This window comes from Chelonia mydas, chromosome 5 (assembly GCF_015237465.2).
Source record: "Chelonia mydas isolate rCheMyd1 chromosome 5, rCheMyd1.pri.v2, whole genome shotgun sequence".
Classification (NCBI taxonomy): Eukaryota; Metazoa; Chordata; order Testudines; family Cheloniidae; genus Chelonia; species Chelonia mydas.
The window spans coordinates 7,369,803-7,658,160 of NC_051245.2; positions in this window are offsets into that span (position 1 = coordinate 7,369,803).

A 288,358-nucleotide genomic window follows, 5' to 3' on the forward strand; every position below is an offset into this window, starting at 1 on the left:
GGAATGACTTGCCCTTGGTGAATCCATGCTGACTGTTCCTGATCACTTTCCTCTCCTCTAAGTGCTTCAGAATCGATTCCTTGAGGACCTGCTCCATGATTTTTCCAGGGACTGAGGTGAGGCTGACTGGCCTGTAGTTCCCAGGATACTCCTTCTTCCCTTTTTTAAAGATGGGCACTACATGAGGCTTTTTCCAGTCGTCCGGGACTTCCACCGATCACCATGAGTTTTCAAAGATAATGGCCAATGGCTCTGCAATCACATCCACCAACTCCTTTAGCACTCTCAGATGCAGTGTATCCGGCCCCATGGACTTGTGCTCGTCCAGCTTTTCTAAATATTCGTGAACCACTTCTTTCTCCACAGAGGGCTGGTCACCTCCTCCCCATCCTTCACACCCAGGGAAGTTTGCTAACCCCTATAAGACCAGTCTGTCTCTTTCTGGCCCAGTTGCAGAACTACTAAATGTGCTATGAAACCTATCACTTAAATCAGCCTCTGTACTAGATGACTGGAGTATAACTAAGGTGACACCAATTTTTAAAAAAGGGCTCCACAGGCGATCCTGGCAATTAGAGGCCAGTAAGCCTAACTTCAGTACCAGGTAAATTGGCTGAAACTATAGCAAAGAATGGAATTATCAGACACATAGATTAACTTAATTTATTGGGAAAGAGTCAACATGGCTTTTGTAATGGGAAACCATGCCTTAGAATTCTTTGAGAGGGCATGTGGACAAGGGTGATTCAGTGTGTATAGTGTACTTGGACTTAAAAAAAGTGTTTGACAAGTTACCTCACCTAAGGCTCTTGAGCAAAATAAGCAGTCATGGGATAAGAGGGAAGGTTCTCTCATGGATCAGTAACTCTTAAAAATTAGAAAACAAAGGGCAGGAATAAATGGTCAGTTTTTAGAATATAGAGAGGTAAATAGTGGTGTCCCCCAGGGGTCTGTCCTGGACCAGTGTTATTCAACATATTCATAAATAACCTGGAAAAAGGTGGCAAAAATTGCAGATGATACAAAATTGCTCAGGATAGTTAAGACCAAAGCAGACTATGAAGAGTTACAAGGGGACCTCACAATGAGTGGTTCAAGGTCACCCAATCAGTCAGAAGTAGAGCTGGAATTAAAGCTCAGCAGTTCCATAATTGCTGCCCTTTGATCATTGCCCCGAGACCAGTGTTTTTCAAATCTTGGTCCTTGGAGCACTCAAAGGTGTTCCTCAGAGCTGCTCAAAAAGTGGCATCTGCTGTTGGTCACATCCCAGCCTTACATTTTCTGGAGCCTTTAGTTTCTGCGTCTTTGTTAATGGGTTTGTTCTTTGACCATTATTTCATTTGCAAAAGATACCTCAACTGGAGGGAGTAGCAACCACACATACAGAAGGACAGAACCCTGGGAAGATCAGAGCAGTGAGAAGTTAAAGGAACAATGAAATGTTGAGTATTGCTACCAGGGGTCTCACAATCACTCACACCCCTGTAGTTACTGTCCTTTGTTCCAGTTTCTTTCAGGTATCTTTTGGGGGTAGAGGGGCTAGCTGAAGACAAAATTGAGCCAGCTGAAGATAAAATGGAGGTGTTTCCCAGGACTTTATATAGCTTCTCTCTTGTGGGTGGAAACCCCTCCCCTCCTCTAGTGTAGAATCCCAGCTACAAGATGGAGTCTTGGAGTCACATGGGCAAGTCACATGTCCATGTATGACTTAGTTCTCTATAGGAACATTCCCAGGAAAGCTCAGATGTGGATTGGCATCTATCAAAGTCTATTGTCAGATTAAGTGTTTCTTGATTGGGCACTTACTGAGAACAGTCTTTTCTCAAGAAGCTGATCAAATGATTCACTGAGGCTACTTAAATCAAACAAGTACACAGCCAATATTCATAACTTTGAATACAAAAATGATACATGAATACAAATAGGATGAATATATTCAGTAGATCATAACCTTTGCAGAGATCTGTAGCATAAACATATTCCAGTTATGTCATATTTACATTCGTAAGCATATTTCTATAAAGCATTATGGGGTGCAACATCACACCCACCAGCTTGGGCTCCCTCTCACACTATGTCGCTGTGACAAGTTGCTATGCTCTCCAAACTTGCTCTCTAAAGCGCATACACATAGGTAGAGCTATACCCAGCTGCAGCACTGCACACACAGGTTCTTTAACTAGCCCCTGCATGGGAAGGCACAGCTAAGGCACCTCCCAGTTCCTAAGGCATGCACCCCCCTTTGAAGGGTAAACCTAGAATTATACCATCTTGCGCTGCACAGGGAACTGTACAGCATAAACTCATAAAATTCACCCCCTCCCTCAATGTGGAGAGAAATATGCAACAGCTTTCTGCCCCAAGTTATAATTCCCACATACTGGTTTTAGACAAAACAAAAACAAGTTTATTAACTACAAAAGATAGATTTTAAGTGATTATAAGTGACAGGAAACAGATCAAAGCAGATTAATTTAGTAAATAAACAAAATCGCAAACTGAGTTTAAAATACTAGATAGGTAGGATATAAATTAGCAAATTCTCACCAGGCTAGCAATCCCTTAGTCTGGGACCATCACTTCCCCCCTGTTCAGTCTTTATTCCTCATGTATTTCCACATGTGTCGTTGTCAGGAGAGTGAGGTACCATCGTGATGTCATTGCCACCCTTTTATATCTTCTTCCCACTTGCTGGAAAGCTCTTTTGTTGTGACCTGGGTCCAACAGTTCCCATTGTGTAGTGCTATCTCCGAGAAGTTTCTATTGTACACAGTTCCTGGGGTAATCCGTGGGCTTGTGTGCATTTCCTCAATAAGCCCTTAACATTGTTTGGCCTTTTTACTGTTGTACCTGGAAGGCTGCTTGTGGGTGTTTTCAACCTCATAACATATTTCAGAAACACATACCTAGCCAAACTTCACAACTCCACATATGATGATAGCACATGCAATCCAATGAGATATTACTGTCTAGCAGATCAAGACTTTTGGAATGATACCTCACAAGGCATACCTTGTACAAAACACATCCTAATTAACAGACAGTGGTGAATATTGGGGTGCCAGGGTGTCACAGATGTATTTGTATTTCAACATCTTAATGTTACTTCCTCCATGTAACCAAGTATTCTAATGGCTGCAGGGAAGATGTGAAAACAAGACTTAGAGGGGAGCTGGTTCATCCTAAATTCAGCATCTTGAGAAGTAAAGTGGTTTGACCACTCCTCTCCTACACCATAATTCCCATCCTAGCCAGTTGGAGCTTTTACATGGGTTGGTGGGATGAATCTTGATGACATCTTCCTAAAGAGATTCTGGACATTCCTGGTCCAGTGTATCAAGCCCTGTTTTAGGAGCCAGGAGTCCTGAGTTATGCTACTAGCTTTGCTATTGATCTGTAGCAAGTCTCTTTCCTCTCCCACACTGTGTCTGGTCTATTAGACTGTGAACTCTTCGTGGCTGGGCCTGCGTCTTACTGTGCACAGTGCATGGCATGATGATACCTGGGACATGGTGGTGACCTCTTGGTGTTGCTGTAATACAAAGACTAGATAATAAGCCAAGTAAGGAGATGTGAGATTCTTAATTATGAGTCAGACCAGGTGACATCTCTCAGCTATGAAATATGACTGATTTAATTTTTTTCCTGGCATGGCTTGTGTCATGTGTTTACTGCTGCTATCCATGCATTGTAAATATTTATTAGTGTATTTATATTTTATGATTTTACAGGGCAGTAAGAGCAAATAACAAACTTATAGGCAGTTACTTTGGTATATAATGGAAATAATAATCTGAAAGTGTCTTCTTGCTTTGTGGGAGCATTGAATCAGAGTGCCACCTCAACACAAGTTAAAGCACTGGAAGCTGGTCAATTATTGAGCTCTTGTTCTGGGTGGTAGGAGCCGAGCATTTAATACCTTCTTAATTTTGCTTCTTTGCAACATAATGGAGGCAGCAAAATCTCTTGTCAGGGGCTCAAGTTCTCAGTCTGTCTCCCCATCAGTGAGCTGAATCTTTCATTGCTACAGTGAACAGAATTAAGATCAGTTAGCCATTGTGATCTAACATCGGACGATGCTGTTAACTCATTTCCTCTCAACCCGGTAAACATGTTCTATGAAAAAAAAAATAATCCCCACCTTTTTCATTTGCCAATTGTTTTGCAGAAAAACCAACCAACCAAACAAAAACATTGGTTGGTTTTATTTGTTTTTGCTAAAAAAAAGCAAAAAACTAGCACCAGTTTTGTTTTAATCTTCTTTCTCCTTTTTCAAGTGACACAATGGAAAAAAGGGGGAAAGGAGGAAAAAAGGGGGAGAAAGGAAGAAAAAATCCTAAAAACTGAAACATTTTTATTTGTTCTGGTTTCTCTTCTTTTTAATTGAAAATCAGAATTTCTGAGACCATAAAAACTCTGCAGATTTCCTTTTTTCAAAAAATAAATGTTGAACTTTGAATGGAAATTTTGGTCAGTTCTTTCAGTGAACTAGGGCCCCTGATTAGGCCATGTCAGCTTCTCTGTGCCATTGCAGTACTATAAACAGGCCTTCAGCTGGTGACTCAAGCAATGGAGGAACTCCTTAATGTAGGGGGATTGCCTTGGTGGCCTACAGCTGAAGTTACCACTCCATATAATATAAGGGACACAGCCAGGGAAAAGGGGCATGGACAGAGAATCTCTGCGCTCTGGTTATTCTCAACTGCCAAGACAACACTATGAAGCCATAGGACTAACTTACACGCAGGCGGCACGAAGATGGTGAAAAGCCAAATTTCAGCATCTTCTCCTCCCCATTTGATAAGGAAAATCTCCGTAGCTCATCCAAAGGGCTTTCCTGTCCTCCCTGGAGTAAATAATTTTAACATCTCTTCATCAGCACAGCATGATTGTTTAAATGGTATTTTAGCTGCATGTTAAAGTTACATCATTACATGGATATTTTTGAAGTGCTAAATAGGTGTGTGGGTGGGTGGGGAATAGTCCACTTTTTGCTTTTAGAAGTCTGAAAATCAGCTTTCATTTTGCTGGCTGCTTAACAGGATTTGATTTTTTTTTAAAGTAAACTAATTACAATGGAAATGCAGCTCTGCAAAACTTACAAAAAAAACCACATTATTTTGTTTTTGGGTTCAGTTAATGTGCATTCATTTATCATCTTTATAAGATATGTAGAGAGCACTGATGAATAATCCCTAGCTTCCAATCAGGAAATGTAAATGATCCTTTCTTTAAAAAAAAAATGAGTAATGAATACTAGTAAATTTGAAGCTAAAATAAAGTGCCAGAAATCTGGCAGGTTGCAGTGGGATGTGAGGAATGTAATATGGTGTGGATTCAAGAATATAAAAGGAGAACTAAACCCACTGGACTGCTTCAATCACATTCCCTTATTAGCTTATATCCAGTGGAAGTTCAGCATCTTGCAATGTGAAACTGAATGGGAGATTCTGCTAACTGGTAGATACAGTAAATTGAGCCCAAGTTCCAATTTATTTGGACACTGAGAGCGTACTACTTCTAACTAGGGTAAGCCAAGGGGTAAGCCAGCAAAGCCACTCCAACGTGAAAATACTGTTAGAGGTGAATCAGGCATGATGGGAACTGTATTACATCCCCAACTATTGCAGGCACACACAGGGAATTTCATGGGCAAAACCCTGGGGGTGGGGGAGAATCCCTCTTGGGCAGGAAAACAAGTTTCAATTACGTGGAGACTCATTTGCGCTTTGTAGCCCATATTATCTGTAAAACACTACACTTTGTGGGGTTTGTAAAGTCTCAAACTGTAGACACATCACCCATCCCTGCTCTAGATTATACAATTACAGAACTGGATTCTGATCTCACTTGCATGGGTCTAAATGAAGAGTTATGACACTGGAATTAGATCATAAGCTCTTTGGGGCAGAGAGTGTGTCTTATGTGTTTATAGAGTCCCTTTGACAATCAGCTGGAACCCTGTGATGTGTCTCTACTCCACATAGGTGAACAAAAGGTTATCAGGAGTCTGAAAGCTAAACTAGCTCAATTTGCTCTACCTGAAGGATGTCAGACTGGATTTGTTATTAGACCTAGGTCCAGGAGAGAGACCTAGGTCCAGGAGAGAGACCCAGGACCGAGCCTTTGAGGAGAGAAGAGGTAGGGAGCACCCGCTCTCTCTGGGAAGGCTGACTGAATCATAGAATCATAGAATCATAGAATATCAGGGTTGGAAGGGACCCCAGAAGGTCATCTAGTCCAACCCCCTGCTCGAAGCAGGACCAAGTCCCAGTTAGATCATCCCAGCCAGGGCTTTGTCAAGCCTGACCTTAAAAACCTCTAAGGAAGGAGATTCTACCACCTCCCTAGGTAACGCATTCCAGTGTTTCACCACCCTCTTAGTGAAAAAGTTTTTCCTAATATCCAATCTAAACCTCCCCCATTGCAACTTGAGACCATTACTCCTCGTTCTGTCATCTGCTACCATTGAGAACAGTCTAGAGCCATCCTCTTTGGAACCCCCTTTCAGGTAGTTGAAAGCAGCTATCAAATCCCCCCTCATTCTTCTCTTCTGCAGACTAAACAATCCCAGCTCCCTCAGCCTCTCCTCATAAGTCATGTGCTCTAGACCCCTAATCATTTTTGTTGCCCTTCGCTGGACTCTCTCCAATTTATCCACATCCTTCTTGTAGTGTGGGGCCCAAAACTGGACACAGTACTCCAGATGAGGCCTCACCAGTGTCGAATAGAGGGGAACGATCACGTCCCTCGATCTGCTCGCTATGCCCCTACTTATACATCCCAAAATGCCATTGGCCTTCTTGGCAACAAGGGCACACTGCTGACTCATATCCAGCTTCTCGTCCACTGTCACCCCTAGGTCCTTTTCCGCAGAACTGCTGCCTAGCCATTCGGTCCCTAGTCTGTAGCGGTGCATTGGATTCTTCCATCCTAAGTGCAGGACCCTGCACTTATCCTTATTGAACCTCATCAGATTTCTTTTGGCCCAAACCTCCAATTTGTCTAGGTCCTTCTGTATCCTATCCCTCCCCTCCAGCGTATCTACCACTCCTCCCAGTTTAGTATCATCCGCAAATTTGCTGAGAGTGCAATCCACACCATCCTCCAGATCATTTATGAAGATATTGAACAAAACCGGCCCCAGGACCGACCCCTGGGGCACTCCACTTGACACCGGCTGCCAACTAGACATGGAGCCATTGATCACTACCCGTTGAGCCCGACAATCTAGCCAGCTTTCTACCCACCTTATAGTGCATTCATCCAGCCCATACTTCCTTAACTTGCTGACAAGAATACTGTGGGAGACCGTGTCAAAAGCTTTGCTAAAGTCAAGAAACAATACATCCACTGCTTTCCCTTCATCCACAGAACCAGTAATCTCATCATAAAAGGCGATTAGATTAGTCAGGCATGACCTTCCCTTGGTGAAACCATGCTGACTGTTCCTGATCACTTTCCTCTCATGTAAGTGCTTCAGGATTGATTCTTTGAGGACCTGCTCCATGATTTTTCCAGGGACTGAGGTGAGGCTGACTGGCCTGTAGTTCCCAGGATCCTCCTTCTTCCCTTTTTTAAAGATTGGCACTACATTAGCCTTTTTCCAGTCATCCGGGAAGGTCCCAGGAATGGAATTGATCTGGAAAGGGGGCAAGGCACAGAGAGGAAGATGATACATCTGAGGGAAGGGAACAGAAGGAGACTCTGCCGACTGGAAGGCATGAAATGCACTGTCCTAGAGTTATGGGTTCCACGACCACCGCTCCCAAGAGAAGGAGGCGGGTGGTGGTGGTCGGGGACTCTCTCCTCAGGGGGACTGAGTCATCTATCTGCCGCCCTGACCGGGAAAACCGAGAAGTCTGCTGCTTGCCAGGAGCTAGGATTCACGATGTGATGCAGAGACTGCTGAGACTCATCAAGCCCTCGGATCACTACCCCTTCCTGCTTCTCCATGTGGGCACCAACGATACTGGCAAGAATGACCTTGAGCGGATCACTGCAGACTACGTGGCTTTGGGAAGAAGGAAAAAGGAGTTTGAGGCGCAAGTGGTCTTCTCGTCCATCCTCCTCATGGAAGGAAAAGGCCTAGGTAGAGACCATGGAATCATGGAAGTCAACAAATGGCTACGCAGGTGGTGTCGGAGAGAAGGCTTTGGATTCTTTGACCATGGGATGGTGTTCCAAGAAGGAGGATTGCTAGCCAGAGACGGGCTCCAGCTAACAAAGAGAGGGAAGAACATCTTCGCAAGCAGGCTGGCTAACCCAGTGAGGAGGGCTTTAAACTAGGTTCACCGGGGGAAGGAGACCAAAGCCCTGAGGTAAGTGGGGAAGTGGGATACCGGGAGGAAGCATGAGCAGGAGTGCACGAGAGGGCAGGGCTCCTGCCTCATACTGAGAAAGAGGGATGATCAGCAAGTTATCTGAAGTGCCTATACACAAATGCAAGAAGCCTGGGAAACAAGCAGGGAGAACTAGAAGTCCTGGCATAGTCAAGGAATTATGATGTGATTGGAATAACAGAGACTTGGTGGGTTAACTCACATGACTGGAGTACTGTCATGGATGGATATAAACTGTTCAGAAGGACAGGCAGGGCAGAAAAGGTGGGGGAGTATTGTATGTAAGGGAGCAGTATGAGTGCTCAGAGCTCAAGTATGAAACTGCAAAAAAACCTGAGAGTCTCTGGATTAAGTTTAGAAGTGTGAGCAACAAGGATGATGTCATGGTGGGAGTCTGCTATAGACCACCGGACCAGGGAGATGAGGTGGATGAGGCTTTCTTCCGGCAACTCACAGAAGTTACTAGATCGCAGCCCTGGTTCTCATGGGAGACTTCAATCACCCTGATATCTCCTGGGAGAGCAATACAGCGGTGCACAGACAATCCAGGAAGTTTATGGAAAGCGTAGGGGACAATTTCCTGGTGCAAGTGTTGGAGGAACTAACTAGGGGCAGAGCTCTTCTTGACCTGCTGCTCACAAACTGGGAAGAATTAGTAGGGGAAGCCAAGTGGATGGGAACCTGGGAGGCAGTAACCATGAGATGGTCGAGTTCAGGATGCTGACACAAGGAAGAAAGGAGAGCAGCAGAATACGGACCCTGAACTTCAGAAAAGCAGACTTTGACTCCCTCAGGGAACTGATGGGCAGGATCCCCTGGGAGAATAACATGAGGGGGAAAGGAGTCCAGGAGAGCTGGCTGTATTTTAAAGAATCCTTATGGAGGTTACAGGGAGAAACCATCCCGATTGTAGAAAGAATAGTAAATATGGCAGGCGACCAGCTTGGCTTAACAGTGAAATCCTTGCTGATCTTAAACACAAAAAAGAAGCTTACAAGAAGTGGAAGATTGGACAAATGACCAGGGAAGAGTATAAAGATATTGCTCGGGCATGCAGGAGTGAAATCAGGAAGGCCAAATCACACCTGGAGTTGCAGTCAGCAAGAGATGTTAAGAGTAACAAGAAGGGTTTCTTCAGATATGTTAGCAACAAGAAGGAAGTCAAATAAAGTGTGGGCCCCTTACTGAATGAGGGAGGCAACCTAGTGACAGAGGATGTGGAAAAACCTAATGTACCCAATGCTTTTTTTGCCTCTGTCTTCACGAAAAAGGTCAGCTCCCAGACTACTGCACTGGGCAGCACAGCATGGGGAGGAGGTGACCAGCCCGCTGTGGAGAAAGAAGTGATTCGGGACTATTTAGAAAAACTGGACGAGCACAAGTCCATGGGGCCAGATGCACTGCATCCGAGAGTGCTAAAGGAGTTGGCGGATGTGATTGCAGAGCCATTGGCCATTATCTTTGAAAACTCATGGCGATCGGTGGAAGTCCCGGACGACTGGAAAAAGGCTCACGTAGTGCCCATCTTTAAAAAAGGGAAGAAGGAGGATCCTGGGAACTACAGGCCAGTCAGCCTCACCTCAGTCCCTGGAAAAATCATGGAGCAGGTCCTCAAGGAATCAATTCTGAAGCACTTAGAGGAGAGGAAAGTGACCAGGAACAGTCAGCATGGATTCACCAAGGGCAAGTCATTCCTGATTAATCTAATTACCTTCTATGATGAGATAACTGGCTCTGTGGATGAGGGGAAAGTGGTGGACGTGTTGTTCCTTGACTTTAGCAAAGCTTTTGACACGGCCTCCCACAGTATTCTTGCCAGCAAGTTAAAGAAGTATGGGCTGGATGAATGGACTATAAGGTGGATAGAAGTTGGCAAGATTGTCGGGCTCAATGGGTAGTGATCAATGGCTCCATGTCTAGTTGGCAGCCTGTATCCAGTGGAGTGCCCCAAGGCTCGGTCCTGGGGCCGGTTTTGTTCAATATCTTCATAAATGATTTGGAGGATGGTGCGGATTGCACCCTCAGCAAGTTTGCAGATGACACTAAACTGGGAGGAGAGGAAGATACGCTGGATGGTAGGGACAGGATACAGAGGGACCTAGACAAATTAGAGGATTGGGCCAAAAGAAATCTGGTGAGAGTCAACAAGGACAAGTGCAGACTAGGGACCGATTGGCTCGGCAGCAGTTCTGCAGAAAAGGACCTAGGGGTTACAGTGGACGAGAAGTTGGATATGAGTCAACAGTGTGCCCTTCTTGCCAAGAAGGCCAATGGCATTTTGGGATGTATATGTAGGGGCATTGCCAGCAGATCGAGGGACGTGATTGTTTCCCTCTATTCGACATTGGTGAGGCCTCATCTGGAGTACTGTGTCCAGTTTTGGGCCCCATACTACAAGAAGGATGTGGAAAAATTGGAAAGAGTCCAGCGGAGGGCAACAAAAACGATTAGGGGCCTGGAACACATGAGTTATGAGGAGAGGCTGAGGGAACTGGGATTGTTTAGTCTGTGGAAGAGAAGAATGAGGGCGGATTTGATAGCTGCTTTCAACTTCCTGAAAGCTGGTTCCAAAAAGGATGGACCTAGACTGTTCTCAATGGTAGCTGATGACAGAACAAGGAGTAATGGTGTCAAGTTGCAGTCGGGGAGGTTTAGGTTGGATATTAGAAAAAACTTTTTCACTAGGAGGGTGGTGAAACACTGGAATGCGTTACCTAGGGAGGTGGTGGAATCTCCTTCCTTAGATATTTTTAAGGTCAGGCTTGACAAAGCCCTGGCTGGGATGATTTAGTTGGGGATTGGTCCTGCTTTGAGCAGGGGGTTGGACTAGATGATGTCCTGAGGTCCCTTCCAACCCTGATATTCTATGATTCTATGAAGTCCAGCAGAGAAAGGAGCTGGGCAGACCTAGGGATAAGCCAGAGCCCCAGGTACCAGAAGAGAGGTGGTGCTGTGCACAGGCTGAAGAGAAGCAGCCCAAGAGGAGTGGCAGCAGGAAACAGCCCATGGAAACAGCAGCACATCTGAAGTTGAAGGCCAGCTGCTTCATACAGGATCCCTGTGCTGGAACCCAGAGCAGAGGATGGGCCTGGATTCCCTCAACAGCCCTGAAGAAAAGGCGTACAAGGATGGACCCAGGGTGGAGCTGAAGACGGACCTCAAGGGGAGGCTGAGGAGTAGCCCACGAGGGGACAGGGGGACCATTCTTTATCATATCTTTGGACATTTACTTGTACCTTTGTCATCCTGTAAGGAGAGAGACCTGACGGGAGGGATCATAGAATATCAATGAGTGAAGATTCATAGAATCATAGAATATCAGGGTTGGAAGGGACCTCAGGAGGTCATCAAGTCCAACCCCCTGCTCAAAGCAGGACCAATCCCCAATTTGTGCCCCAGATCCCTAAATGGCCCTCTCAAGGATTGAACTCGCAATCCTGGGTTTAGCAGGCCAATGCTCAAACCACTGAGATATCCCGCCCCCCTACGAGTCACGGGAAGAGGCAGACCACCATGGGCACTAGATGAGGAAAGAGCTGCTATGCCATGCTCAGCCACAAAGGTAGTGAGCCCACTCTACACAGGCCTCTGGATATCACACTAATACTATGAATACCAAAGTAAGTGAGAGGGGAGCTAGGCTCATCTTGCACGGTGGCTGTTAATCAGCTGATTTACTGTCGAAGCTGCAATTTCATTTTCCTGCAGAGTGAATGGCATGAGACATTTCACAGGCTCTTGGAAAATCAACATCGAATCTTATCCAAGGGGCTGAAAAATCAGGCCTAGAAAACTCACCTGTTCAGCCCTTTCACTTCAGTGAAGGCAGAAAATTGACTTGTATCTGTATGACTTGGCTTCTGGGCACTGTACCTTTAAATGAACAAATGTCCCCAATACTTTCCTGTGCTCAGGCAGCTGCCATTTTGTTTTCAGTTGCACTCTCCTGCAGAGAAGTCTTGCACAAACTCACTTGTGCTCCCCCTCATAGAGACCTTGCTGTTGCTGTTATTTCTTTAGGGGAAGAGTGTAGCTCTCTTAATATATAGGTATTAAGGCCTGAAGGGATCATTATGACCATCTAGTCTCACCTCCCTCATAACACAAACTAAAGAATCTCTTCCAGTAATTCCTTCATTAAGACTGATGAGCAGTGTAGCCAACTATTGCAATTTTTTAAAGCCAATCTCATGACATATTTGAGGCCTCCACTCATGGTTTTTAACGCTAGGGGCTGGCAGTACTGAACCAATGGCTGAGCTACAATTGAATGACCTCTGTAAGAGTTCATTCTATCTTAGCTTTGTGTGTGAGTTAATACATAACTTGCAATAAGAACCGCCTTTCTTGTTGTCCCTTGGAATCATAGATGCAGTATTGGCAACCCCAAATGTTCAAAAATCAAGAGAGTCGGAGCCTAAAAATCAGGAGACTGGTTTAAGAACAATACCAGTGAGCTTCTTTTTGTTTTCATTCTGGATTTTGTAGACTTTTACTTTATACTTGGCTCATATTTTCAAGCTTTTCTCCAGAATCAGGACATCATAACTCTAAAGTTACATAATTGTAGGAGATAGGGCTTAAAGTAAATCACCAAATTATCAAAGAGGTTATTGAAAGGTTCCTTTATAGAAAACCCATTTCTCAGTATATGACATTTTTGATAACCGTTTTGAGAATGGATTTGATTAAAAATGTGAAAAACAAGAGAGAAAAAAGGTTTTTAATTGGAGGGAGAAGTGTTTTCGTTTACCAAAAAAAAACCTTTTCAGATGAAAAATGTTGACCAGCTTTGCTATTGTCCTGGACGACCTATATGCTCTTGAGAGTCAGTCATTTAGAGGGGTATTCATGATGAGGAAGAAGAAGATGATGATCCATAAAAATAAACTCAGGCAGTAGCAACAGCAACAGAGTTAGACAGATCGCAAATAATCCCAGTTTGAATTTCAAACTATCCTGCAAAAACCTGCCACAATTTTTTATGGGCCTAGAGAGTACAAACAGTTTTATGTTTGTGGATTAAGAGAACTATGGAGGCATTTTATTGTATTTATATATCTAGGGTCAGATTTGAAGAAGCTAGGTGCTCAAATCCCATTGGAATTCAATATGTTTAGGAAACCTAACTCCCTTAGGTTCCATTAAAAAACTAAACCCTAACTACCAAATGGTGCTCATAAATCAGATAGTTAGACAAGCAAGTAGTTTTTATAGATTCCAAGGCCAGAAGGAACCATTGTGGTCATCTAGTCTGACCTCCTGTATAATGCAGGCCATAGAACTTCCCCAAAATAATTCCTAGATCAGATCTTTTAGAAAAAAAACAAAACACAAACAAAAAAAAAACAACATCCATACTTGATTTAAAAATTGTCAGTGATGGAGAAACCCCCACAGACCTTGGTATATTGTTCTAACGGTTAATTACTCTCACCATGAAAAATATGCACCTTATTTCCAGTCTGAATTTGGACATCTTAAAATTCCAGCCATTAATCATGTTATACTTTTCCCTGTTCATCTGAAGAGCGCATTATTAAATATTTGTTTCCCACGTAGGTAAGTATAGTCTGTAATCAAGTCACCCCTTAGCCTTCTCTTTGTTAAGATAAATAGACTCAAAGAGCTCAATCACTATAAGGAATGTTTTCTAATCCTTTAATCATTCTTGTGGCTCTTCTCTGGAATTTATCAGCATCTTTCTTGAATTGTGGGCACCAGAACTGGATACAGCATTCCATTAGTGGTCACACCAGTGCTAAATACAGAGGTAAAATAACCTCTCTACCGCTACTCGAGATTCCTTGGTTTATGCAGCAGAGGATTACATTAACTCTTTTGGCCATACCATCACACTGGGAGCCTCATGTTCAACTGAATATCCACTCTGACTCCCCAAATCTTTTTCAGAATCACTGCTTCCAGGAAGGGGCCTCCCCCGGCCCCCTACCCATCCTGTAAGTATGGCCTACATTCTTTGTTCCTAGATCTGTCCATTTACATTTAGCCGTATTAAAACACATATTGTTGGCTTGCACCCAGTTGATCAAGCAATCCAGATTGCTCTGAATCAGTGACTTGTGCTCTTCATTATTTACCACTTCCCCAATTTAGCGCCACCTGCTATTTTTGTCCACAGTGTTTTTTGGTTTGTTAGTTTTCTTCCATGTCATTGATAAATAGCGTAGGACCAAGAATCAATCCTGCAGAGCCCCACTGGAAACATACAGTCGATGACGATTCCCCATGTACAGTTACAGTTTGAGACCTGTCAGTTAGCTGGTTTTTAATGCATTTATTATGTACCATGTTAATTTTATATCATGTTGTAAAATAGCATCTTAAAAATCTGTTGGGCCTGCAAAAAGGTGATTCTAACAGCTTAGTGCATGCAGTCAGGGCTTCCCCCAGGGCTGATCCTAGTGGCTATACTTTCTTACTCCTGACATCTTCTTTGGCTCCTTTGGTGGATGAATGTGTTTTGGGTGTTGAAGGGCTTAGGTTCAATCCTAGCTGATGACCATGGCCCAGAGCCTCAAAGGTATTTAAGTGCCTAATTCCCATTGAAATCAATGAAATTGTGTCTGGACAATCAAATATACTTTAATGCCTAAGACAAAGATTTTGGAGAAAAGCTAGTCTTTATTTTTTTAAAGCTATGGTATGTCATATTTGACTGTGTCTCAATAAAACACTCCTGTCCCTGCCTCTGCCTCTGTCTGTCCATCTAGACGGCTAATAGAAATCAATGGAAGTTAGGGGCCTAAATACCTTTGAGGATGGGTGAGTATTCACCCACACTTTGTTACACAGCTGCAAATTCAGAGGCTGAGTTGAGTTCCCTCAGAAACGTTGGTCCAAAGACCACTAGTATGGACCATCAGCGATGTTAATTATATATTTCATGCACTGTTAACTTGGAAGCTTAGCTTTCTTCTTTCTCTTAGAAACTGGATCAAAATTATGATGAATCTCATACTGGTCATTTACACATTCTGTTTTGCTACTGCTACCACTTTATTTCTCCTCACTTTCCTTGGTGGAAGTCACCCGCATGCACCATCACCAAGAGACTACGGTGCCTAGATGAACAGATCTCTCGAAGGACAGAGGCAGGGATGTGAGTGTTTTATTGGGACACAGAAAACTATGATGTGGTATAGCTTTAAAAAATAAAGACCGGGGGTTTTGTGGGTTTGTTTTTTTTTTTTTTTGGTCATTGTTTAAGAAACCAAAGCCTATTTTCTTGTCCAGACAGAATTTAATTTTCATTGCCCAGCGCACAGCTCATTGGTTAGCAGATGCTGGGCAGAGAATCTAGCTGGTCAGCTAATAGCCTCCCTACTGCTTAAATTAACTAATAGTCCAAGTAATAACCAAGGGTCACGATAGCCCCTTTTAATAGTCATTAGCAACTCAGCTGATCATTCTCCTTCCTCTGTTTTGTGGGAAATGCTTCCTCACCTCCCTCTGTGATTTAAAATGAGAATAAGAACAGCAAACTCTGACTCTGGGCCAGAGAGCTGGTTGTCACAGCAGGTTCCCAGGCGTGCACTTCCTGTCCTAAACTCTTATGCAGTGCTGCTGCTGTTTGACCTAACAATGAAGATGATGACCCTGTTGGCAATGTTAATTAAAATGGTAGCTGAGGTGCTTACGGCCCAAAGGTGAAGGTAGAGATTTCTAGTCTGTAAAGTGATTTGAGAGCCTACAAGATGAAAGGTGCCAGGTAAGCACTGAAGCTGACTGTACGCCACTCTATTTTTTAATTGTTTAATTAGAGTAACATCCACAGACCACGATTGAGTTTGGGGCCCTGTTGTGCCAGATTCTGCAAAAAACGCACTGTAAAAGCGCTTACAAGCTAAGTATGCAACACAGACAAAGGGCAGTAGGAAATAAGCATGAGTAGCCCTATTTTAGGGGTGGGGACTAAGGAAAAGAGGTGATCATCCAACATCACCAAGAGAAATCTATGGAAGAACTAGGAATTGCATCCGTATCTCCTCAGTCTCAGCCCAGTGCCTTAACTGAAAGACCATCCTTCATCTCAGTAGTATTGTCCAAATCATTCCTTTGGACTATAAGTTTTCAGGACATAGAGAGATCTTTTGGCACAGGTCACCTGAGGTGAAATTCACCTCTGTGCAGAGGGCCAGAACTAGGACTGTGCACTACTTTAGCCTGGCTTGGTATGTTAGCCTTCCTGTAGCTGTCTGCAGAGGGGTGAACTTCACCCCAATTACACAGCTCCATGTACACTGACAGTGCTATAAATTAAACAACACATATGGACTTGGATAGCTGTGTTTAGATTTTGGTAAAATATCAGTTACAGTGATTTGATTTTGCAAGAACAAAAGGAAACCCTTCCCCATCCTATAGGAATATGGGCTGTTTTGCACTCTGTAAATTTCCTCAGCTGCCTTGTGAGAGATTCAAGCTAAAATAATCATCTGCTTTCCTCCGCGCCCCTTTAATTCATGCCCGGATTCAAGGATTGTGAGGTGAATAAAATAAAGGAGATGCAAAACCCAGGCTCAACATTACAAATACACATAAGAGAAAAGCAGACATTAAGCCAGCATCACCAACGTTCATAGATGAGAGCATGTGTAATGCTAACAGACCCCGGTTGTCAGCAGGTAGGATCAAACCGGGCACCTCTGGAGCTTAGTGCATGAGCCTCTACCATATGAGCTAAAAGCCAACTGCCTGTTAGCTAAGGCTGTAGAGCAAACTCATTAATCTCTCTCTCTAAGTGGTCTTGGTGCCACTAGATGGGACAGAACACCACACCCGGGAGGTGTGTGGGTTAAACATGAGTAAACAAATCCCAACCATTGCCCGTATTCATCCAGAAAAGGGCATAGTGAACCCAGCATGCTCAGAATGTGTGTCTGAGCATGCAATAAACAAAATTGAGTGGAGATCCCAGGACTGCAATCAGATACTGCTATAGGGAGGGACTGTGGTATAGTAGCAGAGCTGTGTAGAAGCTCAAACTTTGGCAATAGCAAAGAAAGGGGGATGTAGGTCAGTACAGAGTGACTTGAATAGACCTAGTCATGCCTCACTAATCTAATTGCCTTCTATGACGAGATAACTGGCTCTGTGGATGAGGGAAAAGCAGTGGACGTGTTGTTCCTTGACTTTAGCAAAGCTTTTGACACGGCCTCCCACAGTATTCTTCCCAGCAAGTTAAAGAAGTATGGGCTGGATGAATGGACTATAAGGTGGATAGAAAGCTGGCTAGATTGTCGGGCTCAACGGGTAGCGATCAATGGCTCCATGTCTAGTTGGCAGCCGGTATCAAGTGGAGTGCCCCAAGGGTCAGTCCTGGGGCCAGTTTTGTTCAATATCTTCATAAATGATCTGGAGGATGGTGTGGATTGCACCCTCAGCAAGTTTGCAGATGACGCTAAACTGGGAGGAGAGGTAGATATGCTGGAGAGTAGGGATAGGATACAGAGGGACCTAGACAAATTGGAGGATTGGGCCAAAAGAAATCTGATGAGGTTCAACAAGGACAAGTGCAGAGTCCTGCACTTAGGACGGAAGAATCCAATGCACCGCTACAGACTAGGGACCGAATGGCTCGGCAGCAGTTCTGCAGAAAAGGACCTAGGGGTTAAAGTGGATGAGAAGTTGGATATGAGTCAACAGTGTGCCCTTCTTGCCAAGAAGGCCAAAGGCATTTTGGGATGTATAAGTAGGGGCATTGCCAGCATATCGAGGAACGTGATCATTCCCCTCTATTCGACATCGGTGAGGCCTCATCTGGAGTACTGTGTCCATTTTTGGGCCCCACACTACAAGAAGGATGTGGAAAAATTGGAAAACATCCAGCGGAGGGCAACAAAAATGATTAGGGGACTGGAACACATGAGTTATGAGGAGAGGCTGAGGGAACTGGAGATGTTTAGTCTGCGAAAGAGAAGACTAAGGGGGGATTTGATAGCTGCTTTCAACTACCTGAAAGGGGGTTCCAAAGAGGATGGCTCTAGACTGTTCTCAGTGGTAGCAGATGACAGAACAAGGAGTAATGGTCTCAAGTTGCAGTGGGGGAGGTTTAGGTTGGATATTAGGAAAAACTTTTTCACTAGGAGAGTGGTGAAACACTGGAATGCGTTACCTAGGGAGGTGGTGGAATCTCCTTCCTTAGATATTTTTAAGGTCAGGCTTGACAAAGCCCTGGCTGGGATGATTTAGTTGGGGATCGGTCCTTCTTTGAGCAGGGGGTTGGACTAGATGACCTCCTGAGGTCCCTTCCAACCCTGATATTCTATGATTCTATGATTCTATTTATATTGGGGCCCACTACTGGACCAGCAGGGAGTGTTGCACCATACGTTCCAAGCTGTGTAGGTCTTGTCAGTGATTTCACCCCCTCACATTCATCACAGTGAAATTCACACTGTGCATATTTTAAACAAGGAACAGTTTTGTGTGAATAAAGGACGGAAAAATCAGACCAGAGTGTGCATGGATGGGCATGTGCACACGTGAGTGAGAAAGCCCTTTCGCTGATGAAACAAAATTTGGAAGGCGAGATTTGTATTCCTACTTAGTAGTAGTACCGAATTGTTTTATTGTGTACAGTGGGCATGCTCACAAAGTAAGAAACTATTTAGCATGAGCAGAGGCCTGGGTAGGATTGGATTCTAGCCCACAGAGAAGGATGTGTTTGAGAGGGGCAGTTGTATGCTGCAGTGGTTCAAGTGCTGGCTGGAGACTTGGCACACCCCGGTTCGATTGTCTGATCTTTCACAGACTCCCTGGGAGACTTTGGGCAAGTCACATAGATCCTTTTGAAAATTTCATCCTAAGTCTCATTTTCAAAAAGGGAGCCTAGGCCGGATTTTCAAAGCATTGATAGTTAGGCATTGCCCTGCTCACATACCAAAGCCTAAGTCTGATATGCCAAACTAACTTAAGCATTTAGACCCAGATCCGGTGCTTAATTTGTAATGGAAAAGGGGCTGGGGTTCAAGCATATTTTTTACATTCAGACCAGATGCAGCAAGCCAAGATGTGCCGGGGCTGTGAACTTACCAGCCTAGAAGTGCCAGGCTAAGCCCTGGTACAAATAAAACCCTGCCCAGATCCTCAAAGGCATTTAGGCATCTAACTCCCATTGGTTTCAAAGGCCTCTAAAAATCTTTGAGGATCTGGGATTTAGGGTCTGAAGTAGCAATCGCTTGTTCAAAATGGGACTTAGGCTCCTAAGTTGTGTAGGTGCTTATGAAAATTGTACCTTTCAGCTTTTCGTGCCCCACTTCCCCCATCTGCAATATGGGGAGAATAGCTCTGCTCTGACTCTCAGGAGTGTTGTGAGGCTACATACATTAAAGATTGTGAGGTACTTAGATACTACACTGATGGGGGGCATATATGTGTCTTCAACAGAGAGCCACCTTTTATTTAAAGACACTCTCCAAACGTCCTGCTTCAGAGAGTCCAGTCCCCACTTTGGAGAAGGACATTATGCTAACGTTCCTTTCCAAATGTTTCTCTTCCTAGGCAGCTGCTTTTCCCTTTTCAGTCTTGCTCTTTTTTTACCTCCCTTCTCTTGGCCAATCACATTAATGTGCGTTTGTCAATACTGAATTTCATTTGCTGTGTAGCAGCTCAGAAACCCAACAAATCTTGTTGAATTTTCCTTGCCTCTTAAGTCTGAGTTCTCACTTCTCCTCAGTTTCGTGTTGTCAGCAAAACTTAACGCATTTACAATCGGTCTCTTGATCTAGGGCAATTACAGAAAGAAGCAATAGCAGGTTCAGGAGGCTTAACAAGAGAAGGATGTTGTACTATCATTGTGGTCTCCAATCCAGTGTTTGTATCAGGGTTGTCAAATTGATTCAAATTGAATTGACATGATGATAAAGTAGGCATCACAAAGTTATTATAAATCTCTGAGCCTTTCCTGGCTTCAACGCCTTGGAAGGAGGTAGAAGAGGGTAGTGTGCATGCGGGAAGCCAGCAAAAGAAGCAGAGAGAGTGGGAAGAAAGAAAAAAAAAGCCATTTAAAACCACGAGGTTACATCAGGATACTGACACAATAATTGATGGGGACATGTACAACTTAAAACACAGAAAATGTCAACATCATTATTTATACGCTTATGCAGTAGCTTTCACAAAGGACCAAAGTGTCCAGCAACAAGAAGGTAAGCAGCAAAGGGAACAACGCTGTACCTGCCATACAACTATGCACAAGCCAGCTATTCTCATACTGCAGCTCAGTTTAAAGGACACGCTGTACCAGTGGTTTCAGCATGAGGCACCCAAGAAGAAGAATGATCCAGGGGATAGGCCACTAGTCCAGGGCTTTGAAGACTGGAGTTCAGGTCTCCACTGTGCTGTGGACTTCCTGTGTGATCTTGACCAAGTCACTTGGAGTGGGATTGTTCAAAAGCAACAGGGTGCCTGACTCCCAGAGTTAATTGGCACCACAACTAGGCTCTCCGTGCCTCTGTTCCGTATCTGTAAAATGGGGATAACAGCACTTCCCTGCCTCACAGGGGTACTGTGAGGGTAAATGCATTAAGGGTTGTGAGATGCTCCAATACTACAGTGGTGGGAGTCAGATAAGTACCTCGAATAGATAGATTTGGCCTACATTGGCATTATGATGGTGTGACAGGAGAAAGCCAGTGCTATGGGCCTGATGCATTCCTACAGGGGACAGTAGGGCATTTCTTCTCCTGAAGGTACCCAGGGGTTGATTAACAGCGTTTCCTCTCCCTTCCGTTGTTCCCATCAGCTTTAATTGTTGTTCCCTTCTCCAGGGATGTGTGGAAGCAGTGCTTTCCCCTCAATGCCTTGCCCAGAGCCCATGCTTTCCACAGTTGTTGCAATATTGGCTATTCTCAGGCCCTGGCAGAGGAGCAGGGTTTGTGAGTGTCATTTGCCAGTGCAAATGCCACTTGAAAGGACTTTCATCGCCCTTAGGTTATCTGAGGAGAAGATGGAATATCCCAGGGTTGAACTGGAGGTAAGGTAGCTGAATTGAGTCCCATGTGAAATTCTGTGTGAGAGAGAGAGAGAGCGAGAATCTGGAATATGGGCGTGTGTTAAGGATTCACTGTTCAACTGCTGGGAACATATTTTTCTTTTCAGTCACACATTGCGATCAGACCAAAATTAAAACAACAAACAAAAACATCTCTCTACATAGGGCCTTATTCTCCTCTGCTTTATCCTAGGCTTAGATTGGTGTTAGGTCTATTAGCAAAAAATCAGTTAGACGTAGCTCAGGGTCAAGTATGCCATCTGGCTTTTGGGGATGCGATGAGGCTGGCCCATGCCCTTGATTTCTGAGCTCTGGCATCATCATAAATCCGGGAAGAAATGATACAGCCATGAACAAATGCTTCATCTGGATAAAGCAAGATTTGTCTTAAGTTAAAAATAAAGTTGTGGCCTCTTGGCCCATATTCACTTCTGGTGACTCTACTAAATGGGTCCCACCATTTACAATGTGTTGTTGTATGAGTTGTCCCTTGACTTGATTTGGTAAAAAGATGATATTTGATGAAGGAGCTGAAGGAGAAATGGATTGTGTGTCATGTAGGTTGAGGAAGGATATTAGAGATCCAGGGGGTTTATGAGAGCTAACGATGGGCTTCTTATCCATCTCTGTCTCTCCCCTTTTGAAACAAAATGAATGGTCTGTCTCCAAAGTAACATTTTGATATAGTTATTACAGTAGATTAAGATTCCAAGCATTCAACATGCATTTTTTGAGATGTCTAGTCAGGTCATTGAATTCAATTCCCCATGTGCACCACAGCAAATTAGTTATTTTAATACCCATCTCTAACATGTGTTTTCCTCCAATATTGACCCCTCCATCCTGTTGATCCTACATTGTGGTTACTGCTCTGTCACTCAAGAAAGACTACCCCTTAATTGGCTACAGAAATAGACATACACTCTGAACTTATCACCTCTGCAACATTCCTAACCTTGGCTAGCCCAGAAAGTAAAGACTATGACTTGAAACCAGATCTCAACACTGTTCTTTCGCCAGCCCTGCCTGTGGACTGTGGGACAGAGAACTGATACTCCATCTGTATGCAGCTCTTGTGAGAATTCATGTCTAATTAGAGTTGTTACAAAATAGTCACAATAAAACCCCAATCTGAGCAGAATTCATCTTGCTTCCTGCTTTGTTACAAACTGGAAACCCAGCATGAATTCATGAAAAGATTCAGCAAAGTTCCCAAAGTTTCTGAATAGAGGAGATTATATCCAAAATCCGTGCAACTCATAGGTTCACTTGGATTCACTATGTGGCTTTGAATGAGTTTTGCTTTCCCTTTTGGGGTCCATATGAACAATAAACTCAACAAATATTTGGGATTGCAACTCCACACAATCCAAAACCACAGGAAACATTTGCACAACCTCCCTACCCCCACTTCATTTCTCAACACTTAAGCAGCTTGAAGATTTTGACCAAATAGAGAGAGTTCAGCAAAGAGAAACCAGAAAGATTAAGGGGGGCTAGCGGGACTGACTCAGAAGAAAAGATTCAAAGAGTTAATAATTGTAACTAGGCCAAGCAATAACTAAAGGAGGAACATATTGTACAAATATCCAAATGTTGTGATTGATCTTCCCAGGGCAGTGGAAAGTAAAAGCACCATTTCTTAGACATTTAAAATGGACTAGGTAAAGCAGTGGGAAATCTACTGTAGGAACAATCCTGCCTATCAGATATGATGGAGGAGATGACCTAATGGGCCTTTTAAATTTCTGAGTTCTATGATCCTAAACTATCCCAGGATTCTGTGTAGCTTGGCAGTATATCTTTAAGAAGGTCCAATAAAGGTGGAGGAGCATGAGGAGTGCATATTTTTTTCAACTCTTTTAGCAACGGGCTCTCCTGGTCATTTAATTGGAACTATTAGAGAAATAAAAGGATGGATTTGGTTGCTGGCTTATTGGCACATACAGAGTCTCTCCATTGTCCATTACTGTCTGAACCCCACATTCTCTGCAAATTAAATCCACCACAAAATTTATCCAAAATGCTATGGAGTAACTTTTTCTTTCTTGCCTCCTCCCCCACCATGTTTCTTTACCTCTATCTGCCCTCATGAGATGCCTTTTCCTTTTTAGTCCTCCATTTCCGCCTGAATGCTTCTATCAGACATTACAGTTTCTTTCTTGGACCAGCTTCTGCTAGTGAGAGAGACAAGCTTTTGAGATTACACAGAGCTTTTCTTCAGATCTCTGTGTAGATCAAAAGCTTGTCCCTCACCAGCAAAAGTTGGTCCAATAAAAGACATTACCTCACCACCCTTGTCTCTCTGATATCCTGGGACCAACATGGCTGCAACTACCCTGCATACTATAGCTTCTGTCATCTGAGATATTAACGTACCCCAGGAACTATAAAGGGGAAGTAAAATACCAGAGCATTGAAGCAAAAATGATTCCTCCAAGCCAGAGTGATATGGAAGTGTATATGTGTGTGGTACTGTGTGGTGTGGGATCAGTGGGTGGAGGAGGGTGAAGACTGAAGAGAAGAAGTGAGACCGCATTGGTAATTTTAAATTACAACCCCACAAATGTAAACCAGGAAGGGAACAGAATTTTAAATAGGCTGGTAGATAACATCAGCTCATTAGCAGTTCCATTACAGCTTACACTGATTTGCTTTCTCTCTTAGCACAAAAAAAAGAAAAAAAAAAAAAAAAAAAACGTGGTGTGAGTGTGTGTGGGTACAGAAGAAAATAAATTAGACAAACAGAACCCAAGTTGTTTTAGGACAGTCTGAAAATTTGCAGTGCAACCTTAAACATAGTGAGTGAAGTTCTTTTAAACTTGATCATCCTAAATGTTGAGTTTAACCCTACCTTTTACACTTCCTGGGTGAAATCCTGGTCCCATTAAAGGCAATAGCAAAACTCCCATCGATTTCAAGAGGGTCAGGATTTTACTCCATGTTCCAAAAACATTGGTCAATATCAAGAACAATTCCAGAGATCTGAAGCCTCCTGCTTTACTTCTAAGGCTGATCCAAAGCCACTGAAGTCAACAGAAAGTCTTTTGTGGGCTTTGGATCAGGCCCTTAGCTGATGGTAGCTAAGGCAGGGAAAGAGAATCTAGGATCCTGTGCATTTCTTTTTAAAATTTGTAAGAATCCTTGATGCTCTTGTAAAAAGCTCTGTGATGAAACAGCAGAAAAACCTAGGGTGAGAGAGATTAGAGGTGTTATATTAGTAGAGTAGAAATCTCTTCCTCCTTCAGACCTTGAAATATCCATGCCTGCTAACAGATGCTACAGTCGAAGGCTTGATAACTCTGTTTCCATTAGGAAACTACTAAGGCCTTTTTGCCTTTGTCTCCTTGATAAAGGGTCAATATATATGAGCTTAATAAAATGAAGGCGGAATGACAGCTGCATGCAATATTAAAGCAAGATCATCCAGAGAGAAGGAAAGTATCGTGGACAGCACAAATGTGAATATCAACATGACTGGATTTGATAGGACACTCAAAAGAAGAAGCGATGAGGTTTCAAAGATAATATCAAATCCAAATCATAATAATAAAAAAAAAATACATAAAAGGACATAAAACTGGTATATTGCATTCTCAGGCACTTTATGGAGATGTTTATTTACTTGAGCCTTTAAACACATCATTTTTAGGGACTTCTTTAAACTTTATATTTCACAAAACTGGCCAGCTGTGCACAGTCTGATTAGGCTGCCAGAGCCTGCACTAAACAGTAACAAATGTGACATGGCATGGAGATTACCAGAGCTTGCCTTTTGTTTATCAAGTCAAGCTATATGTTGGGTTATGTGTATAGTGTGTCTAAAGGCTTAACACTGTTACTGAAGGTTGTACTTACTCACCTGCATAAAGGGTTTTCAGACCTACTAAGCATCAGTATTATCATAAGCGTGACTGGGCCGATTCTCTCCTGCAGCTGAGCTCTGCGGGGCGGAAGAGGGGCTGGGAGATGGTGTCAGGAAGATAGCTAGGTTCCTTGATCTTGAGCTTTGGGCTGAGGTCATTGTTAGACCAGTGGAGGGGCATCTGTAATATACACCAGTGACATAGGGCCTACAGTGAACCAAGACAGTGGAGGAGAGAGGTATTGGAACTCAGCTACACCACATCCCCTCAGTTCCCACCAGTGTAAATGTGGAGTAGCTGCACCAGATACTGTCCCCTGGGTATTTCAGGAGGAAGAACATAAATACATGCTTTGAGATTTGGCCAGGCCACCAGAGTTTTATACCTCACCCAAAAACCAGTATTATAGGGGAGTTTGCTGATTGTAGCAGATTCTTCCCCCATGCATGCTGCCCGAATGCAGGCTGGCATGGAGCAAAGACATAAAAGAGCCTGAGTAAATAACAAACAATCTTTAAATGTATGAACAGGGTGAAAACGTCTTTATCCCATCTTAGCCGAGGCACTCAGGAGACCACAAGAGTTTGTATTTACTGCACACCTACTTGACGAAAGCTAATCCATATGCCATGCAGTCACAGGCTGATCCATACCAAAATGAACTTGCCTGAAAGAGAGGAGATGGTGTAGGAAAAACTACCTTTGAATTTTTGAAGAAGAGGCTCCTCCCCAGGGCACTCAGTGGAGTAGTATTCAGTAATTGGGCATGATATACATTAAAATTCAGCCATAGGAGTTCTAGTTCTAATGTGCTATTTTAACTTCTATTACTTGTGCAGCATTATGAGGGAAAATCTTCTGTAAGAGTTACTTTAGTTTATGATTTGCTTTACAAATGTAGTCGCATTGCATTTAATTGTCCTACATTATTACATCCCATATTCCTTGCTTCCGTACGAGACCTTGAACAACACTCTGTCATAATTCCCCTCAATAAACATGTCACGTGATCCTTTCCCTCTCAAGCTGCTTTAAAATCAAATTCCTGGTTGTCCCATGCTCCGCACTCCCTCGTACAAGAGCCAGATCCTTACCTGGTATAAACTCGAGAAGTATAACTGAGCTCAATGGAGTTTCACCAATGTACACCAGTACAGGACCTGACCCCATCAGTCTTGAGAGCATCAGAGAGGATAACTGCACTTACATGGTGTATTAGTTTACCCTCACAGGGTGATATTAGATATTCAGTGGTGAATCTCCACTGGCAATATGCCTCACCAGTCTATTAGAATTATTTTGGGGTGTCAACAGGCATGTGAACAGGGGTGATCTGGTGGATATAGTGTACTTGGACTTCCAGAAAGTCTTTGAAAAGTCCTCACCAAGGCTTTTAAGCAAAGAAAGCAGTCATGGGATAAGAGGGAAGGGCCTCTCAAGAGGGTTAAAAGGCAGGAACCAAAGGGTAGGAATAAATTATCAGTTTTCCCAGTGGAGAGAGGTAAATGGTGGGGTTCCTCACGATCTGTACTTGAACTAGTGCTATTCAACAGGTTCATAAATGATTGGGAAAAGTGGTAAACAGAGAGGTGGCAACATTTGCAGACAATACAAAATTACTCAAACTAGTTAAATCCAAAGCTGACTGCAAAGAGTTACAAAGGAATCTCACAAAACTGGGTGAGTGAGCAACAAAATGGTACAAGAAATTACCAGGTTAATGATGGAGCTGCACTGGTGGTGACTCTAGGGCCTGAAACTTAATGCAGCTACCTCTGCAATAATGGATCAGATTCTCAGCTGGTGTAAATTGGTGTAGCTCCATTAAAATCAGTGCTTGACTTGAATGGAGCTATGTTGATTTACCCCAGTGGCTGTCTTTACTTCTTTGGCCTGCTTCTTCGCTCACTTATGTTGGTGTAAATCAAGCGTGACTCAGCTCAAGTCGGAGAAGTTATGCTAGTGTAAACCAGGGTAAGTGAGAGGAGAATCAGGCCCAAAGCACTTGACCAAGGACAGCAACTGTCACTGTCCCTATGTTACGGATGAGAAACTGAGGCACAGCAAAGTTAAGTAACTTGCCTAAAGTCATATGTCAATCCAGTGACACAGCCAGGAACACAGCCACCACATCAGATGCCTTGTCCACTGGACAATGCTGCCCCGCATATAGAGCCCTGCACGGATACAAATGTATACCCACGGATGCAGACGTCCTCGGATATAAATTGGTATCTGCAGAACGATAGGGCTCTCCCAGGAACCGCGGCGGTGAAAGGTGCAGAACATGGAGCTCCTCCTCGCAGGAGCCAGCACCCCGCACCCGCAGCTCCTCTGGCACAGCTGTGCTGCCCCCGGCCCTGCCCTCATCCCTTCCACACAACTGTAAGAGTCTCCTGTCTAGGGGTGTGCGCGCTGCTTGAACACAAGAGCGTGAACAGGGACAGCTGCCGGTGAGCCTGGCGCCGCTGGGGGCAATACAGCCACGCTGGAGCAGCTGCCGGTGCCGGGCGCTGGCTCCTGGGAGCAGCGGCCCCATGTTCTGCTCCTTTCACCACGGCGGTTCCCGGGAGAACCCTGCGGTTTCACCGATACCGATTTATATCTACGGATATCCACATTTGCGGATATAAATTTGTATCTGCACCAGGATCTACCCACATGTCCTAGAGCATTCATGGGGACAAGGGGGCTTTGGAAGTAGCCTGCCACACCTCCTGGTTTCTTTTGATTTATTCTTTCTTTCAGGAATGGCATTATATGTTGCTCTTTCCATTGGCTTTGGGAAACGCGCATCCGTTTTAATAGTGCTTGACATGTTTAACAGCCAATGTAAACTATGCCTTCACATTGATTATATGCACTTTGGACAATTTTCTTTCAGTAAGGCTTTTATGGCGGGAATAACATGCATCTAATTTTTCTCACTGCAATGTAGTTACATCCTGTAGGGCTTTGTGGTACATGTGCACATCACAACACATTTGGCTTCCTTGACGATAATATATTTCGGGTTGGAAGAAAAATGAACCATTGCATGACTCACTTTAATTTTGTACACTGGGCTTATTTCACCCTTTGTAAACTTTATATAGCCAAGCCCAGAATTACATGTAAAATGCCAACTTGATATATTTTTTTTTCCTACCATTTAAAGTAATTTGAGTTCTGAGTGCATCCAGAATTTATTGGCTGGAGGCAACTAGTCTGTTGTCAAGGATAATGGGTCCCTGATCCTAGAATTTATTTGGGAATTTTCCTTTTCAGAATGAGAGAGATCAGGATCTCTGCTTTTTTATTTGGCTTGATTGCAAGTCTTAATCCTGTTTCTGTTGGACAGGTGTATGTGTCGGAAATCCAATCATCAGCGTGGCAATCAAAAGAGAGATTCAAGGACTAAATATGCATGCATAGCAAACTACCTTCTCATTCTCTAGAACTGGGGGGCAGATTTCCAGCTGATGTACATTAGCATAGCTCCATGGACCTCAATCCAGGATCTCACCTTTGTTTTCTACTTTTGAGACTGAGGTTGTTTGGTTGGACAGTGTAGAAGGAAGCTTCTGCTCTCCCTGGACTAGACTCAAAGGCTATGAATCCCACACCTTACAGAAGGATGAAACCCATTTGAATAAACAAAGTTTATCAGTATAGTGGTACTAAGAGGAAGCCTTCTCAATGCTGTGATGAAATATTGAAGCTATTCATGATGCTCTACTGGGCCAAGTAGCCTGGGTGAATAAAGAATCAAAGAATATGATGATAGACTCAAGTTATAACCAACACAAGAAATTTGACTCTATCCCTCACAATCTAGCTGGGACTGGGCCCACTGGATAGTGAAGGAAGAATTAAATGAAAAGTCACCGAAGGAAAAAACAGTGTCTTATGGGCAAGGAATTATAGAATACTCTGGTACCTGGACTATGGCTGATTCTAATCTGTATAAAGCAGGGGTGGAGGTGGGAAGACACCACCAATCAACAGTTCAGTAATTTGCCTGATAATAGAAAATTAAAAAAGTGGAGAGACAAGTAACAGCCTGAAAAATTCATACAGATTTGGGTCTGATGTATAATTAGCCACAATAATTAAGCAAAACAAAACCAAACAAAAAAAAAAAGAAAAGGTCCAAAATTAATGGCATCAATTTAGAGAACAAAATCATGGAAATACACTGCAAAAAGGCTTTATAAAAAGACTTAGATAATGGGGGAAAGTCATTTAAAAAACCAGCAAAGAACTCATAATCCGAACAGTAAAAAAGTTTTGATATGATTAGACAAGCATCTGTGACTTTGCTGTCAGTGCAGGTTGTAATGTGATAATGAAATGAAATTGATGTGCAATATGCTTGCACAGTACAAAAAAACACCACACAAATATATACAGGAAGGATGGGCCTGAACCACATTCAAGAGGTAAATGTCAGGGAAATCCTTATCTGCATTCCAACTTTGTGTCTTGGGTCCATCGCTTGTCTTCATGGGACGTTCCTGTGTAGAAAGTCAGAGTGTGAATCTACCATGCACCAGCTTGCTCCATAGTAATGTCTCATATGGTCATTATTCCAGCATATTGATTCTCTGGAGTGCACTTTGGCTATGGTAGGAAGCCAAAGCATGCTCTGGGACTCTTACTGCATTCTAGAGTCACAACCTGGCTTGCTGCATGGCAACATTTCATGTAGACAAGCCCTAATATGCAAAGTACTTTGCACATACAGTGCCGGAATTTCAGAGATATTGCACGCCAGAAGCTCAGATGGTCGTCAATGGGAGTTGTGGGTGCTCAACACCTCTGAAAATCGGGCCAGGGTAACGCAGAACCATTGCGCCTGTAACACATGATACACATTCAGCCTCGCTGTTTTCTTGTGAGAGAGCCAGTCAGAGAAAAGTAAGTGACTTTCCCAAAGCCACACGGGGAATCTGTGGCTGACCCAGGGAAGGAAACATCATTTCTGACCTGCCAGTCCTCTGAGTTAATGGCTGCAGAACATGCCTGCTCTAGTCTGTGCGGTTTTATGTTTTTCTTTCTTGTTTAGGGCTAGACTGTACTCTTGTCTGACCTGGCCACAGAGGAGTAAGAGCCAGTGAGGCACAGATCCTCAAAAGTATGTATGTGCCTAACTCCCATTGAAATCAATGTGCGCTAAGTGCCTCAATACTTTTGAGGATCAGGGCCTAAGCATGCTCCATCCATTCTCTGCTCAGCTGAGTAAAACCTACCCAGAGCTTGGGTACAGGCCTGGGGCAGAGCACAGTTCCTGATCTCCAGGTGCTTCCCTCAGTGAACAGGGGTGACAGCACAGAGGGCTGAGGAATGGGTGGATCCTTCACTTTGCTCCCACCACTGTGAAGCCCAGCCAGGAAAAGGTGGGGGGAAATAATCAGCACTCTGCAGTAATTTCTGTCATTTCAGTAATTTAGTTCCCCAAGGAGCAAGGGAGAACCAGAGAAGAAACTGTGCCCTCCTGGCTGTATGCTGCCCCTTACTGAGAAAATGATCCTGTTCTTCTGTGGCACAGAATCATTTAGTCTCCTGAGGACTGTAATCCTTACATTTAATTCTGGCTGTTGGGCTTGCTGTGTGGTTGGCTAGGTTGTGTGGCCTGTGAGATACAGGAGGTCAGACTAGATGATCTGGTAGTCCCTTCTGGTGTTAAACTCTATGTATAAATTGCACCAACCTAGGAATATATCCAGGGGGCACCGTGGCTCAGAGACATCCCTTTAAGCAATATTCTGCCGCAATATTCCCTCTCTTTCTCAGGTTCTGAGCAGGGGCTAGGCTTCTGTTCTTCTTCAAGGACCTTTTCTATTCCTTCCCACTGAGATCCAACAGGCCACCTTTTACCAGCCCTAAAATACCTGGTTGGGGAAAAATAATGAGGGGGGGGGGGGATTAAAACTACTTTAAAATAATTCTCTGTCTACAGTATCTATCTATCCATCTATCTACAGTATGTAACCATCTATCTATATATCTATCATTGAGGAATAAATGAGAAGATATGAAAGAACATAGCCCATCAACACTGAAAGTGCTGTCAGTAATGATTGATCAAAACTAGATTTCCTACTTACACTATTAGGTAGTTGACTTGAGTGAGAGCTATTTTCCTTCCAAAAACATCAACAAAAGAATCCAGATGCTGTCAGAGTTATGAAGCCAGCCCTTAGCCTTGAGAGATGCATTTCCCTACCTTTACTCAGAGAGCACTTATTTCTCATTGAGGATGATATTTAAATTGGAAAAGGATGAAGATTTTCTGTTGTTGCAGTCCAACTCTTTCTTAAACTGACCATTTTGCTCTGGACGGCTAATCTTTGGAGGTGATATCCACTGCAGTTGGGTGAATAGCAGATGTTTTGGTTCAGTTGGGATTTCAAAAAGGTGGAAAAAAATATTTCATGTCTGACAGAAAATGAAAATGTTTGCAATGTTCGGAAAACCTAAATGTTGAAAACAATGTTTGAGGTCAAATTAGATTATTTGCTTTGATTTCAACCATTTAAAATGATTGAAGTTTTAAACTATTGATTTTTTTAAAAATAAAATTAAAGAAAATTTGGGAACAAAAGTTATATCTGACCAAAAAGCCAAACTGTTTCTTTCTGAAAATATCAACAGAAAACATTTTGACATTCTCAGAATTTTTTGTGTTTTTGTTTTATTCTAAACAAACAATTTGGTGAAACTGACAAGCACTAAGTGTCATCAAATCTGCAATTCACTCCCCCTGCCCCCGAAAAAAACTTAGGCTGAAAAATTTCACCCAGATCCAGTATTTATCATCTCTCACATGATATTCATGCTGAAGTTGTATAATTGCTATTTGTAAGCACTTTAAGGAAGGCATCTATATCATGAGATCTTTTGCTGGTGATAATCAGCATATGTCCATCTATTTCAATTGAACTGTGCTCACTGTCACCAGAGAAGGGCCTGGGATCATATCTTTTATCTGTCTGCAAAGTAGAAAATTATGGCATGATATAGTGAATAGAAATAAGCATTCAAATTCCTTTCTTTATTATCAGAAAAAACTCTTCCAATATATTTCCCTAATGTGATGGGGGTGTATATGCCACACAGGACCTGAATGGGATCCTGTGGACCTGAGATGCCAACTATCTGACCATGAAGCCCAGCTGGGCAGAAGTAGGCTGATTATTATAAAGAGAGGAAGTTTGTGGCAGATGGGGATGCAGGGAGGGAGTCTGCAGTTACTCTCTCTGAGAACAGCGGGGGAGGTGATCTGGAAATCAAAGGGGGGAGGGGAAATAAGCCCCGAAAGAAGGGTTAACCCAGAGAAGTTGTGGAGAAGAAAGCCTGAGCAGGAAGGAGTCTAGGGAAACAGCCGCAAGGGGTGGGACTGTGCAGGCGTTTGCTTCCTGTTATAGGTTCCCTGGGCTGGAACCCAATGTAGAGGGAGGGCCTGGGTTCCCCTCCCAGCCACTGGCAAAGTGGCATGAGCCCAGAGTCAGGGGATTGAGACCTGAAGCAAGGTCTTGGAATTATTGGTTGGGCTTTTGTTTGTTGAATGTTGTTACCCTGAAGGGAGCGGATGTTAATACTGGTTTCAGAGAAACAGCCGTGTTAGTCTGTATTCGCAAAAAGAAAAGGAGGACTTGTGGCACCTTAGAGACTAACCAATTTATTTGAGCATAAGCTTTCGTGAGCTACAGCTCACTTCATCGGATGCATACTGTGGAAACTGCAGAAGACATTATATACGCAGAGACCATGAAACAATACCTCCTCCCACCACACTCTCCTGCTGGTAATAGCTTATCTAAAGTGTTCACTCTCCTTACAATGTGTATGATAATCAAGGTGGGCCATTTCCAGCATAAATCCAAGTTTAACCAGAACATCTGAGGCCTGGTTAATACTGTGGCCTGGCCGGAGGACTGAGATACAAAAGAGAGACTACCACAGCAAAGAAGCAACTGTTAGGAGGGGGCACCAGACGAAAGAAAGTTGCTGTGCCATACCTGGACACAAGTAGGCGCTGCTGCCCTGGGTGAACCCCTTTACACTTAATAATGGTTTTTATCTTAGTAGGGTTTATTTTCTATTCAAAATATCATTTAATTCTTTAGTAAATGTGATCACTGATCAAAGGTCTCATACTGGTTGCCCTGTGGCCTGAAGTCCTTTCATTAATCAACACATCCAGGTGTAGCCCAGCATCTCACCATGGATTCCTTCCTGGCGATGAACCTCAGCCCTTCCTCAGGGATATGAGGGTAGGTCGTTCTCCATGTCCATTCAAAGTGTGGCCTCTCTGCTGGTAATGATGCAAAAGGACACTCAGTGTGGTGGCGGTTTTCATGAGGAGGATGTTAGAACGGGACTCCAACCTGCCCATAGGGAGGGAGCTGTTGTGGAAAAGGCACTGAAAGAGGACTCCAGGGATGGGGCCTCACTACCATGCTCTGCCACATACTCCTCATGTGACGTTGTGTAAAACACTTTACCTCTCTGTGGTTTGCTTGTTCCACAATGGGATTGTGAGGCTTACTTCATCAGCGTTTGGGAGGGGTCTGTATACACTGACAATGAGTGGCTTAGCATCGCCTGTAAATACACTCAGTCCACATGGGCTGCTAACAGCTCTCAGAAAATGACAACTTTCGGTCAAATAGGGCCTGATCCAACCCTCTCCCCTCCAAGGCAATGGAAAGACTCCCATTGTCATGCTTTGGAGCAGATCTCAATTACTGACCTGAACTATATTCAGACCGGCAGGCTGGAGGTGAAATGGTCCATGTGCTCTATTCTCTCACATATCTTCCCTTATTAGAGGGTCAAATTGACCAGTTATGCAATAATGATGACTATGCAAACCCCTATTTTGTGGAAGGGGTCTGGGACATATTGTCCCACCTGCCCCTCACTCCCGCTCTCTTTCGTTTTCATTGTACCCTGCAGTTTCAGAGCAGGCAGAGCAAAAATCCAGAGGGCATACTGAAGGATTTTTGCAGGAGGCTTAACGCCAGGCTCATTTTGCTAATTTGCAGAAGCATTTTTTGATTTAAAACAGAAGGATGGCATAGCCCTGGGAGAAAACTCTCATCCACTAATGTTCCTCCAGGAGTGAGTTATGAGACGACGCCTCAGGTGGATTAGAGACGAAGGTTAAATCCTAAAGCGCTAATTTGTTGAAAAGGTGAAGGTAGCTAAAGAGCGAAAGTCAAAAAAGTCAGCAAGCTGGGTCCACGGTGTCTTCTCACCTCGCCGTGCGCGAGTGGGTCATTCAGAGATCTCCAAAAAAAGAAGAAGAAATGTCTTGGATGAAATAAAGTGGGGCCATTTCTTTTGGAGACATTGATAGAGGGCATACCAGGAGCTGCTGTGATGAGAAGCTCGGAAAAAGGCAAATTCCCATCTCTGCAAGCTGTTAAGAGCTTTCCTGGTGAAATAGCCGTTTTAATTCGAATACTTGAGAGAAGAATACTAAAATAGATAGGTAGAGTGACTTTTAATCTTGAAAAATAAGGGGACTTCTTTGGGCTAGTTTTGCGTCCATCACTAGTCAGAGGCTTAGTGGCCCAGATCCCCAGTTGCTGTAAATTGGCAGAGTGCCAATGATGTTAATGGGGCTACACAGATTTACACCAGCTGAGGATCTACTCTGGTGTTTGGTTCATGTGTGGGACTCAGGCTTAGAGGACAGGCAGCAGTAAGATCATCTGGCAACATTCTGAGAGCGGCCATGAGTGGTGGAAAGGAAGCTAATGCACCTCAGCTCTGAGGTGAGGGGAAGGAGAGCAAGCCCCCCATCCCCTAAGCACTAAAGGGACCGCTCTGTAACAAATCATTGGCCACTCAGGACTTTGTGGATGTCATTGTTCTGTGCTCCATGCCCATTTGGAATTTCACAGTGGCAGCAAGGGATAAATTATATCTTAAATTTGTTGAAAAGCATAGGACCCTGCCACTTGCGCTAAAGGAGAATCTCCATACACGGTTAGCGTCAGAGCATCTCTGACACACCATTAAATAGTTCTGATCCCAGTACAGCTGCCCTCTCTTCTTGTTTCCTGAATATCCTCCTCCCACTCTCATCTTTGCACCATCTTCCATGAGTCCCTTTATGCTTGGAACTCATTGTGCACTACCCAATCATTCCAGTCCCTTACTGCAGAGCCTTCCACTTGGACTCTAGAGCCAATGATCCACCACCATGGGACTGCCCTTGGGCTTTGGGTATGGGTAAACCATGCTGTGTGCCTGACTTAGACTGCATGGCGTTTGAGGGTAGGGATTGTGTCTTCATCTCGACTTGTGCAATGCCAGTGCTCAGTAAATACGGCTACAATAAGAAATACACCTTCACACAGCATAGGGAGCCTGATCCAATGCCCGCTGAAGTGAAGAGGAGTCAGATAAGTCCCAAAGATATTCTGTGGAATTCACTTTGGGATCCTTTGAAGTCAATGGGAGCGTCACCATTGATGTCAAAGAGAGCATGACTGACCTGCAGGAATCCATGCACTCGGATGCTGAGGTTGGATTTAAAATAAGACAGGAATTCCTTTTGGCCATCAGTAGCTGTTTGCAGTTATGCATGCTAAGAAAAAACAAAAACAAAAACAAATCTCATTCTTCAGGGCATTAAATGTTCCTGCAAAGGTCAATAAAGGTTCCCTCTGTGCTCTTCCCATCAACTACTGCATTGCTCAATTGGCTAGATAGATTATGGGGATTTTTCATTTTCCTCTGATCGATCAAGTATTGACCACTGCATGGTACCCCACACGATGGACTGATGTATTTGTATAGTGACCTAGGCACATGTGAGATGTTAAAAATATAATTGTAACCCACGTTTGGAGTTTGCCAGCTCCTGGAACTCTGGGATGAGCCTCTAGAGGTCCTACCTTATGCTCTACAATAATAATGGCTACCAGAGCCCTCTGACGTCATTTCCCAGCAAGCTTGTGTAATGCTGACATGCCCCAGTCACCGGCAGTTGGGATCAAACCTGGGAACTATGGAGTTTAATACATGAGAGTCTACTGCGTGAGCTAAAAGACACCTCTCTCTTAGCCCAGGTTGTAGCAGGTTCATCAATCTCTACGTGGTCTAGATGCCACTGCAGGGGACAGAGTGCTACACCAAGCAGACATGGGTTACATACTCCCCCGGGCTGGAGAAGCAGATCCCAAGCTTCAGAGATTTCCCATTTGAAATCCCAAACAAGCCCCCACTTGTGACATCGACAGATCCCGGTCATCAGCAGCTAGGATAAAATCTGGGATCTCTGGAGCATAACTCACTCCCTAGAGTCTCTACAGCCTGATCTAAAACATACATTTCTCTTAGCCAAGACAGTAGCAGGCTCATCAATCTCTAGCTGGTCTGACTGGCACTAGAGGGTGACAGAGTGATACCTGAAGCAGACATGGGTTACACCTGGAGTCAGGGGGTCAGGACAGATTGAGGAGAAACTCCTGCAGAGGCCAATAGGGAGGCTACTGCATGGAGTGCTCTGGACAAGCAGTTTGCTGGGCCAATGGTGAGCCAGGGCTGCCCAGCGCCTGCAATTGGAGGGGACAGTCTGACTCAGAGACAAAGAGGCTTTGTTTCAGTTTTAACTTTAGAGAGATTTCTGAATTTCTTGGTAGCTGGGAGAAAAGCAGGAGAGCTCAGGGAGTCTCTGGTTAACAATCCTTCCCCACAAAGGGGGTCTTCTCACTGCTGTGAGATCTAGTGTATGAGGCAGGCAGTTCCAGCCCTGCATAGACCAGCATCAACAATGGCAGAGACCTGACCAGGGGCTGGTAACCAAGCAGCAATCGAGACCTCCCCAGGACTGCAGGCCCAGGAGCCAAGAGAGGACCCTGCCCCACCCAGGGGCAAAGTCATTGACAGAGGACTCCTTTTGTTGTTGTTATTTAAGATGGCCAACTTTAAAAGTGATGCAGCACTCATCTCTGGACTCATGGCGAGTGTACCATCTCCCCTGAAAGTGCCAGAAAGGGAGCTGGGGGTGGGAAGAGTCCTGAGTGATGGGAAGTGGGAATCTGTTGAGCTGTTCAGATGTTTAGGACGTACTAGTTCACTCCTTCCCCAGATTCTATTTTCCTGCTCCCAGTCAAGTCCCTTTGTTGCTGTGGGGTATGTCATTTCTTTGGTGGCAGTTGTGTGGATGTACTTTATTGTTTCTTCTGTACAGGGTTTTCTACTCCTTGCCAGGAGTGATAGCATTATTCACTTGCCCCTTTTGACCTAGCCACAGTGAGGAGTCACCTTGGGTGGAGGTAGCAGGGGTGACAAAAGAAGAAGAGAATGAAGAAGGAAGGACGAAGGACGGAAGAAGCCATTGCAAGTAGCAAACACCAGGGGGTGAGACTTCAGCCACACTTCAGGGGAGGGGCTACATAAGAAAGTCCCTTCCCCAAAGGTCTTGCAATCTCATGTGTACATATAACAAAAGAGGAAAAGCAAATCCCATGTTCCTCTGGTCCAGACATTCTATTTCCTATTAAGGGAATCATCATTTCTTCATTAGCTTCTTCTGGTTTGTTTTGTCCCTAAGGCTTGGTCTATACTAGAAAGCCAAACCAGCTGAAGTGCTGGCAGTTCTGTGTGTCCACATGCTGATTTGTTTTATGAACCAGGGCAGATCTACCCCAGGTTCAACCAATGGTTATGCATTCTGGGTATTAGTCCACAATTCCTGGCAAAGCAGTGGATTATAACCTCTGTGGGATGATATTAGGAGGAGCATTTGAGCTATTTTGGCTCATCCACATCCATACTGGATGAACTCACTACAGTCTGAAATGGCCTAGAGTGCAATGGTTCTTAAACCTCCTCAAAACCAAGACCCTAGATAACTTTTTAGAAGCACCTGAGTGATTTAGGATCCCAAATCCTATTTTCAGAAGGGAGTTGGGCACTTAAGAACCTAAATACCATTGAGTTTAAGTGAGACTTAGACTCCTAAGTGCCAAAACCACTTCTGAAAATGCCTCTTAGGCTCCTAAACCACGTAGGTACTTTGGGAAATGGTTCCCCTCTCCTATGACTGGAATTAGTCCCAGTTCAACCACCAGTGGCCAATAACCAATAGAACTGTAGCAGCACAAACTCCAACTGTAGAGAGGAAAACTCCTATTTGCTCACTGGCTGAGCTTAACCAGGTTTCAAACATGGGTAAAACGGCAGGGTGCAGCTATACCAGTTGCTGGCCAGAAGTGGCTGAATCCTAAGAATGCACAGGAACCTAGAAAAAAGAACAGGATTACTTGTGGCATCGATATAGAATCCAATAAAGTGGGCTATAGCCCATGAAAGCTTATGCTCTAATACATTTGTTAGTCTCTAAGGTGCCACAAGTACTCCTGTTCTTTTTGTAGATGCAGACTAACACAGCTGCTACTCTGAAACCAGGAACCTAGACTATCCCAGTCTGTTCTTAGAATGCCTGTAACTGTTTGAAGCACTTCGAAAACATGCACACAGAAGCATTTTAGGGGGTTAGACTGTCTCAGAACAGTAAATTTCTTGAACATAGGCAAGACTTCTATGTTAGCGAAAATAGATCTGTGCATCAAAGACACACTGGACAGCTTAATATTGCAACAGTTATGGAGAAAGATAAGTTAAACTTTGCTTCTGTTGGGAGTGATGTTAGAAATCTAAGGGGGGGAACAGAAATGCTACCAGTGAAATGTTTTGCAAAGTGGGGAAAAAAGTGATGTAACCAGTTTTGTGAAACTACAGTTAAACACACTGTACAAGTGGGTAAATTAGCTGTTTGATATTCCACTTGGGTGAAATCTTGATTTCAGATTACTTAGACAAGTTAGAGGTCTTCAAGTCAACAGGGCCTGATGAAATACATCTTAGAAAACTCAAGGAGCGGACTGAGGAGATATCTGAGCCATTACTGATTATCTTCGAAAAGTCATGGAAGACGGGAGAGATTCTGGAGGACTGGAAAAGGGCAAATATAGTGCCAATCTATAAAAAGAGAAATAAGAACAAGCCGGGGAATTGCAAACCAATCAGCTTAACTTCAGTATCTGGAGAGATAATGGAGCAAATAATTAAGCAATCAATTTGCAAACCCTAGAAGGTAATAAGGTGATAATTAACAGTCAGCATAGATTTATCAAGAACAAATCATATCAAACTAACTTAAAAGCTTTCTTTGACAGGGTAATGAGCCCTCTGGATAGGGGGGAAGCAGTAGATATGGTATATCTTGACTTTAGTAAGGCTTTTGATGCTGTGTCACATGAGCTACTCATAAACAAACTAGGCAAATACAACCTAGATGGAGCTATTATAAGGTGGGTGCATAACTGATTGGAAAACTATTCCCAGAAAGTAGTTATCAGTGGTTCACAGTCAATCTGGAAAGGCAAATGGAATGGAGTTCAGCAGGGATCATTCCTAACTCTGGTTCTGTTCAATATCTTCATCAATGATTTAGATAATAGCATAGAGGGTACACTTATAAAGTTTATTGATGATACCAAGTTGGGAGGGGCTGCAAATGCTCTGGAGGATAGGATTAAAATTCAAAATGATCTGGACAAACTGGAGAAATGGCCTGAAGTAAATAGGATGATGTTCAATAAGGACAAATGCAAAGTACTCCACTTAGGAAATAACAATCAGTTGCACAAACACAAATGGGAAATGACTGCCTAGGAAGGTGCACTGCCTCAAGGGATATGGGGGTCACAGTGGAGCACAAGCTAAATAGGAGTCAACAGTGTAACACTGTTGCAAAAAACAAACAAACATCATTCTTGGATGTATTAGCAGGAGTATTGTAAGCAAGACCGAGAAGTAATTCTTCTGCTCTACGCCACACTGATTAGGCCTCAACTGGAGTATTGTGTCCAATTCTGGGCACCACATTTCAGCAAAGATGTAAATAAACTGGAGAAAGTCCAGAGAAGAACAACAAAAATGAGTAAAGGTCTAGAAAATGTGACCTATTAGAGAAGATTGAAACAATTGGGGTTATTTAGTGTGGAGAAGAGAAGACTGAGAGGGGACACGATAACTATTTTCAAGTACATAAAAGGCTGTTACAAGGAGGAGCGAGAAAAATTGTTCTCCTTACCTTCTGAGGATCGGACAAGAAGCAATAAACTTAAATTGCAGCAAGGGCGGTTGAGGTTGGACATTAGGAAAATCTTCCTGCTTCTCAGGATGGCTAAGCACTGGAATAAATTGCCTAGGGAGGTTGTGGAATCTCCATCATTGGAGATTTTTAAGAGCAGGCTAGACAAACACCTGTCAGGGATGGGCTAGATAATCATAGGATTGGAAGGGACCTCAAGAGGTCATCTAGTCCAGTCCCCTGCACTCAAGGCAGGACTAAGTATTATCTAGACCAACCCTGACAAGAGTTTGTCTAACCTAATACTCCTGCCATAAGAGAGACACCTTACGGTCTCTTCCAGCCCTACAATGCTATGATTCTATAATCAATTATGATAAGACACAAAGTTTCCAGTAAACAGAAGGCTCAGATTCTACTATGTACTTAAGTTTATTAATTAAGCTGCCTTAAAAATGATAAAAACACAAGCAAATGCCTGTTCCAAATATGAATCATCACTTGTCTTTGTCAGTCTGGTACTTCATTCTTTCACAGAATTCGCAAGTCATAACATGTAAGGGATGAACCAATGGCTTTTGCATTTCCTGGTTGACTTTGGACATGTAACCTGGTCTCTCTCTATGCCTCGGTTCTAGAGCTGAGCAGGAAATGGTCTCCTATCCCATGAACATTTTTAAGATTTTGATTTTTTTTCCATCCGCCAAAGAATTTGAAATCTCAAATTTTCATGAATCAAAAAAAAAAAAAAAAAAAAAGAAAAGAAAAGAAAAGAAGAATCATGGATTAATTGAAGTGTTTCATTTTTTGATCATCTTTGAGACTTTTTATTATAATTAGTTTAAATTTCAAAACAAAAAGCCATTTGAAACTGGAAAACATTTTTATTTCTTTTTCACAATGTTGAAACAAAATGTTTCAACAATGAAAACTTTTTTTTTTAAATGAGTCATACATTTAATCAAAACTGACCCTTTCCAATGTAAATCTGCAATTTAGAGGAATCAGCATTTTCCAACAAAAATATTTTATAGAAAAATTTGCAACCAGTTTGACTCACTTCCTTTGTTTAGAGTGGAAAACATTGCATTGTAGCTATCCTCAAAACATGTATTATAAACCCAAGAAATTCAGATTTAAGGCTAACCTGAGAAGGAATCCAAACGTGAAGGTATGAAAATACATCCAAACAACCTTAACTCTGCCCTACAATGACACCACACAACTTTGTGCTACTTCCTTTGTAAGTCTTGTTTGCTTAGGTACTGATCCTACAAAGACTTAGGACCATTCTAAACATTATGCTCCCCTGTTTACTGTAAGGTGTAAATTGTCATAGCTCTGACTTTAACGGAGCTATGGCAATATATACCAGCTGAGGATCTGTCCCTGTGAGTAGTCCTAATGAATTCAGCTGAACTACTCATAATATTTGTATTTACATATATGCCAATACTGGGGCGTTCAGTTGTAGGGTCTTCAGGGCAGGGGCAATTTCTAGCTATGTGTCTATACAGTGTCTAGCACAATGAGGCCTTGATCCCAGCTTGTGGCCCTTAGGGCATGTCTACCCTGCATCTGGGAATGAACCTCCCAGCCCAGAGTCCGCAGACTTGTGTTCGAGGGTCTCGTAGTAGCACTCAGAAAATAGCCGTGTAGACATTGTGGCTTCGGCTGCAGCTCAGGCTATGAAGCCTGGAGAGGGGAGCTTGAAAGCCAGAGCACCAGCCCATGTCACAACTTTCTACACAGCTATTTTATAGAGCTAGTGTGATCCTCACTGGTACAAATCTGTTGTCCTGGACCGGGAGGCTTGCTCATAAATGTAGCATAGACATGTTCTTAGACCCCATAGGCAAATGATTATAGTTTACTTATTGCTGAGTGAACAAGACCACTTGCATAGTTCTTCTTGCATGACTTATGAAGAGCGAGGCGTTAGAATACCTTAGCACAGTAATTTTCAACCTTTTTTTGCTTTTTTTTTTTCATTTGCGGACCTCTCAAAAATTTCGAATGCAGGTGCAGACCCCTTTGGAAATCTTAGACATAGTCTGTGGACCCCTAGGGGTCTACAGACCACAAGTTGAAAACTGCAGTATGGTAAGTGGCATTTGCTACTTGTGTTTATTATTATTGGTATCATTATTTATTTATTGTTATCTTCTAAAACAGCTTAATCAATGAACTCAAGCAAGGAGTCGAAATTGAGACTTCTGTTTATAGGGAAACTTTTTAGATTTATTTTGGCCATCAGTAAGTAGTGCTGGTGTCTGCGCTCTGGAAGAGAAAGAAATGGAAAATGGCTTGATCGGCTTTTGTTAGCCATTTGATGTGTCTATTTATTTTATTTTATTTACAGTGAGCGTTGGAAACAAGAGGGTTGGCAGGTTTCCCTTGTCTGATGTCTTTTGTGCATCTGCGTAAAAATAAATAGATTATGCTGTATGAATTCAAACTCAAATATATGGCCAAAGTAAATTTTACTTATGGATATTGATTGTATTGATCGAAACCTCCTTACAAATTCCTAGTAAGTATAACAGAAGTGTTATCACTTGGCTAGGGAAAAGAGAAAAAAAAAACCAAAACATAGAATGAATTCCAGCACCGCCTGTTTTACTTAATGGAGAACTGAAAAGCTTTTATTCTGCTGAGAACAGTTGTGGATTCCTTGTGTATTTGTGTGTGTGCACAAGGCTTTTTTTTTTCCCCCCTGCAGTAGTTAGCACAATCCTGGCTTGACGTTTGAAGATTATCTGTACAGTTCTGCCTACACTTCTGCACCCAAAATGAATTGCAGTTGTCAAAATTAACAGCATAGTTAGGAGCCTGATCCTGTACCACAGATGTCAGTCGGAACTTTGCCATTGACTTCAATGAAAGCAGAGTTAGACAAGCATGAAAATCCCACCCTAGACATCTATTGTTAGCACTCCCTATCCATTTTGGACGTAAAGATGCAAATGTGATTGTTTGGAGGTACAAAACTGTACAGCAAAAATGATGGACAGCTGAAGAACAGGCTGAAAATCAAGCTTTATACTTAGACTGGGTCAGATCCTCAGCTGGCAGAAATCACAGCTACACCAATTTACAACTGCTGAGGGACTGCCCTATTCTTTATTTAGAACTGACAATAGGCCCCGCAGAGCATAAAACACAGAAATAGAGACAGCCCCTCCCCAAAGAGTATACAGTGTGAAAAAGACACAGATCAGACAGGTTTCAGAGTAACAGCCGTGTTAGTCTGTATTCGCAAAAAGAAAAGGAGTACTTGTGGCACCTTAGAGACTAACCAATTTATTTGAGCATGAGCTTTCGTGAGCTACAGCTCACTTCATCGGATGCATACTGTGGAAACTGCAGAAGACATTATATACACAGAGACCGATCAGACAGGAAGCACTGAGAAAATCATAACAGGGCATATACATGGTAGGAGGTGGATCCTCAGTGATGTAAATTGTCAATGGGGCTATGACTGTTTATACCAGCTGAGGGTCTGTGCCTAGAAACTCAGTTCTTGGAAGATGTTAGATTTTAGGTGGGATTTGAAAGGGCTTTGAAACTGCATTTTCAAGACACATACAAAAACAGGTTTTTCAAAACAGTTTAAACTAATATGGGACCACACACACTGATATGCATTAATTGTAGTTGTGTGGTGTCATTGTAGGGCAGAGTTAAGGGTGTTTGCATGCCTTGACTCTGCATTTTCATACCTTCACATGTTTGGATTCCATCTTAGGTTAGCCTTAAATCTGAATTTCTTGGGTTTGCAATGCATGTTTTGAGGATAATTACAATGCAGTGTTTTCCATCCTAAATTAGTGATATGTACTTTCAGTCAACTTCATTTTAACATATTTTTTGTCTGGGAATTACTGTATTACAGTAGCACCCAGAAGCCAGAACTCCATTCTAGGTGCTGTACAGATACATAATACAAGACCCTCTCTGATTCAAAGAGGTTTGCAAATCCAAACAGACAATGGGCAGGAGAAGACAAGTATTGCTATCCTCATTTTGTAGGTGGGGAACTGAGGCACAGAGAATTTAAGAGAATTGCCCAAGATCAGTCTGTGAGAGGGTGAGAACTAACCCCAGAATGCCCAAGTCCAGTGCCTAAGCCACAAGACTACCCTTCCTCTGCACAATATGCTTATGGAAAAAGAATTTGAGAGACAAGATATTTATAAGGCGCAGTCTAAATGATTCTCCTGTCCGTGTAACTCTGAACACGTATTTAGTCATTCTGTGCCTTAGTTTACCCATCTGCAAAATGGGAGCAGACCAAAGCTTGTAGGCCCAGATCCTCAAAGATATTTAGGTGCCTATTTCCTGTTGATTTCACCAGTTAGGAGCCTAGATTCCTTTGTGGATCTGGGCATAGTTTTTTAACAGACAAACTGACATTGGAGTCAGTGGGTGTTTTGCCTATGTGAAGACTGCGTAAAGCCTCTATTACAACTCAGCGATTTGGAGGGCAAATGTTCTACATGTGCTGTTTGACCTCTACAGTTGAGGATTTAAAACTTTAATTATAGGAACTACAAGATGAGAACAGATTTTGAGTTAGCGACTTTTTCTGAATAGATATGCAGACTCCAGGGGGAATAGCGATTTGCAGGCTCACTGAGGGAGAAAAAGGATGTCCTTTCTTTCTGTCCTAGGTGTGCGGCAAAGGGGGCCGGATGCCGTTCCACAAGAATAAATCACTTCTTAGTCCAGGCAAGAATTTGCATCAGAATATTTGAGAACTGAAAATTTACCAACAGGAAAAAAGCAGAGGGGGCATTTGACTCCTTGAGGCCATATCCTGAAAAAACTTCATTGCAAGGAGCTCTCCCTGGATTCTTTCGCAGCTGACTATGCAGAACACTAGTAGGATAAGGCCATTAGGTTGTATTCTCCATGACAGCAGGGACTATTACTCCTCTGTGTCCTGGACAGAGCTGACACTGGATAAATTACATTAGTATGACTACTCATGTCTTATCTCCGGTGTGATCTGGCTCCCATTGAAACCCATGGCCAAATTCCTGCTGACCTCAGTGACTGCAAGATAGGGAAGTTAGGCTTAATTAGTTATGTTCCGAAAGTGCTCAGATGTAACATGCTACATAAAAGTATAATATTACTATCCTTAATGGAATCTAATAAGGTACACCACAATTAATGCATCGAAAAGAGCCAGTCACCCACCCAAGATGATGATGGTTGCAATTTAGCTAGTTTGCATTGTTCTTTCCATAAGCTTTTCTGGATTATTGGCCACTGATCACCCACTCCGCCCCAATCGAGTATGAGAACTTAGATCTAAGCATACACAGAAAGCTAAGGGTCCTGCTGGAATAATTATTAGCAATAACACTTTGCCCTTCTATGCTGTCGTCCATGTGTAGATCTCAGCAGGTCTTGTAAGTAGTCCTTAGGCTTACAACACCCTGGCAGAGTAGTTCAATATTACCAGCCCCATTTTATAGATGGAGGAATCTGTGGCAGAGGGATATTAAGTGAGTTGCCCAAAGTTACACAAGGTCTAGAGCAGAGCCAGGAATTCAACAAAAGCCCCCAACCTGTACATTATCTAGAGCATTTGATTCACCCCATCTCGTGCGTTCATGTGTACTTTGCACATTTTCATTTTTAGGCGAGGGCAGGTGGCATTTGCAAGGCATGAGCCACATATTGTCATAGCCTGAACATTCCCACAAACAGAACTTCTCCAAAGAAACATCCATGGTATACACCTAAAAAAGGGTCAAAGCAAAATTCTGGTTAGATGTCACCATAATGTTAGAATTGAAGTTTTTCCTCACTATTTGCCAAGCTCTGATTGTGTGAATCCTCTAAATCAGCAGCAAGCTCCTCCTATCAACAGCCCTGGTCTCAGACTACTTGACTTAAGTTGCCTTCTAGTTGGGGTGACAGATGGCCTTTTAACTCCTTTTCCATCCTCAGGAGACAGCTAGCTTTTGGGAGTGGGGGGATATGGGTTGGCTCTCTGTTGATAGATCTGATCATTTACATAGTCCTAAACAGGGCAAACTGGTTTGGCCGGTAAAATAAGAAATACCTACCACCATCATCACCATCACTAGAGCTCAGTAGTATTCAAATCAGGGCTTGATTTTATATGGACACATCTACAATTACATGAGAGAGGACAGGGGTTTAAGATTAACCTCCTAGTAAAGGTTAGTTGAAAATTTCTCTTAAGAGCAGGTTATTCCACAATTGCCCAGTTCCTGTGAAGCATCAGGTAGCAGCCATTGTGAAGGACAGGATATTGTACTAGGTGGACCATGGGTCTGATCTGGTGTGACACTTTGTCTGTCTTGGTGGGATTTCCGACAAAATGGTTCAAACTCAGCAGCTTTGGGTATGGATAAGAACCCAGACTTTTGGATGCTTATCTGAAATGAAATGTCAGACTTATTGGGATTCCTCCATCGTTACAGATTAAAAAACTCCTGTGTAGTATTTGGATTTGTCCACTGTAAGACTGAAACATACTTAGCTTTTGCAGTTTTAAAACATCACCTCCAGTAAATGGGACTGATTCTTCTCTCCCACCAGCTTAATACTGGTGTAAGTTGACTGACTTCACTGGATTTGCACCACCATGGCTGAGAAGATTTCCTGCCACTGCAGTCAGAGAGTTTTCCAGATGATATTTTCTGTAATATTTTTAGTTCCTAGAGGAGTAAGCCAGTTCTACCTTTTTCCTTATAATGGGCTCACTCCCGCAAACCCTTACTGAGAAGGTGCAAGATTATGTCTGGGTCTAATGTGGCCACCCAGGGGCTAAGGCCTTTTCACTCCTGTATGTGGCTGCTTTGCATCTGCCTGGATCACAGCTCCTGAACAGGGGGTAGGCCGGCGTGTCTGATTTGCTCTCCATGGTCAAGTAGGGGGAGGAGTCGGTGGGGAAAAAACTCAATAGCTCCAGCCCCACTGCATGCCTTGTAAGGCACCGTAGCATATCAGTATTGCCAACTCTTGCAAGCGTATCTCTACTCTAGCAATTTTGGGGGTTGACTTATTACCTGTCTCATGAATACACGATGAAAGGTGCCAGCTCACGAATTTCCCTTTATTCAGAATGCCCCCCTGTCTCCTATTGTCCTACTGTCAATAAGGTTGAAGAGACCAGGATGGCCGCCTTTTCCCTACAGTCTATCTGCATGTGGAAGTGAGGTTGTCCTTAATAAAGTCATGTCCACAGGCAAAAATGAGTTCCATGTTATGGATCAGGGGGCTGGGGACTGGGAGGAGCAGCAAAGACACTGTGAAAGGCAGACGCAGGGGGAGCAGGAGGAAGATTTAGGGGCTGCAAGGGAATGGGGTGCAGGGACTGCGGGCATGTATGGCCTTAGGGCAGAGAAAGGGTCCTGGGGCAGCAGGAGCCAGGGGAGTGGAGAGGTGAGGAAGTGGTGCTGCTGGAACCTAGGCAGAGGAGAAGGACTGGAGCAGCAGGCTGGGGAAGTGGTGTTGCTGGGCCCCAGGAAGAGAAGTCCAGGGATAGTGGTAGGCAGAAAATGTCCTTGCTGGGTAAAGATGACAGTCCCCCTATATCAGGGGTTGGGGAAGGGTAAGTGAAGTTTCCATCTGGGCAGCTAGGGAGAAGCATGCATTTTATTTTGCATTAAAGCTTGACTTTTCAACCTGAAATTATCTCTCACACACACACTGGCAGAGGAATTGAGGGATGCTAAACAGTCAGCAGACAAACTAAAGAAAATACCCTCCTGATTTTGGGACCCGGTCTCATGCTTTTGGGGCATCTGACTATTGGCAATCCTGTATAATATTCCATCCCAGGGCAAGAACAGAGCACTAGAGGATTTATGACTCAAAGGAATATCTCTGAAATACAAGGCTCCCTGGTTCTACTCCTGGATTGGTGTAAATTACACATGATCCCTGTGTCAGGCTGTGCCAAGAGGCCCAATCTAGCCAGGGGAGTCCTTACTCATGCACATATCTCATCGGAATCAATGGAACTACTCATGTGAGTAAAGTTTAGCAGGATCAGGCCCAAGATTAGTTTTGAATCATAGCAGTTCCAGAACTGTAGCTTTAACAAGGCCAATTTTAGATGAAGGCACATTTTTCAATGCTCATAACAGCAGCAAGATTCTTATTATACAACGTTTTAAAGCAATAATTTCTGCAGGCTTAACCTCATGGATTTCCTAATACAATAAAATTAAATTTAAAAAACCCTGAATGGAGCAGATATAACCCCTTCATGTGCAATTAGCAAATTTTAAACAGAAACTTTAATATTAACATTATTCTTTATGCCTCGATGAGTGGAATATTATTTAAATTGATATGACATAAGAGGATATAAATAATTCCTAAGTGTAGATCTAAACTAGAATTTCATCCCATATTGAAATGACTAAATATTATAAATTCCCTATTTCCCAATGTATCATTCATTACAAGCCTGATGACATTTTTTTTCCCAAAGAGATTAAATTAGCATTAGAGTGCTGATAAACATTATAAATAAATATAAAATTGCTATTTTGAAAATCCAGTGTAACAGAAAATAAATGATTCTGTGCTCTGCTAGCTTCCATCTTCTGTCAGCAGAGAAAGTGTCACACACAGAAGTATGGACTATGCATAAGTAATCCTCCACACATTCTATAGCAATCTAAAATGAAATATATTAAGACTCAGGAGTGTAATTTCATTATCCACAATTCTACCTTTCAAATTAAGATTGGAAAAAAAAAAGTTGAATTGTGACCAACACAGTATGATTAACTACTCAAAATGAGCTAGAAGGCTTCCAATAGTGGCATGTGAAAGTTAAGATTAGGTAGCTCATTATTTCAGGTAAGGAGTAACGGCAAAGACTTGACCACTTGTGTGTGTGTGTGTGTGTGTCTCTGTGTGTGTAAGTGGTGATAGCCCCAAGGGCCTGACCAAGCTCCAATCTAAGCAGACCCACATTCCCATCACACACTCAATGCTATTCTCCTTCTCTGTAGGTACCTCATCACTGTAGTATCTGATTATTCTTCTTATTTTTACACCGTAGTACTTAGAGCAGTGGTTCTCAACTGTGGTCCACCGCTTGTTCAGGGAAAGCCCCAGGCACGCTGGGCTGGTTTGTTTACCTGCCATGTCCGCAGGTTCGGCTGATCGCGGCTCCCACGGGCCACGGTTTGCTGTTCCAGGCCAATGGGGGCTGCGGGAAGTGGTGCGGGCCGAGGGATGTGCTGGCCGCCCTTTCCGCAGCCCCCAATGGCCTGGAGCGATGAACCGTGGGCCAGTGGGAGCCGCGATCGGCTGAACCTGTGGACATTGCAGGTAAACAAACCAGGTCGGCGCGCCAGGGGCTTTCTCTGAACAAGCGGTGGACCACCGTTGAGAACCGCTCTGCTAAGTCTGTATAAACATACTGCAGATACAATGTTCCACCCCAGGTTTTTTTTCTTTTTCTGTGGCTAGAGGGGATACATAATATTTATACAAGGTATTAGGATCCTTTGAGGTGAAAAGTTCTTTGTGAATCAAATCCAGCAGTCCATTGGTAAAAGTCCGGTTGGCTAAGGTCTGAAGGATTTGGTCCTATAAATGTAAGATTTTATGGTGATATAATGATGATAATTTACTATTAAGTAGATGGTAACCGTGTGACACAGGGAAAGAATCCCAGAAAGGGCCATTTTCTTCTAACACTGAACAAGGAACTTGGTTAGAATAAGGAAAAGAGTATCATCCCCTAAAGCCTCTTTCTCTACCTTGCTGTACAGTAGTGCTTCTCAGCCTGAGGGCCACTTGCAGCCAAATCGGCACACAGCTGCGGTCAATGTGACGTCCTCAGGGCCATACGGGTAGTATATATATGGTGTGCAGCCCACATAACACATAGATAATTGCATAACCACAGCTGTACAGCTTCTGTCTCCTACTCCAGTCCCCTCTCCCTTCTGTACTTCCTGCCACAGATTCAAAGAAACAGGGCACACATCCTGTCAGAAACCAAAGTAGAATAATTAGTCCAAGGGACGGTTCAGGTTCACCTGGTATCTACAGACACAAAATATTCAGAGGGTGAGTGTCCTCAGTTATATGTAAACACAACTACCATTGACTTTGGTTGTGTTCATGTGAATGTGTCCAACGTTAGAATTCGGCCCATTAAATTTTAAAATGAGTCTATCATGTCCTAGTCTTCTTTTCTGTATTATTTTTAGTGGCAAAGGTGCACTTCAAATTAAAACCTTTCAACACCTTAGATAAGCTGAACACAGAACCTGATATGGGAAGCAGAGAGATGTAAAATGTTCCCAATGGATCATGAATCTTTCCTGGTATTGAATTACATGTTGCATAGCTCCCTAGATCATAGAATCATCGAAGATTAGGGTTGGAAGAGACCTCAGGAGGTCATCTAGTCCAACCCTCTGCTCAAAGCAGGACCATCCCCAACTAAATCATTGTCAAGCTGAGCCTTAAAAACCTCGAAGGATGGAGATTCCACCACCTCCCTAGGTAACCCATTCCAGTGCTTCACCACCATCCTAGTGAAAAAGTGTTTCCTAACACCCAACCTAAACCTCCCCCCCTGCAACTTAAGACCATTACTCCTTGTTCTGTCACCTGCTACCATTGAGAACAGTCTAGATCCATCCTCTTTGGAACCCCCATTCAGGTAGTTGAAAGTAGCTATCAAATCCCCCCTCATTCTTCTCTTCTGCAGACTAAACAACCCCAGTTCCCTCAGCCTCTCCTCATAAGTCATGTGCTCCAGCCCCCTAATCATTTTCGTTGCCTTCCGCTGGACTCTCTCCAATTTGTCCACATCCTTTCTGCAGTGGGGGGACCAAAACTGGACACAATACTCCAGATGTGGCCTCACCAATGCCGAATAGAGGGGAACGATCACGTCCCTCGATCTGCTGGCAATGCTCCTACTAATGAAGGGAAAATTGCTACCTGAGCCATGAGTCAATCAACTCCACATCCTGAAGCATAAGATTTGATTAACCGTAGCGTGCATAAATCCAAAGGGTACTCAGAAAATTACCCATCTTTTTTTAAAATGTAGTTTAAGGGCCAGATTTTCAGTCCAAACCTTTCATTTTTTGTGGCACCAGGTACTCAGATTTCTGAGTGATATCATCTGTGCCCACTACTGTTATAAAACTACACCCACAATTAATTAACCCCCCAGAGAGCTTAATCCAAAGCCTCCCATTGATTTCAATGGGCATTGGATTGGGCCCTTATAATGGGCCCCAAAATTAAGGCCTCAGTTAGGATCAGGGCCCTGTTGTGCTGGGCTATATACACATGTGTGGTAAGAGGTAGTCTGTGCCTTGAAGTGTTTACAGTCTAAAACCAGACAATGGAAGCATTATTGCCCTCAGCTGACAGATAGGGAGCGGAGACTCAGAGGTCCCACAGGCTGTTTGTAGCACATTTAAAAATTGAACCCAGATCGCTTGTGTGCTGTTCTAGGGCTGTCACTATGAGGCTAAAGCAAAACACAAACACAAATCCCACTCACTCACTCACACACTACTCCTGCTACCTGTTGGCATTGCTGTCTCTTTCATGTGTACTTTAGATACTTCAGTGATGGACAGACCAGTAATACATGAAGAGAGTAGAATGTAAGTTGCTTAGGGTAGAGAAGAACCTCTTATATATTTGAGAAGCACCAGGCACAGCTAGTATTAGATCCCTAGTTGTGCTGGAATGCTACTCAGTGAAGATGATGGGTGAGGAAGAAAGATGGATTTACATTAGCTGGGTGGAGAATAAAAAGATGGCTCTTTTACAGAAAATGTCATCAACACTGAAATGTTTTGCAGAAATCTCTTGGTTTTGACAAAGACTTCCTCAGGTCCAGGATAGAATTTCTGGTGAGAGGAAAAGGCACCAGAATAATCAATAACCTGGCAGTTAGGACACTGGACTGGGATATGAGAGACCTGCTTGCAAATCACTATTTTGGATCAGGCAGACCGGGGATTTAAGCCTGGCTCTCCCACACCCCAGCACCCTGACCTCCAGGCTATTGGCTGTTCTGGGATTTCTTTCTCATTCAAAAGGTCCCATTTTTATTCCACGCTAGAAGCAAACTAAGGTTCAAAACCTCAAAATGTTTCATGAAATAGAATTTCTTTTCCTGGCCTGCCGTACTTTGCGTCACTGTGTCATTATCCTGGGGTCAGCAAAAGGCATAGCAGCTTCAGCGCTGCTGTCGATTGTGCATGGCAACAACATACTCCAGGGAATGGTCTGGCAGTTTGGGACCAACCATTCTCCCTTTCATCTTCTTCCATCCCCTTATGCTGGGTTTGTAAGGTTAGCATAAGGCCAGCTATGCGGGTTCAATACCATCCAGGGATTCCCCTGAAGCAAGGGAAAACTCGAGAGGTTGCTTAACATACAGCTGATTTTCATAATCTTGAGGGGGGAGCTAATATCTACCCCTGTAATGCTGCATTCATAATAATAAATGATCACTTAATTAAAGTATTGATATTTGAATACTTACTCCCATTTTTCTTTAGATCTACTTGACACTTGTCCTTATTATACAACAAACACAGCTGTGCACTCAAGGCACTAGAAAGAAAACCCATAAGACAACGTTTCTCTTTTCATCATGAACATAAATTAATGTCTTGGCTCTGTCAGGAGAAGGTGGGTTCTGCGCTCCTGCTAGATGGTAAGGCTAATGCTCCGAAATCCTTGAGAACATGTCCCTCTGCTCACTGTCTGCGAAAATGTGTTTGTTACGGCACTACTATGAGTAAATGGATTGATCCACTGTTTAAAGAGGTGGGTAAGGAGAGGGTCAGTTGGCTCCTCTCCGGATAGGAAGAACCTGTAATATTTGCCAACAGCACTCTGGCAGTGTGCATGCTTTGCTACGAAAATTAGGACTCACACACTGAAATAAGGCCACCTGAATGTACCCCTCAAAATGGTCTCGCTGGGTTTTCATATGATTTTAACAAACTTATTTTTGGAATATAGAACCTTGAAATATATTTCCCAGGATTGTTATGGAATAAGTATCTGTTTTACTCTCTTCTTATTATTTCTATCAGAGGGTCGCACAATTTGTTGCTTCTGTAGGCTGAGCATATTGCACAAACCAGGGGGGCTCCTTGCATCTCTCCATTCCCCCCACAAGCTTTCTCTATGCCATCCCACCCCACCCCCTCTATTTCAGGGGCTCACTGCAGCCCACCACCCTGCTCTTGCATGCCAGGGCTTGTGTGATCCTCCATTTTCCCACTTCCCTACCACAACAGGAGCTCCCTGTCCCCCACATTCCCTCCCCTCCATAACATTGTCTCCCATTCTCCCCTCCTGTGACAGGGGCTTTGGGTTCCACTCATTCCTCCCATCCCCTGCTTTCTCTATTCTCCTTTTTCTTTCTTTCTTTCTTTCTTTCTTTCTTTCTTTCTTTCTTTCTTTCTTTCTTTCTTTCTTTCTTTCTTTCTTTCTTTCTTTCGTGTGAAATTAAAACAAATGGCTTATCTTCACTGTGGTGCTAAATCAGCATCATTGTGATCAATGCAGTGGCATTGTTTTAGGACATCTGGTGAAGATGTGTCATGTTGATGGGAGCGCACTCTCCTGTCAACATAAGGAATCCACCTCGATGAGAGGTGGAAAGTGAATCAGTGGGAGAGCGTCTCCTGCTGACATAGCGCAGTGTAGACACAGTTAAGTTGATGTAAGTTATGTTGCTCGGGGGGAGGGAGGGTTGGTTTTTTCACATCGTAACTTATATTGATGTAAGTGGTAGTATAGACAAGCCCAAAGAAACAAAAACCAGTAAGTTTATTTTAAATATTCCCCATGATCCCCCACAAAAAAGTGGGGGCGTTTGACCAGTCTCACTCAGACATCAATTGTATTTATAAAGTTGTATTCAACCAATTTGTGTGTGTGAGAGAGTATTTGTGTAAATGGGGGGTTATTTTTCATAGATTCACAATTCCAAGGCTACAAGGGGCCATTGTGATAATCTATTCAAACCTTCCCCATATAGCACAGCCCATAAAATTTCCCCAAAATAAATCCTAGAACAGATCTTTTAGAAAAAAAAAAACATCCAATTTTGATTTTAAAAAATTATCAGTGATGGAGAATCCACCATGACCCTTGGTAAATTATTCCAATGGTTATTTACCTTCAGTGTCAAAAAATAATGCCTTGTTTCCAGTCTGAAGCTGTCTAGCTTTAACTCCCAACTATTGAATTGTGTTTTACCTGTTCGGTTGAACAGCTCATCATTAGATATTTTTTCCCCATGCAGATACTGATGGACTGTAATCAAGTCACCCCTTAACCTTCTCTTTGTTAAACTATAGATTGAGCCTATCAGGCATGTTTTCTAATCTTTTAGCATTTATGTGGCTCTTCTCTCACCCTCTCCAATTTATCAACTTCCTTCTTGAATTGTGGGGACCAGAACTGGACACAATATTCTAGCAGCAGTTGCACAAAGGTAAAATGTACGAAGTTAAAATAACTTCTTTATTCCTACTCGAGATTCCCCTGACAAATCAAAACTGATGGAGTATCTCACAGACATATTCCCAAACTCTCCCCATTATTCTAAAATTCTGCAAACCATGAGAAAAAAAAATCAAGCCATTTTCCATCACCCAGATAACATTAATCAGTGTAGGATATTTTATATAATTAATCTGCAGTGGTATTATTATTATTTATTTATCTATTGTTTCATTTGTAACACAGTTGTGCCTAGGACTCTGAGCCCCAGCCATGAACCAGGATCCCACTGCGCTATGCACTCTGCGAATACACTCTGCCTCAAGGAGCTTACAATCAAAGTAAGACTGAGCTTCTCAAAGCTGCCAGGAGGATATGGACATGCAGTTCTCATTAATTCTAATGGCATCTGGGTGTCAAATCTATGATTCACTTCAAATATCTCAATCGACACCAGTAAACAAAGAAGAGAGAGGAATTGTCCTTGTTCATCGCAAGGAGCTCGAAAGCAGACTAGCATGGCTATTTTACTGACGGTGAGGCTGGAAAATGACCAACAGATGTGATAGCAAGCCCCTCATTTGGGACATTTAAAACAGGGATGGAGAAAGCACCAAAGAATATTCTATGGGCAGAATCATGCCCTGACCAGGGGGAGGAACTAGACTGTCTTGCAGGTACTTTCTCTCTCTGATTATGCACTCCACCCGGTGTTCGCAGGATGAAGTGATTCTGGTGGCTTGTTTGGTAAAACAAAAGCTGAGTTAAAAAGAGAAGTAGATAAGTTCCTGGAGAATAGGTCCATCAATATTAGCCAAGATCGTCAGAGATGCAAACCCTGGGGCAACCCTCAACCCCTGACGGGCAGAAGCTGGGAGTGAAAGGCATAGGTGGATCGCTCCATAATTGCCATATTCTGTATACTCTCCATGAAGCTTGGGTACTGGTCACTGTCGGACACTGGGCGGGATGGACCATGGTGTGACCCCAGCATGGCAGCTCTTATGTTCAAGCTATGAACATAAGCCTTTCAACAGAGGGTTCACCTCTCAAATTTGTTTTCATTCCTCCGCACTTAGAACAATAATATCTCTTAAACTTTACTCCCTTTATAAAACTCCAGCTAAGCTTCCTGCCGTGGCTTATCTAATGCCTCTTCTGTTTTATTGTTTGGTAACCTGTGCCTTCCATTGAAAGCTTCTTCAGTGGAATTGTTACTGTTTGCAAGGCTGTTCTGGCCTCCCTGCGCTCAGGAATTTGCCTGACAACTGAAGGTTCTAGAGCCATCTACAATATCACAATGCTATTGATGGGTTCCCTAAATCACAGGCATTTTGGAAAATTCCATTGTTAGCTCTTATATTTGTACTGCATTTTCCAGGCTGCAAGCAAAATGAGAGAGAGAGAGTATAATAATAATAATAATTAATAATAACAACAACTGGAATTTTCAAAAGAGCTTAAGAATATATGTGCCCAACTCCCATGGGCTGGTATTTTCAAAAGAGACTATATGTTTATTTGTAGAGATGATATAGACTTATGAAATATCCATTTCAGATTGGGCATTTGCTTGCAACAGTTGCAATTTGTGTTGTGTTGCATAGATGCTGTCTATAAGTCACATGGTATTGTTTCTGATCCTTGATTGGATGGCGTACGCAATGTTACCAACTCTCACAGTTTTATTCTGTCTTGCAATAACTCATATTTTATTTAAAGCCGCTGCTTTTTGAGATAGTTAATAATGAGTAATAATAATATAATACCTCGCTCTTATATAACACTTTTCATCAAAGCACTTTACAAATGAGGTCAGTACCATTATCCCCATTTCATAGATGGGAAAACTGAGGCACGGAGAGGTGAAATGATTTGCACAGGGTCACCCAGTAGGCCAGTTGTAGAATGGTAGACATAACATAGAGCTCCTGAAACCTAGTCAAGTACTCTATGTACTTTGTAACACAGCCTAACTAATTCTTTAGAATTTTAGCTTTCCTTTTAAAAAAATTGTAAGTTTCTAGCCTTCATGGTTATGGAGAGAATCTTGAAAATGTGACCCAAGTGCTCAAAAACCACCCCAAATTAATTTTTAAATGCTTATGATTCAGGGGGGATAGGGGCTGACTCATGGTGTTTGAATGTCCAGTTTGAATTGGCCACACATTATATGTAACTCACCAACAGCACAAATTATGAATTTTACCCATTGAACATACAGTTCAAATTTCCCTTTCAGTCAATATTTGGGGTAAAATGTAGCATTTGGTGAGTGCTTGCTCTGGTAAGTCTCAAGCACTTGAAGTGTTCATGGAAAGTGAAATTGAAAGGGCTGTAAAGAAGCTTACCTGAGAATTTGCTTTCTACTTCAAATAAATATTCAGGGACATTTTCCCCTCTACCCAAACAACTCTCTTTGTGAGGCGTTTCTTGTCTCTGAAAGGTGCAATATAAAACCCAGCACATTTCCCTGATGCTTTTTCTTTTCAGACTTTTGCATGATAAACAACAACAAAAAAAGCCCAAATACATAATAAATAAAACTGATTTATTTATAATAAAACCTGTCAGGGTACGAGACGGCATAGAGTAGATCTTCATATATTGCAATAGGATCTTGCGTACAGTCCCAACTCTGCAGGAACAACCAGTGGAATACTAATAAAATGTCAATTAGCTTACTTTAGGCTCAACTCTCTAAAGAAATATATATATATATATGGCACCAGGATGATTTTAAGTTTATTTTGGGATTCCAAATGCTAATAAATGCACAACTTTTAAACTAGTAAATAAGAAAAAATGCAAACAGAAAAGAGAAATAAATATGCCAAAGGAAGAAAAAAATATATTGTAACTGAACCTGATGACGTCCTGTATATTTACGTTTTTCAAAGAGAGGGAGAGCTTTTTTTCACACCTGCCTTTTTGCTGCCCTTATTTGTTTGGATCGTTTTACTTTGACTGGAAAGTATGGCCCTGCAACAGGACAGCATTCAGCACCCGTTCAGACTTAAGCAAGTTTTTAAGCGCCTCCCTGAATTGGGGACTATATAGATTATATGCCATCAAAACGTAGGACTTGCCATAGTGGGTTAGCCCATTAGCTCCTCTAGTCCAGGATCCTCCTGTATCCTGTGGCAAATACCAGGGATGCATCTCTGCTCCAACGTCTTGACGCCACATAAAAGTTCCAGAGAGATGTGAAGAGGCCCTAATAGCTCACTATCCAGCCAGGGGAGGTTCCCAAGGCTCAGACACTGTGGACATAGCAATCAGGGTGCTGTCTCAGGACCCCCTGGCAAGCGCAACCGTACAGAGCGTATGCCAGGGGTGCAGCCACAGCATAGAGCTGCAGAGATTTCAGGCAGCTGGCGGATGCTGCTGTAACTGAGGCTACATCTCCACTTGGAGCTACGGGTGTGATTCCCAGCTATGGGTGTGATTCTCGTGCTAGCTTTCATTAAGCTAGTGCACTAAAAATAGTAGCAAAGCCGTGGTGGCATGGGCAGAAGCAGGCCAGGCTAGCCACTCCGAGTACCAACCCGCCTGAACCCTGTGGGAACTTATTCAGAGTGGATATTCTGTGCTACCATGGCTATATTGATATTTTTAGCATGCTAGCTCCCCCAGGGCTAAGTTATATCAGGGGAGCTCTCCACCCCCTGCTGCAGCCCTGGAGCGAGAGGAGGCCTTCATGGCTTAAAGCTGCTTTAGTTCTGCTTCTCCCTGGGCCTTAAATTCTGTGCTACACTGTGACTCTGGCAGGCCAGGTGTCAGCTCATGCCAACGCCCCTATGCCTCACTGAACACTGACAAATGCATAGCTGGAAACCAGGCTGACACACTTTGTGTGTTAGCCTTGTTAAAATAGATGTTGCATTTATAAGAATGTGTTTAGACTTTCTGAAATGCTTGTGAGTTGTTGCATGCATTAATCTCACTGATAATCTCTGTATCCTATATTATAAGGTAGTATTTAAGTGTTTGCTCTGTAGCTCTAAAAGTGTCTGCTATGAAAATGGAAACCCCCAATTTTCAGGAGAAAAGAATTAATAAGTGGGAAATACTAGTTCACCACAAGCTGTGTCATCTCCTTCCCAACAAAAGGCCTACAGACACCAGACAAGCCATTGCAGAAAATCAGTGGGCAAAAGGTTTTGTTGATTGTTTTCTATGCACCCATGAAGAGGAGATGGGCACAAATGCTCACCCTGTCACAGATTGAACTCTGAATGAGGGGAATAAAAATCCCCATCAAGGAGGAATTGTTATCCATATGCTGCTTGAACTCTGAGGGGCAAAGATTTCTAAGCATAAGGAAGGAATCCCTAGCTGTTTAGCTTAGGTTAACCCTAAAGGACATATAGAGCTTACGTATTACAGCAGTGTCTATTACCTTTTTGAAACCGAAGACTGTAATTCATTTGTGTGTATATTTACTTGCTTTAACCTTGTAAATAACTCACTGATTTCCTTTGCCTAGTTCCGGGATTGGCAACCTTTGGCACGCGGCATGTCAGGGAAATCTGCTGGCGGGCCAGGACGGTTTGTTTACCTGCAGTGTCTGCAGGTTCGGCCGATCACAGCTCCCACTGGCTGCGGTTCGCCGTTCCAGGCCAATGGGGCCAGTGGGAAGCAGTGGCCAGCACATCCCTCAGCCCATGCTGCTTCCTGCAGCCCCCATTCGCCTGGAATGACGAACTGCAGCCAGTAGGATATGCGATCAACCGAACCTGCAGACACTGCAGGTAAACAAACCGTCCCAACGCGCCAGCGGATTTCTCTGATGGGCCGTGTGCCAAAGGTTGCCGATCCCTGGCCTAGATAATAAATCTGTAGTTTGTTTATTACAGGATTGGCTACAACATTGTCTTTGGTTTGAGATATGAGGTGTAATAGAGCTAGGGTAAGTGACTGGTCCAGTGGGACTGGGGGGTAACCTGAATATTGTGCTCTTTGGTGGAAGGAACCATCTTTCACAAAGGCAGGCTTGCCTGCGTGGCAAGATAGACCAAAGTGCCCAAAGAGACTGTCTGTGACTCCATGTTACAGCTGTTATAGTGCTTTAGGCATTCTCATTTGCGACTGGGTTGGTGAAATCTAATTATAGAACGTACAACCAGTTTGGGGCTTGTGCCCTGTTCCTTGACAGTCTGCCCTGAGGTTGGCACGCACACTGACGAGCTGCTCCAGGCAGCCTGCCGTACACGTCTAAGGGTAATGATTACACTGGAGAAGCGGTTGTAATTTCCAGCTCTTGTAGACGCGCCCATGCTAGCTCTGGTCGAGTTAGCGCACTAAAAATAGAAGCGAAGCTGCAGCTATGCAAGCAGGTAGCATCCCAAATGCCAGCCCCAGGTTTCAGAGAGGGTTGTACTCAGTCAGCTAGCCCTGCACACCCACTGCCATGACACTTCTATTTTTTGAACACTAGCTCGGTCACCATGAGCATGAGTAGGGCTCCTCGAGCTGGAAATTCCACTTCCACCTCCAGTAGAGATGTTCCTGTAGAGGCAGCACAGAATCTCACCCCGGCTGCTTCACACAAAGGGAGACGAAGCCCTGCAGTCAGAGCCTAAGCCCGGCTGCAGGAAGGTATATTGCCCTTCCAAATCTGTTTTTTTTTAATGTGTTTGTTTATTAACCCTTGCCATTGTAACCCTGGATGTTCCCGTTCTGCCTATATCTGTCCAGTCCTCTTCTGAAGTCCAACTCCTCCTTTTCATGGAGAAGTTTACTCCTTTTGTGTAAGCAGGACAAGTGTTCTGAGGGAAATAGGGGATTGGAGCCAGAGCTCCTCCCAGCCATCATCTCTGTCTTCCCCCCGCCCCTACTTATTCACAAGTGGAGAGCTGGGTTTGCAGCTCCTTGCTTTGCCCCAGAATGAATGGCAATCAGAGCAGGGCTTGCCAAGGAAGGGCCGTGGCAATCTACACGTCTGTGAAGACTGTACTTGCTGCTAAATGCACACTGTGCAGCACCCCAGAACCGCCCATCGGGACAATCCAATAGCGCTTCAGACTTAGGATAGAAGAATTTCACTGAATACCCAAAATTCACACATCTGCATCATCCAGAAGGATTCCCAATCATTCCACCCTCCCAGCAAGGTGAAATAATATAACTGTTTAACACTAGAGCAGGCTGGGAATTTGCTGATGAAATGGCCCTTTGTTGGGAAATGCAGATTCGTCAAAACCAAAACATTTCTGAGGTCCAGGATGGAATTTTTGTCAAAACAAAAGAGAGGGAGGCTCCCCAGAAGAGCCAAGAGTCTAGTGGTTAGAGCATGCACCTGTGATGTGGGAGAGCCACCTTCAGTTCCTGAGTCAGAGTAGGGCCTTGAATCTGAGTTTTCCATGTCCCAGGTGAGCACCCTATCCACTGGCTATGCTGGGGTGGTGTGCTGGCTGAGGGTTTTTTTTTTAATGAAAAACATTGAAAGGTTTCAGTTTTATCCCAAAATGGAACAGGAAAAATATTTCAAAACTCAAAAATTTTCAAGGGATGGGAAAAATTTTTCATACACATCTTTATTTAATAGTGTGCAACAGCGCTCCACAGTGGCATAGGACAAGAAATGTTATGTGCATTTGAATCTCCAGGGAGAATTTTTGAGGTAGACAGAATGTATTCATCAACCACATTGGAAACAGGGCAGGTCTGTGGGCTACTTTAACTTGCCCTACTCAACCCTACCCTTTGAAATGGGCCACTGGATCCTTGAAGACCATACATACTGATCTGGACACTGGTTTTACAACTCATCCAAATGACCGTGTACACCCCAGCCAAATCACACCCTGCATTTGCCTCCCATTACACATGTTGAATTCCCCTCCCTCCTTCCCCCCACCCCGGTATAAAGGATCAGCACAAGTCCTTTGTGACTCTTAAGCCCTATTTTGAGAACGTTGGTGGTATGTAGGCCCTGTGAGATTGACTAGGCCTGAACCTGCTTAGCTGATGAGGTGCCTAGCTGACAGGATGATACCTGCGGTGAAATGGCTGCCCTGATTGCGTCCACGCTCTAGAAACTGCAAGAGTCTTAGTTACAACACAAAACTTTCAGCTGTTTGGATAAACTTCCTATTTACAGATACCGGTTGTGCAAAACTAGACTAACACAAAGAGACTTGGTCTCTGCAGTTTCTCTTACCTTTGTTACACGCAGGAGGTTCCATTTCAGAACAGAGGCCCATTGTGAGATCGTCCTTGGCCTGAAGAACTTAATACATTGACAGAGAGTGGGAGAGGAAACAAGCACAGGGATTCACCTGAGGTCACAGCAGGGAAGAGAAACTTAATTCCCAAGTCCACTGCCTTATCCTGTAGACTGTGCTGCTTTCCTAACTTTACTGTGCATATCCCTTTATGTATATCATTTACAAACTCATCAGCACAGGTAAGCTCGTGTGCGGAATGAGAGCCACTGAAAGAAGAATCCTGTAGAAAGAGGCACCACATTCTAAATGTTCATTGCAAGCTCTCTGAAGAGTGTAGCAAATACATTCAGCTCCTTGCCTATGGGCATTTGTTTAGGGAACGGAAATGTTTTTTATTTATAGGCTTTGCGTGAGCAGCATGCTTAAGAAGGTGTGCCTGTTGACATGCATTTTGTGTGTACCAACAGAGTGTGATCTTTGGGGTAAAGGAGGAGCGTGGAACTGGGATGGAAGCAGCAGAAAAAGAACTGTCTCTGAATAGTTCTCATTATTTCTTTTCAATCCAGTGCGTGCCCAACTTCAATTCAAACAATTTCCCTTAAGTTCATAGCTAATTGGCCTGGGATCCCCAGATATTTTCTAGTATCGCTCTTATGTTCCGCTGGCAGATTTTTCTGGCAACACACTGCGAAGACACAAATGCCCTGCAGCTGAATTTCTGGGTCACGTGATACAAGCATGACCACTGGACAGTCCTCATTATAGCTTGGATGCCTTCCATGCTGATTTAGTGACATGCATGAGTTTTAATACAAATCAAACTAATGAATGGGTTTCTTTTGTAAGACGGGAGTGTTGCCTAGTGGTTAGAGCACGGGACTGCAACCTGAGTTCTTTTCCCGAGACTGGATAACTGGGTCTTGTGACCTTGGGAAAGGTATGCAGGGAAAGATTTCCAAACAGGCACAGCAACAGCAGCTCCCATTGTGACTTTCTTGTTGAGCTCTTTTAAAAATCCCTCCACTTATTTGGGAACGTAAGTGGGAGTAAAGCTCCTTTGAAAATCTGGCTCCAAGAAGGCTCTCTCCTACCAGGTGCTGAACAGTCTTACAAGATGCTATGGACCCTCAAATCTGCTTAAAGTCATTCACACTTTAAGGCACTGCCAGCAAAGTTTTCCATCCTGTGAAGGACTGAGTTATTATGCTATTCTTCATCTTTCCTGTCTCTAAAATGGGTATAACAGACAGCTGTCTCACAGGGGATGCTATAATAGATAGCAAAAATAGTCAGTGTTTCTAAAGACCTCAGGGATCCTTACATGAAAAGTGCTGTATGCCACTATCTCTGTTAAGGAGGATGGTCTTATGGTTAATTCAGTGGAGAGCTGGTTTCAATGTTTGGCTCTGCCACAGACTTCCTGTATGTCTCTAGGCAAGTCACTTAGGCTCAGATCCTCATGGGTATTTAGGCTCCTAAGTTTCACTGAAGTCCATGCCTAAATACCTGTGAGGCTGTGGGCTGTAATCCCTCTATGCCTCAGTTACCAATGTACAAAATGGGGATAACAATACTCCCTTTGTCTTATCTATTTAGCTTGTAAGGTCTTCAGGGCAGAGTCTGTTACTATAAGTGTGTACAGCACCTGGCATGATAGAGCCCTGATCTCAGTTTAGGACTCTACACTACTGTAAATACTACAATTACTAATAAAAATAATTGCCAACCATTACTGCACAGAGCTATCTGCTGCTGTATTTCCCTATGCTTAGTACAGGAAATTAATGTGCCCTCTTAGGTACTGCTAGGCCAAATTCAGCTCTTAGTTGCACTGGTCTAAACCCAGAGTAATTTCTCAGAAGTTAGTGGTATTTATCTGGATTTACACCAGTAAAATGAGATTGGTGCATTCAGTATTGACGGTATAATGGCAACCCCTGTAAGTGCAAAGCAATAGTGGTAAATATGCATTTTGGCTGTGGAATGCAACAGTAACAGACCCTTGCTGTGTGTATTTTCTTCCCCTTCATCTTCCCTAATTCAGATTAAGTATGCCTTTAATGAAATGAAGTCATTATTTTTTTTCCTCGCAGTGCTTTCTCCCCATGAGATAAGCCATAAGATCTGTGTGTGTGTGTGTTTTGTCAACTGATATTAAGTGGGACTGGCTTAGTTTTGTATCTTTACTGACAAATCTATGTTAATAACAACATCAATACTGTATTAAACCTGAAGTATGGGAATAATATGTAATAACAGTGAAATTATTAACAGAGTGTATCACATGGAGAGCCATACAATATAGAAAGTAGACTGACTGTTAGCTCGGGTTATTATTACCTTATTATGGCCATTTAAATAGACTGTAATTCTGGGAATTTAAAGGTCAGTTTGATTTATTCAGCTTAGTTTGTCACGTGTTTAGAAAACTAATTAAAGAGAAAACAATGTGGCTATATCGTTTTTAACAGCAAGTATGTGCAAGGGGCCAACTGATTCTGAAACCCAGCTGAATAATGAACATTGTTGTAATTTTCAGGATTTACATTCCTTGTTCTCAAAAGTGATCATTTCCCCTCCTACATTAAAGCATCTTCATATACACTTTTGCCATTAGTATTTTGAGGGGATGTTTTCGAATATTTCGCCCCTGGGCTGGAAGGCTGAATGATCTCCAGTTAGCTTGAGCGTTCAGAAAATTACAAAAATAAAGAACTAGGAGGAAACAAATCTTGGAAATAGTCTTTAATCCTCATGGCTGACCTACAATTGTTTTGAAAATAAGAACTATTATCATTAAAAGTTTCCAGAGAGCTATACAGTCTGGTCCCAGTTCAGCAGTTCTTCTCTATTCAGCAAAACACTTAAGCACATGCTTAACTTAAGGGAGTATGTGAGTCCTCCTTACTTCAAAGGGATTCGAGCACGTGCTTAAAGTTAAGCATGAATGTAAGTGTTTTGCTACATAAGAACGGACATAGGCACCAGCTTAAATGATTTGCTGAATTGGGACCCTAGCAGGTATCATTTCGCCCAGCACTGAAATGCATCCTCTTCTGTGGTGGAGCGTGGCAAATATTTATCCACCAAGCACGCAACAATGTTACACCGCATTTTTTGGTGCAAAGAGTAAAGAAGGCTATAGTCCACTGAAACCTCAGAGGAAATTCAATCAAATTCTGGTAACTATGCAGTTCTCTAAAATTGTAATGATTCATGCCATGACAAGAAAATGAGCATCCTACTTCTTCAAAAGGGTAATGGTATCTCTAATGGTTTTAGGTAGCCAAGACTTTGGCTGTATAATCTGATGTGAAAAACAGCTTCTCCAGCACTCCAGACCTTGCTTAGCACTTCCCCACTCTTGATTCAGAGAGAACAGAGCCATTTTTTAAATCACAGACACCACTTCTTGTAGCACAGCACCATTTCCTTTCAGTCCTCCCATAACAGCATTGAGTAGATCTGGTTGGGAAAAGGTGGCTGTTTTGGTTTTATTTTCCCCATTGAGAATTTCAGCTTTTCAGCAAAATATCAAACCCCCAAAACTTTTGGTTTAAAATTTCTGAAAATTTCTATTCAGAAATGCTGCCATGGTGCCTCATGGGAATTATAGCTCTTGTGTCTCATGCTCTCTGTGCTTCCTGGCTAGACAACATCTCCCATGATGCACTATGGTCTTCCCTCTTCTTGAGCCTCTGCATGCATCATGAGAGTCCCTGACCATGGTGCAACATTGGAGATGTAGTCTGATGGGGAAACTTGGTCCATAGAGGAGAAGAGAGGCATAAGGCAATTGAACTACAACTCCCATGAAGCACTGCAGCATCATGTCTGCATAGAAATTTGTCATTTTTTTTTTGTTTACCGGAAAACCAAAAGCTTTTTAGTTTGTTTTCAGTTTTTTGGTTTGTGGGTTTGTTTTTTTTTACAAAAAGTTGAAATTTCTGGAAAGCAGATACTTTTTCATGGAAATGTTAATGTTGTAGAAACTCCAGTTTTCCATCAAAAAAACAATTTCACAAGAAAATTCCAACTAGCCCTAGAGCTGAGTGAGTCTGGCCTGCAATTTAGCATGAGAGATCTCATAGAATTACAGACATTAAAGCTAAAAGAAAAGGAGTACTAGTGGCACCTTTGAGACTAACCAATTTCTTTGAGCATAAGCTTTCGTGAGATGAAGTGAGCTGTAGCTCACGAAAGCTTATGCTCAAATAAATTGGTTAGTCTCTAAGGTGCCACTAGTACTCTTTTTCTTTTTGCAAATACAGACTAACACGGCTGCTACTCTGAAACCAGACATTAAAGCTGTAAATGATCAGTCAAATCAGCCAGTCATCATCTTCCTACAAATGTAGGATCATTAACTAAGGCAGGGCCCATTATCCAGGGCCCCATTCAAAGTCCAATGAAGTCAAATAGACTCTTGTCGATATCAGCTGGATCAAGCTCCTAATGCAGTTATGTGGTGGTGCAAATTGCCATATAAGCTGCTGTGCCTAGAGGTATTCATTCTTTGCTGCCATTTGTACATGGGAAAATGGGGGCATCTCTGGGGAGGAGCTGTAGAAGGGCCACCATGTTGTGCTGTGCTTAGGATCCTAGATTGTCTTAATCTAGTCTTGCATCCAATTAAAACTTCAGGAGGTGGTCAGGAGACTAAGGCTAACCCATTTTACTCTTGCAACAAGGATCATCGAATCTCTTGAGACCATGTCTGCTTTACCGCTCACCTTTGGAAGATGGCATTCCCTGATGACCCAGTATCCAGGCATTTTTTTTTCTGGACCAGCTCAGCAGGGGGAACGCCACTTATGAATCAACAACACTGTTTCCAACAGCACCCTGGGTTGTCCTTTGAGATCTCCTATTCAAGTACTGCCCAGTCCTGCTTCCCCTGTGAGATCTGACAGGGTCACCACCCGAGGTGACTTGCTCCTGGCCCCATCTGCAAGCTGCAGCAATGGCATGGAGACTCTAACCTGAGAGGAGACAACTAGCACCTAGATGCTTATGCCTGAACGAGGCATGGAAGCCTGAGGGGGGGCGGGAGTCAGTATAAATATAACCCACCCCTTGTCTGAACCCATAAAGCGTAAGGCTAACTCAAAGGTGCAGAATCTGGGAACTAAAAGGAAGAAACAGGGTTGTCCTATTGTTATTTGCCTCTAAATAAATGCTCCAAGAGGAAACTTGTTAACCCTGGCTGCTGCTTCCATGTCTACTTATATGCAAGACCTCCTGCAGCCAATCAAGCCTTGCATTGTAATGGCGTTAGCTTGACAGGATATGTTTGGCTTACTGCTGCTATTCTTGAGATCTCGTATGGGCGGCATGGCACACTAGGAAAACAGAATGGAGACGCTCGTTGACATGCACAAAGGACAAACAAAGAGGGACTGCACAGCTGGCTGATGAAATGGGGAAGAATTCAATTGCCCTTAATGCACTGCTGTGTACTAAATCTACCAAATACCTCTATAGTAGCCGGTCAAAGTAAATGCAGATGGACAGTGTTGAGGGATCTTTTCATCATTTATAAATAACCTGCTTATTTCATTCCTTCATGATGTGCTTGGATTCTGATTCCTCCCCTTTTCGGGTGAGTTACTGCCTCGCTGCTCACAAGGACCCCTAGATTACTACTCAGGGAGTAAGGTACTACAGTGTGGGAATAAAAAATGATTAGGGGTATGGAACGGCTTCCGTATGAGGAGAGATTAATAAGACTGGGCCTTTTCAGCTTGGAAAAGAGACGGCTAAGGGGAGATATGATCGAGGTCTCTAAAATCATGACTGGTGTAGAGAAAGTAGATAAGAAAGTGTTGTTTACTACTTCTCATAACACAAGAACTAGGGGTCACCAAATGAAATTAATAGGCAGCAGGTTTAAAACAAATACAAGGAAGTATTTCTTCACACATTGCACAGTCAACCTGTGGAACTCCCTGCTGGAGGATGTTGTGAAGGCCAAGACCATAACAGGGTTAAAAAAAGAACTAGATAAATTTGTGGAGGATAGGTCCACCAATGGCTATTAGCCAGGATGGGCAGGAATGGTGTCCCTAGCCTCTGTTTGCCAGAAGCTGGGGATAAGCTACAAGGGATGGATCACTTAATGCTTACCTGTTCTGTTCATTCTCTCTGGGGCACCTGGCATTGGCCACTGTTGGCAGACAGGATACTGGGCTGGATGGACCTTTGGTCTGACCCAGTAGAGCCATTCTTATGTTCTTACGCAATAAAGGCGACAGGATCTGGCTCTGAGAACTAGATTGTGCCTCAAGCCACAGGGGTAGCTGGGAGGTGCTGTGCATCACTGACAACCCCTGCTCCCAAGGCACAATTTCTCCCCTGCTTCCCTCTTCTTCTGAGAAGGGGACTACATCGCTGCAGCCTTTGAAAGGACATAGCTTATTTTCCTCCTCACACCTAGCCAGCTGCTTTGTCCTGGGATTGGCAGGGCAGAGTCAAGGCTCTGCCCATTCCCTGCCCTCTTTGCCCCATTGCTGCCTGTTTTTCTCTCAGTGGGGAGCCAAGGGGGTTCTGCATCAGCTCCGGACCTCACATCTGGGTAGGTTGAGAGATGGGGTGGAAGGAGGGGACCCTTGCTCAGAAGAACAGAGGAGTAAGTGGCAGCAAGACAAGGGCATGATATAGGGCTGGGTTGTGGAGGCTTTACTGACACGATTAATCCCATTGGTTTCAGTGGGATTATTCCTATGGGTAAATGCTCACCGGGTGTGAACAAGGATTCCATAACCTGCGCGGTAGAGAAATATTAATGCTGCTGGGTAAACTGAAGCTCATAGGAATGATGCGGTCGGTGTGTGAAAATAATATCCACAAAATGAACTGGCAGTACCCAATCTGCCTTTTTTTTTTAAGTGCCCAGATTGTACAATCAGATTATTAGCGGTGCCGTCCCCCCATCTGCTGAGAGGGAGCAGATTTTCGGTGTCTTGCCGGTCCCTTTCTTGTTCGGAGCAGAAATCAGTGACAGAAAGTCAGGGTATTTTCTTGGTGCCATTTGTTTATTTAGAAGTGTACACGAGTCCCGTGTTCTGGAGCAGGGGTGGCAACAAACCTCACCCCGGGCAACCTCCTTTGGCCGAAACCTTGAGCCTGACACCTTTGCCCTGTCCCACAACACTCTGGATGGCTCCCTGATGTTATCCACCCTTCCCACAGAGAGTTATTCCTATCTCACTCAGCCGTCCATTAAGGAGAATCATTACAGGACTGTCACTCCGCCTTCCACCCATAGTACACGTACAACGTATGGACCACGTACTGCACGTACAACGTATGGACCACGCACAAATTACAGCCAGGAAAAAGAAATGATTCTTCTGAATATGTACCCAGACACTTGCCTGAAGTTACAAAACAAATCAGAAGGAAAGCCAAGAACAGAGGGTAAGTCTACAGTGCATTCCGAGGTGGGATTGCAGCTCAGGTAAAGAGAGCCATGCTTCCTTTGCCTACACTATCCTGGTTAAAAATAGCAGAGTAGATGCTTTGGTCCAGGCTTCAGCAATGCAAATAGGTACCTTGAGTTCTGGGTGGGCTTGTACAGCCGGCAGTGCTGCATTTTAGCCAGGCTTGTGTGGGTATGTCTACAGAAGCTGGAATCACAGGCGTACATACCCAGGATCGATGGAACTAATTCACTTCTAGGTAACAAAATATAAGTTTAAACTAAAGAGCTGCGCCTGCATAGGCCAGTGGTAAATTTGAAAACATGAATCCTGTCTCTAGCCCTTTGTTCTGATCAAGAAGTCCCGCTTTCCCTTGAGAAGACTTTGGTATACTGGAATTTCTGAAGCCTTGGAGCTACACCATTTACACCCTCTGAAGGTATTGTATGTTTGCACACTGACTTTGTTTTTCTGATGGAATAAACAGATTGCTGCATTAGTTCTGAAACCAGCAAACCTGATTCATTCTAAGGACTTTGCCAATGTATGAAAAGAAAAAGAAAGAAACTTCCCATTACTTGGTCTTATATTAGACCTTACCTAGTTCTTATTTGCAGGGTATAAAACTTGACAGTGGGATGAGACATGTTTCCTCCTCTTTTTGATTTTTTTGGCTGCAGTAGGAAGTCACATTCTGTCACGTTTTATGTGCATGCACATACAGACAGAAACACGGATAGGACGAGGATCACATTGCAAGTGCGAGTTCATGAACTCTGTGAACACACGGATCTCTCTGACTGAACGGCATCCTAGAGTCAAGTAGAATGAAAAGAGCCAGAATAATACACTCAGGTTAAAGGGAAGGGAGATTATGAAGCAGAGACCAATCCTGCAGAAAATATGTTTGGCATGAATCTGAAACCTTGATAAAAGGAAGCTGCCAAGGTTACCCATGGACTCGGCCATGCTCCCATATAATTTTTTTAAATATTATTTTATTTAAGGATAAGGGGTGTTTAATTATCAGTTCTCAAACAAACAGTGATTCGGCAATATGTCAGGATTCCAGCTGAGATGACACTTGTTTGTGTTTGGGATTGTGTGCTGGGCGGCTGTGTGGACAGGCGAGGACCTCCGACTGTTCACTGAATGAATTTCCACTCATGCTTCTCGACATTGATTGAAAGCGAAGGCTGCCGTTGGAGCCCTCAGGCTGTCTTAAGAAAACCATCCCTCCCCTTGCTAGATCCTTGATGAGTATAACTCCAGCTTCAGGAGAGATCAGGGTGAAGTGGTGGGAATTTAACACTTCTGGTGCCAGGAAGCAAATAGCTAGCATCAATGCTGGCCTAATATTGAAAGAAAGAAAGAAAGAAAGAAAGAAAGAAAGAAAGAAAGAAAGACCAAAAAGCTCACTTGTTTTTGTCAGTATGAGATACATCAATGCAGAATCAATTCTTAAATGTTCCTTTGTTTTTCACTTTTGATATTGATCTACCCTTGCTTTTGTGGTTCATAGTATTATCAGAGTATCAGAGCATTTATATATATATACATATACTCACATATACACACAAACTCACAGTCACACAACTGTGGTGCAAACAGCTGAGTTATATTCACTGCACAGATATATTAAAGGAAAACAAGTTGGGCCAGATCCTCTCCTGGTGTAAATCGACATAGATCTAGTAACTTCTAGCTATACCTATTTGCAGCAGCTGAGAATCCAGGCTATTATTTACTAGTGGTGATTTCACTGGCAGGGCATCTCTGAGTGCTGAATATTGGCTTTAGATTAAATACATGTGTAATATAGTTAATTTCAATGTTAATTAAAACACATGGAGGCCAGATCCTCAGCTGGTGTAAACTGACATAGTCCCACTGAAGTCAATCAAGCCACAACAATTAACATCAGCTTGGTGGTACCTGGCCCATGGGGTGAAGCAAACAGTTTGTTTATTAAGGGTAAGATTTTGATTTGTTCTTAGGGTGCAGTGCAGGGTCTGGCTTTGTTCGTGGAGTTAAGGCTTTGCACAACCTTTTGACTGTGAGAAAATCATCACACTGACAATAAAACAGTTACTGGGAACATAAACCAAGAGTAGAAACTACTTCACCATCCACACACATAAATATATGATGACATATATTAAGCAAGCTAAACCCCTGAAACCTAGTAGCAGCAAAGAGCACTTTCTACTAACATGCACTCTACTGAAAAAAAGATATGAGAATCTAGATTTCTGTTAGGGCTGTAGAAATTTGCCATTTATTTTTCATGGGACATTTAATTTTTCCCCCTGGTTTTCCAGGAAAAAAATATGATTTTTTTTTTATTTTAAAAATGAAACTATGTTTTAAATTATATTTTTTTTAAAAAAAATTGGTTAAAAAGTTTGGATTTTGGTAAAAAATACTTGGGTTCTGAAAATAAACAAAAAAGTGGGAAATTTAATTGTCCTTTTAAAGTCTCCGAGAAAACAAATGTCATTTTTCAAAATGCATTTTCAGAAAATGCTTTTTTGATGAAAAAATGGAACATTTAGACCAAAATGAAAATGTTGGTCTAAAGGACAGATTTTGTCAAAAAATAAAATGACAAAAAATTGACCACCTCTTATCACGGTATTTATCACCTAGATACTGTAATGTTAAATGTTCTGCAATTATGTAAAGGCCTGATCCAATACCCATTGAAATCAACAAAAGTCCTGCTGTTGAGTTCATTGCACACAGGACCAGTCCCCAAAACAGGCAGATGAGTGGGAGATGGAAGCTACATCAGGTTTCTGTTCCTGCTCCTATTGAAATCAATGAGAGTTTTGACATTGACTTTAATAGATACGTTTCAGCCTCTGATCACCCTTATAAAACCAGCCCAATTAACATCACAAAGCTGGAGCTACATACACAACTGGGATGTAAATAGACTTATCCGGCTGAGTTGTGTGAAAATGGATGCTTTGTTGTCGTAGCTTCAAGAATATTGCTCTCGTGGAGAATTACCATTCACAGAATGGTAGAATGGTTCCATGCATTTGGTTTTCTAAATGAGTTTCATTCATTTCAGGCTCACTTCACCTCAGTGTGATGAGGAACCCACGCTCTAGCTGGTAAAGGGTGAGTGCCACCAGTTTAAAGTTTTACAATTATTAATACACGATTTCACTGAACTTAAAAAATAATCAGCAACATCATCCATGATTCTCACATTCTGCTGTTTTCGTTTCCATAAATAAGCCTGCTCCACAAATGTGAATGACATTTTCCCACATAAACCATAGCAGATTTTCTCAAAAAAAGAAAAGGAGGACTTGTGGCGCCTGAGAGGCTGACAAATTTATTTGAGCATAAGCTTTCGTGAGCTACAGCTCACTTCATCGGATGCATTCAGTGGAAAATACAGTGGGGAGATTTATATACATAGAGAACATGAAACAATGGGTGTTACCAGACACACTGTAAGGAGAGTGATCAGGTAAGGTGAGCTATTACCAGCAGGAGAGCAGGGGCGGGGGGGATGACCTTTTGTAGTGATAATCAAGGTGCGCCATCAAAGGGGCTCTTGAGTGTAATTGTTTTCCTTTGATGAATCAGAGCCTTCACTGCCAAAAAAAAAAAAAAAAAAAGATATGAATCTCTCTTTATCTACAGCTGTATTCTATAATAAACATGAAGGCCCAAGTCGTCTATTAGCTTAAGACTATTTGAGACAATAGAGTTACACCAGCAGATAATTTGACCGAATTATTTTAATGTTCTCTATTAAAAGTATTAAAACAAAAACAAAAAAAAACCCATTAAGTATTACATTTTATAGACAGATCCTCAGCTGGTGTAAACAGAGCCATGCCAATTTACACCAGTGTAGGATCTGGCACTATATGTGTAGTTTGGAAGACAGATTTCTTTCCATTGGTCTACGTCAAAAGCCAGTCAACCATGGCCATGTGTTTGGTGTATTGTGGACTGTGTTGGATTTACAAGCTATCATTTTAAGAGTGTGTTGGGTAGACGGGGGAGGAAGGGTTCCTGGTCCTGCTTGCAGGCTAGGAGGCTTGGTAGGGAAGCGTGAGGTCAGAGTCAGTCTAAAAAGAACCAGCTTAGAACAAGGTGGGGTGAGTTGTGTCTCTCGGCCTCAGGGAGTATAGCCTGCTTTGAGTCTTGCTGCCTTTGGTTACTGTGTGTTATCATTCTGGATTCTAAGAATATAAATAGTGTTACATTGCAACCTCCCAGTAAGAATACTTGACGTTTTTATCTAACTTCACTATGTGTATGCTATGAATCTGACAATACAATCTGGAAGAAATTGCTTCCTCTGGCTAACCAATAATGTCCTATTAGGTATCGATCTGAAACGATGAGGAAACCAGGTTAATTGTATACCCAAACTTGTCCTTTTTTTCCTTTACTGACAGTGCCCCTGGGGGTCATCTTGCTTATCAGAAGCATCACACAATACAGAACTCTTAAAAGATGTAACTGCACTGTCATAGCACTCGATTCAACAAGGTTCTTAAGCATGTACATAATTTTAAGTATGTGAGTAGACCCATTGACTTTTCAAGCATGTCAGTAACCTCAAGCACTGAAAAGTCCCATTGAAATTAATGGGACAACTCAACGCTTGTTGTTCCATACATGCTTGAAAAGTTAGGGTGTCTGGACATATGCTTAGAAGTTAGGCACATGCTTAAGTACCTTGTTGAATTGGGGCCTTAATGCATACAGATGTTACAGCCTGCTCCTGCAAAGCCAAACTCTTGTAGTTAAGCCCATTGAAGCCAACAACACTGAAGACAACTTCAGTGCGACTACTCATATTAGTTAAGGTTATCCACATGAATAAAGAATCAAACTCCTAAACTGACCCGCTTGGGCCTAAGATCATTAAAACCCAAGCTTGAGTCCAGTTCACCACAAGGTTCATGAACCTGAGGTTAGAACTAGCCCAGAGTCATCAAGTTACAGATGCTGGCTATTGTGGCAACTGTACCTCTATCACTATGTCAGCCTCAGTGGTTCTCACTCTGGCTGGGGCAGGGCTGGAATAAATCAGTCCTTCTCCAGAGGTTTATCATTCCTAATGGGGGTTTATTTACAGTTTCCACAAGGTAGGCCTCAGGGTTGGTCTGAATGGTTTGTTTAAGCAAAACCCCCAACCAAAAAAAAAAAAAAATACATGTCTTTGCTCCCACCTTTCTTATGTTTGCTCCTAGTCCCCAGTCCTTCCCCAAACAGTCGGAAACTCAATATTCTGCTCTAGGGATGAGAAACCCTTTTCCCCTGTTGCTGCCAACCCTTCTGCAACTTGTTTCTTGTCCCTCCTCTTTCAGTGGAAGAGGATTGTAGCCCTTAATTGGACTCAGGTGTCCAGAGGTAACCTCAAATGGCTCGTAAGAAAAAGGGCTTAATCATTCTAAGGCTCATACTCCTGCTTTCAACCACCTATAGCCATCAGGTGGGACTTCGTAACACTATTTACACTGGGTGATTAAAGGTGCAAATTAAAGGGGGCACAAATAGAAAGGCACAATAGTGTTTACATGAGTAACTTCTTAGTGCTCGATCCTACAGCATTCAGGCAAAGTGGCTATTGACTTTCATCGGCGTGTTGGGATGTTAGTGAGTTCAGTCCCATAGGGCCAAATTAGAAGACTGTCCCACATCTCTTACTTGAGATACTGAACATTATTATTGGGATGGAGAGAATACTGCACAATTGCTCACTGCAAGGTTTCTTGCACCTTCCTCTGAAGTGTCTGGTTCTGGTCATTGTTGCAGACTGGCTATTGGACTAGATGGACTGGCCATATCATGGATGGCAGTTCTTGTGTTTCTTTACCTTGAGTCTTTGTCACACATTTTACAGCTCAGTTTCTTCTCAAAAAAGGACAGGGTGGAACTTTAAAAAGGAATCCTAGCACGTCGGGCACCAGAGTGATGCTTAAACTGATGGGTTCCATTCCTAGTTTTCTGCCGCTGACCTGCTGCGTGATCTTGGGCACATCCCTTCTTCTCTCTGTTTCCCCTCCCAAACTTTGTATGGTTCATCTATTTAGAATGGAAGCTCTTCAGAGCAGGGACTGATCAGGAGACAGAAAGGGAAGATGGTGCAGTAGCAGAGGACTTGGGAAACCTGAGTTCATCTCCTTGCTCTGCCACAGGCTTCCTGTGTGAGCTGGGGCTTGTTAGTTGCTCTCTTTGGGCCTCAGTTCCCATCTGCAAAATGGGGCTAATGGCCCTGCCCTACCTCACAAGGGTATTGAGAGTATAAATACATTACAGAGCTGCGATGCACTCAAATACTAGACTGATGGGGACCATGTAACTAAGGAAGATAGGATCTGTTTCTTACCATGTTTGTGTGTATGTACAGCGCCTGTCAGAATAGAGCCTTGATCTCAATTGGAGCCTTCAGCACTACTGTAATACAAATACACATTAGTAGTAAGGAAGCATGATGGACAGTGATGAGCACCATGATTGCTTTAACATTTCCTTGGCCAGCCCACGACCCCGTAGGATTGTCAGTTGAATGTGCCTGGCTTTTGTTTTGCTGTGGACAGTGAAAGACTCAAAAATGGCCAGCACTGCTAAGGAGAGCTGGCATGGCTGCTGTCCATGTTTGGTTTTCGTAGGGGGATGGGAGTGTTTGCTGATCTACTGTGTCTGTGTTTAAACTGACTTTGGGACTCTAATTGCCTGGCTGTTTTCTGGAGTGTGTTTGCTTGCTGTCTTGATGGGGTTTGGACTGGAGTGTGTTTGTTCTGAGTGATTTTGGAGTTTGTTTGCTCTAAGTGAAAGTGGGGATTTGCTGTGACTGAAACTTTTAATGTGCGTCTGCCCACTGTGGCTGACAGGGAGTTTTCTCCCCTTCACCCACAGCTTTAACTATAGCTTCTGCTTTATTTCTCCTTTTGCTCTTGGTACAGCCTGAGCCCTTGTCATGTACACGTCCATGACTTTTCCACCTGCCAATGTGCTTCACCTGCAGTCCAAAGGGATGACCCCTAAGTGTGAGAGGAACTTCACTTTCCAGATCCACTCATTTCATAGCCTCTCTGCTGAGACTGACCACCAGGGGACAAATCACAGTAGTCATTTTTTTAAGTAATGTGACCACTTTGACTCAGATCCACAAAGGTATTTAGGTATTTAATCCCATGGAAATCAGTGGGAGTTAGGTTTCTAAGTACACCTTTGAGGATCTGAGTCTTTTCTGTTAAGAATTGGACAGAGAGCCCGAAACTTATTTCTTGGGAGGACCCTGGGCAATTAATAACAGATGCAGTGATGGAGTGATATAGGGTTAATTATAAATACTCTATGAATTTAAACAAAGCCCTAGCCTACTGAGGGTAGGTCAGACCCTACCTTTAAACATGCAATTTTTTTTTAACTGAGTAAGTGAGCCAGATATTTTTCAGGGGGAAAAATCACTGGTTTTATTTGCTCTTTTTATTAGTGATAAAATGCCAGGGAAGTTTCAAAGTAATAGCAGTCAGAATAAAAGAGAATAAGTAATAAAAGGTTTTACTGCATCAGAAATTGCCTTATACTTGTTACTTTTTCACAACAGTATGGAGCTGGTACATCCTATTTGCTGTAGATCCAGAGAACTTATGCCACTTTTGCTTTGTTTGTATTATCCTTTTCCTTTAATGTCTGTCTGCTAAAACACACTGCAAGTACAGCCGCAGGAACATGCAAAATTCAGCATTCATAGACCAGAGAGCTAGAAAACAGGTGTCCCACAAAGGGAACTACAAGAGGGAAGCTCTGGAAGGTGAGATTTAATCAAGCACATTCATTTCAAATAGAAGGAACTGTTTGTGCCTGGCAAGAGGTGACTGCTAACAAGGGGACCTTCACAATTCAAGATGGCTCCAGATATTATTATAGGCCAGGTGTACACTACAGAGCCTATGCTGGCAGAGCTCCTGAGTGTAAATGCAGCATATACCAACAGAGGGAGTTCTTCTGCTGACGTAGCTACACCACCTCCCCAAGCGACATTCGTGATGCCCATAAAAACGCTCTTCTGTCAGCAGAGTTGCATCATATTGTTGGCATAGCTACGTAAGCAGGGATGTGTGTGTGGTTCCCCCCCCCACACACACACACATTCCTAGCCAACATAGGTATGTCAGCAAAATTTTGTAGTATAGACCATGCCTTATAAATAGACTTGTTCCATAATGGTAGTAGTAACTGTAATGATATGTTCAGTTGCAATATATTATTCAGCCACTAGATGTCTCTGAATATTGCATAGCATTCCAGACATGGTGCACTCCCTGGTAAACAACAGAGACAAAACTGGGACTTGAGATAAGCGGAAGCCTGTTTATTTGTGCCTGGAGTTATCATGGTTTTCCTTAGTAATTGCATCTTATTTAAGAAAGATTGTGATACCAATATGTCATGACAGTAGTAATAAATGTTATGTACACTCCGCCTTTTATCATGAAAGATCCAGAAGTGAATTTTATAAACTGTTCAAGTTAATTTCCACTCTGCATAAATGAATTGCTTTGGACATTGCTCAGTGCAGGCAACTGTGGGTTGGGGTGTAGTAGCTATTGTAACAGCTCAGAGCAACATCACACATCAGTTTAGAGTCCCAAAACAACACTCTCTTGCACTTTGCACAGTTATTTACAGCTATTCTAGATAGCAGGAAACTCTAGAGGTGCTGTCTTTTGGACAAAGTTCTGACCATTTGTAGACATTGAAGGGTACTTTTTGCAAGAATGGGCAGTGTTCAGCATTACATCTTGGCCAAATTCTAATGTGTGGCTATTGCATATTACCTACTTAAATTTCCTTTGAGTTTTAATTCACTGTAACAGGCTTTCCTTATCTCCTGTCATCAACTGACAGTTGTGTGGAGTTACAGGCTGTCACTCTCCACACCGGAGCAGCAGTGACAATGGAAGTGAAGTGGTCCATTTGTGCATACATACATTTCTCTATGTGTGTAGATATTAACTCTGATTCTCCATTGCCTTGTTGTTATTTACACCTGTGCAAAGTGACTGTAAAGTGAGTATCAAACACTACCATTCTGATAGCATTAGGCAGTGGAGAACCAGCTTTGTAATTTAAAACCAAATTGGAGAGAATAGTAGAGAATGTACTAGATGTAATGACCTGTTTACCAGCAATAAGTTATTCAGCCACTAGCTGTATCTCTGTTCTGTAAACTTCCAGACACGGTGTGGTTCTTGGTATATAAAGTTAGAACTTGAGCTGGATGGAAGTTGTAGCTGTTTTCTTTAATACATGCCTCCTATATAAGATGTACTGTAATTCCAAATACTTAACTCTAAGTGGAATAATCTCCCAATAGCAGGGAGATGTCCTGAGTCTGATAACCAAGGTGCTATCTCTGACCTCACTTATTTCCTGATTATGTTGCAGAGTGGTTTGAGGCTTGTGGGAGGGGTTATAAATCATTTCATAATAATAATGATCATTGGAAAGGCTTGAGCACTGCCTTTGTATGCACCAAGTTCTCCTCTGAGCTGTGCAGCCAGGGGAAAGGAAGACATCTCCCATCTGCACACCATGATTGAATATGCTGGGATGGCCAACAAAGCAAGGGAATTTTGGTTGAGAGTGAAAGTGAAAGAAATAGGAAATGAGATACACCAGGAGACAAACGAGCAGGAGCGATGTATTGATGAAGCAAGGATAGTACTAAGTGTAGAAGTTAAAATAGCAGAAAACAAGGTTCAGGGAAGTAAACTGAGGGAAGAAACTTGCACTACAGGGAGAAGCAGCAGAAGGAAAAGAAAGTGTAGTTATGGTAAAAGACCATGCAAAAAGGTAAGCAAGAAACAGAGAGGTGGAGATACAAAAATCTCCATGTCTTCCCACATGGGTAACCCATTTTATTGATTGACCTTCTGCACTGAAATGTCATTTGTGAAAATGCTAGTTGCATTTACATTATATCTTGGAAAGACAATGGACCAGATGTACTCTTTGTGTGATTTCACTGATGATACCATAGGCTGTGTGAAGTTACACCAGGAGATTATGCATGAGGAAGTTATACCAGGGGGTAATATGTCCCACTAAATTGGAGTCCATCTTCTTTCTGTCTGAGTTCAGGTGACCGCAGGCAAGCAGTTCATGGTCAACTGGAGAGGTTTTCTGACGACTGCATTGTAGAAGTGGGTGTACTGGGAAAACAGTTCAGATCTTTGTCTGGTGTAACTCATACCTGTATTGACTTCACAAGGGCAATGTGATTTACAGCAGCTGAGGCTCTGGCCCAGAATTATACAACTTTTTTGACATGGTTATAATAAAATCAGTAAAAGGATAAGGTCTGGACAAATCCTGGTACCAACTGTGCATAAACAAAGGACTCAGGTGTGGTCGGTGGGATGTATGTTGTACACATGTGGGATTTAGTGTTTTGTAAGGAAAGACATCTGGGTTATACCGGGAAGAATCTGGTGTAATGGATTTAGTTCTGATCGATGCAGTGTAACTCATAGCAGAATGTAGCCCAGAGATCTGGCACAACATCCTGGTCTCATTGAAGTCAATGGGAGTTTTACCATTGACTTCAGTGGAGTCAGGATTTCACTCCTGACGCTTTGCAGCTTACAGACCCCATGTCTTCTTTTCCCTTCTCCAAGCTCAGAGATACATTCAGTTTCATACTAGGGTTGCTGATTAGTACCGTGCAAAAGGCAATTGCCTGTACTAAAATCTACTCTAATTAAAACACCAATATCCATTCAAAACACTGTAGGGCCAGATCCTCAGCTGGCACGAAACAGTGTAACTTTGTTGAAGACAATGGGGCAACAGCAACTTATACCACCTGAGTACATGTACTCAGTTCTGTTCCCAGTGCTACCCATGCATGGGAGTTGCACAGGAGTAATGGAAAGTGGACTTTAGCCCGAAACACACACATTGTTACTACCATAGCAATGGGAAATGGAGAAAGAAGATTCTGACATGCAGACTCCATCAGAGCAGTCAGCTCCCTCCAGCTGAGTACCTCAGACTGGGCCTGTCTAACAGTCCAACTTCGGCAGTGCCCAATTTCAGAACTAAGTTTCAAACAATATTAAAAATAACAACCTGATTACACGCACTTTTACTGACACACATTTACCAGGAGCAGCCTCTGGCAAAACATTGCCCAGTTCATCTTAAAATTACACCCAAACCATGTTGCAGCCGCAGGTTATGAAAAAAATAAAATCATCCTGAAGAGATCGCTACGACAACCCACTGAACAGAGCAATTGTGTTGGACACCATGGGCAATGTGACAACAGAATCTACTTTAACAGATGAATTGCTGCAGTAAACTTTCAGGGGTGAGGCTGGCAGGGGAGAGGGAGATATTCAATTTTATTGCATTAGGATCGATTTAAAGATTGTTTGGAAGCTACTTTCATTTTCATTTTAATATTATTAGGCTATGGCAGCATGTAACAGACTTTGACACCAAATGCTACGCTTTGCAGAACCTGCTTGGGGAACCCAATTGATCCGGTAATTTTTTTAGAGAGAGGTGGGGGAAAAGAAAGTTGTGTGACATGAACAAAGTCATCCGTCACCTGAATAGTGGGCTGCAAAATCTGCAAGACAGGTTTCTAAATTCAGAACTTTTTCATGCTGGTTTTTCAAACCCCCCAAGCCCTCACTTTTTAGGCCTGAAATTGTTTTTGCTTGTTTCTTTTTTTTTAAAATGCTGCAGACCTGGTTTGGTTTTCAGTATATCATTCTGTCTATCCCTCCTCCCATTCACCTTACGCTTTTGGACCACAGAATCATCAAAATGTAGGACTGGAAGAGACCTCTACAGGTCATCTAGTCCAGTTCCTGGCACTGAGTCAGAACCAAGTATAATCTAGACCAAGGGTTCTCAGCCTCCTTCTTTCTGAGGCTCCCCTCAACATGCTATAAAAACTCTAAGGCCCAGCGGGGGAGTGGACTCAGGTCTCCAGGCCGGGGTGTGGAGCCTTGGGCATAGGCATAGTTTGACTTCTATTTTGGGGGCAAGGGTCGGCGGGGCTTAGGCCAGCTCTGCACAGTGGGGTCCATGGAGGGAGTGCCACCTCCACCCCCTGACTCACCTCAGCAGGACACCTAGCCTGTCTGTGTAGTTGGGGGCTGCAACTAAAAAAATATAACTCAAAGTGGGGACTCAGCTCAAAAAGTTTGAAAATGACTCTGGGTGCAGGGAGTTGGGTAGCTAGGGGCTTTGTACGGGCAGGGGGTAGCTCTGGGTGCAGGGAGGGGATAGCTAGGAGCTGTGTGCAGTGAGGGGTATAGCTCTGGGTGCAGGGAGTAGCTAGGGGCTGTGTGTGGGCAGGGTGTAGCTCAGGGTGTAGGAAAGTGATAGCAAAGAGCTGAGGAGCAGCCGCAACCCTGGGTACCATCAGCAGATGCGGAAATGCCAGGGCTGCCCAATCTGTAGCACCATCAGGCAAAGGAGTAGCTGCCCCGCACTGCCTGGTTCCAGCTTCCCACCTGTAATTTGGCCAGAGGGCGGGGCCTGAGGGGGAAAGGAGGGGGGAACTGGAGCTGCCCCCAGGATTTCCCCACGCTGGGTAAAGGCACTGCAGTTTGAGGGGGGCAACACACTTGTGCCCCCCACAACTCTGCCCCTGGACTCAGGGCTTCTGCCCCAGGGGAGAGCCAGGACTCGGGGCTTCAGCCTCCTCATGCTCCTGGCTCCAGACCAGGGGGGCACCAGGGCTCCCGGTTTTAGGCCCGCACCACTCCTGGCTTCAGCCTGGGGAGCACCCAGGCTCAGGGCTTGAGCCCAGTGGCTCCTGGCTTCAGCCCCACGAGGGGGCAAGCACCGGGACTCAGGGCACTGGGTTTCATCTGCGGGACCCTGCAGCCCCCCTGGAAGGGCTCGCAGACCCGCTGTTGAGAACCGCTGTGCTGAGCTAGACCATCCCTGACAGGTGTTTATCTAATCTTTTTCTTAAAAATCTCCAATGACAGAGATTCCACAACTCCCCAGGTAATTTGTTCCAGTGCATACCTACCTTTATAGTTAGGAAGTTATTTCTAAATGTCTACCCTGAACGTCCCTTGCTGCACTTAAGCCAATCACTTCTTGTCCTGTCCCCAGTGGATAAGGAAAACGATATTTCACCCTCCTCTTTATAACAGTTTTTTTAATGTACTTGAAGACTGTTCTCATCTCCCCCCCCTCAGTCTTCTCTTCTCCAGACTAAACAAATCCATTTTGTTTCTTCAATCTCTCCTCATAGGTCATGTTTCCTAGAGCTTTAAATATTTGTTGTTGCTCTCCTCTGGACCTTCTCCAGGTTGTTTACATCTTTCCCAAAGTGTGGTGCTCAGAACTGAACACAATACTTCTGCTGAGGCCTTATCCGTGCTGAGTGGAGTGCCATCATAGGGTGTCTACATTGCAAAGAAAAACCCAGGGTGCCGAGCATCAGAGCTCAATTGATTCAGGCTCCCAGGGCTCAGTCTGCAGGGCTAAAAATAGGCGTTCCCACTTGGGATTGGAGCCCAGGCTTTGAAACCCAATGAGGGTGAAAGGCCTTGGAGCTCAGCCTCCAGCCCAAATGGCAATGGCTACAGTGCTATTTTTAGCCCCACAAGCCTGAGTCAATTGACCTGGGCTCTGAGACTCAGTGCTGCAGGTTTCTTTTTCTTTTTTCTTTTTACAGTGTAGACATACCCATAGTGGTATTTCATATTAATTATACTACATTTTCTTTTCCTAACACTTCCATCCATCTTCCAGTTCACAGCCGTGCCAGCACACCCACTCCACAGCTCCCATAAGCAACTCTGCTCCATCCTCCAGCAAATTGTTTACTCCCGTTGCTTCAGGAGCAATGTTTTCCCATCTCCAGCACATTATGGGCCTTGTCCCTCACTGCCTTATTTCATTGTTTATACATGTGCAAAGCGGTTCTAACATGCTGCAGTTCTGATCTGCACATGTGCACCCACTTTGCATAGGTGTAAGTGACTAGGTGCAAGGATGTAGAAATCAGTCCCTAAACTGGCTTTATTCTCATTTATTGTAAGGCTACTTTACCCAATGCTGCCCTATACTATATCATCATGCATTACAAATATGTCTACTTTAAAGTCCCATTGCCCACCACCATGGGTTTATGGAAAATACGTTTTGCCAAACGAATTTGATATCCCTTTTTGATGAGATAATAAGTTTGATTGATAAAAAGAATATTTTGATGTAATATACAGAGACTTTTTAAAGTAATTTGACTTGCTACTGCAAGATATTTAGATTAAGAATCTAGAAAGATACACCACGGCACACATTGAATGGATTGTAAATAGGAAATCATCATTGAGGAACTGTGTTTCTAGTGCAGGTCCTATAGCTATCGGATCCTGGCCCACTACTATTGAAAATTGTTATCAACTACCAAGAAGAAAACATAAAATCATCAGTGATAAAGTTTGCAGATGACACAAAGATAGGGGGTGGAGTAAATTATGAGGAGGACACATCACTGGTAAATAATCGATCTGGATCGCTTGGTAAGCTGGGCACAAGCAAGGAATATGAGTTTCAATATGACCAAATGTAAGATCATAAAGCTAAGAACAGAGAAGGTGGGCCATAGTTACAGGATGGGGGACCCTTCCCTAAGAAGTAGTAATTCTCAAAAAGATTTGGGGTTTATCACAGTCCTGAATGAGCTCACATTGTTGATGCTCACCAGACAGCTGTGTTTGGACCCACATGCTGGTTCCGAGGGCTTTTAAGCTCCCCTATGCACGCAAGGCTCTAACCACTGTCTCTGGCGAGTTTAACCCTTTGGGAACATATGACACTTGAAGCAAGTTAAGACACAGACTTTGCAAAGGAACTTCCTTGGATGTATAGACAGGGGAATACTGAGGGAGGTTATACTACCTCTGTATTTGGCACTGGTGCAGCCGCTACCGGGATATTGTGTCTTGTTCAGGTATCCACACTTCAAAAAGGTAACTATTTACCAAAGGTTGTAGTGGGTTCTCCATCACTGGACATTTTAAAATCAAGATTGGATGTTTTTTTCTAAAAGATCCACTCTTGTTTAACCACCGCTATTGATTTCAAGCTGGAATTAATTCAGGCAAGTCTTATGGCCTGTGTTATGCAGGAGGTCAGACTAGATGTTCTAGCCTCAAAATCTATGAATCTAAGAAATTGCCCTGGAGGCTGCACTGCTCCCTGGTTGACCCCAGGCTGGATCAGCAGAAAAGTGACTTAGAGCTATTCATCCACATGCATCCTGCACTAAACACAGATCAGCTGCTTCTGGGGATCTGGCCCCAAAACTCAAGTGTGTACTATTAATTGTCCACCATCACTGAAGGCAGTACCTATTATTTTAACGGATGTATTCAGTCAGTACTGAACCTGGCACTGCTGCAGGCTATTTCTGGTGGCATAGGAATAAATCCACGAGTTTCATAATTTTGCCATTTTAGTCACAACTTACCTGCACATGATACTTTCCTGTTGTAAGCCTTGATACACAAACATTTGTAAAGGATTTGGATACCCTTGGATGCACATTGCTATATACTGGTGCAAATCATTATTCAGTATTACTACTATTATTTAAAAATGGTGATGCACCGTGACATCCTGTTAAACTAGCTGAGAGCACTTGGAAAATATCCATTATTAATATTATTGATGCATACATCATAGCCCCCTTAGCTCTCTAATATTCTATATTATAAGAGCAGAACATTCATTTTGTCCCCTGAATCATTAGGGCTGGGAAAGGAGTTCTAGCAGGTGGTATAACCTGCTTTGTGGCAGGACTGAATTCATTTTCCTTAAGCCATTACTGTTAGACTGATGATGAGTCTGTCCTTGAAAGTCTCTGAGTGAAAGTGGTTCTATGACCTCCCTTGGCAGCTTGTTCCATGGCTCTAACTGTCCTAATAGTTATAAAGTTTGTCTTAATCATTAACTTAAATTTCCCCTTTGTTGCAGCTTCATCCCATTATTTCTTGTTCTGACCTTGGTGACTAATTAGAATAATTGGCCCTTGCCCTCCTTCTGTTATGTTTTATGTACTTGTAGAAGAGATGGCTTAGGCCACAATTTATGTACCCATATCCTGATCCCCTGGAAGCTTGGGGGCCAAATTCAGCCTTGGGGTTCTGGTTTAGTCCATTATTAAAATAGCAGCCAAGCATGGAGTTCAGATCTAGATTCAGGTTTTAACCAACCCCCAAGTATTGCTGTTGGGATTTAGGGCTCAGCAACACTTGCATAGCTTGTCAGGCCAATAAAGGCTCATTGAGGCATGTCCAATTGGATGGGGCCCAGCTCTAATTGTTTAATCCGTCTCATGTCCTCTTGGTTGTAACTCAACACAGGGGCTGGACTTCATGACTTTTTGAGGTTCCTTGCAGCCCTGATTCTATGTTTCCTTTCACTCTCCAGCTAAGCAGGTTGTAACAGAACCTTAAATAGTTCAGAGATGTCTATCTATCTAAGGTACTTATATGGCCCTCACTTTCATGGTGTTTGAGCACTTCCCAGTCTTTAATGTATTTGTTCTTATAGGAAGTTGTGAGAAGTGAGAAATAGAGAAGTATTATTATCCCCATTTTACAGATACTGGGGAATTAGGTCTCAGAGGCCCAGCTCCTCAGGGGTATTTAGGCATCTTATTGAAGGCATCTTATCTCTTATTGAAGCCAATGGAAATTAGGCCCCTAAACAGCTTTGAGGAGCTGGGGTAGAGAGGTTACGTGACCGTTAGTTTTTCTCTAAGTGGTGAAGGAAAAGCGAACAGTGTATTTACTGACAGTTGGACAATTAGCGCTAGATTCACAAAAGGATTTAGCAAAAAGAAAAGGAGGACTTGTGGCACCTTAGAGACTAACAAATTTATTTGAGCATAAGCTTTCGTGAGCTACAGCTCACTTCATCGGATGCATTCAGTGGAAAATACAGTGGGGAGATTTATATACACAGAGAACATGAAACAATGGGTGTTACCATACACACTGTAAGGAGGGTGATCAGATAAGGTGAGCTATTACCAGCGGGGGGGGGCTTTTTGAGTGATAATCAAGGTGGGCCATTTCCAGCAGTTGACAAGATCATCTGAGGAACAGTGGGGGGTGGGGGTGGGGAATAAACATGGGGAAATGGTTTTTTCCCCCCTGCTCTCCTGCTGGTAATAGCTCACCTTAAGTGATCACTCTGGTTACAGTGTGTATGGTAATATCCATTGTTTCATGTTCTCTGTGTATATAAATCTCCCCACTGTATTTTCCACTGAATGCATCCGATGAAGTGAGCTGTAGCTCACTAAAGCTTATGCTCAAATAAATTTGTTAGTCTCTAAGGTGCCACAAGTCCTCCTTTTCTTTTTGCGAATACAGACTAACACGGCTGCTACTCTGAAAAAAGGATTTAGGTGTCTAACTGCCACTTTATGCACTTCAATCCCAGAATGAGGCCCCATTGGGATTCACAAAACTGCCCTGAGCCTTCCCGGTGTCTAAACTCACTCAGCACCTCAGGTTTCGCCCTCAGACATCACTAGGTGCCTTATGTTTCTGGTCTGAGCACACGCATCGCAGCCCCACGCCAGGCAGGGGAAGATAGGATGGGTGTTCCCATGCCTAACTCACCTGTCAGGCCCAATCTAATAAGCATGTTCAGACCTTGCCTACTGGAGTGGGCCCCTGTGGGCGAGTTTACATGAAGCAGCCAGTGAGGAAGCAATCCCTCCCAATTTTCAGCCTAGTAGTTATAGTGCTCACCTGGGATGTGGGAAACCGCCAATTCAAATCCTCCCTCCCCACCTGAAGTGATAAATTAGGCTCTGCCCCTTTTCATGTGACTGCCCTAACCATTGGCCATTCAATGTCTGGCTCCCTCAGTCTCTCCTCTTGTGGATAAATACTTTTTTTTAAAGTCATTGTTGCAGGCAGAGTGGCTCCTGGATCTCCCACATGAGTGTTCTTATCATTGGGCTATAGAGTCAACCTCATGCTTATTTTTGCTCTCTGGCGCAACGATTCTCACATTATTTATGCACAGTGGGACAGCCTCACAGGAGAGACAAGGGAGCTCCCTTACACCTATCAGAACATCCTATAAACCAATGGTTAGGGCCTTCCCCTGTGAAAGGAGCTGTTCACATCCCTTCTCTCCCTTGTTAGGGACTTGAACTGGGTGACACCTTAATAAATTAGAGAGACAAGGTGGGTGAGATAATACAAGGTGGAACAGATTGTTTAGCATAAGTAGTTAACACATATTTCAAGGGAACATTCAAGGTGAAATGGATCCTTAATATCCTGCCTGTCATAGGGGAGAAAAAGGGCGGGGCGGGGATGAAGGCAGCTGAGGGGGATGGAGGAGGATGTTTTTAGTGGGTTATAGATTATTGTAATAAACCATAAATCCAATGTCTCTATTCAGGCCATGATTTTTAGTGTCTAGCAGAGTTATGAATTTAAGCTCCCGGGCGTGTCTTTTGAAGGTGTTGTGCAGATTTCCTTTGAGGATGAGGACTGAGAGGTCAGATATAGACTGCTAGTTTTGTGAAAAGTGTTCACCCACAGGTGATAGGGTGGTTTTTTGTCTTTTATCATTTTCCTTTCTGAGTTTGTTTGTTTTTTTCCTGTCCCTTCCTTTCCCCCTATGAGTGCTAACAGGCCAACTCACCTGAAACCTGTCACCTTGAATAGTCCCTTGAAATATATGCTAACTACTTGTGCTAAACAATCTGTTCCATCATGTCTTTAGCTGTGACACTCTGAGTATGCTTCCCACACCTGAAGAAGAGGTTTGTGTAAGCTCAAAAGCTTATCTCTCCTACAAACAGAAGTTGGTCCAATAAGAGATATTACGTCACCCACCTTATCTCTTTAATATCCTGCGGCCAACACCAACACACTACAAATCATAATAACTTACCCTATATCTTGAAGTAACTCAGTAGTCAGTGTTGGTCTCGTTTGATAATCTCAGCTCCCACCAGATGTGAAAATAATTCTGCATTTCATGTCAGCAAAGAACCTACAATGTATTAGGATATCCGCTGGGAAGGATCGCAAGTAACAATTATTATGACATGGAATTATTTAGGCCAATCAAATGGAAGAATGCTGAACATATCCATCCACTTAGTTCTAATGTATTCAATGCCCTGCTTTCTGAATGGATGAATATGCTCTGGTTTGCATAATGGTCATGTAGTTTTACTGATATCTACGCAATGTGCAACTCTCCATACTCTTATTGGCTGAGGGTCATTATTCTTTAATCACAGCACAAAAGTTTGCATAGCCTAACAGTGATTATGCACATCTTTTTATTTTGATTGACTACTTCACTCAAAACTCAGTATCCATCAGCCCACAGTACAGATAGTGTGCTAGCTTATTTCACTTGCATTGTCTACAGAAATATTATGCTGAGTTATTTAAATGTTTTCTTAGCAAAAACAAATGGCTTTTTGTGAAAAAAAATGTCTGTTTTCAATAAAAAAAGGTTCAGGTTTTCATCAAAAAATAAAAATTATCGATAAAATTTCCCAGCGAGCTCTCCTCTCTACCCATCTTAGACCTTCAAACAGAGAGATAAAAGATTCTTAAGGGTTCATTTTGATCAATTTCATGAGTTATTTTGTGATCTCACATTTCATTGCTCTAGGAAGCTTGTATCAGGTGGCCTGAGAATCTTTCTCTTTGTTTTATAGTGTTATGATCACAGTTCATCCACAGTAGAGAACCGCTTAACTTTGCTTCACAGCACCACTGCTGTGATCCAGAGCTTCTCATAAGATGAGCTGTGCTGCTCCTGCGAGGAAATCGCACACATGTACATCAATCAGTGTTTTCTGATACCAGGGGAGGCAGTTTGGTACAGTGGAGAGTGTGCAGAATGAGGACTCTCCTGTGTCCTCTACCAGGCTGTGCCCTGAATCAGCTGGTTGACCTTAAACAAGTCACTTCATCTCTCTGTACCTCTATCAGGCAGATGGGGCTCATCAGCTCGGGCAGATGGTCCACTTAGGAGAAGGAAAACTATGATTTCAGACCAAGAATGTCAGATCTGGCCAGTTGGTTTGTGAAAGCTGTGCCAATAACCCATGCGCTATGTGTCTGCACTGCCTATCCAGCTAACGGGACAAGGCGAAACAAAGTGCTTTCTGATGCCACAGAGATCATAGTGTAACACTCTTCAGTTTGGGAATAAAACAGCAAATAAAACAAACAAACAACCCCCCCTAGATTTGCTAATGGTCACCTCGTAATTACTCGGAAAGGCTATGAAGATGAGATGATGAAATGTGCTTCTTGTTTCACTATGCTACTGCATCTGTTGATTTCTGAGCATGCCCAGGTATGCTTCAGCTTAATCATGTAAGTATAAAAAATTTAGCACAGCAGGGTCTTCTCACCTGGCAAACCTGTCTTGTGAGCCTTTAAATATTGTGTTCTCTGTTCAACAGAGCTTATTAATACTTACCATCTATGTTGAGCCCTAGACTTTGGATGTTTGGTGGAGCTAGTCAAAAAATACACACTCATCCAGAAAAAAATTCCCCAAGCAAAGCTTCTGAAAATTGGAGAACCAGATTTCATGTCAGATCCCATGTGACTTCACTATTGCCAGTCTAACCCGGAAGGCACTCAAATACTACAATGATGGGTAGAAGCATACAATCTTCAGATTGACAGGTAGATAGAAAAGTTCATTACAGCCATTTCCTGCTTTTCACTGAAATTTCCAAAAAATTTCCATTACCTTTTTTTTTTTGCTCAGGAACTTTCTTTCCATTTCCAACCAACCAACCAAAACCACTGAACATCTTCCAATCGGCTCCACTTCTTGGTTTTCAAACTAGAGAGTCTCCAATGCTCAAGTATACGTAGCGGTGAACCAGGATGTTGGCCTCAGATTGCCTCTTACACCACGACAAAACAGAAGAGATGGCACATGTAAGTCTGAGCTATGCCCACTGTACCACTGTTTAAAAAGTATAATCAGCATGGTTGAGTCAGTAAAGTAGTTATCTCACTAAAATGTATCTGTGGAACTCAGTACCTTAGGCCATGTTTACACTACATAATTATGCAAAACCAACCAGGAGTCCTTGTGGCACCTTAGAGACTAACAAATTTATTTGGGCATAAGCTTTCATGGGCTATAACCCACTTCATCAGATGTATAGAGTGGAAAATACAGTAGGCAGGTATAAATATACAGCACATGAAAAGATTGGAGTTGCCTTACCAAGTGGGGGGTCAGTGCTAAAGAGGCCAATTCAAGCAGGGTGGATGTGGCCCATTCCCAACATTAACAAGAAGGCTCCTTGCGTCAGCGGTGTGCGTACTCACCAGGAGTGCTTGTATCGAATGTATTGTCAGTGCGGGGCATTGTGGGATAGCGCCTGAAAGCCAGTAACAGTCGCTGTCAGCAACACAGTGACAATGCGGCAACCTAATAACATCAACCATGACTCTGCCACACAGGGAGGTGGTGTCACTTCATAGACATATAGAGTCACTTATGTCGGCGGGAGCCAAATGTAATGAAGACACTTCCACAGCTAAGTTGATGCACGTCAGCTTTCTTTGATCTAACCCTGTTGTGTAGATGAGGCCTTAGTAACTGTATACCTCCAAGCTCCCCTGTGAGGTATGGAACTGCTATTACCCCCATTTTACAGATGGGAAATTGAGGCAGAGAGAGACTAAAGGACTTGCTGAAAGTTACATGGAAAGCCTGAGGAAGAGCAAGGACTTGAACGCAGGCCTTTCAGGCACTAAGTTAGTGCTTTTACCACAGGGCCAGCCTTCCTCTCTAGACATACACTAAGGAATCAGATAAGTAAATTATAGATCTTAATATATTTAAAGACATCCATATGGGCTCAAGCTGAGGAAATTGATTGCTTAAAATGTTGAAGGTAGACTGATAAGTATAGGTAAAATCTCTCCATGAATTATTAACTGGTTTCAGCTTTCAGTTTTTCACTAAGGGGATAGGGTGGTTATGTCTTATTAGGAATGATCAAAAAGCAGCTTTTTTAGGAAAGTTGCAACAAGGCTTCATCAATTATAAACCAAGAAAGACATAGGCAAGAAGGAAACTTGGCAGGTTTTTTTCCCCCCCTTTGACTTTCTTTGCTCTTGTGCTCGTTCCTCAACTAAGAAAAGTTCTGCCACAGAGAATGCACACCTGATGTACAGAATTGGCTCATGGTTAGACAATTTTGACAGCTACTGTACGCAAAGTTTTTTGGGGGTCTAGCCTTCATATTGGTGTTGGACATTCAGCTCCTGTGACACTTTGACCCTGAGGACATGATCCCCCATTCAACCTGGAACCATCAAAGTTGCACGTACAAAGAAATGGCTGGATGCTAATGCCAGGTATTAATATTATTTCACTTTTTAGCTATATCAAAGGGGAGGGGAATTCCCTTTAAGATCTGATGAAAAGGCGTTCTTCTCCTGCCTACACAGCGGCCACTTCCAATTCTGTTGAGGATCTAACCCATTCTTATGCAGTCTTACCACTCTGTCTTTTTCTTTCTTTCTTTTCCATTTTGGTTCTCAATTTCCCTTTTTTATTCTCCACCTTTTTGTTCGCTTTCTCTGCGGACCCCCTCTCCCACGATCAGATTTCTTTTGTCTTTGCCCGTTTCATTTTCCCTTTCTAAAACTAATTTCTTTTGATGACCAGCATTCATCGTTCTCATAATTCAGATATAAAGAAAGACAGCATGTAAAGAGAATAGCTAATAACTTCACCCTTCATGTTTCAGTCTGCAATAGGAGCTGACATCCTCAGGAGGACCTGGTAGCAATTTCTGGAGAAACTTGTGAGGAAACTGCCGTAGAGATAAACAGGAGAGAATCTCCTCACATAGAAAGAAAAGCAAATTCCACCCTGGGCTCTAATAACCCTTTAACTCATTTGTCTCTTCTTTTCAGAGGCAAGATGGGAGAAAAAAAGTGCCGAAGGTTGTGAAAATGGGATTCAAGGACCGATGTTCAAATATCATGAAAACGAACCAGATCCTCCTCTGGCATAGAATGACATAACACCATTGGAATCAGTTCAGCTAAGTCAGTAAACACCAGATGGGGATGTGGTCCAATATGTTTATCATCCTCTGGATAAAATGGGGAGAGATACCATGAATGAGATCCAGGAAAATCGAAAGCAGTGCTATAGAAATGCGGCTGGTGCTTGTTGCAATGGTCCCGCTGTGGGGAATGCCTCCTTCAGAGGATGTATCCCTGTAGGAATCAGCATGTACCCTGCATAATTCACTCCCCAAGCCTGTGAGGGAGGGAAAGGAGGGTGCTGCTGTTTAGTTGGTGTTTCTACTACGGACTGGAAGGATTCTGAGCCTCCTGTTCCATGTTACACAGAGGGCCCCATTCAGAAATATCTGTTTAAGTGTAAAAGAGCCGTTGATCAGCTGTGTGAGACTCCCATCCTTTGATCAGCGCTCTGCTTGTTTGATTTGCTGTCCATTATGCGTGAGTGTGCTCAACTGCCTCTGAGTTCTAGCTGTCTATCTGAACTGGTCGGAATTCTTTCCCCCTTTTCCTGTAACAATAAAAAACAAACTTTGGTTTGTTTTGGTCACAATTTTTCCTTTGGCTTTTCCCAGGTTTAGCTGAAAAGCTGAATACACAAAAATCCCCGCATTTTTCAGCAGCTCAACTCCCTGTAGCAAGGTTTCCATTTGATGTGCTCCCCTTTGTGGCCAAATGTCACTCCAAAGCAGCCTGCCTCAGTGTCCCCTCTTGGACGGTTCCACTAAAACTTCACCCAGACTTTTTCTTGGTCATCAATACCCCTCCTTGGGTTCTGGGTTTATTAATATAAAATAATAAAGAAAACGCAAAATCCCAGCACAAAGTCCATCCAGAAGTCCACCAAAATAAAGGTTTATCTTCCTCCTCCTAGACCTTCCTGTCTAGAACCTTTCCTACTTTGGCAGGCCACTCTCACACCTGACCTAGCTGAAGTCTCAGTCCTAACTCCCAGGACTCTTGGCTACGGCTTGCTCACTCCGAGCAGCCTCTGAGTCCTGAATGGAGATCCCCCCTCTTTGGAGGCCCAGTGGGTGCTGTGTTTCTCTGCTAAGTACCCCCCTTTTGAGCCCTGATTTTCAACCTATGACCATGGTTCAACACTTCTCTTGTGTGTTTTTTTTTCATTTGTTGCCCCCCAGATTTAGTGGATCCCCTTGCTTGATTGTTTCTTTGTTTTCTGGCCCCTCCCCTCAGCAGGAGAGGTGGTCCTTCAGGGATCCATCCAGAACATAGGGACCAAATAGGCCTAAACATTCCCCCTTTCTTGGAGCTTCCTGCTGATCTTTATAGAGAAATCACCTGATCTCGTCCAGATGTCATCATGTCCTTAGTCATCATGTCTGGCCGGCCCCGGCCCTTAGGGAGAAGCCACCCTATTACACCCCAAAATCTCACCTTTTGCTTTTCCATGGAACCTCCCCAGAGTTTTGGACAAAACTCAGATATTTTTCATTACAATGTCTAATTTGTCAAAAACAGTTTTCATCAAAAATAGTTTTCACAGAAAAAAATGTTCAATTCTAGCTATCTAAACACACCCATTATTATGGAATTTGAGTCTCTTAGAAGTACTAAGTAAAATAATAGACCAGTTTCTCCTCAGCATTAAGTATGGTTTGTGGTTTGTCTTTTTTAATTCTTTTTTTTTTTAATTTTCTGAAAAGTTTTGAAATTTTCTGAGGTTTTGATGGGCAAAAGTCATTTTAGATTTTTTTGACTTTTTGGTTTTGCTCCAGTTTCTCTCCCTTCCTCCCCGCCCCCCCCCTTTTTTTCAGTGCCAAAATGAAAAGGAGATCAAATGCCGAAACCTGAAAACTGAAATATGTTTTGGTTTTCAGACTGGAAATTAATGTGGTTAAAAGTCAGAAAAGAAAGAAAAAGAAAAAAATAAACATTTTATTTAAAAAACATTTTGGTGGAAAAAAAAATGAAAAATTTCAACTAGCTCAAGGCAGCATGGTGTAGAATGAAGTCCTTAGTCTTTGATCTGGCACTAAGCTCCTAACGCGTATATATCTGCACTCATCTAGAGTAGCACTGAAGTGAGTTTCCGTGCAGGTCCATCTGCTGCATGGATGTGACAGAGTGCTATCATGGCAGCAGCTGTACCAGCATGCTGATCACTGGATCACCAATTAAATCACCCTGGAGTAGACCTGAGGGCCAAAGCTGTGCTTAACTGTCAGATTGGGATGGCCTGAGAAGAGCCCCAAAGGCTAATTAGCCCAGAAAGTAGAAAAGGCACAGGAAGGACATGCTCAGTGGAAAGAGAGAAACTAGTAGACTTCAGAGAGACAAGTGATTTCTTAGGGGATGTTATGGTCTGTCTTCCTCCTCTGTGGCTGAGCCAGCTAAGGACTGTATGCTTGTAAATACAGAGCTGCATAAGTTTTGTAAAGGGGGTGGGGAAGAACACTGTCAATAAATTGCACAAGGAGTTTGACTAGAAGGAGGTCTCTGAGCTGTCTGTGTCCAGAAGAGAGCAGGAGTAGGACAATGCTCTCTCACAGGGGAGTGCAGTGCAATAGAAGAGATTGTTTCGGTTGTAAGCTGTTTGGAGTAGTGTTCTTGTCCCCTTGTAACACAGCAGAGTCCTGTTCAGAGCAGGGCATGCTTCTAGATCTCAACAAATTTGCTGATTGTTATTACTGCTTCAGGTGGTTTCCCCCTGAAATGGCATCTCTCACCTCGATTCTTGTATTCATTTAATATATTTATAAGATGACTATATTGTATAGGAGGATCTCAGCCTTGATTCAACAAGATCAATGCAACACATTGCAGTGATGCAGAAACACCAGCCAGCTGCCCTATGCCAGCTGGACCAAAGGAACTGGTAGAAAGGCAAACCCAGTAGCTCTCAAACATCAAACAAAAGGGAACAATTCCCAACTGACATACAAGGAAAGGGTTGGAGGGGAAGAACTTATCTCCACACAATCAGTTTACGGTAGGTCACCAGAAATCAAGGGATCTTATGTCATACCCTGAAGTCACCCAACAGGGGGACTAGTCCAAGATGGAAATCTACAAGCAAGTGCCCTAGACTGAGAAATAGACTGACCCTAGGGACTGAGAGACAATCCAACCCTGCTAACTGTTTCTGGACCTGACTAGATAATTGAGCTATGCTAGAGGCATGCATTCACACTGTGCAGACACATACGCATATATTTTGTCACCCCTTTTTAACATGACTGGTTAGCCAATTTTGAGGGTCTTGTGAGTTGTTTCTTGTTGGAGGAGAAATTGATGGAATCATGTATTTCTTCAGTGCATTCTGTTTATGTATAAAGAATGTATAAAGTCCTGTTTCTGTGAACACAATAGGAATCAAGCAACAGGAGACAGTTACTTTATTCATTGTCCTGAGCCTCTTTCAGGCAGGACTCCACCGAAAAAGCTGCTTTTTCTCAGGACCACACTACTGGGGCAGAGCTGGGCTGTTTCTGGGGCTTCTTTGCTCCTCCTCCTCTGTTTCTGCAGTGTTTTCTGCCCCTTCTCTCACACACAAAAGACAGCTGCCATCAAATCAATTCCTCACCCTTGTGTTTTCATTCAACCTATTGTGAAATCCTGCCTCCCACATCATTCAGATTCCTGAGCAGTTTTACAGATGGCATGCATTTTGGGTGGTGGCTCCTCTGGTTTCAGCTCTCTTTCAACAAAGGGGCATTTAATCGTTCCCTTATTTAGCCTGAGAGGAAGGTCACTGTCACTTCTGCCAGCTTCAAGGAGGTTTCTCCCAGCCTCCAACCTAACAATATCATTTATGCAAGTGAGCCATGGATTAAAACAAACCTATTCAACCTATTGTGAAATCCTGCCTCCCACATCATTCAGATTCCTGAGCAGTTTTACAGATGGCATGCATTTTGGGTGGTGGCTCCTCTGGTTTCAGCTCTCTTTCAACAAAGAGGCATTTAATCGTTCCCTTATTTAGCCTGAGAGGAAGGTCACTGTCACTTCTGCCAGCTTCAAGGAGGTTTCTCCCAGCCTCCAACCTAACAATATCATTTATGCAAGTGAGCCATGGATTAAAACAAACCATTTGGGCAGTTGAAACTCCACTGAGAGGGCGGAACACCAGCCCTTGAAGAAACTCACTTGAAATTCCTACAACAAAAAAGAGAGGGAGAATGACTAGTGAATAGAAACAAAGGTATAAAGATAAATGCAGATTTAAGTTATAAAAATGTTCTAAAAGGTCCCTTAGGAAAGATGCAGCCTTTATTCCGAATGAGGAAATCTTATCAAGGGTTCCCATGTATAAATATTGAAAAGCTTCCTTAAAGGTTAGCCCCACTGCTAGATGTCAGCATGTTCTTTTCAAGATCCAACTTGCAGCAAATTGACTGTGAAAGGGAAAGGGGAAAAAAATAAGAAAGGAGAACTCCTTGACAGAAGGCCTTCAACCCTTTATTTTTTTAAATTTTTTTCCCTTGTTCAGCTCTACAGCATATAGATGCAGGTAAATAGCTCCATGAGGCTGAGCTTATACAACCCTCTCCTTCTATCTTGGGCTGGGTTTTTCTTAGAATCCTGCATCTCTCACTTACCAAAAAAGAAAATGCTCTCCCTGCCAATAACACCTCTGTGAAATCTCCTTTAAGTAAAGCGCTTCTTGCACCTATGCTGTGGCTCTGAAAGCTGCCATCTGGTGTAATGCGGCTCTATTTTAAGCTTCGGAGTCACATGACTTAAATCCCACATAAGTGTTGATTGTACATGATTGCCTTTATTGATTCCTCCTTGGACTCAGCATGCCTGCATCAAACTTTAGATACAGTTTTACCTTAGACTTTCTTTCATTCTTTCTCTATCTCACTCCCCTCTTGCCCCTCCATCTTTCTTGATATTCTTTGTATTGTGGAAGTGCCTAGAGACCTCAGTCACGGACTGGGGACCCCAGGAGCTGTACAAACGCTTATCAAAGAGATGGTCCTTGTCCCCAAAAGCATCTTAAACTCTAATCTCATCAGAAATACATTTTTTTCTAAGTAAAATTGTCAGGGGAGTGTAGTATTTGTGTGGGATGTGAGAAGCAGTGCTGGCGATTAAAGGGGAGTTTTTAAAAAAAGCAGTTAGGTCCCTACGTTCCAGTTGGACGTTGGGGAAGATTTTTAAAGCACAAATGGGAGGTAGGCAATCCATTCTCACTGACTTCCATGGGAATTGGATGCCTAACTGGCTTTTGTGCCTTTAAAAAGCCCGCCTTCAGTATTTAGCGTTGCTTCTTCTGAGTCGGTAATAAACCAACGCTCCAAAATGTTACCACGGGGGCAGTGTGCTGTTTGAAGTTCTGTCTTTCAGATTAAATGTGTTATAAACAGTGTCTCCTGACCACATGTGATCATTAACATTCCCACTGCACATTTTGCAAGAGGAGGGGTTGTCAGTTAATCCCAAAGCCCTTGCTGAAATCTTAGTTAATTACATTCTGACTGTAGAAATTCCTCTGCAGTTTCAAGTTGACAAAAGTTCTGTTTAGTTCTTATCTTGAATTGCTGTGTGGTACTATGTACTCTGAAATGGTTGCCACATTCCACCCTGGAGGTAGCTGAATTTCTGTGGTGAGCAGAGATTCTTAATAGTTTATAATTTCCAAAGAATTATTTAATTTGTATAAGACCTTGCACAAATGCAATATCATTTCATTTTTGTTCTTTCAGAGTAGGAATGATAAAATATCAAATTACTCACTGTAAATACTTTTTTTCTGATAAAATATTCTCTTTTGTGTTTCTGAATAATCTGCTAACTGTTTTTTCTTTTTGTCCATTTGTTTGTTATGGTTATTTGCTTTTGCTCACCATTATTTATGCCAAATTGTTGGATACCTAGTGATCATTGCCATTTGTGAATGTTTATTTTTTGCTTTGTGGTAGTGTCCAGAGGCCCTGTGTGTGAAGTGCTGTACCACACATACAATGAAAAGATGGCTGCTGATGTAAACTTCTTACGGTCTAAGTATAAGACAAGAGACAATGGGTGGACACAACAATCAAATGGGGTGGGGAGCACAAGACAACAATGCGAAGATTAGAGTGGTGTGCCAACAAGCAATCACAGCTCATTAAAGACCTGATGCAAAGCCCACTGAAGTCAGTGGAAAACTCTGGTTGACTTTAGTGGTCTTTGAATCAGACACTAGTTTGCTAGGCATAGTTGTCACATTCTGGGGTACAATCCAGACCAATGAGACCTGTTCCAGAATCCTGGGTACCTTACAATGCTTTGCTGTTGTAGCTCCCTCCCTGGGCCACTCACAAACAGCCTACCAGCATGTAGGTCACACCCTGAATGGAGTGTCTGTGAAAAGCCACAGCCCTGATCCAGCAGCTCTCACCCAGCAGCCTATCAGCAACACACCAATCACACTCTCTGGTTTCCACCAGCCTTGGTTACCACTTGTAGGGTGACCCCAACACACTCCTAGTCCCGAATTTTCCTAAAAATGTGTGTTCTGCACTGTCCAGCCCTCTCCTGGACAGTTCCACTATTAAAGGTCCATTGCTTCTGTGAAGGGTTAATATTTAACAGTTTGCTACTTTAACTGGAGTTACGAAATACTTCAGTATAAACATTGCACTGGATTGGTTTAGATTTAAAAATAAAACAATTTTTTTAACAAAAGAAGATAGGATTTTAGGTGAAATCAGGTGTCAGGCATTAAAGTCAGAAATGGTTACAAAAGAAATAAAAATAAAACACTTTCTAGTAACTAAAACTTATCACATTAGACTTGGCTCAAGGTAAAATCCTTACAACATGGTCCCAGCAACAGGGCTGACCAAATTCTCAGGTCAGGATCTCCCCTGAAAGTCAAAGAGCTGGTTCCTTTGTCATCTTAGGTGAGAGAGAGAGAGAGAGAGATTGGGGATTTCTGCCCCTTTCCTTTATAGTCAGTTTACCTTTGAAGTGGATTCTTCTGAGAATTACTCCTCAAAGCAAAGTTTATTCAAAGTGTAAAGAAGGTGAATTGGAGTCTGATGGTGAAGAAAGCTCCATGTTCTTTTTTCTCACCCTTGTTTGCTGAAATACAAATTTGCTTTGTCTCCTGCCATCTCCTCTCCCAGCTGTGTCAAGGACCCCATGTACTAATTATATGTAAACCGAGGTAAACACATATTTGTTCATTCAGGATACTTCTGCCTGGGCAGGGCTGGGTGGTGTTGAGCATGTGCTATGAACATCATAAGAACATAAGAACGGCCATACTGGATCAGACCAAAGGTCCATCTAGCCCAGTATCCTGTCTTCCAACAGTGGCAAATGCCGGGTGCTCCATAGGGAATGAATAGAAAAGGTAATCATCAAGTGATCCATCCCCTGTCACCCATTCCCAGCTTCTGGCAGAGGCTAGGGACACCATCCTTGCCCATCCTGGCTAATAGACATTGATGGACCTATCTTCCATGAATTTATCTAGTTCTTTTTTGAACCCTGTTATAGTCTTGGACTTCACAATGCTCTCTGGCAAGGAGTTATATTGGGGGATTTCATAACTTTTTATATAAAGTTGCTACCTACACTTCACCATGATATTATCAAGAAGCAAGTTACTAGTTTTCAAATGATACCTCACAATGCTTGTTTTGTACAAAGATTATTACAACAGCGTGTAGGGTGTGAATAAAGGGGTACTTTCGGGTACAATAGTTGAATGTACTAATAAGTCAAATGGGGAAGGAGGGTGTGCCTTAATTGGATGAACAAAGCTTTATCAAGAGGAGTCCCTTTTCCGTTTGCAAACTGGCCATGGCAATTTGGGAATGTCAAATGACACCATCATGCTGTGAGGAAGAAGTATTTCAAAATGGCCATTGTACATTTCTGAGGCAAGTTCTCTAGCTGGTAATTCACCTCTGTTCAAGTCCCAGGCAAACACACTACTTAAGTCTCACTTATGCCCTCAAAATAGGGCTGAAGGAGTGTAAAGACTTCATATTGGCTCTCTGAACAGAAATGAAATTCACCATGAGTGAACATCTATTTGCAATAGTCTTCCCCGGCCACTTTGGTGTCCTGAGAACATTCTTGTAAATAAAAGCTGGTTAACGCATCCTCCGATGTTTGTAGGTTATGACCCCTGCTCAGCACAGGACTTAAGCGAGTGTTTGACTTTAAGCATAAGGGAAGTCCAACTGAAGTCAATGGGGCAACTCATGTACTTAGTGTTAAATTCTCTGCCAAATTGGGGCCTAAAGGAGTAGAATGGGTTGTGATCATCAGTGGAACAAATCACTAGATTTAGTCACAAAATGATTCACCTTTATTTTTTAAATGAATTTCCCCAGCTTTGCCCAAAAAAGGAGAATAAGGTTGAAAACTACAGGTCTAATTCTGGTCCTACAAAAAATATCAATCATGAGAGGAAAGAACCAGAGTTTTTGTTGCTTTTATTTTTTTATTCTCCCCCCCACCCCCATTCTTTAAATTATGGACTTAAGCTCAGATCATTTACAAGACTTTTGGATACAGATCAGCAGCTATGCACAGAGAGTATGAATCTTGAATCTTCCATTTCACACTCTGCCTGAAGAGGGTAATAGCTTGAGGTGCTGTCAGGACCTTCATCTGCAAGAAATGATGAGAGTAGCAAACTTTCTGTGATTACACAGCTGGGAACAGGCCACAGGATTGCTGTATGGCTGTAAACTATAAAGAAAGATAAGCAGAAAGACCTTTGATTTCTATTGGTGCTTACATATGTGCTAACTGGCGTTGGGAAATTAAATGTATGAAGGTTCTAATGTTCTTTTCCTGGACAGGAGGGAGATGTGTGTCTCAAGCCCAGGACTGGACTTTAGCATAGCTGTGTTCTACTCTGTCTCTGACACAGATTACCTTAGTGATCTGGAGCATATCCCTTAATCTCTCAGTGCTCCCTGATGCAAACATCTAACAGCATAAATGTATAATAATTTGGTTTTGGTAGAGAACATGTAACACCTGTGCAATATTTTTTTAAATTAAGTTGTGCATATCTGTTGTTTGATTCAAACTCCAGCTACAGCTGGCAACCGATCTATGGAACGAACAGTGTATAATTTGTATAATTTAACTTGATGATGATTGTTAGTGATGGGAAAACCTCACACAGTTCAGAAATTCACTTGGTTCGAGTAATCGGCCACTGGTCACAAGCAAAATCTGTCTCAGGCTTGTAGTAACCAAAATCTTAACTATAACAAGAATTTGATATCCAGCTTAAAATGAACTAAGTAGCTTACTGCAGCCCCTATGGGGAGGTGACCACCTTTAAAAAAACAACAACAACTATCACGGCAGTTACAACAAATTGGTGTCTTTATGGGTAGTCTGAGTAGGAACCATGGAAAGAATAAGTCCTGGAAATCAAGCTATCCTCTAGCACCTAATTTTAAGCACATATGTAGTCCCAAAGAAGGCACACATGTGCTTTAAGTTAGGCTTGTGCTTAAGCACCATGCTCATTCGGTGCCTAATCAAGGATAGTCTATAACTGTCCATGCTGTAACTAGGACTCCACTCTCCAGGACTGTCAATCCAGAACTTTGAAAACAGCAGTAAATTTGCCTACAAAATCATAGGGGGAAGAGTATAGTAACCCGTTATCAACAAAGTTTTGCTCTTTTTTTTTTTGTTTGTTTTTCAACTAGCATTTCTGTGGAATGGGAACACCAGATCTTAAGCTGGTGTAAATGGGAGCAGCTCGACTAAAGTCAATGGATCTGTGTTCATCTCCTCACCAGCCAAGCATCTAACCGTGTATTTTCTTTGGTTAACAGAGCCAAAGCAGGTCATGTGCCTCCAAAATTTTAGTTCACAGAACCCATGGCCTAAGGTGAGACATTAATGATTTGTTTGGCTTTTGCTGGGTCTCCGCATAGGGGTGAATTTCACCCACATTCCTCGGTCAATATTAAAAATCTATTGCAAGTAGCTGACAAAATCAGAGAAAACGAAAGGGAAAAAAAGCACACTAACTAAAACTTACCAAGAACAATCAGAAAACCAGAGGGTTTTTTTTCATAATTTCTAAAGATAAGAAATTACTATTTTTTAAAAAGGAAAAGCTTTCACCTTCTCATATGTTGGATGACAAGTATTAAAGAGCAGTTTTCGGAACACGTCTTCAGTTCATTATTAAATGCTAAGAATGAGATTTGAACTCTCCTGGACTCACCAGGCCCAGCAGAGTACTTGTGAACTAATTTATTATGTGGCATTTTTTTTTTCTTTTTCCTTTTTTTTTTTTAATTTAGAAGAATGCAATTAAAACTGAACTTGATAATTAATTCTGAACCGGTGAGAACCAGTTCCAGAGATTATGACTATAATGCTATGTAGCCATTGATATAAATATTCATGAGGTTTCATTGTTTTATGGTTTTTCTCAAGCACACAGCTTATCTGAAGAAGTAAAATTAAAGCACCATTATTTAACATTGCAGTGTAAATAAGAATCAATGGAAAAGGAGTAGTTTGTGCAGTGTGTGTGTGTGTGTGTGTGTGTGTGTGTGTGTGTATATATATATATATATATATATATATATATTCTGTGAATGTGTGCGTGTCATGCATTACGCATTTATCTGTGTATTGTGTACGTGTGTAATATGTATTTGACACATGCTCTGTCTCACACATGCACACACATATGAGCCTTGTACACAAAGAGGTATATACACACCTGCACAAGTAACTATGAAAGAGACAGAGATGGATAAACATTTTTGCATCTTAATCTGGTCAACACTGAAATTCATTGAAATTGACTTGACCTACCACCAAAAATCAACTAAACTATAAAATTAATCATGTGTGGTTGAAGACAGAGTAAGCAAATGGGCTTTCTAATTCTAGTTCCATCTGATACTGGTCCATATGTAGCATCATCATATGTGCCCTTGTTACAGACTCCTACATAAACAAGCAATCTTCAAGCACACTGGAGGAATAAAGACAGACCCTAGAGAGATAGTGACTGAAGAGAAACAGGCAACTGGACAGCTAGTTAGCCAGCTAGATTGAAAGAGACAGAAAGTTAAAACAAAACACAGAGTAATTTTAAACCTTGAGTGTGTTGTTTTGATTTATTTTGATTTAATTTCATTTCATTTTTTAAAGAAACTGAGAATGGGTTTTACATAATTGCTCTTTGTTTCCTTTCAGGGTCCTGGCACAGTTGGCCTCACCACAGGTCCTATGGTTATTGAGTACTATACAGAAATTTGAGCAAGATTTAAGCCTACTGCACCAGCATGCTCAATTCATTTATTGTGAAGCGCTGAAAAGTCAAATTCAGTATTATGTGATTAAGCTACATCTGTCTCAGTGCATGCCGTAACCATATTTCTGTGAGTTCAGCAGGTGTTTTGCAAAGAATCTAGAGGATTTTGCACAAAATTAGTGCCTATAATAAAGCCCCAGTGATGAAGAGACAGCTCTTTATATCACTGATATATTATAGTTTCGTTCTAATAAATGTCATTGCCAGATATTTCAAAACCTAAAAGAGGTTTGCTGACTGAACTGTTTTGCAAGCATATTTGCTATGTCTTATTGCAAAGATGTTCTTTTATAGACATACAGTTTAGAAATTTTATTTGACACTGCTGACTACTAAATTAGCAGCTTTTCAACTTTGCGAGACTCATGCAACACAAGTGAGATAAAAAGGTAGAATGCATAACTTTTGCATTAATTCTTGTTGGCACTGTCATAAGAATCTTCAAGAAGTGTTAATTGAGCTGAAAATATGTGAAACAAATTATAACAGGGATGTTTTTTTCTCTCTCGCAGACCTTTCTCTCTCCCGTTCTGTTGTATATGGATTCCCACACTGAGCCCATCACCTCCGTATCAGAATGCCCACTGAGAATGCATTAAGCAAGGTTAACAGCATCAGTTATGTGTGGCTGTCCCTGAGGGGAAATTTGTGTGTGTGATGTGCTATGTGCTTTTGTGAGGGAATCTGAGGTCAAAAAAGTGCACTTTGCACTTGAAAAGGATAGCAGTGAGGTATGAAGTAGGTCTAGTCCTGCAGGAATGAGTTCCACAGTCTTGGACCAGCCCCTGAGAATTCTCTGTTCCTTGCTTCAAAACCACTTCACCCTTGTGGCAGATAATTCTGTTGCACCAGTAGAGTGAAGTTTACTAGAGCAGCTTTGAAGTCTTTCCACAAAACTCTTTTTTTTTTTTAAGTCAGAAAATGCTGATTTATCAAAACAGAAACTTTGCGGGAAAGGGGTTGTTGTTTTTTGGCAACATTCCTGTTTTAGATATTTAGATATTTAGATTTTTTTTGTAAGTTGTGAAATTGTCAAAATGTCCCATTCTTACACTTTTGAAATGAAAAGGTTAAATTTTTCAGGTCAAAGTGACATTTCATTTCAAAATTTAAATTAAGTTTCTATTGTCAATTCCATAGGATGGTCCAAAAGATTAACAGAAAATATAACATTTTCTGTAAAAAGCTATAGGGATTTTCCACAAGGGATGGGAGATGCAAAAAACTGCACATTAGTGGCTGGGGAAATAGAAATTGAGGCCATATTTTGAAAAGTTGTCCCTTGAGTCTCAGCGAAGCACCTTGATGAAGATTATTATTCTTTTTTCTTTGCAGCAGAACTGTGACCCGATAATGCTTCATGCTATAAAAGTATAAACTAAGAAGAAAAATTGCAATCTAAGGCTATGATCCAACAGGGTGACCTGCTAGCAGAGTCCCCTGTAATATCATGGAGTGCATTGAAGTCAGGAGGTTAATATTGAGAAGGGCACATTGCTCATCAGGATCTCCAGTGGGTCTTCTTAGAAGCACTGGGACTGCTTATACAAATCAGATACAAGGAACATGACCAAAGTGTTCAAGGTGATGCAGGCATACTTCATGTTAGTTCCAGATCTTTATATTTATGTATTTACCAATTGAAATTAAATGAATGGTCTGATTTTTTCATATGTCTAGAAACAGTAAAATTAAGTACTTCTGAGTGACAAATATGTCCTGAAGACTTGCAGGCATAAATAAAATAACTGAGAACTGTGAAGGATTGAACTCAAATGCAAAATAAAATAAAATAAAAAGTATCTCAAGCTACAACTATCTAGCTATCTGTCTTAGGGTTTCATACTGATACTGCTGCCCATAACCACAGCGTCTGAGTGCCTTCCATGTAAAATCAATAGTAATAGTAATACACTACATGCATCTGATGAAGTGGATCTTCACCCATGAAAGCTTATGTTCCAATACGGCTGTAAGTCTATAAGGTGCCACAGGACTCTTTACCAATAGTAATAGTAAAATCCAGGGTGCACTTCAGGGAATCTCTGAAACATCATCTCCCTATTTAGGGTCCAGAGTAGCAGCCGTGTTAGTCTGTGTCTGCAAAAAGAGAAGGAGGACTTGTGGCACCTTAGAGACTAACAAATTTATTTGAGCATAAGCTTTCGTGGGCTACAGCTCACTTCTCTGGTGAGAGTAGGTGGTTCCCCCTAAAAAAGGAAGTTGGGAATAGATTAGGGTGTTTATATTGTGAACATCGCTTATATTGGGAAGGTTTACACAAAGAGGAATATAGTTTTTTGCTTATGAATTCTCAGCCTCAGAAAGACCGGGATATTTGTTTGTGTTTGTTTGGGCTTTTTTTGTAGTGGAGAGTATGAATTACTAAAAGAGGGAAGAAAAAAACCCTTCTTTTTTTAAAGGACGCTATCAGGAAATCATCATAATTTAGGGCTAGATTACAAATCCATTACTCACCCAGACAGTCCTAGGGAAGTAAAATTTGACAACGGTTCACCCCTTTGAGTAAGGCAGCTATCAAGCAGTTTACATATTCAGAGAACTGGCGAAAGATTAATGAAAGGGGAGATTTCACTCAGTTCCACTGGGAATTGCACAGCTAACTACCCTTTATGCTTTGGAAAATCTCCTCCTACATTATCCTCACAATAACCCATTCTTCCAGCCTCCTCCCTCATATGTAATAGTGTAAGTAAATATTATCATCCTGTCTTCCAGATGGGGAGACACAGAGGCAAACTGACTTCCCAGGGTTCACACAAAAGAAATAAATAACAACTAATAGTATTCTGAATACGGGTTCCTACAGAGAAGCTGTGTGGTTTCAAGGTGTCAAATCAGGGGTCTTGGGACCTGGAACCCTTATTTTTACTCTTCCAGGGCCTTGCCATATAACCTTGGGCAACATGTTTAAACCCCCTTACATCTCAGTCTCCTCACTGGGATAGTAATACTTGCTCATCTTTTCAAAGTGCTTTGAAAAGCTGCAGACGAAAGGTGTTGCCTGCGCCCAATCCAACTCCCCTGAAGTCAATGGAAAGACTCCTGCTGACTCCACACCTGGACTATTGTGTCCAGTTTTGGGCCCCCCACTACAGAAGGGATGTGGCCAAATTGGAGAGAGTCCAGCGGAGGGCAACGAAAATGATTAGGGGCCTGGGGCACATGACTTACGAGGAGAGGCTGAGGGAACTGGGGTTATTTAGTCTGCAGAAGAGAAGAGTGACGGGCGATTTGACAGCAGCCTTCAACTACCTGAAGGGGGGGTTCCAAAGAGGATGGAGCTCGGCTGTTCTTAGTGGTGGCAGAAGACAGAACAAGGAGCAATGGTCTCAAGTTGTGGTGGGGCAGAGTCTAGGTTAGATATGAGGAAAAACTATTTCCCTAGGAGGGTGGTGAAGCACTGGAATGCGTTACCTAGGGAGGTGGTGGAATCTCCATCCTTAGAGGTTTTTAAGGCCTCTTGATAAAGCCCTGGTTGATAAAGCCCTGGTTGGGATGATTTAGTTGGTGTTGGTCCTGCTTTGAGCAGGGGGTTGGATTAGATGACCTCCTGAGGTCTCTTCCAACCCTAAACTTCTATGATTCGAAGGGGAGGTGGACCAGGCATTGTAAGTACAAATAGTTATTGTAGGAAGTTTCCCTTTAACCTAGAAGTGGAATCTAAAGGCCATGTAAACACTTTTTCCAATTACATCATTTGCTCAGATACAGTAGTCCCACTGATCACCTGGGATAATTCCCAGAATAATTCACTTTAAAAAGCAGCTGTCCCACTGCTTTACAAAGAATAATTCCCAGAGCCAAACACAGGAAATTCAGAGAATTGAGAACTACCAGTTTCCTATTGTGCCTGGATAAGGGCCCCATATTTTTTAATATACTGCAAAGAGAAGAGAGAGAGAATTTTTTTTATCAGCCCATCTCAAAAGTGTGTAAACCTCTGTTAGGTCACCTCCGAACCTTTATTCCATTTACACTTTTTTGGAAATGCTCCAGCTGTTCTGTGCCTTGGGAATGAATAAAAGACGCCAACATCAAGAGTGACATAAGAATTTGCACAGGTTCAGAAGTAACTGCTGAGAAAACACTCTCTTACTGAAATCCCATTTGCACAGAACCTTTATAGATTGTGGTAGACCAGCTCAGCAAGGAATGACAATTTCCTGCAAGTGTTAAAGGCACTTGACTAACTTTTTGCAAGACAAGTGCAGATGAGTGGATGGCATTTACTTTCAGCTGAATCTACCCACTGCAACCCCAAGCTAATGAATCCAGAGCTCCCAGACTACCCACATAGCCAGCGTAAATACACAACAGTGACTGCAATAATACTTGAGAGAATTAATGCTGGGAACACGGATCTTTAAAAAATGATAATCAATAAGCTTGGTGATGTAAAGGATCCAAAAACCTTGCTCCATGCTTCCATATTGCTGGGGCTTTGTTCACCAAAAAATAAAAAGGCTTTGGAGAAACCCTTCAGCTGATCAAACTCTGTATAGCTATGCCTTCACTATGAAATGACATCCAGGTGCTGATCACCCAAGCTGAGCACCTGGGTTAACGTAGCCTGGGTGTGAGTAAACACATTGCAAAGCCCTAACTGAGTTGCTGTCCTCATTGGTGCTGCACTCGCCAATGTGTGTCGCTAGGACTTATGGGGGCGTATCCCATGGTTCTTTGTGCTGCTGTAAGATGAGGCACTCTGGGATTCTTTCCCAGTGCCTTGTGGGAGAACTTGTCTGTCCTTATGGGCACACTGGTGGGCAGAGTCTAGGTTGGATATTAGGAAAAACTATTTCACTAGGAGGGTGGTGAAGCACTGGAATGGGTTACCTAGGGAGGTGGTGGAATCTCCATCCTTGGAGGTTTTTAAAGCCCTGGCTGGGATGATTTAGTTGGCGTTGGTCCTGCTTTGAGCATGGGGTTGGACTAGATGACCTCCTGAGGTCTCTTCCAACCCTGATATTCCATGATTCTGTGAATTGTAGGAAGGCGCTGGAGGACTACCAGCACTTAAGTGGTTTAGAATCATAGAATAGCCTGTGTCTGCAGAGCAAGGTGTGTGGGTTACCAGCCTGAGTGAAGATGTTACTTGGGCTCTAACCCACAACCCCAGCTAGGCCAGCTAGCCTGGGTTGAAAGCACCTCAAAACTCAGGTGAGTGGGTTTTGTGTGTGGATGGTAAGGGGATTAGGGACAACACCTGGGTAAGAGTCCAGACTAACTCTCCAGTGAAAACATATTCTAAAAAGCTAAGACTCACTTTTGAATCAGTTTGGGCCCAGATCATCAGCTAATATATATTAATATAACTCCATTAGCTTCCATAGAGCTACAATGATGTAAACTACCTGAGGATCTGGCCCCAAATACCTAATATTTGTAGGATGGACTTAATGGTAAATCAGAGAAAATTTCTACCACCCCCATGGCTTCACAGCATTTGCCAAATATGGACTATGTTGTTGGTGTTGCAATACTACAGGGAGGAAAGCACCCTACAACTTAGGAATTACCCAGTCTTTGTAACCCATCAGAGCCGAATGCTAAACACTACAGCTGGTTGAAAAATTTCAATGTTTACAATTTAAAATATTGATGGAAAGAAAGATTTTTTTTAATTGAAACTTTTTACAAATATTTCATCACGGGGTGGATCACTTGATGATCACCTGTTCTGTTCATTCCCTCTGGGGCACCCGGCATTGGCTACTGATTTCCACCCCTTCCTGTCAACTGTTGAGAATAGCCCACTTCCATCTTAATTGAATTGGCTCATTAACACTGACCCCCCACTTGGTAAGGCAACACCCATCTTTTCATATGCTGTGTATTTATACCTCCCCACTGTATTTTCCACTCCATACATCTGATGAAGTGGGTTTTAGCCCACGAAAGCTTATTCCCAAATAAATTTGTTAGTCTCTAAGGTGCCACAAGGACTCCTGGTTGTTTTTGTCAGAAGACAGGATACTTGGCTAGATGGACTTTTGGTCTGACACATTATGGGCTTTCTTATGTTCAAACCGTTCTCATGATGCAATTGAGTACTGTGCTAGTTGAAAATGGCTGGTTTGTAAAGGAGAGGCAATGTGGTCTAATGGATAGGAAAGTTTTTTGTTCAAAACTCAGCTCTGACACTCACCCATTGCAAAAAGCAAGTCTCTTCACCTTTTTGTGTCTCTGTCTCTCTACCCACCCTTTGCCTGTCTTTTTAAATTGAGATTGTATGGGTGAGACTTTGAAAAACATCTGAGTGATTTAGCACTGTTAATTCCTGAAAGTCTCCTAAACGCATCAGGGCAGGGAATGTCTCTCACTATGTGCATGTACAGTGCTTCACACAGTGGGTACTCAGTCTCAGTTGAGGCTTCTAGACATTATTGAAGCACAAAGAATAATTTTAATAAAACTCTAGCTGTTTTGCTGATTTGAGAGTTTGGAAAGGTGGGTTTTTTTCTTCTTCTTTCTGTTCCTACCTTTAAAGATTTGAAGATGCAAAGAAGAAAAGCAAAATAATTTTAATAATAAGTCCTTGCTACTATCTCATGGAGAGAACAATAATTTTCTCAATGTCCTCTAGAAACCGTTCTTGATTTCATAATAACTTTTGCTTTGTTGGCTCCTTGGAAGTGGGGCAAATGCATTTGAAGGATCGGGGGGGAGAGATTTCTATTTTCTTTTGGGGGTGTGTGGGAGAGAGAGAAGTTACAGCTTTGTAAGTGAAAACGATGTCCTCAAATTCCTTTGAAAAATATCACCCATGCTCTGAAGCCCCGTTGTTACATCAGACACAAGCAGCCCCATGCATAGAACCAACTGTCCTATTTTGCAGCAAGTCGCTTCTGAAGGCATTGGTGGTGTCATACGTTTCAGCATTATCCATGTTAAGAGGGAGAATTAAATTCCTCAGCTCCCGTTGGAGCAGGGAGGGGGGTGGAATTTACCTACTGTTGTTAAAGTGGAGGGCTGATTACACGGCTGCAGCTGCTTGGCTCTGTCTTAAACAAGAAAACAAACCTCCTAACCAGCCACCATGGAGCACCTTTCACTCTGTTCCCATGGCAACACCTCTATCCTCTGGTGCCCATGGTGTCTCTAATGCTTTCGACTAGTTGGATTCCTTGGTACCTGCTTCCAGTGCCAGGTCTTGTCAAACCTTATTAGGCTGAGAATCCATTTCAACTGCACTAGTGGGAAAAGAAAGCAGACAAATTTAGTTCACCTGAGATCTCTTTCAAATCCCAGTAAAGTCAATTTCTCAAGTTTCCAGCTAAGAGCAGAACTTGCCTAGGGCAAATACAAACACACACACATACACACACACACACACACACACACACACACACACCTTTCCTGTCTCTCTCTCTCTCTCTCACACACACAATCTCCCAGACTCATTCCCTCTCTTGCACACACATACACACTCAGCCGCTCACACAAAAAAATAACTTTCTTTTACACACAAACACAAATAGACAAATTCTCTCTAACACACATGCAGTCTCTCACACACAAAATAACAGTCTCTTTCACACAATCTCAATCACATAGGCAAAGTTGCTGTCTCTCTAAGACAACACACCTTGTCTATATATATTTCACACACACACCAACTTAGAGCATATTCATACCAACATACACAAACTCACAAATGCTTTCTCCCTCTCTTGCACGCACGCATGCACGCATGTGCTCCTTCTCCCTCATACAAATCCTTTATGATGTCTATAAAGTCATTATGTTGGGTTGAAATCAAAATACAACTTCACCTGGTTTAATGGAGAAATGTAAGGCTCATAGCTTCCCTCTGATACCCCGTTCACAGGGTAGGAGGAAAGGGTGTCAAGAACACCTATCTATATATGTTTTCATCCCAGGCTCATCACTGATATATCTGAGCCCCTTTTGAATATATCATGCCAGGTTCATGGCATGACATGAGTATATTAATAGGTGATACTGGCTACTGTGCTGGCACATGTATCGCGTCCTTAATTTGTACGTTTTGCAGGTTAGACGGCTATGTCCGGTCTCTGCCTAGTTCCTCAAGCTGGCTGGCAGCACGCACTAGGTGGGGCTGTACTTTGCTACTCTATGGAGCACCAGCAAAGGAGTGCATTCCTCAGCTCTGTCCTAAAATATCCCCTTACTGCAGTCATGATTCCTGCAGCAGAGGACACCCGAGACAACCCTGCTGATACCCTTCTCTGTGCTATCCAGGGAAGGATTTGATACTTATTGTATACGTTACGGTTCTCCTACATGCCGTCTCTTGGATGACACACAAGAGAGTAATACACAGCGTTGGGTCTGCCTAAATAAATCTGCTTTGCTGAACTGCTTCTCCCAAGCTCATATCAAAATCATCTGCATTATACTACGGTCTGTTTATGTTGCATGGGGCAGATCAGGCTAGTCTGAGGTTGTCTCCAGCTTCCAGGGAAAGATCGAAGCTAAATGATGCTCACAGCCCCCAAAATGTCAGGATTCACCAGAGTGGCTTCTTCTCCCATCCTCGTCTTTTCCCCCTCAGAATGGACAGTCCTTCCCAACCTGTCCATGCCCACCCACCCCAAATTATTGTGTTTCTCCCACTCCTGAACTCAGCTTCCTCCCAAGCCAGCTGCAATCTTCTAGAACCTGCTTCTCTTCCTCTCCCCCAACGCTACATCCAGGTCATCTCTAGACCAAGGGGCCCAGCTCCCACATATCTGGTCTTGATCAATAGAATTTGCTGTAGAAACCATTTCAATTTTCAGAAGAGCTCAGGGCCAGATTTTCTAAGTTGCTCAGCACCCAGCTGCTCTTGTTATGACAATTATAGACTGATTTTCAGAACAGCTCAGTTCCCAATTTCCTCCTGAGTATGTTAAAAAATCTGAGACCACTCAGGAAGGGCTCCTTGGATTAGTGATGAACAAGGCAACAAAGTTCAGAAATTTGGATCAGCATCCATAAATCTGGATGCCTTGTGAACTTATCCAAACTTCTTCGGCCTATAAAACTGAGATGGAGATTTTGTGAGAACAAGATTTCCAGTCCCCATGCTACACATTGAGCGAGGAGTAGCCCTGAAACAGACTCTGATGGTGATTTGACTCTTCCACTTCCAATTCCTAGAAAGAGATGTACAAAGATCTTAGCTTTCATTCAACCTAGTTTTTATTATATTTAGATAGCATTTGAAGGTTTGAATGGTGAAAAGTTTTTTTTTTTTTCCACAGCCATTTATGGATGTGAATCTAATGCTGCTGGCAGGAAAACTGAAGCCTTTGAAATGTGGTGCTAGCAAAGACTATTGCTTATCACCTAGACAGAAATAAAGAAGATGAACACTTATGTTAGATTTCAGAGTAGAAGCTGTGTTAGTCTGTATCCGCAAAAAGAAAAGGAGGACTTGTGGCACTTAGAGACTAACAAATTTATTTGAGCATAAGCTTCCGAGAGCTGCAGCTCACTTCATCAGATGCATTCAGTGGAAAATACAGTGCGGAGATTTATATACACAGAGAACATAAAACAATGGGTGTTACCATACACACTGTAACGAGAGTGATCAGGTAAGGTGAGCTATTACCAACAGGAGAGCGGGGTGGGGGGAACCTTTTGTAGTGATAATCAAGTTGGGCCATTTCCAGCAGTTGACAACAACGTCTGAGGAACAGCCCTGGGGCGGGGGGGCGATAAACATGGGGAAATAGTTTTATGTTAGAAATATTAATGGAGAGAAGTGGACTCTGTTCTTGGAAATCAATAATTGTAAACATTTGTGCGTTAGCCACATCAGGAGCAGAGATGGAAATAACCCCAGTGAAGTGATCATGGAAGGAATGGTGGAGGGTCATTGTAGTAGGGGATGACCGGTAAGGAGATGGATAGATGGTGGTCAGCGGTTGAATGTGTGAAGGTAGCGATGGACTGAGAGAACTTCTGAATAGTCAACTGTGAGGTCATGATTCAGAAATGGACTTTACTACTATTACTATTCCTAAATAGCATTCTTAGCTACTTATATGGTCCCCATTACCATGGTATCTGACACCTCATACTAGTTAATGTATTTATTCTCATCCCTCTGAGGTAGAGAAGTTCTATTTATCCCTTTTTTACAGTCAGGAAATTGAGCCACAAAGAAACTAAGTGACTTGGTTAAGGTCTCAAAGAAAGCCTGTGGCAAAAAGGGAGTGAAACCCAGTTATACACAGCCCCTAGATAGCTCCCTGGTCTGGCTTGCCTTTCACTACCCATTTGGGGTTAGTCCATTGGAAACTATAACCAACAACAATATTATAAAGAAATACTGAGCTGATAAACTGAATAGCAGAATGAATCCTAAATGATAACATTAGAAAGGAGCAAAGGGGGCACATTTCATTGTCATAGGAACAGGAAGAGTGTTGATTTGGCTTTTCCTCTCCTAGGCAAAGACTTCCCAAGGAACTACCTATGGGAGCATAACATGCTCCAATGACTTTGCCAGAGTCCACAATTGCTCCCCTCCCAATGCAGAGTCCAACAGCTGGGAGGAAGGAGGTATCTACTGAGCAGGAGACTCCCTGTGGGTCGAAGAGACAAAAAACCTATAGATGCATTGGAAATGGACACAGGACCAATTTTCCCCAGATGAGACTAGCTGGAGATACCATCAATTTTGCTGTGGTAGTGAGAGGGGAATACAGAATAATTTTTTTCAGGAAGCGGGGACCAGAGAGTTTTCCTAGTGGTGGGGAGAGTCTGGGGATCAGAAGGTGAGGGAAACACAAGATCAGTTTTGCCAGGTGGGTTTTGGGGTGAAAGAAAAAACTGAGACCACAGGCACCTTGGCTCTATTGAGGGTCAGGACACAACTACAGCACCCCTATATCAAATCCAGCACAAACTCATGTTCCCCAAACTCCTTGGTAATCTGATCCTTGTGTTGATGTAGATTCAGCAAGACACCAACCGCCAATCATCTCTCTTCTTGTGGCTCCAGTCTGAGCTGAGGATAGGGATGACTTGAAACCATGATGTTCCTGTGTGGCTGGTTTAGAGATGACCCTCTTATCAGCATCTGAACTTTGGATGGAGGCTATGTATCTCTGTCACATTTGGGGGGGGGGGCAATCCAGACCAGTGTAGGGTTATGTCACCACCTGCCCTGTAACCCTGGGTGCCTCACAATGCTTTGCTGTTGTAGCTCCCAATGGTCCCAACCTGGGATGCTCACAACCAGGCTACCAGCATGCAGGTCACTCCCTGAGTATGTGTGTGCTAGACATCCCTAGTTCAGCAGCTCCGATCCCAGTAGCAGGTTTCACACCTATGTTCAGTTCCAGAGTCTTCAAACCCCTCCCTTCATCGAAGGACCCATCTTCCTCAGCTTGCAGGAGTTCTGAGCTATTATGTCTGTCTAGTGATGGATTCCAAAGATGGCTTCTGGCCCTTTCTTATATTTCCCAAAGTTCAATGACCTTGCTTCAAGAGGCAGGATGACTTCCGGCTGTTCTTCCCATCCCCCTGTATGTAAATAGGGTTTCCTTTGTTTCTGATTCCACCATGCTTAATTTACATAGGACAGCGTCTCTCAAACAGGGGTCCCCGAGGTACTCCAGGGGCTCCACGGGGTCCGCTGTTCAACTCCTTGCCCTCCCTTCCTCCCTCAACTCTTCCCCTTCCTTCTCACCACCTAGACACTATGCTCTATCACCTCCCGCCCTCCCCTGCCCCAACTTGTAGTGTGAGGTTTGCCTCCACTCTTTGTTAGCTTGATTGGTCTGTTTACTACTAATATATAAATTGAGGTGAACACATATTCCTTTAAAAAGAAAAGGAGGACCTGTGGCACCTTAGAGACTGACCAATTTATTTATAAATAAATGTGTTAGTCTCTAAGGTGCCACAAGTCCTTCTTTTCTTTTTACGGATACAGACTAACACGGCTGCTACTCTGAAACATAGTCCTTTGTTTAGGATAGACCTGTTTAACAACTCCCTCTCACAGGCCTGGTTTAAACACACTTTAGTCATAATTCTAGCATATCTTCATAACTCTTAATACTCATTGTGTACATACATCATACAAGAATATTAATGATCAGTGAGTTATTAGTTTTCAAATGACACTTCACAAGGGATATTTTGTACAAAGATCATTACAATAGCGTGTAAGGTGTGAATACAGAGGTGCTTAGTGTCTCAAGCCCCATCACACGCAGTCCAGGCAGAAAGATAGATCCCCTTGATAACTGAAAATTCAGCCTTGCAAAAAATCATCTGCAGAATAATAAGATGCAATTTGCACATGCACTTGTTAATTTTGTTCAGAGCTTTAGCAGTGATGTCTAAAAGGCCTCAATGCATTTAACTAGGCTAAACTGTACATTTCACATTCAAGACTTAAACTGTTAATATAACATATGTAACTGAAATTTGGAAACCAAAAATGGTAGCTGAAAAAAAAATCTGCTTAAGGGAATTCTTTCAAATTCTTCTTCCTTTCTTCTTTTTCTTTTTTTAAAAATAGGTCGTAATTGTTGACTCCCTATTCTTTCTAAAACCCTCTCAGGATGGCTGAAAACAAAATTGATTTCATTGCTCGTTTTGTTTTGTTTTTAAATCGCCAGATAATTATTCCTTTCCCTCTTCCCATTTTTCTGATTGCAACAGAAGCCCTCCATGCACGGAGGAAAGTTGTGGCTAAGGCAAAGGATAGGAATGCAGGGGAACCAGTTTCAGTTTGTGGTTTTGCTTCCTGGGTGACTGGAAACAAATCACATGAGCCGTGATCCTTCAGATACTTTATTTACCTGCTTAACTTTAAATGTGTGTGTAAAGTTAGGCAGGTATTTAAGCACTTGCACAGTCAGGGCCTTAATCTTTCTGTTCCTCAGCTGCAAATAGTAATAGGTCAGTTTTTCCATCTTTTGTCTCATCTTTTTAGAGTGTAAGGTCTTCAGGGCAGAGACTGTGCCCAGCACAGTGGTGCCCTGACATGCGTTGGGACCTTAGGTGCCACTGGAATGCAAATAAACAGAATTGTTCCTGTCATATTCATTTTCATGTGAAGAGAATGCATGCTTGTTAAACTGAAAACATACCTCTATGTCATAGATTCATAGATACTAAGGTCAGAAGGTCCTGTGGCCTATTAGTTCTCTCCAGCTAAGTAGGTTTGGGCTGGGCCAGTACTTGAATGGACAATTTCAAGGAACAGTTAAGTGACATTGGGTGGTGCATTAGATGACAATCTTCCCTTTGTCATGTGAGGAGAGAGAGACTCCATGGACCTTGGAAAAGACCTCCTACCTAGAAGTCCCTCATTTTATCAACTTCCTCCTACCACATATCATGGTCCTGTGATAAATAGAGAGGCAAGAACTCTATGAGCTTAACTTATCTCCACAGAGTCAGGTCATGTCTACATTAGGAGTGTTTAACAGGTATAGGTATATTATACCAGCAAGGCACTCCTAATGTGGATGTAGCTAAATCAAATCTGTGCTTTGTACCCGTAAAGTAACAAATGAAACAAGCTATAGATGTAAAAGCACAACTTTGCTAGTATATCTGCATCCACATTGGGAACTTTTGTTAGTCAGGGATTACACCGCTTCACATTCCTACCAAACATCCCTATGTTGGCAGGAGTCTGTAATGTAAACATAACCTTAGTGGTAAACCAAAATCAACATGGTATTAGAAAGTCCTATTCATCTGGGGGTGCCATGTTTTGGACTGGATGTGAAACCTATGAGCAACCCACATGTAGTCATTATAGGTGTCACCACAGGTAGGGAAGGGCAGGGATGTTAACCCGATCAAATGTAGTATTCTTTTTCACTTCTAGTCCTAACCTATCACTTTGCTCTGTTAGAGACTGATGCTGCACTACTGAAGTAATTGGGAGTTCTGCCATGGACTTCAGTGGGCTCGGAATCTGGCCTTTAGAAAGTCATTACATTCTAGCCCAGAGGTGGCCACATTTCTATCTTAAGCAAAGGGATCAGTAACCTCTAGGTGATGTTAGACGGCTTAATCTTTGAGATTCTTGGATAAAAGGTGCAATAGAATTTGAAATTATTATTATTATATATTTATATTGCAGAAGTGCCTAGAAACCAACCAAGATGGCACCCCATTGTGCTAGGTGCTGCACAAACATGTAGTAAATGACTGTCCCTGCCCCAAAGAGCTTATAGTCTAAAATAGAAGATGTAAGGATGTATTAGACCAGTGGTGGGCAACCTGTGGCCCGTCAGGGTAATCCGCTGGCGGGCCACGAGACAGTTTGTTTATATTGACCATCCGCAGGCCCGGCTGCCCACAGCTCCCAGTGACTGTGGTTCGCCATTCCCGGACAATGGGAGCTGCAGGTGGCTGTGCCTGCAGATGGTCAATGTAAACAAACTGTCTCCTGGCCCTCCAGTGGATTATCCTGATGGGGCGCATGCGGCCCATGGCAGCAGGTTGCCCACCATTGGATTAGACAGAGAAGACGGCCGGGGAGAGACGAGACAGGTTAACAAAAATAATGATATGAGCAATTCTTAGCCAATAAGGAGCAGTAATCACAACTCGTAATCTAGTTATCCCAGGGACAGGCATGCTACATTAAGAAGACAGACAAGATTTTAAAGCACTTTGGTATTCATCAAGATGAATGGCATTCTATATATGCAACATATTATTGTTATTATTATTACTTCTGCACTTAACAAATAATGTTTTTCTTGTGTTTTTTCTAAAAGCAACTGACATTTGGGCAATCACTGAAGTTCTTCATAACATGAAAACCAATTAGTTTTCACTCATTTGCCTTCCTGGGGGGCATACATGCTAAATTACAGCTCTAGCTCTTCACTAGATATTTATGTCTCAAGAGTTTCACTGAATAAGGACTGAGGCTTTAGTTTGCCTCTTCTGTCTGTGTCATTGTTTTTGGAAGCTATAATCATGCTGAGCGTGTCCAGCAATGCCGCAGTGAGACTTTCAAAGTACGCCCAGCTGATTCTCCAGGGTCCCTGCTGAAGTCTGGGAAGTTATTCATCTGATCCTCTAAGGAAATCCTTTGGGATTAGGGTGACAGTGAGAGTTGAATGTCTTTCTGAAAGAGATGTTCTAGTTCTCTGCCAGAAGTTTTGGGCCTTACGAAGGAATTACTAGGCGCAATTCTCTGGCCTGTGTTATGGAGGTTATACTAGAGTATCATAATGTCTTTTCTGGCCTTAAAATCAATGAATCTATGACTTTGCAAGCAAGAAAAGTGTTGAGAGAGAAAATGCACATATATTCATTGTGATGGAAGAAACTCAAGTTCAGTTCAGATAAGCACCTAAAAGTTTAGCGGCTCATCTGAAGTTTATCTGGACTCTGAATCTGTCCTGCAAATCCGTCACAAATGTGCTCCTCCCAGCCAGGCCAGCACGAACATAGCAACAGCAGCAGCTTTTCTCCCATGCCTGGTCCCAGTGAGACTCCAGAAGGGCAGAGGGGAAAATGAAAACACAGGGGAAAAATTAACAGAACACGTTTGGATCGATGAAAGGGTTGTGCCATTCTGGAAACGGAAAATAGATGGTTGACCTCAAAAGTACTGAGGTTTGTGAGCTGTTCACTCTTCTGGCGGTTTTTCATCAGAGGAGCCTTCGAGAGATAGATCCCATTGCCTTGCTTACTCAACATCTGTAAAAGGCCACTAGTGGAGACCTAGAGTATACACATGACAGACAGATGTGTACCCCCTTTTCAACCAATACACAGTCTGTGTAATATGGGTTCCCAGAGGAAGAACACATGGAAGTGCAAGCCAGAAACAGGTGATGTTGCTTGAACTCAAGAAACATTGATTGGAGGCACTGGTTGAAAATGTGACTTCACCTCTCATTGGAGACATCTACTCTTGGTGGCTAGTGTTCCAGAATCTCCTCCTTAATTCCTCTGTTCTAGACAGGCAACTGCATCCATAAATGCCTTCTGTCACCTTCAGCTAGCTGTCTGCTTTCTTCTCAACCAAAGACTTAGCAACAATGACCCACGCAGCTAACCCCTTCATACTAGACTAGGGCAATTCACTCAACTTGGTGCTCACCCGATGCAGCTGCAGCTGGTGTAACTAGCAGGAGTCAATCTTCTAAACAGAGCAGGTCAACGTGGAAACACCATATTAATGCTCTGTACACTCTGTTGGTTGCCAGCTGAATTCTGGGTACAGATCAAGGTTGCTACCTTTGGAGAGGATAGGACTTCGGAAGCTCGACCGGGTGACTGCACAGTTACCTAAGTGAATGTGTCTCTCTCCAATCTGATACCATACCAGTTAGGCTGAAATGGGACCCTTCCCCCGATGGAGACCCAGCTGCAACTTGGATCAGTGGGATGGTGGGACAAAAAGTGTTCTAGTGCATGGCCCACAGTTCTGGAACTCACTTCTGTAGGACATCAGCCTGAGCTGAAATCTTACTGACTTTAGAGCGCACTGCAAGGTGTACACATTATGTAAGCGGGGGAATAGTCCCGCTCTTGTGGGGAACTTTCCTGGCTTCTGCACTACCCCGCTGAAGTGGGCTAGCGAAAGGATCTGAGTCCTCGCTCCCACTTCCTTTACCCAGTGGCCTCCCTGCCCTTGCAGACTCCCCTTCCACTCTCCTGTCTGGCAGAGTCCTCGTAACCCCAACAAGGTTGGGACCAGGATTCCTGGGGGGCTCGACCCCCAACCCTGCTGTGGTCACCTAGGACAGGGGCTAGGGTGTCCCCACTCCGGGGTACTCTCTCTGCACTGGGCACTTCTCAGACTCACTGACCATTACATACAATTTGAAGCAAATGCAAGTTATTTAATCAACAATTAATTTTAAAAAGAATAAGGGGAAATGGGAAAGGTGAAAGGAAACCCATCACCCCGCTCTGTGGCAGGGAACATCACAAACAGTGTCTCTGCAATGTCCGGGCAGTTCACAGTCTGTTCCGTGTAAGCCCCAGGCCTCCTGCTCAGGCCCTGGCTGTGCTGCAGGGATGCTGTGGGTTGGACACTCGCTCTGGTGGTGGCCACACGCTCTCAGACTCTAAGTGGTAGGACCCTTCTTCTCAGCGTTGTCCCCGCCCTGTCAGGGTTACCGATCCCCCTCCGAGTCTGGCCTGCAGAGCCTCCTGGCTGAGGCGTCTCCCTGTGCTGGGCCCACTTCCCAGGGTCCCCCTCGCTCTCCGCAGCTGCTCATGACACCCGGCTCCGGGCTGCTCCAGCTCCATCTCCAGCTCCACTCTGCCTCAGCACGGCTGCTGCCCTGCCTCCAGCTCCCTGGGCTGTTTCTCTGGCCCCTCTGGCTCTGGTTGCTGCAACTCTCCTCCCAGGGCAAGTTTGCTCTCTCTGGGCTGTGCCTCTGGCTTTGGGGCTGAGGTCTGCTCCCAGGACAGGGTCTGCTCTCTCTGGATCTGGCACAGCTCTGCTCCCCAGCTCAGCTTGGTCCCCTCCTTTCTCCTTAGCTCGGCCCCACTCTGCCTGACCCAGGCAATTCCAGCTCACACGGAGGACGGGACCTCCCTGGCCTCCTGAATCCCTGATTAGCCTTCCTGCCCTGTCATTCAGGCTGACCTGGAGCATTGGCCTCTCCCCATTGTTCCTAGGGACTGTCAATCTCAGGGTCCTGATTTCCCCATCGACCCTTCCTCCTTTTAGTACTGGGAGCTAGCAACTAAAACACCCCCACTGAATGTTAGTAAGGGGGCAACAGTCCCCTTACAATTAAAATTAGCTTTACCCAAGTTAGAGGACATCCAACAACCAGGGAATCAGCTACCCAAGCCCAGTCCCAATCTGCAAGGAGAAGGGAGGAGATGAAAAATGCAACTGAAAGCTTGGAGAGCTCTCCGCTGTTAATGCTAGAGAAATGCCTGTACCTTAAAAAGGCGTTTCCCCAAACATAGCCCCAATTCTTTTATTATGTATGGCTGCCACACACAAATGGATAGCAGGACAGGGTGGAGGAGTGAAATCTATGCCACGCTGATGTGAAGTCAGTTCTTTATCATGAATAAAGCAACATCCCTAGAGTTTTTTATCCGACCCTCCACCCTTGAAAATTATTCAGAGAAAGGGGGGGAAAATCCTCTTGAAAGGCAATGTCGGTTGTTCATTTGCTCTGTAAACAAACAGTATGTCCTGAAGGTACTGTTTGAATATATAAAATATTAACATAGATACCTGATAACTATAAAGAAGACATTTACATTTATATTCAGATGTTACCTGAAGGAATAGCAGGCCCTTGTGGTCTGATGAGTCTTGCATTAAAAAATATAGGACAAGAAAAATTGGCCATGAAGACCATCTATAAGGCATTGTATTAAGGGCTACTTTCATTATTTTTAGATGTTTCTTGCAGGATTTTATAAGAGATCTCATGCAAATTCTCCAATAATTGCCTAGTTTGCAGTCACACACATGTACAGCAGCAGCCTCCGTTAAATTAAAGGCAATCTCAATAGTGCACTGGCCCTATCTCATGCCACAAAAAGTTGTATGAAACAGCACATCTATTAGATCTTTTCTGGTGGGGTGTTTGATACTTTATAGCTTATAGTACATAATGGGGTTGCCTCCAAGAGGAATATAATCAGTCCTTCGGGGATATGGTCAAAATCTATCCTAAGAGGTTTTTTGGCAATATTCCATTGATTGAGTCATTTGCTCCTAGCACTCTTTAACTCAAAAACAATGCAACCTTGAACACAGCCTCAGAACATCTCCACTACTCTGGGTCTCATCCCAGCATGTTCCTTTTTTATAGTAGTCTGGTCAAGAGCGGTGGGTTTTCTACCAAGATGCCAACATGTAGTTCGTTTGCCTACAGGGTCTTTTAGTTGCTTTAGCTTCCGTCTCCTTTCCTGTAAGCAGGCCAGGTCTGTTGGTACATGGTGCTTCACAGGAGGAAGTCAAATGTGCTCGCTGCCGCACAGAGTTTCCAGTGTCATGTTAGATATATGACAAGTGAACGCAACAAGGAATGGGGAGGGGATGGGGTATAGACATATCATCATTGACTTACTCGGGTTAGCCATGGTGCAGATAGATGTTTTATTCACTTCTTGTAAGCATTGTGGAAGAAGTGACCTTCAGGGAGGGATCAGATGAGACAATCATAGTGGGGAAAGGTTCATGTTTCACTCTCAGTGGCATCAGTGATAGGAACTGCTGTACAAGAACAGGCCAAGGGTCCATCTAGTCCTGTATCCTGTTTCTGATAGTGGCCAATGCCAATGCTTCTGAGGATGGAATAAACCCACCCTGTTCTCCTTCCCAACCTACCACACATAATGCACTTACGTGTGCAGCACTGCCCCTCCGGGGAAACTTTTTTTTCCTGACCCCCTCTTACACTTTGCTGTTTGTGTGGCTGCAGCATAACTTATAACATAGCATCATAATAATAATAATAATAATAAGGTTAGCTGGCTGCTAACCTTCCAGCACAGCCCCTCTTCGATGTTTTTCAATGCCTGGGAGAATTGCAAGCGTCTGTTGTCTCATGTGAGGGGTCACTGTGAATATTCTCCCTCAATTTCAGCTCTTACCTGAGGCAGAATAGAGAGAAAGAAAGTTTTTTTATCTGCAGCAGCCTCCTTTTTGAGTGGCAATGCAGCCATCCGGAAACTTTCACTTACGAGGAAAAGCTCTCGCTTCCTCCTAGCCATGCAGACCTGTAGCAATGTTTACTCCATTAACTTTAGAGCCATATGGATTGCCAGCAGCTCACATGCCTGGTGCAGGTGCCCACCTGTCTCCGGGCAGTGTTCTATTCAGCTCTCTTACTCTAAGCTAGATAAGGGCTGGTCCCCTGCTTGGAAGGGAAGCCTAGTACAGCAGGAAGTCTTAAACATTCAGCTGAGCCTCCTGTTGAGTCAGACCAGATTCCAGTGCACGGATATCAAAAGGGAAGGAACGTGCCGGGTACCAAAGAGGAAGCTTCTCTGACACGTACAAACCCTGGGCAATTGTAAGCAGCAACAGACAACGTATGTGTCAAATTCGTAGGTGTTTAAGGTGTGCCAAGGGGCTCTTGAAACTCGTGCAGAGATTTTGGTGTGAAGGAAAATCCTTTTGACAAGGAGGCTGGGTGAGGAGCCCTGGTGGGGAAGGAGAAGCCCGAGTGAATCCAGAGTGGCGTGAAGTCCCAGATGCCAGGCTGTACAGTGTCGCTGAAGTGTCTTTCTTCTGTAAATGTCATCACTTGTTATTCTGTAAATATCAGCCGATGTAACACCTGAAGACAGGCTTTAAGAGGAAGATGGGAGCCCTTTCTAGCACAGGGAGTTTACTGTCATCTAAAGGACAATGTCCCTTTCTTGTTTTATAATATAGTACAAAGGAAATAATAGATGGAAAGCAATAGCCTGCCAGCAGATTTCACACACCTCATAGGGGTTGATTACAAATAAAGTTTTGATTGGAAAATCAAACACATGGAATCCACACACAGGTCTACCCCATAGACCTCAGTCCCTCCCTGCATCCCCAGGTCACCTATACACATAACAGTATATACAGACTCCCTCAGACCCTTATCTCCCCCACACACATATATACCCCAGCTACACACATATATACAGCAGCACCCACTTCATTTCGGCACACACTACACAGAAACAAAGTGTACATGCACCTGCAGACTGCATACTCTCACACACAGAGGCCACTCAGAAACTCAATAGAGACACACAACAAAACAAACACAGAGACTCTGACACGTGCACAAATTTAACACACACACACACACACAGAGTTCAGAGATACTAAACACACATAGACTTCGGCTATTTTAGAGTGAAAGTAGTTACAAGATTGCCCTCCTATATGATTTCGAAAATATATGCGGCAGAGGACAGTAGAGAGATAAAACAAACTCATTAAGGCTCATTCTCTTCTCCCTTACAATTGCTTTCCCCTGGGCAACCCCACAAATTCTTCTGATTTATCCCAGTATGAGAGCAGAACAAGGTCCATTATGTTTTTTTAAAAAATGTGGCTAACATATTTTATGGTGTAATAATTGTTGGCCAGATTGTCACGCAGTCTAAATTGGTGTAACTCCACTGAAATCAGTTTATACATCTGGAGGGACACAATTACTTTTCACCAGCTACTATGGCGGTGTAAGTTGTAACAGACAAAGCACTATACTGGAACTCAGCAGGCCTGCGTTCCATTCTGAGCTCTGCCACTGCGGTTTGGCACTGCTGGGTGATTTAGGGCAAGTCACTTAGTCTCTCTCTCTCTCTCTCTCTGTGCTTCCCCGTCTGTAAAATGGGGCTAATGACACTCACTAGAGTGGTGTGGAGGAAGGAAATTCCATGTTGTGAAAGATTCTGAAATTTGTCTTCATTATGAATCAGTGCCAACAGAGAAACTTTCAAAATTATCCACAAAGGAAAATTTAAACAAAAAACAACAACAAAACACCAACCATCGTTTGGGGTCATTCTAAAGCTTTCTTTGGGAAAAAAATGAAACATTTAATTATGATTCTTTATATATATTGTATAGAGGATAATACAAAATTTTAAAAAGTTCAAAGCAAAAATTCCATTTTTTTCAATATGAAAAATCAAATGTTTTGGCCTGAAAAAGTAAATAAAGGGACATTTCAATACTGTCAAAACATATATATATTTTTCCCCTAAATAAAATTCCCTCAAAATTGGCTGGAGTTCATACAGCATTTTAATTTTGAGGGAACTCCATAGTACGATGGAATAAGGTTCCACCTAAGTTTCTCTGGCCAGCTCTAATACTGACTGTCCTTTTGTTAACTGCTTTGAGATATAAAGGTGAAAAGTGCTATATAAGAGTTAGGTATTGATTATTGATAATTATTGTTATGGGCCAGATCCTAGGTGTGCTAAAGAAGGGTGAGAACTCAGAGAGCCTTTCCCCCTCTCCACCACTTCTTCACACACCTGTCCAGGTAGTAACCTGAATCCTGCTTCTTCCTCTCTTTGAGAAGAGGTTGCAGAGCAGCCATAGTTCTCCACCTTAGATCCCACAGTCATGGGTACAATGGATTCCACATAAACTAAAGAAGTGTGGATGAGTGGTGTGGAGTCTTGCCAGGGATCTATTGTCCTCCTCATTGACTTGCTGTCTGATGACAGGAAAGGTGATTGGGATAGAAAGGGAAGCAGAGGTGGGGGGTGGGGGGGAAGAAGGCAAGAATCCTCACACCATAGAGAGATGAAGATGTGAGATCACATGAGAATGTGGTGGACGCTAAATAAAATGACCATGTAACACGGTGAAAGTCCTTGGGCAATTCCCCATCTGTAAAATGTGGATGATACTTTTCTGCCTTATGTGAGGATGAAATCCATTAATAACTGTGAAGGGCTCAGAGACCATGGTGATTAGGGCACATACAAGTGTATGTTTCGCTGTAGAGTTAGCCCAGGTGATCGGCACCTGGGTTAACCTAAGTGAGGTGTGAGCAGTCACACTGCAAAGCCCTACTGTGGTCCCCACGGCTGCTGTACTCACTCGTGTGTTACTAGGACTTATGGGAGCACATCCAGTAGTTCTTAGTGCTGCAATTGCCTAAGCCATTCTACGGTTCTTTCCCAGTGAACTGTGGGAGAGCTTGTCTGTCTTGGACACATGGGGGGAATTGTGGAACGTATCCACACTACAAAGGGGCTGGGTTACCAGTCTGAGAGTAAGTAGCAATTGGGCTTTTGCCTATAGCCTCAGATGGGTCAGCTAGCCTGGACCGAAAGCACCAATTAAACTCAGGTGAGAGGTCTTTGTGGGTGAATGAGAGGGGGATAAGGGGCAACACTGTAGGAATAGCCTGGGTTGATTCTGGGTTAACTATGTAGGTAGTTAGGTGACTCCACCAGGATACGACGTGAATTTCTAGAGAGTCTGAGAGTATCATCTCAAAACATGAGAAACTTAATAGCTCTGCATGAGTGACACTAGCAAGGATAAAATGACAAGGGACCTGAACCTTCATGTTCCAGGCCCTGAGTCATTAACAGTTGGTATCAAGAAGAAAGACATCCTCCTGCTCCCTTCCCAGAATATAATATTGAATAATTAGGGGGGCTGGCAGAATTTCGGGGGTCTGGCAGAATTTCTACCTTGCTCTGAAGCATCAAACCTCGCCCATTCCTGGGGAGGGGACATTGGATGTAAAGGACCCTTGGGTGTTAAGTCTGATGTTTCCACACAGGAGCAATGTGAGACAGACCGATGGATGCTTTGATGCTGCAAAGGGCAGAGCAGCATCTTTGGAGAGGTTGACTCCGTGGCTCACAGCCCGCTGTGCCTGGAGGTTAAATAAAGTTGTGTCATCCTCAGCCTCTGAAGTGATTACATTTGTCCCAGTGTCATTACCAAATGGAATTAGCAGCAATTCATGGAGCCACGGTAGCCTGGGGGTGGTTTCAGCGGCTGGAGTGACCCAGCTCTAATAACAAAGCCTGAGAGTGACATGTCATTATTACTGTTGGTGCGGCTGTTGATTTACGTCAAGGCATCAGTTCCATGGTAGCCATAGCTCAGTTTTATGCTGATTCCCTGGTGTGTCTCTGGGCATGCAAATGTTACTGAGAATTTAGTATCTGCCACAGGGTCATGGAGAGAGGCCTACCCTGCTCGTCCTCTCCAGTGAAGGAGGTTTAAACATAGATTCCTCATTTCCATTCTGCTGGAGAAGACCATAGACCCCCCACTCACAGTTCTCATCTCCTCTTACTTTACTGAAGAGACAGGGAAAAGATTGTCCTGATTCTTCAAAGTATTGATTATTCTCAGGAATGGCCCAAACCGCAAATATGAGTCAGGTTTATCAAAACTTCAACTAATTTCCTAAATCTTTTGGCAATCCTCGGCAACATTTGGAGTAAATCTGGAGTGAGACAAGGATAATCTCTGGGTTTGGATGGAAATGATGGAAAAAAAGGTTGGTTTGCATTTCAGTGTACTTACTAATGTATCTTTGGCTGTCACCCCCTAGTGTTTGGCTCACAGAAGTTAAGAGCCCTTCTTACCACTACCAACTGATAACAGAGATTTTTTTTTCATTTGCTCAAGCAGTAGAGGGATCTTTGGAGTCAAAAGCCCTGGGTGCCCACCTCCCCTCCCTAATAGATATATCTGTTTGTTGCAGTAAATGTCAGATGAGTTTTGCATTTGATTTGATCCCAGAACTGATGATGCCAAACAAAATGTCAGGGGTGGAGATGATCCGGTATTGCTGTGTTTCTCAATTTTCATCATGAAAATCTCAGGATTATCTCATTTATCATAGGGAGGAGGGATGGCTCCCATTCTTCATCTCCACTTTTCTATTCACAGATTTATATATTTCAAGCCCAGAATGGACCATTGTGATCATCTCACCTGATGTATTTTCTCTAAATCCACTCCAGTTTATCAATATCCTTCTTGAATTGTGGACACAAGAACTGGACATAGTATTCTAGCAGCAGTTGCACCAGTTCCAAATACAAACATAAATTAATCTCTCTACTCCTTCTTGAGATCTCCCAGTTTATACAGTATCAAAGTGTATTTTCTCAGTCACTTGCATTTGGCACCCGTTTGTTTTTCCTAAAATCCACAGTATCATTGAAACTCACTGGAGATGGGAAAGGTCTATTAAACCATCCAATCCATCTACACCCATGCTTTGCAAAAGGGGAGAGCCCAGCATGTATTTTGAAACCCCATGAGAAGTGGTAGTGTCAAGGTCATTTTCCTTCAGACAGGGAAGGCAGAAAGGCCATCATCCAGCAGTCTCTCCGAACCCATCAAAACCACTTCCAGCTTGTCATGATATTAGCTCCCCCTTCCTTCAGTGAGCTGAACACAGATCCCCATGTGCTTGGGATCAAGAGACTGGGCTTGGGAATGAAAACTGGCTTTCCCATGTGGCAGCTGAAACCACAGAGCTGGCAATTATTTTCTTTATTAAAGCTGGTCAGACTTCTTTGTTTACCACCCATGGATTTTACCAGCAAATATGAAAAATTTCTATTTTGTCAATATTTCTGGGCTTTTGTCAAAAAAAAAAAAAAGGAAAAAAAAATCAGTTTTACTTTTTGGGGGGCAAAAGTCACAAAAATGCCAATAAAACCGTATTTCCCCTCAAAAAACGTTTGGTTCCTCAAAAAGCCATTGTCAGTCGAAAAAATGTTTTGAAGGAAAATTTGCAACCAGCTCTGGGATTTGGAGGCGGAATATCGCACTGCAGAGAGTGGACCATTGGGTGAAAACTCTGTTTTCCCAGTGCTGAAAGCACATCTTGTTCCCAGTCTATGCACCCATTGTGTGAGGCTCACAAACTACGAGTGCATGCTATTCCATACTTGTTGGTATGGTGCATGTTATTCTGCATACGCATGTAATATCCAGCGTGTGTAATATCAACAACACTATCCCACAGGGATATCAGCAGACAAAACACTCTAACAAAGACAGCAATACCGAGAAGTACCGTCCAATTTAGCTTTCTCAGCATCTGCTCAGGTCCTCTATCCACACACAGTCAAATCCACCTTCTGTGCTTTCTATTTATGTTCATCTGCTACCCAATTAACATCCTGTTAAGATACGCACCTGCAGAGGCTTTATCCTGAGTCCATTGCTCTGGAGACTTTAACCAATCCCCTTACTCTACAGCCTGACTATAAACTTGGCTGGGGAAAGCTCTTGGGAAAAACAGCAGCTTTAAGATTCTTCCTAAAACACTGTATAACCTCTAAACTCCACTGTTACAATTGTATGAGCACTTGTAGATTATTTTTTTTCCTGCCACTTTCCTTGGCTGACATAAAGGTTGACATGTCTGGTGACACGATGGCTATTATTTCGAGTAGTTTCTAAACAATATCATTTCTGTGCCCTTCTGCTTTCAATAAAATTATAGGTTTCTTTATTTTTTATGAAACAATGGCTCTCAGCTCCCATGTTACATTTCCCAGCCGAATTTTCGACGAGACTGCCGTGTCTCGCTATTAATGCAATTATCGCTGTTGACGTCAATGGAGGTATCAGCGGGGCTGATGTCTCAATTCATACTGGCATTTGCGAGGAAGGAGCTATAAATGCTGGTCTGGTTATTTAGCCTGTCTGTGTGTGTGTGTGTGTGTGTGTGTGTGTGTGTGTGTGTGTGTGTGTGTGTGTGTGTGTGTGTGTGTATAAACCCAAAAACAATACAATGAAATAAAATAAGCTGCTAATTCAAAATGCATCCAGATAAATAAGAGAAATATTTATAGAAATGCACAGGCGAGAGATCAGCTGTGAATGCGAATGAGGTGCTGATAAATTCTCATTACCTGCTTGGGGCTGACAACTGAAATGACCCGCTAAGCATCTGCTGGAAATTCCATCAGGTACCTGAAAACAGCAGACATCCCATACAAAAAAAAAAAAAAAAAGGAAAAAAATAAAAATAAAAGAAACACATGTATGATTTTATTTAATATATAGGTTCTCCATTGCTTTGTGGTCAGGGAGGTGTGGTACTCTGAGAAGGCCAGTCAAGATTTCATGCTCATCCAAAGCATAGGGAAACTTTGAAAGTCCCCCCCGTCCTGCCCCTCATACTATTGTAGCGGACTAGTTAGTTTCTGTCTGTATATGTATCGTTGCATGCTAATGAGGGAATCGGAATTGCAGAACTGTATATCATAGACCCTATGCTGCCAGTTCTTCATGAGATCACGTGACAGAGGCCTCTATGTGGGTTCTACCCCAGCTACCACCACAAAGTTCTGAAAGCCTATGGCATGTTACAGTGTGTTAACCATGACAATGTAACTGTACACAATCACTGACCCTCTCTACCAGCTCAGTCAGAGCCTTCTCCTTGATCCTCAACAAATCCCTTGAAAACCCCAACTAGTTCTCTTCTCGAAACCCAACAAATTCCTTATCACCCTACCCTAAAACTATCTTCCAGACCCCCAAAATGATCTCTGCCTTGGGTGATATCAAAATGGATGGGGCTTTAGAGGTGGGCTTTGTCTAGGGCAATAATGCAGCCTAACGGACTGTACCAGGTGTCAAGAGAACGGGAGTTCTGCTCCAGCTTGGCCACTATACTAGTGGGTGACCTTGTGCAGATCACTTCACCTTGGTGTGAAACTGCTTTCCCTCCTGTCCTTTGTCTGTCTCCTTTATTTAGATTATAAACTTGTGGAACAGGGATGGTCTTTTAATATGTGTTTGCATATTGGGGCCTCTGTGTTTAGTGGAGCTTCTAGGCAGGACGGTAATGCATATCATATGTATGGCTATGGTCTTGTGTTTTCTTCAATCAAAGATACTGTAGAAAAACACTCCCCCTGTTCTCTGACAATCGGGAAACTGTAGAACACAAGAACAGCGAAGACAGCATCAAATCCAGAAGACCTGTTTCATGAATGAAAATTGAGAGTTCAAACGTACAAAATCTTCCTGGACATTCTATAACAGATTTAAAAGTAGCCATACTTGAACAAAAAAAACTTCAGAAACAGATTTCAAAGAGAAACTGCAGAACTAAAATTCATTTGCAAATTTAACACCATTAATTTGGGCTTGAATAGGGACTGGGAGTGGCTGGCTCACTACAAAAGCAGCTTTGCCTCTCCTGGAATTGACACCTCCTCACCTATTATTGGGAGTGGGCTACATCCACCCTGATCGAATTGGCCCTGTCAGCACTGGTTCTCCACTTGTGAGGTAACTCCCTTCCCTTCATGTGTCAGTATATAATACCTGCATCTGTAATTTTCACTCCATGCATCTGAAGAAGTGGTTTTTTACCCATGAAAGCTTATGCCCAAATAAATCTGTTAGTCTTTAAGGTGCCACAAGATACAGATGTGGGACTCAGACCCATATGTTTTTTTTTTCCTGCTATGATCTCAATATATAATATTAAGCAAGTCACTTAATTATTTGTGTCTCAGTTTCCTCATGTATAGAAGGAACTAATAGACCTTATATGAATTTGGGAAGTGTTTTGAGATCTGTGAATGAAAAACACTGCCTAAATCTAAGTGTTATTTTTCCTGGATACACATGAAATATTTGGCTGCATGCCAGGCATGTTACACCACTTAGTAGCACAGCGGTTATTAAGAACTGTATTGCGGGACAGGTATTCATAAAAAAAATTCTTCTAATTTTCCACTGTGAATCAGGTGGTATTTGAAAGGGGGAAAAAAATCACAGGCAAACAAAGAACAATGCCACAGTCAATGTATGGCCCACACCAACTCCATGTAGAACAAATGATTAACACAGTTTTCAAACAGGCTAGGTGAAGACATGTCCTGGGAATTTCCCAGCTGTGAGAAGAGGTTCTTCCCCCTCTCTAGGTAATGCTCAATCAGGTCTTTGAGGCATGACTTTTAGCCCTAGCTCATGTTGATATTTAAGAGCAAATCTTTTGCTTTTGGAATGCACTAGAGGCATCAAATGGCATGTTGTATGGTTTCAGGATTCCCCTCTTTTCCTAGACCTCACACCCACCCCCACCCCCTTACATAACCAGATACATATCCCATGGAAAGGCTATGGCCAAGATTTTCAAAAGTGCCTACTGATTTTAAATTCTTCTACTTTTCGATGGACAACTTGAGATATCTTAAAGTGGCCTGGTTGTCAGAAAGAGCACCTGCCTTCTGAAAACCAGTCTCCTTTAAGGTGTCTCACATTGGGAATCCAAAAATTGAGGTACTCATCACTAGTTACTTTGGAATATCTTTTGCCATTGGTTCCTCATTACAAATTATTCACTTCAAACTAGAGTTGGACCCTCAGCCAAACACTTCAGATCTGAAAATCCTGAAACTCTAGGGCAATTTTCAATCTCTTCTCTTCTCTTCTCTTCTCTTCTCTTCAGGTTCTTATACTACCCAAATCATTGTAGTATCTGAGTGCCTTCCATCAGTGCATTAAGCAATGTGACTAGAAGCTGTCACATGTGGTTTGTTCTCTCTCTCTCTCTCTCTCTCTCATCCTGTCCTTGGGAAGAATTGTGAGTGGCATGGAGAATTTTGTTTTGGTAGGGTTTTATTTGGGGAAACTTTTTTTAAAATGTAATAGCTGCCTCTGTGTTTATCTCAAAGGAGACAGGTTGAAATGTGGCTTGTACTTGGAAGAGAAGGTGGTGAGGTTTGTGGTGGTCCTTAATTCCTGTGGGAATTCGTTTCACAGTCTGGGACTGATCCTCCTCCAGAAAGGTGGTTCTCCTGCACAGATGAGCTGGGCCCGAATGGTAACAAGGTTTGGACTCTTCTCTAATTTAAACATTGCTCACTGAGGTCACATGAGTTATACCAGGAACACATGCAGCCTGATCACATCCACATCAGCTGTTTGGGCAAAGAGATGAAACCTGAAAGAACACCTGTGGCTCCAAAAGGAAGAACACATCTCCTGATTAAAACCTTAGTGGAAGAATGGTAAAGAAGCTGGGAAGCAGCTTCTAAGAATCCCACAGGAGACACTTTAACCTCTCCTGGTCCCAACAGCAAATTAAAATGAATGGCCAAAGAAAGGAAAGTTGAAACAGCTGAAGGTTGTATTTTTCTCAATTCATTTCCATGATGCTGGACTTGCCCTTTCCGACAAGGTCCGGGGAAGTTGTACTTTATGAGGATGTGATAAAGAAGCTGCAAGTTGAGGACATGAAGGATCTGGTGCCCTTGAGCAGCGGATGGGCTTAAGTACCCTGCAAGGATGGATGTTATTAAATTGAATTATTATTATTAGCACTTATGGGAAAAGGATGGGAGGGGAGAACAAAGCTAAATTAGAAGGCAGCAGAGAAAATGTTCCAAGAGAACTCTGAGAGCAGCTGTGGACTTGTAAATATGGAATAAGAGCTTCAGGAAAATACCCCAGGAGAGGAGTGATTTCCAATCACTGGTGAGGCTGGCAGTCCTGCTGGATAGTATAGAACGCTACCTTAATGTTCTGTGTCTGTGCTCGGCCCCAGTATTCAAAGTGGCTACTTGCCTTCCACTTCCCATTCAATTCAGCACACTCTAGCCCACCAAGAATCTTGTGTGGACCCTGCACCAGATTCCTTGTCGCCAGGCTGCAGTTGAATCTTGCACATGTTCCATGCTCTCCTAAATAATGCATAACTGAACAGAAGGCATTAGGCATTGGCTGGTTGAGGACAAGCCAGCTACACTGAGACCAATGCATAGCTTGTTTGGGAAGGAATCACGGGGCTTGGAATTAGGAGGAGAGAAACGATTTCAGGAAAATGACAAACCTATTGCTTCTGAATGCACAATTGGCAGGAATACACAGTGCAGTGGCAGCCTACAGTGTCGCTGCCAAGCTGGAGCCACACTCCTGGAACTGGCTCCAGGCCCATTGATCAAATGCCTTGCTCATGGCTTTATGCCCTTTGTGTTGTAGAAAAGGAGGCAGAGACCGTGATTTGCAACCAGAGTCCTAGAAAAAAAAATACACATCTATTGTTCCTGCCTTATTCATTCACCGTGGGTCTGGCTGACCCCTAGAGCTTAAATATACATGTAAGGGATAAAAGAGTGCTCCAAACTGCACATCAGTTAGAGAGCACAATCTACCCACTGGTTTCAGAGTAACAGCCGTGTTAGTCTGTATTCGTAAAAAGAAAAGGAGTACTTGTGGCACCTTAGAGACTAACCAGTTTATTTGAGCACGAGCTTTCGTGAGCTACAGCTCACTTCATCGGATGCTGCATCCGATGAAGTGAGCTGTAGCTCACGAAAGCTCATGCTCAAATAAACTGGTTAGTCTCTAAGGTGCCACAAGTACTCCTTTTTTTTTTTTAATCTACCCACTGCCATACATAAGCACAGCACCAAAACCAGCCCATGATAGCCAGCACTGGGAGGAGAGCTCTACTATTCCCGCTCGGTATATTTCTAATGTACCCAAGCCTACAGCATCTGGGAGACATTCCCCATTTGGGACAGGGAATATTTTTCCCATCCCATCCTCCTGTCTGGATGGAAGAGCATATGGAATGAATATTTTAAGCAACCCCTCCTCTGCTTTCCAATGGCCATGGCTGCGTTTTCCTTTGCCACACTCCTCTTTGTGCTCCAGTGCCTGACATGTGCCTGACACTAGCTCCCTGCATCCTATCTTGCTCTGTGCATCACAGCCATCCCGTGAATTGTAACCACTGCCTCCGCACGCAATGCCACGCACGTCGCCACTGGCACTTGTGCACCACACAGCCAGGGAGCTGATCAGCGCGGTGGGCCTTTCCTAGCACGGTTGCTAGCCGGAGACGTCTGCAAAGTTCAGGCAGCATCAGCTCATCAACTAGTGGGGGGAAACCTTAGACGGACAAGCAGCAACAGATTGTTTCATAGCATTAATGGAACTGACAACTTTGCATGTGTCTGGTACTCCATACATTAATAGGGCCTGGCAGTTCTAAAACAGTGCATACTTCTGTTGGCTAAATGTGCCAAAAACCTGAATGGAAATTGCCTCAAGGAAATGTTTGTAGGAAAGCGCGTGTGCACACACACACACACACACACACAATTAATGATAGTATATTGCTTGAACTGGCAATGCTCTGCATTTGCCAGAAGTCAGAGAGAGAAATAGAGAATGGCAAAGGAAGAGATAGATAGATAGATAGATAGACAGATAATCTGGGAGAAAGCAACAGTGGGAGAAGAGAGAGAAAGTGTTGAGGAAAGAGCAAGAACCCAACACTCATTTAAAACCAGAAGGCCCAACCTTCCCTGAAAATATTGGGCCAAATCCTCTGTTGGTGTAAATTGACTCAGCTCTATTGTGTGGTGAAGAATGTGCACTTTACGTTCTATAGAGACTGGCACTCTGCCTGCAATAGTATTTCCTTTGTTCTGATTTCATTTCAGAATTCACCTTTCTGTCATGTCATTGAGTAACCCCTGGCTCTCGCTCTTGTGCTATTGGTTTAGCATCACCGCTTCTCTACATCTTTATATGCTCTCCATAGGTACCCACCGTCTCCCTTTGAGGTGAGAGTCACTACTGACTGACACATGTTCTCAGCTTCTAGGTACTCCACCTGAGGGCAGTGACCTCTTCTTATTGTCCCTACAAAGTCTGTGTCGTTTGCAAAGAAGGTTGAAGATAAAAGAGGGGCAGAGGGGAAATCACAGCAGCTTGGAAGAAATGAAACGAAGTGAAGCTGTGAAACTGGAAATAACTTCATTAAGGCTGTTAGGTAAGGAACACGGTAGGCAGTTTTTACTCCCATAGTACAGTTATTCTGGATATACCTCTACAGGTATATCTATGTTCCCTCCTTCTCATGATATTAATTGAGCAATTCAAAAATATTCATGCTAATTCTCACACCACATCTCAGTTGTGGGAAATTAATGTTAAATCCATTTGATAGATGGGGAAACTGAGGCACCGAATGAGTAAATGACTTGCCCAAGGTCACACAGGGAGGCTGTGGCAGAGGTGGGGACAGACAGCAGATCTCTTCAGTTTCAATTCACTCCATTTACCACAACACTTCGGAGCTTATTGATGAAGCATCAGATAATTGAGCGCTGCTAGCAAGTATAATACGTGGCAGACATTGCTGTGCCAGAAGAATTCTCGCTATGGGATGAATCTGATCAAGAAACAGAGGTATCCAAATACTAGGGATGTCTGGAAAGGACAATTCCATTCTACAAATCATTTCAAGGTTTTAAAATTTTTGTTCTGAAGCAGAATGAAAATGAGACCTTTCAAAAATTTGCATGAAAAAATGTAAAATAGACCAACTCCAGAATAGCCAACAGCCCAGTAGCTTGAGCACTTACTTGATAAATTAGGGACAGGAACTTGGGTCTCTCACTTGAGTACCCTAACCACCAGGTTTTGTAGAAACCCATATGTTTCCTGAAAACATTTAGGTTTTGATGGAAAAAAAGTTACATCAAAAATTGCTCATCCAGCTGTACCAAATACATTCTTCCTGTCTATATTAGAGATTGGCCCAAAATGAAACCCTGGATCTTACGTTCTGGAGCCCGATTCAGGATTTGCATCAGATTCAGATCTATCTCTGTAATATACTGGAGAGTGTACTGCATCGAATATCAGGGTGGGAAGGGACCTCAGGAGGTCATCTAGTCCAACCCCCTGCTCAAAGCAGGACCAATCCGCAACTAAATCATCCCAGCCAGGACTTTGTCAAGCCTGACCTTAAAAACCTCTAAGGATGGAGATTCCACCACCTCCCTAGGTAACCCATTCCAGTGCTTCACCACCCTCCTAGTGAAATAGTGTTTCCTAATATCCAACCTAGACTTCCCCCACTTCAACTTGAGACCATTACTCCTTGTTTTGTCACCTGGTACCACTGAGAACAGTCTAGATTCACTGCAATCTCCTTGATCTCTGAGAACCAGATCCAGATTCCAAAAGCACAAGTTCAACTCCAGGATTTCAGTTCTGTCTACTAGAGAGTTACTGGGTGAGATCTTTGGCCGACTTTTTTTTCCCAGGGATAAAAAAACTCTCATTGATTTCAATGAGGCGGGGATTTTACCCACATAGTCTGGATACTAATCCAGGGTTTGTTTGACTTTTTGTGTCCCACCTCAATCCCTAACTCAAAAGTTCCCAGAGAAGGAGGTTAAAGCTGTCGAAAGGAACGTTCCCACTCGAAGTCGAAGGTTTGAGGATCCACTTATCAATCCGTTCTCTCTGTGTGCATGCCTGTGTCTCCACAAATTAACGCATGCATACCTATGAAAATCAATGTTTCGAACACGTATAAACACTGCAGATCTGAATCAATCTCAGAGCCGAAGAGGGTTAAATATTTAAACAAGCCATGTATTGAAATGCATTTTTAATGGCGTGGAGTCATTCTGGTGAAAGCTTACTCAAGAGCCTTCATTACTGAGTTTGGAGAGTAATGTGGTAGTATCTGAACAGATGGCACAGCTATATGCAGCCTCAGCCTCGCTCCTTTCCCCCCTCAGGGTAAATCCAAGGGCCACGCCTGTGCAAAGGCATCCGCTGTCAGCCAATGGGCTGAATGGAAGGCTGCCTCTCTCCTGCTCCTTCTCACATGACAGCCAGGCTGGCTGAGGCCTCAGAGAATGGCTTCTCCTTCAGGAGCAAAACGCCTTTTGCAATCTAGTGTTTCCAGGGCTTTGCTGGGGGAAGAGGGAATTTTGCAAGCATTCAGAATGAACTAGCTGTGCTGCTCTGTGACTTAATTGCTAGGGTTATGTGGTATCATTATGTCATCTGCAATTGTCTCTTGTTAATTTCAAGATGGCAATGATCCTGCCCCCGCTTCTCTTCCTCTTCTGTACATGCGGGGGAGGAGGGGGGTTGTGGAGGTGGAAGGGAGAGTGTCAAGAAGAGGAGGGGAAACTGTAAGGATACATTGATTATTATTAGTTAAAACAGACTGAGAAAACGGGAGAGCGCACAGGCACGGTTTATGCTCTCACCGTCCAAGAGAGGACTAGTGGCATGGCTATGAACACTGTCACAGCTTCAGAGTGGAAGAGCCATGTGCTTCAAGAAGCTCCTGTCGGGCAAGTTTCCCCTTTTACTTTTGCTGGGGTCTCAGCTAGATGAAGGCATAGGGAATATAGGTCTATTCTGGAAGCCCAAGCCCAGACACATGGTGAGATCAGAATCTCAGCTTCTATACATATCTATCTATCTATCTATAATGTGAGATCATTACTCACTTCATCATCATACACAGAGCAAGTAAAAAGGGTTAGGATAAAGGGATGGGAGGGGAAGTGACGTATCTATATTTAGGGTCTACATTAATCATAGACCTTTAAAGAGTCAGCCCAACTTGCTTTCAATTTGGGAGGTATTCACTGCAGAATACCTATCGTTTGTTAGCTGCGAGACCAACTGAGCCAGGCATCAATGTTTGGTGTGGATCAACTTTCCCCTTTTTGCAGGATTAATTTTTTAGCAACCCAAAGTGCACATTGGAACCACATCTCCTAGTTCCCAGATAACCTCCATGTATCAGGCATATAGCCAAGAATGAAACTTAAGGGAAAACGCTCCAACTTAGCATCAGTATCCAATTGGTACTTTGATTTACCTCATACCAGAAATTTTTCATGCAGGAAACGTAGGAACTAATGTTGTGCCATGGGAGTTTCACTTCAGAATCTGAGCTTTCATTAAAAAAAAACATTTTCTAGCCCCCATGGGTGCAGAGAAAAGCTTGGAATCTTGACAAAAGTGTAAATGAGACCTGCCTACGTGAGTGGAGAGCCTGTGCTGCAAGGAGGGGTGAAAACTCCATTAATCTTAAATCTGGAAACTTCTGCCACTCCAAGTGGGGGTGGGGACATGGCAGCAACAGGGTCATAACTTGGGCATTTGGGTTGCACATATGGTCTCAGAATGCCTTAATTCACACCTGGTTTCACATCGATGTAACTCCATTGGTTTCAATGGAGTAACTCCTGTCCTAACTTATGTTGGTGTGAGCGAGGCGATCATCAGGCCCCAGATCTGAGTGCCAGTTTAGTTACAATGTAGCAAACTGTAGGAGTGGTAATATTTCTAATTTATGTTCCCATACTTCCGAGGAGCTCTAAAAACAAAAATATAAAAACCTAAAATATTCATCTCCAGGAGATGGGGCTTGATGAAAAACGTGTAACATTGTAAGACTCCTAAGACTTTGCAATACTATTCATGTAGCAATATCCTTGTGAGCTAGGAAGTAACATTGCCCCCACTGTATGTGTGGGGAAACGGAGGCACTGAAGGGTAAGTGACTTGCCCAAGGTCCTATACCAAGTCACTAGCAGAGCAAGGCATAGGACTCCAATCCCTAAATCCCAATCCAGGGTTTTATCTATGAGACAATCTTTCCCCTCGAGAGTGTTAAGCGATTCCTCTTTGGCTATCTGTCTTTCTATGCCTTTCTATTATGTCATCACTATAGTATCTAACAACACCGTGGCACTGGCTCAGTACTGACGCTGAGGGAAGCGAATCACCACTACTTCCTGTTACTTGGAGGTCTCCCGTCCAAATACTAACACCAGACTAAACTTCCTTACTTTTCAAGATGTGAAGGGAATCACACCAAAAGGCAATATGGTTACATTCAATATGAGCAAAATACTCATATGTGAAAGGGAAAAGAATGGCCTAATAATAATAAAGTCTATCTTAAGATAGCACCGATCAGGATCCTATTACATTATGCACTGTATAAACAAGTAACCAAAGCCACTCCCTGCCCTAGAAAACTCACATTTTAGGATTTTGATAAGCCACAGGTGACATAGACAAACAGGGGTGGGGGGCAAAAGGATAAGGTAACAGTAAAGGACACGTGTATTTGCATGGGTTAAAAGTCACAGTGGTCTCAGTAGTCACAGGTAGCCACCAACCTGGCAAATGCCAGATGGCAATGATTTGCAGGCATCATGGTAAAGTTATCTTTTAATGGGGGCAGGGAGGCAGAATGTATAAGAGAATAAGGTGACAGCCTTGTGGATTTTGGTGAGAAACTCTTCCCATATATAAAGCTACAACCACAAGATCTAGTCTCTGGAAGTAAAATATTTCCAAAGGAATTGAAATCAGTTCTTGGATTCTCAGAATATTTTGCAAGTTTTTAGGAGCACAGGAATTGCCAGACTGGGTTAGACAAGTGGTCCATCTACTGCAGTATCTTGTCTCAGACGGTGACTGGCACTAGATAATTCTTACATGACTCTTCCCCATTCAGATCAGTTTGTGCTATCTTTCCTGAAGCTGTCAAGTAGAGGTGGTGGGTTGGGGCATATTTCTCATATTCTGTGTAAGCTTGTAGAACACTGTTGACAGGTTTGGAGACATAAAATGGCTACCTTGACCAACCATTATGCAGCGATGCTTTTTCTTTGATGTTTTTCAAATACATGGGACTGTCTAGAAAGCAAAAGGCTATGAGAGAGATAAGAGGAACAGAAAGGCCCAAACAAACATATGGTACTTGGAGCTGATGCTCATAGGACATTTAATGGATTTAGCATCTGCTGCAATTTCTGTTGAAATGAATTGTCAGGAAGATGTGGAAACAAGTTTAGAAGACGATACTTTGCTGACAGAAGACTGCATCAACCAACCAAAGATATCAGTGAGTAGGGAAGCGATCTAAGCTGCAGTTGAACATAAAACAATCCCATGAAAAAGCAAATACCCACTTGAACAAATGCCCTTTGACCTATGCCTTTTAACGTCACACCTTTATTAACACGGTTTAACTTGCCAGAGTGACTCTGTTAGATGTGCCCTAAGCTTAGTGAGATGTTTTCACCTTCCCTTGTGGGGCTAAGGTCGTTTTGTCGCAGTTCGTAATCTACATCGATACCATCCCCCCAACAAAAATAATGGCATTGACATATATATATATATATATATATATATATATATCTCCACAAATAGTAGTATTAATTATATATATACATTTTTATTTCACTTAGACCGTATAGAACATTTGACTTATTTAGTCATTAATACTGTAATAAAGTGGTTGGCATGTATGTATACATGGGCCCCTTTATACACTGGCACACATTCACTCTTGCCCTCTACTGGATGGAATCGGAATGGCTCATCAGCGTGACAGATGGCCTATACCACCAAGAACTGATGGGTATTTGCCTTGAGGTCCAGTAGGAGGGGCCTAGACTTTTAAAGTACCTGACTTCTATCCCTGCTCTCACTATGAAGTTCCAAGCAGTGACAGGAATGACTAAGAAGTACAAGGATGCTACAGATTCGGTACAATATTGTCCAGGAAGTGATGTTTGAGTGGTTTAAATATGTTCTTGTTCTGTTCTGCTCCCACAACCACAAAGTCTGTAAACAGTGGCCATCAGAGACAGGCACATGGATGTTATTGAGGAAGACAGAGCTATTATACCAGCAGTGTCCTAATAGACTGCATGTACTACTATGCCTCGAAGCAGCTAACAGAAACGTCTCAGCAAAAAGGTAGGTGACTGGTTCTTTCTGATTTAAAGGAACACAGCTGGTTAAAAAACATATATTTACACATACACACTCAAAAATCAAATTCTCTTTTCTAACACCTCAAGTCTGGGAGTTGTAAAGGATCCTAAGTGAATTAGGCATCCAAATCTCATTGGAAGTCAATGGGGACTGACTGTCTAACTCCCTTAGGTCTTTTTATAAAAATCCCAGCATGAGTTGTTTTAAAAATATTAAATATTAAAAGAATATTAAAAATCCAACACACTTTGCATCATGTGCTCATTTTTTCTTTGTGATGATGAAAATACACTATTCAGCATCATTTTTGTTTCTAATTGGTCTCCAGACACTTGCACTTCTAGGTTCTCAGATGCTAGCACAATGCTGCAATGATTTGGAACATGGAGCAACCAGCTGCCTCTGCAGGTGAGGCCAATCCTGTTTCTTGAGTAGCCCTAAGGATACATTCAAAAAGCTGAAGAATGGCTCTTGTGCTAGAAAAAGAACATCTGCAGCAGCGGTATTCTACCTAGGAGAACTGGAGTGCCACTTAGTTGCTGCATGGAATCACAAGAGCATCACTCTGACATTGCACTATAATGCTGCATCATTTTGACTCAGTTTCATGGTATATTGGCATGTCACTATAAAACATAGCCAAGCCTCAGCATAACAAATCAACAGGTGAGACAAGAACAGGGTAGTTCTGATACAAGCTATTCATGAAGCACCATTGTACTCTGCCTGTTGAACAATAGTAGCTTAGTGACAGAATTCTTAATGATTTTCTTTAGGGGCCTAATCCAAAGCACATTGAAGTCAATGGAAAGGCTCCCATTTAATGGGTTTTGGATTAGACGTGGGAGCTAGGAGAATAGCACCAAACACTGTCAACATTATTTGGCATCCCTAACTGCTATTTTATTGACTGTGTTTGTTCCATCTTGGTATTCACTTTCACAAACCTTTGTGTAAGTGGATTTTGTTGTTGGCACAGATATTTCTTTTCACAGGTAAGCAAGGTATTAATCACAATAAACAATTGCATCACTTCTGCTTTTCACCATAGGTCCCTTTTATATAGGAAGATACAGTAGCCAGCACATAACCTTCCTTTATCCATTATGACTGGAATAGGACTACTCCGCATGGTAGTTATGACATTTTATACCTTGGGGGAGCACCCTGTTACACCCCCGCCCCATATTCCTCGTCTGTATATAATCATGATATTCCACATAAAGCTCGCCTTGTAAGGTATCAGGGGAAAAGTTATGATCTGCTGAAAGTCATTTCCCTATCCATATATGTATATCATTAATGCATGTGAAGTTATGAGAATTGTACTGTATGGTTGTCACTAAAACATGGTGTAAATTGGGGAATCAGCCAGATATTAGCTCCCCAAAGGCAACAGTAAACCAAAGAAAAGTAACCAACGCCCAGGTGGCCGGGTGTGAAACAACTCATCAACAGCCATCGTCCAGCAAGGGAGCTACAATTCAGTGATTCACCTCCATGAGGAAACACCCCAGCTTTGCCTGGAGATTAAGCAATGCCCCCCAGACGTGCCTGGACTTGTGTTCTACAGACACATGGACTGAAGGTATAAAAATGAACAGGGGGGCCCAGGCTTGGCCTTTGCTCCTGCCCTCACCTATACTGCAAACAACAAAGACACTGAGAAGAAGACAGGACTCCAACAGAGGACATTGGCCCAGGTTTAAGGAACAAATCTGTATATTAAGGACTGTAATATCCAGTGGGGTGAGAAAAAACTGCATAATCTAGTTGTTGCCCAGTCTAATGGGGTTGCGATTTTTAGACTGTGCTTATATTTTATTTTATTTTGGTAACTAACTCTGACTTTTTGCCTATCACTTAATATCACTTAAACTCTATATTTTGTAATCAATAAATTTGTTTTACTGTTTATCTTTACCAGTGCATTTGTCTGAAGTGTGTGGCAAATCTGCTCAGGGTACAAAGGCTAGTGTATATCCACTTTCCATTGTTGAAGTGGTGAGCCAATTAATAAATTTGCACTGCTTGTCTTGAGCAGTGCAAGACTGTGTATTACTGAGGCCGGGAACTCGGGGGATTTGGCTCTGGTGCCTTTCTCTGTGTGATTCATGAGTGGCTCGGGGAACATTAATTCAATCTAGCTGGGTGTGGGGTCTCCACATGTGGTTGTGCTGAGTGATAACAGCACCTGGAGGGGTTGCTGCTGGTCACTGCAAGGCATTGTGGGAGACAGCCCAGGCTGGAGAGAGTTAAGGGGGCACAGCGGTCCTGCGGTCCCAGGATGTGCCCCAGTGGGACCCCGTCACAGCAGTTCTTAGAGCATATCACAAAAGATGGTGGCACCCTTCCCAGAATTCTTAGAATATTCTAACAGGTAGATACCAGCCCCGTTTAAAACCCTAGAATCAATACTACCAAACTCTGGTGATATTCAGATGATTATTTATTTAGTTATTATTTATTTAAGCAGTGCCTAGAAGCCATAACACATTGGGGCCACATTGTGTTAGGCATGGTGCTAACATATATTATGAGACAATCCCTGATCCTCAAATATTTTACAATCTAAGGACACAAGATAGACAAAGAAATAAGGAAGTAGTGTTCTCATTTTACATATGGGAAACTAAAATTTGGCCCATAATCTCTTTGTGTCTCAAATGTATTTAGGTGCCTAAAGATGCAGATAGGTGCCTAGTGGGATTTTCAAAAGCACCTAACTGCAGGTGATTTCATAGATTCATACATTCATAGATTCTAAGGCTAGAACAGACCATTGTGATCGTTTTATCTCATCTGATCTCCTGAATAACACAACCCATAGAACTTCCCCAAAATAATTCCTAGAGCAGATCTTTTAGAAAAAAAAAATCCAATATTGATTTCAAAATTGTTAGTGATGGAGAATCCACCATGACCCTGGTTAAGTTGTTCCAATGGTTAATTATTCACAATGTTTAAAATGTGCATCTCATTTCCAGTCAGACTTAGACTAACTTTAAATTCCAGCCATCGGAATGTGTTGTTCCTTACTCTGCTAGAGTGAAGAGTCCATTATTAAATATTTATTCTTCATGTAGGTACCTCTAGACTGTAATCAAGTCATCCCTTAACCATTTTTTAAGCTAAATAGATTTTTCTCCTTGAGTCCATCACTGAAAAGCATACTCTCTAATCCTTTAATTATTCTCATGGCTCTTCTCTGAACTCCCTCCAATTTTTCAACATCCTTCTTGAATTGTGGACACCAGGATACAGGATTTCAGCAACAATCACATAAGTGCCAAAAACAGAGGTAAAAGAACCTCTCTACTCCTACTCCAGTTTTTCCATTTATGCATCCCAGGATTGCATCAGCCCTATTAACCACTGCATCAAACTGGGAGCTCATGTTCAGCTGACTATCCACCACACCCCCCAAATATTTTTTCAGGGTCACTGCTTCCCAGGATCGAGTCCTCCATCATGTAAGTGTGGCCAAGATTCTTTGTTCCTAGATTCACATTTAACCCCTATTAAAATGCATAGTGTCTGCTTGCCCCTAGCTTATGCAGCACTCTAGATTGCTCTGTATCAATGACTTGTCCTCTTCATTATTTACCATGCCTCCAATTTTTGTATCATCTGAAACTTTATCAGTGATGATCTTATGTTTTCTTCCAGATAATTAATAAAAATGTTAAATACCATAGGGCCAAGAAATGATCCCACTAGAAACTCACCCATTTGATTATGATTCCCCCTTACAATTACATTTTTGACCTATCAGCCCCAGCCAGCTTGAAATATATAAAATTAACAAGGCACACATTAAACAGATTACAAGTTTTATAATCAAAATGTAATCAAGTAACAAGTCAAATGCCTTACAGGAGGCTAAGTATATTACATCAATATGCTGTTATCAACCAAACTTGTAATATCCTAAAAGCAAGTTAGTCTGGCACCATCTATTTTCCATAAAGCCATGCCTACTGACATTAATTATATTGTCCTCTTTTAATTCTTTATTAAATGAGTCCCACATCAGTTGCTCCATTATCTTACTCAGGATCGATGTCAAGCTACCAGGCCTGTAATTACCCAGGTCATCCCATTTACTCTTTTAAAATACTGGCACAACATTAGCTTTCTTTCAGTCTTCTGGGACTTTCCCAATGTTCCAAGACTTATTGAAAATCAGTATTAACAGTCGAGAGAAGTCCTCAGCCATTTCTTTTAAAACTCTTGGATGCAAGTGCTCTACTACTGCGGATTTAAAAGTGCCTTACTCTAGTAGCAGCTGTTTAATATCCTCCTGAGATACTAGTGGAATGGAAAGAACGTTCACATGATATCACTACATCATCTGTTTTCCTCCCAAATATAGAACTGAAATATTTATTGAGCACTTTTGCCTTTTATACAGTATTATTGATAATTCTATCATTTCCATCTAGTAATGGACCAATACCATTGTTAGGATTTTTTTGTTCCTAAAATACTTTAAAAAAAAAACCCTCCTTATTGTTCTTAACGCTGCTGTCCTTGTGTGTCTTTGCTTCTCTTATCAATTTTCTTTGAGTCCTACCTTCTAATTTACATTAATTACTATCGAGTTCCCCTTTCTTACGTTTGCTCACTTCCCCTCTAAATCGCATCAGCTTTTTAACCAATACAGCCTTCTTCCTCGATTTTGGGATAGTGGCTTTTGGGGCATCTAATAAAGTGTTCTTAAACAATTCTCAATTACCATTCAAATTTTTCTGATTAAATTCTTCCTCCCAGCTGATTTGGCTCGGAAGGAGTCAGGCACCTAATTTACCTAAGCAAATAAATGACTAACCTTCCTCTCTACTATGTGTCTTGAACACAACTCTGCTAAAAGCACAAGCCTGCCACTTATTTCAGCAACAGGCTGTACTCAAGGATCAGTCATGTCAGAGCACTCAGCAAACTGACAAATGACATTTGCACTGGAAGATTTCAGCATCCAGTCTGGTTAAGATGAACTCTTTTAAGCTAAATGGCACTTAACATTACTCATTTTACTAAGAGATAAAAGAATCTGCAAGGGACAATATCTCTGCCACGGAATGTTTTATAGGATAGGATTCCTCCGTCCTCCCCCAGTCATGCTTCACATATTTGCTTCCTACACCCCCTCCTCTCTCTTCACCACATCTTTGGCTATCTTGTCCATTCAGATCTTTAAACAAATCTCTTTTTGCTTCCTTTCGCTGCCTCTCTGGTTTTGGAAGCTGAAGTGGAAAAAAATGAAGTGGTCAGGTAATGTTTGCCCCAGAGGATCTTTACACATCTCTCCTGAAAATATACAGCCCTTTGTTCTGAGGAACAGTGATCAAGGGATGGATTTTGCAACAGTATGTACAGGTGAGAGTGAAAGTACAAGCAAAGTGACACAAGGGAGAAGTGAACCCATTGACGATGACTGATGTTAGCGGCAGGTTAATATTGTTATGTAAGGTGGTATCTGTACATTTAACATGCCAGGTAGTAACACTGGGGCAAATCCACAACTGGTGTAAATTGACTTCAATGGACATATGTCAATTTACAGTCTCAAATCCCTCCTCCTAGTTGTCCCTTGAGCTTATGCTATTGTTTCTTCATACTTAAAGAAGCTAGTTAAGCACTGGAATAAATTGCCTAGGGAGGTTGTGGAATCCCCATCATTGTAGATTTTAAAGAGCAGGTTAGACAAACACCTGTCAGGGATGGTCCAGATAATACTTAGTCCTGCCATGGACTAGAGACATTTCAAGGTCTCTTCCAGTCCTATGATTCTATGATGTAGGATAGGATTTTCAAAAGTGTTCAGTATTGACCTAACTCTGCACCGACTGAAGTGAATGGGAGGTTTAACATCAAGGCAAAGTCCAGAAATTAACTTTAACAAACTTTTGCCATGTACAGACCCAGAATTTCAATTCAGACCCATCACCAATTTCAGACAGCCCTAGTAAGCTTTGGATAAACATCCGAACTCTAGGGTGACAGGTAAAAATTTGCCTTGTCCTTACATGCCCCCTCCAAGGATCTCAAACGCTTTGTGTCCATGAATGAATTAGCCTCCCAACAGGTCTCTGTTACTGTCAGGTCCTGCGCACAGGGTTCCTAACAAACAATGCCCTGCTCTTACCAGTCCCTCAGATCATAGCAGCATCCCTACAACAGCACTGAGCAAGTTAGTGACCAGAAGAAATGCAGATTAATTTGAGTTGAAGTAGCAGTCCCCAGAAGCCATGCCTGTTTGGAAGCAGGACATGCTGCAATAACATGCCAGGGTAGCAGCTGGGCTGGTTAAAGGTCTATACTGTGTTCCCAGGGAGATGCAGCTCCAATGAGGAGGGGAAGGGAAATTAAAAAAAAAAAAAGAAACCCTTTCACACGTACTGAAAACATTCAAAGCTTTGTGTATGTTCAGTATCATCCAAATGTAATTTGAGCGGCTCACTTCTAATCTAGTTTGCGCTATGATGATAACAGCTTCAATTTATACAATCAGAGCTCATTGCTGAGTGACTTTGCTTTCCCCTGCATCAAAGGTAATTATTATTTTTATAGTTCAATTAGCAAACATTACATTTCTGTTTTCCTTGCTGAGATGGCACCACCTAATTTAACAATAACTCACTACCTTCCCCCACCCCTCACCCCATGCCCTCCCAGGAGCATGATGTTGTTATAATATTCTTCTGGGTCTACTGATCCTCTGCAAAAACTATTCCTCCGGTTTGCACCTTTCAATCTCCTTCCTTTAAGTTTACACAAATACAACAATTGGCCAATTGCGTTTCATAGCTTGCATTTTTTACATTAAATTCTATAAAGCGTTTTGCCCAGAATGGTTCTAATAATACCTCCTTTATCTTGCTGAGCAGAATGAGCAAAAAATTGTCTGTTACTTGGTAACTTCCTATTCTTCCTTCCTTGGGATTTGGCCATATTTCATAATACCCTTAAAGAGTTCTTATATTTATTCATCAGCCTTAGGAGAAGGTGGAACTTGTGTGGAGTTATGGCAATCTGCCATTTAAGTTCTTTCATGTCTTTGCTGTAGCCAGCCCAAGCTTCCCTCCTCCCTCCTTTTGTTATGACACCAGTGAGATATTGTACTGTTATCTGACAGACCCCTATCGCATCAGCTATGCCTTCACCTTTGGGTTTTACTTAAGTGTTTTTAAGTGAGACTCTGCTATGTTCTTTCCAAGCATGTTTGCATTGATTATGCAAAATTATAACCCGGAATTGTGTACCTTCACTCCCCACATTGGTCCCCCACCCAAGTGATTTATTACTGGCTAAATTGTTCCTAGCAGAAAACTTTATCACTGTCACCGGTGTATGTGGCAGATATGAGTATCTATATCAGCTCTCTGTGTGTGCACGAGCAACTGAGTGACCCAGGGGTAGACCGGCCCAATTATAGATGCTTCATGCTTCTGATTAAGTCTGTCAAGTCCATCCTCAAACCGCGTCCCCCGCCCCCAATCACCACCTTCCGTTTTTATGCCGTTTCAAGTACAAACCGATGATTACAGGAGTCTCCATGGGTCCCTGTGGTAGCACCATTGATTCTGTTCCTCCATCCATAGAGTTTCATTGTAGAGGTTCTCAGCAAAGGAAAACGATCCAGGAGAACCATACTTAATTAACGGCCCAAAAGGACACCAGAAACACTCAGAAATGAGAAGACCCCTGAAAATAGGGACATTCTGACTTTCAGGAACACATGACCATGCTAGGTTTGCTATTTACCTACCCCTTATCCCAATGTAGAAACCACTCTCCAGTTCCTCTGCTGTCTCTCTCCGCTTGCCACGTGCACTCCTCTCACTATCCCTTCACATTGAAGCAAGGCGTCTCTTAGGCGGTATCGCACATAAGCTGGAGTCCAGCTTGGGGAAAAGAGAATAAAACCACCTTTGCATCTTCCTAATTCTCAGTCACTTAGGCGGTCAGCGCAGCCCTCGGGGCATGCGAGAACAGACCCACAGTCTGCTCTACTTTATGGCAGAGTTCTGCGTGCTCCAGACACTCCCAAAAGCTGCCCCAATGTGGAATATCTACTGTAAGGTGACTAAAGGACTAAGCTGGAGACTGCACCACTTCATGTTCCACAGATTAGGAAGCTCTGAAAGATTTTTCTCTCCTAGGCTCCACATCCTGCATATGCACAGAGAGCACAGAGGAAAAGGAGGAGTTTCCGTTGCCCCTTTGTCATTTTCCCCCTTCTCTCTCTAAGGCCTGGTCTACACTGGTGGTGGTGGGGGGATCGATCTAAGTTATGCAACTTCAGCTACGTGAATAACGTAGCTGAAGTCGATGTACTTAGATCTACTTACTGCAGTGTCTTCACTGCGGTAGGTCGACTGCTGACGCTCTCCCGTCGACTCCGCTCGCGCTTCTCGTGGAGTATCAGAGTCAATGGGAGAGTGCTCAGCCCTCAATTTATCGCGTCTTCACTAGACGTGGTAAATCGACCCCCGCTGGATCGATCGCTCCAGAGGTAAGTTTAGACATGGCCCTAAGTATCGGAGTAGGATTCAGAAGGGAAGGGAGTGAACATTGTGAATTTGATTTATAATAATAATAATAATAATTAATAATTAATAAAAGATAAAACCAACACATTAAGGGAATTGTACTGCAGTTGGTAAAATACCTCATGTCACAGAAAGCAACTTACATGACACCTTGCCAATATAGCCATATAAAAATATAATAATAGAGGAAACAGACAGAGGAAAGAAACAAAGAAGTGAACTTTAACAGAATTAGACAACTCAGGGAATTATTTAACTCCCCTGGGTCATGATTCTCCTGCGCTTTTGGTCATCATTTAGTAATATCAGTCGGTGACAAGTGAATGAAAGTGGGTTTAAAATGTTACCATGCTGGTTTGGCAGCATTTCACATCCACTTTGCAAATGATGACACGAGATTCAAAGAATTAGACCCCTGACATTTGATTGGCCAGATATTCAATTGGTACAAATCAGAGTAACTGCAGAGTCAGCGGAGTGGTGTCAAATCACAACAACTAAGGATCTGGCCCTATTAATTTGCATTCCCTTGCCCCCAGATCTGTCTCACTTGCAAGTCGAAGATTTGTATCTGTTTGTGGCAAAAAGCTTTGTTTTCTGATTTGATGACCTTTCAGCAATTGCCCTGAACCCACTTGGTGGTCTCAGTCCAGTGAGCACCACACCGAGGATCACATCACAGAACTGGCACTAATTGGCACCTTTGCTGGCAGTCTCAGCAGAGAAGCTGAGGACCAAATGAGCTTGGAGACCGACCTGCCCTCTTACTTTGAGAGATGATCCCTGCAGAACAGGTGCGCTGCATATTGATGGCATGCCTGTGTGAGTGGGAAACGTTAACACAGCTATTGCCTGCATTGTACCTGTTCAATGAATAAGAAATAGAGATGGGCTACAGCTGTGATATTCTGATGCAGAACCAGATCTAGATCCAGGGGTAAGTTGAATCTACTGTTACAGGACAGGCCTGTCTCTAAATGAGAGAGTATTTCCCCCAAAACCTGTGTGTCTTTTACTTTTTGTCAGTACTAAAAACGCCTAAAAGCATTTTAATTTGCTTGTAGCATGAAACAAGGAGAGGGATCAACCAAAGGGTGGCATGGCTATATTATCTGCAGACAACATGAAATTCAGGAGAACACCCACCCCAAAGATGGTTTGAATACAGCATGTCCATTTTGCATACGAGTTCCAGGAGGTAGATGAGTTTCAACTGGTTTTAACGGGCAGCGTGGCAGGCTGTGCTGCCAAGGCCTGGCTATACATAGGTTGAGGTATCCTGGCCATGGCAGTGCTGAGTTTTACAGGGCGTGACAACTTCAACTGCTGCACAGAAGAGAAACTCTCGGAGAAGGCTCAGCATTTCATGGCTACCATGGGACTGTCCCAGGAAGCTATGGACTCCACTCACACTGTTATCCACACTTTTGATCCAGTGTTTGGGCTGCCATTAGAGGTTGGTCAATTGGAAACATTGCCCAAGTTGAGGACTGATCTCCCTCTCTTGTGCTTTGATGGTGGATTAAACCTTTCCTATAGGGAAGAAGGGCCTGAGGCGTATGATACCTGTGTGTTTGCAGAGGGCTCTGGAGAAGAGAATCTTTAGAAAGGTCAAACTATCAGTGTTCTGGTAGGACTTTATAATGACCTTTCATCCTCAGTAATCAAGAGGGTCCCCAAAGGTGGTCCTTACCCTTGGCTTCGTGTTTGGGGGTCATGCTTGTTTATAGGAGATATGTGATAGCTGAAGCAGGAAAGAAGACAGCTAGAGCACCAGTGAAAGACACCTTGTCCAATCAACCAATAAAGCCAAATTAGGGCTTAGCCAATTTAGAAGGGAACTGCTGGCAGGATGTTCTCCATATGGGACCTTCTAATTTGGAATTCACTTTCTCCTTGGTCCAAAAGAGCCAAAATCAGTTTGTCTTCAGGGTAAGTTGCAAAGCCCCAGTAGGCAGTGATGCCTAATGGGAAAAGCACTGAACTGGCACTGAGGACACATTATCTCTATTCCCACATCTGGCCTGTTCGGTGGCCTCGGTGTGCCTCAGTTTCCCCATCTACAAAATAGGGCTAATGATACATTTGTTTGGTATGATTATATTTCATCCATTTGACCAGGCATTTGTTTAAGATGGAGCAGGATGAGGGCTGGTAGTTTGGGGACAGAGTGTATTTCTTTGCATTGGCTAATTTCTGCCACTGGGGTTAAATGATGCTGTACAATCTGTTATTTGTTGGTTGGGATTCAAAAAACAACAACAAAACATTGCCAAAGGTACCTACAGCTTATGATGGGTACTTTTTCATGTTGTGGAGATGGATAAATCAAAAGAAAAGGGGAAAAATCCTCTTTCTTACAGCTTCTTTCAACTTTCTCTCTTCCGCATTATTTTCCCTTATTTGAACCTAGGAGACATGGTTAGTTGAATGAAGTGTTGTTTTATGTCTATCGCTGACTGACCCCTGTGCAAGGTTTCCATGTGCACAGGTCATTATGGGCATCCATATTTCATCAGATGTTTCAGGTCTGTCTCACAGCCCTATACATCACTCTTACATCACCCTTATGGACGGAGGTGATGCATGAAGGCCTGAGAGAAGAACAGCTCTTGTTTCCAGAGAACTTGCTCGCTACAGTATTGATATTGCAGCACTGAGTGAGACTAGACTGGCTCCATCCATGAGCTGGGAGGCAACTACACCTTCTTCTGGAAAGGAAAAGCAGAGGATGAAGGCAGGATCCATGGAGTTGGATTTGCAATAAGAATGTCTCTCCTGAAACAACTTCCTGACCTCCCTGTTGGCCTGAACAAACAGCTCATGAAACTTTGATTCCCCCTGAGCCCTACACAGCATGTCACGGTCATCAGTGCTACCCTGACCAGCACAGAGAAAAGCAAGGAGCAGTTCTACTCTGACCTGGACTCCATCCTCAGATCAGCCCCTGCATATGCCAAGCTCATCCTGCTGGGAGACGTCAATGCCAGAGTGGGTAGAGACAGCAGTGCCTGGAGAGGTGTGATAGGATGCAATGGAGTGGGAAAGATGAACAGCAACAGACTCCTCCCATTGGGTAAATGCACAGAACATAGTCTGCTCATCACTAGCACCATCTTCAGGCAAAATGATACATATAAAATGACATAGATATACCTACGGTCCAAACAACGGCACCTGATCAACTGTGTCATCACCCACCAATGAGACATCCACCATGCCAGAATTACTAGGGCTGTGCGTGGTGCAGAATGCTGGAGAGACCACCGATAGATAAGAGCAGTGCTCAGCCTGCATATAGTCCCTTCACAGCGCAAGTGGCCCAAGCTCAGCAGAACAGCCTTCAACTTAGCAAAGCTCAAGCACACCAATTCTCAGGTGCAGTTGCAGCAGTCTCTTGATGACCATCTTTTTTTCATGCCCGCCAATCACTGGCAGCCCAACAGAAAAATGGAACCAGTTCAAACGTGTGATTATTAACAGGGTTAAGTCAGTGCTGGGGCCAAAGAAAAGGGTATACCAGGATTGGTCTGATGTCTCAGGAAGATAGAGGTCTTGTTCCAACCAGCACCTCATGCCAACGTCCCAGTGCCAGCCGTCTTCATCCAAGGCACACAGCTGAAAAGTGTGATTCAACTATTTGGGTAGCACCACCTTGAGTGACGGTTCCCTTAGTAAGGAAATTTCCTCCAAAATTAGCAAAGCCAGCCAGGGCCTTGGCTGACTCCGAACAAAAGTCCTTAACCAACACATTCGTCTCTCCACCACACTGAAGATCTACAGTGCAGTGGTTCTAACATCTCTCCTGTATGGACCTGAGAGATGGACTCTTTATAGACATCACATTAAACAGCTTGAGCAATTTCATATGTGCTCTTTCTGCTCAATAACGAGCATTCACTGATGGGACAGCGTGACCAATATTAAGGTCCCTGAGAGAGCAAACACAACCAGCATTGAGGAAACGCTACTGAGAGCACAACTTAGGTGGACTGGACATGTCATCAGAATGGAAGACCACCATCACCCAAAACAGATCTTGTATGGGGAGTTGAGTCAGGGCAAAAGAAAGAAGGGTCATCCGTATAAGTGTTTCAAATATAGTCTGAAGAGCAGTCTCCAGTGGGCTGGCATCAGTCTCAAAGAACTTGAGCAAATGGCTCAGAACAGGACTCACTGTCAATCTCTTACAAGATCAGCATGTAACAGATTTGAGCAGAGTTGAAGAAATAATCCAGGCTGCAAGTGAAAGGCGCCACAGAGCTGCATCATCAAACATCATAAATACGGACTTCCCATGCCCTCAGTGTGGCTGACTCTGTGCATCAGAGTTTGGACTTTGGAGTCATAAGTGTAGCCATCGACGAGAACTGCGACAATATCATCGTCATCAGTGATGGATGACCAATGTTCCTGAGAGCTTTACAGAGTGTGATAGAGACTAGCCAAAATTTAATGAGCTCCAGAAACAAAGCCATAAAGTTCAAAGTTGGAAGGTTATAGATTATAGTTCCCTTAATAATTAATGCAGTGCTATGGCCCTGGTTGAGCCTTGAAGAGATGTGAGAGTTGTGAAGACTGTACTCAGAACAGGCATTGTGGAGCACTGGCATTGGCAGTTTTTCACACACTCCCTTAACAATACGACTGACACCGGCCCAAGGTTCCAACTCAATGGCCCATTCAAGTCCCTGGTTTTGCTGATGAGACAATCAACAAGGGGGCAGTGCTTTCTGTCACCATTTAGGAGCTGGGCTGAGAGTCATCAACTCATTTCACATGGGCTTCCTAAGAGCCATCAGACAGCATCAACTTGGGTTGCATGCCAACCAGTGACCTAGAGGAGAAAGCCTCCATACTTACGTTGTAAGAACCATGGGGTAGGGACTATCTTTTTGGTATGGCTTTGTATGCCTAGAGCAGTGGGTATGCCTAGAGCAGTGGGTCCCTGGTCTGTGATTGGGACCTATAGGTAGGCTTAAAATATTAATAAACAATCATAAGATGATAATATCCCATTACCCATCTCTTGATCTACCATTATTTCCTGATGTGTAGAGGATTTGAAGTCATGAGCCACCAATTTAGACTAAAACAAGAACTCTTCCCCCTGTTCTCTGCTACTTCTGAATTTGGTAGATTCTTTCATTTTGTCTTTGTATCCTCTTAGAGTCAGGTAATAAATGTGAGCTTACTCCTAAATCAGAGAAATGACAGTTGGTCAGCAGTGTAAGGGCTTCAGTATTTAACTAATTAAATCAGAGTTCTCCTATTTAAAATGTGATTAGCTGGACCCAGTACAAAGAGTGAATGAATAAGGCTTTGTTGGTACAATGTGGATGTGGATTTTTAGAGTGTCAGAGTATAGAAGAAGTGATAAAGGTTGGCCATTACTTATTCTGAGAGAGACAATCTTTTGCCAGTAATAGCTGTTATTTAGAAAACAGACACTGCCTGCCTTGAGTCCATGCTAAAGAACTTGTGGGACTCCAGCACTCAGACAGACTGCGTTATAAATTGTCAGTAAATCAAATTTGTAACATTGGCTCATTAAACAGCGATATTTAGGCATTGGCAGCTATCTGATGATGGCATGATATCTACAAGCGGTAAGAAGCATTTAAGAGCTAGGCAAGCTATGGAAAGTCTATTAAAACACAGAATCAACTCAGTGATAAGGGAGAGGGACATGAAAGTGCTGTTGGTGAAAATAGCATTTGCAGGTGAGAATTTTACTGAAAAGGTGGAATTTCCAGTTATGATTTATTTGATCTGGATTCTAACAGTGCATCCCAGCAATAATTTCAGGAATCTGCACATATATGGGAGCTTGGATACTTTTCTAGGTTTGTGCAGGGTGATATTATTATTACCATTATTATTCATACAGGAACTTAGTGGTATTATTTGATAAGAGCTGCCTAGAGGCCTGATCCAAAGCCCATTGAAGTCAAAGGGAAAAGCCAGCCCTATTTGCTCAGTGCTATACAAAAATACAGTTTATCTAAGTACTTATGTGGACCTTATGAAAGTATTATCTGAACAACCCACATACATGAATGCATTTACCATACAAAACCCCTGCCAGGTAGGGAAGTATTATCCCGTTTTACAGATGGGGACTGAAACACAAAGAGATAAATAGCTTGACCAAGGTTATGCAAGATGTCATTGGGAGAGTCAAGACTTGAACCCAGACCTCCTGGTTCCTTGTCCAGTGTCTTGATTATAAAACCATCCTTCCATGCTTTGATGACTGTGCAATGTGATTGATGCAGATAGAGTAGATAGGACTAGGAACCCCAGATAAATGAAAGATTTTAGGATTCGAAGGGACTCCGTGCCTCATTGAGACCAGTCCCAGACTATTGTAAGCAGCCCCTTCATATACAGGTAATCCCATTCATAAATGTATTGAGTGCCATCTTAAACTAGTCAGGTTGTTTGCCCCCACTGCACCTATTCGGAGGCGTTCCAGAACCTCACTCCTCAAATAGATACCTTATTCTAATCTCCAGTGTAGGAAATTAGGATTTTAGGACTAGGATACGTATTTCAGTTCATTACTAATGTTATCGTTAACTCACTTCCTAGGGGCATGCTGAAGAAATGAGTCTTAGGCTGGGTATGAATGAACAAATATTCCATTTAAGGATCTCAAAATGTTTGCAAACTTTATAGTTGGAGAAACTGAGGCACGGAGAGGTTAAGAGACTTGCCTAGTGTCATACCAAGCCTCTGTGGCAAAGTGAGAAACAGAATCCAGAATTCCTGATACCCAGTTCCATCCTTTTATGACAAACCCTGCTTCTCTAGTTATTGCAGCGATGGATGGAGGGTTTCTATTTGAAAATAGATGGAAAATACTAGGGTTAGTGGGTTTGGAAAGGAGAAAGGAAACAGGGTGTACAACAGAGACAATAGATAAAGTAGAGGGAGAATCTTCCACAATAAAAGGACAAGGGGAAACATAAAGGAATTGGAAAGACAACAGCTGTAAACTGAATAAAAATGAAACAATAGGCTCATGTAAATGGGTGAAACACCATTTAAGTCAATGGAGCTGTGTTCATTTACACAAGCAGAAAATTGAGTCCATTATTTATGAAACATAGAATTATATTTATCCTAGTGATTCAACTCATCTATATGTCCCTGTGCAACAAGGGGCACTTCAGGTAAGTGAAGACATTCTAATTTTTAAGTGAAATAAGCATACATGAAAAGTACTGAGTTATAGATGTAGCTCCCTGGGACAGGGCATGGAAAGAGCTGAACTGACAGCCTTGGAGACTGAAGTCCTATATACAGTCGGAGAACAAGAACTCATGCATTACCTTCCCTGCAATTCCCTTGCAAATTTGTCTCAGGCATGACTATACGTCCTTCGTGGCTGTTGAGTTCTTGGCCTTTTTGGTCCCACAGATATTTGTGTTGAATTCAATGGCTTTTATTTTTATGGTTCCTGTAGTCACCGTTATAGGAGTACAGACCTCCAACTCATTTCACACTGTCCACAAGTAATATATATATATTTTCGAAATGGCTTTTAATCCTGCCGGGAGCTGTAATTCCTGCACACAAAGCAGCTCTGCATTATCATGTCCACTCTGTCTCTCTAAACTGCAATACTTTTTGTTTTACCAAGGCCAGATACTGAGGTAAGCCACTATTCCCCAGCCTGTGAGTACTATTACTTATCTTTCCATTTGAAAGGCACAATGACTTTATCTCAAGTGCACCGGCTGAGAAAGGTAGGGTATTGTAAAGCCCAGTAGCCTCCAATCTACAGATACGATGGGACAGGTTTTTCATTCTATTCCCCGGGGAACAAGAATAAGGTTTTACTTTATTTATTTCCTTCAGTTGTAATCAGTTTGCTTGTTTTCTGTGGTTTGACCTTTGTTTTTTGTTCCCTTGGCATGTTAAGTTCCATCAGCTGTAGAAAAATCTTCCAAACCCATCTTTCTTTCTTTTGTGCTTCCGTTCTTTCACTCCCGTGCTGCAGTGAACGTGTTGTTTGAAAATACACACCATAATGGGCATCAAACATTATATCTCCAATAATTCCATTAGTTAAACCCAGAGGGCCTGATTGCTCCCCACCATTGTTATATGTTGGCATTCCGTGTGCCTTGGCGTGGAGTGCACAGTCATTTTAAGACTGTAATAAAAATGGCCAGACTGGGTCAGACTAATGGTCCATCTAGCTCAGTATCCTGTCTTCCGAAAATGGTCAGTGCCCGATGCTTCAGACGGATTGAACAGAACAGGGCAAGTATTGAGTGATCTATCCCCTGTCATCCAGTCCCAGCTTCTGGAGGTCAGAGGCTTAGGGACATCCAGTGCATGGGGTTGTGTTCCTGACCATCTTGGCTAATAACCATTGATGCACCTGTCCTCCAGGAACTTATCTAAATCTTTTTTTAAAACCCCAGTTCAGAAAGTCTGTGTTCTCTCAAGAATAACAGCTTAATAAAAGGGAGAAGTTTGCAGCTGGTGTTTTTTACTTATTGGAAAGTCTATCAGTGTTCCAAACTTACTATGTACCAACAGGACATATGCACTCAAAGAAATGACCCAATACAGAGAGCAGAACTCAGTTTAGTTTTTTGCAGATGAATTGTACTCAAACTAGCCCATGTTCAAGCAGATATGGAACATTCCATCAGAACACACAATAATCCTATGGGACAAAGGGCTGTTTGGCCAAATGCCACAAAAGCAATATCACAAGCAAGGAACCCCTAGGTCCCCCATGGACTGGTCAGCCACAAACCTCTCCTTTTGTTAAACCGTTATTCTTCAGAGAACGGTTTCACTAGGGAACAAAGACTTCTCCCTCCTAATGCTTCTGTGGGTGATTGACAGGCTGGGGGAGGGATGTGATTCCTGCATTCCCTTAATGGACATGAATCCCACATAGACACTACGGGGATTAATGCTGTCTAGATATGACGGACAGACAGACCAATAATTAGGTAACAGCAGTTGTCATGCTGCCTTTTGCATACTGTGAAGTTCCCGGCCCACTATACTTCCCTAAGGCCTAATAGTTTCCCAAATCTCCTGTTCCTAATGGGCACAATTGGACCTTACGTTTTGGAAGTTTAAGTTCAACATTTTGGAAATTCATGCTGGAAAAGCACACAGATCTCTGGAGCATATCCAAATTGTACAAGCCTCTGGAATCTGCCCCATCAGGGTGGAAATCTCACTAGAACATGTCTCCTGGTGAGATTTAGAATATGTTCTTCTTGGGTATCGGTCAGGAAAGCAAGCTCAATGGTGCTAGCACAGTTTGGTCCTTGCCATGTGGGACAGCAGAGATGAGATTACAACAGTGAGGCTGATTAGCCCTTTGAACAAACTACAAATGGAAGTGGTGGGATTTGCTATCTCTTATTTTCTTCAAATCAGGACTGGATACCTTTCTGGAAGAAGTCAATACAGGGATAATTGCATGAAACTCTAGCTTGTGTTATATTGGGTGTCAGAGTAGATGGTCTTATGGTATGTTCGGGCTATAGCATCAATGAATTCGTGAGTGAACATTTTACAGAGAAGTTCAAACTTAAAAAAAATGAGATTTAGATTTTGAACCAGCAAACTTTGGTGGAGTTTTTATTCAAGGGATTAGGCATGCTTAGCAAAAACCAATATGTATTTGGGGGGAAATAATAACAGAAGTTTTGGTTTGAACTTTGGGTGAAAGTGTATATTAGTTCTTACTGGCTCACCCACACACTCTCCCATTGACTTTAATGGGAGATACATTGGCAAGGTTTTGCTATGGGAAAAATAGTCCCTGAGGCCTCTGACTGTCCTTAGCAATATTTAGCATTGCAAGACCGATCAGTTCATCCATTTCCCCTTCGTTTGTTTAAGAGGGTTTCATTGGATTTCTTGCACATCATGTTGCTTGAGTGTACAAAATATTGGCAATGCTTTATAATAAGTATCAAATCATTATTATGTGCTTTGGTGTTCATTGTAGTACAATTAATCATCATAAATTTGCTTTGGTATATTCATGTGGATGTAATAGCTAATTCCAAAGACAGTTTTATTCACAAAACCATTTCAATTTATTATTACACTGCTCACTTTTAAAGGCACAGAAAATAGAGTGTGCGAAAGTTATATTAAGTCAGCATTACTATATATAGAGGCCAAGGTGGAACTAACTAACGAGTCTGGGGGTCTGTGCCTCACACTAGAAGTGCAGCAGGTAACTAGGTAACCTAACTCACCTAGTAACTATCTCAGCTGCCTGAAAAGGTGCAGGGCAGAGGTGTCCAGCAGTAGAAAGCAGATTGATGGTCTGGTGGTTAAGGTATGAGGCTGGAAATCAGGAGACCTGAGTTCAGTTTCCTCCTTTCCCCTAGGCCTTCTTGGGTGAGTCACTGAGTTTCATTGTACCTCGGTTCCCCATCTGCATAATGGGGATAATAGCACTTCCCTGCCTTACAGGGGTGTTGTGAGGATAAAGACAATAATGTTTGCCAGATGCTGTGGTAATGGGGACTGAATGAATGCCACACATGGCATTACCAGTGGGAAAATAGTTGGGGGGAAAAAAAAGCAAGAGCTACATGTCTGATCCCACACTGGCTTTACTTTACTGTAATGCTGGTGGAAATATTCCTGATAAACACGGGTCAGAGAGAGGCCAAAATCATATGACTTGTCCTTTCAGAAAAAGAAAAATCAGGACATGTAGGAAGGGAAACACCACAATGATTCCCTAAGATTAGGCTTTCTTGTTTTACCCCTTTCTGTGGAATAATCATCTGATGGAGCCACCATAACCTGTGGAACCCTCCGTCATCCATGGGGCACATACACATTATTATTTCCAAAGTTCATTAGAGAAAACTGAGACAGATTGATGTTTCTGGCTCCCAGTCCTCTGCTAAGACATAGGAGTATTGGAATTACCATCATGGGTGAGACCTGTGGTCTATCCCTGTCAAATATCCAGAAGTAACCAGTTGCTTCACAGGATGGAGAAAAAAAAACCCTCGGTAGGCAGATTTGAGACCAGAACCTCCATAAATACCTAGCAAGGTAGTAACATGCCTGTGTATCACATAGGCAGGAGTCACACTGTTTAGAGGTACCTGATTTCACTTGAGTAAATGAGAAGGGATTGGGGACACAATAACAGCCTAGAAATATTTGAAGGGTGTAAATAAGAAGCAGGGATGGCAAAATTCTCCCTGTTCTTTCACTTGTATTGGATTCGAGGTGAGTAATTACTGACAGGGGAGGAAGATATTGGTAACATGGTCAGAAAAGTAGACGAGTAGATTTTGTGCCTGCATTGGCACATTTTCATGACTGTGTTGTAAAACAGATTTACTACAAGAAAAGGGCATATAACTAGGAATGATTGTTTGAAATTATGAAAGGGAAAGCATAGGCTGAGTATCAGGAACAACATTATGATAATAAAATCTACTAGTCTGTGTAATTGTCTCCCAGATAAAGGGTAGAGAGGGTAGGGAGTAACCCTCCATCACGTGGTATATTCAAAACTAGGCTGAATGTTACATTAACAAATGTACAAAAGGAAACAATCCCATGCTGGCAAGCAATGAGCGGTTGACAGAACAGTAGATGTGGTTGAAAACTGGAATTTACATCCTGTGGGAAATTCTGATGTTTCACTATTTGTTTTCATTTTGAACTGATGTTTCACTATTTGTTTTCATTTTGAACTGGGGCAAAAAGTTTTCAAAAAATGGATCAAAAATTTCAGCAAAATTTCATTTTAGGAATGGTCAAACATTTCATTTGGACATTTTCAGACTAGATGAAACATTTTGACAGTCCTGAATCAAAATGTTTTTGTTTCTATTTGTTGATCTAAATTTAAGATGATCTTTTTGGCTTGCTTTGACCCTAATCTATGACCTGCTATTTTGCCTCATGCCCCGTTTCTCTTCTATAGGCAAAGGTCCCCAGGCAGACTACAACTCCCATGACTCACCCTATCCGTATGATTCCCATGATGGACTGAGGCACTTAAACCAGCGTGGATGCTGCTCACAGTTAGGAGAACCCTGAATCCTTTTGAAAAATAATCCTCAAATCATGCTGGTAATCTATAACAGACCTGGGAATTGAACCTAGGTATTCTGAGTCATAGCCTGGGCCTTTATCCATCAGACCCTTAAATTTAGAATTTCCAGGCTGTAACTGAGTTCAGAATTTTAGAACAGTGTGATAAAAGATCAGCTAAGCTTTGGGTTAGCACCCTTACTTCTGAACATTCAAACTTGGTGTCAGGCTTAGTTATCACCAGCATGAAGTTGTCATCCACCAGAGTATGTTCATCTTTACCTGTTATCTTAACTGAGCACTCACAAGAATGCACTCTAACAATTTTTATTTTCTCAGGGAGGAGGGATTTGTTAAGATTCATGCAGCTTCCACTGAGTTATTGATTACCATAAGAAAAGTCATTAGCATTATCGAATCCCCTTTGTTATGACAGTAATCAGCAGCTCCTTCCTGGATCACTTGGAGTGTTTTTGAAAGGTTTATGGCTTACTCCTGATGTAGATAAATGGTTTTAGAATCCATGGTTTTTCCTTTCATGAATAAAAAGGTGATTGAACAAAGACTGCATTCATCATTCTGTTTATCGCCCCAAAACAACAAGTGCAATTTGTAATCCAATAATACTTTTTTTGTTGTTGGTGTGTTATACACTTGTTCTTAAAGAATGGATCAAATTAATTCCAGGCCAAAAAATAACAACAACAACACATTAATCCATCCAACCCCCTCAGGAAGCTGAAAAAATCTAACCATCATGGCGACTTTGATAAGTTTTTGTCAATAATGAATATCTTCATTCTAATATGGCAATTCTCCTAATATTAGCCAGGAGTAAACAATAAATATTGGTTTCTAACCAGTCTACCCTAACTGCTCCAACCGCAGTTTTGTGTTACAGTGTGTAACCTGCCCGACACCTCACACACTTGCTCTGGAAGGGAATCCGCATGGGCTTGTCAAGAGCTGAAGAAATGTCTATGGACGTGTTCATATCCCCTCTCTTCCCCCTGTTCATGGCCAGAATGGAAAAACATAATAACATAAGAGCATAAGAACAGCCATACTGGCTCAGACCAAAGGTTCATCTAGCCCAGGATCCTGTCTTCTGACAGTGGCCAATGCCAGGTGCTTCAGAGGGAATGAACAAAACAAGTGATCCATCCCCTTTTGCACATCCCCAGCTTCTAGCAAACAGAGGCAAGGGACAATTCAGAGCATGGTTTTGCATCCCTGCCCATCACGTCCAACAGCTATTGATGAACCTATGCACCATGAACTTATCTTGTTCTTTTTTGAAACTTGTTATAGTCTTGTTCTTCACAACATCCTCTGGCAAGCAGTTCCACAGGTTGACTGTGCACTGTGTGAAGAAATACTTCCTTTGGTTTCTTTTAAACCTGCTGCCTATTAATTTCATTTGGTGACCCCTAGTTCTTGTTCCATGAGAGTGAAGAGTGAAAAGTAATAGAGAAAGATGAAATGGAAGAGAAAAAAAGAGGAACAATGTGGTGTGTTCCCCCCCCCCCCCGCTCTCTTTTATACCTACTAATCAAGCATTGAATTGGGTACCTGAGGGAGGAAAGAGAAAATGAGGAAGGCCAAGGATAGTGACAGAGGATGTAGAATGTGCTGGCATCACCTGGGAAGAAGAACCCACAACTAGCAGGAGGAAACACGTTCTACGGTAAGGTCTTCTGGTTGAATAGCACTTGAGGGAAGGCTGAAAGGAGAAGCTGTTGGCTGTGGGACCTAACAGTGACAGCTGGGCAGTTCAGTTGAGTAAAGAGAGGTGCCTGAGGCAGGAGAAGCTTTGCACTCAGCTTCAGCACCTAGAATCCCATTTTCCAATCCCAAGGTTACCCAGGTAATTAGGGCCCCATAGAATCCCAAGGGACAACACTCCAGGAGACCTGAGGTCTCCAGAATTTCTTCCCACCAATCAAGAACTTCAAATCCACTTTCCTGTTTGCACAGAAGGTGATGTTCCCGCTTTGCTAATATCTGCTGCTTCTAGGCAGCTATCATAAGGGGTTAAAGAGCCAAATTCTCTCCCACATTTAGAGGTGCAGATTCAGAGTTGCTTCACTGGCAGTAGTGCAATTACTCCAGATTTACTCTGTGGGGAAAAAAAATAGTTACTCAATATCTACACCATTGTAACCGAGAGCAGAATCAAGCTTCAGATAGCTCTGGTAGTCTGGGTAGCTTACAAAACAACGGGAGTGGTTCATTTTGTATACAGATTTGAAATGGTTTGGGGCCAAATGAAGATCAGTACTGGTAGGAGTCAGCTGGGTATAGTAGTAATAATAATAATTAATAACAATTTTGCTTTTTTCTGTCCAGTGCCTTCTATTTAAGGATCTCCAAGCAGCTCTAGATAATTAAGCCTCACCATGCTTTTTTTTAGACAGATAAGTATCATTATCTCCATTTTACAGATGGGAAAAATGAGGCAGGCGGAAGTTGTGTTTAGTAGCCACAAAGGCAAAACCAGGGGTAGAACGCTTAGGCCTACCTTACTTCTCAGCGTCTTCTCAAAGCCTTAGATCATGCACTCCATAGCACTATATCATTGACACTTTGGTAATGATCAGCTACCTTAAATCTTCAGTAGCCTACTAGAGTGTGTTAGCTGATGCTCCAGGTAATTGGGCCAGGGACCGCCAGAGCAAAAAGCATGAGCTGCTATAACTTGAGCTAAAGAGCCTAGCTGGGCCTAGAGCAGATTCAGAGCCTCTGTGGATCAGGCACAGAGGGGAACCTTGAACACACAGTGGGTTACACTAGACCTTTAAAAATAGATTCAATAAAATAACATGAGCCAAAGTCATTACACTAATGTCCAAGACTTGCAGCCTCTAACGATCACCAGAAAAGCTAACAAATGTAAATTGTCTTTTTTATTAGGTTCAGGTGAGATTACATCATTAAAGTGCTACCATTAACTGAGTTTGGGCCAAAAATAATAGCTTTCCTAATCCAAAGATTTTTACAACACTTTGCAAAAAATAGAAATGCTTTCATTCTCCTGCAGCACTGTGAATCCACACAAAACAGCAGAGATCTAGTGGATGAGAACAAGAAAGTGAAACTGAACTGTCTACTTTGACTGAGCTAAGTGAGGTGCAAAAAAAGTTACAAGTACACAAGATATTTTAAATGAGATTTCATCTTGACAGTCTCCTTTTAAGAAAGTAAAAGTAGAAAAGTAAGAGTAAATGGAATCCTGTTTCAAAATGTATTTTTCTGGAGGAGAGACTTAGACATTAACAGATTGATGTTCCGCTTGTGTGCACTGGCATAACTCCCCTTGAAATCAATGGAACAACACTGATGGACACCAGCTGAAGGTAAGTCCAATGAAGGATTTATTGTGGTGTAAAACTAGAGCAAGTGAGAGAAGAATCAGGCTCTTAGTGCTATATTACAAAATACGATGAGAAGACCAGTCAGGCAGATGAAACTGTCCTATACAGCCAAATAAATGATGAAACCCAAGTACCATTTTCAGTAGAGTACCCTGTTTCATTAATAAGTAGATACACAACTACAATCTGAGTTACAGGAAATAGGAGGAGATATTCTAGGGATAGATCCCCAGCTGGTGTAAATCAACATAGCTACACTGAAGTCAATGGAGTGACACTGATTTACACTAGCTTAGGATCAGGACCCAGGGATCAGGTAGTGAGTTGGTTTCTTTTAAGCCGCTGTTGGTGTTGAGTTGTGTATGTTACAGTAGCATTGAACTTTGGGGAAGTCTGAATGTGGATTCAGAATCAAATTCCATGTGTATCCCGTCCCGCTCTCAAACACACTGAAAAAACCCTCAGATCTGAACGTTCCACACTTTGGGGGTTGGGCTCATGCCTTATGTCCCCTTCAGAAGTCCTGGATTGAATCCCTGTGTTTCTCCCTGGCCAGCTCTCTTCGCCCTTTGCTCCTTTCAGTCATATAAATATAATCGTTGTTAATAGATATTGCCCTGCAATAACCTACAGTAGAACCTCAAAAATACGAATACCAGAGTTACAGATCGACTGGTCAACCAGACACCACGTGAAACCAGAAGTAACCAACCAGGCAGCTGCAAAAAAAAAAAAAAAAAAGGCAAATAGAGTACTGTGCCTGTATTGCATCTTAAAAGGAGGCACATCTGGGCTGCCTGTTCCCCACCCCCAGCCCCATCCATGGGGCAGCCACTTATAGCTAAGAGGTGAAAATGCTGGGGCTGCCAGTTCAAGGCAGCCGGAGCCTGCAGAGCAGGAGCAGCACTGGGCTCTGCACCACTTTTACCCCTCCCTCACCCCCAGTCCGACCCAGGGAAAGAAGCTGCCTGCAAGGAAGCTGCCAGAGCTGAGGTGGGAGCTCAGCTGCTGCTGAAGCCTGGCCTGGAGGGAGCTGGAGCCTGAACTGTGCTTTGTTCAGAGTTACGACCATTTCAGAGTTATGGACAACCTCCATTCCCGATTTCTGTACCTCTGAGGTTCTATTGTATTAGAACAGGTTACACATAGAGGTAAAATTTATTTTTTAAAGCTCTACAGATGCTAGAGTTGGATCAACCTCCTATACAACATTTATAAACTGAATGCACAAGCATTATACACATACTATCTGCCAAGTACATGTTCATACATCTTTTATTCAGTTGCTAGAAATAATATATGTGAAAGCAGGAAATGCACTCTGGACAAAATTCGAATTACTTTTCTTCTGCATCTTTTCCTAAAACGAATGGAAAAGATTTTTTTCCCCCTCACGTCTTCGAAGGCCTGTAACATGAAATAAACCGTTTCTTGGCATGATTGAATTAAAATCAGACACAATTCAGCAAAGCGCTTGAGCACATGCTTATCTTCAGCATACTTAAATCCAAACCCTATTCACCAAATAATTGTAACGTATGCTTACTTGAAGCACGTACTTACAGTCCATTGAAGTCAATGCAATTAAAGCCCCTTTTCATAGTTAAGCACGTGCTTAAGTAGTTTGTTCAATTAAAGCCAGAAATAGGGTCTTAGACTTTCTGTTAAATCTTGGAAGTCAAAAATAGAAAAAACGTATTGGTCAACACGTGCAGTGGAAGAGTTGTTAGTGAAGAATGATTACCTAGAGTTTATTCTGATAAGTCTTCTCTGGTTCAGTTTTAAATGACTCTTGCAGTGTGATTGACATCATTTTAATTGTGAGACTTTTCCACAGTCTAATGGAGCTCATAGTTACTAGAACATTTGTTTTGATATTCAGCTTAAAATTCCTTTCGCCTGTGTTCACCTTGTTTTGAGCCTCATCCAAATGTGGTAGGAGTATTTCAATTGATATCACTGGGTTTTGAAACAGGCTTTCTCCCACCTTGCACCGTCTTCAACAATCCCTCGCTACCGCAAGAATTTGAATTTCAAATATTCATAGATGGTTACATTACCTGTTACGATCTCTGTTAACCTCAGTTGTGAAGGAAGGGTATTTCAGCAGGTTTACTACACCCCCCTGGTTCACATAACATACACACACACAATCCATTTCTTGGTTTGATCAGATTGAAATTAGAAAAGTTTCTAACCTTTAATCTTTGCCAGATCATTTAATTTCTGTTAGGTAAATTATAAGTGCACAGAGCTCTGAATTCTCATGCTATGTTGTCCTTATTTCCCTTTTTTTTTTTTTTTTTGGATTGTCACTATATTTTCCATTTCCCGGTCCTCTGGAATCTCTCCCGTCTTCCATGACTTTTTGAAGATAATTGCTAATGGCTCAGATATCTCCCCAGTCAGTGCTTTTGAGTATTCTAGGATGCATTTCATCACACCCTGGTGACTTGAAGACATCTAACTCTTCTAAGTAATTTTTAACTTGTTCTTTCCCTCTTTTAGCTTCTGATCCCACCTCATTTTCACTGGCCTTCATGATGTTAGCCGTCCAATCGCTACTAACCTTTTGGTGAAAACTGAAACAAAAAAATGTCATTTAGCACTTCTGTCATTTCCACATTTTCTGTTATCGTTTTTACTCCCTCACTGAGTAATGGCCCTGCTCTGTCCTTGATCTTCCTCTTGCTTCTAATGTATTTGTAGAATGTTTTCATGTTATCCTTTCTGTCTCTAGCTAATTTAATCTCATCTTGTGCCTTGGCTTTTCTAATTTTGTCCCTACAGACTTGTGTTGTTTGTTTATATTCATCCTTTGTGATTTGACTTAGTTTCCCTGTTTAGCAGGACTCTTCTTTTGAGTTTCAGATCATCAAATAGTGCAAAAAATAAAATAAAAAAATTAAGAAAGCCTTTTCCAATTAATATTTCATGACATTGCAGAACTACTTTCTTTTCTCTTTTCAGGACACCAGAGATGCTATTACCTATTTATTTCTACCTCTACCAATTTCCTGTCCCTGCTGCACCACGCAACCCAAATAACAGCAACTTTGAGCTGCTTCAGAACTGGGAGGCTGGGCTCACTATCTTTCCACTTTATTAAGCTAAGCATTACCTTTTTGAAGCGAGCGCAATTATAAATGACATATCATCTTATGCCAGGTAGCAGAGGGCTGCTTTCTGAAGCCACGATCAACTGAGGTGAACAAGCAAAGGGAAAAAATTTGTTTGGAGAGTTGCAGTGTGCCAAGCGATATGCCATGGCCTTTGGCAATGAGAGTAGCATTGTATTTATAATCGGTACAGCGTGCTGAGAGGGCAGATTAAGCCACAGGAAACCCAGCTGTGGCAGTGACATAAGGGGACATATTTTATTCCATATCCTTTCACAAATGTTAGCAGGTGTTGTAGCCACTACTCCTAGCACATATTTTGGGACTTCTAATAACGGGGCAGGCTAATGAATGAGGAATCGATATCTCTCAGCTCGCGTGGTGTGGATTATTATATTTCATCAAGCCATTTAGTTAGTGTAAATCCAAATGACTGTCTAAACTTATGAAAACAGTTCCAGAAGAGGTTGACAGACCCCACTGTAAATTAGGGCTCTCTGTTAAAGTTGGGTTGGAGTAATAAAGTGAGGGCCAGTGCAAGGTTAAACCCAATAAAGCAAATGTCAAAATTATGTCAGTGTGAAAATATGGAAGTGACGCATCTTTAGGACTTAAGGAATAAATATCTTGCATGATGCACTGTAGGGTTAGTGTCTAGATCATGCTGCATTGGAAAGAATGAATGTAGATTTGCAGCATAGGCCTAAATACTGCAGCCTTTACTCACATCAAAAGGGGACTGTGATGCAGGCCCACAATCCTTAGAGTGGAGAGTCATGCTAAAAATAAGCCCCAATATAAAACTTTACATGTTCAAAGCACTCTGCAAACACTGACCATTTAAACCTCACAACAGCCTGTGAGCCAGATGATATTTTTTATGGCTGTTTAAAAACTGGGGAAAGCGAGGGGCACAGTTGCAACAGAACCTAAGGGTTTTAACTGTCCAATTCCCATTGTATATCAACAGTCAAGAAATTGGGATTCAAGAATCCCTGGAAGCCAGCCCCAAGCTCCATCCACTAAGCTTCACTGCTTCTCTAATGAGCTCTAGCAATGTCCACATGGAAAGTGAATGGTTTGAGGAAGAAATATACAAAACTAAGGAGTTTGGAGTCAATCTTGTTGAAATATTTTGCATTTAAAATGTTCCCTGTTGGAAAATACAGTTTTGCAGTCATTGAAATGTTCTGTGGGAAAATGTGAATTCTGATTCAATGTTTTGATATTCTGGGCAGAAGAATCAAAATGAAAAAAATGTCATTTTGAACAGACTTTTTTGGTTTCAAAATGTTTTACACAAAAAGAATACCATGGTGACTTGTCAAATGGTTTCATTTAAGTGGAAAACGGTGAATTTTTCTGGTTCCAATTTGAAAATTTAAAGGCTGCCATTTGCTGAAAGTTTTCAGTATTTCAGTGTTTTGTTCTCATTCAGAATGGAGAGTAATTCTGAAATGTTACACTTTTCCAGTAAAGAAAAATTCCTGTATTTGAATTGTTTTCTAGGACCAGATGAGTGTGTAAACCAGACAATAGCCCGAAATACCTAAAGAAAAGTTGAGACCTTCAGACACACATCAGAACATAAACTCATTAGATATTCTGTTGCCCTAAGTGCTTGTCTATACTACTGCAGTTAACACTGCATCAACTTCCGTGGTGTTAGCAGCATTGCAAGCCTTAGAATACATGGGTGGCTAGAGATATAAGTACTTAGACATGCTAAGTGGAAGGTTAGACGACATGGTGCTTGAACTTATACAGTAGGAATTCCCTCTTTGCTAACCCTGATGGAGCTGCCTCGTGCTATTCGGCACTCTGTGGATCAAAACCAACATCTTATATTCCACTCAGAAACCGCCAGGCTGTCTGTGCAGATCCTGATGTACTGGTTGTCTACGGATTTGCCATATGGAGTTGGCCGTTCACTCTGCTGGTCCAGAAATATAAAGACATTTATGCAGTGTACTGGAGAAGACCAAGGATGATGCCTTCACTGACAAAGACTTTGCTAACTATGTGGTGGGCAGATTTCACGAGGATGAGTGCTGAATTTTCCAGAGAACATATATTTCATTATTCAAATCCTTAAGTGTTGCAGATTTTTTAAAATCATACAATTATATACAATTAAATACATTTCATGTTGATAAAATATGCTAAAATTAACACCACTAGAGGAAGAGGTCTTGTATTTACATAGATAAGAGGTGAAGCTACAGGAGTTCAAGATGTTCCAAGCCTGACAAGCCTGACACAGGGCCATATAGATTCAAAGACTCATAGACTTTAAGGCCCAAAGGGGTCATCATGGTCATATAGTCTGACCTCCTGCACATTGCAGGAGACAATAACATCACCCACCCACTCCTGTAATAGACCCATAACCTCTGGCTGAGTTACTGAAGTCCTCAAATCCTGATATACACACTTCAAGTTACAGAGATTCCACTGTTTACTCTAATTGAAACCTTCAAGTGACCCATGCCCCATGCTACAGAGGAAGGCAAACAAACAAACCAAAAAAATAGGGTCTCTGCCATCTGACCTGGGGAAAAATTCTTTCTCAACCCCAAATATGGTGATCATTTAGACCCTGATAATTTCTGCAAGACCCAATAACCTAGGAAAGAATTCTCGGTAGTAACTCGGAGCCCTCTCCATTTAGTGGCCCAACACCAGCTGTAGGAGATATTTGCTATGAGCAGTTGCAGATTGACTATATGCCACTATAGGGTGTCTCATAATGTCATCCCCTCACTAATCTTATCAAGCTCAGTCTTGACGCCAGTTCGTTTTTCAGCCCCCACTACTCCCCTTCAAAGGCTGTTCCAGAACTTCACTTCTCTGACAGTTAGAAAACTTTGTCTAATATCAAACTTAAACTTGTTGATGGACAGTTTGTATCTATTTGTTTTTTGTGTCGGCATTGGTGCTGAACTTAAATAATTGCTCCCTCTCCTTAGTATTTATCCTTCTGATAAATTTATAGAGAGCAATCATATCTCCCCTTAGCCTTTGTTTGGTTAGGCTAAACAAGCCAAGCTCTTTGAGTCTCCTCTCATAAGGTAGGTTCTCTATTCCTCTGATCAGGTGCTTCTGTGTGCTGAAATCTGAGTATGCCCAATCATACATTAGCCTGTTTGCCGAGACTCCCAATGAAGGTCTCAATTAACGCCAATTGTGTAATTGCTTTTATCACGTGGAAATCCATAGCCAGATCCTCTGCTGGTGTAGATCAGCATAGCTCCATTAACTTCAGTTACCAACTCTTACTTACGAGAAACAGGACTGAGACCTCTAAATTCATTTCACACAGGGCACTAAAAGGCCATTAGAGTAAGACAACAACAATTTTTGATAAATTCTGGTGTAGGATAGTTCAAGCCAGTACCCTACAGCATGAATGGAAGTCTCTGTAACCCATTACCAACTGCTTTGAGCCACTAGAAGGAATACAGGAGGAAAAAACTTTAATGCAGAATATGGACTAGTTTCCATAGAAGTTATTTTTAAAAGATGTTCATAGACAAAAACAACAACATTTCTTTATATGTCATCCTAGCTGAAACTGACCACATTTGGATAAAGGCAAATGGGTAACCAATTAGCTGTAATTCTTTACCGTCAGTTTTGCAATATTTCTTGATATGCCTTTCTTAATCCTCCCTTTAAAATGTATTTTCTCATTTCAGCAAGAAATAAATAGCACAAATAGCAGGCTGTTTTTATTCTTCGGGTTTTTTTCTTCCACGAAAAATAATGCTGAAGGAATTGTTTTGCAGTTGAAAATTAATGTAACCCATTATGTCCAGGAAATTTCTTCAATATATTACTTGCCAAGCCCTTGGTCCTTCTGAAGAAAATAATTTTAATTTATCTCATTTTTCACAGCTGAGCCAATGATTGTTTAACCTAAAATGCCATTGTGACTAAGTAGTGAAATACCATGGTTTGTGGCCATTTCGCTGGAGTTCAGCTATTAAGTATAGTAGTACTGTGCTGAGAACCACAGAAATTGTCATCTTGAAAGGAACGTTCCCTTATACAAAACCCCCAGAGAATGTAATGGACAATGAAAACATTTCAATAGGCTTCTTGAACTAGCCATAGAATTTAATAGGAAATTATAGCTTGGCTACAGAATTGTATAGGGTGGTTCTAAAAAACTAAAACAAGTTAGAAGGATTATTATTTCCAATTAAATTATATACTCTTCCAGAGTTAATTTCTAAAGAGCGAAATTACTAGTCTTTACATGCACAAAACTTTTTTTCTCCTTTTGAGCACAAAAAAAAAAATGGGTCTCCCACCTGTAATACACAGACACATCACTGGGAAGAGCGTTGACAGTGTAGCTTACAGTAGTAATGGATCTTTAGAACCCAAAGAAGACAATCATGCAGATATTGGGCAAGGTTCTAAAATGGAGTAAATCAATGTAGCTTGATCGATTTTAATGGAGCTATGCTGATTTATACCAGCTGAGGAGCTGTCCCATTATTATGATGAGACCAAATTCTGCTCCCATTCATCTGCCAAAATCCACATTGTCATGAGTGGAAGTTTTGCCAGAGTAAGAAGTGGGCACTGTGACACCCTGGCACCCCAAAATTCATGACTGTCATGCAATTAGGATATGTTTTGTACAAAGTATGCCTTGTGAGGTATCATTCTAAAAGTCTTGATCTGCTAGACATTAATATCTCATTGGATTGTCTGTGTTATTGTTGTATGTGAAGTTATGAAGTTTGGCTAGGTATGTGTCACTGAAACACGTTGAGAGGTTGAAAACACCCACAAGCAGCCTTTCAGGTACAACAGTAAAAAGGCCAAACAATGTTAAGGGCTTATTGAGGAAATGCACACAAGGCCAAGGATTACCCCAGGAACTGTGTACAGCAGAAACCTCTCAGAGATAGCACTACACAATGGGGACTGTTTGACCTAGGTAGCAACAAAAGAGCTTTCCAGCAAGTGGGAAGAAGATATAAAAGGGGGAAATGATATCATGATGGTACCTCACTCTCCCTACAACAACACACCTGGAAACACCTGAGGAATAAAGACTGAACAAGGGGGAAGTGATGGTCCCAGGCAAAGGGATTGCTAGCTTGTGCATGAAAACTTGGGAAACCCAAGATTCAAAGCCAAGGCAGCTTGTGCCTTAAGAATCTGCCAGCCTGTTTCTCACTCGGTGAGAATTACTCAAGGCCACGTCTGGAATATTGCATCCAGTTTTGGGGCCCCCACTACAGAAAGGATGTGGACAATTTGGAGTGAGTCCAGCGGAGAGCAACAAAAATGATTTAGGGGGTTGGGGTACATGACTTATGAGGAGAGGCTGAGGGAACTGGGCTTATTATTCTGCAGAAGAGAAGAGTGAGGGGGAATTTGTAGCAGCCTTCAGCTACCAGAAGGGGGGTTCCAAACAGGATGGAGCTCGGCTGTTCCCATTGGTGGCAGATAGCAGAACAAGGAGCAATGGTCTCAAGTTGCAGAGGGGGAGGTCTAGGTTGGATATTAGGAAAAACTTTCTCACTAGGAGGGTGGTGAAGCACTGGAATGGGTTACCTAAGGAGGTGGTGGAATCTCCTTCCTTAGAGATTTTTAAGGCCTCTCTTGACAAAGCCCTGGCTGGGATAATTTAGTTGGTGTTGGTCCTGCTTTGAGCAGGGGGTTCGACTAGATGACCTCCTGAGGTCTCTTCCAACCTTAATCTTCTATGATTCTATGATTTGCTAATTCATATCCTGCCTATCTAGTATATTAAGCTCAGTTTGTGGTTTTCTTTATTTACTAGATAATCTGCTTTGATCTGTTTGCTATCACGTATAATCACTTAAAATCTATCCTTTTGTAGTTAATAAATTTATTTTATGTTTAATCCAAACCAGTGTGCTTTTGACTAATGTGTCTGGGCAAAATCTCAGCTTGGTTACCACAAGTGTGCATGGTCCTCTTCACATTGAGGGAGAGGCGGACTGGATGTCAAACCAATATACTGGCCAGATTTGACCAGGGCAGGACAGTACTGCTCTGGGGTCCTAGGCTGGGAGGCTGGTGGTTAGAGAGCCTGCATGTGACTGTAGCTGGGTGTGGCCCTACCTGTGTGAATGCTGGTGGAAGTGCAAGCTTGGAGGGCTTTGCAACTTGTCCCAGCAGCACAGTGTGAGAGGGAGCCCCGGCTGGTGGGTCAGAGGACTCAGTGGTACCCCAGTTCCAGGTGTCACCCCAGGGGGAACCCGTGACAGGCACAATTCCGATCTCCCTTTTTTGTAGGCTTTTCTATGACACTCATCTCCATAATGCCTAATCACTTAACATACACTCATGGACTTACCCTCACGCCAACCCTGTGCAACAGGGCACTACTAATACCTCCATTTTGCAGATGGCAAACTGAGATACTCAGAAATTAAGAGTTAAATCAGGAGTTGGCCACAAGCTTTGTGTATGGGCCAGTGTTTTCTTAAGCAGTCCAGTATCCTCCTTTGCACCAGAGGGGGCTCACCTCACCAGAGCTATACCTGGCACAGTGTACACCCCCGAACTACATTTGCCAGTAGAACTGATGGGGAATTTTCTGATGAAGCAATTTTTTATCAGAAAATGCCGATCTGTGAAGAATGGAACTGTTCACAGGAAAGGGTTGGGGTTCAACAATTTTTCTACCCTCAAACAATTTTTTTTTTGGGGGGGGGGAATAGAAATAGTTCAAAAGCGTTATTTTGACAATTTCCAAATGAACAATTCCTGTTTTCCAGCTCAAATGACTTTTCCCTGAAAAATGTAAGCAAATTCTGGGGAGGGGATGATTGAAACATGAAACAAAATGTTCTAGTTGACCAGAACCAAATGTTTCTCTGGATTCTTGGTTTGTGAAAATCTTTCAGATTTTGACTTTTTTGTCTCTATTTGGGAAAGGAAACATTCATAGAATCTCAGGGTTGGAAGGGACCTCAGGAGGTCATCAAGTCCAACCCCCTGCTCAAAGCAGGGCCAATCCCCAATTTTTGCCCCAGATCCCTAAATGGCCCCCTCAAGGATTGAACTCACAACCCTGGGTTTAGCAGGCCAATGCTCAAACCACTGAGCTAGCCCTCCCCCTGATAGCTGAAAAGCTTTTCATGGAATGGAAATCCATTTCCCATCAGGCTCTTATCACCAGTGTCTTGGGGAGTGGACACCAAGCCCTGCTAATTCTTCACCCTGAGTTGCCCATCCTCATCCGCCTGCATGGGAGAGCATGTAATGGCTACCTCTCTACACAGTCTGACCCTTAGTGACTAGTACAATTTCACATGGACGGTCACCAGCACTAAATTTGCCTTAACATGAAAGAAGTGAGAGTTTAAAGTAGGGATGTAATCACCATCCTGGATTTCCAAAGGGAGGGTTGATTATAGGGATCCAACCAGTGAAACCTGCCTTCTGCTTGGAAAACTTAGGAGTGAATCCCTGGTTGAAACTCTTGCCTTTTTTATTTTATTTTTGTGCCTTTTAAGGTGAATTTGATGCTTGTGAACGATACTCAGCTGACTGCTCTAGAGACAGGATCCTCTGTTTATCCACCGAGCAACTACAACATGAATGGTGACAGCCCCGTCTTCCCTTCCACACAGCCCTGCCAATGTGCCTCACATCTCACCTGGATGAACTCTCTCGAGGGGAGAGAGGGAAGGTCATGCCCTTATTTTTTAAAGTTAACTGGCATGAGCTGTTTTGCTTTTATTGAAGAGTCCGATCAAAATAACCCATTTGAAGAGACAAGAAGGACATTTTCTCTTTGTACCATTCCGAATAAATACTAAGGACAAATCTGAGTGCATTCAACTTGAGCAGAGGAAGAAGAGAGAGAAAAGAGAGAAAGAGAGAGGCAGTGTAAGAGCTAGGAGATGCATGTGCCTAATAATCTGATGCAGATTCAACAATGAGGGGAATTTTAACATCCCATTTCTAAACCTCTTGGAAAAGGTGGGCTTTACATTCAGACTAGAAACTATGGCAGAACTTGATCTTTTACTATAATAACTCTTAATGGATGCCATGCTACAGTAAGAAGAGCAAGAAAATGCAAACGAATCTAAGTCTAAGGGAAATCTTTGATTATACAATGCATTAGTCAGATCCACACTTAGATTACAGTGATCAGTTCTGGTCATCACATTACAACATAAAATATTGAAGCACTTGACAAGGTAAAGAGAGAGGAGATGAATTTGATTTGAGGCTGTGATTATATTGTATTAATGACTTCCTATCATATTACTGGCTTCTCTATCTTGTTAGAGAAAAAACAATTTGCTAATACAGTGAGAAAGCAGCTGATAGAAACAGAATTTATTTTATTTTATTTTGTAAGATTTTTTTTTAAATTAGAAGCAGCATTGATCATTATTTTTTAAAAAATAAATACAATTAGGATATATAATTCAACTGGGATGGTGTAATTTTCTGATAAATAACCTAAAAAGCAGAAAATTATGTATGCAAGACACTCGACCAAAATATCTCACTCAAGATCCAAGTACGAAAGAGCAGTGCACAAGTGAAATAGATGGTAGAGTCTTTGAAAATGAGGGTGATGTGCCAAGCATATAATTTCATTTAATGACAGAGTGATTCGGTTACTGAAGTCTATGTAAGTTGCTCTGTGGCATGCAGCGACTAAGCTGTTATAGTCATCTTTGGCTCTGCCATTTATCAGTCAAATGGGGAGAAAAGAAAGGATCACTTAAGCAGAGTATGACGCCCACTAAGTATTGGAGAAGCTTTTGTGGCGTATGTGAGCAGGCTTTTTGGTGCTGGAACCAACAAGGCCATATAAGAATGCATACTGTGGGGAACAATTTGTATTAGCATAAGGGCTGTCTGAAATGACCTCCTCAGAACTATCTCTGCTTCTATCGCAGCTGGTGCTGTGATCCTCCACATAAAGCAAGCTTTGGAGATAGGCAGCAGTGCAAGTAAGGTGGTACAGTATGGTACGCCGTACCAGTAAGCTACTTATAGACGGTAAGACATACCGGAAAGACACAGGAGGAGCAGAATGTGGGACCACTGGGTGGCCCCAGGCCGGCACCTCCTCCGGCATGGCTGTACTGCCCCAGACTTTCCACGCAGCTGCATGCCTGCGTCTCCGGTCTGGGGTCTGTACAACAGCCCCACCAGAGGACAGGGCTGGGGCAGTACAGCCACGCTGGAGGAGCTGCCGGTGTGGGGCTCAGTTGCCAGTGTATCTGAAAAAAATATTTTCTGCTGCCAGAGGGAGCCGGTTTGAAGCTTTTCTGCTGGCAATTCCCAAAGCAGGTGGGACTGTGAACTGGCTATTGTTCTAGAGAGCAAGCCCTCCTCTTCTCTTAGCAGCCCACACATCAGCTGTGCCGTGCCCACCCACTGGGAACGCTCCCTCCGCCCCAGATAATGTGGGATGGATCATGGGGAGGGGAGGGGGAAAGCACAGAGCCCTGCACTGGGGGCAGGGAGGGGTCATGTGAGGAGTCACATGGGAGGTCACACCCCCTCCCCCCCTTTAGCTGGTGCAGCGTACCTGTAAGAAATGAATTCTACTTGCACTCCTGGAGGGAGGAAGATTTTTCTTGGGGTTAAGGCACTTGACTAGCACTCTGGAGATGCGTGTTCCAGTCCCAGTTCCTCTAGAGCCTTTGTGTTTGACTGTGGATAAGTCTTTACACCACGATTTGAGGACTTCAGTAGCTCAGACATAAGTTAGGGGTTTGTTACAGGAGTGGGTGGGTGAGATTCCGTGGCCTGCGTTGTGCAGGAGGTCAGACTAGACGATGATAATGGTCCCTTCTGACCTTAAATTCTGGGATGCTATGATATCCTCACTTCCCTTTGTTGCATCACTAAAGGTGTTGTGTGGGTAAAGTTCTGAGCAATTGTGATGTCCACAGATACTATAGTACTGGTCACAGAAGTAGATATCCTGTGTAAGTAACCGGGTGGAAGACTTTCAAGAAACACATGGTCTTAGTTATTCCTAGATTATGCCCCTCCTTGTTGGTCAGAAACTGAATTGCTGCCACCAGATGAAACTAATCCTTGATGTACAAATCTGTGGTCAAAGAAGATCCTGTGGCAATTTTTGCCATCTAATGGGGAGAACTGAGTTAGTTGTGGGGAAAAAAAAGAATGTTAACATGCTAATTTCTTGTACTCATTGCCTTCCCTCTCTTACACTATTTTTATACTGATGTATCTCCCTGACTTCAGCAGAAGTAATTACTCCTGAATGACACTATATGATTAGAATCAGGCCCTTTAAGGACACTCAAGTGTTTAGGGAATCTTCTTCTACTGTCTTCCTCCAAAAGAATGTTCTCCATCTAATTCTGTCTCCTTTGATCTTCATGCTAACTTGCTGTGTTTTATTTAAAGTGGCCAATGCAACATTAATCTGGTCTCATTGTTCAACAGACGACGGGATACTCCTAACATCACCCGCATGTAAGCTATGGGTATTAAGAGTTATGGATATATGCTAGAATTATGACTGAAGTGTCATGTTAGGGGCAGTTGTTAAACGGGTCTATCCTAAACAAAGGGATGGGTGTTTATCTCAATTTACCTCTAGGCAGTAAACGGGAGGAGATGGTAGGAAACAGCACAATTTTCATTTCAGCAAAAACAACTGGAGGAAGAAAAAGCACAGAGCTTTCTTCCCCACCAGCCTCCATGTCACCTTTCTCACAGTTTGAACAAACTTTACTTTGAGGGGTAACCCTCAGAAGAACCCATTGCAAAGGTTTAGTGGTCTATAAAGACAGGGGGTCTGAACCTCAAGTGATAAGCAATTCAATCAACTGATTGTACACAATATTACTCTATAATATGATTGTATAAAGTAAGGGTTTTTTTCTAAAAGCTAATGACATTGTGGTGATGAATATCATTGTGAAATGTATGTATTCACGCTATGTGGGGAAATATGGATGCTTAATGATATTATGTTTTAAAGGCTGTGGCTGAACAAGGAGAAAGAGGTTCCTTACCAGCCAGGAGAGAAGGTAGCTATTTACCTGTCTCCTATGCAAATTAAGTATGGTGGAATCAAAACAATGGAAGCTCTATTTACATACAAGGGGATGGGAAACCCACAGGAAGGGATGAACAGCACGAGTTCTGCCTCTTGGAACAAAGTAATTGAACTTTGGAAGATATAAGCAAATAGTGAAGCCGTCTTTGACACTTCCATCACTAGACAGACATAAGGGAACAAAGCTCTTGCAAGCTAAGAAAGATGGGTCCTTCCACCAAAGCGGTTAAAATCTCTGGAAACTGAAGACACGTGAGAAATCACCTTGAACAAAGCATGTATCTTGCTAGATTAAATTTTAGACTTTTAGATGCAAGTTTTCATTTTTATTTGTTTGTAGCCCTCACTAACTTGATCTCTTATACTTGAATGTACTTAAAATTCTATCTTCTGTTGTTAATAAACTTGTTTTATTATTAATATAAACTGATTCAGTGCTATGTCTAAATGGAAGTATTTACTCCAGTTAAGTTAATAAGCTATGATGTGCTTTTCTGTCTTTAAAACAAACTGTATTATTTCTCTGAACTGTCCAGGAGAGGGTTAGACATTGCAGAAAACACAATTTGGGGAAAATTCATGACTGGGAGTGTGTTGGGGTCACCCTACAAGTAGTAATCAAGTCTGGTGGAAGCCAGAATGGGGCTGTAATCAGGCTGCTGGTGTCTGAGCAGCTTAACTAGAGCTGCCTAGCATGCAGTGGCTCAGGGAGTGACCTGCTTGCGTGTAGGTTAGTTGTGAACATCCCAGGTTGGGAGCCACAGTAACAAAGAATTGTGAGGCACTCAGAGTTTCAGGGCAAATGGTGAGACAACCCCTTACTGGTCTGGACTGCACCCAAAACCTTCATTAGATCAGTGCATCACTAACCCTGTAGCTAAAACAACGAGGAGTACTTGTGGCACCTTAGAGACTAACATTTATTTGGGCATAAGCTTTCATGGGCTAAGACCCACTTCATCAGAGGAAGTGTAAGTCATTAAACTGATGAAGTGGGTCTTAGTCCACGAAAGCTGATGCCCAAATACATGTGTTAGTCTCTAAGGTGCCACAAGTACTCCTTGTTTTTGCTGATACAGACTAACACGGCTACAACTCTGAAACCTGTAGCGAAAGGAGATCACTCTTATCTAATGGTTCTACCACTGAGTCTCTTATCCTCCAGCCACTAGAGGGTAACATCATATACACCATACACAAAACGAGGAAATGAGACACTGTCCTTTAACCTAACAGAGCTTCAAACTTGCCGAGTTCTCTTAGCTGCCTCATTGTCTGCCTTTTGCCCTTCGTACTTCACACGTGTTGTTGTCAATTTCTTGCCAAGCCATGGTGGAGTTTTGCAGCACCAGCAGAAAAGGATCCCATTTTGAGGATGTCGTATTTCACCCACTATTTCTGAGGATGCTACATTTGGGGGATTTCATTTCTGGGCAAGTCATATTTCAGTGTCTGAGCAGAGAAAAAAAACACAAGAGGTAAAGAAATGGCCTGGGCAGCAAGAAGTACAGTCAATTTTTTAAAATCCTTTCAAGTGTCATAATTCTTTCAGCTTTAATGTTTATATTCACTTCTGGGTCTTGAGTTATATAGAGCTAGATTGGCAGAGCCCTTACTCAGCTGTGCAGGGGAGATAGATGGGGAATATCCTCCCATATTCCCCTGCTCAGCCCTACACACATGGCTACAGGCCAAACCCAGGAGTTACTCTTCCCTATGAGTGAATGGGCGGGGAAGGGACACAGAGTAGGAGGAACCCTGACTTTGCCCTTCCCTTTCCAGGTTCACAGCAGGGAGCAAACTGCCCAGGGCTGCTGTACCTTTCTTCCTCCCCAGAGAGATGGGAAGGTGAGAGACGGTGACACTCTGACTACCAGTTACTTGTCTGGTTTGCTCATAGGATTCTGCTATGCCATGCCATCACGTATCCAAGACAGAACGTTAAGTTACTGTGTGGCCCAAAGACTGCATGCTCTGTACACAATGGGCTAATTTCTGCTGCCTGGCTCCTGCAGTGGTCCCATTGCAGGCAGCTACTTATGTGAGTAAGGCAACAGGATTTGGCTCACGTGCATAGATGCCGAAATGCCCAATTGACTATAATAAACAACGAAACAAACCGAGCAATACAGTCACGGGGGAATAAATATTCCATGGGACTAGCCTTCACGTCACATGTTTAACAGTTTCCCACTTTATTGTCAATCATGTGAATCTTTTAGAGTGAGGGCAGACATTTTTATAGCACTTTCTGTTTAGCATTGGACATCTGAAGTGGCATAGCAGAAGGAAAGGCGAGTTTTTAGCTATACATTGTGTTTTGCAAAGCGAAAGCTGCATAATAATGAGTGATATGTTTGTTTTATATTTTCCTTTTTTCTTCTTTACCCATGAAAGGACCAAACCATTCTGAAACCACATTAGAAGTCAATGACAAAGTAATAGAAAATGCTGACATTTGGAAATATCTTTCAGAGAAAGTTGTCAAAGTGCTAGTTTTCAGAATCCACCCATACAGAAATACCTAGAGGCAAGAAGAGGTACAGGTGCAGGTCCTTCATTCTGAGTGAAAAATCAAATCTTGTTAATATGAGAAGGGCAGTGGCTAAGTATTTTTTCATTTCTGAAAGAGATTTTACTTTTTGTTATTCGTTATTATTGATGATAATGATCAGAATGATGCATTTACATTTATATAGGGCCCTGATTTCATAGGCCCCCAAACAGTAGCCAGAGAAATTACTTCAGTCACCATGGAGTTGCAGCCATCTCTGGGGTGTAGCATTGGTGTTTAACAGTTCTCAACAACATTACACAACAGTCTAGGGCCTTGGTCCTGCAAACATTTAAGTACTTGTATAATTTAACTCATGAGCAATCCTGTTAGCTTCAAATTGTGGCATGAAATCTCCGTATCAGTACATGCTTAACTTTAAGCACGTGAGTAGCCCCATGAACTTTAATGGAATTGCTCCCATGCTAAAAGATAGATATGTATTTAAGTACCTTGCTGCACTGTTTTTTTTATACGTTTGGTCTTTTCCAGAGGTCCACTGAAAATGAAAAATAATGACAAAGAAGAAAAGAGAGAAATGAACTTTACTCAACTTCAGAAAAAGTTTGCCACAAATGCTTGCTTTAAAATATAAAAAGCATTCTGCCTCCTTCACCTATTTGTAGGAGTTTACAGTTTGCTGAACTGAAATACAAACGGAGCTTGGCAAAACACTGAGCAAACCTGTTTGTGGTTTTGAGACAAATTTACAGTCTTCTTGCCCATTCGTTTGGCATAATATCAGTCAAATCCACTTCTCCTTGCAAGGAAGGGTGGTCCAGAGGTTAAGGTGCTTTTGTGAGACCTAAAAGAGTCAGATTCAGTTCTCTCTGTTTGCCCCTTACCATTGGACAATCATTTATTCTCTCTGTGCCTGAGTGCCCCATTTATAAAATGGAGGTAATAGTATTTCCTTAATTATAGTATTGGTCAATAAATACACAAAAGATGTACACTCAGACACTATACATGATAATGGGGGCTATAGAAAGGCAGAACTTAGTGTATCCAACTGACCTTTCACTTTTAGTTTTGATCCTGAAAACCACAGTTGCCAACTTTCCTGTGGGTAAATAAGCATCGCGACTTTCACAATAAGCCAAAACTCCAGCTAATCCCATTTCAAAACAAAACCAAAACAAGCCAATCCTTAAGAACCCCAACACTCTATGTGACTAGATCCCCCCAGCATGCAGTCTGGGACTGTGGTGGGCCCACTGTGCACCCCTGACTCTCTCCCCCCCTTGCCTCCACTTGCCCCTGCTTGCCCCCCCCTTGCTCCTGCTTGCCGGGAGCCAATCAAATAAAAGAAGCAACAAGCTATACTAAGCAACAAGCTACAAGCCAAAAACTAGCCAACAAGCAACTTACAAGCCAATTAAGCCAAAAACAAGCCCAATTCCTGTGTTTTTTTTCGTGGGTTTGGCATGTCTGTTGAAAGCCCACTTAGAAATGAACCCTCTAATTACATCATTACTGCAGAGTTAATGAGAGTCATCCATGCCTGCATTACCCCGCATGAGTTTGCCAAGCTTTGGTGAGAGCAGCCACACAGTCCAATAACATTTGAGTTGCTGCGTCCACACTGGCCCCGCACACATACATGTGCGGCACTGAGCCACCTGGGCGCGAGTCCCAGGCTTCTTTGCACTGCAGAAAGCTAAGCCTTTCCATAAATTCTTTCCAGGTGAATTGTGGGAGAACTAGTTTGTCTTGTTGGAGCTACACTACGGAGATGACATGTTAGCAGCAGACAAGATGTGCTCCCTGGAGGTTTAACCTACAGCCGCTGACCGGCCAGCCAACTCCATTTCAAAGCACCATCACACTTGAGTTAAGGGGTCTAGTATGCGGCTAGGACTTCAGCTGGGGGCAACTGTTGTGCTGGTTCTTGGGCACCCCAGACTGTGAGTCACCTTGTTACCCCCTGCCTCCAGCCAGAGGGAGACTTTCTTGTGGTAGCTGGGTGTCAGCTCCCTACCACCAAGCCTTTCAGTCACTCACACACTCTCCTCTGGGCTGCATGAACCCTGACTTCGACTTGCAGGTTAACAATAGGTGCACTCCAATCCCAAAGTCCCTTTGAATCAGTCCCCTGCAATATCCAGCCCTGACACTGGCTACTCACAGAAATTCCAGATGCTCTCCACCCAAAGGTGCAGTGTACCCCAATTTACCAGTTTTATCTTAACTCACTGCTCCTGCGACCCACACAGTACTTGCAAACTCTTATAATAAAGCAAAAGTGGATTTTCATTTTAGGGAGAATAAAGATTTAACTGGAAGTGAGGGAAGTGATGGAACCAAATGGCTACAAAACAAAGCATGACCCTGGGTCTGCACATGTCCAGAATTACCTTTCCTTTCTAATAAAATCAGCTCCCCCCACCTCCAAGAGTTCAGGCTGTTGCAGAGCTGGTGAATTTAACAAGAGCCAAGATCCAAATGTTCCTGAAAGCCCCTCATTCTTCAAGGGCCTTTCCTCAGTGAATGGATCCAGGGATGCTTCTCCCTCCTCCCTCCCTCCTGAAAACAGTCTTTGGGTTCTATTCAGAGACAGAGCAAGCCCCTTTCTGGTTTTAATGTTCCTTTCCCACCTCCACGTGGTTTTGATTATTTGTTGTTGTCTTTGATGGATTCCCACTGACTGTTGTGGGATGTGGCAAGGGTAGACAATAGAAACTTGCATTTACCCACTGGCTGACTAGGGAGGGGTGACAATTCCCTCTTGCTTGAATGGGTCATCACTGAGACACTTTGTCCCCTGATGACTAATTTTCACTCCAAGGCCATAAAGCATACTTTGAGTATAAATACATTATTCCTGATATATTGCCCATACATATCTCTCACAATGATTCTGAATCTACACAAGCTACAAGGTTTCTGTAGGAACCTTATATTTTACTCTTCATGGATAAGTATCTTCTAGGAAATGTGTTTGGTGTAGTGAATTTGTCAGGTCTGAGGTGAGAGTTCTTTGCAAAGAACAGGGAACTCTTTGCCAAGAAGTCTCCTTGCTGCAACACTCAAGTTGCAACTTGAGTTATCTTTGCAGTGGAGACAGGCCTCCTGGTGAGCTGTGTCTACACAACCATGGAGGCGTATGATTCCCCGACTCATGCACGCATACTCGTGGCAGCTTGCTGAGAGCTAGCATGAATACAAATAGCAGTTGTAGATGCAGTAGCACTGCTGAGCTGAGCCAACTTACAAACCTGCCTGAATCGGGTGAGTACGTACTCAGCAAGGCTCCGCCAGGCTGCCGCTGCATGTGCGATCGCAGCTATGCTACCATTTAAACTCACGCTGGCTCTCATCGAGCTATCTGGAGTTACAGGTACAAGCTGTGGAATCACACCCCTCACTCATCATCTAGACGAGTCGTTCTCAGACTTATTTGATCAAGCCACCCCTTCTTTGTGTCTGTAGTCATTTAGCCCCCTTCCCCCAAGTACAAGTACCACCGCCCAGCCCTGAAGGCAGAGCGGAGAGCAGCAGCTGCTAGCCAGGTGCCCAGCTCTGAGGGCAGCATCGCACCAGCAGCAGCAGAGAAGTAAGGGAGACTATATGAAAAGTGATATTTGTCAATATTGCTTTTCACAGCAGACTTAGCACCCCACTGCCACACTTACTTCTGTGCTGCGGCTGCCACTCCGGGACTGACAGCTGGAGCCCCGCCACCTCCAGGGATTGGGGGTGAGTAGGGCCCAAGCACAGCTGGCCAGGCTCTGGCTGTTAGATCCCCTCTGGCTGTCTCCACCTCCTGGTTATGCACGCAGCCATCCGGGGCCGACAGCCGGAGCTCTTAAAAAAATCACACTGAAGGGAGGTGCACCCCAGAGTTTGAGAACCGTTGGTCTAGACATAGTGATAGTCACATGGAACTAGACAAAACTACAACTAGCTGAATCACATTTAAAAATATTTTGTTTGACTAATTTTATTATTATTTTTTTCGTTATGCTAGCAGCTCTTGAGATAGTCAAAAACATACATTAAATTAATGGTTGGCATCTTTTTCATCAATCAATTAAATACATATTTGTAATTTTATATTTCCATTCACCAGCCACATCTGGCTGGCAGCAGTGTGGTTGCTCATGTGAGTAAAGTTAAGCATATGCATAAAGGTTTGCACCATCTGGATCTTCTAATGAAGGAATGTCCACACGAGAGCTGTTGCTTCGGAAAACGTATGTGCATTTGAAAAAAAAAAATTAACACAATAATAATCTGGAGTCTAAAGGCTTGTCTTCACTGTGGTGTTAGCCCGAGATACAGCTCAAGCATTGCCCCAGCCTAACTCTTGTCCACACATAAAAATCTCTACCTCAAGTAGTGCTCTAAATTCAAGTTAGCTGGCCCATTGGGGTGTGGGCTGAATCTCAACTTAGTAACGCATTTCTACCTCAAGTAGCGCTCTAAATTCAAGTTAGCTGGCCCATTGGGGTGTGGGCTGAATCTCAACCTAGTAACGCAGTGAGGATTCAGTTATGTGTGCTGCTAATCCAATCACTCCGTGCTGTTTCAGTGTTGTTTTGCAGTGTGACTGCTCTCACTCCAGCTAGGCTAACTCAAGATGAGTTAAACCGCAGTGTAGATAACTCAGCCTAACACTGCAGTGAAAACGAGCTGAGTAGAAACTCCAGTAATGTTTTGACACCCTGTAATATCATGTTGTGGTTCTAGAGTGTTTCTTGTAAACAACAGCTCTACACCTAAGAAATATGTCAGGCAAACAGTCCCAGGCCAACAGACTTTTCCTGTTGATTGGCTCACCTTCTAAACTAACTGCACCACAGCTGACAATTAGCTTTTCTTCAAGATCTAGCTGCCCGTACATTCAGTGAATCAAAACTTGTATGAGACTCTGTGTAGGAGCCATCTAGTGACTTGAAATAGTATTACAGTAAAAAGAAAAGGAGTACTTGTGGCACCTTAGAGACTAACCAATTTATTTGAGCATAAGCTTTCGTGAGCTACAGCTCACTTCATCGGATGGCATTACAGTGCCATCCAAAATGACAGAGCAGGTTTGGAATTGTATTTTTCTGAGTGAAGTTTTGTTGAGGAAAATATTAAACAAATAAATTGGTTTTGTCAAAAATTCTATTCAAAATTTCCATCAAAATAATAATACATGTTTTTTTCCAGTTGTTGGCAATGACTCCCCTCACCAAAACAAAAACATCGTCCCCCACCCCCCCAGAAGTGGACATTTCATGTAGAAATGTCCTTTTATGGGGGAAAAAAAATCTCATTAACATATGTTTCAAGCAAAATAATTGACCAGCTCTATTCATATTGCTCCAGTGTTGCATAAGGCCCATAAAGAGGTTCCACAAGTGGCTGGGGAGTATTCTCCTAGGACAGGAGTAGTATAGGTTGGCATAAGATGCCCCCTCATAGACCCTGGTTCAGGGGGGTGCTGGGTCTGAGGCCAGAGGCTAGAAAAGGCACATTGGAGGTGTCTGTACCACTGGGATTTGACTCACGAGACTGCCATTATTTTGAGCAAGGGCTGTTCTAGCTTACACTAGGGTCCATACCAGTCTCCAACTATCCCAGAACTGCAGCAGGGCATAGACTGCCCATTGGCTGAGTCCCCTTAGGCTGTGCCTTCTGGCTTTGGATGATTCACTGTGAACCTTTAAGGCCTGAACCTGTGTGAGTTCTGAGCACACACAATTCCCATTAGCTGGAATGGGAGTTGGGAGTCAGTAGGAGTCATGAGTACTCCAACAACCTTCAGGATTAATCCTCTTCAGTGGTGTTTGAACTGAGAATGAACAAAGACAAAGTGATTCCCTTAGATGTGAGAACTAGACAGACTCTCTGGGCAAATCTTGGAATGACCCAAACTCAGCAGGGAGAACTGCAGACCAGAGACACTGGGAGGAGAAATACCATCAGGAGCTGTTTAGGTTATAGAGGAAGAGAAAGAGAAAGAACCCCAGACTCCAGATCCTGGTCAGGTCTTTAATGCATTTCTGGAAGCTGTTCAGATGCCACAGTGGATCTGTACAGGGAGATGTCAGCAAACCAGTAAAGTGCTTGAAACCACTATGACTTATTGCTAAAGCAGCCAAGTCAGCAGACTTAGCTTAACCGAGGAAGGAGGGGAGGGGGTTTTGGGTGCCACAGAAAGGGCAGCTTGACCCCCCGCCGTCCTTCCTGATAAGAATTGTGTTGCAGTTGCTGATACATGCATTTTAGAAGAGCAGGATGTGCCCTCAGGAATGTGTCTAGCAGGGCCTCAAGGCTGCAAACTCTGGAAAAACCCAGACCTGGTTAATCAATAATCAGAAGGAAGCCTCTTGCTTGACCATTGGAACTGCTTACTTAACAAGTTTTCTTTAAGGGACATGTCATTCTATTACTAATATATAAATAAGTGGGAAAAGTTTGAGGTAGTGGGACTCTTCGGGACTGGACTCTCCCTCTGGATGCATCTCGTGTTCCCCACTGGCAGATGGGCTGCCTCTGTGCCACTCGAGACCCACACGCAGCTTCGGTAATTATCAAGGGTTGGGGGTGTTTTACTAACCTGTTGTGGACGTGTGTAAGTGCTTGACACTAAGTAAAGTTTAGCTTTAAGTGAAAGCACTCTTGTGTTGTCCTGTTTGTGCCAGCCATCTATCAGTCGGACGGCCGTGTCTCCCCTGATTTATTTCCTGATACCACCTCGCACAGAGTAAAAGTTACCAAGAGTTTTGGGTTGAAAGAACCCCAGGTAACAAATCTGGTATGAGAACTAGAATAGAATAGAGTTAAAGAAGAGTTTTGGGGTTCAGGGGGCCTGTTAGTCTGATGGGAAGGAGAAGGTAACAAGGTGGATTTAGTAAGTATCAGGAGGCATGAAGAGAGGAGATGGCCTTGAGGAAGGTGAGAGGCAGAAAAGGAGAGAGAAGTCCTGATTAGCTTCTGAATTGTGGGGGATGGAGAAGCCACCACGCCAATTTTCTGATCCTTGGGAGAGTTCCCCCTCACTAATCAGAACCTAATTTTTAGTTAGTTTGTGAATTAGACCCCAGCAGCCATTTCCCAGACCAGCAGCTAATCCAACCGACAAAACACAACAAACTGAAACAAAAAAAAAAAGAAAGAAAAAGAAAGAAATGTGTAGCGCGGTTCACTGGCAGCACTGAGAGTGGGACATATTGTTCTGCTGATTGTTCCTTTAAGCATGGATAATCATGTACAATGATGTATTCACTTTAAGAGGATTCTCCATGTGGAAAATGTTCTTGAAAGGTTTAAACACCGTGAACGATCCAAAACTCATCACAGTGCCATGGGAGCAGAGGCATCTTAGAAAGCAGCTATAAAAAAATGAGGGAGAGAGCACAAGAGAGGAAAGAGCTTTGCAGTTTGATGCAGGTAAGATATAGGATATTCTGAGTAGGGATGAGCATCCTGGATTGATGCAATGAAGGTTAGGCTGTTTCTTGGACAATGGAAAGCATCTTTCAGAATGTTCTGTACAAGTGATTAAAAGTCTGGCTAAATCCAGGGTAGCTGAAGAGGTGAGAATTCAACTCCCAGAGGGATAACTAGCAAAATAGTTTGAGATATTTAGGTGAGGCACCTAGGAACAGATGCAAATTATTTCCACTTTGTATATCATAAAACTCCCTGAATGTTACAGCTCGTGACAGCACAGTTCAATTAAATCCCTTCTCTGTCCCTGCTCTGACATTCTTCCCCCCTTCCTTTCTCTTTTATTTTCCTCCCACTGGTTGGAGTGAGACAGCAGCAGCAGTCAAACAATTTAGAATCAAGGGACAGCTGAGAGAGTGCAATGAATTGAATATGCGATCCACCTCGTCTGAGGACTTTGAATTGGCAGTTAGGAGACAGTGTTTTTCATCACCACCCAGGCGTGAGGAGGTCACCCCGTCTGAGGAAGTTACATTTTGTACTCTCTGCATGGCTTATTTCTTCCCCACCACCTGGGGTATGATGGGACGGATCCCAGGTGTCTTGTTCAGAGTCTGAAGCACCTGGCATTCCCATTCCGACTCTGGTGCTTGCTCCTAAATCATAGTCTTCCATACAATAGAGACAAGGGCTAGTCTAGCCACTCCAGTAGGGTCCAGTGTTTGAATTGCACTCCTTTTGGTTGGTGCAAGGACTCCAAAACCAAGTGGTTCCACCTCACTTCTGCTGTGCAAAGGGGGCAGGTTGAAGGAACAACCACCAAGGGGAAGTCCATGGCAATGAGCCAAGTAAGTCAATGGCCACTGGTCTGTGGATAGTGGCTCCACCAACCAAAGCCGTTGGGCAGGGAGTGGGGCATCGCAAGCACAAATATTCTGGCAACCACATCTAGTGCTCCATAAGAACATAAGAGTGGCCATACTGGGTCAGACCAAAAACCCATCCAGCCCAGTATCCTGTCAGCTGACAGTCACCAATGCCAGGTGCCCCAGAGGGAGTGAACCTAACAGGTAATGATCAGTGATCGCTCTCCTGCCATCCAGCTCCACCCTCTGACAAACAGAGGTTAGGGACACCATTCCTTACCCATCCTGGCTAATAGCCATTAATGAACTTAACCTCCATGAATTTATCTAGTTCTCTTTTAAACCCTGTTATATTCCTAGCCTTCACAACCTCCTCAGGCAGGGAGTTCCACAGGTTGACTGTGCACTGGGTGAAGAAGAACTTCCTTTTATTTGTTTGAAACTTGATGCCCATTAATTTCATTTGGTGGTCCCTAGTTCTTATATTATGGGAAAAAGTAAATAACTTTTCCTTTCAGAGTGGTAGCAGTGTTAGTCTGTATCTGCAAAAAAAAAAACGAGGAGTAGTTGTGGCACCTTAGAGACTAATACATAAAATTTATTTATAAATGTGTTAGTCTCTAAGGTGCCACAACTACTCCTCATTTTTTTTAACTTTTCCTTATTCACTTTCTGCACACCACTCATGATTTTATATACCTCTATCATATTCCCCCTTAGTCTCCTCTTTTCCAAGCTGAAAAGTCCTAGACTCTTTAATCTCTCCTCATATGGGTCCCATTCCAAACCCCTAATCATTTTAGTTGCCCTTCTCTGAACCTTTACTAATGCCAGTATATCTTTTTTGAGATGAGGAAACCACATCTGTACGCAGTATTCAAGATGTGGGCGTACCATGGATTTATATAAGGGCAATAAGATATTCTCCATCTTATTCTTTATCCCTTTTTAAATGATTCCTAACATCCCATTTGCTCTTTTGACTGCCGCTGCACACTGCATGGATGTCTTCAGAGAACTATCCATGATAAGTCCAGGTCCCGCCACCACGTTGACTGACTCTGTATGGGTGCTGATGGTTTGTATCTCACAAAGTATTGGGCATGTTGTTGGTGCTTATCAAATAAGAAAAATTAAGGCAATACGTGTCAGAGGAAAATGCAGAATTTTCCTGTGTCATTGACCTCCCTGGCCATTCTAAGAATCGGTTTTGGTGCTTACTAAGAACAAAGGCCAAGAGTTTGCAAGAGAGTGAGGCAGCTTCCCCTGTCTGAAAGGGGTGTAAATTATTATTAAGGGCCATGTACTTCTACTGAGTATTTTTTAACAGCTCAGGCCAAATTCTTCTGTTGATTACACATGCGCCTGCCTACCACTGAAGTAATCTGGGACCCACCCCCTATTGCTCACTGGACAGAGAAGCTGAGCTGGTTCAGGGCATGTCATTTTGTTGTATCTCTGCAGCGTGTTAGCCGATGTGTGGGCCTGGCAGGTCAGCATCCTTTTCGTGGAGAAATCAGTGACATGGAGAGACTAAATACAGTCAAGTGCAATTTGTTTATTTACATCAGTGGTTTTCAACCAGAGGTTCGTGTACCCCTGCGGGTATGCTGAGATCTTCCAGGGTGCTATTTGCCTAGTTTTACAACAGGCTACATAAAAAGCACTAGCAAAGTCAGTACAAACTAAAATTTCATATAGATAATGACTTGTTTATACTGCTCTATATACTATACACTGAAATGTAAGTACAATATTTATATTCCAATTGATTTATTTTGTAATTTTATGGTAAAAATGAGAAGCAATTTTTCAGTAATAGTGTGCTGTGACACTTGTATTTTTATGTCTGATTTTGTAATCAAGTAGTTTTTAAGTGTGGTGAAACTTGGGGGTACACAAAACAAATCAGAATTCTGAAAGGGTTACAGTAGTCTGGAAAGGCTGAGAGCCACTGATTTACACATATAGACCAGTCCTTGAACAGAGGTGCTTACAAACAGCATTTAGCCAATGCTCTCTTTCAGAGCTCTCAGGCCAAACACCAAAGCACACTTCCCAGGGAGAACTTACTCCAATTAGAGAGACTAAGGCAGAAAGCAAAATCTGTTTATGCTTGTCACAGCTGCAACAAACAAAATTCATCACAGATCAAAGACCAATACAAGCACTTATCCAAGAACTGAGCATTTGCTCGCACACTAAGAAAAAGAACTTGTTAAACTTATGTATAACAGGTGACTCCTGCTGTAACAGGACTCGTCTGCTGGTATAAGCCCAAGACAGCAAGGAGGCAGCAGGGAAGGACTTGTGTTTGAGAGAGGTCTCCCAGGGCTATTCCTGGGGTGGAGTGGGATAACACCACCAGACAAATAGGGCCATGCCTAAAGACACAATCTAGCTCATAATTTGCAAACGCTTTAGGTAGTGATTATCTATATCATGGTCTCACACATTTTGGGTACTAATATAAAAAAAGTATTAATAATTATTAATTAATTATGAATATGAACAACAGGATGCAGTGAATCCATGACCAGATACAATGATATAAGAGCATCACTGTTGTCACCAGACTGCACGCTGTGGTCATTTAGAATCTCAGTGGGGTAGCACCTAGGTCAACCACCTGAGCTAAAGCAGAACCTCTGTTAGTTATTATAATTATGGGATCTAGGACATACAGATGAGCAATTCTGATTCTTACCAGTAGAGGGCAGTGATTATAAGCAGATCTGGGAGCACAGTTTATAGTTAAGGTTGCAACACTTTCCATTACAAGACACTGTTTTGAGTTGTCAAACTTTAATGATTTTGGCTGAAATTTGCCATGTTGGGGGTCTGCTGTAGGCTGAAAGTTTTGGGAAAGTTTTAGAAATAGCTCAATCATTTTTTCTGAGAATGGAATTAGAGTCTACAGCCAAGTTCTACGATACAACCACATTTGCTCCAACCCCTCAGACAGAGACAAACACCTACAAGATCTCTATCAAGCATTCTTACAACTACAATACCCACCTGCTGAAGTGAAGAAACAGATTGACAGAGCCAGAAGAGTACCCAGACGTCACCTACTACAGGACAGGCCCAACAAAGATAATAACAGAACGCCACTAGCCATCACCTTCAGCCCCCAACTAAAACCTCTCCAGCGCATCACCAAGGATCTACAACCTATCCTGAAGGACGACCCATCACTCTCACAGATATTGGGGGACAGGCCAGTCCTTGCTTACAGACAGCCCCCCAACCTGAAGCAAATACTCACCAGCAACCACACACCTCACAACAGAACCACTAACCCAGGAACCTATTCTTGCAACAAAGCCCGTTGCCAACAATGTCCACATATCTATTCAGGAGACAGATGAAGTGAGCTGTAGCTCACGAAAGCTCATGCTCAAATAAACTGGTTAGTCTCTAAGGTGCCACAAGTACTCCTTTTCTATTCAGGAGACACCATCATAGGGCCTAATCACATCAGCCACACTATCAGAGGCTTATTCACTTGCACATCTACCAATGTGATATATGCCATCATGTGCCAGCAATGCCCCTCTGCCATGTACATTGGCCAAACTGGACAGTCTCTTTGTAAAAGAATAAATGGACACAAATCAGACGTCAAGAATTATAACATTCAAAAACCAGTCGGAGAACACTTCAATCTCTTTGGTCACTCGATTACAGACCTAAAAGTTGCAATTCTTCAACAAAAAACCTTCAAAAACAGACTCCAACGAGAGACTGCTGAATTGGAATTAATTTGCAAACTGGATACAATTAACTTAGGCTTGAATAAAGACTGGGAGTGGATGGGTCATTACACAAAGTAAAACTATTTCCCCATGTTTATTCCCTCCCCCCCCCCCTGCTGTTCCTCAGATGTTCTTGGTAACTGCTGGAAATGGCCCACCTTGATTATCACTACAAAAGGTGTCTCCCCCCCACCCCCTACCCCCCGCTCTCCTGCTGGTAATAGCTCACCTTACCTGATCACTCTCGTTACAGTGTGTATGGTAACACCCATTGTTTCATGTTCTCTGTGTATATAAATCTCCCCAGTGTATTTTCCACTGAATGTATCCGATGAAGTGAGCTGTAGCTCACGAAAGCTTATGCTCAAATAAATTGGTTAGTCTCTAAGGTGCCACAAGTCCTCCTTTTCTTTTTGCGGATACAAACTAACATGGCTGCTACTCTGAAACCAGAAAATACACTGTGTTTTCCACTTTAAAACATTCTTACAACTGTTTTGTTTAGAAGCTCTAGAGCCTCCATGCTTTGGAGCTGGGACTTGAAATTGGACATGGGGGAGTTGCTCTGGTGCCAGGGATGTGCCATATACTATTCACGTGAAAAAAATATTCAAATATGGCCAATGTATAGGCCTCTAAAAAGGTCAGTTTGAAACTTGTTGAGAACTCAATAGACTGGCACATCTGTCCTACCATCCAAGATCCCCCACTGACTCCAAGTCATTTTCTGATGCCCGATTAATTCCGATTTTCAAAAGGAAAATGTTCAATCCTCAGCTACATCAAAGACTGTATTTTGGTTTGTGAACCACTGTAACAATATTGTACTTCTGGACAATGCAGATCTCAAAGCCCAGGATGAAGCATTCTCTGTCAGGGATCTGGCTATGGAACAGTCTTCCAAGGCAAATGCAGAGTCCGGCTATCTTCAGGAAACATTGCAAGGTCTTTCTCTTTCAGAAAACCTTTCTACCATTAGTGATGCTCACAATTTGAAGAACATTTTCTACTCCAAAACCTCTACCAACCTCTTCCTCCCTTCCACCCCCAAGAAAAGCCCTTACCCCAAGCAGAGAAGTCCATGAAGTCTGCTAGGGACTTAGCTATTGCTCTTGTTTTATATGGAAGGTGCTCAGATACCATGGTGATGGGCAGCGGCATAAACCCGTAAGCTAGATAGGATACCATCTGGTAGCTCCAGATATTCCACCTGCACTGATCCTCATCCATCCAAGGTCTGTAATTCCTGCTTCTGAGTCCACTGTGTCATCAGGCAACAGAAGTGAGAGCTGGGTCACTGTCTTTCCAGCCCTGTCGGTGCTCCCCTGATGGCTCCCAAGCAACATAGAAGAATCAGGAGGAAACAGCCTGATAGAAATGCAGAGGTGACAAGGATTAGTCCATGGAGATGGATGGATGGAGTAGGCTGTGGAAATGGGATTGTGGACTGGCAGCTTGGTGGCGGATACTGAGATTACCTGGGCAAAAAGACTGGAACTGGGGTCCAGGATGAAGAAACTGCAGGTGGCAGAGGGGGGCACAGAAAAGACTCAGAGTAATGAGGAGGGAGGGAAAGGGGGATTGGGAAAGGAGACTGGAACTGAGAGCTGGTGGTGGAACTGTAACTGGGGGGATTGGGAGTGGGAGCCAGAGAGGGAGGAAGATTGAAACTGGACAAAGATCTGGAGGAGGAGACTGGGAATGGCCGGGCAAAGAGAGTGGGAGAAGGAGCCTGGGGGTGGGAGAGAAATAGAAGTGAGGAGACAAGGGAAGAAGACTGGGAGCTAGACTGGAGCTAAAATAAAGAGCCTAGATGTGGTGCTCTGGGACTTGCTAGGCAAGGATACTGGATCTGGGATGAGAAGTCAGGAGGAGGGGGGAGTTTTGTATGAAGAAAGACATGGGAGAAAGAACTGGCACATGGACATGCTGGAGAGGACACAGGTAGAAGGATCAGGCTTGGGAGAAACAGAGGCATAAGTGTCTGGGACCACGAGAGCAGGCTCCCCTCTCGAGCCTGGAATGGAACCCAAAATTCCTGAGTCTCACCATTCCTCTGCTGGCAGCAAATACCTGAAACCCAATGGCAAATGTGTCTGCCGTCCCCCCTCTGGTGGCTGGCCCGCATAGAGGATTACAAGCTACTATTGTTATCAATTACTCTGTTAGCTCAAGTAGCAGGGGTCTACGGTGTGGATCTAAAGGTACTCACCTTGCTGATGACTCGTATACAGTATGGCCCCCGCTGATACAATTTCTGTTTTTTTCGGTTTGATTTTTCTATAAACCTAGAAAATTACACACCAAAAAACTACGCCAGAAGAACATTACTAAGGTTTCAAAGTCAAGCACCCAAAAGTTAGGAAATGCCAGGATTAAGGAACAACTCTGTTAACTGGTGGTGATAGCAGGCTGCTATCCTCTGGTGTATCAGCCACTAGAGGGGAACATGACACATTTTGACGATGTGCTATATTTCCACTGCTTTGTAAATAGCTGCTCCTAACTAGCTTGCTCAGGCAAGCACCGTAAGAAGCTCTGTGTTGTCTTTACACTAACATGTTGCTTTGCTAGTGTCTGGGGAGGGGGGAAGGAGGGGGGATCAATGGGAGTGCCACACATGCATCAAAGGATGAAAATTCAACCCAAAGTTTGTCTTACTGTAACTACATGTAGAACCTGCCTTTATTCTCCCAACATTACCCCTGTTACCATAGTTACAGACGGGTTCTGGAAATGAACTTCATAATTGCTGCATATTGCATATAAACAGCTGGAGTCCCTCCTTCAATTTCACTCTGAAACAATGAAGCCACGAGAAAATGACTTTGGATTTGAATCACTGACACCAAGCCACCAGCCGCGAAACATCACACAATAAGGAGGCTGAAAAGCAAGGTGGGGGGGGGGGGCACATTCACCCGTTCGGGAGTGGGGTAAGCAAGTAAATCTCTGAACATTGCCTGGCAGAAGTGCTACAAAAGCTCTGCAGTATTAATAAAAGGATGGATTCTTCAGTCCTTATGCCAGTGAGCGGTCTTTACTACGGTGAGTGGTCCCACTGGTTTCAATGGGAGAGAAGATGGCCGAGTGATGAGGACATTAATCTAGGACCTGGGTTTAAGTCCCTACTCCTCCACACGCTTCCTATATGACCTTGAGCAAGTCACACAGATTTCTGTGCCTCAGTTTTCCCATCTGTACAATGGGGCTAATAGCCCTACTTCATAGGGGGTGTTGTGAGGATAAATACATTAAAAATTGAGAGGCATTCTGATACTATGGCAATGTGGCACTATATAAGTAGCTAAGATAGATAGAACAGATGGCTTGCAGGAATAAGCTTTTATAGGATTCAGACCCAAAACAATGATCTTCCACCCATCCGCCCCCGGTTCTGAAAGGACTCGGACTGCAGCATTCTTTGTGGGCTGTACATTAGAAAGCATGAAACCATGCTATTCTTCTGTGCTGTGCGCTAAGCCTTTTCTGCCCCCATTACTATTTGATCCTTTACAAGGTTATCCTGCTATGAATTACAGTACGTAGTTAAGGAAGAAGGTTTTAATCCTTTCCTTTGTAAATGTACAATCTATTTATACAGGAGCCAGCTACACGATACTGTGAATTTCACACAATCTACAGCTGGGGATGACTGAACCAATTTTCCTGGATCATATAAATCCTCCTTTATAACCCCTCAAACTTTTGTGCCAATCCCAAACTGAACTTGATCCAAACCTTTCTGCAAATTCAACAAAGTTCCATTCATATGGAGGGGGAGAGGGTATAAATAGACCACTCATTGTGACAAAAACCAACACCTCACTCAAAGCACGGCAAGCTGGGAATTTACTGCTTTACTCAACCACATCACAACAACTAGAAAGGGAAATTCCTACTTACAAACCAGGAAGTAAAAGAGGAGTGGAGCCTGGCTTAATCCCATAATACTCTGGGCAACCCTGATAACCCTATGATCACATAGGGATTAATTTCCACATGGAAATGTTGTGCACTAGGTTTGGCCTGAAGAAAGTATCAGATGTAGCCTTTTATTTTACTTAAAGTGAATTTTGTAATGTGGTATTATACTACAATGGTTTTGACTCCACAGTGGCTACAGTTTCAAGTTTAACAGAGTGAAAGTCACCTCTGCTATTTGCTTCAGATTTAGAGTCTCTAGGAACACATAAAGACAAAGGTTAGTGACCACACATACATTTACAAGTACATGGTCTAGTCTGTTTTACAAGTTTTATTAAAGTTACAATTAAAGTCATGATTACCCAAGCATATAGAAATTCTATACAGACCTATACACAAGTTACAGATATTGTTATACTCACCTCCTCCTAAATAGTGTTAGGGTCTGACGGGTCTCTTGTGGATTGATCATCAGTAGAGGGATAGTTCCTGCTGGAGTTTCCCATGTTTAAGAAGGATGAATTCAAACTGGAACAGGTACAGAGAAGGGCTACTAGGATGATCCAAGGAAGGGAAAACCTGTCTTATGAAAGGAGACTCAAGGAGCTTGGCTTGTTTAGCCTAACCAAAAGAAGGCTGAGGGGAGATATGATTGCTCTGTATACATATATCAGAGGGATAAATACCAGGGAGGGAGAGGAATTATTTAAACTCAGTACCAATGTGGACACAAGAACAAATGGATATAAACTGGCCATCAGGAAGTTTAGACTTGAAATTAGAGAAAAGTTTCTAACCATCAGAGAAGTAAAGTTCGGGAACAGACTTCCAAGGGAAGCAGTGGGGGCAAAAGACCTATCTGGCTTCAAGATTAAGCTCAATAAGTTAATGGAGGAGATGGTATGATGGGATAACATGATTTTGGCAATGAATTGATCTTGGACTATTAGTGGTAAATAGGCCCAATGGCCTGCGATGGGATGTTAGATGGGGTGGGATCTGAGTTACTGTAGAGAATTCTTTCCTGGGTGTCTGGCTGGTGAGTCTTGCCCACATGCTCAGGATTTAGCTGATCGCCATATTTGGGGTCAGGAAGGAATTTTCCTCCAGGGCAGATTGGAAGAGGCCCTGGAGGGTTTTCGCCTTCCCTTGCAGCGTGGGGCACGGGTCACTTGCTGGAGGATTCTCTGCACCTTGAAGTCTTTAAACCATGATTTGAGCATTTCAGTAGCTCAGACATAGGTGAGAGGTTTAACGCAGGAGTGGGTGGGTGAGATACTGTGGCCTGTGTTGTGCAGGAGGTCAGACTAGATGATCATAATGGTCCCTTCTGACCTTAAAGTCTATGAGTCTATAGGGAGCTCAATTTTCCTAATCTGTGGACACTCTTTTTAGGATGTGATTCTGACGATACCTCATCAATATGTACGCACATAGTGCACATTGCGATTAGGGCGTGTGTTAGAAAAATGTGACTATCAGGTAACTTGTAAGGAAAACATTATTCTTACTGTTAATTTTTTGCAGTATCACCTATTGGTACACCGGTTCCCGTCATCTTGTGGCATAGGGTCATTCTTTAGTCATTTACTTATGTCAAGCATTTCTTAAGCCTATGGCCTAGTATGGCTAAGCTAAAATCTTACAGGTCTCAGCCTGTAGGCCTTGCGTTACTTAGATACCTAATGCATACTTATCCCTTCTAACTATTAATCAAACTTATATTTCTATAATCCCACAACTTAACTCTCTTCAGCATACAATGATTATATATGACATAACAGGTTAGTTAATCATAACATCATGCAATAAATGAACAATACATTAAAATCATTGGCTTCCCAGACATATCATGAGAAAACCTGGTCTCCTGAGGCATCCAGAATCATTTCTCAGATCAAGAGTTTGTGGAGTTGAGATCAGAATTCTGGAGCAGCAGCCAGCCTTAAGCACTCAAGTTTCACAACTACAAATATTTGGAGTTTGGGTTGTATAACAGCAATAGGAAACTCCAGGCCTCAGGTGCCATAGTCATATGAGGCTGAGATATTGTCAAGTTTATAAGCAAAGCAGAGTTGAGCTTTTCTAGTTTGAAGATGGGAAACCTCCTGGAAGAAGTGGTAGTGAACAGATAGGTTCGACTGTAATGGAAATATCTAAGCCCCATCCAAAAGCAAGGTCACATCGTGCTAGCCACTGGACAATTCCTTTCCCCAAGAGTTTACAGTATAAATAGAAAAGACAATATTTAAGATGGTGTAAGGCTAAGATTTTGTCATGAATATTTTTAGTAAAAGTCATGGACAGGTCACGGGCAATAAACAAAAATTCACGAAAGCTTGTGACCTGTCCCTGAATTTTACTAAAAATATCCCTGACAAAATGGGGAGGGAGGAGGGTCCAATACCCAAAGCTGCTAGGACTCCAGGGTCTCCCCCTATGCCCACGATGCCTGGCAGCTGCGGGGTCCCCTCGCTGCCCGCGTGACTGAAAGGTCCCCCCACGGCAGCTCAGCAACTGCAGGGTACCTGCTGCCCATGGCGGCTGGGCAGCTGAGGGGTCCCCCTGCTACACTCAGTGCCTGGGAACTCCGGGGGACTCCTACCCCTGCAGGAGTAGGAGCTCTGGGGTACCCCCGCTGCCCAGCGGCTGGGAGCTGTGGGGGCCCACCCAGCTGACAGCTATAGCCCCATTGTCCCGGGACTGAAGTGGAAAAGTCATGGAGGTCTCTGAAGTTACGGATTCCATGACTTCCCTGACATAATCGTAGCCTTAATGATTGGAAAAAGAATAGTGTGAAGTGATTTGAGTAAGGTTAGTCATAGAGCTGGGATGAGACTGTAGGTCCCAGATCCATAAAACGATTAGGTTCCTAATTTCAATTTATTTCAATTGTTTGCAGCTGTTATTGCAGCCATGTTGATCTTAGGGTATAAGAGAGACAAGGTGGGTTCAATGAAAGTAAAGAGCCTAAATATCTTTGTGGATCTGGAAATTAACTCTCAGTCTAGTGACCTATCCACTTCCAAGGGAGCATCACTCACTACCCAGCTACCGCCCTAGTATAATATTAGGCTTCATAAAACGCTCTTTAATGTAAGAATAATAATTAGCACTTTTCAACAGTAGATCTCCCAGCACTTCACAATCTTTAATACATTTATCTTCACAAAACCCCCAAGAGGTAGGGAAGTGCTATTATCAACATACTTACAAAAGTGAATTGAGGCACAGAGAGTTTAAGTAACTTGCCCAAGCTCACGGGGGCAGAGAAGGAAATTGAACCCAGGACTCCTAAGTCCCAGCTGGTGTCCTAATCAATAGACATATTTAACCGAGGTACTGACTGTCACAGAATTAGAGCTGCTCTGTAATACAGCTGTCAGGGGATGGTGAGCCGTGTTGACTGTTGTTTTAAATACTTTATCTCTACCTGCTTTTTTTCCTGTAGTTTAATAAACAGTATGTTGGTTTAAGACGGCTTTCTGGTCATTGTATCCAGCACTGGCCACAGACTCCTGAAGGGAAGAACCAGAGGGGCCAAACCCAAGTGGGCCTGCTGGCTCAGAACACTATTGCCCAGGGCCCAGTCCAAGAGTGGGAGAACGGTGGAATTCCATCCCAGAGAGGTAAAGGCACAAGGCCTGACGCCTGTGGGGGTGCACTCAGAGAGACCAGAAAGAGCTCAGAGGTGCAGGCGTCCTGTAACCACGACACTGACCATCCAGGATCCCATGGTACCCCTTCCAAAAGCAGGTATGCTAGCCCGAGCGTCCTGCCCCTTTGCCAATTCATATGATTACTAGAAATGGCCAGAAAATGTAGACAAAAGTAGAAATGAAAGTTCACAAAAAAAGTCACAATAATTGTGATAATTTCTAATAAATACGTCATGCCTAGATCATTCCCGCTCCTGCCCACAGTTTCAGTTGTGCATGGTGTGCTTCTTTGCTGCCTTCCCTGAACAGTTGTATAATTGCAGCTTCCCGGTTAGCATATGTTACACGACCATGGAGGCAAAACTCTCTAGCTGGGGCTGTAACAATCTCATATCCGCTGTGGGTCAGGCCCCAGCGGTGGACCCCCAGTACAGGCACTCAGCAGTGCATTATGTCCTTCTTCTGGTCTTCTCCTGAGACCCACAGCAGCAAACTTGATTGAACCAGCAAACTTCAGATCAGGCAGCGAGAGGACTAATTAACCAGCGAGTTATATAGAAATGCAGAGTGCTATTCATCAGCGGCTGTCTTCACAATTAAGGAAAGGGTGACAAGATAGCTTTACCTCCTTAAGTTCAAATACTGTGGTCATTCAGACCTGGATAAATCTGACGCAACACTGTTGATTGCAATTGAATTACTCTGGATGCATAGTCCTGTAACTGAGATCAGGATTTGGCCTTATATATAACCTGCTTTGGGATCCTTCAGGATGAAAGTCACTATTTAAATGGAAGATGGTATTATTATTTCCCTTTTAAGATGAGTGAAGCCGTTACCTTTCATCTTCAAGCAGAAGAGGATGGTGGAAGGAGAGAATTTTTTTTTTTCTTTAATAAAAAAAATTAAACAAGATGTGAGGATGCCATTCAAAATAAATGTCAGTACGGGAGCGGGGGAGGGGGGTGGGAAGAGTAGAAACCAAGCAAAACTGAAGTAGATTTGACCTCAAAGGAGCTGAAATTGAGTTAAAGTCTACTACTGAAGTCGGTTTTCCCTTGGGGCTAGGCTGCCATTTAAGCGATTTCTTCTCTTTTACTTGTCCAGAATAATTCCCGTAATACAGTGCTATAGGTCAATGTGCTACTGCTGAAAGAATTTCACTTCATCTTGGCTCCTATTTCCATTTCCTATCAAGAAAAACCTCCCCTTGTTTAAAACATCTTTGTGCTATTTGGCAGGATACTTACTTCCTAAGCATTGCCTTACAGAAGAGACAGATGCTTTGTAGCAGGTACTCTTTGCCCTTTTTTCAAGAGGTAATAGTTAAAGCAGGAGACTGCAATTCAGGACCGGAGCTGGGTAGGACCCTTTTTTCCCATCCCATAAATTTTTTGAGATTTGAAAATTTCCTCATCCTGAACTGGGAGGAACAGCTGAAAACAAGAAAATTTGTGGTAACTGAAAATCCAGAAATAAATTTTGGTTCAGGTCAAGCGAGGCATTTGGTTTTGAGAAGTTTGAAACACTTTGTTTTGTTTTGATTTTGACTAATTTTCTCTTCTTTTAAAACTTTTTTTAAAGCTATAATTAGCTGAAATTTCTAAATGACAAGTTGTTTTGAACTGGAAACCGAGAACTTTTAGTTTTGAAAATGTCAAAACAAAACGTTCTGAAAGACATTTTGAAACAACAAAACAACGATATGTTACATTCAGGAAATGTCAAAGTGGGGCATTTTGACATTATCAAAGCACTTTGTTTGGGGGGAGAGGGAAGCAGCAGTTACTAAACAAAATGTAATCAAAATTAACCCTTATTTTAAAAAAGTGTGAATTTTGACAAAAATATCATTTTTTCATTTTAAAAAATTGATTAAAATGTTTCTACCAGCTCTAATCAAGAGTTCTGTATGCCCCTCAACAAAAGACTCCTGTCCAGTTTAGATTCCCACTTCTTCCTCGTCTCTTTAAAATGAAATCTTACACATCACCCTAGCCATGGCCCTGCTATTTAAAGGGATAGTCCACTGAATGGGCTAATTTTCCCTAATCTCCTGCTCCCCACAGCTCTGAGTGGCAGCTGGATGTCTTTGCAGTATGGAAGTGGATCCAGAAGGGGGAGAGTTGTTTTGGGTAGAGGGGCTAGTTTTTGATATGGGGGTTGCACAGACCTTCCTGCCTTGCCTGTGCTGGGTCCTCAAAAAGCCCAAGGTCCAGTTTACATTGAATTTACATAAGCATAATTACTAATTTACATATACTGGAGAGTTGCACACTTCATAGCCTCTGTAGGCCAAGCTCACTGCGCATATCAGAGGCTCCTTGCATTCATCCATCCCACTCCACCCCACTCCAAACACACACTCCCTGTGTGCCGCCTTCTCCAAATGAAATACTGGTCAATGTCCACTTTCTGTTTCCCCCGGATGCAGCTTCAAAGACAGCCCTCTGTTTTCCTAGGGAGGGCAACTGGATGTCTGCTTCTTAAATTCCACGTTTTTTGTACCCTCCTCCAAGTTGTCTGATCCCCCATTTCATCTTAGCGGGTCCCTGTAGCCCTCTCACCAGCATTCCCAAAAATATTCATATATTTAAGTTCCCTGATTTTAAGTGACTAGAGAGCAAGGGGTCTCAACATCTTTAGATCACTCTTCTTTCCTAAATTGGATTAATCTCTCTATTACTCTTCTGTCCAGATCTCCTTCCCAGTCACCATACTGAAAGTCCAGACATTTTGGATGCAGGCCTGAGAAATCCCAGAAAAGCCTCAGACTCAGTCTAAAAGCCAGAGGGAGGGTGAGGCAAGGCCAAAATCAGGACTAAATATAGTCAGCTTCTTCTTTTAGAGGTCACAGACCACAGCATTCCTACACAGACCTGGGGAAACCTTGGTAATAAGCCAGTCATCAGGCAACATTGGCCTGGGAAATGGCCAGCTTCCTAAGCATTGACGGCTATATATATTAATGTGTCCCTCTGTAAAATGGGGATAATAACAAACTTATGGGTTAGCTAGTTGTCACTATATTCTATGCCATGGCTATTCAGAACATCATGATGGAATGGGGGCTGAACACTAATTTTCCTCCTTCAAAAATATAAGGTCATCAATCTTAAGAAAGAGGAGAATCACCCTCAGCTGTTAGAGGTACAGGACCTATGGCACACAGTCGGGCCATTCTGATTTGAACCAACTAATGGGAGTCCTACATATACATACCAGCCTGTTTCTTACAGCGTATTTACCTACCATATGGGTGGTGCGAGGCTTAATTTATTAACCTGTGTCAATCACTTATTAATTATTTGGCTTACAGACACCGTAGAAGTGTAAACAAAACATATGTAAAACACAGGAGGTAACTGTCCCACGCTACTCAGCATTTGTGAAGCCCCAGGTGGGGTATGGTGTCCAATTGCGGGCACCACACTATAGGAAATATGTGGACAAACTGAAAAGGTTCCAGAGGAGAGCAACAAAAATGATAAAAGGTTTAGAAAACCTGACCTCTGAGGAAAGGTGAAAAAAATCGGCATGTTTAGTCTTGAGAAAAGACCGAGGGGCAACCGCACAACAGTCCTCAAATATGTTAAGGGTTGTTATAAAGAGGATGGGGAGCATCTGTTCTCCGTGTCCACTGAGGGTCGGCCAAGAGATAATAGGCTCAATCTGAGGCAAGGGAGATTTAAGTTGGATATTAGGGAAAATTTTCTAACTATCAAGGTAGTTAAGCTCAGAAACAGGCTTCCAAGGGCGGTTGTGATGTCTCCGTCACTGGAAGCGTTTAAAAACAAGTTAGACAAATACCTGTCAGAGGGGGTCTAGGTTTATGTGGTCCTGCCACAGCACAGGGGGCTGGACTTGATGCCTTCTAGAGGTCCCTTCCAGCCCAACATATTGATGATTCTATGAAACAAGTATAACCATGGTTATTACTGAGATCTCCAAGGCTATAGTGTGAGTTGGAGATATGAAGGGAGATGAAACACTAATCAAACACCGGATTACAGACTTTCCCTCAACAGAAGGAGCTCTTCCCAAGTATCTTAGTTATCAATGGGGACCTGAACCAAGGATTTTGAGAAATAAACACCCAAGCCTCTACAGCCCATATTAAAAGGCAAACACTTCAAGGTATAGCAGACTTTTATTGTTCAGGCATGTCATAACAGATACAGAACAGTGAGTGACACAAAATATTATTATTTTTTCAACCAGTGATGTGAAATTTTGAGAATTAGTTTGGTTCAGAGAGGCACTCAGAAGCCAAACCAATATGATTTGGAAATTTGGGCAGGATATCACAAAAGAAGACCAGGCTCTCCTCTGAAACGTCTGACATTTCTTCTTCCCAATCTGGAACTCCTGCAGTATTTCAGTAATTTCCCATCTGATCCTGGCTGAAATTTTCATGCATAGGACTGTGGGAATTTGTTTTCAAGTAAGAGCTTTTTCAGATCCCAGAAAGACAATGGTTTTGAGCTGGATGCAAAAGTCTAGTTTGCATATTACACCCATCCCAAGTAATGGATAAAAACATGCAAAAAATGTTCGTACCCCCAAATTATGGTAAATTTACTTGTCTTTGGTAAAAGCCTTTCAGGTGATTCATAAATGATCTGGAGGATGGTGTGGATTGCACCCTCAGCAAGTTTGCAGATGACACTAAACTGGGAGGAGAGGTAGATACGCTGGAGGGTAGGGATAGGATACAGTGGGACCTAGACAAATTAGAGGATTGGGCCAAAAGAAATCTGATGAGGTTCAACAAGGACAAGTGCAGAGTCCTGCACTCAGGATGGAAGAATCCCATGCACCGCTACAGACTAGGGACCAAATGGCTCGGCAGCAGTTCTGCAGAAAAGGACCTAGGGGTTACAGTGGACGAGAAGCTGGATATGAGTCAACAGTGTGCCCTTGTTGCCAAGAAGGCCAATGGCATTTTGGGATGTATAGGTAGGGGCATTGCCAGCAGATCGCGGGACGTGATCATTCCCCTCTATTCAACATTGGTGAGGCCTCATCTGGAGTACTGTGTCCAGTTTTGGGCCCCACACTACAAGAAGGATGTGGAAAAATTGGAAAGAGTCCAGCGGAGGGCAACAAAAATGATTAGGGGACTGGAACACATGATTTATGAGGAGAGGCTGAGGGAACTGGGATTGTTTAGTCTGCGGAAGAGAAAAATGAGGGGGGATTTGATAGCTGCTTTCAACTACCTGAAACGGGGTTCCAAAGAGGATGGATCTAGATTGTTCTCAGTGGTAGCTGATGACAGAACAAGGAGTAATGGTCTAAGTTGCAGTGGGGGAGGTTTAGGATGGATTTTAGGAAAAACTTTTTCACTAGGAGGGTGTTGAAACACTGGAATGCATTACCTAGGGAGGTGGTGGAATCTCCTTCCTTAGATATTTTTAAGGTCAGGGTTGACAAAGCCCTGGCTGGGATGATTTAGTTGGGGATTGGTCCTGCTTTGAGCAGGGGTTTGGACTAGATGATGTCCTGAGGTCCCTTCCAACCCTGATATTCTATGATTGTATGATCTGTTCCATGCAGAGCTACATACTTCCCCATAGAAACCAGGTGAAATGTTAGCATTTTGATTAATTTCACTTTGAGTTTTTGTGTTTCTTGAACAGGAAACTCAGCATGAAACCCTCAAGTTGGGGCGGGGGGGAGGGGAGCCACAAGGGATGCCACAAATATTCAGCCTTGGTTCTTTCGTTCCTCTGAACCAAATCCACCCACCCTTAGCTCTGGTGTTGCTGCCATGTTTGAAAAGGAAAGCAGCAATCAGCCACTTCCCGGCTGCCGTTTGCATGAGCACAGAATATTCTGTGTTGCTCTTTTAAGAAGACCTTGTTTTACACGGGATTTTAATACAAACGTCCAACAAGGTCAAAAATAGTGACCCTTTGAAATGAAAAGATTAACATTTTTATAGATGGGAGAGGAAAATAGACGGCTTGCACTGGAGCATGAGAATTCTATCTTGTATTTTTTTTTAACAACAAATAAGGTTTATGGATTGCAAAGAGGAGGCTGTCCCATTAAAATAAGTCTTTTACAGTATTTTCCAATTTAAAGCCGCATGCAGGCAGCTCTGAGGATCATCCGAGAAAAGTCTGACTCACTAGTTTTTCAATTTAGTTTGTTAATAGCCTGCCTTTCATAAAAGCATCAAGCACAATAACAAAAATACCTAAATCAATAGGATGAGGCAGCAATGCCTCACAGAAATGATATTTTTGAAATAAGCATATACCATTCAGCCAGGCCCATTTGACATCAAATTTATATACTCAATAAGAAAGCATAATTAATGGTCCCGAACTGTATTTTCCTTTACCTATTTCACCTCTCAAGAAGCCCAGGGTTTTGTCAAAAACATGTGCTCCGTTCATAAATGGAATGAACCTATTAAAAATGATGCTGCCCCTGCTCTCTCTCTGCTCCCTTCCCTGAGTCTCCTGGGGATTTTTGTGTGGATTTTATTAAGAAACAAAAGTGTGGAACATGCTTGCATTGCACAAGGTCTCTAGCCAGGCGATTCATCTTCTTTCCTTCCTCTAATCCCCCTTCCCACTGCACGCACCAATTTTTAGGAAGGCACGGGATATTTGTCTCCTACCTTACTGTTGAAGGGCCTGTTCCTGTCAACAACTACCATTACCTTGAGTTCTATTTCTCTCTCATTAACTTGGTATCAAATGTCCCAAGATTGCACAGCTGGTGCATCCCAGGGAAGCGAGGGGGAAAAAAAGATTTTAAAGCCATTTTTGTGCCCTGAAGATTCTGAGTTACTTTGGGGTCTGAAATGGTTCTGGCATAAACTAGCCCAGCCTCAGGGGGCTGTAATTAATGGAAGCTTCCAGCGGACTGTCATATGGCTCTCGAGAGCAGTATGTGCTGAGGAGACTCGTCGTCCTGTCCTTGACATCTCAGCCCAGCCCTGGTCCCACCACACACCCTGCAATGGACTTTGATGAAGAAGGGGAGTATGTACTTACAGTAGAAAGTACACCTAGACCTCCACAGATCCCGTGTTGGGGGAATTCTCCCCTTTCTATGTAGAGTAAGATATCTATCTATGTCTGTATGTATATCGGCACTATTTACATGCCAGGAAATAACAATCATGCTGGCTATGTTACTTATCCTTTTTATTCATATTAAGGATAATACATTTGGGGCTGGATTTACAAAGGTATTTAGCTGCTACAAATGCACTTGGTGTCAAGTGGGGTTTTCAAAAGCGTTTAAATGGGCTCAGTGGCTGCCTCCTATTGAAATCAATACGAGTTAGGCATCTTCCCTGCTTAAGGACTGTTGAGAGATGTCCCTAGCCACCTATCTCCATCTTGTCAATCTGCCCCCTTTAGCCTATACATCTACCTATTCCTATCCCTGCTATCTCCTTCCTCCCTCTCCCATTTCCTCTCGTGTTTATTACACCTATTTGTTACACCTTGCCAAAGATCACGCTGCTACAGTGAAAACTTTACCATGGGGTAAACGATTGTACCTTCATCTTGCTTTTATTCTCATGTAGAAGAATGTCTCTTCCCAATGAAGGAGCCATGTGGGGAATAGCTGCTCCAATGCCTCGGACACAATATTGCACATTACTTTGTGGACCTCGCCAGCAGCAGCAGCCACAGAATTTCATGGGATAGCATGTCAGCTACTGTGCAATATTGGGGGATGCTTTCAAACTTCCTTTAAGAAATAAATGTGAGAAGAGCTAAGGGAAATTACAGTGTGCTGCTAAAATATTGACCAGTGCTCCTCCTTGACCAGTATATCAGTCACATCAATTTCTGGGCCGTGCATTAGTAAATGCCCACAACAGAACTCGTAGAGAAGCAGAATCACTCATTTTATCTACAGGTTTCAGAGTAACAGCCGTGTTAGTCTGTATTCACAAAAAGAAAAGGAGTACTTGTGGCACCTTAGAGACTAACCAATTTATTTGAGCATGAGCTTTCGTGAGCTACAGCTCACTTCATCGGAACATTTTATCTAGAGAGACCCGGGTTCCCGGGGGTGAGGTAATACCTTTTAGTGGACCAACTTTTATTGGACCTGAAGAAGAGCTCTGTGTAGCTTGAAATTTTGTGTCTCTTCACCAACAGAAGTTTGCACAATAAAAGACCCTCCCTGCCTTGTTGCTCTAATATCCGGAGACTGACATGGGTACAACTACACTCATTTTATCGATATTTATACATCCGACGAAGTGGGTATTCACTCACGAAAGCTTATGCTCCAATACGTCTGTTAGTCTATAAGGCGCCACAGGACTCTTTGCCTCATTTTATCCAGTAACTTTTGCACAGAAGGATCACAAACATTTACAAGCTGATCTGCAAACTATCATCCAAATTGTCCCTTCTGAGCTGCAATTTGGATCTCTGTAGCATGTTCCATCAAAGGCCCCTCTGAGTGGGCTTGGCAAGCTTTGCCTCCTACTTTATGAGACAAAGGCAGTGTGGTCTTTATGTGCCTGCTGTATATTGTTTTGGCACCTGCATCTTTACCGCTCAGCTTTGCCTGCCCATGGTCAGCCTACACTGTGTTACACATGTGGAAGGTTCAAATACGTCAGTGGGAGTTTCCCACACAGAAAGAGTGCAAAACATACACCAGAGCTATACACGGGGGGAAGGAAATCTGTGCAGATGATTAGACTGGAGAATTTTACACAATATACAGGTGTCCCTTCATCTGTCACTGAAATGCAGCCACCTCTGGGGTAAAACAAAGTAGCTGTTTGTCAGATAATAGTTTCTACTTAGTCGTCATTTTCCCCACCAGGATCTAAATGTGCTTTACAAATAGCAACTAATGAAGTCTTATAGCAGACTTGTGTTGGGCATGTATTCTGATATCTGGTTTACACAAGGGGAAACTGAGGCAAAAGGAGGCTAAGTGGCTTGCCAAAGGTAATAAAGACTGTGACAGAGCCAGGTATAAAATCCAGGAGGACTAACTTCCTGTCCCTTGCACTAACTATTTGACATCAAAGTGATGATGTCATCTCTAGGTCGTAAACTGAAGAATGAGCTAAATCTTGAAGCCCTTACTCCATTTTCACTCAGCCTTTACACAACAAAAGAGCTTTCCCAGAGAAAAGACTGAAGACTCTAAGGTTTGGCCCTATGTTTTTACATGGAGCAGGTGTAGATTTTTTTTTTCTCCTGCAGCATTGTCCTGCTATGTGGTGGATACCAAACATAGGAGCTCATTCATTATTTGAGCATCACTCATCACCAGACCCACTCATAAATAGGCCTGCATTATCTCATAAATCTCTGAGGCTGGATGCCTGAAATTGCATGTTGCATCTGCCGGTAGCACTGGACATAATAAATAATGAAACATGAGAGTCATTGCTGTATTTTGTAATGAACTGTAGCCAGGGAAAGAGGACAATGGGAACTATCTTGAAACTCGGAAGATTACATAGACCTGTTTACAGAAGGTTTTATTTATGGTTTGGGGAAATATTCTTTGCAGAATTTGCCTTTTCACATAATGATTTAAGAATATGGGAACTGCCATAAAAGAACAGAGAAATGGGCAAAAGTAGTGCTGCATCACGTCCGTTGCAAACGCCAATGCTACATAATAGAACTGTTTTTTCCACAGAAAAAAACTGTTTTGTCAATATCAACATCTTCTGCAAGAACATATTGGTTTCACTTACATTTTTGGGGGAAAATAGGGGAAAAAACCCCAATCAACCAACCAAATAAACAAAACGTTTCACCCTATCAGAACAGAAGGTTTAGATTTTTCATTGTAAAATCACTTTTTGTTTTGAATACCATTTTTATACAATATTATCATATAAATGATAAGGTAAATATAACATTTTTAAAAAGTCAAAATCAGAATGAAACACTGTGACTTTATCCAAACAGAATGTTTCAACCGACCTACAACAAATTTTGTTGAATATTTTATTTCATAAGATATTTTAAAAATATATATCATTCTGATTCAGAATAAAAACAAATTTAGAAATATCAGAATTTCCTGCGGAATGGAAATTCTGAATTTAGACTAACTTTAGTAGCTGTTTTTACTGATGAAGACTTAAATCCCAATATGGAGTCATCATTAAAATATCACTAGTTAACAACAGTCACTAACATGTAGTATCTGATGTACTTTTCTATTTCCCTGTACTTCAAATAAGATACTAACTGTAGTACCATATTACTTATTGTGTTGTGGCAAATGTTGGCGTTTTATGGGCAACCACTCTATGTCAACTAATTGGACAATAGTGTAGTAAGCGAGGTTTGCTTCCTGAATCCAACTGATAGTCAGCTTATGCCAAGAAGCACAAAGATCAGTAGCCAAGTCCTTGCAATGGAACTGGGGAAATTGCACCTTCTTATGGATTATGCTATGTTTTCGGGAAACAAAGCTTCCACCTGAAAACAAATGGAGATGCTATCTTTATTAGTTGTGAAAATAAACTTCTCCACATGGATCAATGTATGGCTGTAAATGTATTTAAAATACACCATTGACTATGAATGTCTCTTGCCTGTTTGACTGAGGCATTTTCTTTAACCTGCAAGGGGAAATCTGGTCTTGTGCTTGAAGTCACTGGAGTGTGACTCTAGAGATTTGGGTTCCATGTGGGCTTTGCCACAGGTTCTCTGTGTGACCTGGGGTAAATCATTTAATCTCATAGTTCCCCATCTGTAAAAATGGGGATAACAACATTTCCTCTTCCCTGTTTGTCTGTCTGTCTTGTCTATTTAGATTGTAAAATCTGGGGCGGGGGGGGGCAGGGACTATCTTACAATGCATTTGTACACCGCCTAACACAATGCAGCTGCACTCTCAGTGGGGTCTCTCGCTGCTGCAGTGATATAAATAATGAATAATAATTATCACAGACAGAGGCCCTGCACATGCAGAAATGTAGATAGGATGCTTTGTGCAATGTGACCTGATTAGCCAACCAGAAATTCAGAAGAATTCTCCTTCAGCCCAAGTGGTCATATAGTTATCTGATTTCTAAACCCAGGACCGCCACAAAGCTTTGAATCTATTCCTGGTGACAGTCGTGAGACTGTGGCTGGCCAAGGAATTGTCCTGTTTTGTTCTGTGGAATTTATCAGAGAGCCATCTTAATTTAGAATGCAGAGTCGACACCTGATACAACTATAAGAACCTGGCAGAAAGCTCTGCTCCTTCTATTAAAAACTACACCTTGAACATGAGGAACTGGGATGCAAAGAGTGGGGCTTATTTGCAAGTTATTACCCAGAATTCCTTACCAAGATCCCAACTCTCTCGGTGATACTTGAGTTCCAGAAACAAACTCTAAGAGCTTGGAGCTCTTTAATGCTGTTTATCAGGGGCACACAACTCTTACAGATTACTTGAATCTTAGATAAATAACTTCCCCACTGTCAATGCCTCAGGGGTGCTGTAATTATTAGGAGTATTTTCTTTCTCTGACCACAGACTTTAGCGCTAACAAATTACAAGGGGGAAATCCTGAATAGTATATGTAGATGAAAATAAATAAATAAAATCTGTAAATGTATGCAGTGTTTTTTAATTCTAAAGTACAGTCCAAAAAACAGAATTAAAGTTTTCCCTCACTTAATTGTCTGTCTAGTGTGTCACAGTGACAAATGCAGAGCATCCTGGAAAACAAGCAATTTGCATGGTGTAGCGGGATATGAATGATAAGGGACTGTTTGTAGTGCTGTTCAATGCAGCTGAGAGCGAAAGAATTAATAGCTAAATAACATATATAGGCTCCTAACAAGGCTTTATAGCATTGGTGGTGAGAACACAGGGTTTCAGCATAAACCCAAAGTTTAACAAGTTGAAAGGTTCTATTGTTCCTGGCATGGTATAGAATCCTTTCTAAGCTGCAGCTATTTTAATGTGAATCCCTAAGCCCCGCTCTAATCACATAACAAGACTAATTCAAAATAACAATCAACCTAATCTGGTGTTTAGTACAATCAACTTAGAGATTAAAGACCCAATTTATAAATCACTTGCACATATACCACCTACCTTATGAATCCTTGGAAATTACCTACACACTGCTGCCAATGCACAGAAATCTCCTTAAATCCACGGGTCTCAAAATCAGTGATGCCCCCCCCATGCTATGGAGAACTCTCAGTTCAGTGCTTCACTATGGGAGCCAGACAAGGGAGACGTTGAACAGAGGAAAGGGAAGGAATTAATTTAGAGAAAATAAGGTTTGGGAGGATCCAAAGGAGGCGTGGGATTGACATCCTAAGCGGAGACATTTGAAGGCCTATTCTCTAAGATTCTCAGTGGATTTGGGCCTACTTATTTAGGGACCCTATAACTCTATACTCTTCCATAGTGGGGCCCTGAATTTTATTTGAACCTCTGGCTGGTTTCAGAGTACAAATACATATTTAAAAATTATAATAATATCAATAATATATGGCTCTCAGAGATGACTATACTCCTCCCCGAGAGGACAAAGCTCCCAGGAGGGTGGAAGAACATCAGCTGTGAAAAGACTGACCAGAAAAGATCAAAATGAGCCAGCCCACATCTAAACATTTTCTGAAAACCCCTCAGAGCTCTCCTTTGCTCCAAAGCCTTCTCAGACTCAGTGTAGATGAATGGAATATACTACTACTACTAATAATAATAACAATAATTAATATAAACCACAGTCAGTATAAGATAGGAAGCCTAAAAGACAAACAGATAGATAGATGACATGGAAAGAAAAATATCCACCCCACTGACTCCTTTCTCTTAATCTTTTACCCCTTTTTAGAATCCAAATTCAAAGCAAGCTTTTTTTATTTTATTTTATTTTAAAGTTCTGAAATATTTTGAACTAGGATGCAAATTTTGGATGCAGATCCAAATGGTCCCCCAGTTCGAAGAGTTCGGAACCAGGTCTTGGATTTAGGCCCACTATAACCACAGCGCCAGGTGCAAAGTTCAGATCTCAATTCTAATGCGATCACCCTGTAAGTCCTAGAGTGTCTGTATCTGGGGGGTGGGGGGGGGTGGGAGGGGGGCTTAGCTTTGATCATTTTATTTTCTATTCTGTTTTAGCTCTGAAAAGCAGAGCTTGACGTGCCAAAATCCCAGGAGAAAACCTGAAGTGCCCAGTAGCAAAAGTGTCAGAAATCTAAGGAAATGGGTAGTGCTCTTATTTTTACTTATACAACATTAGCAGCTGGAGGTCCCAACCAAGATAATGGGCTCCATTGTGTTAAGCATTGTACAAACACACAGTGAGAGACAGAAAAGCATGCAGCCTAATTACACAAGGCAGACAAAGGAGATGTCACTCTAACAATCCTTCCCAAATAACCCCCATGTCCAAGTTACTCATCCCTTTTCTATATCCTATATAGATTCTGTTCTAGAGATGGTAGACCAATCTCCATGCATATTTAAACTTCCACATCTCTGATGAAGCTTTTAATTATGATGATGTTTGAGAGGTATTTTTTACAAACCTGTGATTTTTTTCCCCGTCTTGCAGACTATTAGCGGGTAAGGCTGATTCTTTTCATACCACTTCCCCTCCACAAACACACACACTTGAGTGGCTTCCAGGAGTAAATATTAGTTTACATCTAAAACTAAATGTCCTAGCTATATACATTTTGCATAAAGATATGTTAATAAATAAGCTAGAAAATGTATGCATTACACACAAGTTTTTTTTTTCTTTTTCAAAAAGAGGATTGGGATTTTATAGACTGTAAAATATGGGTATTGCTCTATTTATCTTACTGTAGGTCTATAGGAAAGTGAAGGTAAGGATTGGAATGCTATGCTTCATCGCCACCTTGCAGCTTTCACCCTTTAACCCTCTCGTCTTCACCCAGGTAAAGTAACACAATTAAAAAAGGTTTCCCAGTAACAACATTGTTAGTCTGTATTCACAAAAAGAAAAGGAGTACTTGTGGCACCTTAGAGACTAACCAATTTATTTGAGCATAAGCTTTCGTGAGCTACAGCTCACTTCATCGGATGCATACTGTGTATGCATCCGATGAAGTGAACAGTATGCATCCGATGAAGTGAGCTGTAGCTCACAAAAGCTTATGCTCAAATAAATTGGTTAGTCTCTAAGGTGCCACAAGTACTCCTTTTCTTTTTACAATTAAAAAAATGCTTATCCAAATATTATATAGAACATGCATGTGGCTGCTAGTGATGACTGTTGTGGATTGGCTAGCAAACGTGCACACTGCTAATCTGGGCTAGAATATCCTGTAATTTTTTGTTCCCTCATCCTGCCGGTGATGTGCAAAATGGAAGGTTTGGGGCCTGTCATTTATTATGTTTCTATTAGGGCTGTCAAGTGATTAAAAAATCTGTTAATAATAGAATACCATTCATTTAAATATTTTTGGATGTTTTGGATGTTTTCTTCATTCTCAAATATATTGATTTCAATTATAACACAGAATACAAAGTGTACTGTGCTCACTTTATGTTTATTTTTTATTACAAATATTTGCACAAGGGCTGTCAAGCAATTAAAAATTCATTGTGATTAATTGCAGAATTAAAAAAAATTAATCACAATTAATCGGGCGATTAATCACACTGTTAAACAATAAAAGAATACCATTTATATAAATGTTTTTGGATGTTTTCCACATTTTCAAGTATATTGATTTCAATTACAACACAGAATACAAAGTGTACAGTGCTCACTTTATATTTATTTTTATTATAAATATTTGCACCATAAAAACAAAAGAAATAGTATTTTTCAATTCACTTAAAACAAGTACTGTAGTGCAATCTCTTTATCATGAAAGTTGAACTTAAAAATGTAGAATTATGTAAAAAAAACCCTGCATTCAAAAATAAAACAAAGTAAAACGTTAGAGCCTACAAGTCCACTCAGTCCTACTTCTTGTTCAGCCAGTCGCTCAGACAAACAAGTTTGTTTACATTTTCAGGAGATAATGTTGCCCATTTCTTGTTCACAATGTCACCTGAAAGTGAGAACAGATGTTCGCATGGCACTGTTGTGGCCGGTTGCAAGATATTTATATGCCAGATGCGCTAAAGATTTATATGTCCTTTCATGCTTCAACCACCATTTCAGAGGACATGCGTCCATGCTGATGATGGGTTCTGCTCAATAACAATCCAAAACAGTGCGGACCAATGCATGTTCACTTTCATCATCTGAGTCAGATGCCACCAGCAGAAGGTTGATTTTCTTTTTTGGTGGTTTGGGTTCTGTAGTTTCCACATTGGAGTGTTGCTCTTTTAAGACTTCTGAAAGCATGCTCCACACCTCATCCCAGTCAGATTTTGGAATGCACTTTAGATTCTTAAATCTTGAAGTACTGTAGCTATTTTTTAGAAATCTCATATTGGTACCTTATTTGCATTTTGACAAATCTGCAGTGAAAGTGCTCTTAAAACGAACAACATGTTGAATCATCATCCGAGACTGCTATAACATGAACTATATGGCAGGATGTGGGTAAAACACAGAGCAGGAGAAATACAATTCTCCCCCAAGGAATTCAGTCACACATTAAATTAATGCTTTTTTTTTAACGAGCATCAGCAGCATGGAAGCATGTCCTCTGGAATGGAGGAGCATGAAGGGGCATAAGAATATTTAGCAGATCTGTTATGTAAATACCTTGCAATGCCGGCTACGAAAGTGCCATGCAAACATTATTTCTCACTTTCAGGTGATATTGTAAATAAGAAGCGGGCAGCATTATCTGCTGTAAATGTAAACAAACTTCTTTCTCTTAGCGATTGGCTGAACAAGTGTAGGACTGAGTGGACTTGTAGGCTCCAACAGTTTTACATTGTTTTGTTTTTGAGTACAGTTATGTAACAAAAAAATTCTACATCTGTAAGCTGCGCTTTCATGATAAAGAGATTACACTATGGTACTTGTATGAGGTGAACTAAAAATACTTTTTTAAAATCATTTTTACAGTGCAAATATCTGTAATAAAAATAATATTAAGTGAGTACTGTACATTTTGTATTCTGTGTTGTAATTGAAATCAATGCATTTGAAAATGTAGAAAAACATCCAAAATATGTAATAAATTTCAGCTGATATTCTATTGTTTAACACTGCAATTAAAACTGCGATTAATTGTGATCATTTTTTAAATTGCAATTATTTTTTTTTCAGTTAATCGCATGAGTTAACTGTGATTAATCGAGAGCCCTTGTTTCTATCTAATGTACTTCTATAGCCCCCATTCCTACAGAAGGTGGGCACTTCACAATCTCTATCATGTTCATTTTCATAACATCGCCGTGAGGCCATGAAGCAGTAGTATCCTCATTTCCTAGGTGGGGAACTGAGGCAAAGAGAGATGAAGTGGTTTGCACCGATCTCATAGGAAGTGTGTAGCTGAGTAGGCAATCAAACTCCTTTCTTCTGCGGCCCAGACTAGCACACTGGACCATGTTTCCTCTCCATTTTTGAAGTGCCTAGCACAATGGGACTCTGACCCCTCATTAAGATTTCCTAAAGTCTACGGCAGCATTCTATTATTATTAATGGTTATTATGATTATTATAAATAAAATAGAGGCAAGGTAGCACAAGGTGTGTCCACACCAGGAGAGACACAAAGACTACGTTAGTTTATTTTAGAAAGGGGGATAAGGAAGATGTGATGTAATAGGGGAATATAGACTAGTGAATGGTGAATGGAATATGATGATGGTCTCTTTGTCTCTCCTATTCACCTTATTGAAGAACATTCTGTGGGCATTCAGTGGAATCCAGAGGCAACATGCAAGATGTCGCTATGCCCCAGGACTTCTGGGAATTTAAGAATGACAACAGAGAGGTCCAAGACATGCCTGCTCGAAAATCACAAGCCTCTCCCCCTCTTGAGCTAAAGGAGAAGTTCTATTACCTGTAAGCCCTACAGGGTCTATGACACATAGGATATGTCTACACTTCGAGCTGAGGGTGCACTTTCCAGATCGAGAGACATGCCTGCACTCATTCTAACTGAGCGAGTGCACTTAAAATAAAATGTTGCCATGGCAGCATGAGTGGCAGGAGGAGCTCTCTGCCCCAACTACGTATGTAGTGTCTCTGATGGGCACGTATTCCGGGTGGGCAGCCCCTCCTGCTGGTTGCACCACCATGGCTGGGAATCAGACCCCCAGCTCAAAGTGTAGACATACCCGTAGCTGAGCTCCAGTTCTCGCCTGTAGAGGGCAGTGACACATGCACACTGGCCAGTCAGTAGTGTGTTTTCACCATTCTGGTTCTTACGTGAGAGAGCACTTATGAAGCAATCTGAAATACAATGGTGGTCCATGCATGCCTGTGGCAGCCTGTTGCCATCTCTTACTGCCTATGCTGTATCAATGCTAGTGTCTAATCACGTTACTAATTCAGCGATGGATTCTTCCCTCCCTAACAGAGCCTCATTGTGTCTTACTTTGACTTAAGGAATGGCATCTGCAGCATGGTACCTTCCCATATTCAGCAGATCGGGCAGCAGTTTGTTGATTTGATTTTCATTTGCTAGCAGGCAGCGTGGTTCTTACAGAGAGGAGAAAATTCCTTGCAGTTGGGTCACAAAAAATAAAAAGTGCTTGTAATAAACCAGAATAACAACAATCCCCTTCTGCAATAGGCTCAGCCTTTCTACTGGCACCAACTCTTTCACTGAGGGTTTATTTGCGTGGTGTCCTAGGTTGCACCAGCAGGGATGTTATATGCTAGGGCATACTAGCGCGTTGCACATAACTGGCCTGCGTGGATGCCACTAACCTCCACTGACTGTTCCCTAGTGTTCATTAATGTCCTACTGTTTAAAATGGGACTATATTAATAGGCGCCAGGGAGCTTTCAGTGCATGACAGCAGGGACACATGGGCCAGTTAGTGGGCAACATGCTGGTGCACATTAGAATTCACACTCCAGCTGGTGTGGACTAAGGCACCAAATGGACAAGCCCTGAGTCACATTCGTACTATCCACCTGTCCCTGAAAGCTGGGTGGGAGACAGGCAGCATGCTAGGCAGAACTGGGACTCTCTCTGGACCTTGAAAGACTCCCTCCAGACACTGGAAACCTGGTCTCTCCACATGCTTCACTCAGTCCTTGACCAACCTACTAAGACTACCATTAAAGAGGGGCCAATTACAGCCCAGCTATGGTTCTTCTTCTGTGATGTGGATATCTGTCCAGTACACATGATATTGCTGTTCAGTGGCCCCCAGCCTTTCAGAGTCCCCCGGGCTTCCTTCTTCAGTGAAGTATCTTCAGGCGTGGGTGCAAGTCATCACTGAAGCTAGACACTTCCAAGTCTGCCCTATGCAACCCAGCTAGGGGCAACAGACCTGTGGAGCTTAATCAGATGCTTAGGGCTTAGCTTTTCCCGGAGTTCTGCACACCTTTCTAATGCACCAGCCACTGCACTATACTCTATTCCCTACTTATAGTCCAATCTGTCCCTGGTGCCGGTGGCAGAGAATGATTTCCTTAACATGCCTCCCCTACTCCCTGTTTGGAAAGTAGCACCCTTTGACTTCCGCCCTGGCTGTGTGGCCCATTGATATCGGTCACCAGATACCACAGAGCCTCATAAAAGAGCAAGGTATGTTGCGGGGTTGTCATAACCTGAATGGGGATGACAGTCAAGCAGGATGTGACAGGGACGTGTAAGGATGATGGACCGGGGTGGGAAGTGCCCAGTCACATGCCGGGAGGGAGTCAAGATGGTGGATCTCCACAAGTGTTATTTTGCATAGGTCTGTACAGAATCAGCCGCCCTTTGCCTCATTGACAGAGGGTATGTAGTAAAGTATATACCATGCCTGTGGGAACCCAGATAGTTCAGTCTCCATTTGGAATATATGCAATTGAAATATGCCTGGTAGAGGCAGCCTATCTATTTCCTTTGCTCCTGGGGCCTAAAATAGGTCACAGCTACATCTATACACGGAGCTCCACAGTGGAGCTCCCTTAGGAGCCTTACGAAACTGGGTTCATCTGGAAGCTGCTCTTTGCATCTCTTGCCATCTCCCTTACGTAATCTCAGCGGCAGCCGGTCTCTAAGTGCTGCTGAAGGCCTCCTCTGTCTCCTGACACTCACATCTGCCTGTGCGATGTTGCAAGAGCTTAGCCACCCCTCAGAATCCAAAAGGAAAAGGCAACTGTGCTGGCGTATGTGTGTGTGTGTGCGCGCATTGCGATTCCTCCAAGGATTGCAAAAGCTTTAATATTTTTGGATTAACTCATGATCAAACATTGATGAATCATGCTATTTTACTGAAAAGCACAATCCTTAAGTCAACCACCTAATCTAAGAGAAGAAATTAAACTCTAAACCAACATAAACACATTACAAGTCATTAGTGTAATTAAAAAGGAATGTATAATTAAACCATTTGTGTATTTTAGCTCAAATTCATCTACGGTCGGAAATTTTAATGAACTGTTCATCAAAGAAATCTCTAGAGTCTGGGGATAAGTTTAGCATAACAAGAAATTGAATGTTTTCTTCTCTTCGGCACAGGAAGCTCTGTTCCCCCTGGCTTCCAAAGCCAAGCTGTCATTGGTTCCACCAAACTAATAATGATTCTAAATGGTTGTGATCGCTTCAGTGTTTTAAACTGATGTTATCTTTTTTATCCCCTAAGAATCTTGTTTTTCATAATTACTTCTCTTTTGTCCTTTCCTTAAGACAAATGATTTTGTAATTAGTGATGAAGGAACCAGTGATCACTCCAAGACATCTGTCAAGTTGTCATGAAGTATCTGTCCCTGTAGCTATATTTAAACTTTCTGTTTAATAGGCTCTTGCTTTATTTCGCTATTACATCTCTGTGGTACCATAAGCAGGATACCCTAATGATCAAGTTCTATAAAACATAGAGCAATTAGATTGTAAGACATATTGCTCCCATGAAAGTCCTTCCTTCTGATAATGTATCTTCCTCTACCCTTCCCTCCACCATCCCCCTTCCCTCCACCATCCTTTACAGAATACATTATGTATTATTAGATGAGACAACTGAGTATGGCAACAACTCAAATGACATTTTACCATATTTCTGCACTATGCAATTCTTTTCCTGTTTCTCTTGCATATGCTTGTTACACCGAAGAGCGACATATTTTTCCGCAATGGGGAAAAAAAAATCATTGGTAGTTTAGTCCTGTATATAGGGCACTGGACTGGGGCCCAGACATCCTGTATTCTCTTTTCATATCTGCCACTGATCTGCTGCATGGCCTTGAGCTAGTCACTTCACTCACTTCTTCTCCCACACTTTTGTCTATTTAAATTGTAAGATCTTCTAGGCAGGGTCTGTCCTTCTCTCTCTGTATGCCTCACACAGTGGGGCCTTAATCCCATATGGGTTCCCAAAGACACTAGTGAAATAAATACATAAAAAGATATTAGTAATATTCCTTGTTTCACTTTGATGTATGTTTTTCTATACTGTATCCCTTAATATAAATCTATGTATTTTCCTCTTCCACATTTTCAGACAAGAGGGTGTTGTTCTGTGCCCTAAGAGTGGTACATTTCCAGAAATTATGCCCTAATAAGGTAGCAGAATAGTGCATTCAAGCATAGAAGGTAACTTGGGGTGAATCACAAGTAAAATAAGTTATAGGCTGTACGTTTATGCGCCAAGCTCAGAGGCACCTTAGAAATATGAAAGATACATTGATAGATAGAAGAACTCTGTTTGGCTGAAAAGCTCCTCTCTCTCACCAACAGAAGTTGGTCTAGTAAAAGATATCACCTCGCCCAACTTGTCTCTCCATTATAAAAGCCTAGACAGACGGATATTTTGCACTGCACATGGACGTTTATCCAAACGTAACTGAACCATTTGAATTCCCTCCTTTAGCCACTTTGTTGTTCTATGGAGCTATCAACACCAAACTTGAGCTGCATGACTTTATGAGCATTTATGAGCACACATTTCCAACGTACAGGGTACTTTTTGAGGCATGTTGGGCATGTGCCAAACCTTATTGCTCCTTAGGGGAGCTAAGACTCCCCATCTTGTTGAGATGGTGTCACTGTCAGGGGAGAACAAAGCAAGACATTTAGCATTTTTGCTTGCAGTACCAGTAGAGAGGCTATGGATGGATATGAGTCTGAACAGTACTCAAGCTTGGCTTATTCCACCACAAATTATGCTTCAATGCAGGGATTATTGGGTGAAATTCTACAGCTTGTATTATGCAGGAGGTCAGATTAGACCCTTCAGGCCTTAAATTTATGGGGGAGATTTTCAAGCGCACAAATGGAAGTTAGACACCCAACTCCCGCTGACAATCAGTGAAAGTCGGGCTGCATCACCCCATTGTTTCTCTGAAAATGAGGTTTCTTTATCTCTATTTAAGTTACCATAACCTTCAGCGATGCAATGCGCAGAGCTGTCGAGGTGAATGAACTGTATAAGCAATTGTTTCACCTTCATTTTCAGGCTCCCATGATGGGTCCATTAGTTACTTCCTGATGCTTGGTTTATTTACACAGAGATCAAACACGGGCTTTATTGTGAATGAAGAAAGGAGGGGAAAAAAATCCAGAGATAATCAAGAAGAAAGCTTCATGATGAAACAGCCAAGTCTTTTGAATCATAAGCTCTAATTCAGCCTCAGCCTCTCCTTTTGTTATTCCTGTCTTATCTGGGAGTGTGCATACACACACTCATACACACATGCAAAATGCTACTTATTAAAGTATTTTATACTACTGATGCAATCAGTCACACAGAGGAAAAACTGTCAAAGTCAATATTTTCCAGTTTTCTCTCAGGAATTCAGCCCGTGCGAGAGATGTATGTTTTTCATTAGGGTTTACACTAGCATTTGGTGTAATTAATCCTAATGTTTCAATCTTCATATAATAGGCTTATTCAAAAGAATAATGTATCACAGAGCAATGGAAAGCAAATCCCCAGTAGAAACTGATGTTCCTTACACAGCCAAGGAAGAAAATGTGATTCTTCCAGGGGGCATAAGTTTTTACTCTCTTTTTCATCATAAGGATTTATATTACAGTAGTATCTAAAGGCTCCAGCTTAGATCAGGGCCCCATTGCGCTAGGTGCTGTACAAAGCGACAGACCCTGTTCAGAGTTCGAGTATAGACAGACAAAGGTTAGGAAAAGAAACAAAGACAGAGAAACTTGAAGTGATTGGCCCAGGATCATACAGCATGTCATTAAGAGAACTAAGAAGAGAACCCAGGATTCTGGAGTACAGCTAATTGGGCCGGGGGGGGGGGGACCCCATCCAGTGAAAATTTCCAAGTTTTAAAAATCAGGAAAATATTTTGTAAAACTATTAAATGCTGGGAAAATTTCAAACAGCATTCCTTCTTCCCCCCAAAAAATGTTTTTTTTTTCCCCTGACAAAATAGAAATGTTGATTTTTTGAAAAATTCCCCTGGTTTTCACTCATTATTTAATGGTGCTGATCAAAAGTTTAAGCCCTAAAATGAGGCCTAATAATGTCTTCTCTGCTGCCTCCTCAACTCAAAAATGTTCCTTTTCTTGCAATCACCTTTGAACAAGAAAAGTAAAAGAAAAAGACTTGAAGGCGTAAAGAAGTTTTCTGTGCCATTTGCTTTACTCGTCCGGAATTGTCTTTAGATCATTGGATGAGTTTGAATCCCTCAGATTTCAGCCTTCAAGGACTTGTGTCTATCCTGCTTTTTGTGTTAATTAGAGTCACTTTCATGAACTTTGAAATGTTTTCTCTATTCTCTGGTTTAAGAGATACCATAGTAATGCTTCAACCAATCCCCAAAGGTCTTTATAGATAATTTCCAGTTACATTACTGATTTATTTTTGCCTTGACCAGATGGCTGTAAGTTCATGTGACTGTAAAGGAGTGCTTTTGATTATCCTATTTATCTCTCCCAGTGCTCAATTTAAGGGTCAAACCTTGTGTAACACATTTGCCAGATAAACTATTCGGTGCAACTGCCGTTTGGACACCATACTTTTGACATATGCTCTGTGCCTCATTAAACACAAAAGTTATTAGATTTAACAAACGTTTTTACAAACTCTGTTTGCAACAAAAGATTGACGTTTCTTATTTGTTTATTTTATTTGCAAGTGGCTGGTGGATTTAAGCCCTTGCTTTGGATTTATCACTGGACAAAAAAATTGGTGAAATTGAGGAGGAATATGCTGAATATGAAAGGGTACAGGGGAGGGGCATGAAGAGAAGCTGAGAGAGATTCTTCTTCCTCCTTTTTTTTTTCTTCTTCTTCTTGATATAGGTTATAAATGAAATAGATGAGCAGAATGTTTTTAATGAAACCAATAAAAATGCAAAGGAAGATTTAATGTTTAAAGTAACGATAAATCAAAAGTGACAACTGAAATGCAATATTGCACCATGAGATTGAGGAAATAAATTCATCCATAGGGCAGATGTGGCTGCTGTGGGGGGGGGGGGGGGGGGGGGGGGGGGGGGGGGGGAGTTTTCATTTTGACGGAAACAAAATAAGCTCCAAAATGACAGTTCCTGAAGCTGAGTAGAAACACTCAACCGCCCCTGTCGGTGCACACACGCATAGGAACTGATAACAGGAAGGCATTGACGTTCAATAAATTCCAGTAGAAAAAATACCAGCAACTCAGAAATGGCTGATTTATTTATTTGCATGTTGCCTCAATGAATAGTCACAGTGCAGCGCTAAAGTCTGTGTCCTACTATCTGAGCTGAATAGCCTTCAAAATCATAATTAACTACTGGAAGGAAAGATAGTCTTGTTAAAGCACTGGAGTAGGACTAGCACATCTGGCATCTCAGGGCCAGTGCTGTCCCAGGCACCCTGTTTGACCTCAGACAAGTCATTTAGGACCTGATTCTGGCACCATGACTCAGGCTTGCAAAGTTCCTTTCTCAACAATTGGTTCAACTGAAGTAATTAGCATCAGTAATGTGAGTGTGAGTAAGGTCTCGGGAGCATGTTGTTAATTTCTCTGTGCCTCAGTTTCCCAACCATAACATGGGGATGACACCTCCCAAACACACGGGGTTGTGGGGAGGTTATAATCACTAACATCTATGAGATGCCCAGATACAAGGGTGAAGAAACTGAAATACGATCATACATTATATTCATGAAGGGCTTGCCCTGTTTAGACTTTCAGTGGCTGATTTTTAAGGTTGGTCCAAAGACAGTCAGAATAATCAGGAAGCCTGCTTCGCCATAAGCAAGACGGGATGTCTTTCTAAAAGATATGCTTTCCTAGTTCAACCACAGGTTCTTGGGCTCAATGGAAGTGTAATGCTGACAGACCCCGGAGGGCAGGATCGAACCTGGGATCTCGGGAGCTAAATGCACGAGCCTTTACTGCATGAGCTAAAAGCCACCTGCCCCTTAGCTAAGGCTATAGCAGACTCATTAATTTCTAAGTGGTCTCGGTGCCACAAGAGGGGGACAGAGCACCACACCCAGGAGGAGTGGGGATTATATAAGCATCACTGGGTGAAATTCTTCAGCCTGTGCTGAAGAGGTCAACCTTGATGATCCTTACTGCTTTTGTACTCCAACCTTCTTTGGTCTCCCCGCAACTCTTTAGTATTTCAGTAGAGCACAGAAGCCCTATCCAACATTTGGACCTCATTGTGCTAGCCACAAACACGCAGTAAGAGATAGACTTCTCTCCAGAGAACTTACAGTCTAAACAGACAAGACAAAGGGTGGGAAGGGAAACGAGCACAAAAAAGCAAAGTGTCTTGCCCTAGGTCAAAGGCCGAATTGGTAAAAGAACCCGTGTCATGCTGTCTGGAGTGACACATGACTGTGAGTGCCAACCTCAGGGCAGAAACTGCAAACTGATGTTCGATAATTAGATTTCACCAACCCAGTAACACATGTGAACTCCTAAAGAGCTACTACAATCTTACCATGGAGTCGCAGACAGCTGGGGGCTCCAGGCTATCTTGCCATCCAGGCCAGCTGGATTATGTCAGAGGTGGCCACTTAACACCAAAAACCAGAAAAATATTTGGGTTCCTCCCAGTTCCAAAGGACCAGTCACTTGCCCCAAGTCAATTGTACTGAGATCACTAACCAAAGACAATCCTGTAATAAACTAACTAAAGATTTATTAGCTAAGAAGAGAAATAAGAGAGTTATTTACAAAGTTAAAAGAGAAAACATACATACACAAATGAGTTACAGTGTTCAATTTAAAAAGATAATATAACCTTCTATAATAAGCAGCTCTCTGTGTCCTTTGGGGCTGACCCAGGCCGAGCAACATGAGGGTTGTGTGCTGATGTTTAGGAATCTTTGCCCCTCAGAGTCCAGAGAGCACAGAGATCCCAGTTTCTCCATGTTAGGGTTTTTTATCCCCTTCACCCCAGAATCCAAACTGATGGGATGAATTCATGTGCAGGTGTCCCCTTCCTGGAGGGAGTGAGAATGCAATTGACAAGGTGTCTTGTCCTCTGATGAGACACAGTGCCTCATTTGCGTTCAGAGATCCACCCGGTATGCAGGACAAGCACTTTACCTTAATTAATGCTTCTTTTCCTGTTTGGTGAGCTATACAGATACAGAGGTTTACAATGCAAACTGTCAATATACCTTTACACCTTGGGATACAGGCAGTGATGAGCTGCCAAAATCTTAACAATGGGTTCCCTCCTCACCCCACGAGGGGGTCGTTGCCCACCCCCGCCCCCTGGGACTCCTGCCCCATCCAAGCCCTCCCCCCCCCCGTGTTCCTTGATGCCCCCACAGGACCCCTGCCTCATCCACTCTCCCTCCTCTGTCCCCTGAGTGCCCCCAGAAAGGGGCAGGGGGGTCTCGTGGGCCACCGTAGCGGGTGCCCAACGTGCCACGCCCCTAAGAGCCAGAGGCACCTGCCGGGGGGCGAGGTGGGGAGTCCCGGTGGTGCTTACCTGGGGCAGCTCCCAGGAAGCATCTGGCAGGTCTCTCTGGCTCGTAGGGGCGGGGGAGCGTAGCTGGGGGGAAGCAGGGGGAGCGGCCACTCCCCCACTGATAACATCAAAAGTGGCGCCTTAGGCGCCGACTCCGTGGGTGCTCCGGGGCTGGAGCCCCCACGGGGAAAATTGGTGGGTGCAGAGCACCCACCAGCAGCTCCCACCCTGCGCCCAGACCCAGCTCACCTCACCTCCACCTCCTCCCCTGAACCCCTCGCCCCTCTCTGCTTCTCCGCGCCCACCCGCCCCGCTTCCCGCGAATCAGCTGTTTGGCGGGAAGCCAGGGAGGGCTGAGAAGCAGGCCGCGGCTTCCCGCTCAGGCCAAGGGTGGCAGAGGTGAGCTGGGGCGGGGAGCGGTTCCTCTGCGCCCCCCTTTCCCCCCCCGGGTTACCTGCTGCGGCGCGGGCGGCCCTCCTCGCGCCCCCCCGCCCCCCGCCCCAGCTCATCTCCGCCTCCCTGGGCCTGAGCGGGAAACCGCCACTTGCTTCTCAGCCCACCCCGGCTTCCCACGCAAACAGCTGATTCGCGGGAAGCTGGGGGTGGGGGGCGGAGAAGCAGAGCGGGGCGGCGTGTTCAGGGGAGGAGGCGGAGGCGGAGCGGAGGTGAGCTGGGGCCGGGGGGTGGGAGCTGCAAATTTTCCCCTTGGGTGTTCCAGGGGAGCCGGCGCCTAAGGCAGGTTAAATTTAGAAGCCCTTTTAGAACCAGTTGTCCCTCGCGGAACAACCAGTTCTAAAAGGGCTTCTAAATTTAACAACCGCTTCCAGCATAAGTAGGATTAATACATGCTGCATCCTACAACCATTCCATAAAGTCTAAAGACCAATCTCTTTTAACTATACTAACCCACAGGTCAGCCAGACTGGTTTCCAGCTATGCATTTGGGATTATTATTATTTTATTATTATTATTTTATTATGATTATTAATAATGTTCAGTGAGGCCCTGGGGCTTGGCATGAGCTGGCACCAGGTCTGCCAGAGTTACATCCAGATTCATCGATTCCCAGACCAGTTCCCTGTGCACTAGCCCTGCCAGAGTTACTACATCCTCACTGGTGCTGCAATCCTCTGTGTGTGTCATGAGGACATTCTAGGAGCATATCCTATGATTCGGTCCCAGTGAATTGTGGGGAAAATTCTCTTTCCTTTTGGGCATACAGGGGGAATTGTGGGAAGACACTGGGGGACTATCAGAAGGCCAATGATTTAGCCATGTCCTCACTGCAAAGTGGGTGGGTGACCAGCCCAAATTAAAGCCCACTTGGGCTTTAGCTGATATCGCCAGAGAGTCAGTTATCCCAGGTTTAAAGCACCCTCAAACTTGGGTGAGGGGGGGTTGCATGTGGAGAGAAGGGAACTTAGGGGCAACCCTGGACAAAGAGCTGAAGTTAATTTGGCAGTGAAGACATATGCATAGCATTATTACCCTTCTTGGGCTAAACTGGTAGTCACCTTCAAAAGTCACCTATGTGGGGTCTCTACAAGTCAAAAATGATATGAAAAGGAATTGGATTGAGGGATAAAAAAAAGATAAATGGTGAAAAATTAGGCTACACTTGGCCTTTATTTTTTAAATAACCTTGTACTCCTTTTCCATTTTCACATCAGAACTCTGTGTGCCCCCCCATCCTTTTTTTTAAACTTCATTATTTTAATGGCTACATCCTTGCTCTGATGTGTCAGTGGTTGTGGAAAATCCTGTGAAGCAAGGGCTTAATGAAATGGCAGCTGGAACAGAGGGATAAAGTTCCTTTGGAGCAGCTTCAAAGGGTAGAAAGGGAGCAGCGGTAGCAATCAGAACAATGGTGCCGGGATGCTCATACACAGGCCAGGCACATCCAGCTGGCTGTTTAGACTCGGCTTCCTAATGAAGCATGAAGTGAAATGGGTAAGTACACGGTAGGGGAGAGGAATCGAAAGGAAGATAAAAAAAAATAAAGAAGGAAGGGAGCATTCTTACATTTCACAACAAATGATTTAGACCTGAAACAAGGTGCCAGAAGAAGAAGAAAAAAAAGCTAGTCAGTTATAGAGCACATGCTAATTTTGTTCAAAAGCCTTTACTTCCTGCATTCATTCAAGCATTTTTCCTCTTGGTTTTTTTTTAAATCTTTTTTTTTTCCTACAGAATAATAATTACGATAAAAAGCATAGGGATTAAAAGGATGTTTCCCTCTGACTAATTTCCATCACTCTTTATTATTTTGCTATGTGGGGTTATTATTATTTTAGTATGATTATTATTATTTTAGTATGATTATTAATAATAATAATTTATTCAAGTAAAGGAGTTGGTAAAAAGATGAGCAGAATAGAAAACCAACTTCACAATCCCACAGATTCACTTATTTGCTCCTTTAACAGGGATTAATCAATTTGTGTATAAACAACAATGTTGCAATTGCAAAAATGGCATTAAAAATGAAAAGAGCTAGAAACAACTTCACGTTAACACATGACGGGGTGGTAACCTCATCCATGTGGTAAGCAAGCCTCTATACAATAATCCAAATGGAGGTTGCCGGCAGATTTCGAATCTAGGACCTTGAACACCAAGGCTCTGACCTCCATCAGTTAAGCTAATAGAGTAATGCTTTCAGCAGGCACCAGCAGCAGACCACGGTTCTCTATGTCATCAGGTCATAGCGTTCAAGGCCAGAAGAGTGCACCAGCTCATCTAATCTGACCACCTGTATAGCAGAGACCTCCATCAGGATCCAGCATCCACACGCTAAACCCATCAGACCAAAGTATTTCAGTCCCCAGGAGGCTAGAAGTTTATGTTCTACAGAAAGAAGATAGGAGGGACGGAGGCGCACCAATGCCCAAGGCGCACCAATGCCCAGGTGCCTGCAATAGGAAGGAAATCATTAAGTGAGATATGCCCGGATAATCTTGGCACACTGCAGAGGAAGAGGAAACAAGCCCAAAGTCATTGCCAGTCTGACCTGGGGAGGAAATTCTTTCCTCACCTCACATACTGCAATCAGTTAGACTAGCCACGAGACAGTAGATGCAAACAACACATTATACATCTGTTCCATGTGCAAAACTTTTTGTAACAAAACCCTGACACCATGTAAGATCCTCATGTTTCAGGATTCAGTATTAAAGTGTCCAGAAACCACTAAGTCATTATCTGCATTATAGCTATAAACCTGGGGAGCCAATTACAATATGGATAGCCTCTGCTATAGCTACAATGCAGTTAAAAGCAGTAGAGTACTTATATGTTCTCTTCACTAAACTAAAGCCTTGCATGTACAGGATTTTAGTTGGATTATGAGAACATAGTTAGGTCCTATAGTCATTCCAGTTTTCAGGTGTATGGTCATTAGAGCTGGATGAACAAGGAAGTTTTTGGAAAGTGTAGGGGACAATTTCCTGGTGCAAGTGCTGGAGGAACCAACTAGGGGCAGAGTTCTTCTTGACCTGCTGCTCACAAACCGGGAAGAATTAGTAGGGGAAGCAAAAGTGGATGGGAACATGGGAGGCAGTGACCATGAGATGGTCGAGTTCAGGATCCTGACACAGGGAAAAAAGGAGAGCAGCAGAATACGGACCCTGGACTTCAGAAAAGCAGACTGTGACTCCCTCAGGGAACTGATGGGCAGGATCCCCTGGGAGAATAACACGAGGGGGAAAGGAGTCCAGCAGAGCTGGCTGTATTTTAAAGAATCCTTAATGAGGTTACAGGGACAAACCATCCCGATTGTAGAAAGAATAGTAAATATAGCAGGCGACCAGCTTGGCTTAACAGTGAAATCCTTGCTGATCTTAAATAAAAAAAAAGAAACTTACAAGAAGTGGAAGATTGGACAAATGACCAGGGATGAGTATAAAAATATTGCTCGGGCATGCAGGAGTGAAATCAGGAAGGAGTTGCAGCGAGCAAGAGATGTTAAGAGTAACAAGAAGGGTTTCTTCAGATATGTTAGCAACAAGAAGAAAGTCAAGGAAAGTGTGGGCCCCTTACTGAATGAGGGAGGAAACCTACTGACAGAGGATGTAGAAAAAGCTCACGTACTCAATGCATTTTTTGCCTCTGTCTTCACGAACAAGGTCAGCTCCCAGACTGCTGCACTGGGCAGCACAGCATAGGGAGGAGGAGACCAGCCCCCTCTGAAGGAAGAAGAGGTTTGGGACTATTTAGAAAAGCTGGACGAGCACAAGTCCATGGGGCCGGATGTACTGCATCCGAGAGTGCTAAAGGAGTTGGCGGATGTGATTGCAGAGCCATTGGCCATTATCTTTGGAAACTCATGGCGATCCAGGGAAGTCCCGGACGACTGGAAAAAGGCTAATGTAGTGCCCATCTTTAAAAAAGGGAAGAAGGAGGATCCTGGGAACCACAGGCCAGTCAGCCTCACCTCAGTCCATGGAAAAATCATGGAGCAGGTCCTCAAGGAATCAATTCTGAAGCACTTAGAGGAGAGGAAAGCGATCAGGAACAGTCAACATGGATTCACCAAGGGCAAGTCATGCCTGACTAATCTAATTGCCTTCTATGATGAGATAACTGGCTCTGTGGATGAGGGGAAAGCAGTGGACATGTTGTTCCTTGACTTTAGCAAAGCTTTTGACACGGTCTCCCACAGTATTCTTGCCAGCAAGTTAAAGAAGTATGGGCTGGATGAATGGACCATAAGGTGGATAGAAAGTTGGCTAGATTGTCGGGCTCAACGGGTAATGATCAATGGCTCCATGTCTAGTTGGCAGCCGGTATCAAGTGTAGTGCCCCAAGGGTCGGTTATGGGGCTGGTTTTGTTCCATATCTTCATTAATGATCTGGAGGATGGTGTGGATTGCACCCTCAGCAAGTTTGCAGATGACACTAAACTGGGAGGTGTGGTAGATACGCTGGAGGGTAGGGATAGGATACAGAGGGCCCTAGACAAATTAGAGGATTGGGCCAAAAGAAATCTGATGAGGTTCAACAAGGACAAGTGCAGAGTCCTGAACTTAGGATGGAAGAATCCCATGCACCGCTACAGACTAGGGACCGAATGGCTCGGCAGCAGTTCTGCAGAAAAGGACCTAGGGGTTACAGTGGACGAGAAGTTGGATATGAGTCAACAGTGTGCCCTTGTTGCCAAGAAGACCAATGGCATTTTGGGATGTATAAGCTGGGGCATTTCCAGCAGATCGAGGGACGTGATCATTCTCCTCTATTCAACATTGGTGAGGCCTCATCTGGAGTACTGTGTCCAGTTTTGGGCCCCACACTACAAGAAGGATGTGGAAAACTTGGAAAGAGTCCAGCGGAGGGCAACAAAAATGATTAGGGGACTGGAACGCATGACTTATGAGGAGAGGCTGAGGGAACTGGGATTGTTTAGTCTGTGGAAGAGAAGAATGAGGGGGGATTTGATAGCTGCTTTCAACTACCCAAAAGGGCGTTCCAAAGAGGATGGATCTAGTCTGTTCTCAGTGGTAGCAGATGAAAGAACAAGGAGTAATGGTTTCAAGTTGCAGTGGGGGAGGTTTAGGTTGGATATTAGGAAACACTTTTTCACTAGGAGGGTGGTGAAACACTGGAATGCGTTACCTAGGGAGGTGGTGGAATCGCCTTCCTTGGAAGTTTTTAAGGTCAGGGTTGACAAAGCCCTGGCTGGGATGATTTAGTTGGGGATTGGTCCTGCTTTGAGCAGGGGGTTGGACTAGATGACCTCCTGAGGTCCCTTCCAACCCTGATATTCTATGATTCTATGAACAATGGGAAATCTGTTACATGATAAATATTTGTTTCCTTGAAGTGTTTTTTCCATATAATTTCCCAGGTTTTTTCCACAAACACAATGAGAAGGGGGCGGGGGAGGATTCTTCACTGAAAAAAAAGACGAGAAAAGGGAGGGGGGGGGACTTTTTTTGTTCTGGATTTGGAAAATAGTTTCAACTCTTTCGACAAACCAAGCATCACATTCTTCTCCTCCTCGAAATGTATCTTCCTCTTTCTATCTTTCCCCTGGAATATATTCTCGAAATTCAGGCTATACACTGACACATTGTTACTACTGCTGCTGTCACATCAACAACTTTCAAGCTATGTTCCCTCTCTGTATTTCTTCCTCTTCAAGTATTGTCCCAATTTTACGCAAATGGCCATCGGTTAAAGAGAAGAAAACAAAAGGTTGTTAAGCTTATTTCATATCATCATTAGCTTTACATCTCAAACTATCATGCTGTGTGCTCTACCTGATTAAATATAGATGTACTGATTACGGTGCCTTTGTACAGATCTATCTATCCATCCCCTATCCCATGGCCATTGCTGTAACATCTCTTCTCGGGTTTCCAACCGGTGTGCTTTGTAACGAAAAAATCAGTTCATTCCCTAGATCACACCAAACAATTTAAAGCTTTTCAAAGGAACAAAACTAATCAGATTTTGATGAATTTGGGATGCTTTTGCCAAGAGTTTATGCAAGATTTTTTTTCCCCTTTAGCTAGGGAAGCAGGAATTCTTAGTGTTACAGGTATATGACCACTGCATGCATGTATATATATGGAAATATTTTCACCTCTTTTCACTGATTGATGCTGATCTATGCCATTTTCAGCAGCCATTAAATCTGCGGAAAGTTCACCTGTGTGCAGAGGGCCTGCATGCAGTCTATGTACCACTCAGCTCTCACTTAAGTGGGGCATAGGCCTCCTGCTGGACCTGTCAGCTATGTCCTTTCTGAATATTTCATAGATTCCTAGAGTTTAAGGCCAAAAGGGACCATTAGATCATCTTGTCTGACCTCCCATATATCACAGGCCATTAAACTTCTCCCACTTACCTCACTATTAATGTAGTCAGAGATGCCTCTTGTCTTGGCAGCAAATGACTGTGAAGGCACAGGCAGCCTGAATTTCCATCCTTGTTTTGCTTTGTAATGTGAAGACTTGGTTGCAAGGGGGTCCAAAAGATGCTGGACTCCCTTTGGCCATGAAGAGGATTGGCCCTTCACGGCCACCGCAGATTGGAGGTGGGGCCCAAGGAGGCAGAGTCTCACACCCCTGGGCTGCTGGCCAATAGTGTCCCTCATTGGTGAAGGGCAATGCCATCAATGACTTCCCAGCACATCTTTCCAGGTTTGGGATTGGCTGTCTCATCCATAAAGGACAGCAGCTGGCAGAAACAGGCCTCACTCCTGTGTCCTCCTCTGCTGAACCCTCACTCCTTCTCCTCTCTCTCTGAATGTGTCACTTGCGCAGATGGAAGCCTGTGTCTCACTGTGCTTGTTCCCTTGTGCTCAAAGGAAGCAGTGATCTTCAGAAAACCAGCCTTCCCTCCACCCCACCTTTGATCCTCTGATTTGTTTCTCCTTTGTTTTTCCTTTAAGGGCTCCACTTTGGGCTAACCGAACTGAAAGGTTGGTCTTGTTTCACTCCTGAGTTTGCCCATGTCTCTGTTGGTTGAGCTGGAAAGAATCAACCGAAGGCAATAAGAGGAACTTCTACCTTTTGTATATTCCCATTACCAGGAACTGAATGCTCTTCAGCAGCATACGTGGAAGACAGCATGGCATTGGGCTGGGGCATTGGTAGAGCCTCGGTTCTATTCTTGGCTCAGTGACCTGCTGCTTGGTGACCTAGGGTAAGTTGCTTTGCCTTTCTGTTCCTCAGATTCACCATCCATAAAATGGGCATAATGAAACAGACTGCTCTGTCAAGCGCTTTGAGATCTGCTGTGCAAAGCGCTGTATAAGAGCTAGCTGTTATTATTAACCTGGATTCTATGTGTTGTATTTACAAAAACATGCAAATGGATTCTATGTGTTCTACCAAGTCATCAAGTAGAACCAGACCATAAGTCCATCCTCAGAACTAAATCCTATCAGATACTGTGGCCTGGGAGGCTGTGTAGTCTCGTGGTTAGAACACTGGTATGGGAGACGAAAGTCCCTCATTCTTCTCCTCGTTCAGTCTTGGGTAGGTGATGTGATTTCTGTACCTCAGTTTCCACTATCTGTAAATAACCACATTTATCCATCTCAAAATGTGATGCATGGCTTGGTGTGTAATGGAAGTAGAAATCAAAGGACAAATGTGTTTAGTAGGATGTAAAATCTTGTTAGTAGTTTTGCTCTGTCCTAGATGAATGATACTGAGAGAGGTGTGTGCACAAATCTAGGAAAGCATGTAGGCAGAGCTGGGCAAAATGTTTCAGATGAATAGTTTATTTGCCAAAAAATGCAGTTTCAGCCAAAAACCAATGGGAAAAAAAAAAAATTAGAAAAAGTCTGAACAAATTGACATTTTGTAAATGTTCCATTTTGAAATGTAGGTAAATTTTTTTAAAGGGGTAAAAATCAACTGAAAATGAAATAACACTTTTTATGTCAGATACATTTTGTTTGACCTGAAATTATTATTATTATTTTTATTTTTTCATTTTCTTTCTGGCAAGAAAAAATGAAAAAAAATCCATTTCAGGTGGACCTGAAACATTTCCCCTTCCCCATTTTTCCGTTCAGCCACTGAACCGAAAAATCAATTATTTGCTCAGCTCTTTATATTGGCTTTCATATTAACAGCCCTGCTTGCTCAATGCACAGCACATTGTCTGCCATCACAGCAGCACAAATTGAACCAGGTTTACAAGGTTGGTGCAATTATTATAAAAAGAGGAGGAATGGTTTTGTGGAGAAAGGCACCGGACTGGGATGCAGTTGAGCTGGTTTCAGCTCATGTCTTACCTTCAGGAAGTCACTGACATCTCTCCCAGTTTCAATTCGCCATTTAACAATCAGGGATGCTAAGATTTCATCTGTTTAGATTGTGAGCCATCCAGTCTCCTTACTACGTGTTTATACAGCACCTAGCTCTAGGCAGTACTGCAACATAAATAAAAATATTATTATTGAGAATCTCACGGGGGACCTGAGCTTGGGCAGAAGACTTATTTAGCACTTAAGCCTTGTTTTGTATGAGCTGCATGGGCCTAGTGCTATGCTATTCCATGTAAAAGAAGTGAATTTCTCCCTAGCACCAAGGACACGTGGGCCTACACATGTCCAATGTTAGTCAGCTTTTGAATTATATCAATTGCAAATTAAGAGGGGCTGATTCACCTCTGTTTATCTCTTTGGGGGCTACAAAGTTAGCTGCTGCTCTCATATTTGTTTGTATCCTGCTGGGAGGTGGTGTTTGTTTCTAGCGGGTTTGGTAATTGCTAGAATTAAAAACTGATTCAATTAAAGAGCTTTTCTTTTTTAGTTTTCTTTTCCCCTCTCTGCTTTATTTTTATGGACAGAGGTTACCGTGAATCTATCTTTGTCATGCCTGAGAAGATTTCATTTCTTTCTCTGCGGGTGGTAGGGACGCAGGTTGAAAAGATGATGCAGCCCCTCCTGCCTTCAGTATATGTGGAAACTCTTACCTTCTCGACAGCAACCTGTATATTAAACATTTCTTTCTATAACTTTATTTTTAAGCACATTTTGTGTTAGTGGAAAATGCCTGGGAGAGAAAAAAGGTACAGCGTGGTCAGATGTAACATTGTCTGCTGCTTCTGGTAGAACCTATAGCCTCTCACCAAGATCCTATTGTGCAAAGTACTGCATACAGAGAGAGTCAGAGAGGGATGGTATATTAAAGAAATGGTATATTAAAGAAACGGAGATTCCTGTATATATGTAAATGGTTAGTTAATAGATAAGGTACCAGTAAAGGATCTTCAAGTATATGCAGCATTGTTCTGGGTTTTGTAGGACCAGTCAAACTGCTGATGGATGTATCCAGCAAATGACTTCTCCGATGTCAGCTCCTGACAGTCTCTGCCCGGCACAGCTTACAACCTAAATCGACAAATGATGGGCGAAAAGGAATGTTTGTTATCACCGTTTCCCAGATAGGGAACTGAGACACAGAGAGATTAAGACTCACACAGAGGGAGTCCAGGACATCCAGGACTTGAAGCATGATCTGAGCAACAGCCCAGTGTCTTCAGTCCAAGACCATCCTTCCTTTTTATGTCCCTATTCTCAGACTGGAAAGATACCACTTTTAGGGGAAAGGAGTAAAAGTCAGTGCCCTTGGCCCATTCAGTCATTGGACAACTAGGGGCTTGTAAGTCTCCATGATGAGACATGCCACAAGAATGCTGGTTAAAGGTAGTTGTATGCCAAGTGGTTTTGTGATGTCCATTAGCAACTGGACTGAGGCAATCAATTAACTTAAATGGTATTAGGATCTCATGTTCTCAGCATATAGGCCTCCGAGTTCTAATACTAGATGTTGTCTCTCCGAAAATCATGTAGGACTAGACTGTGCCTTGTGTAAGGAGACTGGAGGTAACCACACAGCTCCAGGAGCAGATCAAGGAAGGAAATAGATCTCAGAGAGTCACAAATCTCCTCCTTCTCCCACTTTGCTCCAAGGGGGGAGTAATTTACTGTAGCTCTTGGTGGCATACAAATTACTTTCTTCCTCATGTTGGCTAGTATGCAGGCCTGCCAATTGGTAGAAGTGGATTCAAAGCTCCGCCCACTCCTAGACCACATGTGTGAGAGGGGAGTAAGATCCCCATGGAACAGAGTCCAGGAATACTAATTTGTCTAAACCAAAACTGTTCACAAACTGATTAGGTTTTGACAAATTTCCAAACTTGACAAAATTTTGAGAAAAAGAAGGATTGGAATTGTGAAATTGTTTTGTTTTGACATTTTCTAAACAAAAAAAAATATTTTTTAAAATTTCAAAACGGCTGTTTCATTTCAAAATTTAAGGTAATTAGACTGAAAAAAGGTTGAAAAAAGAAAAACATTAAATCAAAATGTAACATTTCAAAATTAACAAAAGATTTCAATTAACTGAAAATTACTATTTTTATTTGTGAATATTTTTGAGATTCCAACTCTTTGTCCCCATTCAAGAAGGGGAAAAATTTTGAACTCTCAAAAATATTCACAGGATAAAAAAACAGCTCCCTGCTCACCTCTTCCATGGAACCTGCTCTCCTTTCTCTGTAGCATTTTAGGAGGATCATGCAAGGGAGTGGTGAGGAGTGATGGTCTTACAACTCCCCCTTTGCCTCTTCTCTTCATATTGCGGGCTCTGTAGCTGTATGCACCTTGTTTATCCTTATCTGTAAAATGGGAATAATAATAATTGCCCACGCTTATTATTATCTCTCAAGTGTAGGTATGGAATTGGGAGGATGAGTTAATATGTATACAGCTCTATTAAATGGATGCTTGATCCAGATGAGTAACCAAGCACAACAAGGGTCCACAGCACATAAAGAGTCCTGAGCTGTCCATGTTCACATCCAAGCCACTCATATTCATACAGCGTAATATGGGAGAAAGGCAGTGCAGGGCTCTTCTTCCCACTAAAGTCCCACCACAGGGCTCTGGGAGGAGGACGCGGTGGTAGGATCAATCATAGAGGGAAGATTCTATGCTTCCCTACATCACTTACCATGGAAACAGGGACTTCACAGTGCCCCTTTCCTTGGATCCAGAGCGCCTCACTTGACACACAAGTAGCTTGGAGGGGCTGACACTCCTATTCTAGACCACGGATGGAAGTGACAGATACAGGGGGAGGAAGAAAGGGGTTTGGCTGATGGCCCAAATGCTGTTACTGGGTTGAGGGTGGATTTCACTTCCCCCTAACCCTTGCCACATTTCACGTGCATAAATCCTGGCTATTCCATCTTTATGCAGAACAGCATTTACCCACAGACTGTACCAAGAAGTACTGTGTGCACTTTGCCGCCCTTTTTGTCTGTTCCCTGTATATAACATATATGCAATGTATATCGTTAAGGCATCATGTTGACACTTACCGGAACAATTTCTACCTCTGTCTTATGGAAAAATCCTATAGAATTGAATTGTGTTTGAACCATCCTATAGAATTAGGATTCAATTATCAAAATCTATAGGGCAGTTCAAAAAAGCCCTAAATAAATGCTTCATTAAATTCCATAAATTATTACATTCTACTATTAGATTAGTAGTGATTAGCTTCCTTATTAAGTCTATGAATTATTTCCAAAGCATCTGTCACTTTCCAATCAAACCCTATTGGTTTGTTCCTATTCAGTTGTATAGGATTGTTCCCAGAAGGCTGGTTTGGTTTGAATGTGACATTTTTTTTTTCTTTCATGTAGCTCATACAAATAATTTGGAAAAAAAAGTTTGCACAAACTAAGGAATAAAACAAACATTTCTGATCTCCTGACACTTGTCAAAGGGAAATTTAACACACAAAGGAACAGAGGATCAAGGTCTTGCAAACTGCTCTTTCTTATCCAAACTTGCCTGACAGCTTTAGGCTCTAATGAACGAGTTTTGCAGTGTTCCAAAAGCAGCTGTAAACCTGTAAACAGGGGAGGGGAGTGACAAGCTGGAGAAGCTGCCAGCTCCATGTGCCAGTTCAACAGCTTTAGTGCTTTTATAGTGATCTGTGCATTTGCTCTTCTTCGAGGCATTAGGGTTTTGAAAGGAAAAATTAACAGAGGCTGGAGAAAAGATGTGTCTTAGGCGTGAGCTGTGGAGGTTGACAAGCCGGGCAATTACAAGCTTAGTTTACAGTACAGGTCCCGTGTCTCTCCCAAGCCAAAACCCTACATGTCTACAAAGTGCCCAGTCTGAATCATCTCTTTTGCCTGAACAGCTGCCTAAACCAAACACTTTTAACCCTTTCACTGTCCATTTAAACACTGTCATTTAAAGAAATCCCTACCTGGTGGTGGGATATTCAGATTGTTACTAGCGATAATCATTTGTCCATCTACAGCTGTTATTATTAAACCCATCTCTGAGACAGGTCCCCCCTTACGTTATCCACTGTACGCTTATGGAATGTAAAGACATCACTTTCCTCGAAAGGCTTATTATCCCCCTACTCTAATACTACATACCTTGGGCTTGATTCTGCTGTTCGTTTCACCAATCACTTTACATTTATGATTTTCTAAATGAGATCAAAATCTGTTCCTGCATCCCTTGGCAGCATGAAATTAAAATAAGTAATAAATAAATAATACAATAAGAATAATTCATAGATTCCAAGGCCAGATGGTATCATTTTGATCACCATGCAGTACAAAGTCAAACACCTTAGAGAAGTCTAAGTATAGTACAGAAACACTGTCATCTTCATTACTAAATTTGTAATTGCATAAAAAAATGGTATCAAGTTAGTTTGATGGGATCTATTTTCCACAAACCCATGCTGATTGGCATTAATTACATTACCCTCCTTAATGCATTGGATTTTTAAAAGTGCTCAGCATTGGCCTAAATCTGACCCAGTTGAAGTCAGTCAGACAATAGGAGCAGAGTCAGGCCAATTCTAAGTTTTCCCGAAAAGTCACACCTTTTATATATATATATATATATATATATATATATATATATATATATATTACCCACACAAACATACTTTAAAATACAGTATTTAGAGTGCAAAATCAAACAGAAGTTAGGAAACACCAGAATTAGGGATGCCTATGGGCAACCCAAATGCAGTCCTCTTGTGTGTATAAATTATGACACAATCTTTAATGACATCTCTTGTCTTATGCCTCTCTCTTCCATGCGAAACATATCGCCATCACCACTGCCTTCCATGTTTGCTGGTCTCCTGCTGCAGTCTTAGCTTCTTCTTATGTTCATTCAACTTTCAGTTCTGCTTCTATGGGGCATTTCCATGTTATTCTTGGTCTACACCTCACTGCCTCTTGCCCTGGGAGTTTCAGACCAACACTAGTCTTGTTACACTATTTGAGTTTTTCCTCCATGTATGTCCTGGCTGTCTACATTTTCATTTTGTAATTTTCTGTCCTATCAGTTTCTGTTTAATCTTTCTTCAGAGTTTTTCATTTTTTATTTTTTTTTTTTTTGGCCATCTGATAGTGAGGATTTTTCTAAGGCAGCTGTTCCTGAAAACTTGAGGTTTAGACAATAGGTTTTGATAAGTCCAAGGTTGGTGCAATATAGTAAGTCCAACTTCACAATGGTGTTCAGTATTCAAAGTGTAGTTTGGAAGGTAACATTTCTGTTTCTCCAAATCATCTTCAGAGTTACAAAGACATTTCTGGCTTTGGCTATTCTGGCTTTAATGTCTTCATCTGTTCCATCTCTTGTACATACAGTGCTGCCAAGACATGTGATACATGATACCTCTTCTATGGCAGTCCCAGGAAGTGTTATGGGTGTTTCTTGTTGGGTGTTGATTCTCATGGGTTTAGTTTTCCTGGTGTTGATTTTCAACACTGTTATTTGTGCATAGGCCTGGGGGTCATTTGTTTTGGCTTACATATCTCTAAGCGTGTGGGGTAGCACGGTGATGTAATCAGCAAGTCAAGGTCCTCTGTGACAACTGTGTGAAAATCGATTGTATGCCTCCTGGGCGTGCTGTGGTCTTTCTCATTACCCAATTCATAACCAGTAAAAAAACATGGGTTACGTAAGACAACCTTAGTCTGACACCAGTAGTGACCTCAAATGTCTTAGTCAGTTCACCGTTATGTATGACGTGGTATGTCACATTTTCATAGAAGTTCAGAATGATGGTCACAAATTTCTGAGGGATTCCATAGTGACATAGCAACTTTTGTAAAACTGTTCTATCAACTGTATCAAAGGCTTTATGGAAATCTCTAAATCCCCATGGACTCTGCCTTGATGTGGTAGGAAGGCTTGTCTTCCCTCATGACATTTAAAAACATGATTACATACCAATTTTTTTCCAGCGGACCCCTGCCTCATTCAGTGCACATGATGAATCCCATTATTTATCTACCAGAACATGCTGTTCACCCAAAGAGAGAAAACAAGAAAAACACAAGGGAAGCCTAAATAAAAGAATCGCTTAAGAAGACATCTGCATTTACCAGAGTTAAAAAATGCTTCCCTAACATGATCATAACACATGTAAAAAAAACCATGGTTGAGCCACAGTCCTTTATACATGGTGAGCCAGGTCATCAGTACCATAATTCAGCATAATTCTGTTGACTTCAATGGAGCTATGCTGCTGTACACAAGCTGAGGATATCGGTCAGTTATTTTTGTACTGTAGAAGGAATTAGCAAATCCCAAACCTAGTCTGTTGTAAATCAGTATAAATCCATTTACCTCAGTAATGTGATGTTTAATTGCATCAGCCAAGGACTGATGCTGAGGACTTTAACCCTGGAAAAGCAGAGAACCTCCTGTGAAGTTGACTTGTACTCAGAGAACCCACTGACTTCAGTAAAAGTGGAATTAGCTCAGCAGTTAGCAGGAGGTGCTCCACAGCTCCCATGATTGAGGTCATCAGCCTAACCAAAGGTGAAAGCAATTCTACCACCTCTTCTCGCTCGGACTCCCTTGTAGTCTTCCCAGATCCAAATGTAAATAGGGTTACAGATCAAAGAATACATCTGTGTTTCCAGATGCCAGGTGACTCTTGCTTTAGCTACTAAGCCGCAATGCACGCACTTGAGTAAGTAAAAGAGCAACAAGTGCATTGTTTAAATATTTATGGGCTTGAGTTTGAAAAATGAAATGTCTGTTTCCACCCCCTCCTCTTTTGACACTATTTAAATAAATAAATAAATAAAACTCACATACCCATGTCTTTAAATACAAATGCAGTCTCTCCTAAAAAGCTGGAGAGAAACAGAGGGAGAGAGAGAATGAGGGGCACTGACACCCTCAGGGAAAATTTCATCTCAGGAGAACTGACCTTTCAGAGAAAGCAAATTAAATTATCTTTCTCATCTTTTACTAGTGCTGTGACATCATTAAAATTCACATTACATACCAGCATGCTTTGTTTTGTATTCATAACCTTAAACCAAAATTAATCAGTTGTCACATGGAGTTAACGTATTTGTTAATGGTGACTGAAGCAAAATGTACATTTTTTCAGGAAAATCAGCTTTGTGCGTATTCTTTTGCAAGTCTGTGCAATGTGCTCAATACTGGGGGCTGATTCTTCCTTGCCTTTCACCTTGTTTTGTCGCACACACCTTTGCAAAGTGAGTTCAGAGTGTGTTGCACTGGGAAGGAACGGGTTCCCACGGTGAAGGTGTCCTCAACAGTTGTGTGGGCAATGGTGGCATATGTTGTGTTTACCCACAATCACCTTTTCTAGTGCCTGGAGGAGTAGAGGGTAGGGATGGTCATTTTTAACATCAGTTAAGGAGTTGAAAGACCCGTTGCCAAATGCTACTTCAACGTTGGGCTTGCCATATGCTCTACCAAGGGCTAGCCCTAAACAAAATGTCGCCTCAGGTGAGGAGAGTCTTTGGCACCACCACCTTCATTTGTTAAAATTTTGAATGTTTTTACTGTATTTGTATCCCACTTAATGACTTTGATGCTCGATGTGCATACATGATTTCATCCCATCATATAAGACTATAAAGCTGCATGCTAGGATCTGTAAATCTGCAAGTCCGGCGCCCTCCAAGCCCAGCACCCCAGGCAGTTGCCTGCCACTAAATCAGGCACTGGGTCTATCCTCCTTCTCTTTGTTCCTACTTTTTTATGTATTATGGAATGTCTCAGATATATAATATATATATATATAATAGGGTAGTAATTTAAATTCTAACAAAAAGGCAACAGAGACTAGTTGAAGCCAAGGTTTGGTTTCAAATCAATCCCTGCCTTCTAGCCTGACTTCCATGGTCGGGGCCTCTAAAATGCAGCAGTGGATCCAAGTTCTATTGAGCCCTGGGCTTCTTGCTAGTCAAAATTCAGTGGGATCTGTGCTTAATCTACCATTGCTTGGATAGTACATGGAAGGTCTCTATCTGACTAAGCTGACCAATCAAATATAGCAAAGCAAAACAACAAAGACTGGCTATGACAAACACACATGGAAAAACAAACAAATGAAAATGCTCTCTGTGGAACCCAGACTGCATGAGCTACCTACAGTCATATAATTATAGGACTGGAAGAGACATCAAGAGGTCATCTACTCCAGTCCCTTGCACTCATGGAAGGACTAAGTATTATCTAGATCATACCTGACAGGTATTGCTCATAAGAATCTCCAAGGATGGAGATTCCACAACCTCTTTAAGCAATTTATTCCAGTATAAAATCACCCTGACATTTAGGAATTTTTTTCTCATGTCCAACCTAAAGCATCCTTCATGCAATTTAACCCCATTGCTTCTTGTCCTATCCTCAGAAGTTAAGGAGAATAATTTTTCTCCCTCCTCCTTGTAACAAACTTTTATGTACTTGAAAATGGTTATCGTGTCCCCTCTCAGTCTTCTCTTCTCCAAACTAAACAAACCCAATTCTTTCAATCTACCCTAACAGGCAAGGTTTTCTAGACCTTTAATACTTTTTGTTGCTCTTCTCTAGATTTTGTCCAGTTTGTCTATGTCTTTCCTGAAATGTGGCACCCAGAACTGGACACAATACTCCAGCTGATGCCTAATCAGTGCAGAGTAGAGTGGAAGAATTCTTTCTTGTGTCTTGCTTACAACATTGCTGATAATACATCCCAGAATGATGTTTGCTTTTTTTTTTTAAAGTGTTACACTCTTGATTCATATTTAGCTCATGATAAATTGTGACCCCCAAATCCCTTTCCACAGTACTCCTTCCTAGGCAGTCATTTCCCATTTTGTATGTCTGCAACTGATTGTTCCTGCCTAAGTGGAGTACTTTGCATTGGTCCTTATTGAATTTCATCCTATTTACTTCAGAACTTTTCTCCACTGTGTCCAGACCATTTTGAATTTTAATCCTGTCCTCCAAAGCACTTGCAACCCCTTTTACCTTGGTATCATCTGCAAACTTTATAAATGTACTCGTTATGCCGTTATCTAAATCATTGATGAAGATATTGAACAGAACTGGAGCCAGAACTGACCCCCGTGGGACCTCACCTGATATGCCCTTTCAACTTGACTATGAACCCCTGATTACTATTCTTTGGGAACAGTTTTCCACCAGTTATGCCCCCACCTAGTAGCTCCAGCTGGGTTGTATTTCCCTAGTTTGTCTATGAGAAGGTCATGTGAGGCAGTATCAAAAGCCTTACTAAAGTCAAGATATACTGAATGGCACATCATCCAGATAATGACAAAGGATGAACCAACACAAAAATGAAGGACAATAATTATACAATACAAAAAAGAAGACAGATGACTAAAATAATCAAAGATAAAGATTGAAAAAAATCAAAATTTTCAATTTTCATTGCGTTTCTGCTGAAAATTTATGAAAAAAAAAATAAGAAAAACTAATGAGTTTCAAGAACACTTTGGTTAAAAAAGAGGCCATTTTTCAAAGAAAAAAAACCTTCAAAAGATTTTGACCAGCTCTAATTTTAAACCAGAAATAACCACAGTAATCTCTCTCTCTCTCTCTCTCTGTGTCTCTCCAGTCTGATTTACTTGCCCTATTGCCTTTTTATTTGGTCAAGTCTCTGTGTATGTAAGAGAGACAGACAGACAGAGAGAGAGAGAGACACGAAGGAAGGAAGAATCATAGAATATCAGGGTTGGAAGGAACCTCAGGAGATCATCTAGTCCAACCCTCTGCTCAAAGCAGGACCAATCCCCAATTTTTGCCCCTGTCATAAATATAAAGGGAAGGGTAAACCCCTTTAAAATCCCTCCTGGCCAGAGGAAAAATCCTCTCACCTGTAAAGGGTTAAGAAGCTAAAGGTAACCTCGCTGGCACCTGACCAAAATGACCAATGAGGAGACAAGATACTTTCAAAAGCTGGGAGGAGGGAGAGAAACAAAGGGTCTATGTCTGTCTATATGCTGCTTTTGCTGGGGATAGAACAGGAATGGAGTCTTAGAACTTTTAGTAAGTAATCTAGCTAGGTATGTGTTAGATTATGATTTCTTTAAATGGCTGAGAAAAGAACTGTGCTGAATAGAATGACTATTTCTGTCTGTGTGTCTTTTTTGTAACTTAAGGTTTTGCCTAGAGGGATTCTCTATGTTTTGAATCTAATTACCCTGTAAGGTATCTACCATCCTGATTTTACAGGGGTGATTCCTTTACTTCTATTTACTTCTATTTCTATTAAAAGTCTTCTTGTAAGAAAACTGAATGCTTTTTCATTGTTCTCAGATCCAAGGGTTTGGGTCTGTGGTCACCTATGCAAATTGGTGAGGATTTTTACCAAACCTTTCCCAGGAAGTGGGGTGCAAGGGTTGGGAGGATTTTGGGGGGAAAGATGTGTCCAAACTACGTTTCCTAGTAAACCCAGTTAGAGTTTGGTGGTGGCAGTGGTTATTCCAAGGACAAAGGATAAAATTAATTTGTACCTTGGGAAAGTTTTAACCTAAGCTGGTAAAAGTTAGCTTAGGAGGTTTTCATGCAGGTCCCCGCATCTGTACCCTAGAGTTCAGAGTGGGGGAGGAACCTTGACAGCCCCAGATCCCTAAATGGCCCCCTCAAGGATTGAACTCACAACGCTGGGTTGAGCAGGCCAATGCTCAAACCACTGAGCTATCCCTCCCCCCAGAGTCTGTGGATGTGAGGGAAGATATTGGCACTCTGTAAATAGTGCCTTTTATCCAGCTATATCAAATCACTTCAGGAATATTATTTAATGAATCCATGCAACACCCAGGTGAGATCAATAAGTTTTGTTTTCATTACCCTTTCCCTTTTTTTGAATGGGAAAATCAAGAAGTTAAGTGATTTGTCCAATTTCACAAAATACACTTCTGGCAGAGCTTGGTGTATGTACCTAAAACTCCAGATGCTAATTTCTGTGCCCTAACCATTAGACCAGAGTCCCACGCTACAGCAGTCATTGTATTGTAGTTAATCTTTACCGTATAAATATTCTTTCTTCCTGAAAGAAGGATTTTTTTCTTGGAACACTCTCACCCTGCATCAGATGATCCCTTGTGTTTGAAATAATTCTTGCAAAAATTATTCACAGAGTTGAGTCCAGATTGCTTAGAAGCAATTTTTTCAAAGGTAATTTCCTATGTAATGATCTGCACCTGAAACCACTGGGACTAAATCTTAGTGGCAGGTTGTGTATATTTACACAGGTTCTTTGACATCAGTGGCCATTAATGTGCATAAATAGGAAACCAAAAAAGCATTGACCAATTTATTTTTCAAAAAGTGCCTCCACGTCAAGGTATCCAACTTCAAAGACATGGAGGAGGCTTGATTTTCAGAAAGTGCTGAGCTCCCCTGCTGTGAAAATCAGGACTCCTTAAAATGTCTTAAGATTGGCAGCCAAAAAAACAAAGCTTCCCAAATCACATCACTTTTGAAAAGCTTGGCCAATGATTACATTCAATGGGACGATACCCATGCTTAAAGACAAGCATGTGCGTAAATGTTGGTAGGAGCAGGGCCTAACATACAAAGGGCTCATATTATGGAAGGGAAAAAAATGGTCTGAAAGAAACCTTGGATGGATATCCCTTCACATCTACAACACTGTAAACACTTGCTTATTTGAATCAATCCCATATCACTGGAATCAAATTATTTAAATTATTCAAGATCTAAATGTGCTAAAATCCATGCCGGTCCTGTTTGTGGTTCGTTTAGCTTGGTTAGGCATTCCAGCCAGCACTAAAAATAAAGGATCTGGACACTTGCCAATTAGAGAATGACACTGTTGCCACCTCAAAAACAATAGAAGGAAAGTGATTCATGTTTCAAGAGAAGAAGGGAAAGAAGGAAAGAAGGGAAAGAGTTGAGAGAGCAGAAATATTAATGGTTAATTTAACCTCTGCAACCCGCTGAGTTAAAGGGGATAATTTCCACACCAGGCTCAACTGAAATTTATTTAACATTTGCCTTCACAGATCCTGAGACCTCTGTTCAAATTTATGCTATAATATACTACTATAATCCAAAGCTTCCAGTGTTAAAGGCTTTGAATAATAATAATTTGAGCATGCTCTTGGTTTGTGCTTTTTTACTCAGTAAATTCATAAATGCAGCTGGAAAGTGAATGAATGAATGAATGAATGAATGAATCTCTCTCTTTCTCTCTCTCACACACACATGCACACGCACACACAAATACACTTAGCTCTATGTTGCCCAAGAGAAATATTTTTAAGGCCAGGAAAGGTATTTTTACTGTATTTCAATTTTAATTCAGCATGGCATTTAAGCACATGTATGATTCTAAGCATGTGAGTAGCCTAAGTACATGGAATACTCATGCTTGAAAGTCACATGCATGGTTGTGTCTGAAACTTATACCAAGTTTATTGTTTGGCACCTTTAGAGTGTTAACTTGGGTGGGATAAATGATATTTCTATAATTATATATTATATCATTTATCTCTCCAGGGTAAATATCTACACACACACACACGTTATATGCACACACGGATGGACTGCTTTTTGTTACTGATGCATTGCAGTTTATACAGTTGAGCCTTGCCATTCATACATTTGTACTAACTGGGGGAGTACAGGGGAGCGACAGGAGGGACTGAAGAATGAGGAAGGGTTAAAGTCTGGATCTAGTGAACCACTTAAGCATGTGCTTAACTTTAAGTATCTGAGTAGCCCTCAGTAAGAGCCTTTCTGTTAGCTAAAAAACACAAACGAGGAGTACTTGTGGCACCTTAGAGACTAACAAATTTATTTGGGCATAAGCTTTCATGGGCTAAAACCCACTTCATTGGATGCATGCAGTGGAAAATACAGTGGGAAGATATATATACACAGAGAACATGAAAAAATGGGTGTTGCCATACCAACTATAAGGAGACCAATCAGTTAAGGTGAGCTATTATCAGCAGGAGAAAAAAACCTTTTGTAGTGATAATCAGGATGGCCCATTTCAAACAGTTGACAAGAAGGTCTGAGTAATAGTAGGTAATTGGCTTTGGATTGGGTCCTGCAAGATAGAGACTGGACACATGATGTCTAAGGGAGAATACAAATTATCTACAAATATTTCAAAGCTACTCAGGTATTAGGAGGGCTAAATATATATCTAGTAGGAAGTAACCTCCGGCTGAACACAATTGTTTAAGGTGGTTCAAGAAGGCAAAGCTTAGTGTAATGGGACCACATTACAGGGCCCAATACTGCACCACTTTAGCCAGTGGATATTTTACCATTGAATTCAATGTAAGCAGGACTGAATTCAATGTAAAGGAAACGTTAGGATGAACATCGGGAAATACTTCCTGATGGTGCGTTTTATTAGTCAGTAAAACAGTTTCCGCAGGGAAATGGTGGAAGCCTCATTACAAGGAATAGTTAAAACTAGACTGGTCAAAGAGCAGATTGAAATCCTGCCTTGGTAGATGGATGAAAAAATAATCTAAAATTTATAGATTCATAAATTCCAAGGCCAGCAGGGATCACTGTGAAAATCTAATCTAAGACCATGGAACTTCCCTAAAATAATTCTTAGGACAGAGCTTTACACAGACATCCACTCTTGATGTTAAAATTGTCAGTGATGGAGAATCCACCACGACCCTTGGTAAATTGTTCCAGTGTTTAATTATTCTCTCTGTTTAAAACGTGAAGCCTTATTTCATTATTTCACAGATCTATTGTCTATACGTTGCAGATCTTTATATTTAGGAAGAAGGATGGTTTGTGGTTAAGACACTAGATACAACCTCAGGAGTTCTGTGTACAATTCTTAGTTCTGATACAGACTTCCTGTGGGACCTTGAGTGAGTCATTTCATCTCTCTGTGCCTCAGCTCCTCATCTGTAAAATGGGAATAGCAATGTTTCCTTTCTCCCACACTTTGTCTGCCTTGGCTTTTTATGCCCCAGTCCGTGTGCCCGTTCCAGGGGAGTACGCACTTGCTTAGAGGTAAGTGGATAAATCTTTGAAGGATCAGGGCCTTCCACTGGAAGCTGTTGGAGTGGATCAGTATAGGGCAAATCCTATAATTCCCATGGCAAGTTATGACAATGTACACCAGCTGAGGGTCCTCCCTTATGTGTTTTTTACAGCACCTGTGTTAACGGGGCCTGGGCCTCTTGGTCCGACTATATTATTATTTTTTTTTATTTTATTTATTATACCCAGCTATAAATATGAAAAAATCCATTATATATAAAATAAGTCAATCTCATACTGTGGAATCTTTTGCTCACAATCTTGTGGCATTTCTCCAGCCCAAAATATATTTCAAAGTGTTTGCTGGGAGCACTGAACATAAATAGATAAATAAATAAACCTGTTTGAACTCAAGCTTATCTGAAACTCAACTGGTCTTCTCGGCCTATGTTCTCAATATGCATTCAAAAAGCGTGGCGGTGTTAATAGAATGTTAATATATTCTTAAAAGGCTGAGAGAGCTGCCTTTGAAATGAAACAAAAAAAAAAAAAAAGAGAGAAAAAGAAAAAGAGAGAGAGAGAGAGAGAGAGAGGAAAAGAGAGAGAGAGAGGGAGAGTTAGATTGTGGGGTTGCAGAAATTCCCTAGGGAGAAGGAGTACGAAACAGCACTTTCCCTTTATCATGCAAGCAATTACTGGCAATTTGTTCTGGCCAGTAAAACTTCTGATATTATCATGGTTGCTGAGTAATTTATCATCAAAGTTTAATGTGAAAACAGGTGACTGTGTAATCACCAATCTAGGAACAGAAATAGAATCGTTATTATTTCTGCCGGGAGAGAGGGCTTTTTTTTTTTTTTCTGTCAATTGACTTAACGGCCAAAAAGCTGTTCATCACATCACCATGAATTATAAAACCTCTATTAAATATTCATAAAAGTTTTGAAATGAATGTGTGATAGAGATGAAAGCCAGGCTAATTTAAATACCTACCAGACCTGTCTTAATTACAGAGGTAAAATGAGATATAAAAATTATAGCAGCAAGGGGGGGGGGTTGTAACAGTTCATTCAATATATTATATGAATCTTCTTAACCAGTCAGATGTAAAGTTGAACACTAGCTAGTGCATACACGTCTAAGTAAGGAAATAGCTTTCTGAGTCCCATGTTGTCAGTGCTGATGGGAATTTATTGCAGTTTAACTTTGCTTTGTGTTTTGACAGGAGACAGGATGTATGTTTGAATTTCAATGTTCCTTGATGCTACAGGTTGTACATTTCTGGGTGTTTACATAATCATTTTTTTTATTCATTTTACATTTAGAACACTTACACCTTGTGTGTGTGTGTCTGTGTGTGTGTGAAAGAGAAAGAGACACACACACACAAAGTGGGAGCCCTTAGAAACGTTTACCCCCCCCCCCCCCCATGTTTAGCCCCATGTTTATCCCTCCCCCCACCCCGCACTGTTCCTCAAAGGTTCTTGTCAACTGCTGGAAATGGCCCACCTTGATTATCACTACAAAAGGTTCCTCCCCCACCGCCCCCGCTCTCCTGCTGGTAATAGCTCACCTTAAGTGATCACTCTGGTTACAGTGTGTATGGTAACACCCATTGTTTCATGTTCTCTATGTATATAAATCTCCCCACTGTATTTTCCACTGAATGAATCCGATGAAGTGAGCTGTAGCTCACAAAAGCTTATGCTCAAATAAATTTGTTAGTCTCTAAGGTGCCACAACTCCTCTTGTTCTTTTTGCAGATACAGACTAACACGGCTGCTACTCTGAAACCTTAGATACGTGTACATTTACCTAGGATACCTAGATAAGGTTTCCTTAATATCTGCAGTGTTCCTTTGTGCTGCCTCATCCTTACAGAAAATATGTTGAATACTGCAAATATTGAGGTGATTGAACTGTCAGTACCTGGATAAGCCCCAGAATTACAATATAGTGCGTCCTACCCAGTAATTCAGTGGGGTTGCATGCAAGTGCAGCAGTGACACTATGCACAGTGAACTGCAGGATCAGGATTTCCTCTGTAAACTGGCACATTTTTAAGGGTGCTCAATGAGAATTTTGGGGCCTGCCGGAGACTGTGGACTGTGGACTAAACTCCCCCGGGGACTACCGACCACCACAAATCTCACCACCTTCAGCTCTGAGTACAAGACCCATTTAATTGTCCGGCCTTCTCTAACATAAACACAGAGCAACATGTATATTAAACGGAAAAAAAAACTCCCCCCACCGCACCCCCCCAACCCCCCCCAGCCCTATAAAATCAAGACACTCTCCTGCATATGCTTCTCCGGCTGGGAAGAGGATGAGAGAACAAACACATGATGCACGTGTAGTCACACTGCCTAATGCACTTCTGGAACGTGCTCACATACTATGGTGATGAGCATGGTATACAATTAAAGTAGAATAGAAGGTTTTGATGCATGGGCAGCTCTTACTAAAAAGAACACATATCTCTGAATGAAAACCCTTCGCTCTGTCCAGAACTTCTGCTGTTGGTGAAAAATGGCTCTTGAAATGAAAATATGTTTCATTTCTGCCTCCCTTGGTGCCTTGCTGTGTGACCCGGGGTCAATCACTTAACCTTATTGACGCAGTTCTCTGAGAACACAGTTCATCTAGTAGTAAGATAGGTAATACTTTATAACAACACTTACTACACACAGTAGATCAGAGGGCAGCTGTGAGGCTTAATTTTAAAGCATTTGTAAAGTGCTTTGTGACTCTTGGGTGGAATGCATTAAAATGCAAAGTTTTGAATTATTTTATTAGTGACTCAAAGTTTGACTGAAGGTTTGATTTGAAAAAGGAAACAAAGAATTTATGAAATTTCCTTTAGTCTTTTACTTTTTTTTCCCAACCCGATGATGGCCACTGCTGCAATCACCACAGCGTCACCTGTAGGATGACCTTGAGGCCTTAATTTAGGGAAGCATCCCTATTCAGGAAAGAACTTAAGCATATGCTTAAAGTTAAGAATACAATTAGAGCTGTCCTGAATAGGGATGGATTTTATGTCTTTAAGTGCTTTCTTGAGTCGTGGCCTGGAATACAGTAAACTCTTGTAACCCTTCTGCCAGGTGGAGCCGGCAGCAATGAGGGCCGGGTTCAGAATCTAGAGGTTCATTCAGACCCTGCTTACACCCTCACAGGGAAAACCCAAGGCTTTTGGGAAGATGGATTTACCAGGAAGCAGGTTTTAGAAAATTTCAGCCTATCCTGCTGATTTTTCCCACTAACAGAGTGGAGCAGAGGAAGCTGGATACAAATGTCTTTTCAGCAAAGCATGCTGGGAGTGGGAGAAGTTTGGGGCCCTATAAAATACAGGCTTTTCTAACACAGCTTTTATGTGGCGAGGCAGCGCTAGGGAATTGCCAAAGGAGTGTTAGGCGGAATCGCATCAGTTGAGTGCAGTGGGAGAGTGAAGGGGGGGCAGCAGATAGAAAGAAAGACTTGGAGCTGGACCTTTGGGTATACAAATTGTGGCTCGCCTCGTTAAAGAAGGAAAAGACTTTGGGCTGGGACTCCCAAGCACTGACATTTTGGGGGAGGGAATGGGACTGAACACAAGTGTTGGTGAACTAAATACCTATGTGTGTTTTCAACGACTGCTCCATTTGTTTTTTATTTTTTCTGTGGTGGACAGATCAATGTAGCCCACCGCTGGCTATTTGGTGACAGGGCCTGACTTGAATTTATAATGCATACATTATTGTGTCTTAAAATTTCCTTATAAAAAACTGGGAGAGAGAGGAATTGTTTATGAAAGGGATCTTTGATGTTTTTTTTTAATTATGACTCTGAGCATATGCATATAATTGTGACTCTGAGCTGAATAAAAAAGAGCCTTTAAATACAGTCTCTTTGGATTAGAACTTAAATAACTGTATATCTCTACTTCACTACAACCTTACTCTTTCTTTTGTTTCATCAGAAGGTTCAGAGTAGAGTTATAATAACTAGGAGCAGGTAAAACAGTTCAGATAAAATAACTTGCCTAGAACCTTCACTCAATGTTCAAACCAATTCTGAGCCAGTTTCAAGCTTAAAACAAAGTCGGCTATCTGTTATGCTTGATTTTGTTTGTCTACTAGCCTCTGCACTGACTGCTCCTCTGAGATTTCTAGCCCAGTTTCTGGACTGCAGAAGTTTTAAATAAGATCAGGGAAACAATTGAACATCAGATGTTTATCTGAAAATAACTAAGCCAAGGAGGTCTGGGTTCAATTTCTAGCTCTCATAGACTTCAGTCTACTTTCTTCGCTAGTGTAAATCAATATAGCTCCATTACGGTCAATGGTGGAGGAACCCAATTAGCAGCATAGTTTTAAACTAGCACTGGTTCTCCTGGTTCAAAAACTTCAGGGCTATATTTCTCACATGTCTGCCTGTGCCTGTTTTTCTCGCACTACCTATGTCATCCTCAGTAGTCAAAAGATATGTTTCCTCTGAGACTGGAGGTGTGATTTCCACATGTGTAGACACCCCAGAGCTAGCTTCAATCTAGTTAGCTTGGATCCCAACAGCCGTGAAGCTGAAGCAGCATGGGCTGGCTGCCTGAACAAGCATATATGATCCCAGGCAGGCTGGTACAGTCCATGTTGATACCCGTATTGCTGTGGCTTCATGACCGTTAGTACCTACACTAGCTACATCAAAGCTAGCTCAGGTGTGTGTACGCATACTGCAATCACACCTCTGATTGCAGAGTAGACATCGCCTTAGTAAGTCAATGAGGTACATAATTATCTCCCATTCCTTAGCAGTGCTGGAGGCTCCTTTGCGGTGGAATGAGCATTGTTTCAGCAAGTTGATAAGAAACCCAATAAGCCTTTTTTTTTTTTGAGAGGTGATCTTCATTCTAAAGAAGTGACCACAAGACTTACTTCACTGATCAAACAAACCCTTCTGCTAACCCACTGGCAGCTGGATGGCATGGCATAGATTTGATCTGATGGGCATTATTCTTCTAATCGTTCAAATCAATTGGCAGAACAGGGGGGTGGAGTTGGGGGTCTGCGTATGGGACTGAAATGGAAGGAGGTGCTATGTCTTGGGTGTAAAGTTCACTGCAAAGCTGTAGTGGGGAGCTGGAACAGGAAGGGCTGCAGCAGGTCATGCTGGCGGGGGTCCTGAATGGGGACCAGGACTGGAGTGTGAGAGGTCATATTAAGTCAGGCTAAAGGCACATCAGCAGAGCTATGCAGAGGACTTGGACTGTACTGGCAAGGGTTGCAGCTGTAACGTGGGGCCTGCAGTGAAGAAATACTTTAGCCGAGAATACAGGTTAGGAGAAACCTTGTCCATCGTTTACCAGCACTATACTTGGCTGAAGCCTGAGCTGCACAATCCCTCACTTTCATAGGCATTAAATCTACTCATATTTTTAAAAGCAAAAAAATGAAAAAGAGAAGAAGAGAAGAAAGGAGAAGAATGGGAAGAGGAGACTGGAGAAACATCATATAAATTAGTTACCTATAGCAAGGCTTTTATTTTTTTTAACAATTTTTTTCCTGCCCGATGTATCCAGCTAAAGTCTAACTACGGCTGCTGCAGCAGTTATTTCATCTGTCATATCAAACCATTTTCAATACCAGCTACCAATACGACACTAAATTTTGGTCTGCCATTAATGTCAGCCCATTTATAATTTTGGCTTGCAGCACTACAAAAGACAGATGACAAGTTACTATTTCACACCTGCTATTGAAAATGAATAAAAATGACTAGTGTCTTAAAAGGAAGGTGCATATGTCTCAGGAAGAGGGAAGAGAGGGCTTGGGAAACAGAGGTAAGTGGTATGGTGGTTTGAGAATCTTTTGCCCTAGAAGTTTTGCCTGGGACATTTGAAAGACTGAAGCGAGGTTTCACTATAAAACCACCAATTGTTGTAGTAGCCAGGCAAGGTACTAACAAACTTCAGCAGGACTTTATTTTTTAAAGTGGAAACCTCTTTTCCAAGCTGCTGCTGCACCCTCAGTAGCTCTCCCTTAGCCTCTTCAACTCCTCCCCCCTCCTTCCTGTTTCCTGTCATTTCAGACTCCCAACAGCCAGTGCTCCCAGCTCTAATAATTATAAGCAACATATAAACACCACATTCTCTCCTCTCTTAAGAAACTCTCCCAATTACAATAAACGTTGTTCTAACCACAGGAACAAATAGGAAACAAGGCACTATACTGTTGACAGAAATACTACACTAAAAACGCTATAGATACTACATAACATAGTCTCTAGTCCAGACAGGTGGTCGTCTGGGTCTGACGGGCCGTCTCTCAAGCCCCGGTTCCAGTGCAATGTCTTGTTGTGTTGATACTACGGTGAAGTCATCCAATGCAGACTGGGTGTTGGCATAATCTCCTCTTGGTGCATAGGCAGGTGCAAGATAAGAAGCATTCCATACCCGCCCATCAGAAAGTCAATAGGTGTAAGGTCCCTTCTTCTCTATGATTTTAAGAGGAGCTGTGAATTTATGGTCCCCTTTGTGTAAAATTCCAGGGTTTTGTATTCTAACGAAGGAAACACACTGAGACTTTGGTTCCTTAGCACCTTGCCACTTGTCTGTGAAAGCCTCACACTTTGCTTGGTTCTATTCAACTGTTTTTCTCACATCGTCCTTGGTTGCGGCCTCAAGTTGTGCCTTTTGCAATCCAGCAATGTTCAATTTAGTATTCATCTGTTTCCCATGCAGTAACTCTGAGGGTGATCTTTGCATTGTGGCATGTCATGTAGCCTGCTATGCTTGCAAGAAATCAGTAGTGAAGGTTATCCACAATCACCCTTCCAGTTTAGCTGTTTGCAAACTCTCTTTCAAACTTCTGTTAAACTGTTTGATTTCCCCATTGGCTTGAGGGTAGTATAGGGATGACCTTATGTGTAAAATGTTCCTCTCTGCTAGAAAAGTTTCAAACTCCAGGGAAGTAAATTGACTACCCTTATCTGAAACCAGTTCTTTGGGGTTACCTTCCCTGCTAAAAACTGAAGAGAGGAACTTAATTACTGTAGCAGAAGAGATTTGTGATGTAAACGCTACCTCAGGCCATTTTCTGAAATAGTCTATTAAGGTGATGGCATAACGACAATCAATTGGAGCAGTATCCTACAATGTCAATTGCCACTTTTTCCCATGCAGGTTCAGGAAGAGGAACAGGCTGTAATGGAGGGGTACATGTCACTGCTGTCTTATCATGCATTTGGCAAGTGACACAGGATTTTATGAGTGCTTCAGTTTGAGAGTCCATCCCTGACTACCAATACAGATCCCATCGTCGTTGTTTGGTTCTGACAATTCCTTGATGAGTATCTTGTGTCAGGTGTATGAATTTTGACTGTAATTCTTCTGGCACAAGTAGCCGGTGTGTACCTTGTAGCACACAGCCATAGAGAAAAGAAAGTTCATCCCGAACTTTAAAATAAGGCAGCAAACCTGGGTCAAGGTTTTAGGGTTACTGGGCCATCTCTTTGTCAGAAATTCCCATAGTTTTTGTTGAATTGGACACGCTGAACAAGCAGCTTGAAATTATTCTCTTGTAACTGCAGTAAGAGTGCTTGTAATAAGCGCAACTATTACATCCTTATCCTCCGGTGGACCATCTGGTGAAGGCAAAGGCAGGCGAGAAAGGGAATCAGCTACCACATTTTGGTTTCCAGGCTTATATTCCAGTTCATAATTGAAAGAGAGTAGTCTTGCAGACCATCCAGCAATACGATATCCTGCTCTTCCCAGTCCTTTTGTGGTGAGCAACGTCGTCAAAGGGCTGTGGTCTGTGCGCAACTTGAACGTGCGGCCCACAGGTAAGTTCTCCATTTTTCAGTAGCCCAGACTCAAGCAAGTGCTTCTTTTTCGACTGCAGAATATTTTCTCTCAGCTTTACTTAGTGTCCTTGAAGCAAATGCAAGTCCTCTCTGTGTTGTCCTCATGCAGTTGTGTGAGAACAGCCCCAAGTCCATAACCAGAAGCATCAGTAGTTACAATTGTGGGCAATGCAGGATTGAATAGTGCAAGTACTGGACTATGTACAATCAAGTCTTTCACCATTTCGAAACTAGCTTGTGCATCTGTTGTTCACACTAAGGTTGAACTTCCCCATAGTAATTCTCATAACGGTTCAATGACAGAAGCATAATTGGAAATGAATTTTGCATACCAGGAGGTAAGACCCAAGAAGGAACATAAGGTTTTCAAATCTGTTGGAGGAGGAGCATTTGAAATTGCCAGGATATGAGCCGGATCAGGTTTTAGTCCAGCCTGTGAAATTGTATGCCCCAGAAAGGAGAGTTCAGTTTGTCTAAATTCGCATTTGGACCTATTGAGCTTGAGGCCTGCTTTACTGATGCAGTTTAGTACAGACTGCAGATTATTGTCATACTCCTCCAAAGTATTTCCAAACATGAGAATATCATCCAAACAGCACTGAACTCCATGTTGATTCTTCAAAATCAATTACATCATTTTTTGGAAGGCACTTGGGGCTGATGAGAGACTGTATGGAACACATTTAAAACAGAATAGTCCCTCATGTGTAATAAATGCTATGAGGTCTCTACTATCTTCATGCAACATAATCTCGTGGTATGCGCTCTGCAAACCAAGAGTAGAAAACATCTTTGCTCCATGGAGTTCTGCAAATACTTCTTCTATATGAGGAAAAGGATGGCTGTCAATCACAATACCTTTATTTGGCTCCCTTAAGTCCACACAAAGTCGAATGCCTCCACCCTTCTTCTGCGTCACTACTATAGGTGAAACCCATTCTGAGGAGTCGATCTCTTCAATAATGTCCTTTTGAACAAGTTTTCTAAGTTCCTCTGAAACAGCTTCCCTGACTGAAAATGGTAAGCACCATAATTTCTGTTGTACAGGCATCACATTATTCCGCATTTTAACTTTATGCAGAAACCCATAAGCACAGCTGAGTTTCTCCTCAACCTGGTGTTGGGTCCCAGCTGAAACTGGTGTGTGTACCGCAAGAGTGCTTTGCTGAGGAAGATCAATTCGTCCATTAACTACCCTGAGATTTAAAGCAGCCAATAAATCTCTGCCAAGGATAGGAGTGCCTTTGTGGACAATGTAGAACTCTGCAGTTACACAGCAATCACCAAAAGTAACTATTGCTGGCAGGCAGCCATGTACTGGAATATGGTTTTTCAAATAGCCCACCAAGTGAAGTTTGGGTTCAGTAAGAGGCACATCTTTAAAGTAATGCAGATAGATGGAATCAGGTAGTATAGATACTGCTGAGCCAGTATCCAACATTAGCTGAATAGAGTGTGATTTGCCTGAGGGTATGGCAGAAACATTTACCGTGCACTTTATTTGTTCTGGAATATGTGCAGTAGTGATTTTGTCCATGCTCAGCACAGTAACATCTGGTATTGTAACTGCATGCACCTATTGATTGAACTGGTTGCTGTGACATACTTTAGGAAAATGTCCAATCTTTTTGCGATGATTGCACTGAGCTACTTTTGCTGGACATCCTGTGTAGCTTGCAAGGAGTTGTGGGGATCCACAGTGAAAGCATGCTTTTACTGTATTTTGAATTTGCTGATCTGGTGGTTTTTCATTAGTTTTCCTTTTGTAATTGTTTGTCTGCATCGATAGTGAACTTTTCTGCAAAGGAGTCACAGCCTGGACTCTACCTCCTGTATCCATGCTCATTATTTTGGCTTCAGCTGTAGCTGACTCAATCTGGGTAGCAATGGTTATTGCTTTTTCTAGTGTAAACTGTGGTTCTAGAAGTAAACGTTCTCTTACATGAAGCATGGTTGTTTTCTCAATGAGCTTGTCTCTAATCACCTCATCTGCAATATTCCCAAAGTCACAAGTTACAATCAGACTCCTCAGGGAAGCAATATACTGCATTATAGTCTCCCCTGGTTTCTGCTCACGCTGGCAAAATCTGTAGCGATTAGCTACTACATTCATTTTTGGTACAAAAAGGTTCTTTAATGCTGTGAGTGCAGTCTCATATTTATCGTCTGCAAGGGGAAAAGTGTAAAATATACGCTGCCCTTCTGCTCCAAGGCAGTGGATTAGCAGAGAACGCTTTCTTACTTCAGAAATCTCTGTAGCACTGATTGCAAGCAGATACGTCTCACACATATGGAACCAGGCAGTAAAAGCAATTGGAGGCTCACCTGGGTTTTGTAGAAAGGGTGCAGGTGGGTTCAGAGGCAGAAGATCCATCCTCGTTGCCAAAATGTTGTAGTAGCCAGGCAAGGTACTAACAAACTTCAACAGGACTTTATTTTTTAAAGTGGAAACCTCTTTTCCAAGCTGCTGCTGCACCCTCAGTAGCTCTCCCTGAGCCTCTTCAACTCCTCCGCCTCCTTTCCGTTTCCTGTCCTTTCAGACTCCCAGCAGCCAGTGCTCCCAATTCTAATAATTACAAGCAACATCGAAACACCACACCAATTAAGGATGTGATATTGACAACCATGCATACTATGCTTAGAGATACTGGTGTCAATGACAAGGGCCTAAAATGGATGTGGAAACCTGAATGCAGTGGTAGGAAAATATCAGGAATAAAAATTAATTTAAGATGAAACTATCCCTTCAGATGACACAAATCCTTAGGAAAAAAGAAAAGCCAACCCATTCATTCGTAATGATCGCTGCCTAATTGGAATACTTCTTTTGACTACATATCTCTAACACAATGGTATGTTTCATAGAGATGATGATGCAGTGAGTGACATGAGACCCGTTGGAATGGTTGAGCATCATGCAGTTTATTGAACCACATAGAATGTGAGTGGCACTTGGATGGGTTCTACTTACAGGTGGGCCTGAGTTGAAACCTCAGAAGCCAAGATACCCAAACTTTGGAAAAAGAAAAGAAGGACTTGTGGCACCTTAGAGACTAATCAATTTATTTGAGCATAAGCTTTTGTGAGCTATAGCTCACTTCATCTCAAATAAATTGGTTAGTCTCTAAAGTGCCACAAGTCCTCCTTTTCTTTCTGCGGATACAGACTAACACGGCTGCTACTCTGAAACCAAACTTTGGAGAAACTTGAACCTAGACCCAGACTGGAAACATCTCTTCGGTTATGGAGGTGGAGAATATAAGATCAGTGGTTTACACGCAAAGGTTGAATTTTATTTTGTATACAATTAGGCAGTGATCAATATAAAAATAGCTTCACTTTCAGGACTTCTCAGACCTGTTGCAAAGAGCATGGATGAAGACAGCGATAGAATCATGAGCAGTGTGGAATCTTCTGACCTTATGTTATATCACTTCAACAAAATATTGATGTTTTACCTCTGTATGTAAAGGGGGAAAGGCCTGTCTTGTGGTTAGGGCACACAATGGAGAATCAGGGGCTCTGGGCTTTGTCATTTTGTGACTCAGTTTCCGCATCTCTGTAAGGGGGATTATATTTTCCCACCTCAGAGTCTTCTAAACCTTAATTCATGTTTGTTGGGTGTTATGATATAAAGGTGAGAAACACCATAGAAATGCCTATAAATACAGAGACACTGCAGGAAAATTGCCTTTCCCCCCTTGAAATAAAGGCATGAGAGTTGGCTGGAAAATGTGAGGCATTTTAATGGAAAATTTCTATGAAAACAAAACATAAATATTTTTTATCAACATTTGTGATTGGAAACTTTGATTTTTCAGCAAAAAATTGAAAACCAGAAAAATTCAGCTGAACAGAAAAGAAGAAGAAGAAGAAGAAGAAGAAGAAGAAGAAGAAAGACTTTGAAATACTGTCCTGTTATCTTATATGAGTTATAGTTCAGGGGCTTCTGTGTCCTGAACTTAATGGCTGGGCTTCCTAGCTCTACTACATCTCCCATAATGAACTAGCCTCTTCCCTCTTCTGAGTAGTCATGGTGCCTATGGAAATCAGATGGCCATGGTACATCATGGGAGTTGTGGTGTGGCTGCGGAGATGGTCCTTAGAGGAAATGGGGATTTACCACTCCGATAAGGAACCACTGCAGTATTTCCAACGGAAAGTTTCCAGTTTTTGGCTAAATTTTGTGGGGTTAGGGCTAAAAAAAAATTAAAATGAGGGCCTGGGGTGATTGTTTTTTCAATTAAAAGTCAAAAGTTTCCACGGCAAGCACACATTTTTTGTTGTGAATGGGAAGTCCAATTTTCCATGGACAAACAGTTTTTATGATTCATTTTTGACCAGCTCTGAGGAAAACAAATGTTAAGTCAGGGAGTGGGAAACACAAGGTGAAGAAATGTAAAGCTGAAAGGGATCTCAGCAGGCCATCGAGTCGCACCCCCTGCAATGAGGCAGGACCATGTAAACCTTGACCATCCCTGACAGGAGTTTGTCTAACCTGGTCTTAAAAACCTCCAGTGATGGGGTTTCCACAACTTCCTTTGGAAAGCCTATTCCAGAGCTTAACTACCCTTATAGTGAGAAAGTTTTTGCTAATGTATAACCTAAATCTCCTTTGTTGCAGGTTAAGCCCATTACTTTTTGTCCTACCTTCTGTAGACATGGAAAACAATTGATCACCATCCTATTTATAACAACCCTTAACATGCAGAGTGCTTTTAGGTCCCCCCTCAGTATTCTTTTCTCAAAAGTAAAGATGGCCAGGGTTGGGTTGTTTTTTGTTTGTTTGTTTGTTTGTTTGTTTCTTTTAATCTTTCCTAGTGGGTCAGGTTTTCTAAACATTGCCTTTTTGCTCCTTTCCAGAAGGATGACAAGCCAGTGTTCCCAATCCACTGCTAAAAGGAGGTGCAGAACTGCTTTCAGAGCTGCAAATAACACAGATGTTTATCATCTCCCCAGTGTGGAAGACTTGTGATCCAAAAGACATCACAGCCTCACCCTGGAGAGGTAGCCTGAAAGTTCAGATGGTGACATGAGGCACATGACCTGGAGTGTTCTCTCCACCTGAGAGCCCTGTGTGCATTGAAGATTTTTCCTGCTGGGCCTGCTGGGAGCATATTTACATTCGTAGTCTTAATTATCCTAGGTGAAAATGAAAAAAGGTTTTGCTTTGCTAAGCAGAAGAGAACAAACATTGAGACTGACTGGTGAATAGATCTTCTCTTTCAAGATTAAAACATAGAGCTCTTTAGTACATCACTTGAAATTATCAACCATCTGTGAACTGAGCATCAAAGACACAATTAAAATACCAACATGCATTCCCTTCGAATAATTTATAACAATGCTGTATGAGCACATCTCAAATCTTCCTGGAGCTCCAGACCTCTCTGCAGTGAACTTCTCATTTGCATCCAACATATTGAAAAAGAATCATAACGGAAAGAAGGAGAAGAAGAAAGTTTAAGGGCAACGATGGGTTAGAGTGGTGCTGTTCTCAATTCACTGTGCTAGAGATGGGACAGCTAGAAAGTCAAGTCAGGCTCTGTGCATCTTAGTCACTCAACTGCAGGACTCTGTAAATCTTCTAAGAAATTTGTGATGGAAACAAAGGGGAGGGGAAGGCAGGGCGATGCAACACTTCCACCTCACCAAGAGATGACATTTTAGCATTGACTCCAGATGAAAACATATTGGCTTGCTTTCTCTATCTGGGAAACTAGCAAGGGAATAAATAAAAAAGTTGCTGGGGCCCAGGTGCTGCTTGTATTGGGGCTGAATGGGAAAGAGGAGAAACAAGCAAATGCATAAAGATGCTGTTTTCAGCCCCGCTGTTGGGTAACCGCGGGTTTATCAAATATTGACAAACATGAAATGATTGTAATCAGTCACTGTCACAAGAGAACAGGTACCCTCCTCTCTTTTACAAATGATCCAATTAAAGGAAACATGTTGGCTATAAAAGTCAAAATCAACAATGCACTGTACACTGACAGCCCATCCAACATATAAAATCAATAGTGCATTCTTCTTCTCGCCAGCACAAAGCAACAGTAGCAACTTTCCCACCTCTTTAGTCAAATATGACACCGTATCAATCGATCAAAACTTAGTACTTATTGAACACTGGCTTCTGAAGAATGCAAAATGTATTGTTCTTTCCCTATTTTATTTCAATGAAGTTTAACTTAAAGGCATAATACTTGAAAGAGATCAACTGTTGTATTGTGGTTAGATATAGCTAAAACTAAGTGGGTGGATAGATCTAAATATTTATATATGTTTCATCAGCGCCATACCATATCTATTTTGAGTTGAAATCCCTTAGAACTTTCTCTCAGTGCAATGTGATGGCAGGCATAGACTCATGGAATATAGCTGGAAAGGACCATTTAATCACCTAGCCCAGCTTCCTTTTACTGCAGAATGGTTCTCTACATTATATTCCTTCTCTCTGTATGTTGAGTCCAGATCTAAGTGAGTCCTGTATTTTTTTTTCCTGGTTATTCAGTTGAAATTTACCATTATTATTTCCTGTCCATTTGGCTTGATTCAGGAAAGCATTACAAGTGAGAAATGCATATAAGCCCATACTGAAAATTCAGCGTTTGCCTAAGTGTGATCCTGATCAGGAAGGAATTAAGCATGTGCTTAGGTTCTTTATTGATTCCAGGCAGTTGTCCCTAGTTATAGATAGGCTTTGCAGAATACATGGTTTTATATATATATAATTTTGACAGATAATAGTAATGTTGATTTTTAAGCATTTTTTTCTGTTTTTATTTATTTAATTTTTCACAGTTCTGAGCAACTATGAGGGTAAGACAATAGCAGGGGTCAGAGAACAATTATTTAGTCGCTGTAGGTGTTGTGATTCGTAAAGTTAAAGCTTCATAACCATTAAAACACAAATTGCCACCCTCACTTGCCAAAATATACAAAGTAAATATGCTTAAATCAAACTTTGATATGATACCAAGCAGCGTTTTTCTTACTTTGCCTATCTGTAAAATTTATTATCAATGGAAATATTTTTTCATCGGTTCATGTGTGTGCAGTGGGACTGATATTTATTAACATCTACCAATAAAAATCTAATCCAATCTTTACAAGCCTAGTTAGGGATCATCTAGTATCATCCACTACCTCTTTGGTGTTTGCACCCTTCTGATTTTATAAGATATATATTTTAAAAAGATTTTCCCCATTCATTTAACCATGGACCAGCAAATTCCACAGAAATGATTTAACCAAAATATCTGCTACATTAAAAAACTCTCCAGAGCTTCATCTAAGCAACCTTGCTTTAAAAATCAAAACAAAACAAAAAAGACACGCCAGTATCTGATCCACAACCCATGAAAGCCAATAGAAAGACTCTTGACAGACTGTGCTTTGGATCAGGTCCCAAGATTACGAGTTATTTTCTTTTTCTTGCCGAAGCTCTCCATTCATGACTTATGCAGATTTATGATACAGTGGACAGTGCTTGATTTCTCACATTGGCTCTTTGATTGTCATTTTACTTTTAAATCACTAGGGTTACCAACTGCAAGTCGGCCCACTTCAAAAAATAGTGATGTTTCAAAGAGAGCCGGTTGCACCATTTGCGGACTTGTGCACTTACATTTAAAATGGTGTTTTCCTTTTCTTACATGCATGGACAATAGCTAGCAAAGGCAACAAAGTGATGATATTTTTTCTTATAAAATGATATATAACTACTGCCTATTTTTATCTTATATTTATTTTTTTTTAAATAATCAGACACCTCATGCACCTCTAAAGCCATTATGAGTATTTGGGTTATAACAGCACCTAAATATCTCCATGCAGTTCATGGCCTTATTGTGCTAGGTGCTGTACATACTGACAGTACGAGATAAAGGGTGGGAGCTGCAAAGGGACTTAGACATTGCAAAGCTGAGCATCACAGAACCTAACTTTTAAGTGCCTAGAAAATCACAGGAACAACACTGGGAGCTGCAAAACCTAAGCTAGGTGCCTAGACTCACTCTACAATGAATGAGGAGAGGTAGGTACCTAGGGTGACCAGACTTCCCGATATTTAGTTGTTTGTCCCACGTCCCGACCAATGTACGGTCAGGACACCGTTTGTTGCTATATTTTGCCTTGGTGGCACACTGGCTTTTTTTTTTTTTTTTTTTGCTTGGGGTAGCAAAAACCTAGAGCCGGCCCTGGTGGGGGGAGGGGGAGTGACCCTGTGGCTTCCCCCCAATGTGTCCTGATATTTTGTTCTTGTCACCTGGTCACCCTATAGGTACCTAACCCCTGGTCTACACTACAGACTTGGGTTGATGCAAGGCAGCTTACGTCGACCTAACTCTGTAAGCATCTACACTAAAATTTCACTCCTGCCGACGTAATTCACCCTCGACACCAACTTAGTAACTCCACCTCCACTAGAGGCGTAGAGTCAATGTCAACATAATTAGGTCGACACAGTGCTAATGCAGACTCTGTGTTGCTTACATTGACTGTTCCTGGCTTGCAGAAGCCATCCCACAGTGGCCCACACTGACAGTTCAATTGATGCAATTGACAGAAGGATCAATGTGTAGATATGCACAAGCAATGTAATTACTGTGGTGGCCATATGCTGACATAAGTTAGGTCGATTTGTATTTGTAGTGTAGATATGCCCTAAGAATGTGTCCCACAAAAACCAGCATGCTAGGCAGGGAGCCACCTAAACTACCCAGTGGGAAATGCTTATTACTGGTGTTTGTACTAAGCCCCACCCTTCTTGTGGCTCTGTGCACCTAAGTCTGGGCTGCTGGGAGGCTCCTTGCTTTGCTTAGTGATCCACAGGAACCTGGGGCCTGGAGTCAGGTGGTCAAAGCTATTTCTTGAGGGAATGAGTTAGGCCTAAGTCTGGGTTTAGGTGCCAAGGTAAATCGTGGATCGGAGCCAAAGAGCTTACCGTCTAAATAAAAGGAGTACTTGTGGCACCTTAGAGACTAACCAATTTATTTATTAAATGGAAAGTTCTTTCCACAGTATGCATCCGATGAAGTGAGCTGTAGCTCACGAAAGCTTATGCTCAAATGAATTGGTTAGTCTCTAAGGTGCCACAAGTACTCCTTTTCTTTTTGCAAAGGTGAGAAAGGAAATGTAATCATCCCCATTGCAAAAACAGAGCCCTGATTCCCAGACAAAGTGACTTCTGCAAGGAAGTCTGGGATAGATCCAGGATTTGAAGGCACATCTCATAAGCCCCAGACTACCGGTTTGGCACAATACTAATTCAAGGGGATGGGCTCAATACAGCTATAGCTGGGTGAAATTCTCTGGCCTGTGTTATACAGATGGTCAAATCAGATGCTCTACTGATCCCTTCTGGCCTCAAAATCTATTAGCATCCCCATTTTACAAATGGAAAACTGATGCCAAGAAAGAAAAAAAGTGACTTATCCAAGATCACTCAGGGAATATGAACCAAAAATAGGATATGAACCTACTCCTTATAATGTCCACTCTACTGTCTTATCCCCAAGACCATTCCAGAAGTAGATGGGTGAAAGTCTCTGGCCAGGCATTATACAGGCAGTCAGATTAAATGCTCTATTGATCCTTCCTGGCCTTCAAATCTATGAACAAAATCTATGAACGAAAGATCAACCTCCTTCTCCATGCACAGTGGGGCCCTTCTAATATATAAAGCAACAAAAGAATAAACAACTACAATGAGCTGCTTAAATCAACTTCTGACCATCTATGCAGTCCTAACTCTTTTCCCCCTTATAATTCCTTTACACTTGCAAATAACTCTCAGTCTCTCATCCTATTCCTTCCCTAAGTATCCTAAGAGTGGCTTCCTGTGCATTTAATTAATCCCACAGCTCAGGCATTGGAGGATATCTATGTTGGGTAAAGTTTCCACTTTCTCTAACAGTTGGCAAGTAATTTTCCTTTTCCCCCTCCAGTCCCAGGAGTAAGGCCTGAGAAGGGCATGCATAGCTAAGCTTCTAATTAACATGATAAGGACTTAAGTCCACCTTGTTAAGAGCTGACTGTAAAGCACTTCACTTCCATAATATATCTATTCAGACAAACATATTCTGCACCCATTAACCTACCCCCAGAGGGCTTGGGACTGGTAACTGCTAAGTGCAAAGGGGTGGGCCTGGTGCTTTCTCACCTGTAAACTCGGCTCACACTTACAAAGAAGAATGACAAACTGCTGTCCTCCTTGCAAGCACTGGCCTCCCTGGGTGCAAGCACTGAAATGATAAGTAGACAGATAAAAATGGGCTATGTGGCCTTCTCCAATCTCATGAATTGTTGCTGTGCTACAGTATTGACAATCTTTTATCATTTGTCTTAGCTGCTCTTAGTAAAATCAGAATATAGCTGAGCATCAAAGCTGTAGGAAGCTTAATTGCTAGCACATGCTCAAACAAATATTTGCTTCAGTTCTGGTTTGCCCGGATTTGTAATCCCTTGAGTTTCACGTTGACATTCAGTTGCAATAAATTACAGTTTACCAAGAAAAGCTCTACTGACTCCACCGAGTGTCATGTGGATCACCCTGGATTTTGAGGCAGAACCAAAAATATTGGTACAGATCCATGAAAACTGGGCCAAAGTTCAGCTCCCTCAGGGAAAGTTCTGATGGACCTTGGTTGAATTTCAAGCTGTAACGATGAAAGCAGCTGCACTTTGTGTGGTTTCAGGGTTTGGTTGAAATGGATCTGTACAGCTGTACCAAGCACTCCTCCCAAAAGCGAGGAAAACCTGAGTATATGGTAATTCTGAGAAGCTCATTTACACATGCCAGGAAGCAAATTAGTGCTAATTTACAGTCAGAACCAAAAAAATCCCCCAAACAAACAAACAAACAAACAAACACACAACCTCCCTCACTTGTAACATTTTAAACATAAGATATAAGAAAATATGATGTCTGGTAGAACACTGGTAGGAATTACTCGTGTTGAATGTCTTCATACATTGTCTGCTTTCCGCTCTTCCTACTATCTGCTTGCTGTTCCGTTCATCTGACAAGCTGTGCATTGTTGTACTGAATCAATTCCATTTCATTCCAAAAATGTGAAAAACACACTGAAAATAATTCTGTTACCTACATCAGCTAAAGACAGGAAGGCAGTAAGATGAAACTGATTATCACATTCACCTTATCTGATTATCTAGGATCATTCCTTAATTATAATTGGTTTTGTCAGTGGGGTGTTTTAGCCTCTGTTTTTAATAGTTTTATTGGACATTGGAAGGAATGTTAGAAGCTGAAAGTTATTGAATGGAAGGAAGGAGAGATTGGTGGAAAACTACATTTTAAGAAATATAGTATTGTTAATATTACTACTTTACCCAAGGAAGGAGGGAGCTTTTGAGTTGGAACTACTGAGTGAAGTGTTTGCAGCTATTCATCAGTATCCTATGTAGCTTTGCAAAGAGAGCGTAGTCCTCCTTAAGATTCTGACTAAAAAATTATGGGTCGGAAGCAGACATATCTATGCTATACAGAATATATATCTTTGTTATACAGATAAACAGAAAATGACTGATTTCCTCCACCCCTATGCAGATGTGAACCAGAGTGAGGGGTAACAGAATCCTGTAAGGGAATTGTAGGACCTCCATCTACAAGATAAGGCAGGACTATGGTCATGGTCATGCTTATTTCTGCCCCAGGTAGTTGTGTGTGGCTGGCAAAAGGCTGGACATACTGTAGACTGCTTGATTTCTTGTTATTAAGGGGGAGTGGTGGATTCTGCATGACATTTGTGGCTCATTTAGCTCTACAGAACTGTGGTGCCTATACGAAGGAATGATCAAAGTGCAATGAAATACTGCAAATATGGCTCTCCTAGAAATATGCCCAGTGAGAGGACGCAATTTTCAGACTGATGCAAGCAACCAAGTTCCATGCTTTGGCATCTGAATGCAAGATGGGTTCACTGAGTGGCCACCTGAGAATTCTGATGTGGGTTCTAGGTGCCAAAGACAGTCACCCAAGTTTAAAAAGTGGGCCTTATATATTAACCAAACCACTGAAGTTTTTTGTGCTTCTATAAAGACCCAAGTTGCATGCCTTGGGCTACCAATAATGGTTTAAATCCTTTTTAATTGATAATATTTTGCATCTATAGAAGGTGTTCAAGATGCATCATGACCCCCCCCCCCCATGTTACAGATGGGGAAAAATCAGACACCAAACAAGGGAATTGCCTAAATTCCAACTGCAAGTCATTTGCCATGGGAACAAAAAACAAATCTGCTATCTCTCAGACCCCTGCCCTATCCATGTTACCCCTGGTGATGCTGGAAGACCTGGAGCCAGCTCATGCCAAGGCCTCAACTGAACATTGTCAAATACATAGCTAAATTAGTCTGCCTTACCTGTGTGTTAGGATTGTTAAGATAGATGTTAAGTTTATAAGAATGTGATTAGTGATTAGATTTTATGAAATCTAGGATGATGCATGTAGTAATCTCACTTATAACATCTGTGCCCCATGTTATAAGGTTATACTGAGTGTTTGCATTGTAAACCTCTGGAACTGTGTAACTCAACAAACAGGAAAGAAGCATTAACTAATGTAAAATGCTGGCTTCCTACAGAAGGTGTTAGGTCCTGCCCACAAGAAGGCCCACTGAAACCAAATGAGCCATTGTGTTGCTTTACTCCAGGGATTGGCAGACTTTGGCACGTGGCCCACCAGGGAAAGCCTCTTGCTGGCCGGGATGGTTTGTTTACCTGCAGCATCCGCAGGTTCGGTTGATCGCAGCTCCTGCTGCCCACGGTTCAGCGCTTCAGTCCAATGGGGGCTGCGGGAAGCGGCAGCCAGCACATCCCTCAGCCCATGCCGCTTCCTGCAGCCCCCATTGGCCTGGAGCGGCGAACCGCGGCCAGTGGGAGCTGCGATCGGCCAAATATATGGAGGCTGCAGGTAAACAAACTGTCCCGGCCCGCCAGCATATTTCCCTGATGGGCTGCGTGCCAGAGGTTGCCGAACCCTGCTCTACTCCATCAGCATTGTCTTCCAAACAACTTATTGGCCGGGACATTGGTTTAATATATATTAAGTACCATAGGCAGAGTTTATTTGCCTCGGTCCCTTTTGTGCCAGTCTGTCAGTCTCACCCTCATCTTCCATTTCTTTTTAACATTTCTTTTCCTCTCCCTGTTGAATGTTATCTTGTCTGGGATTAATAAAGATACAGCCCGAAGCTTATCTGTAGTAGGAATTATACTTATAATAAAAATAGTTTTCATCTGGGAAGAGAAAGGAATTAAAAAGTAGAGAAAAGAGGGTTTTTAAAATCTATATCTATATCTATAAAGGAGTGGGGAAGCGCTGATAGTTCATCTCAACCCCTAACCTGGAAGTACAAATTCAGGGAGTTGGTTAATTAGTTAGCATTTAGATAGTGTTCTGAAGATGGAAAAAGCAAGATAAGTGTGAGGAGGAGGAAGGATTCTAAGTAATAAGGTTGCAGTAGCTATTGTTGCTGTTCTAACTCTGTGGCCCAACAAATTCTTTGGCCTCTCGTCTGAGCCTGCTAACCAGGGTACAATTAATTTCAGTTGTCGTTAAGGATTTGGTGATGTAGACACCTACCCATCAAGAGCTACAACAGGACCAAATTCTTTCCTCGGTTACACCCATCAAGCCCTCCTCCCCCTGCCTTCTCTGGGATTATATTGATGTAACTGAGGGTGGGATTCAGGTCAGGGCTTCATTTTCAACTGTGGTTATTTATTTGGGGCACTAGAATTTTTGGATGCCCTACTTGAGTCACCGTAAAAGGGCCTGATTTTCAGGGGTCAATTCTCAGGGATTTCCTAATACTCAGACATCTCAAAGGTGTTTCAAGTTGGGCCCCTGAAAAATCCAGGCTCCTAAAATCACCACTCATCTTTGAAGATGTAGGCCCCAGTGATTGTACCGTGGCAGCTGAGCAAAATGTGGAACATATACCGGTATATATAGTGCCTGATCTTCAGAGACTACTGATCACTCCAACGTTGATGACTTTAATTGGATATTTAGATGCCCAGCACTTCTGAAAATTGAGCCCTGTACTTACTGTTTGTTATTGCTCTCACTATTGTTGTTGATAATAATGACAATATTAATTGTTAATATTTGTTGAGTTCAGTGGGAGTTGAGGATTCTCATAACCTGCAAGAAAATACCCCTGATTTGAATGTAGAATTTCAATATATGTGAATACAAATTCAGCATGGAACTGAACACACAAAATATGTATGGTCTTAGTGTGCTGCAAAGACTAGCATAAGGAGAAAAAAAGGGGGCAGAAGGAAGGGAGCTGAAGAAGTATCTAACTTATAAAACAAAACAAAACGAACATACCAAAAAGACAAAACAAAAACCAGACAGCTAGGCTATAGGACGTTGTGATTCAGATATTAATGGCATACAGGCAGAGAAGATAAATAAAAACAAAAATTACTCTTGCTGGTCTGTTGCAGTATAAAACTACTTTATTTCTTAGAATTCAGAATGATAATGCAAAAGAACTCAGAAAGAGAGGGAGACAAAGCAGGTTTCTCCTTAAAAAGGAGGCATAACTCATCTCACCTTCCTCTAAGCTGACTTTCCGCAGACTCACTGTTCTGAGGCCCAGATCACACACTTCCCTAAGCAGGACCAGGAAACTCTCCATACATTTAAAGTTATAGCGTACAGGTCAAACACAGTTTTAAATACACCACAGTGTAGGTTAGGAATATTTTTAACTGGGCCCAGTCTCCCATTTTTATGGTAGGAGTAGATGTCCATAGATCGACTGTGGTTGGTAATTATTAGCACGTAGATGGCTTCCACTGTTTCATTTGCACCAGCAAATCAAGGAATTACATGTACAATTACTCACATTTGTTCTCACAGTTAATTACAGGTAATAAAGAAGTACGCTCTGTTTTGTGGAGGAATAACTGTACCTACAATAAAGGACTGGACCTTTTGAACTTTAACTCCATATATTTTGCATTGGTCAGAAAAAGAGGACACAAGGTTGAAAGGTTTCAGAGTAACAGCCGTGTTAGTCTGTATTCGCAAAAAGAAAAGGCGTACTTGTGGCACCTTAGAGACTAACCAATTTATTTGAGCATAAGCTTTCGTGAGATGCATGCGATGAAGTGAGCTGTAGCTCATGAAAGCTTATGCTCAAATAAATTGGTTAGTCTCTAAGGTGCCACAAGTACTCCTTTTCTTTTTACAAGGTTGAAACGTATACAATTCTGAGGGGTCTAGACTCGAAGATCAGGAAAGGTCCCCGCCTGATCTTTTCTTGAATACACTCACAGAAGCAGTTTCTATAGCTGCCTTTGTTTATCCCTTCACCATTTTAATTACCTTCGTGGAGAGATATATTTCTTAAACTCCCAGTTAGTACCTGACTGTTTATTAGGTTTAACTGGGATTCTTTTGTTTTGTGCCTGTTGCTTTCCAGATCAGCTTCTTTGTCTTTGAGGTTGGGCTAAAACCAGAGTTGCACAGACCACAGTGGTTTCTCTGAAGTAAAATAATTCATTTGAGAAGGATTTGGTATTTTCAGTGCAAAATTTAGGATTCTGTTCTTATCAATGTCAGAGTGGTTCTGCCGTGTGAAAGTCTGTGGAAAAATGTGGATCTTGGCTAAGATTTTGGTGTCACTAATGAATTAGGGAGCCCTGACTGATGAGTGTCCAATTTGAGACACCTTAAGGAGGCCGGGATTTCAGAACATGCCAAGCATCCAATCTCTGAAAATCAGACGCTTTTAAAGGGGCGGGAAGTGGGGTGGAGGGCATCTCAGTTTGGGCACCCCAAAATAGAGGAACCCCAAATCACTGGCCCTTATCTTTGCAATTGATTTTGTTATTCAACAAACTAGATGGGATGCAAACACTGTTATTTTGTTTTTGATGCACGTTGGCCCAGGGGTTACAGATAAGTTCAGGCTCAACATCCATCCTTCCAAACCTGATGAACTTTGCCTATTCTTGTTGATTGACCATCTCTTTAGAGCCCTGATATAACACTTATTGAAGTCACTGGAAAGACTCACTGACTTCAATGGGCTTGGGATCAGGGTCTATAAAATTGCAATGTAGACATCTGGACTTGGGCTGGAGCTGGCGCCCGGCGAGCCTGAGTCAGCTGACAAGGGCCAGACATGGGTGTTTTATTGCAGTGTATACATACCCAGAGCATCACAGGTATATACGAGGTGGAAGAGATTGTTTAGCATAAGAAGTTAACACATATTTCAAGGGACTATTCACAGTGAAGTAGCCAGTTAACTATTTATGTTAAACAATCTCTTCCACCTTGTATTTAGCTGTGACACTCGGAGTACATTTCCCATTCCTGAAGAAGAGCATGTCTCTCTCACCTGCAGAAGTAGATCCAATAAAATATATTACTTCAACCACATTGTCTCTCAGATAGATAGATTATATTAGATCAGTGGTTTTCAAACTGGGATATGTGTACCTGTAGGGGGGTGTGAGCTCTTGTCAGGGTTAACATGAGAAAAATCCTGTAATGGTGGACTTATGAAAACAGGAAAAAAAAGTCTGTAAGGGACAAGTATATTATAGACTTATCTAAGATGGGTGTCCATGGTAGACTACATTATTTGGAAAGGGCTATGCAGCCTAAAAAGTTTGAAAACCACTGGATTAGATAGATAGATACAGAGCAAGCACATTGGAGGACAGGATTAGAATTCAAAACAACCTTGACAAATTGGAGAATTAGTCTGAAATCAGCAAAATAAAATTCAGTAAAGACAAGTGCAAAATACTACACTTAGGAAGGAAAAATCAAATGCACAATTACAAAATGGAGAATAGCTGACTAGGTGGAAATACTGCTGAAAAGAATCTGGGGGTAAATTGGATCACACATTGAATATAAGTCAAAAGTATGATGTATTTGAAAAAAAAGGCATTTGGGGGGTGTATTAACAGGTGTGTCATTGACATGGGAGATAATTGTCCTCTTCTATTCAGCACCGGTGAGGCCCAAGTGCTATGTCCAGTTCTGGGCACTATATTTTTGGAAAGATGCAGACACACTGGAGAGAGTCCAAACGAGAGCAACAAAAAGGATTAAAGGTTTAGAAAACATGCCCGGAAAGGAAACATTCAAAACCTTGAGAAAAGAAGATTGCGGGGGGGACCTGATAATAGTCCTCAACTGGTTTAAGAATCAATTATTCTCTGTGTCCACTGAAGGCAGGACAAGAAGTCATAGGCTTGTTCTGCAGCAAGGCAGATTTAGGGTAGATATTAAGAAAGACTTCCTAATGATAAGGTTTCAGAGTAACATCTGTGTTAGTCTGTATTCGCAAAAAGAAAAGGAGTACTTGTGGCACCATAGAGACTAACCAATTTATTTGAGCATAAGCTTTCGTGAGCTACAGCTCACTTCATCGGTATAGCTCACGAAAGCTTATGCTCAAATAAATTGGTTAGTCTCTAAGGTGCCACAAGTACTCCTTTTCTTTCTAATGATAAGGGTGGTTAAGCTCTGGAATAGGCTTCCAAGGGAGGTTGTGGAATCCCCATCATTGGAGGTTTTTAGGAATAGCTTGGACAAACACCTCTCAGGGATGATCTTCGTGGCACGGGGATGGAAATGATGACCTCTCAAGCTCCTTTTCCATCCTACATTTCTATGATTCAATGATAGACAGATAGATATAGATAGATCCTTCTGTTTACTGGAAAGAAAGAAAGAAAGAAAGAAAGAAAGAAAGAAAGAAAGACTCAGCGTACAAACCCTAACTTCTAAAGGGCGGGAGGGGGGAAGGAGAACACTGGGGCTATGCTGAACATATTAGTGTGACATTTCCTTAGGAAACAAGCAAAGGAGGGGAAGGAGGGTAGTGTCATTAGCAACCTAGATAAACCCTGGCTCTCTTTGAACATGCTTAACTCATTTCATACCAATCCCCACTTTGTCTAGTAAGGTTTTAAAATATAATTTATATATTTAATGCACTTATCAGAATAAATCTACAGTAATCTCTTTGGATTCAGTACACAACATTTTATAACCAGAGGGTCAGGAGGTTGCTTCTAATTTCCTGGAGTACTCCTGGCATAAACCTAACCTTTCAAGTATACAGCCACCGCAGTGACTAAATACAAATGCTTTCTAATGTCAGCTAACATGTTGTCTGGTGTCCCACATGCTATGTCAATTTATTTATATATATTTTTTGTGGGGGATAGTTTAAGGCATAGACACAAACTTTCACACTGAGACACGCAAAACACAATCCCACATAGATAGACAAACATACCAATGCACATTCATACACAAACCTCATCCATAACATGGCATACCACCAGTAAATATATATGCCACTTTGGGGAACTTGGACCAATGCAGGCCATTTATTTTTTATTTTCCCATAAATTTTAATTACAGAATTCAAAGATATTATGCTAGCTTTAAAATTTCATGTCCTGGATACATGGTGAGAACTTTGCAAATGTGCATTTCAAACAACTCAGATCCCAACGTCTGTGTCTAAAATGCTAAGGAGGAACTGGGCCCAAATCCTACTCATATCTAAATTATTAATAACTCTCCTTTGCCCTTCTTGGAAAATGATAGATTTTGAATATTCTCAATTGATAAGGATTTTTTTTACTACTAATACCCACCGTTTCATAGATTTAGAGGTCTATACTCATTTCTCATTTTGAATGAAGGCATTGTTTACATATGTGTATATTTGTAGATGAATTCTTATTGGAAGGTGAAAAATGTGTTGTTTGTTGTCACATACTCAGATGTGCATACCCAGAAATGTTCACACACATACGTGGATGCCCCCCAAATTCATAGATAAACACGAATGTGTATCCCCCAAAATGCACGCAGCTAGATATGTATATCCAGAAATGTGCACACACTAAAATGCACATGTATACACACAAATACACATGCCTGCAGGCAGATGTTCAGAAACACAAATGCACAATCATGCTAATTCACTCATACACGCAACATACACACACGCAAGCATGCATCTACACACAAAACCACAAATGCACTTTCCCAAGCACCCTTTCTTGTTACGTGGGCTTTAATAATACAAACAGCAAATGCAAATTCATACATACCCTTAATCACACAGACTAAGGGCCTAATTTGCATACCCTTCATAATTCAATTTAACTTTCTTTTTGTCAAGAGTTGTGAATGCTTCGTGTTTGCTTTAATCAGAATGTTGACATTTACACTGAAGCCAATTTCTCTTTTTCTAGTCCGTGTTTTGTTTAACCACGACAAGTGACAGCAAACTGGAGAGAACAGACTTTTTAAATTGGCTCTTTGCCCAGAATGCATCATTTCTCTTGTAGCTATTCCACCCCCCCTCCCGCACACACACACACGCGCACACACACATCCTCCCTGTTATGCGTTGCAAGAGAAAATATGAAAACATACTCTGTGAACACAGGACTGAGGTGTTAGTGCTTTTAGATAAAGATTTGTGTTGTATTTTAAAACTAGATTGCGGTACAGTTTCAAGCCATTAGCAGGAACCTATTACACCATCGCTTTGGGTCCTTGGAGAGATGTGCTTAGTGTATTTCAGTAATTCAAGGCAAATAGAAAACCTACATGTGAAAATATTTAATGGCAAAGGCACCAACTGCTCAAGGCGGCTGGAAGAAGTAAGCAAGCATGGATTAGATTCTGTTAACTCTTTCCTTGAGTTCCTGCCCTTATTCAGTTCTACCACAGCTACTATCCTCCCTCTGCCCTAGACTGTGGCCTCGACTCTGTGAGTCATAGTGCTGAGACTGTGTTATACCGCATTGACATCACTGGGGTTCCACGAAGTAAAAGCTCTCCGCCCATCTGCATGAAGTTGAAAGATCAGGGGTTGTAATAAGAACTCTTAGCATTCAGACATCTCACGGTACTTCCCATAAGAGGATCAGCCTCTATTGTCCTCATTTCACACGGTGGGTCACTGAGAGGTTAAATGAATGGAATTTGTTGAATTTATTCATGGAATGGAAACCTATGGAACTCCGGACTCCTACTCCAATGTCCTGTCCATAGCCTCATGCAGTCACAATTTATGACACTGTACAAGCACTCGGAAAGAGCAGGTGGCCATTCCAGTGAGCTTACAGCCTAAGGACCAGATCCTGTTCACCTTACATAGAAAATCTCTTGCGCATCAGTGGGAGTAAAGTAGCGGAGGATGTCGCTCCGGATTCTGAATCCTTTATTTAACAAGGTAAAATTCCCCCTTGAGTTGACAGCCAGGACCACTTATTAGCTCCCAGTTAAGCTGTATTTTGATGGCCTAAGAAGTGCATAAGCCCTGTGCTGGGGTGAATTTCTCTCACAATTAGGCCCACAGGAGTGAACCAGATTGCTCACATGAATAAGAACTGTTTATGTGAGTAATGGCTCTAGGAAAGACCCCTGCTTTAGAGCTAGGCAAGCAAAACAAATACAACCTCCAGCATTAGTGTGTGACCAGGCAGTACCATGAAGGAGATCAGCCTTGGAAAGCTGTAGAGAACCTCATAAATCCATCACACAATCAATATTTCCCCTGCTGTATATTTAAATGGGAGTCCAAAGATGTCACTTACATAGCAGTTAGACGACAAATACAGGACATTTGAGATGGTAGAGAAAAAGGATAAGATAACAACATGGAATTGTCTCTATAATACGCCTAAACAATTGATGGAAGAGTTCTCAGTGCTGTGAGCATCAGTTTCCATTTACTGTGAGTATAAAAGGTATTGAACATATATAGCCCCGTGCATCATAATAGTCTGTGTGTCAGATGTAGCCATTTTATCTCAATAAAAATATCTGGTTTAAAAATATACATATGATTTTTTGTTAAAAGACTGCTTATTGAAATTTTATATAGTAAATGTTACTCATAAAGAGATAATGTTGCTGACAGATTGTGCCTATGCTGGTAGAAAACAGAATAGGGAAAACATGTTGTATGTTAATCAAAGGAAGCATCTGAAACAGAAATAAATTAATATAACATCAAAATAAACAAGCAATAACATTAACTACAACTCATGATCAAGGTACCAAAGTGATGTCCCTTACACTAACTATGGAGAGTTCATGGGAATTACGCAATATCTATCTGTCCACATTTCAGACACATCCATCTCCATGCTATCTAGGGTTGCCAAATTTGGTTGGATGTATTCCTGGAGGTTTCATCACATGACATAATCTTTAATTTAAGATTAATCTTTAATTCCTGGAGACTACAGGACAATCCTGGAAAGCTGGCAACCGTAATGCTATCTACAGTATAGTTACAAGTCTTCTCTAGGTCAGGATTTTGGGTGGACATAGGCAGCACAGGAAAAGTTTAAATAGCTTAGATGTTAAATGTTTTTCTGCATCCTGTAGCCTTGGAACAGAATTCTACAAATATGTCCTGTGGAATGTGTGCTACTGTTGGTTAGTTATTTGAATTGCCCAATCATGGAAGAGAAACTATACCACATGATTCATGTACTTAAACATCACAGCATACATTCCTAACAAACTGCTCATGTGCAATCTGGAGACCAAGAATTATTCATTGGAGAAATTTTGTGAGTAATTTTGAAGGACAAACAGTAAGTAAGGGCATTTTGCAGTCTGATCATGGTCGTTTGACAAAGAGCGGGAAAAAAAGCAAGGCAAAATTTGTCAGATAAACTCTTTGGTTTGAGAGACAGAGAAACCCCATAGTTTAGGAAATGTCTCTGTTTGTACCTAAGAATGCACTGTCTGACAGGTCAAGACTGTAAGGGTTTGGGGAGAGGGTGAGCATGAGCCAGGAACCTCAGAGTGACAACTGGCCAGAGGACCAGAGGGGGTTCATAGAGTTCACAGGAATCTCTTGAGACTGGTATTTACATTCTAGCTCACCCAAAAAGTATCATGGGAGGTTTCTAATAAAAGCCAGTGTCACTCTGATTATCAATATAGTTGTGAAATATACATACATATAATATGTAAGGAGTTACGACTATATGCCGAAAATATGTTCTTAAAGTCTTTGTCTCGGCACTGATCCCCAGCAACGGTGGAAAACAGGTTTGCTGTCAGACAAGAACTGCTTTTGTAGCTTACTGTTTCTATGTAAATGAAGTATTGTACACTTCACAATCGGTTTCCTTTCACCAGTGTGACCTGGAAGCTAATGAAGGATTGTAAAATCTTCAAAGGGAGAAAAGGTTTGTTTGAATATATTTGGGGGGATGTGGGAGACCATCACCTAGGAAGTAAATGGACAGGGAACTTGCTTCATGAAAGTATGTTTTACTCCAGGCTTGACTGAAAATACTGAAGAGAATTTTGGGTCAGATAAACTTCTGTAGTCAGGAAGTTAAGCTGTTAGGCAAGTTTAGCCCCTAGAAAGCATGTTATGCTTTTGTTTTATAAATAACCATTTGTTTCCAGTATTCTTGCTCACTAGCACTTACATTTCTGTTCTTTGCTAATAAACATATTCTTGTTCTCACTGTAAATATATCTCAGTGCTGTGGTGTTAAGGAAAAGGGTGGCTCTGAGTTGAACCTTGGAAGCTGGTGTGTAATGTTATTTTAGGAACAGCAGGCCTGGTAATTCTGTGAGTGTCCAGTGGATAAGGGGCTGGACACAACAGGGAACACTATGAGGACACGGGGGTTGGTGAGTGCCTATCACTACCTGGACAGAGAGAACAAAGCCTGGACAGTAGTGCTTGTGCTGCCAGAAGTTGTTGGTTTCAGGGAACTGATCCACAGCAGACACAGGTAACACTGCTTCTCGCTAAGGATGGATGATAGCGAGGTGACTCACAACATTCTGTGAGTGTCCAGTGGTCACAGTGAGGATATAGTCAGAGATCCAGACCTCATGATGAGAACAATATTATGATTTGTCTATTGCAATAGCGTCCAGGAGCTCCAGTCATGGCCAGGACAGCATTGTGCTTGGCTCTATACAAACACAGAACAAAAAGATAGCCCCTGCCCCAAAGAGCTTACAGTATAAATAAAAGGCAGGAAGCAACAAATAGATACAGACTGATGGGAAATGGGAAACTACAAGGAAACAGGTTTCAAATTAGCAACCGTGTTAGTCTGTATTCGCAAAAAGAAAAGGAGTAATTGTGGCACCTTAGAGACTAACAGATATATTTGAGCATAAGCTTTCGTGAACTACAGCTCACTTCATCGGATGCATTCAGTGGAAAATACAGTGGGGAGATTTATATACATGGAACATGTTCTCTATGTATATAAACCTCCCCACTGTATTTTCCACTGAATGCATCCGATGAACTGAGCTGTAGCTCACGAAAGCTTATGCTCAAATAAATCTGTTAGTCTCTAAGGTGCCACAAGTACTCCTTTTCTTTTTACAAGGAAACAATATGGCACCATTGGTTAGCATGCTAGGCACTCTTCACACCAGCTGCCTAGCCATTAAAGAAGAGGTTTATGGAGGTTTGAAAATGAGAAAGCTTAGTTTTGTAATTAAGATGGCTGGCATTGACTATGAGGGTAGCCCTTCAACAGGAAAAAGAGAGATAGGGAAGGGGATCTGCAGAAAGCTTGTTAAAGACAGAAAGGATAATCATGCATATTTATTATTTGTATTATTGTAGTACCTAGAGCCCCAGCTGAGATCAGTGCCTTATTGTGCTAAACACTGTACAAAGTCATGTTACTCACATTTCGAGATGCCAGCAGTTTAATTCCTGGCATTAAAGTGCAAATAACTAAAACCCTGAAAAGTACACATGGTATTTGTAGGCTGTAGTTCCAGACCCAGGATTCACCAACAACTAGCTGAAATCTGATTGTCAGAGTCTCTGAGTAGAATCATACGGAATCTCCCCAATCATTTTTGATGCCATTCTCTGCACTTTTTTCCAATTCTTATCAATATCTATCTATATTGTATATGATAGAGGTATACAAATATATAGATATAGATAAGAGTTATAAAAAGTGCAGAGAATTGCAACAAAAATTATAAGGGGTTTGGAACCACATCCTTATGAGGAGAGATTCCATATAAAGAAGATATATATATATTTCCTCTTTATGTGGAATTTGACACAGATATGAATGATGAATATATTAGAATTGGATATATATTTCCAATTCTAATATATTCATCATTCATATCTGTGTCCAATGAATATAATCTCTCTCTGAGATGCCCAGCGCGCTGGCCAGTCAGAGCCAACTTTTCCACCGGCACACCTTGCTTGCACAGTGAGTTAGTGCAGAGCTGGGGAGCATGGATGCACCTCGTTCTTTCCTTCCCTGCCCCCATTACAACATTGTGCACCCCAAAGGCCCAATGAGTCCTTGCATTCCGCGGACAAGCGTTGTGAACAACCCATGTGTGTCTTGTAAGAGGGATGGTTCCTTACTCTCCAACCCCTTGCTGGACCTCAGACACACATTTATGAGTCATCAAGCTTAACTTTTTACTTCAAAATGACATTTCATTTCAAAGTTTAGCTAGACTTATCTAAAGCAACAACAACCTGAAAATGAAACTAAACTAAAAGTTTTGTTTGTCCTGAAAAGGGTTTTTTTTTTCCCTTTTTTGTTGTTGGTTTATTAATTTTTGGGGGGGGGGTTGTAATTTTGATGAATGAAAACAATGACAATAACAATCCATTTTGGATCAGCCTGAAGAATTTACTTTTTTCATTTCAGATACTGAAACAAAATCAATTATTTGCTCGGCTATAGTGCAAGTATAAACTACGTTTTTAGGTGGCAAAGTATGCAAAAATATGGAAAATATGCGAGTGGTGGTTGTCCAGTTGGCTCTAGGGGAAGGCAAACAGAGCAGTCATCATGGGTGCTGACTTCCAGGGGGCAGTATATTCATATGCCTCTTGGCTTTATTTTTCTTTGCTCTACTCTGATTGTCTGGCCTCTTTAAAATTTGTATTTTATTGATTGATTGATTATTCCACTGGTTGGCCTGTTCTATTTTTTGTTTTTGTTTTGTTCTATTTTATTTTAATGGCTTGGCCATTCGGGGTGGGAGGAGACACACTAAAAATGTTATCCGCCCCGGCTGGCATGCAAAACAGCTAAGGCTGCTTCTGGCAGGGATGGTGGATTATATTATTTACAGCCAGTTTAGCCCTGTATGATGATCTCCTAAAGCCAACTAAAATGAGTTGAGGAAAGAGAGAGAGACAGAGAGAGAGAGAGAGAGAGAGAGCATAGAATACCCATGGTAATAAATGGATAAAGTTATAAAAAAACTTTTCATTATTCTAATGTAAGCAGAGTCAGGATGAGCTCCACCTTGACATCTGGTGGTGAGGTGTGGCAAGTTGTGGAAAAGAACTTTAGGGGATGATCTCATTTGCATAGGCACACCCACCCCGCCTAGGATGAGTCCATAGCTGCCCAAATGGTCACTTTGGCTGCTGTGGGATCCCCAGTGTCTCTTTTATTGGGGCAGGAAGAATAAATTGTTATGATCCTTATTATGGGAATCAAGGACAGTGGAACTGTACTTGGCCTTTTGTTATGATGGAGGGACTCACCATCAACTAAGTATCACTCCCTAGGCAAGGGACATGGGTTCCAAAACTCTGTGAATTGAGAGAGAGGCTGGAGACAGTTATTAGTACCTGGTGGGGTGGGTCTGAAACATCAGTTGCACCTCTGTCTCTCTCCACTGTGGAACATCAGAGCTAATTTTGGGTCTATTAGGAGTCTAGCTACAGGTGCTGAGCTGAATTCACTTTGGCCTTATGGTGCACCAGTACTGAGGCTTCCACTACTACAAGCTGAAATCACTAAAGAGCTAAAATTACTGAGCACTGTGTTAAGTAGTGGGGAGCCTGAAGATCTATTGCAGAGCGGAGCAGTTCGCGGGATGGCTGGAGCAGCTTGTGGACCGGCTGGTGGAGCAGTTCACGGGACGGTGGGAGCTGCTTGTGGGATGTGGAGCAGAGCAGTTCATGGGACGGCTGGAGAGGCTCGTAGACTGGCTGGTGGAGCAGTTCGTGGGATAGCAGGAGCTGCTTGTGGAGCGGAGCAGTTTGTGGGATGGCTTGTGGAGCGGATCAGCGTGAAGTCCTATGGAGCTGCGGGGCAGTCAGCTTCAGATCATGCAAGGTGCCCCTTACCCCCCCCCCATACACACATTTTCACCCAGACTGGGGAGTAACACTCTGCAGATGAACTTTTGAACTCTGGAGCTGGACTTTTGGGTTGTTAGACTTTTTGGACTTTGGGTGCTTTTTGGGTTGCTGGACTCAAGAGACGTTTGGGTTGTTGGACTCAAGAACGTGAGGGAAAGGACATGGCCCAATTTGATGGGGTGGGTCTTTGCTCATGGTTTGGTTGATGAACCCTAGTTGTGGTGTTTTCCCAATTTAATGCTGATGTCGTTTACCTCATCTTATTAAAGATTCTCTGCTACACCAAGACTCTGTGCTTGCGAGAGGGGAAGTATTGCCTCTTTGAGGCGCCCTGGGGTGTGTGTAAGATTTTCCCAGGTCACTGGGTGGGGGCTCAAGCCAGTTTTGCATTTGCTTTGATGAGAGGGAACCCCTGTGTACTGAACCCGTCCCTTGCTGCTATCAACTCGGCTTGGCAGAAGGGTTACACTAATAAGTAGGGGGGGTCAAAGGGGAGAAAGAGAGAGGGAGTTCAACCTGAACTTTGGTTTAAATAAAATAAAATCAGCTCCTCTTTACAATGGAGGCTTATTATGTGCCTTCCATAATGGCCACATAGTTCATCAAAGTATGTTTGAAAGGGAATGAAGGGGAATATAACAATGCAGAGCAGCTGAGCAATACATTACAATTCCTTGAGTGAATGATTTCATGATACCTACTAGCAGGACGCTTGCAATAGTACAAGATTATCCTCTGATAATTCTTCAATTCTGACTGTGGTTGCCTGATAATCCTGCAAGCTCCTAATCTGTAGCATCTGAATCCATAAAGAATGACAAAAAAAAAAAACTTTACAATCAATTATAGTTACCGCAATGGAGCCATTTAGCGAGCAGGTGAAACAAATATGACCTTTTCAACTTCAAAGTCATGGGGGAAGGTGGGAAAAAAAAACTTCAGTCTTCTTGGAATCTAAAATAATTCTGAGGTACTTTTTAATCAAACTTTTATTGCCTTTCAGATTCAGAAAGTGGTTTTCTTTTTCTGGGTTTTAATTTGTTGTTGTTCTTCAGGTAAGCCTATTACCTCCCTGCCTGCAACCCGTTCATTTAATTGAAGGATGGATGAACCAAATACAAAATAAACATCTCTCCTTTCCAAACCCCACCCTGAAACAAAATTCTTTCCTCACTTCTCCAAAGTCCAAACCAATCTTGCAAACCTTTCCTTACCTGGGTAAGAGTTTGGTTGCAATTAGTTTTTATTAATTAATTATTACTGTTTTCACTTTCATTCCTGACTGGGGGATTTCATTTTTTCTCCATGACTGCAAAAGTTCATTTCAGAACCAGGGACACCTTGAGGATCTGATGCCATGGAGAACTTACACCAGGGATTTATTTATTAATTTGATTGCCGTGGAACTTTGCTAAGAAGCATCTGCAGTTTTGGCCTTTAAGGGTGAAAATGGTGAGAAGGGTCAGCAAAAGGCCCCGTCAGCCAGGTACACCCATAGTGGCAGTGGGAGGATTGCAGGCAGAGGGACCCCACCCAGCACTGCTGTCAAGGTCCTTCCCCACTCTGAACTCTAGGGTACAGATGTGGGGACCTGCATGAAAGACCCCCTAAGCTTATTCTTACCAGCTTAGGTTAAGCGCTGCCACCACCAAAGTGTTACACAAAGAACAGGGGAAGTGCCCACTTGGAAACGTCTCCCCCTCAAAAAATATCCTCCACAAGCACTACACCCCCTTTCCTGGTGAAGGCTTGATAAAAATCCTCACCAATTTGCATAGGTGAACACAGACCCAAACCCTTGGATCTTAAGAACAATGAAAAGCAATCAGGTTCTTAAAAGAAGAATTTTAATTAAAGAAAAAGTAAAAGAATCACCTCTGTAAAATCCGGATGGTAAATACCTTACAGGGTAATCAGATTCAAAACATAGAGAATCCCTCTAGACAAAACCTTAAGTTACCAAAAAGACACAAAATAAGTTGTGCTGAATGGGATATATATTGCTGTTTTTATCAGCCATTTAAATGAAACAGACTCTAACACATATCTAACTAGATTGCTTATTAACCCTTTACAGGAGTTCCTGACCTGCATTCCTACTCTGGTCCCGGCAAAAGCATCATACAGACAGAGAGAACCTTTGTTACTCCCCTCCGGCCCCAGCTTTGAAAGTATCTTGTCTCCTCATTGGTCATTTTGGTCAGGTGCCAGTGAGGTTATCTTAGCTTCTTAACCCTTTACTGGTGAAAGGGTTTTTCCTCTGGCCAAGAGGGATTTAAAGGTGTTTACCCTTCCCTTTATATTTATGACAACTGCCAAGAGGGATTTCTGCACACCTGGCATGGAAGGCTATGAAGAGTATACTGGGGGAAAGCCAAATAATCTGTGTTTGTGTAGATCCAGTGGCCTCAATTGCTCATGCAGGGAGTTGTGGGTGGTCAGAGTTTCCTAAAGACAAGGGCTTCAGAGGAATAAACACAATCTGAACAGCAAGAATAATGCATTCTGGAAAATAGATTTTGTTAATCTATTTGACAAGTGTTGATTAGTTGTTTTCTTTAATGACTTTACCTCATATAATATCCATAAATACCATAGTATCTTTTGCTATTGTAACAGGGCCATCCATCTTAGGTGCCTTTGTGGTACCATCACACAGTATCTGAACAACTCATCATCTTTTGAAGTATTTATTAAACAACCATCTTCTGAGATAGGGCAGTGCTATTATGTCCATGTTACACATAGGGAACTGAGGCACAGAAAGGAAAAGTGACATCCCATGATCACACAGGAAGCTTGTGGCAAAGTAGAGAACTGAACACAGGTCTCTGAAGTCCCAGCAACCTAATTGCTTCCCCTCTGCATAACGGAGCTACATCAACCTACGCCAGTTTAGAATCTGGTTCATGAATCACCATGAAACCTCATCTTAGCCCTTGGGTATCAAATTAGGAATTTGCCTTTTTATTCCCACCTCTATGAACTGTAAAAAGCAAAGTGTGAATTGGTAGGGTTTGATTATCTTAATATTGCTATCACTTCACTACCGCAAAGAGCCTTCGATTACTGTGGCTTGCTAGAGAGATGCACACCAAAAAGATAGTGGCTTCCATCACAACACAGACCATTTATTTGATTTGTATTCTGGCAGAGACCAGACAAGAAACTGGTGTTGGAGGGAAAAGAACAAAGATGGAATCAAAGCTAGCCCTTGGCTGGCTCACTGTCAAGATTATCGTGCTGTCTACAAGAAAAGCCCTTGAAATGAACAATAATTTAAGTGCATCCCTCCTTGAGGTCACCTTGGCAAAGAGAAGTACTTCACTTTAAGAAGAACCAGACATCAAAGGACACTCATTAGAAAATGTGATTCTTGATGGCTAATTTAAGTGTCAAGTGTTCAAAACAGAAGGGTCTTGTCAACATAACATTTGTCACCAGCTGCA